This window comes from Vanessa tameamea, chromosome 8 (genome assembly GCF_037043105.1).
Source record: "Vanessa tameamea isolate UH-Manoa-2023 chromosome 8, ilVanTame1 primary haplotype, whole genome shotgun sequence".
Lineage (NCBI taxonomy): Eukaryota > Metazoa > Arthropoda > Insecta > Lepidoptera > Nymphalidae > Vanessa > Vanessa tameamea.
The window spans coordinates 3,369,756-3,658,113 of NC_087316.1; the positions used below are offsets into that span (position 1 = coordinate 3,369,756).

Below are 288,358 nucleotides of genomic sequence, written 5' to 3' on the forward strand. Positions count from 1 at the left end.
CGTTTCGGTCGGGTTTAAATAAAAGACGTTTTAAAGTTTACAAGTCGATTCGAAAGTCGGAGACTGCGAGCAAGATGTTTAAAGGAATGTCTATTTCACGTGTAATTTTTTCATGGCGAATACAGAACTGTACAGGGTTAACGAGAACGAGTATGATCTAATTTTAGATCTTCGCCTGTCCCCCGTCGCGTGCCTAGCGTGCCTGTCTCGAGGCTGATACATAAGAATTCTCCAGAAATCTACAATATGACATATAAGTTATAAAGTACAACACGAAACATCATTTATAGTATAGATGGTAATTTTAGGAAAAAGTTTTCCTATAATTGAGGGTAATGTTCAAAATATAAGAAACTACTTCAATAGCGTATAGCGATAATATAGCAGCAATTGCAGTTGATTTGCTGGCATTTAATGTATAGATTCGTTGTTTTTGTCCGAAACTCAGATCTTTTCGAAACTTAAACGGGACCATTACGCAAAATTCTTTTTTTTTAAACAAAATAATTTTACCAGTCCGTCTATATATGACATTATGCCCGATCATACATAAAAATTATAGCAACGTCCAAATGAAGAATCTCCTTCTTTTTTGAAGTCAGAAAATGGAAAATATTTTTTAGATCAAACTTGTCTAAAAAAAGTAACAACTTGTAAATGCACGCTTGTTACTGCTGGTCTTATTCCACCACGCTGCTCCAATGCGGTTCGATGGTTAATACTAATGTCACGTGACTGAACTAGTTATTAAACTTCGATTTATGAAGCAAAAAGAGCTCCCTATACATTTGATACGGTGTTTGTGAATACGTACGGATTTACGGGTTTAATTTCGACTTATATGTGCCGAAGTTTAAAAGGCCTTACTCAAATATTACTTTCATGTGTATTTCCGCATAGCGATCAATCTGCGCACTGATGACTTACTAATGTTCCAGTTTTACCGACTACGGTAAACTACAAATTAAGCGTTATTGCTAGACCGTGTAGAATCAAAGAAAAAATCATTTTTTTCAATGAATGTGCCGTTTTAGATAGTTATATTTATTCAATTTATTATATTAAAGAAAATAGAAATCTATATCGAAGACTTTTTTTTAATGTGAAAATATAAAAGTAACCCGACTAAATGTAAAGTATTCTTGGATAAGAATTATTATCGATGCGAGGCGTCTCTATCATCTCTTTGAAAATATCGTCTTTTCGTTTATTTGTTTTCCGGCTTTCTAACTGTACACGTTTTATACGGAATGTCGATTTTATTAAAATTCAATCTGTTGACAACTACTTACGTAATTTTGGCGTTTTGAATACATTCATTAAATTAGCTTGAATGCCTTCAAAACGCCAAAAGTATGAAAAAGAAACCATTTCAAAAAGCGTGTAACCTTAGTCTAACAAATCATACAATATATAATAATCAATAGAATAAAATTATCTCATAAAATGTTTAGATTTAACAAAGCAATATCGAATGCCGGTGTACCTAATACCGGATATAATCTGTATCCCAATACGAGTAATTGAATGGAATAGTTCATTCAACTGACACTGATCTGGCGTCTAGACTTGGCATACGTCTCTATTCAAAATACAAATACATCTCAAGAAATGAGAGGAAATCTTCAAAAAAAACGCTGCCAAAATATCCTCATGCAAGGCGCATTGCAGTTAGTTTTATTGTATGCATATAAGGTGTACTTGTGTTCTGTAGTAAATAGTTTTCCTAATCATCAGATATTCTGCCGCTGAACAGCTGTATCCAGTATTGTAAGTAAGCCAGTGTAACTACAGGCACAAGATACATAAGATCTCAGTTCCCAAGGTTGGTGAAGCATTGGCGATTGGCAAGGAATGGTGAATATTTCTTACAGTGCCATTGTCTATAGGTGGTGGAGGCCACTAACTATCAGGTGGCCCTTTTGCTCGTACGCCTACCTACATATATAATAAAATATAAAAATAAAACAAAATATATTTTGTAAAATTTTGTATACTGTAAAAAAAAAACTACTAAATTTCTTAAAGTTCTCCAAACAAAAAATCTTTTCTCATTGGAAGCTTATGATATTAAATAAAATCATGTTCAAAATTTCAGCTTTCTAGACTAAGCAGTAACTGTCTGAGTTGTGATATACAGTATAAACGATTTTATAGGCAATTTTTTTCTATACTTAGTATAAAAACATTATTTAAGTGTCATTATGTGGACGCGTGCCACAACAGTCGAGAAAATCATCGGGACAATCATAATTGGACAACGAGCAGCTCGAGTGTGTGAAGGTGAACTATTCCTTAATTTGTTATTTCCTTAGTCTCAATATCATTAGCTGTGAAAATAATTTTAGGATAAATATCGTCTTCAGTAGTAATATATACGCTATTCCAACCATAACAGGAAAAAAGTCAAATAAACAACATTTGCTGCAACTGACGCGATACCATTGGTTACACTATGGATTTGCGAAAAAATAGCGTTTTGAATGTCGAAACTAAAAGTGAAATTAGAGTAGTTAAGTGCAATAGTGTTGTATTATAAATAAAGATATATTAATCGTAAACTCTTAATAATGCACAATAGTTATTAGCAAATCGTATGAAATACGTACATCTAAGGTTTGTTTATTTTTTTTCTAATACCATTGGAATAGGATATATATTCTTAGGGCATATTTATGTGACTAGAAAGTGTTTTACAAAATATTATACTCTTCTCCCGATATTACTTGTTTATTACTAAAGACAATATTTCTTAACAGTGTGAAAGGATAACGAGATCAGTGGCACGCACACATTGACATAAACCACATGTGTTGTCATGTAAAGCATAGTTTCGGTAGAGCTAAGCGATAGATGGTAGCTGTGTATAATACGACTCGCTAAATAATCGACATCCGGAGCATGACGCCGATATTAGATGACCACACGCAAATAACGCCGACAGTCGACGCACACTACTGTCGTTCGACGAGCAAACATTAAGCTTGTTTGCCAAATGTGGGAATTATTTATTTACCGTTTTAAAACGACTGGTTTATTCTATGAGAAGACTTATAAAGTAAATGCACTTCGTATGTTATTTTGTTTGTTGACAATTGGTATACACGCAATTTTATTTTAAGCAATGATTCTCTTTAAAAGTGTTTGTTCTTTAAAACTCATTGGCGATAAGTAATATGACTTCAATTAAGATATTGGCTTTGGCATTCAGTACTCGATAATATTGTACTTATTTTGTTATTTTTTGGTATAAGATTAAAATTATATGTATCAATACTTTTAGACAGTTTTAGTTGAACAACAAAATACTCAAACCCGACCTGAATCCAAATCTAGAACATATTACAACAAACTGATACATCTGTCTAATTATTTTTGATTGCCTTTTGATCAATCTCAAAATAACTTAGATTTAAAATGCAATCAAAGAACCAATGAAAAAGCAGGATAGCATGAAGCTAACAACACCTGATTCGTTGAGATATAATAATTAGCATAAGAGCTACAGGAACAGATTACCACATTAACATAAAGAACTTAAAATATATATATTTTTACACAATGGCCGATTTGTAAAGAGTAAAATATGATTCCATAAAAATAAATTACAAAATTATTTCTTTTGGAGCCATTACAGGAACTACATGTAACTGACCACAATTAGTACACTAGTTTATTACGCTATAAATATTAAAAAGCGATAAGCCACATATTTTAAAGTTTTACGACGTATTATAAACAGAAGTATTCTGTATTAACGGGAAATACATATAATATTAACATGACTGATAAGAAGTTAGCCATTTTTATTCGATATGATTAAAATTGTATATTTAAAAAAAATGTTGCGTCATGAAAAAATATTTAAATAATATTAAACATTTTTATAAGACTTCAACAATAAGAAAATACCTTTTTATTATTTTTGTTTTAAAAGTTTTTTTTGTAAATCTTTTTATGGAGTAATCTTTAAGTGAGGGTTACCAGTGTAATTAAATATCAAAATATAATTCTCATGTTGAGATATACATTAGAATAAATACGTTAATTATAATTAAATAAAATCTATTTTCTTTTTTTAATAATTATATAAAAAAACCAAGCCAGAGTAGATATAGTAAATCAAGAGCATTGTGTGCGTTTTTCCAACATCCATCCATTTAAAAGTTTACAAGATAAAAACCGGGAAATACATGCATCGAAACAAATTCAGCGCAAGAGTTATAACTGTTAAACTCGATCCGAGTTCGGAGTCAGGCAGCGGTGCGTTGCACGTGTGTACATATGGGATAGGATACGAAGAAGACGCCGAGAATTTCACACCCATCATTGGTATTAAGTCATATTTAATTTATTTTAAATCTCAATCTGCTATATATAGTCTACTAGTAGTCGATAAATGTCGTCATAAACAGTGAAAAAATTATATTAGTTTACGGAAGTCAACCAATTCAAATCTGACATTCATCCATCGACATCTACTCCAATATTACCTGTTCGGATTTTGATAAGGGAACACGTAATATGTAATTTGGAAGCCACCGACGCCAGTGTAAACTACTCCTGGTCTAATAAACCAAGTTCTCAACTAACTTTCACAATGCGTAGTGATAAGGAAATTATATTTTATATTACTTAATACTACAATAAAACTTCAACACGAATGATAGCGTAGTAACTAACTTCATAATGAGCCGGCGATTATGTAATAATTTCTACACTATGATTAATCAAGCGTAGTTGATTTTGAACTTACTAGCCGTACTCCTATTATAGAAAAAGTATGAATCACATTGTTTGATACACTCGAATCAATTATGGCTGGCCCTTCCTGAGTTCGTTGCACCTCAATTGTTTTGCACAGAGACGTCGTCTGCATACTTATTCTCTTTTTTTTCTCTTTTCCCAACTCTTTCTTGTGTATTCGAGCGTCGAGCAATTATTATAATGTGAAAACTTAATTCCCACCAGTATTGATTATTGCGTTCTCGTTTGCTGCCCACAGTGTATACCAATTATTGTGACTAGCTCAATCCCTATTTAAAATAAAAGAAAGTACCTACAAAGCAAAAAAAAAAAATTGAAAAAAAATAATAATAAAAGATATTTTGCGTAATTCCGTATTTTACTGTAATTTTAAAGTATGGTTCGAAATTTCGTTTCTATCACAGTTTGAACAAAGATTAGAAATTTACATTTTGTTAAAATTTTATTAACAAATAGAAACAAGGAGGAAAGGACAGCTGTTTGAGTTGTGTTCGTTTACGTCTGTCACTCATTTAAAAACCATCTCCGAGAAATAATTTTCAGTCTTCAATTGCCACCCGGCTGGTCTGGGCTCATTAACTTACGTAAGAGCGATCAGCGTGATTGGTGGTTACGAGGATTGCACACAATGGTCGCTTCGAACAAAACAGCTTTCAACATCCGGGAAAGCGAGGAACTAAATAAATCTATGTTATATACCAATCTGAAATCGTTGGAAATTTGTCCTAATTCCGTATCATAGATATTACTATGACTAATGGTATATATAGATACTACTACTACACTATAATAGTGAACAAGTCTTACAAATGCTTCCATTTAGACTGGCATATCTTTACCATAATGAATCTAAAGCACTTGTTTGACTTTTATAATTTTAACATTAAACCTTTGACAAACAATGGTGACCTATCAAAGACCCTCAAATTAACCCCAGGAGGATAGCTCAAAGGCCGTGTAACGATAACCCAAAAACCCCTAGCTTTCGCAACACCATTGCAGACGCGACGGTACGGCGCCATATATTGACATTAAATATTAATATATAGTGCTCATACTTAACAAATCATTTTCGAAACATATAAGACTGATTGAAAAAATAATACTTTATATGAAGCAACATTATGCACGTACCATTATAAAAATGAATGATGCAGCATTTGCCAAAACATATGTTAGTACAGTGTATAGTACATTACTATTCTGAGGGTTTTTTTTTAAAACAGCGAACTATAGCGAATAATCACGATGCTTCTTGCTGGCTGTGCGCTAATTGTGCAATGAACTAAATTTTATTTCTAAAGCATTTTTCAGTAATAACAGTGTAGAAATAATCAAAATCTCCTCGTCTAACCGGCTAACTGGTCACTTTTCGCAACACCGCAGTCGCGACAATTTGGCGCCGGTTGTTATAATGTGAACCGCATTACTTATATCAAATAGCGTAAACTATCAAGTGGGAAGCCACGATAGTGATGAAACCAAAGACCTAAGAATCGAAATTACAAATGCATTTGATGAAATGAAGTGTAAAACATGATATAAACTACTGTGATACGATCGAAAACCACAGAAATATAAACTTTGCAATACAGAAAAATAAATTTCGCAGGATTCGGATTCATTAACCACAAAGTTATAAAAACAGAAGATGTATCAACAACATAAGATTTTTTTTTTATGGCATTGGTTGGCGGACGAGCATATGGGCCACCTGATGGTAAGTGGTCACCACCGCCCATAGACAAAGGAGCTGTAAGAAATATTAACCATTCCTTACATCACCTATGCGCCATCAACCTTGGGAACACTGGTTATAGAATACTGATTACACTGGCTCACTCACCCTTCTAACCGGAACACAACAATATAGAGTACTGTTATTTGGCGATAGAATATCTGATGAGTGGGTGTTACCTACCCAGGGCGGGCTTGCACAAAGCCCTTGCACAAAGCAAAAGATATAATAGGTTTTATATAAGATCTAAATGGATATGAAATTGAAATTAAACACCACAGTTTCGAAGCAGTCGTTATCGTTTTATAGGCTCGGCCTCTATCTATTGCTAGACGATAAACGTTGTGTAAAACAAGACGTCAGCTGAAAATACCCAAACATAAACAAATAGTAACCAAAACGGACTTCGTGTATATATATAACAGTTACTGTTAGTGCTAATAGAATAATAGCTCCAACATAGAGTAAATAAATGTGAGTAAATATTCTCTTAGATATTTCAGCTTCTTTTAAACCTTATCAAGCTCTGAAGTCTAAGTAAATAGATGATATTACAGTTTCAAGAAAACTTTTATCCCATCTTAGTTTTGCCTTTGTTACTTCGAATCTGTCTCTGGGTCAACTTTTGCGGCTAATATTTCACTCGTATTGTCTATTTTTTCCAGCTATAATTGTCTTATAGTTTGCAGAACTTCTGTGATCATTTTTTCATTCATAATTTATCTTAAATTTTAAATAGAATAATATTGTACTCTTAAGAAATTAAGTACCTACTCTTAACAAATAGGAGCTTCTATTTTAACTAATCAATTAAATAAATGATATTTTGTTGGAATACAAGGAATTATTCAAAAAAAACATGTCCGACCTCTGAGTGCATTGAATTGGCGAAAGTCCAAAGAAGTGTTGAAACTGAATGCTCATCAAAACGAAATTGATATTCAATTTTCGTAAAATAGTCTTACTCAATTTGTCGAACAAAGATTTTAATAAGAAGAAGAATAACTTTAAATAAGAAATAAAATTACACAAAATAAAATAAGTAAATAGGGAGTATAAGTTGAAATCGATCGAAAATTGAGAAACGAGCCAAGAATTCTGGGTCTTGCTCTCGGGAACAAGTTCCAGACTTCTTGGCGTCGTCGGTCGAGATTGCGTCTCTTCAACGTGAAATAGGCTACGGACTGACAAAACATTCTGCATGAAGGAAATCGAATGAAAATACAAACATTGACATACCTCGAAGCCAAAACATATAAAAGCCGCTACAAACAGGCCCATTCATACGTCTTTACTAGGTTTTCTTTAAAGTTAAAACTTTAAACCCAAGCGATTTGTAGTGCAATTATTATTATTAACTCAATCGAGTTGTAGAAGTTGATCAATTTGTTCATTCTAAATACTTAATTGGCTTTTTAGCTAGTTCTGTATTACCCAACTGCAATTTAATTACTTAATAAATTCAAATGGGATTATACGCGCCACTACCCACCTGACCTGGTTAAGTATAGTTAAATTTAAATTTTATTCATAGAAAAGTATGAATACAAAAAAATATATATTTCTAAATTGGTACAATAAAACTAAACAGTATTAATTAAAAATATATCGACGCCATAAAATATATTTTAGTAGCGGTATTAATTATAATTCAAATGAAGACAAAAAGCCGTGCTGATCCTAAACCACCATGACATCATCGTTCAATTTGCTCGAAAGACGGATATATTTAGTTCCAAAATATTTGATACGACTTCGTCCTGTATACTACTGTGATAACGATATTTCATCTACACCATAACGTATGTTTATTAATAATGAACAATTAATTATTAATAACATTAAAATAACACTTAGATAGAAGAGTTTCTTATAATGATAAAATTTGTAGTAAAATCCTCTTGACTTGACTAAAACTTTTCAATTCAATTTTAGTATAGTATAGGTATTAAGTTTTATTTAAGTATTCTAAGTTACACAATATTTCAAGTAATTCTATCGGACGCCGTCGATGCGCAAAGGTTTATAATTTAAAAGGTCGTTCATCTAAAAACAGTCTGACGGGTTCACTGGCCGGTAGCTAATAGACTAAGCATCAAGTATTTATTTACTGACATTACACTACCTACTATAAAAATAAAGTGCACGAGCGAAACACAGGATTATAAATATAATTGAAAAGCTGGAAACTCGGAAATTTATTGTTAACTCATTTTCTTTGTAAATGACTTCTATTATTAGTTGGAAATTTATATATTAGGTCTTGGAATACCTTTAAATAAGCTGTAATTTTTATATACGTATATAATAGGAATTTCATAATGTTAAAGAATTTTTAAGGTAAATAAGATTGATCGTAAATATATACATGCAATATAACCATTTATAATAATAGTGCAAGATTGTTTTAAACGTTTCTTCCTAGAACAACTATATCCTAGTTTAACACGCGGTTGTAAAAGTTAAAATTAGACTGTAGAAATAAACATATTCACGATACCTAACAGCTTTTACGAGGATAACATTTGAAATGTAATTTAAAAAAAAACTTCTTTTAAATTACATTAAAATTATTATTTTCATTATTCGAAATTGTTAATTTAATGATTAAAGAATGTAATTAATTGCTTTATTAAAGCATATTTATAGGAGCTTTAATGACGTTTGATTAAAAAACAATTAATAATGAACGTCAACAATTAAATTAATTGATTTTTATAAAATCATTATCATATTAAATGATTGCACGTATAGACATAAATTGACAATGATGATGATCACAATGATTTCATATAAGAAAGTACAGTACGACAATGTATCAATAAAATGATCAACTTAATCCGGTTCTGTTAACAAAACGTCACTTTCGAACCGGTCTGTACGCGGATATGTCTAGTACTTAGTATTTAGGATACATGAAATTAACCATACAACTTTGCGAAAATAATAACTCGATCCAAACCATTGCAACAAATTCGACAATCACGTTATAAACAATTTTACTTACATTCAAAAACGAAACATTGACATTACAAGTTCTTCAGAAATCAGTCCAAATCAGAGTATTTAAAAACACTTAAATGTCACAGAGTATCCGAATTGAAATAATTAATCATAAATGCACAGTTAGAAGTATACAGAGATTTATTAGTCTGTGGCGGCGAAAATTTACGCGTCCAACGCTGACGTGCGAGTGAGCGTGACTGCACAGCATGAATTCGCTAAGCCGGCTGCGTAGCGAGACAATTCCTACAATTTCGGCTATAGTGCATAGCGCTTATAAATCGTGAACATAAAACAACCGTGTCTATGAAATTATGATTAAATATATAAGATTAATGTAATTTAATCATAAATGGTACTAATAACATGAGATTAAATTGTCTGTAAATAAAGAGGATCAGAAATAAAATAAATTTTAAATTGTTGCATATACAAGTCTTATACGGCACTACACGTTACAGATAAACATAAAGATAAACAAAACTATGTTTTTCCTTAACGTTTTAAAATGTTATGTGTCCGACAAAATTGGACATTGCAATATATTTTTTAAAAAAACTTATACATTGAATGGTATTGACAGATTAATATATATATTTACAAAACAATATTTAACAACTTACATCAAACCAACAGACAACAAAACTATGGCTACCATTAAGGCGGGCAGCAACGCATATAGAAATAATTCGTCTAATATCGAAATAGTAAATCGCCGCCTCAAAAGCATGTCATGTTTATATTAGGAAGATATATCACCAATTTTATAAGACATGCGTCTGGATGGGCAGTCGTTGAGGAATCGAAATAAATGAAACAGACTGCGCTAATTATAACGAATCATTTGACAAAGGCTGAACATTCTGGTACTGTTGATACGAATCGCTAATAATTAATTGTTTAGATATAAGAAGTATTTGTGTGAGCGTAAATATTGTAATAAACTGGCCACACTCTGTTCTAGGTGCTGCATGTAGCAAAAATATAATTAAAATAACATTAACCGAATATCACCTCGTATTTTTAAATTTATATCAATATCGTCTTAAATTTTATATTTTAAGAAAAATAACACACTCTTTAGTTTTCAGATTACAAAGGAAACTATTAATATTTTGCATATATATTTTTTTTATATAAAAAGTATAATAAATATTAATCGACGCCCGATTTGACTTTTGTTTTGTAAGAACGTATTGATTCTAGAGATCAAATGTCATCATCAATGTAATAGAAAATACTTTACATAATATTTAAAAGCTAAAAAAGCTATCTGATATATATAATATTAAAGCACTTTGTTAATTATTATGTGCCCTACGTATATGTATAATTTCTGATTGTGTAGAGTCTTCAAAAAATATATAATTTAAAAATGTATTTTAATTATTACATTTAAAAAAAGAAGTAAAATATTCTCTTAACAAAAGTCTCGCGACGCAATTCGTCACAGATCCTAAATGAAATTTGTTTATATCTTCATTTGAATTCGAGATCCAGAAAAATATTAAATCAACGAAACTCTACTTTTTATGTTTTAAAAATATACTATATTTTTTACAGAAGTACTAGATAATACAATAAACACAATGAGGTGTGTTCTATCATCTCTCATTTATTACAAAGATGCAAGTAAAAGTAATCCGATTGACAGGGCCTTATGCAAGCCCGCCTTGGTACCAGCCACTCATCAGATAATCTAGCGTCAAAAAGTAAGTTAAGTTTTGTTAGTTTTGTAAATAAAACTTACTATCTGTTAATATAATAAAACTGTTAACTGAACATAATATATTATATTTATTTTGAATAGATAAGACTAAGGTGCTAACCATTTAAAACATATGGAATCTTAAGTTTAGATTGTCACAAAGTATTGATTATAAAAACCAATAGCAAAAGTTGTCTTCACGTCACTCACACGTATGCAAAGCTGTATGTAATGTAATGACGTAATAATATAATATATACAGTTAACTCGCCCTCGTACTACCGTTGAAGTGGCCCTTACACCGGCACCGAGCGTCTTACGAATAATCGCATCGTTAGCTATCGAGTGCAGTAGTAAACTACGTTTTATTCATACCCATATTTTTATTTAGTTATAAAAAAAGATGATTCGCGCACAAAAGTTCCGTATATCATTCCGTATATAAAAACGACAAAAAAATCATGTCTGTTGTATGGGAGCCCACTAAAATATTAACTTTATTCAGTTTTTTACAGCGGCAACATAAATCATCATCTGTGAAAATATCAAGTGCCTAACTATCATGGTTCATGAGATACAGCCTGGTGACAGACGGACAGCGGAGTCTTAGTAATAGGGTTTTACCCTTTGGTACGGAACCCTAAAAATGAGCTAAAATATTATATCGCTCGTATAAAGATACTTCGTTTAGATCATTATACTTTTATATTTAAGTATTTACACCCAAAATATATCGGACAATAGAGGAACGGCAGCCGAATATTCGTGGCTCGCGCTCGAGTCTTTTATATTGGGGTTTATTAGTACAAGTGGACACCTCCGCCCATAGTTACCCACTTGACTAGCTGTAAATGCATTCAATGTGAAAGAATCACATCAAATTAAAGTCAGAAAAATTATTCAATTTAGAAGTGTAGATTTATAATAAATATGTAAACATATTTATTTACATCACATAAATATTATAAATTCTGCCACATTTGTATCTACAGATTTGTATCTATAGAATAGGATAAGTACGGCTTATGTGTTACTATCCTTTTTATAAAATATTTTATACCCACATGTAGTTTTATTAAAAAGCTATTCACTTTGGCCAATATCTTCATCGGTCTTCAGGTAGAGTACGTGTTTGTGGTTACCTTGTTATTTACTGGTGTATTGGCCCACACCTTGGTCCTAGGATCCGTGTGGTGTCGGTTTCGGAACATACATCAAAGGGTTGTGGCGTGGTTATGATTGAGCTATAGCCTGTTCACACGTTAGCCGCTTGTTAATAGCGAGCTCCTAGTGACAGAGCCGTATTTTCAGAATAAATAAACCGCAGCAGCCACCAATGCCTTAAAATCCATATTGATAAATTATTATTATTATTATTATTTGTACATTGACTTGAATCGAAGCAAACTGAACGACCTTCCAACGTATAGATGCCAACACAAACTCTTGGCTTATGTCTTCGCCACAATTGGCGAAGATATTGGCCAACGTGAAGAGCCTGCATTATACAAGTATGTATAGAGATTAAAATCCGGATCAGCTTAAACGTATATTTCAGCTTAATAAAATCGTATCGTCACAGTTTAGTATAAAAGTGTTCAGAACCGGTACATAACATGAACTAAGCTAACTTGATTAGTCTATAGGCCGATTAAAAACTTTAATGCAGGCGTCGTATAAAATTTATATTTAATAAATAACAGAGCCATAAATATTAATATTAAATCAATCGTAGTACGTATTAAATCATAGCACTAGACGAGAATTGCTGAAAATGGCCTGTTCCTCTTACTGTCCTCTTGACCGATTTCGACCACGGAGGCCATTATCAAGGCAGAATATCCAACTGTGAACGACATATTCTGTTGGAATAATTATTTTTTAATAAATAAACTTAACAAATATAATCTATTTTATATTATGCTATCTTTAGTCTTTGTTGCCTCACACACAATAAGACATTATATAAGCACGATCCGGCACTCTTTCATAAATGGAACGCTTATAATCAGGGTCGACTTAATCCAGGATGCAGGCTGTGAAAAAAAAATCTCGAGCCCCCGAGTTTGAGGATGCCTTGCAGATAATGCTCAAGTCTGAGACCGGTGAGTTCAGACAGACCTTCGTTTTACGTGCTTTCCGAGGCGCGGGCTTGTAACTGGCGACTTCCAGCCTCCGGATTGCTACTGTCAATTTTTCGACTGAAAACCCAATAAAATTTTGAGGCTGATCAGTTCGAAGTCATGACATTGGGTCACTATACCTACCATAACAATGTAATGAATTAAGCCTGATATGAAAAATCAAAATATACTTTATTCAAGTAGGCTTTTACAAGCACTTTTGAATCGTCATTTAACAAACTATTAAAAGTAAAGCTACCACCGGTTCGGAATGTAGATTCTACCGAGAAGAACCGGCAAGAAACTCAGTAGTTACTCTTTTTCAATATCTAAAAATACAGTCATGTTAGTTAAATACAATTATATATGTATGTTATGTCTCCTGCTTGGAAGTCAACAAGCATTAACTCCACGCTTTTTTATCATCTTATCAAGATCAATATACTCTTGTATCGAATAATATGCCTTCTTTACCAATGTATTTTTTACAATTGACTTGAATCTATGAAACGGCAAAGTTAAAAATGTCTGCGGAATTTTATTATAGAAGCGGATACCTTGCCCCAAGAATGATTTATTGACTTTGCGGAGTCGGAAACTTGGAAACATATAATGTCAATTAATTCCATTTACGGTTTACCAACAAAAATGTACGGTTTTATCAATTGGAATGATATTGATACAGATAACTATTTCAACAATAAAATTTCTTAATGTAAAGTATGAAATATAAAAGAAATGATAACTTCATTATTAAGTATATACAATGTTGATTGGGATTTTTTAATTACAAAAAGAGTGGTTGTGCGAGGCAGAAAATGTCTTAAAAATCGCGCTGTTGTGGATTTTCGGGCATCTAGGTGGTACGGGTGAAATTTAGAATTTTGACGAGATATCCGAAGGTGAAATTTAGCTGCCGGGATTAATCCAAACAATTCCTCGGAACATTGCCCGTGGAAGATTCGGTAGAAGATGCAGAGTGATCCAACATCTCTACGCAGAGCCAAAGGTTTGAGCAGATCAGAAAGGGCTTGATCGTCGATAATTCGAGCTGCTCTACGTTGGATACAGTCAAATGGAAGGAGCTGGTACTGGGGAGCACCCGCCCAGAGGTGAGAGCAGTACTCCATGTGAGGCCGAATTTGCGCCTTGTATAGTCTTAGGCGATATGCCGACGTGAAATACTGTCTTGCCTTGCTGAGCACACCGAGCTTTTTTGATGCCAATTTGGCTTTGCCTTCCAATTGACCGCGGAACTGAACGAGGCTCGAAATATCAACGCCAAGTATTCCGATACTAGCTGTGGCGGCTATCAGAATGTTTTCAAATCGTGGAGATACAACGAATGGTGTTTTTTTGGCGGTTAACGTGCAAAGTTGCGTCTTTTTGGGGTTGAAGTGGACTAGGTTTAGCCGGCCCCAGTTCGAGACTTTGTTTAACGAACACTCGATTTCAGACACAAGTTTGTTCCGGTTTTCTTCGGCGTTTTCCCGAATTATTTCGAAGAAATATTAGCACGGTCGGTGTATGAGGTGGCTACGGTACTGTCGTCTGCATAGCAGTGAATGTTACTGATTTGCAATAAGTCATTGATATGCAGAAGAAACAGAGTGGATGATAGAACGCAGCCTTGTGGAACACCAGCATTGACGAATTTTTGGTCGGAGCATGCACCGTCGACAACGACCTTGATGCTTGGATCTGCCAAGAAGCTGGTATTTGCATAATTTCCCGGGAAGGCCATAGGAAGGAAGCGCTTTGTGCCACACGCGATCGAAGGCCTTCGCTATGTCCAAACTGGCTGCTAATCTCTCTCCCTAGCTCTCAACTGCTTCCGCCCATCTATGAGTAAGGTAAACTAGAAGATCACCGGCTGAGCGACCCCGACGGAAACCGTAGTGGCGGTCGCTAATCAGCTGGTACTCCTCTAGGTACCGCAGGAGCTGGCAGTTTATAATGGACTCCATTACCTTGGAGAACAAGGAGGTGATGGCTATAGGCCTATAGTTGGACGGGTCTGAGCGATTGCACTTTTTAGGGATCGGATGCACCAAAGCAGTCTTCCAGGAGTTCGGGACGACGCCGAATGTATAGGATTGCCGGAAAAGACGCGTTAAGACCGGCGCCAACTTGGGAGCACAAGTCCGTAGCACGATTGGAGGAATGCCATCGGTTCCACTCGACTTATGAATATCCAAGGAAAGAAGTGCTTTACGAAACGCGGTAGCATAGCTACCACTTTACGCCGTTTTTAAGTGAGAGAGTGGTACTTCCCCGGGCGTTCCGGCCCATTCTGCTGCAACCCGAAGGTATGCAGTGTGGCAGTTATGTTACTTTTTGTTATTTTTATTTCCGGATTAATGCTATGTTGTCGGTTATATATTTTATAACATGATAACATATAACGTTTTTTGCTCGTTACTAACAATTTCATATCTAGTTGTACCTATTTATGCATTACGCATAGGCATAACAAATTTTATGCAAAAGCCGAGGTAATTATGACCCAGTGGATAGAAAGCATAGGTCTTTATTGGCAAGGTATTCCAATTCGAGATTAACACGTGTTTAATTTATATTAATAATATATTGCATGTTTGGTATTATATTTTATTTATTTTATTTTATTTTCACTAGGACAACCAACAGTAGATATCAATATCACATCCAAAATAAAAAATTACATTTCAAAATTATCAAGGCAAAAGTTCTACTACTTACAGGTAGTCTCATCATGCATTATCATATTACACAATGTAATTATTGAAAATATGAATTAAACATGAGCATAATAATTAAAAATAAGAAATACAATAGGTACATTTTTTAAACTATTATATAATAAATAATAATTAATAAGATAAACCATAATATAGTTAAACATCGCGAGGAAAGGGATTTTTAAGTACAATTTAAGATAAATAAAACATTGAATAAAACGGTAAAAAACATGATGGAATAAGTTCCGAAGTAATTTCCATCTTGATAGTACAAGAATGACAGATTGGGTGCAGCTGTGAGGTAACTTATGTCGTTGACTCTACCGCTGGCAACGTGTATTCATGATGATGAAGAAGATGAGAAATTTACATGTGAAAGCGTAACCAACAAGCAAAGTTTTATTTGGTGGTAGCCCTACCACAATATTCTTTTTACAATAAATTAATACATGCCTACTTGCTAAATATACATACTCTATTACTAATTCTATTTTGTATTAAAGTGATCGGCAATTGGTTGCTTTTGTTGAACAGCATGTCTGTCGACAAAGGCATCCTCTAAAGATTTCTACGTATTCCTGTCTCTTGCTAATCGGCTCCACATAGGGCCAGCTATTTTCCGTAAGTCATCTTCACGTCAGTTTCACCTAAACATAACATTAAATATAAATAAAATGAGCGATCGAATGAGTGAGTGAGGAATGAATGCTCATGTCCGTCTCGTGGATGATGAAAGGAAATTGCAAACGCGTAAGTGAGTATTGAACTCATTTAGTCAGCTCACTGCATGCGGGACGGACGACCGGAACTTCTATATTTAAAGATTATATATAGATTTTGTACTCTTAGTAATGTAAACATCTAAATTCAAGACAAAGAAATTGAAGTATGCAATATGAACCTCAATAGCTACCGGTAGCAATATCAAAATATTATTTATTCAAATAGACTCGTAAAAGTATTTTTGATTTGTCGCGTTACAGTACTGAATGAAACGTAAAGTAATCAACGATTCAAAACGTAGATTTTACTGAGAACAATCGGTAAGAAACTTGGTTGGTACTCTTTTCATTAAATACTCATCTTAATTAGATTTATTATATATTATGTATGAGAAACAACGAATATTATGTACTAAGTACGTACAGTATTTGATCCAGTAATAGCATTTTTAGTACATGAGATTAATATTTAGTAATAGGCAATAGTAAACTGTATGTATGCAATAAAAGAGTCGAGATGGCCCAGTGGTTAGAACGCGTGCATCTTAGCCGATGATTTCGGGTTCAAACCCAGGCAGGCACCACTGAATTTTCATGTGCTTAATTTGTGTTCATAATTCATCTCGTGCTCGGCGGTGAAGGAAAACATCGTGAGGAAACCTGCATGTGTCTAATTTCAACGAAATTCTGCCACATGTGTATTCCACCAACCCGCATTGGAGCAGCGTGGTGGAATATGCTCCATACCTTCTCCTCAAAGGGAGAGGAGGCCTTAGCCCATCAGTGGGAAATTTACAGGCTGTTTATGTATGTATGCAATACTGACTTATTGTATACCAACCTTATAAATAGAATTCCTAATTTAAAAATTTAATAAAAATAAATATATTATCCAAAAAGTTGCAGCAGAATAGCGAGGAGTATTTAGATGTAAACTATCCAATTTAATACAATAGGCCTCCGCTAACACGTAAGATATTCATGGGATCAGACGTGGGTAATTTAATACAAAATTAAAGTATTTCTAAGTTTTAACTCCAACTCCACGTTAGATTGTAGTGAGAAACGAAAAAAATCACTGCAGGGATATTATATGCATTTTTTTATGAATAACATCAGTGAACTTTTGTTAGAAATATACAATGCAAGAAAAGGTCACATGGCCTTTCATCGTTCATATAACGACGTCGCTCATTCGTACACAAATACCTCATAATGAAATGTGAAAACAGTAGCGACCGCGGAAGCTAAGCCTAGGTCTGAATAGGGTTGCCATAACCAAAAAAAACGGCCTCGGAATTTGAATAAGCCGGACGTATTATTATTAAGTCAGATATATTTTGAAAAGTAGAAATATAATAACGCTTTCAACTGAAAACCGAGGCAATAATATTCGCTAACGCCTCGCTCTTCCGGCAAGCACTGTGTGCGATAACTCGCTGACAAAGTCAATCCGGCTAAAGCAGGACCTGCCAGCCCTAGGTCTGAAGCTTTGAACGAAACCTGAAATATGAATCCCTCTACTATCTAGTTAGTAAAATGTCAGGGTCACCTTATTACGAAACCAATTAAAAATGTTCCAGTTTAAAATATTCATTATATACCTATTATATTAATTTAAAAACATACACTTAAGTTCTTTTCCGTATGTTAAATGAACTACGTCACTTTATAATTTTGTATTATGTTGTAAATTGTTGATAAAATATATGACAAAAAATGTTAGTCAGGGTCGTGGGAAATGTTATCTTTTGAAGCTTAGACGTGCGTAAACAACCATCGACTTATTAAAATAATTTCAACCTCAAAACATGCACTTAAGTAAGAATTAAGAAAATCCTTAATTTATCATCTGGAATAAATTTTATGTTTTGGTATATTTAAAGTATATCTATAAGATCACAATATTATTACTTTTAACATTGTATTCTTATCATGACGTATTAGTACTTACTAATACAGATAAAAATATGTACATCAACTTTTGTAATAAAATATCTTTAGAAATATTTAAAAGAATGAAGACGTCACGACTGTTAGCTTTTCTTCGATAATGATATTTTCTGCTATTGACAACTAAGAAAAACAAACGAAAAACGGAAAATTAAAAATACCTTTTTTTCTTGTTCTCTCTTTCCTGTTTATTTATAACAGTAATGTTTTATGTAAACTTTACATTACTTTACGGCTTGATGCAGATAAATGTCCCAATAGTGGACAAATACAACATACAACAGTGGGAAAACTTGCATTTGAAATTTTGCCTTGATCTAAAAACTATTTATTATTAATTGTCGTACAATGTAAACTCATCTTTTTAATACAGTTTTACCTGTAAAATTAATAATTTTAAGTTCATTCGCATTATTATGTCTAAAAGTTTAATTTAATAAATCTCATAGCCGATGTTTCTTTAGCAAGAATACTAATTGCCAGATGATCCAAATTAATACCGACGCACTATCAAAACCAATTACTTGTACTAAGTGCACCTTGTTTTAGTTTGAGAAAATCTATTAGTAATAATTTGATAAAATAACAAGGTTATTAGACGATAAATCATCTTTAAGCGAATTAACTGAAATTAAAATTTTATTAATCGCATTTACTGAAAGCCGTTTCTGATTAATAAGTTTCGCATTTTCTACGTTGTTTATAGATATAAAATACTTTTACTTCAAATTGGATATACTAGTCGCGACTTCGCGAACAAAAGATAATATTAAAACAAATATAATTTCACAAAATCGTCCATATTTTTATTTTTATAAATAATTTCAGTCTTTTGAGACAACTAGGCAAAAATTTTCAATACAAATCTCGCTGAAAGAAAAAAAAAACATAACTTTGTATAGACCATAAAGCCCAGTTCATTTCAATGAAAATTTTGTGTTTGTTCAAAAATAAACAATACCCATTCATCTCAGATAATATTTCTTCATTGAAAGAACCGAACTTTCCCGACAAATAATAAACCCTGAAAAATTTGGTTTAATAGTGACATTCATTTGTTTGAAATTAATCAAATTCTATTGAAACGTATTATGGGTATTTTACTGTGGTCAATTCCCAAAACACGTACAATATAACGTCTCCGGTCCATGTAATCTGGTCATGTCTATTGTTACAGTGTGAACGGTTGCGAGACTATTGGTTACGGTCGAGTGACCCACATGTGTCCAGTGCTAACCGAGGTCAGTCTTGACAGTCTGCGACATTTGATATACTATCTATATGATATTTTGTTCGAGGAAAAGCAATAATAGGAAGGAAATAAAAAACTCGTTGGTTTTAAGATAACATTTCTTAAATATATGTTAAGTACTTATATATCTATTAAAATATTACAGAATTGGAAGTAGAGAGAGCCAAACGGTGGGAGCGGGGGGAGGTGGTCGGTGTTGTCAAGATATTCCATTCTATAATAAAATATCACAGACACTTTCACATTAACCAACCGACCAAGACACTATTAGAAAAATAATATTTTTAACAACAAACTTAATTAACAGATGATTCTTAGTTCAAACCGGGGCAGTAAGCACTACTGATTTCATGTGCTTAATTTGTATGTATAATCCTTGCACAGGTGAACCTGCACGTGGTGGATAAGAATCTGCCAAGCGTATCCAACAATCCGTTTTCGAGCAGCGTGGTGCAGTAAGCTCGAAATCTTCTCAAAAGGGAGAGTAGGTCCTTGCCCAGCAGTAGGACATCAACAGGATGTTACTATACTATTACATAGTAAAAACACACACAAATAGACTTTAGTTACTCAACCTTTACATACACAAATCGAGAATAAAAATGTATTCCAATTTCCATAATCATATTAAAACATGGTTAACATTCCTTTCTAAGTTCTCAATATTTCTTGCTAACAATATCGTAAACTTTGACAACAATTGCCATAACAACTATAGAGTTTGGTTTGTTCGATTTTCCGAATAGTTAGAAAGTTGTACATTAAATAAAAATAAGAAACTGTATTAATAATATTTCGTGTCGACACATCGAATGAATGAAAATGTACCAGCATTCTAAAAAAAAACAGTAAACAAATCATTTTGTAATTTAATTCTTTTTTTTTTTAAACTATTAAAATACATTTGATGACATTTCCATAATCAATGGATAAAGACTTGACTGAGTTCGAATTTATACTGAGAGAGGTTTCGGTAGGCGGACGAGCAAATGGGCCACCTGATGGTAAGTGGTCACCACCTCCCTTAGTCAATGGTGCTGTAATAAATAATTATTTGTCTATAATTAAATATAGAGACATCGATAATACTTTTAAAAAAACCGAACACATTTTTAAGGGATCAATCTGGTCTATAAGGAATTAACAATTTTTTATATCATTGTTTATTCGTCAGTTGTTATATCAAATACAATTATATAATTAACTAACTGCCCCATCACTCTTATCTTGGGTTATTAGGTTTTTTCAAGAATGTGTTGTCAGCATCCCATAGTTTAAAATTTGGCAGTTTATACTCCCATGTTTTGGTAAGTAGATGATTCTGAAAGTGAGTTAGAAAATATCCGTCGTGGCCGAAATTAGTCAGGAGAACATCATCACATCAAACATCTGTCATTTCTATAAATTTTGGTACTTACAATCGAATGCTTTAGGGATATGTAATTATGGCCTAGTTGTAATAATACAACTAGGCCATAATTACATAATATAAATTACATATTCAATTTACTTAATTCAATGTAGAAGCATTACAATTTACACTTGGTCATTGATAGTCAAAGGAAACCAACACAGGAACACCGGTTCGGAAATGAAAATACTCATATCTGAGAAAAACCAACGAAAGAAACTCAGCGGGTTTTTTTCTTAGTCCAGTAGTAATTGATATAATAAAAAAACTAGCCAGTAGACCATATATGAACTCACTAACTGTATAAAACAGTTTTTCACCTTTTTTTTAAGTTCATCTTCATTGTACGCAAACGGGACTTTTAGCTAAAATTTACAATATTCAAGATAACGGCTATGCAGTACCGTTTTTATAATAACCACGATTTCTGAATATCGTAACACGTATTAAGAATTGATGACACAATTGATTGGTCGCTCGTTTGTAATTACGGTATAAGAAATTAAGTGGCAACATTGTTCGTTCGACAGGTGAAAGTTCGTGTGAACGGATTATTTTGTAACGACACAGATCACAATATAGAGGCAATGTTCAATCGAGTTCAGGTTGTTTTGTTATTGTTCATGTAACATGTTCCAATGGATAGTCGAATAGAAAATTGTTAGCGATAAAAATATAATATTGATTTTAATATAATATTAAAAAAAAATAAAAACATGTCAAATCCAAACATTTTTGTAAACATTAACTTCATACAAAGTAAAAATTATTCTTAGTTGATTAATTACAAATTACATTGAATTTGAATACGATGATCGTTGTATTTGCCACTCTAAAATACGTATTCACCTGAGTTCAAGGTCATTCATGTTCGTTAAAGAACACGGATTAATACAGATAGTGGGATTTAAGTTTCAATGTTCAGGTCTTTAGGTTCTTTTAATTTGGAATCAGTATTATATACTACGATTTTTTTAAATTACATATTTGTCATATTGCAACGTCTTGCAGAATTAATTTCTGGATGTTTTCAGAGGTTTTTAGAATGTTGATCTCTCTCTATTTGTTTATGTATATGTTACTGAAAAAGCTCGAACTAACATGAGTTGGTAAATGTAAGTATTTATTATAAAGGGACGACTTTTTCGGACTTTTACCATTTCAACCTAACCTAACTTAACATTTAAATCCTAAGATTTACCAAATGAATGATGGTAAAAGTTCGAATCCCAAAGTTTTATGGACATTTACCATTCATAATCGGTAAATCTTAGGTTTTACTGGAAAATCTTAAGATTTATCGTAGTTCAAGCTTTTACAGTAACATATATTTTTAGGAAAAAAATTGATAAATATTAATTCAAATATTTTCCTATAAATCTGGAAGAGCGACGTGTTTTATTCATATTCGAGTTCTGTTGTGGAACAAACATTATATTAAGGCCAGGTTACATTTTTTGATACTAAAATTAATGATTGATAAAAATACTTGTAGCAAAATAAAAGCCTAAAATATTAAATATTATAATAAATATCTTTTGATTTGCAAACAAATTTTTATACCATGGTTATTGTTCTGAAACAAACTAGATACTGAATAAGTAATTAAATATGTATTTTAGAAATAAAAAAAATTAATACGATTTCGAGACAAATTGTTACTATAAGACGTAGCAGAAAAAATATGTAATTATTAAACTGCAGAATAAATTAACATGCGGATATAACATCCAGTATGCGATGCGCATCCTCCGTCAATAAAGGAAATGCATTTTACACGTTATGTAGGCATTGATGTACGTCGCGATTGTTATATCATTCATATTGCGTTCTCGTAATTACTTCGAGATAAAAACATTTCTGGTTTAACATACGGGTAACCGTCTTAATATTTCTAACGGAAATAATTCATTAAAATACGTCGTCGTCAGTGCAACCATTTTGATTATTAATAATAACTTTTTGGGCCGTGTGAATAACTAGAAAGCGGGTTCAATTCCGAGCAACCATTACGTTGTCACGAGCTTTATTTATATTTAATCAAGTTTTTTCGTGTTCGCCAATACAGGGAAAGGTTGTCAGAATACCCGAATGTCAATTTGACAAGCAGCGTAGTGGTACAAGCTTATTAATTCTTCTCTATTAAACTATTAACAGAATTACTGGCCTTGCAATTGGACATTAAGGGGCAGTTCCTACAAAGTAATAAATATATTATGAATATGTAAATTTTATACAATTGGTGTGTTAACAAAAAGAAACGTTAAATGTATTATATAAGCACTCCGACGAGTCTTTGAAACATATCAATTATATGTAATTGTGCTAGATAACAATAAAAGATGATTGAATCGTGATTTTTACCCATTACCTAAGTTTTCTGAACGTGCCAGGCACTGAACATCTCAGTTACAAATAAGATATCGTAAAAGATTAAAATACCATTATTTACCTGTATTTCTTATTATACGATGAGAATTGAAGACAAAATGAAAATTTTATTTTAATTATCTTTTGACAATACAACAAAATTTATTAGTAAGACAAAAGTAAACGTCGAAGCAAATTGTTTATTAACTTTTTTTGTTCAGTAAGCGTAACAAACTTCGTGGTTCAGTACATAGGTAGTTATTATCTATATTAAAATCAAAAAATGAACGCACCCTAGTAGCATATTATACATTTTTTCGAACTAAGTAATAATTCTAAGACAAAAAAGTTTTAACCTAACAATAAATTAAATGCATGAGGTCTCGATCTCTATACGAAATCAACAAACTCTGATTGTCGTGTGAAATTGTTCAACAAGCCGTTAAGATTACAATGCATCGTACGAGGCACTTGATTCGATAAACGCTCAACTAAATTATCCGACATCGTTCTCAGACTTGTTTTAGGAACGATTGAAACGAATCCAGCCGTCTATAGCATCGTGACAGACGTTCCGGGAATTATCTAGATAGACTCATGCTGTACTGGACAGCTTAGCTAATTATAGTGTCTCCGCATTCCACGCGCCTCTGAGCTTATAGGTTGAGGGAATTTTACAGTGAGCTGTTCCTATTTTGCTCTAAAATATTCCGGGGTTATTGGCAATATCGGATGCGACAAGTTATACGAACGATAGAACGGTTAATAGTTTAAAATTAAATTCTTTATTCGAAAATGAAAATTTTGATAACCTTTTTTGAAACGGATCTTACATTAGCTGTGGCGACGACCACAGATAATGTGCCAAAATTCACTTAAATATAAACAGTTGATTTTGTAGTGTGGCAATCAAAAATTTCGTTTCCTGATAACAATTGCATTTTTGGTGATGTCCAATGATAATTTATATTGATTTATGTGTTACGGTTGATTGAGTGTTGCTATCTTTCTTGCCATCGACTATCGATTGTTGGCATCAATTGAATTATATTCGCGTGTAAGGACGCATGATTCATGTCTATGCCACGTAATATTCCAGATTAACGTGATTTTTATGTTTCGCGGCCGATTAAAAAAAAACAGGAATATAATTATTTTAAGTGGTTGTAATACTTGTAACTTGTTAAAAATAGAACCACTCATTATCTATTCGAAGACCTAGATTTTTTATCGTATTTTATATGAAAGTTTATTGAGGAAAGATGAAAAAAGTATTTGTTTTACATTTACATATACTTGAACATTTAAAGAATATTTACGTAAGAAAAGTTTATAGTTGTTCTAAAAATAACTCGCAAGAAGTTATTACAAAAATGTATCAAGATATTCGTTCAAAAAAGCCTTGAACGTTCCTAACAAATAATATTAAACCTAGCGGTTGACACAATAATCAAGGACATTATATAGAAAGGTCACGTCACAGATAATAAATGCTTTCTTCGTGATAGATGTACGAGTGACAGATTCCAATAGTTGAACAAGTAAACCATTCGGTTGTTATTTAAATACTATATCAATTAATTGGAGAGACTAATTGTCAGACGCTTTTATCCTTATTTAATTAGTATACTACAAATGTTGTTGTTTTCGATAACAATACGTCTTTGATGACGATGCAAGAGATTTCAATAAATATTCAGAATACAATATGGTAATAATATATATATATTTTTTACATTAGTTAATTACTAGTTGTCAACCCCGACTTCGCTCGGTTTTTAGGGTTGATCATCAGGTATAATAAGTAGTCTATGTTCCTTGGTGTTCAAGCTTGCTTCAAACAAAATTTAATCAAATTATGTTCATTGGTTTGGTCGTGAAAGAGCAACAGACACAGGCAGACAGAGTTACTTTCGCATTTTGATATAAGTACCTATAGATAGTATAGATTTTCAAACTTACTTTGGCTTAAATACGTATCTACTTCCATAAAAACGACGACTTCCATAAACATTTTCAACCCTTATTTCACCCTCTTAGTGGTATATCAAAAAACACGTAAATACGTATTTACTCATTTTTAATCAGTATCCCAAAAATAAAGTTTCATGTTTGTTACTTAAAAAATGACTGACTCCCATAAAAACTTTCAACCCTTATATCACCCCCGTAGGGGTAGAATATGCAGAAACACTTAAATAAGTATCTACTCCTTTTTAATCAGTATCTCAAAAATAAAATTTCATGTTTCTAAATTAAAAAAATCCATACGAATGTTCAACCCCTATTTCACCCATTTAGGGGTAGAATATCCAAAATTCCCTCCTGAGTGGGTGTCATGATATGTTAGTTTATAAGTGTACAGCCTAAAATATAAGTTTTATGCTTCTAGTTCTAAAAATTATAAACATGACAATACTTTCAACAAGTTACAACCCCTTCATCCCCCTTTTCAACCCTTTACAGCATTTTTTTATTTTCCAAATAAAAAGTAGCCTATGTCCTTTCTCAGGATCTAGACTATTTGTGTACCAAATTTCATTTTAATCGGTCCAGTAGTTTTGGCGTGAAAGCGAGACAGACAGACAGACAGACAGAGTTACTTTCGCATTTATAATATTAGTATGGAAGTATGGATTGATATTTCTCTCGCTAGAGAGCTCCGACAATAACCGCGTCCGATCGCTGCTAAATTCAAAGTGCTACAGGGACAGGGAGAACCGCGGCCTCCGACGCGCCTATAGCACACCCCTGCCGCCCCGGCCGGCCGGTACCACCACAAACGCTACGTTAAATTTGTAATATCTTCGAAAATATTCATTTAAATCATAAGCGCAAAAAATGTATAAATTTACGGCATCACATTAGAAACTTTTAAAATTATCAGTGTTACTTAACTAAATTGTCTATTTATTATATACAAAAACCTTCCTCTCGAATCACTCTATCTATTAAAAACCGCATCAAAATCCGTTGCGTAGTTTTAAAGATTTAAGCATACATAGGGACAAAGAAAGCGACTTTGTTTTATACTATGTAAAGATTATGTAGTAGTTATTTTTAGTATTCAATTGTATATTTTTACATTAGCAGCCTGTAAATTTTTCACTGCTGGGCTAAGGTCTCCTCTCCCTTTGAGGAGAGGTTTGGAGCATATTCCACCACGCTGCTCCAATGCGGGTTAGTGGAACATTTGTATACAATTAAGCATTATTGAAAAAAATAGTATGTCCCAAATTAATAAAATTGACTGCGTATTACATTTTGTTTCGATAATAATTAACATTCGTCTCTAGAAAAATATAGTAACTAAAAGTATTCTAAGTACCGTGAATAGCTTAAACGTCACATGAGTTAACTATCATAAAACTTACAACAACTAGGACGAAATTTGTATAATACATAACCGGTTTACATAGACTCGGAATATAACCGAATAGATACGAAACTTATGAGAAAACCGCAGACACATCCACATACCTATATTTAATAAGCACACAACTTGATTTTAAAACATCATCATCCTCCTGCCCTTATCCCAATTTTAATTGGGGTCGGCGCAGCATGTCTTCTTCTTCCATACTTCTCTGTCGGACGTCATCTCACTAGTAACATTCTTTCTAACCATATCGTCTTTCACACAATCCATCCATCGTTTCTTGAGTCGTCCCCTTCCTCTATATCCATCCATATCCAACCTCTCAAAACCTTTCTCACAACATGGTCCTCATTCCTCCGCATAACATGCCCATACCAAGACAGCCGGTTTCCAGATAGCTTCTCGGTTACCGGTGCCACTTTCAAACTTCCTCTTATGTACTCATTCCTTACTCTATCCATTCGCGTAACACCACACATTCCTCTCAGCATTCTCATCTCCGCCACATGCAATTGTCTTTCAGTCATCCCTTTTATAGCCCAACACTCTGATCCATATAGAACAGCAGGTCATATTAATAAAATAAAACTTATATAAAACTTCGCGTTTAACATAAATGGATGTAACGGCTTTTACATCCATTTATGTTAAACGCGAAGTTTTGGTTCCGGTATTTTGGAAAGTATATTTTTTCTTGACATCATTGACCTTAACAGAAGCCGGTAAGAAATGGAAATTAAATTGCTCCTACACCATCTTACGTGGACTTGTAGGTATACAAAACAATACATACAAATGATAATATAAAATATTATAATATGCTATGTGTTTGTGTATATACTATATAATGTATATACAATATGTATGTGATACTTATTTGTGAATTAAATAAACCTTAAAACTGTTTGTTATAATATAATAAGACAATAACTAATTAACCTAAAATTAATGTTACGTACATTATCAATAAATCAATAAATCAATTATCAATAAATAAAAAATAAAAAAATCTTATTTGTATGTATCAAGAAAGTGGTATCATTGTTTTAGAGGTCTACCGCTAAAACGATTATACCACCTGAAAGTAAAATCAACCCAAATGCGGCAACCCTAGCTCGGCTTTCATATAGTGACAAAGTCTATCACTTTGACATTATTTTCAGTCAACGCGTTCTTCATTAATGAATTACAACCGTGTGAAGTTCACAGTGTGAAGCCAGGGCGGGTCGCTAGTATGCAATTGCAAATGCAATAAAGAGGGAGCAAAAATATTTTATATTTTTATAGGTAACGTAATCATCTCGTTCTCACCACTCCGTGTGTAATATGGCGCGGAATCACGTTCTCGGTTCAATACACAAAATATATTCAAAAATGTTTAATTTCAATGCATTTAAGTGACTATCACAATTCCTCCCGTGACAAACTACATACAGAATAAACATCACCTACTAGTAGTAATATTATAATTAACACGGTTCAATTCGTTCAGACTCAAAAATTATAACACTCAAAATAGAAACTCAAATGTCGTTGCCTATATATACAGTTATGAGATAAAGATATTTAATAAAGAAGAATCCGTGCAAAACTGCAATCAAATTGTCTTTCTTTTTACTTGAAAGAAAATGTAAAAACTAAACTTTTTTTTAAAGTAAAGTTCATTACATATTCAACCATAAACTTTTCTATTAACGCGCCCAAAAATACACAACAAAAAGGTCTTAATTTTATCCAAATATCAATTTAATTTATCGTCAAAAGACGTTTCATTTTTATCCTTTTTATGACACTCTCGAATATTATCATTTTATTGGGCAATATAGAATTGTAAGAGGAGGACATAAATCGAATTTAACAGCGCCCATTTATACACGCGTGTTTTTTTTTTTCATTTCAGCTCGATTGTTACGAACGAAATTAGTTCTTTTGCCACCGAAAATACGTGCGTTGCATCATCGGCATCACGAATGCCCTTAATCACGCGAGCTAAAAGGAAACTACTGAGTATTTTAAACTATTTACAAATATATCAATTTTGTTTAGTAAATTGTCTCTTTCCGAAACTTTTGCGAGATAAATCAACAGAACTATAAATTAGCTCAATACCATATAACATTTAAATGAATAAAACATTAGAGTAAAAGTGGATAAGTTATTATACATAAACATTGTAATATATATGTACAACCTTAAAATACAATACTAACTTTCCTGTTACAATAAGTAATGGTGAAATCATGTGTTAAATTAAAAATAAGCATATTATACATATGTTCGGTGATAGAATAAAAATATGATTCAACATTATATATAAAACACTGTTTTTAAAACATAAATAATATTCCAATAAATTTGTTATTTAAAGGTGTTGTTTTTTTAGTTTATGCAGAAAACAAACCTCAGTAGCAAGTAGTTTTTGCGTAGTTCGTACTTAATAACTATTCAATTACATTTTATTTGCATGATTTTATATCTTATAATATTACATATTAAAAAATAAAAAATAAAGGTGACTAAAACTAAGGAGACTAAAGGCAACGTTTCTACTCTTGGTAAAGGCCTATAGGGCAATAATATGATGCACAAGAATTCTATCCATGAAACTAACACGATAGGTATGTTTTATTAGATTTTAAAAAGCTTTTGTGAGTGTTAGATTACCAGCATATTTTGTTTAGGTGGTCAATATTATAATTTGATTTAACTAGGCATGCAGAATTTGGAAATTAAAAGTAGTTACGTGTAAAAATACGAGAGTTTAATAAAATAACTTTTAAGGATAGGTTTACATTTTAGTTTTAATACGTTTATTTTACAAGAAAGTAACATAATTATATATTTTGTTTATGTGCTGCTTCTATTTTATGTATAAGAAATGAACTTACCATTGATAATATATAACATCAAATTCGATGCACCTTTTAAACTTTGGTCTAAACACGAAAACACACAAAAATATTATTAATTTCATTCATAAACATCAGAATCCGTATACAAAACAATTGCCGAATAAATGAAAAAAACTAAATCACCGATGCACGAATGCACAGATACAGCAGTTGGTAGTTGACAAATGACAAGCTGACAACTTTCAATTAAGATGTTAACCGACAAATAATCAAAGGTACCAACTGCTACACAAGTACTTAATGTTTGCATTCAGAAATTATTTGATGAAAAATAGAAACATTTATAAAATTCTGAAAAGATAATAGAGATTACATTAGATAATAAAGATAATAAGATTTAAGAATATAATTATTTATGCGTTAATTAAACATATTTTTAAAAAGGAAGGATAACAAAAACTCATAACATGCCACTATTGTTGAATAAAATAAATTTATGAAATGAATTATATATAGTATGCTACCAATACATATTAGTTCATACTAAAATTTAAACAAATATTTATAATAATTTAATAAAAACAGTACTTAAAAGCTTTAAGAATTGAAGATTTAAAGACATGGCAGCACAAAATTAATATGTCAACAACCTTAACTCATTCAACGACTCAATTAAATAATTAACAATAATATAAAGAAAAATCCTTTATAGACCACTGAATTTAACAATGAAGGAATTTAACATTTATTTATAAGCTAAAATAAAAATGGAGGCTGATTCAACAACTTACGATAATAGTTCAAAATCTCCCGATGACATTTGTTTACCATTTAATACAAATGCAGCGTAAGGTTTTAATATTTTATTTATATGATTTACCTTTAAATGTTGATTTATATATTTGAAGTACTTTTTTCAGAAACCTAAAGCTTTATAAAAATCTAATAAGTGACGTAGGTGATCGTAGCTTAGAAAGCCAGTTAGTAGGAAAACTACAGTCACTTGGGCTAATACCTCAAAATATATCCTGTCCTGAAAACAAACCAGATTGTAAAGTTTTATGTAAATCGGCTCGCGTTATTGACAGGTAATATTTAGATACTAAAATGTGAATAAATTACAGAACCTAATAACTAATGTCAAGTAATTAATTGCTTAAAATTAAAAATATCTAGTAAAAAAAATCTACTGTTTCCTTCTCTAGGGTTCAGTGGGCTTGTCAGGGATGTGGTAAAAAACAGCCAATCAGAACTGGTTCATTCTTTTTTCGACTGCAATGTTCTATTATGCAAGCTCTGCAGATAATTCTTGCCTGGTGTGAAGATGCTGAAATAACGACTGCAGCACAATTTTTCGGTAAAAAATCTTACTGAGATTTATTACAAAATATCATAGTTATGATCAAGTACAAGTAAAAACTTTAAATTTATAAAATTAAATCTTTATAATATGTATTACATAAAAAAGTAATTTTTAACATTTCCTTTATGCTATCATTCATTGTCACGGTAAGTTATCATCTTATTATTTCTATAGCTTTTAATAACCCCTTTTTATCCTAGGAGTTAATTAATCATTATCAAAGATTAAAAAATATATTTTTTATAAACTTCAACCGACGAGGTTAATAAAACTGGCATTAATTTATTTAAGTTTAGGTGTATTTAAAAGCTAAAGTTTTATAAATTGTATACATTGTTAAGACTACAATTATTTTTATCAAAAAGTAGAGGAGGTTCTTGACCAGCAGTGGGGTATTAACAAAATTAACAAAATTTTAATATTTATTTATTTATTTAATATTTGAGAAACAAACAGATATAAAATATAATCTGATAACATAATACAATTTAAATATCACATTATCCAGCGAAGTTTCCACCGATTGATAAAACATAAAATGCACTCAAATATTTTAACACAATAAGATAAAAAATATTGGACAATATTAAAAGTATATAATTAAGTTAATTTAAGATTGTTACAAATATTATCTTTAAATTTAATCAAAGACAAATGAAATATATCAATGTTCCCAAAATGCTTATTATATAATCATTAAAATTCTAGATGTAAAGCCAAGAGTGGCTAGTTCTATCTATGATAGATTGGATGAATTAGCAATAAATCAACTTCGGAAAAGCAAGTTAGGAGGGGAGAATGCAGTTGTTCTTACCGAGATGTATCCTGATTGCCTGAACAGACTATCACCAGATACAACAGATCAAGCTCATGTTCATCAGATATTGATGATTGCTGATACTAAAGTGAGTACCTGTACATTGTGTGTGTGTGTACACAAGTGAGTACATTTTAACTATTTTGCATACAGGTAATAGGAATTGGTCATTTAAATTCCTAAACTTATAATTTAAATAAGTTATTAGTTAACTAGAAAGTGTAACAAAGAAATAAATTAATATGACTTATTATCATAAATTTAGTAACTGAATTTGTATTTTGTAATTTGACTTGAATTGTAATATGACTTTCAGCATATTCCTACGCGGTACAAGCTACATGTAATTCAAAGTGATCTTAAGAAGCTGCAGGGTAATACAAATAATGAGCAGGTAATTGTATATGATAGATATTTACTTTATATTTAATGTTGTCACAAAAGTTGTTTATTACTAATGATATGTTTGTGTCATATTTCAGTCTCTTAAAGAAGAAATAGAACGAGTATTAAACAGTGTATCAGAACCACAATCAATGCTTGTTACTGGCAACAATGTTCCATTAATTGATGGAACAGTATCTCTACAACAGTTGATTCAGCATTGTGATGTTGATATGCAACATTTTTGTAAGTAATTAATTCAATGAAATATTACTAAATACTATTTTATAAGGATTAAACAAAATGGTGTAGTGTTTTAAGTTGTTATTAATATCATTAGTTTTATAGCAAATATTGTACATAAGTAGTTTATTTAACTGCCTTTTTGGTCCAGTTTTTTTAAAAGTAATTATCAGATTCTTATATCTTCTACAGATTAAATGTCTGTGTGCCTGTGATATGTTTTCATAATAGCCAGCATGTTTTGTGAGCACATATATAGCAATTAGTGGGGGCAAGTTCGCGCATCTACACTTTCGCCAAAATTATTTTAGTACCGTTTTTACTTATTATATTTATGGGTACACTTAAATGTAAATAAAATATTAAATAGTGGTACATGAAATACTTTGATACAGTAATGTAATATAATTAAATCTACAACACTCTATAAATTTAGCTCTTATAAAATCTATATGAATTAATGAATATTTATTTCAGCATATAAATTTACAACTAGTTATATAATATCCTTATGCTTAATAGAGTAATGCTTTTGCAAGTTGTCGTCGCTAACCAAAACAAAACAATAAATAAATACAAAATAATAATCGTAGGTCATTGCATGGAAGTGTACAGTAGCCTAATTACAAGTGCGAGTCAAATACGACAAACATCGACTGACGGACCAATCGCGTGCATTCTCCGAATGCCCGACCCCTTCAATTCTCCAAAGATACCTAAAAATGTGCTACTGTGTAGGTCAAGATTGTGCTCACGGCTCATGCCGTTTTCTATACCTTTCTCCAATTAATTTAGGTGTTTTGTTAGTTTCATTAGGGATCATATGCCTGCAGACTTATTAAGTCATAAGTCATCTATCTTGTCTTTCCATCATAGATAAGCAATAAATGTAGTAATGATAATTATTTTCGTCAGTGAGCTCCCGTATCTGGAGCCAGGCGTTAACGTTGTGCTCGGCGTCCCGCGAGCTGTGCTCGGGCGCGGCCGCGGTCGCCTGCGTGGCGCCGCTGCAGCGCTACCTCGACGCGGCGCTGCAGCGCCTGCGCCACTCCGACCGCTTCTACGAGCACACGCTGCGCGCGCTCGCCGATGACGTCACGCACACTCACTCGTCCTAGTGCGGACCGCGTACTGGGTCCAGTCGACCTACTTTGATACTATATAGTCTTCTAACGATTTCATAATTAAGTTTTTTATCTGTACATTCAGAACTAGATTTAGGGAAGGGCAACCGAGGCAACTGGAGATTCAGATGAGTTAACCATTTTAATATAATTCAAACTCGAACTCAAACTTATACAAAAAGTAAACATATTATTCAGCAACTCTAACAGATATGAAAATGTTTAAATAAATCACTAAAATAATAATTAGGGCATCAACTCATCTGTTGCTCCAGAGCCTCAACTCCTTTGCGGCCCCAGGGCCTCCAGTACTGTAAGTCCGGCTCTGTGTACATAGTAACCTGTCTTCCTTTTACACACAATAGTACAGATAGAAGAAGAAATCGCACAAATAATTGTATTTCGTATTATTTGTTTAAGAATAGTATATAACGCCAACTACCGATACTAAGGAATAGACAAAACTTTCAGTGTTGGATAATCTGTTTATTGGATACCAAAAATAATAATAATCTATTTAATTAATTCTGACAATAAGGAATTGTATTATTTTATTACATATGAATGGTAAGTATTTTACGGAACTAACTAGAAATAAGGATGTTCATACAATCTTTTTGGATTGTTTAATTATCATAGACGTCGAATATTGATTAGTAATAAAAACAAATAGGCGTTGTCATTGGAATTTTGTTAAAGATTTAAATAATAATATATGACAATAGTGTAGACCTTTGTTCTAGTTCATCTGGGTATAGATTTAGTCATTTACAAAGGTTTTCAAAATGAATGTAGTCATATAATCTAATTTGAATTTTTTTTTGCTATCCTTACTGAAATTTTAATCATCTCACGCACACTAAGATGTCTTGTAACGATGTGTTGTAACGAGCGTCACTCATCTAATCAGGGATGTTATGTACTTGGCATTTCGGATCTGAATATGAATAATATTTTACCGGTTTCAGATACGGTTACGGATAGGAAATTATTTCGGATTATCACGTAGTTTCGGTTACGGATATTAAATTATTTAGAAATCGTAATAGAAAAATTACAAGATATTAATTTGACTGTATTTGTAGGCTATTATTAAGCATTAGGTACATGTGGTTTAATTTTTGTTTAATCAGTTCCGGTTACGGTTACCGGCATCCTTAACATCCCTGATACTAATGCACGCTAATAATTGTACGTGGAGGGGCGCGCCTTCCTGTATGAATAATTCTACATGTACCACCTATATGTAATGTCTATTTGTATTCATATATTATGGCACCCTTTAGTGTCAGTTAGTTTTTTCTTTGTGATGTGGCAAACGAGCAGGAGTCTCACCTGATGGAAAGTGACTACCTCCGCCCATGGACATCTGCAACACCGGGGGGCTTGCAGGTGCGTTGCCGGCCTTTGAGGAAGGAGTACGCTATTTTCTTGAAGGTTCCCAAGTCGTATCGGTTCGGGAAAAACCGCCGGCGAAAGCAAAGGATTCGGACTCTGTGGAAACATCCACAGAGTGGTTGTGCGTTTTTTTACATTTATAGCCTAAAATCTTGCTGAATAATATGTAATAGTGAATTTGAATGATATTACTAGAGGTTATATTGATAGAAGTTTGTCCTATATTATTTGTATTGTGAATTAAGAAGTGCCTTAAAATGTGTGTCTTCCTAAGTGTTGTGTGTGCCTAAACCAGCCTGTTATACTATTGAAAAGTTGATATTACTCGTGATATTATGTTGTTCGTAAATATATTTAAATTCAAACCTCTTTTGTCATATACGTGTGTATGAATTTCATCGACTTCATGAATTTGCGTCTTATGATTTTAATAATTGTTTAATTATATCGGTTGGATGTAGATTTGTTATTATTTACGTTTTTTTTTCTGATGTAGTCTGGCCACTGTTACTACTATTCGGTAATATACGTATAATTATTGCACAGGATTGTCTTCCTTATGACTTAGGTATTATTGAAATAAGCTCATTAAATTGTTATAATATAATGTCAATCTATTTTGTTTTTAATTTTAGTGAATATAAAAATATTTTCTTTCAACGTTTTTTAATGTTAACTTATGATAATGAACGACTTGTAACGAAGGTATATATTTTTTTAAATGATCCTTCAAGAAATATATAATTGAATATGTGTTAAGAATTTGATAAGATTTTTCTACTTACTATGAAATTTATTCTTGCTCGGAGTATTGTGTTATTAAAATGGTATGTTATGGTATTTACTTGTTTTATTTGAGCTCACAACTATCACTACAAAATAATAAAAAAAATGTCATCCTCTAAAAAGTTAAAAGTATTCTAATCATTACATGTGTGTTATCAAACTCACTTAGTGGTAGGGCTCTGCAAGCCCGTCAGGATAGGTACCACCTACTCGTCACATATTATATACATATTGTACCGCCAATAAATAAAACTTAGAACTTATTATTGTGTTCCGGTTTTAAGTCAGAGAGTGAGTGTTACAGGCACAAGGGACATAACACCAGTATGGCTATTCTGTATCAAGAAATTCGAAACTCACTACAGAACATGTCAGAATGTGATATGCGACAGTGACTTTAATAGTTATAAAATGTAGAGGTTACATGTATAAAAATGGCATTTAACTGTAAGTCAACTATCAACATTTCACGAGTGAGATACGAAGTGAAATCTTACAGAATCGCATTACAGGTGACTAATTTGCCATCTGCTGATTTGTATACTTACCTGAATAATATTCCATTATTGAAAATCTACATTTGACTTTGCTTACCAATTTTCAGTTTCTGTCAATTCTTATTATTAAACTGTCGTGAGTATTCCAGAAACAACGTTGCAACAACTGTCAAATATTCTGTTGCTACAACAGTTTATTTTACAATAAAGCATTCTAAAAAATATTGGTCTATGAGTCAATAATTTATTTAAAATACTTACTTTTTTTCAAAATATATTAAATTAAATCAATTTGAAGTCAATACTAATAGCTAAGCTATAACTGCGTTCTTTTTTTAAATATCTATATACTTTTGAAATTTTGTTTTTTATTTCTACGTATTTTTGCAACTCCTTTTAATTTTAGATTATAAATACCAATCGATAATAAAGGAGCTTGATGGAATAAGCTCCAAATCTTTCTCCTTTACAGCGAAGGAGCGGGAAATTAGTAATTTGAACATTTCATTGTACTTGTTTTAGAATATTTAGAATTTTATATTTTTAGAGGAGCCATTTACACATTTCTAATCAAAAGTTATATTCGATTATTATTAGACGATGACCTTTCGAAGTAAATAGTAAGCTTTCAAAAGGCTTAAAGCCGGGCAGCTTGTGCAGAAGATGTGGGTCACGCGGTCCCGTTTACGAACCTACATTAAAATACCTGTAAGTGGACGTTCTCAAGCTATTAAAATACTTAGTTTATTTGACCGAAATAAAAACCTGCTATGGAAATGTTAAAGTATAACATTCTCTTCTTATTTATTTTTATATTAATAAATATTCAATTTTACTCTGTTCATTTGATTGAATCGTACAATCTCACAGATGTCTTGTGTTCTACTCTAACGCAGTATTTATTATGAAGGTATTCTTATATTATTATTACTATATTTACAAATTAACTTAAAATATTACGTTAATGTAAGACCTCTTTGTATACCACATTGGTGTGTATTTCAGCCCTTTGGGTAGAATATCCAGAAACGCTTAAATGCGATCCAAATCATTTTTAATCGGGAGTCCAAAAATTAAATTTCGAGCTTCTAACTTGAAAATGACGGACTTCCAGATTAAGCTGTATACGAAATGTCAACCCCTATTTTTTCCTTTTAGGCGTAAAATATCAAGAAACGCTTAAATACGTATCTACTCATTTCTAATCAGTAGCCCAAAAATGAAGTTCCCTGCTTCTAAGTTCAAAAATGACGGTCTTCCAGACTATCCTATATACGAAATGTCACCCCTATTTCACTCCTTAGGCGTAAAATATCCAGAATCGTTTAAATACGTATATACTCATTTTTAATCAGTATCCCAAAAATAAAGTTTTATGTTTCTATCTTAAAAATTACGGACTTCCATACAAACGTACCATCCCTATTTCACCCCTTTAGGGGTAGAATTTCCAAAATTCCCTCCTTAGTGGGTGTCATGATAGGTTAGTTTATAAGTGTACAACCAAAAATGTAAGTTTTAAGGTTCTAGTTCTAAAAATTCTAAAAATTTTCAACAACTTACAACTTTTAATCCCTCTTTTCAACCCTTTACAGCACTTTTATCCAAATAAAAAGTAGCCTATGTCCTTTCTCAGGCTCTAGACTATTTGTGTATCAAATTTTATTTAAATCCGTCCAGTGGTTTTAGCGTGAAAGTGAGACAGACAGACAGACGACAGAGTTACTTTCGCATTTATTATATTAATAATAATATGGATTAGTATAGTATTATTGATTTGTATCTTTTCTTTTTTTAATTCAAACACCACTTATGGACAAATGCGTTTATTAAAGAAATAACGCATTTGTCCCGTGTAATATAGGAATATTTAACCTTATAGTATTTCCCTTTAATATTTTAATTGAAATCGTAATTACCGGGAGATTGACATCGAGCAAAATTCAAGTTAAATAGAATAGCTTAGATACTTATATTTTATTGTAGTATTAATTTAACTGTACAAAGAAATATAGAAATACTTAATTTAATAATCATACACTTTAATATAAAGAGTTTTTTTTGTATAATATCGTATTATAATCACATGCTTAATTATATATATTAATTTCAAACTGTAGTCAGGAGCTTTTGAGGTACAGTATGATGGGATTCACGAATCCAACCAAGAAATCAGAAATAAAATAAATATACGAAACATTTAACGAAATTAATCTCTGAATAGACGTGACAAATAATCCAAAACAAATGTTTTACCATTTACCGTTTGTACAGTACAGTTAAGAGACGATCAGGGCAAGCGCATCGCAACAGGTTGTTCGAGTAAATATTATCTGTGCCAACTATTTGTTCTCATGTTAGATTAATGAAATTTTCTTAATAAATTTATTAAAGTAAAGTTTACATTGCAAATTGCATTGCTTTCAGCATTCAGAAAATTAATTCACAACGTTAAAAAATATTTCTAGCATCTAATATCTAAATATTTTGTAGGTACATTATATTTGTATGTACATTGGATAAAAATGTATTTGGTCACAAATCCTTTTTTGTTTATTATCTATAGTTACGCATATAAACCTTTAAAAATGTTAAGTATTATAATATAATATTTTTCGCTACGTTAATTTATTTACGAGCTTTTCCGCTTTCACCGGCTTTCTTTAATGTAAGCAAGTTCTGCATCTTAACGCATGTTGATAATTACCCATTCGTAAATAATGTTTAATAATTTCTAAGTATATATAAATTAGTTGTTAGAAAATCGTTCGTTTCTAAATATATGGTATCCTATACAATCATATGTAGTATGTATATAACGGCCTACATAGCGTTTTATTAATTCCAGTTTAAGTTAACTGGGTGGTATGGTAAGATCGACCGCGCCTGTACCGCTATCTCGGCAAATAAATAAAAGATGCAGCGGAGAGTGGATACAAAGTGAGCTCCGCTAGCGAAGCCGTGTCTCAGTGCCTTTACAGACGACTAGCGAGATGGTCAACTACAAACGGGTGGTATGCGAGGTGGCAGTGTTGCTGGTGGTACTATCCATCACCACCGCCGCACCTGCCGCTGATTGCACTCATGCGCATTACGATCAACGGCAGAATGGAACAGAAAACTATCGCTTGAACATCGACGGTGTTGTTATAGCAGTGGCACCAGCGGAGTCACTTCTTGAAGCAGCTTCAGACCTGAGTGACTATTTTGATATGACAAGTATTGATGTGTTACTTAAACCGAGTACTGAAAGTCCACCTACGAAGCCCCAAGAAAGTATTAAACCTGATGCCGAAAAGCCCCTCAGTGACGTCAGCCTCAATTCAGACTTGCCCGCCCAAAAAAAAGATGCATCAGTCAGGAAACAGGAGAAAGCTCAAAGGTACTTCATTCATAAAATATAACAAATTAGAACTTATTAATTAAGATTAATAAATACAATTCGCTAATCAAGGGTTAATACCGTTATCGATTTTTTTTAAATAAAAATACTTGTTGTCATTGATGAATTGTTTAAATTATAAGATGAATAAGACTACACGTAACGCCTATATATAAAAACCAACAGTATTATCTAATCTGTATTATTTTGACAAATGTTTTATTTTTTCAGGCTGAAACACCGTCTCGCTAATGCTATAATACCGTTGCTCCGAAGAACGCGCCATCAATAAAGTGAATATGCATAAAAATCAGAAATAATATTAAGGCTACGTGTGATCTGCAAAGTGCATTTATTATGTATAATAATTTAAATCTAAGTTGTAAGATTGTATGTGAATTGTTTTGTTGAAAATAAATAATAATTTTTTATTGAAAAATCCCTAAATCGTTGTTTGTATTTTTAATATAATTTTGGAAGAAAGCTAAAAGTTATTTAGTTGTAGAAAAAAATATTGCCTTATTTTATGTAGATCCTTATAAAATATTTTAAAAAAGGATTTTATACCTAAATGTTATTATTTACATCAAAATATAGCTATCACTACACTTTATAACAATAAACCAAGATTAATATCTGATAGAGTTTTATTAGCCTTGGGAACCTTTCATTGGATATTTTGTTAATTATATTGTTTTACCATTTAGAACTGTGGTTTAATTGAAAAATAAGAGTCCAAAAACATGCGAAATGTATGTCGGACTGGACTTGCCTCGTATTATATTTTATTTTTAAATGATTCAGTAACAATAATTACACGTATTCTGTGAAAATTTCGATTTCGATGACAGACTGTTAGACAGATTGCGATAGCTTTATAATAGGATTTCATCCTTTATACATAAAATCCGAATTCAAAAACGCTTCGTTGTGAAGTATACTTGAATAAAATTGATTTGATTTGATTTGATTCGAAAAGAGGCACCAGCAATGAAGATTCAGTATAAAACCTACTTATCTGATTGATATAGAAATTACAAGTTATGTTAGCTTTTACTTCTTAGCATTTATTTACATTTAAAAATAACAACCTGTATGTAAATTTTTTATGTCCCATTGGCTGCCTAAGGCTTTTATTTTTGTGGTGAAAGTTTTGAAACCTTATGACAGTCGAACATGAACGACAATAAACAGAGATGACATGTTAAGCTCATGAAAACATGTGCCTATCACGGCTCTTAATGTACATTAGCAAAGTACGATAAAGTTTTTTAATAAATTCATTTAAAAAATGTATTTTTAAGTTTTATTTAAATCGCTCTTAATGTCTTCACACTGGTAAAATCTATTTATATTTTTAAGAAAAATTCGAAAGAGTATTTTCTATTATTATCCGAGATCATACGATAAAATTTGTATTTGTCTAATTATGTATAGAATAAGAGTAACACCTTATTACATTAAAAAGGTGTATAATTTTCACAATACAGCATAAGTAATTAAAACCTATATTATTGTACGTCACTAGTTGTAATTATTCTCTAAGTTATTTTTCTTTCTTGATTAAAATTATTTTCACGAAATTGGCATACCTTTTTCATTTAGTTATCCGTTAAAACTTATTTATATCAATTTTATTTCTGGTAAGTTATACGTCAATAAGATTATAAATAAACAAAAACGTAGCTACTTACTTTTGACGATTCTCCTCGGTAAAATCCATATTTTAAAATTTTTGTTAATTCAAAGTCAATTTTTATAAAATCCCTCTTAAAATTGTCGTTCGAGTTGTTATTACATAGTTTGATTTAGATTTTACTAATAAACAATAAACAGTATGTTTTTAGAAACACGCAGAGATGATTTATGTGTATTTTGAAATTTGTAATCTTATTCGACCGATTATTTTGAGATAACACTTATAACGGATAACAGGTGAGATAATTTATAACAACATAATATTTGTGTTACATGTTGTATGTATTACAAATTACCCGATATTTTTTTTGACCGAAAAGTATTTCATTGGACAATCATTATTGATTTACGTATACTATGCAAATAAATGTATAAATGTGTAATATATTACGATCAAAATATATTAAATAAAATAAGAAATACATCCTTTTATAATTATTTTATCATCCTTGAGAATTAGCACAATGAATAATGCAGCTAAAAAGTTTAGTACCATCTATATATTTTTTATATCAATAGTGGAACGTAATAATTACAACATTATATCTGTAAGCACTTGTTATACATATATGAAATTACGAATAGTATTACGAAAAATTAGTACAAACAACAAGTACAAAAAAGTAGTTCAGATTTTTTTTATACTTCTGTTCACAATATATCTTTTAAAATATTTAGCGAATGTATTTTTTCTATTTATTTCCTTTATACGAAATGACCTACTGCCGTCTCACAGGAATGATCTAAATAATAGAAGCGAAAGTTCATTAAAAACTTAGCTTTCACTGGCTATTAGGATTCAGATAACATAATATAGAAAGAGGCCAAAATAAAGACAATATTTGTTATCTTATAAATTGTTAACAGAACTATATAATGTTGAAACCTTAATATTTTTGTCAAAATTAAAATTTGGTGATAGGGCTTTGTTTAAACCCTTCTAGTTAGGTACCTACTACCCAATTTTCACTTTTTCCACTAAACAGCAATACTTTGTATTATCGTATTCCGATTTGAACGTGAGTGAGCCAGGGTAACTGTAGACACAAAGGACAATTTTAGTTCCCAAGGTGCATAGCGATATCTAATCGATACTTCTTAGAGCACCAATGTCTCTGGACGGTGGTGACCAACTAACATCAGGTGATCTATTCAAGAAACCGCCCATCTATTATAAATAAAAAATGGTTATTTTGAAATGACAGTTTTACATGCGTAGTAAGTCAAAAGAGGAGATGTATACTAGCAATGTTAGATATACACTACATACATCATTAGCAGCCTGTAAATTTCCCACTGCTGGGCCCCCTCTCCCTTTGAGGAGAAGGTTTGGAGCATATTCCACCACGCTGCTCCAGTGCGGGTTGGTGGATATACACTATAACCTGTCAAATATAAAAGTTTCACATCAATCGAATTAAAAAGTCGTATTCTAGGTTAGGAGATAAAATCAGCAAGAAATTTACAAATGTTATTAAGACCTACTTTGTTTACAGCTTTAATATTTACTGATATGCATTTATAAAGTGTATTATTAATTAGGTGCTCCTGCAATATTAACGATCACTTTTCATTTTACTATGGCTTTATCTTCTATAACAATAATAATATAATAAAATAATAGCCTTTATTTGTCGACCAAAATACTCATAAATAACTGTAATATTTAATCTAGTTTAATAAATTTAATTAATTTAACTGTTATGTAGAATTCTTCAGCAACTAGTTTGCTCCATACATCGCTTTACGAAAGGAAAACGCGTACATAAAATATAATCCATTGATAGTTAAAGCAGGAAATACAAAAAAAAAGGAAAAGGGGTCAATCTACTTCTTCAGAGAATCTGAATCGGGCTAAGAAGTTAGTCAGCAATACTTTAGCAATAAAATAAAACAGGAAGAATACATTCGATATGATGTGTCAAACTCCTTTTCTTAAACGAAAACAAAAGCATACTAATAGTAACTGAAATCCAGCTTTAGTTACTAATATACTTTTAATCACAATGTAATAAATATTTAATAAAACTTGTGTAGTAATTTTCAATAAGTGCTACGAACTATTAAATCTACTTTAGCTCATCATTGTCGATGCACAGTTATTAATATCGACTCTTAGCTGTAACGTAAACGTTATTATGGATCTTAGAATAACGGTACTCGGAACTGTAGGATTACAGGCTTATAGGTAACTGCTCCGAGAATAATTTGTCCATCTATATTACTTGTTCAATAATTTTGATAGTGAGCAATGTGCGCGTGCGCAGTTTATAGGAAACTCGGTTATCATATCGATGACCTGCGGTCACTGTCAGAGGTGACACACTTACAACGAATCCATAACACAAGACGATACGATTATATTAAGAAAGCATTGTAATCATATAAAAAAGTATTGTTTTATTTGTCTGTATAAAAAGGTACCTTATTCCTTTTCTTACTTAATGTAAATAAATATGTATTATTATTCTTATTCGTGTAATGCTTTTGTATCTCATTCATTTTGTTGCGAAAATAAGTTAAGAGGGTATAGTTTTTTCTTATATGAATTATATTATATTTTATGCACAATCTAGGTTTGTATCCACTGGCCCACTGGCAGATTGCAAGCTGTAAGTGTCACACGTGCTATATGTAAAACTAAAAGCGTTCGTGCCGTTTTAACCGTTACAATGTACTCGATTCATCTCGCGACTGGTTCGCGGGTGCTCAGTTAAAGGAACGCGAGAAATGACAGCGTCCAGTCGCCGACCACTAGGTGAATTAGACGCACGCGCATGTACGATGCTGTTATTGCTCGCATGCCTGTTTGCCGCCGCGGCCGCCGCGCCAAGTTATGACCAGCGACAGGACGGCAATTTTAACGTTCAAACGGATGTACAAAATGTCGTCTTACTCATTGGCTTACCAAAAAAATTACCTTTCGGTAACGTTCTTGGCTATTTCATGAGAAACTCAAAGACAGGAAATGACAACATACAAGCACAGGACAGGTCTGATAACCATGTCATGGAAGCCTTCGTGGAACCTAGCACGCCGTATCGAGTAGAAATCGGTTCCGAAGGTGAGAGATCGGTGGAAGGCGACAGTGGTAGCAGGCGTGATGAAGAGGTAGTTATCGCAGGTCGGCGACGTTTTGAAACGGAACCACAACACCAAGAAGACGAAATGAAGCTCATAGGAGCGACAGAACAGTGTGGTCCGGAACGTGAAAGAGATCCAGTGACGCTAACATGCCGTTTCCGCGATTCTGTTCCAGAAAAGACGCCTGAAGTAGTTTCTTCTACAGCATAACATCGTTCCGTCTAATGTATTTATATTATAAGTTAAATTATTTGTTACGCCTTATATTTGTGATTAATTGTAAATTATTTTTATAATAATAGAGTAAAGTAATTTAAAAAAAAAGTAATCTCTTATTTATCACGTATTATTATTAGTATATTACAAAGGCATATAATCATTATCAGAACTAAAATTATATCAGATATTATTAAACTTATAGTCATTATGCCTCGCGTGCGCCAGTTGTACAGTAATAATAATTAACAGTTAACAATTTTCTTTTTTTAATTTATATGAACAGATTAATTACTATATTATAACTATAAATAAGGAATTATAATAATTATAATTAAATTAGAGTAAAAATTTTACTTTGCAATTTATAGAATTTATATATTTATACGATAGGTATAATACAGTTATGCCATAAAAACTTTTATCTAAAACACAATGTTCAATATAAATCACTGACGCAGTTGAATCTATTATTAGCTTATCATCACGTTCGTTTGTTCATTTGTTATAATTAGACTGCCACTATTAATAAAGATCAATATATATTGTATTTTTAACTAAAATTAAGAGTGATCAGCGATATTATTAAACGTAGCAACGATCCTGCGCGTCGACAAGGATGGGTACAAAATTTCCTGGGAAGCCTTACTCTCCGCGATCCCGTTGCATTTAACACATAAAAGAAAAGTTAAATTATATCGTCTTGTCCTAATCATAACTCCTAAGCATAACTAATGGATGGCTATGTAAAATTATGTAACTATCAGTTCAGTGGCTGAAGTCGCGATAAGGTAACAGATACACAGAGTCACTTTCACATTTATAAAAGTATTTTTTATAAAGTATTTCTTTATCAAGAAAATCTTTTAAAATGTATTCAGTATCAGATTATTCATAGTGCAGTATTAACAACTACGTAGAGCCTAGCCCATGGAAATTTCTCTTATTTGAATAAGATTATGTCACATATTCGTAACATAGATATAAAATCATACACAAAAAACAACGTAATAATGAATAAAATTGCATTGTAGTGGAAAATATTATTTTAAGAAGTTTGAAAAGATTAAAGAGGCGAGATATATAAGTAGAGTGGATAGGTATATAATAAAAGTAAAGTCTATTATATGATATAATAAATTTTATTTTATATAAAAAAGTAAAGCCTATTCCAATGGAAATAGGAATAAAAATAAACAAACCTTAGATTTATGTATTTCATGCGATTTGCTAATAATTCAGCTAAATTGTACACTACTACGAGTTTATGATTAATATATCTTTATTTATAATACAACACTATAACAGTAAATTTTACTTCCAAAATTTTGATAACAGTCTTGTCGACGTTCATAACGCCATTTATTTCGCGAATCCATTGTGAATATCGTAGATTAATCAAGCTCTCGACCAATAATTTGGCATCAATTTGCTGTCAAATGTTGTTTAATTGACTTTTTTTATGGTTGCAATCATTGGTCGAGATATATAAATAAAGATATATTAATCATAAACTCTTAGTAGAACGTAATAGTTGTGCGTAAATCTAATAGGCTATACCTCTGTATCTAAACGATGTCTTATTTTGCTATTTTTAAGCATTTAACAAGATCAAACTGTAATTCGTAATCAGTTTGGGTTAACAACCCGACATTGACAGATTAACCCGTATCTAATCTAGAATCCGTGATGAATTAATTCTCGAATCTTGATATTCGATTATCTGGACTATTACTTAAATATTATTATAATTTTTTTTGCTGCACTAGTATGAGTTCTATAAATTAAACTAAAATTTAAATTAGACTTTACTTGTCGGATATTTATCTACTATAAATTGTATACCTATTCTAGTATATTTAAACAGGCTCGTCTTAATTCAGTGTGTAGGCGGTGCATAAAACCCCGGCGTTGGTCAAATCTTGGACCATTGAAATATTTTTTCTTCAGATCGTGTGAGCACTCCTCGCAGGCGGGCGCTTGTTGACGGGGCTGTATTCTTATGCCTAATGTCCAAAATGCACGTTTATTTGATTATTTCGTATATGTGCCTTCGATAGCTCAGTTGGTAGAGCGGTGGACTGTAGCCGTGCGATTGTCATCCATAGGTCGCTGGTTCAAATCCGGCTCGAAGGAGATTTTTTCTTGATAATTCAATTTTTTTCTTTCTCTCAAATATCTTTAAACGTCAAATGTTTATCTGATCTTAAAACATAACAAATGAGTAATACAAACGAGTTAACCAAATGGATATTAATTATGTTTGTAAAATCAATGTGAAATAACATAATGGTTCAATTTATTTGTTCTTAATTTGTCCTTCGCATTTTGAGTTTTAGAAATATTTCAAGATTGACAACACTGGAACAACCTGTGGCAAAATGATTGTATTATATATAAATTATTATATTTTAATATTTATATATATAACGTTTTACGACAGACATAAATAAGACACCAGAATAAGATGTTTCTCTTAAGAGTATAGTCTTAATAAAAAATAATAATTATATAAGCACTTTATACGAATAGGCATTTTACAAGCTTTTTGCACCGTAATTTTACACAATTGTATTAAATATAAAGTTCAACTGCAACGGTTCGTAATGTAGAATTTAACCGAGTCGAACCATCAAGAAACTCAGTACTTATTATATTAGGGACAATGAAAGAGGTTCCAACGTAGTTTCGAATCTAACGTGATTCCTAAAAAAAACACTGAAGAAGCGGTTTCATCTAGATCACAGCTATTTGTGATATCATAATTAGAGTTACACATTTTGGTTTTTAAGGATTCAATTTTTTTTTGTAAACCCATCGTGAATCTATGCTTTACAAATGAACGGAGTATTGTTAGTAAACAATAAAATATCGCAAACCTTTACATTCACATAGGAAGAAAGATCATTTATATACCAGAAATAAAAAATAACCTAAAATTAACCCTTGTGGAAAACCCAATTTTAGCACAGATCCAGAAGACTTTATGCAATAAATGAAAACTTTTATACGCGCTTCATTGTTACATAAATCTCTTTATTTTATAAAAACGACAAATATTCCAAACATATATCATAAAACTTAATTTAGTAAAAGTGGTGTAATTGAGCGCCTGTTAAAATTTATAAATAATATTTGCTTAGAGCAATCGTTAGCTATTTGGAAAGTAAATAATTATGGTTTTTTTATTTGCTTATGGTTGGGTTGCGCTTAGTCTAAAACAATGTCCCTGGCGCGCCTTTCGCGGCGAGTCGCCCTTTTACAGCGACGGCCGCTGGCAGGGCCGCGGTGGTGAGCCACGCGCGTTCCCGTAGCCCTGTCGCCTGCGGTGAGGCGGAAATTCTAGAAGGTTTTAGTGGGTAGGACGGGGCCTTCTGCCCCGGGATTCTTACATATCCGTCCCGGTCCCCCTTCGGCCGGGCGGAATGCGTAAATGCATTTCCTCCTAGTAAAACAAAAAAAAAAAAAATAGTCTAAAATAATGTATATGCAATTTCTTTTGTTTTGTATATTTGAGTTACGGTAGTAAGAAATATATGTATACAATTATCAGTTACTCGATGATGACTAAGATAATATGTTACATATTATCTACATTGATAAATCGCAAATGGGTTACCTAACTAAATCACATTTCAATACTTTAAGCAATATAAACTTTGATTAAAGAGACTTAACTCTTTTTGAAGTTCATCAAAAAAAATTAAGTTCTGATTTGATAATCGAGCATTAGTCGTGATAATATTACACGAGGAATTGCAAAACTATTTGTTTCATGTGGGTGAAATGATGTCGCGCTATTCGTCAATTAAAATATCTAAATCTTCTTGCGCTATTACTCCAAAGTCTAATTATTTCAAATGCAAACGGAACCAAGGCATCATTGTGAATAAGAGTCCAATGTTTGCATCGTTTGTTCGGTCCAGCTTTCTCCGCGCTAGTGAGTCCCCATTGCATTTAACATCGATGGTGGCAAGAGACCATTTTATTTTATCATGAAGGGAAAAAGATCGTGTAAGCCGAAAGAGTAAATATGGTTTCCACACACGCACCTGTGCTCAAAACACAGCGCACCACTTGACTCTTTAGTTGAGGCATATTAGAAATAATCTTAGATATAAGTAATTGATACGAGAGATTTAAAAAAAAATCCCCAAGATTCTAAATATAAGTCTACCTGTCTGTTTTTCAAGTCTTTATAGACTCTCGACAAACAAAAAATGCAACTAGAACCAGGAGCTCATATATGTTATGACGGTGTGCAGAGCCTCAGAGCCGTCTCTCGTCGTCGTCCTCGTCACCCTTGAATTTGGGGCCCTTTTTTGGTAGATATTTACTATATAATAATTTGCTTATGGCCCGGCCTCAAGTATAGTTTCAAATAAACGGCGCGGTAATTTTCGTATATTCGTAGGAATCTGATTGGTTGTACAATCTTATGGCTATTTTATAGCCTTTTTTGATAAATATGTTAGTTACTTCTTCAACGTCAGCAGTCAACGTGAGCAAAAACGTGTGAAGGAAATTGTTGGTTCTTCGAGGCCCTCTTAGGGGGGCCCGGGTACGTGCCCCATGTGCCCTATGGTAAAGACGGTAATGCAGAGCCCGACATGAGATTTATGTATTTATATAAAAAAATATAGTAAGCGTTTTTCAAAATTCAATCCTACAGTTCCTCTATATAATCTACGAACGAACGACCCTAGTAACTGATAGCTATGAATACATATTTTTAAAGAGTTTTATTGCAATTGTGACGCACGATGGGTACGATTATTTCTACTATAACAGATAAAGAACTAAAATTAAAAAAATTAATTAATACTGTAAATATATCAATAAATTAAAAATTGAAAAACTGCCTGTGTCTAAAACTCATTGTCTTTGATTAGCATGTGTTATATTTGACGGACTCTGTAATAATAATTAATATATGGTGTAGTTAGGTAATTAACGAGAGAATCACTTAAAAATTATATTAAAACAAATACATTTATGATTTAGTAATAGTATAGAAAATAATTACACACTTGAATAGTTTTTAATACCCAGCAGTTCATGTTAAATATTCAAGAGTTGGAAATGACTACCTATTAGGTATTATTATTATTAGTTCAATTGTTGCTCGTTGTTAAAGAAATCGGTCCTAAACAGGAAATTAATCTAAGTAATTTACTCTACAAGGCTAATTGAAATATAGTTACAATCAATTATGCCTAGCAATATTTCAACTGTATTGTTTCTCAAAACTCGAATTACTTTTTATATTATTCATAGATATTTATTTAAATTAATTTAATAATCTTGATTTCGATATGGTAATATCTTTTGCACACCGATTTGACATATTGAAAATGAACATATATTGTGTATTATCAGTAACAGCAAAACAATTATAGCTTTAGTTAATAAACAATATAAACCGTATAATTATATAGTTCTACATGAACTATATAATTATACTAAGATTTAATTCGAGAAAATCATGGAAACCCTAATAAATAAAATCGTGTAACCTTCATTGTGTCTTGTGCTGGCGGTGTTTTTATTTGCAAACAAATTATATTGTTTTTAAATGATATTTCAGCGCAGAAAGTGATAGTATTCCTATTTTGGTTTTAATTTAAGATGACTGTGAGTTGTGACACACTTATCGCTTGTCCGACTTTAAAAGTCGACAGTCGACCGCGATTCTGTGAACTGTGCGCGCGTTCACGCATACCGTAAATTAAATTAAATTATTTTAAAAAGTGAAATAAACATGGAAAATAAACACAACAATAATTATCCTTTGGAGATTCGAGATGTGGAACCCGATGTAGCAGAAATGCTTATGAAATATTTTACGGGTAAATGATCTTCTTTCATTTAATTGTTGCCTGTTTATTGCGGTGTAGCATATCTGTATTTAATTTGTATAATATTTTCATATAACACATTCGTGTTTATATTTAAAAAAATACTGAAGTAATGAATTAAATTCAAAATAAGAAATTGAAGAAATAGAAAATTAAATGTGAACCATTGAATATTTATATAAATCGTGGTAGAAATAAAATTACTAATGTCTAAGGAAACTAGATCAGTTAAGAGTCATGTGAATACTAAATATTGGATAACTTATATGTTTATTTATTTTTAATATAATAATGTGACATAGTTCGCGTGGAATTTGGAAATGGTGACAGTCTATAGCCAACCCAATACATATGGTATTATTAACGCTACGCTTCATTTAAATTCAAATAGAGCGTTTAATGTTCGCTAACACCAAATTACACTTTTAAATAGGTATTCAAAAAAACGTTTTCAATTACACGGCTTTTTTAATAATACAAGTAACATCAATTATAATTATTCTTTTCAAAGAATATTTTAAATATAGACGCGACTCCACTGTGTTACCATTTTTAATTAAGTAGTTAAACTTAACATTGACTTTAAGTAATCATGTATACCTATTAGTTGGTAAACTTATGGTTTATTATACCTACGTATCACTTATTCTACCTTCAAACAGCCTTTCGACAAAGATCCTCTAATGAGTTCCACTAGATTCTGTCCTCTCTTACGTATATCCACTCTGGACCTGCATAGAATAATGATCACATCTGCAGTTTCACAACAGTCATTATCAAACGGCTAAAAAAGCAGAATTAACAAAATATGCTAACTCGTAAACAATGGTTTTATTAAGTCCCAAATTTCAGGAATCCTTAAGAAATAATTGTGATATGAATCTTATTACATTAAGATTTATATCATGATTAACTTAACTAATACATTATTATTCAGTTAGTAATGCCAAATTGAAAATTTATATTGACGTGATATCAAATAAATATTTATTTTGGTATCAATATACTAAATGCTTATCTAATCAAAGTGACACAAAAACAAACACGTGAACTGCCTTGTCCGCAGTCTGCAACGGGAAATGTGCATGCTTAACCAATAATGGTATTATTAATACTCTATTCCAACCATAAGAGGAAAAAAGCTAAATAAACAACATTTGACAGCTAATTGACGCGATATCATTGGTTGAGAGCTTGATTAATCTATGATATTCACTATCGATTTGCGAAAGAATAGCGTTTCGAAAATTGACGAAACTGTTATCGGAATTTTGTAAGTAAGATATATATTTTCACAAGACATGCTAGCTATTAATAATCCATAATTATTTCTTAAATTTTTTAATAAATAATTTTAGTACCTATGTAGATCCATAAATATATTTGCAATTTGGGAGTTTTTGTTCGAAAAAATGTTTGTAATCAATTAATAAAATATGTTAGATGTGCGATCGAAAATGTCTTTTATCACTGCGCTGAACACTACAATCAAAAAACCTTTGTCTATTGGGTGTAATATTAATAATACAGATACAAGTCGGAAGTAGTAATAGCTTACTGTACTACCGGAAATATGAGTCGAATACTCTTGAGAACGAGGTCATACTCACAGTTATTTTCCCAAACTTGTTTTGGAAAAATAATAATGAACTAGGCACTTCCCCATTATGTTTAATTAAACTATCTAAATAACTTCCTTAAAAATGTATTATAACCAACACAATGAATTCATTGATTGTGTTGCACTATAGTTCCTCGAACCTTGAAATTTTGTACGTTTGATTCATGTATTTCTGTATGAATCAACAACAATAAACTACATTTGACTACGTTACTTGTATTACCTAGTTACATTGTATTTAATCGGTAAAGTCGATTTACTCGCTTTTTGAATTAATTTATGCTCTAGCAGCAAATATTTAAATAGGTACCTAAGTAATTTCTTACGTAAAGTGTTTTATAAGTACTTTATAAGTACTGTCAGTATCATACTGATACGAACAAATAAACATGAGCAATTACCTTTCAATCAGTTGCTAAATATAATAATGCTTAAATTTTCAGGTGAACACACTGGCTTCGTTCGTGTCGGACCAAAAGGTTACTTCTTACCACATGCATTCAGAAAGGAAGCATTTAATATATACAGCATGGACATACGTCCAACAGACGTTTTCGTAATCAGCTATCCACGATCAGGTTTGAAGTTTATACTGCAAATAAAATATAATGATTTATTGTATGTCTGAAAGAGACACTACTAATAAAATGATACAAATTATTTTATAAAAGACGAATAAGCCTTTAATTGTAAATATTTTATAAGAGTCTTGAGTTTGTTTTAACATTAGTGATTACATCCAGGAACAACGTGGACGCAAGAGCTCGTGTGGATGGTGGCGAATGACTTGGATTATGAAAAGTCTAATAAAATACCACTCACTGAAAGATATCCATTTTTAGAGTAAGTTAAATTTTCGTTTCAATTTCCTCCAATGCCTTTTTTTTGCGTCCGCATATAAAAATGCGGAAATTAAAATAATGATCTATATAACATTACACTATTTATTAATAATAATGCAACAATTCGGCGACTATAATATTTCTTAAAATGTCTTGAAATGAGTAGTTTTTTAAAAGGAACAAACAATACATAAGTAAAACTTAAATATGCAAAGCACTGTCCAGATAAGTATTACATGATATCTTCCAATACAAAGCTGGTAAAATTAACTTTGAATTTAATATAATTCCAGATTCTCAGTTTACGTCCACCCCATAATGAAAAAACGATTCCACGACGAAAACGTTGATAGCGAGCATAAATTAAAAATCCTAGAGTACGTTAGCCAACCGGCGACGGAGCAGCTTGCGATCTCACCTTCGCCACGTTTTGTCAAAACACATCTACCTCTTTCCCTCCTACCACCGTCGTTACTCGACACCGCCAAAGTGATTTACGTAGCCCGCGACCCGCGAGATGTCGCCGTCTCCTTCTTCCACCTTAACAAGTCAATGAGGACACAAGGCTACATCGGTGATTTTAAAACTTACTGGCAATTCTTCATTAAGGATTTACGTGAGTTTATGGTTTATGTTGTCGCGTCTACTGGTCTTTCCTAAATTTATTTGGAAAAAATGTAATAAGTTAAATTAAATTAAAATTACGGTAATCATCTACAAAATATTTATTACATAACATACATTTAGGAACTTATTATCTAATATTAAGTATCTAAACTTGTCCGATTTCATTTTAGCAAATAATTAATGTTGGATCAGTTACCGAAGTATTCAGATAGGATTGAGTATTTGCAGTTCTATACCAATTTTAATGACGATTTTAGATCATTGGACCCCATACTTCGAGCATCTCAAAGAGTCTTGGGCGAAGAGGCACCATCCCAACATGATGTTCTTGTTTTATGAAGAACTGTCGAAGGTATTACAAAACTCATTCATTGGTCAAAATGCTTAATTGATTTTATAAGAATTTGCACTCAGAATCACTGGATCTGAAAAATTTTAGGTCGAGAGTGAATCGGCATCTTCTGTGTAAGCGCGGTTCATATTGGACCGCAGAAGTACTTATTAGGTGTAATTTCGGTCTAGCATTTTAAGATGCTATTCTATTTTATATTATTTATAGCATTTCAATTTACTTTTCATTGATTACAGGATCTACGCGCGGCTGTCGAGCGAGTGAGCAAATTTTTTGGTAAACAATTTACGGAAAAGCAAATTGACCAACTGTGTGACCACCTTAGCATTGAGAACTTTAAAGTGAATAAGTCTGTCAACTATGACGTGATGCGTGAACTCGGTATCTTAATACCGGGACAAGCGACATTCATTAGAAATGGTAAGTCGTTGAAGGTACTTTACCAAATGTACAATATAGCCTACAGCCTACTTATAATTAATTTAGTAAATCAAAGGAGTAACACCTTCCACGTATTCCGCAACCGGCTGTTTTTACGTTTGCTGTTTTCGGAAGATTATATGATTAGTGGGATTCCCAGCCAAAAGCACAGACGGGCTTTCACAAAGCCCCCCAATAAAAGCCCACGAAGTAAAATCTTCTCGATCCAGATTATTTGAAGGCTGAAAAATATTTTCAGGTAAAGCAGGCGGCTGGCGTGATTACTTTGACGATGAGACGACAGCGGAAGCAGACAAATGGATCTCCGACAATCTGCGAGACACCGACTTTAGATTCCCTCATATGGCACACACATAAATTAACGTTGCTCACATCCATCTTTTTATCGATGTTTCAATCGATCTAGGTGCTTTCGAACTTTAAGAAAATTTATTTTTATATTCTATATTCAAAGACAACGACACAAAGTATGTAATTATTATAATATAGTGATAATGATTTTACATATACAAATTTATATTTAACCAAATTTACCTGATAGAAAATATTTGGTTTTATTATAAAAATACATTATATTTTTAACATTAACATAATGTTTACGTTACTATTAAAATTAATGCACATTATTATTTCTTTAATTCATAAATTTTACCAATATCGGTATTTTGAAATAATTAACTAAAAATATTCCGACGAGTTGAGAATCTTCGCTCTTTTTTGGAAATCGATTATTAATAAAGATTATATTAATGGTTGGAATCAAATGAAGGTAATAAAACACTCTTGAAAAACTACAGGCTCGGTAGTAGGTAGGAACTTCTTCGACAAGAATTTTCAGCAATTGGTAACAAGCTTCATGCTTCCCTTTTCGTGGGAGCTCCGCTTTTTAAAATTATTTTCAGGATATAAGACAGGGTTAATGTGTTTAATAATTCGTGTGTAATAATTTCAAAAATTTAAAATGACTAGAAAGAAAGAAATTAATTTAATTAATTTATATTACAAGGTTGTACAGTATAGTTACAAGGAATGATTCCGAGTTATAATTTACCTGTATTAATTACTTAAAAATGGAATCATTGATTTTTATTTAAATGTATTCAATAATCTCGATCGATGATAGACTTGCTCCGCTCCGCAGACTAAATAAACCACAGAATGCTTATGGGCCTCGAGTTCCATCATATGACGCGCCGTGTCTAAAGACGCACCACAATCATGGCATCTCTTGAGGTTTAAGCTTATTTCATACAAAATATCAACAAATTTGGTTCAGTAATGAAAGCCTAACAAACAGACAGACAAACAGACAGAGTTTCTTTAGTATAGTATATATATTTTAAAAAATACCAATTTTGTTTATTATCATTTTCATCAAGATGGCTATTATTAGTCAGGTAGAAAAATAAAAATGTTTTAATTAGATTAAAAGGTAATATATACGTATATAAAATAGTCCAAGTCTAACTAGGAATTGCTTAGTTGTGTGCTGGCGGTGGCGTTATTTATATAAACAAATTCTATTGATCGTAAATGAAATTTCAATGCAGAAAGTGTACTTAAGACTTAATTTAAGATTAGTGTGTATTAGTTAACACAATTATCGCTTGTGCGACTGTTAAAGTCGACAGTGGAGCGTAAGTCTGTGATCTGTGCGCACGTTCACACACACCATAAATACAATTAAATTATTTTAAAAAGTGAAATAAACATGGAAAATAAACAAGATAATAATTATCCTTTTGAGATTCGAGATGTAGAACCCGATGTAGCAGAAATGCTTATGAAATATTTTACGGCTAAATGAATTATTATATTTTTCGTTACTTGTTGATTGTGGTGTTGTAATCAACATTTATTTTGTATAAAATTTTCATATCAAACATTTGTGTTTATGTTTGAAAAATTAACTGAAGTAGTGATGAAAATGATGTCGTCCTGACCGATTTAGCCACGGCGCAAGTCTCAAGAAAGATCGGCCGACTATACGAGATATATTATAGGCACAAGTGTGTGCTCCATACATAGGTGCACAGAGAGTGCATTCCCTCACCCTCATTATACGATGGGACGCCCAACCCGACACAACCGGAAATAGTTCAGACGCAGGGCCAACGATTTTATATGCTTTTGGAGGATATACTTCGAACTTCGGTCTTCGGTCTGTAACTGAGAATCTTTCGATAGAAAACTTAATATTTTTTTATCGGCCCGAAATGGAGTATGAATCCAGAACCTCGGGGTATGCGGGGTATCCAGATATCTAGCCACTAGGCCAACGGGGCAGTCAATTGAAATAATCAATTTCAAAATATTTTTAGCCATCTATATAACGTTAAAAGATAAATGTAAAGAAATCATAATATATATAAACATATATTACTCATATGAATTCCATATATAAGATATCCATAGTACTTATACCCTAAGATAAGATAATTACTATACCCTATCCGATCAGTCATTCATTTTTGGACAGTACCCCTACGTACTGTTACTGTCTACTTCTACTACTTAGTACTAGTACGAGTTTACCAGTTAGCTATAAAGTATTTCACTTTCGGTTTTCCAAGCGAAAAGAACGTAATTGTTTCGGATTGCCGAAAGTTAATTTAAAAAGGAGTGATAAATATAATATGTAAATTGCCTAATCTAATTGTCTTATTTATTAATAAATGTATTCGTTTTTGTTTTAAACACGATAATTATCATACGTCATTAATATACTTACTTTGTATGGCATTTAGTGATATGATCACTGTAAACGAATTAATAGAAAACACTGTTACATACTTAGGTTAGCGAATCATTATAGGAAAAAAATATATTTGAGAACTATTTAATTTCAAATATTTAAGTATTTGATTTCAAACTCTTCTAAACCTTACGTTCAAGAAAATGTCATGAATAAAAGAAAATATTATAAAAGAAAATTGTTTTTTAAATTATGGCTGTATATGTCTCAGAAATACCAGCTAAATCGAGAAATATGTCGATTCCGTATAACAAGTATAAAATTACGTAGACACATTAATTGTAAAAATACTTTAATAATAACTATGACCACAAAAATGTTTTACTTTGATTCAAAGGTTGACAAAGGTTGTCTAAATAAAAACAAAGATGGTGATATAACCATTTATTTGAATAAAATGCTCTATTTTAGTATTTCTTTGTAACACCATGATATTTAAGTTAAACATTGACAAGTAAATGTAGTTGTTATTATTAAGTAAACATTTCTTCCTTTTTTAATTATGATTATCGTAACTCCATAATTTTAATACCACTATAAATAAAACAATGTCTCAGTCCTTCTTCACAATTTTATTTAAATAATACGGTTATACAAAGAAAATAAATTAAAAGCCAGATTTAAAATCAATCATTCGTTGGTAATATAAAAATTCTAAACAGACTCATAATAGTGGATAATAACCGTGTAGGGCCGGGCCGCGCCGAACCGGCTCGAAATCGTCCGGACTGGGGCCGGTTCGACGAGGCCGACACCCACACACAACGAATCGGCAACGTACACATCTATTAAAAGCGACTCTATAATATAAAATGGGAGACGTCTCCCGCACCTAACGTCTCGCCGCTACGAGCGGCGTTAAAACTATCATACACTTATAGAAAATCACAAAATTCAAGCGGAAAATAATAGGAATCGGAATCGAATCGCCAATCTACGCGATCACGTCGGGCAGCAGCGCGTTGTCGGCTTGCGGGCTGGGCGGCGCCTTCATCGGCTCGTCTGCGCCGTTCGCCAGCGTCTTCTCCGTCGCGCCCTTCTTGTCGACGGGCTTCTTTACACTTCCTACTTTCGCAGGAGCGGCCTTCAATCCAGCCAGGGCCTAGTAAATTCGTCATTATTATTTTACAACTGACAACAAATATATTCGTTATATTATTTAATAAATAACAAAGAGAAAGACTTTCCCATCGTTTCGTATTCGTTACACACTACGGAATAAATGGAGCACCATGCTATGAGACATGGCCTCAACAACTACATGAAATGTTCCCGAGATTTTTCATTTTTCGCTTTAGGACCAAGTAAAATACTTCGTAAAATGTTGCGGAACCAGAGTCCCGCATGTCGCTACAACGTTGGCTGCAACGTATAACGGATAGCGACGTCGATGGCGACGTCGATTGAGGATTGTGCGCCATGATACCGGACAAGATATTACCTAGTGGATTCGTCGCTATATTCTTTAATATATCAATGTTCACCATTTTGATAAATCATAAAAAATCACATAATAGTTATGTAATTAAATTATACAATTAACTGATTAAATTGATCTCGAATAATTAGTAATAGTATATTTAGAACTGACCTTTGCAGTCGTAGTCCTCGGAGGAGCGGCCTTGGCGGTAATGCGCTTGTTAGCGAGATCTTTGCTCTGTTTATCGAGAGGAGCGCGCGCCGCGGGTTTTGGTGCAGCAGATCTATTTGATATAAATACTATATTAAATAAATAATTAGAAATAATTGTTTAATACTTGACTTAATATATTACAGTAGTCAATTTTAATCAAAAATACAATATGTAACTCATAAAAGACAAACAGTACGTACTTAGGAGGAGCGGCGACGGGAGCGGCCGGGCGCGGTGCGGGACGAGGCGCGGGGCGGGTGATCGGCGCGCGAGTGGGCGGCTTGGCCGGAGCTTTCACATCGCCATTCGTCATGGGCTTCGAGGGCGCTGCTGCAGTTTTCGGCTTCAAGTCCTTGGGCTTAGCGATAGGAGCGGCGGCAGAAAGCGGGCGAGCCGCTGAAGTAGGCCGAGCGGCGGGACGAGCCGCCGGTGCCGCGGCGACTTTAGATGGTACCGCAGCCGTCTTCGCAGATGCCGCTGTGGCAGCGGGTTTCGTCGCGGGCGCCTTGGGAGCGGGGCGAGCAGCTGGAGCCGAGCGCGTGGGCGCCGCCGCACGAGCGGGCGCGGGCGCCGAGGCCGGCTTGGGGGCGGGCTTCATGGCGGGCGACGCGGCCGGCTTAGCGGCGAGCCGCGCGGCCGGCGAGGGCTTAGTGGCCGAGCCCGGAGTGCGGGCGGCGACGGTGCGCGGGGCGGCCGTGGCCGGTGTCCGCGGCGTGCTCGTTGTCGATGTAGGCGCGGAACGTTTCGTCACCGAAGCCGGTGTTCGTGTAGCGGGTGTCGTTTTTGTTGCCGTCTTCGATGGAGCCGCTTTAGCAGTGGGTGTCGTTGGAGATTTTTTCGGAGAACCGGTCGATTTCGTTTTCGCTGTGGTCGCGGCTACACCTGTGACGGCGGCGGCGGCGGCGGCGGCGGCGGCCACGGCGGCCGTGGCGGCGGCGATGGGTGCCTCACCGAGTGCGGAAGGTTGAGCGGGCTCGACTGCGGGTGTCGGAGGGGGTGTTGCTCCGGGTTGTACGGTATCATCGTGTTGAATTTCACTAGTAACGGGAACACAAATTTCTTGGGCTCTAGATTCGGGAATACCGATATCTATATCGGTGACTAGTTCAGTACGCGGCCGTTCCTCCGGTACTATGTCGGGTGCTGGAGCGCTAATTTCGGGTGCTGATTGTTGGATCTCAGAAGATATAACCTCTGCTGAATCCGTTACGGGCACTGGAGAAGGCGCTGCCGGTGTCGTCTCTGTGATCACATCAACGGGTGCAGGAGATACACTTGTAATTTCTGATTCAACAGGTACAGTTTCGACTACGGAAGATTCTATAGAAGTTTCCAATTCTAATGGTACTGATTCTGTTTGAACAGGTATATCAGGTACAGGCGACTCGGTAGACCGCGATACTTCCATGGGCATGAAAGAATCAGTCTGTTGAAGCGATTGCACTGGAACAGGTGACACAGATTGGTCCACAGGATGTGGTGATTCTCTTTCTATTTCTTTATTCTCATGTTCAACTGAAATATTAGGTTCAATTTGAGTCTCTGTTGTTTCCTTTTCTAGATCAAGGGGCTGTGGTGATGCTATTTGTGGTTCAACAAGGGCAGGTTCGATGGTTGTTGTGCTTTCATTGGGTAAAGGTGATGCATTAAATAGTGTCTCTCTTTCTTGTAGTATATCACTAACATGCACTGTATCCTTGTCAGTTTTTTCTTCAGGTATCGGGGATTCCCTAGGTAGTGGAACCTCAGCTGGTGCTGGAGTTCCAATAATATCGTGAGATGGTAATGGTGATTGTGATTCCAATGTTGTCTGTGTCGGTAATGGCGATGGATTACATGCAGTTGCTTCAATGTCTACTAATTCTGAAGGATGTGGCGACTTTGAAACGGGTGATGATGAGGGTTCGACAAGTTCGCCGGGTACAGGTGATGAAATCGGTAATGGTGACTCAGATGGCATCAGTGACTCAATAGGTAGTGGTGATTCAGATGGAATTGATGACTCACTAGGTATTGGTGACTCTCCCGGTAGTGATGACTCCAATGGTATTAGAGCCTCTTGAGGTATTGGACTTTCTCGTTGCACTGAAAAGTCTTGCGGTAATGGTGATTCCCTTGTTACCGATGACTCTCGAGGCAATAGGGAGTGACTTGGTACTGGCGACTCTTGTGGTAACGGGGACTCTCGAGCATGTGAAATCTCTTGCGGAAGTGGAGACTCACTTGGAATGGGAGAATCTCTAGGCTGTAGAGTATCTTGTGACAACGGAGACTCGCGCGGCAAAGAAATCTCTTGCGGCAAAGGAGATTCTCGATGTAACAGAGAATCTTGAGGCAATGGAGATTCTTGCGGCAATGGGGACTCCTTGGGAAGTGGCGACTCGTGCACCGGTAACGGAGAGTCACTCGTCATTAGTGGTTCACTCAGAGCGGGAGACGGCGATGGCGACTCTGTCGAGAACTCTGGTTCCAGTTGATTCAATTCAGTGTCTTCTTCTTTTTCAAACTTAATTTCTGGGGCTTCAAAAGCAAATTCTGAGAGATCTAAATCTTTTTTATCATTACCAGTATCATTTTGTATTTCGTCAATTACCTTCTCTTCAATCAACTCTTCATTGAGTTCAGATTCAGGAGTCTCATGAACTTCGACCACTACATTTTCTTGTGCCATTTCTGGTGAAGATGGTTTAATAATTTCTTGTTCACTAATGTGTTGTGAAGAAAATGCATGTTCACAATTTAATTCTTCGTTAACTTCTGGATTTATTGCAGTTTCTGTCACTATTTCGTTTTCTTCTAATTCAGGTGAATTCTCTACTTGATTATCTTTTTCAGAACTTTCTTCATCAACTTGGTCGTCTTTAAGTTCAGCAACAATTTCTGGGTGAACTTCTTCAGATGGTGATTCATCAAATTTACTTTCCATTTCAATATCTTGAGAAATTTCATCCTGCGGAGTTATAGCTCTTACATCTTTATCACTATCTGAAGGATCCAATAAGTCCTCATTTGTAAATCCTAGTTCTGAGCTTTTACCATCTGGTATTTCTGGTATCTGCTCAAAGAGAAGTTTGTGAGATTCAGGTGTATCTGTTTGAGCAACAGGGTCTTGTTGGACATTGCATTCAAACTCTGTATTAGTATCATTTTGCATATTTGTATTTTGAATATTGAAGTCCATAAAATTATCTAAACTAGAAACATTGTTTCCGACAATTTCTGATCTGTCTTCAAACCTAATAATGTCATTGTTTGGCTCTTGATTGTCTTGTTCTAAATTTAATAAATTCGTTCTCTCTTCAGGAGAAATGTTTTCTTTATTTTCATTAACAGTCTCACAAACTCCGTTTTGTTGAATATCTTCATCGTCACTGTCAGGAAGAGGCTGTACTGCATTTAAATCAACATGTGATCCAATTTTACCAAATCTTTCACAAGTGTCATCATCTTTTTCTTGGTAAAAACTCATGCTCATGGGATCATTTTCTTTATTTTTTAGCCTTTCAAAGAGTTCGTCATTATCATCAACACTAAAGGGATTTGTTTCTGTATGAGCAGGAAATACCTGCAAAGAAAAATTAGTATAACTTCAATAGTTTTACTTAAAATCGTTAAATTTTCAAGACAATTTTGTGCAAATGTTAATTGACTTGTAAATAAATCAAACAAAAGGTACCTATAATTTTCCTCCAATTTTATTATCAAAAAATAGTTGTATAATATAATATTTTTCAAAGTTACGCAATATATCAAATATGACTGAATTATGGATTCAAATCTGGGTTAACATTTCAAATATTTTCACATGCTAAACTATATTGATCATATGTTGGACGGCGAAAGTATAGCATGGCTCAAAATAATTGACACATAGAAATATGTAATTGTATCAAAATATTTCTTCTAAAAAAAGGCTCGTAACAAGCATGTTAAAAATAAAAATAAACAATTACCTGAATGTTACAAAAGTCTGTTGTATCTTTTTGTATTCTTTCAAAATCTTGAAATAAACCTGTATCTTTTATTTTATCTTGTTCTATTCCTACGCTAAATCCGAAACCTAAGCTCTCCATGTCACACTTCTCGTTGCCATTTAAGTGTTGCGTTACGCCTTCCATTGATATATTCTGGAAAGACGAAAGTGTAATTAATATTAAATATTGCCAAACTAATGTATTATTACAGTTTGCAGGATATTCCTCTTTTATAGTTATATAGTAATTAGATAAATTGTGTTTATTAAAAAAAAAACTTCTTAATGAAGTATTAAGTTATTTATTATAATAAAATATTTGTATAAATATGTATAATGGATAAAAAAATACCCTGAGAATTCTCTATTTTGCCTTCATATATAACTGACTAACAGAGTAATAATAATAATAAAAAAACAAATGTTTCCATAAAAATAATGATTAATAGATAAGAATGCTGGAATAACGAAAAGAGTTTTAAATTAGAGTCATTATTTTATTTTTAAATGATAACTATTAATACATTCTAACAATTATTTATTATAATAACTTCAAGTGAAAGTTATAATGTTTTTGTGGTGAATTTCAATGTTGGTACATACATATTGATCCTCATTTAATAGTTAAGCAAGGTACTTAAATAAAAAGGCAAACAAATTCCGTTGCAAGTTTGACTCACATAATACTCACAAAAAATGAAATAAGAACATGTAAAATAGTCATTTTATGAGTCTTAGTTATTACATATTTTTCTTTTAATAGATTATTTAACTATTACTAGTAGGTCTTTAATGAGAATTCCCCTGCTTATTTTATTTAGTTTTTGATATAATTCTATATAAATGCTTATTTATTTTAAGAATACTCTGAATATATTAGATATCTGCTATACATGGGATTAAGTAAAAAGTCTCAAATAATTAATGTATTTGAGTTCTCCCATCATCGAGGGCGCAAATATTTTCGTTCGGCTTGGAAGAAAAATGTGTACTAGGTTATGCAAAGGGAACATTGTTTCACTGAATTTATAACTAGAGAATATAATCTGCATAACAAGATAACCTCAAATATATTCCTGTGGTGCCCAGTCAATTAATCTGAAATAAAAAAATAAACTCACATGATGCCCATTAAGCTGATCACAATTATCCAAGTCTTGAAGTTCAGCAGGTCTGATGACAGCCTCAGTCTGGAACTGGGCGACATCAGGCAATTCTATATCATCCATAGGTAAGGGCTTGCGGGGAGACTCCGCCAACAGTACATCAGATCCTGTTACTCCACCCGGCACAAAGACCGGAGCATCTGGGTTAAGTGGTGAGCTGTTCATGTCTACTGAACTGCTTTCCCAAGCAGACTGAAAAATAAATAAATAAAAATATTTTTTTTAAAGTACAGAATTATGAGATTTGTTATTTAATACTAAATGGCTGTTAGTGATTTATTTTTTCAACATTAAGTTGCAATGTATTTAATATATTTTTAAAAACTTGGTAAGAATTATAAGCAAGAATCCTATTTCTTTGTTTAACTTTACAGTAATTTAAAATAAGTTTATATTATTATCTTCCCTGTATCTCTACAATGTCTCATTATTTAAGGTAATAAAACAAATAATAAGGTTTAAAAAAATAATCAAAATATTGAAGTTAAAACAAATGAAAAATCAAATTTTACAATAATAAATGGCAGAATAATATGCACCCTACATAAATTATTGCCAAATCTCTGGTCAATTAAGCAATATGTCGAGTTGCTACAGTATATTGATGCTTTACATCATTTCATCAATGACTTCACATTTAAAGATGACAATAATGAGCTAATCTATGTTGTATTTTAAACTTTAAAAATTATAACAGTGAGAAAATTGCTGTTATTTTATGACATACATATACATATTACAGTATAATCTGTTAATATTATGTAGAAGCAGCTTTTTATAACATCACTATAATGATAAAATTAGAACAGCTTATTCTTGGTATAATTTTTTAATAAGATAACATTAAAAAAATGTATACTTCTATAAATAAAAAAATATATATATTTTATATTCAAAAATTATATATGAAGATTATTCAATATGTGGACAAAAATGCAAGTCAAACAAGATGAGACAAATGAAGAGCAAACCATTTATAGAATTTGGTATCAAAAACTAAGAAGTTGATACGAATGTACATTGGCTAATTGATAAAGACAAACATTCTTATTTCCCAGAAGAATGCAAGTGTAATACAGAATGTATTTTAAATTAGCATTCTATATATGCACGAAGCAAGCTATTAATAGAACTACAATCTACTTTAAATCCACAACAATACATATTTCCAAGAAAGTAAGTCTATGAAAACCTATGCCGTGAATTCTAATCGACTTGTCTGTTCACTGTTGAAATACTGCTATATTTTTAAGAAATGTAGTTAACATATATGTAATATGCAGATTAATTTCATACAACTTACATTATCTTGACAAGGTGTTTCAGAACGCGGAGGCTCGTCGACCTCTTCGCTAGGATTTTGTTCTTGTTCGCCCTCGCCTTTGTAGTAATTCCACTCGTCTTCGGACTCTTCGCCACTCTCCGCTACATTATCCACTAAGTTGCCGTCGACGTGGCTGTCTTCCACTAAATAATACAAAAATAACACGTTATTCAATACAAGCGCTCGTTACCACCCGCGCCAGCACCAGGTGATCACGCAACATTGATCAACATTCACCCCCACTTACTATCAACAGGTGACACACCCTTATATAAAAGAAACATACCGATTTAAGTGAAACCCATTATATTTTGATACAAAGCAAGAATTAACGTGTCACCTAACTCGTTACACTGACAGCAAATCCGCGTGATCACAACAATATTTACCGGTCATAAAATTTAAACTCGCGAAAACTTCGCGGACGCCATTTCGAAAACGGATTATTGAGACACGCCCGTGTCCGAAAGGAATGAGCATATAGAGTCAAAAATATGCCGGTCAACCTAGGGCCTTTGCGGGAATCCTCAGAAGAACGAAGGAGGGATGCGCCACAGTACGAACACGATCTATTTCCAGAACACCGCTCCGCATGAATCAACACAGAAATAACCTTTCACAAAACTATTCCGTATGTTAAAATAATCAACATAATTTGCATAAAATCACGTACCGCAAACGGTAATTTCACTGCACAGTTTTTTTTCCCAATGTCGAATGAAAAATATTTATAAAAGGTGTTGATGTAGACAAAAGTCCGTTCACAATTTGTAGTTTTGACAATAGAGAGCGGTACAGAGCCCACGAGCGTTCGATGTGCGACTGATTGCGAGCGCGGTGCGGGACGGGGCGGCGACGGGGCGCGAGGCGAGGCACCACGGGCACGGGCGGAACCGGCGCGCTCGTGGCCGGCGGTGGCGAGGGGACGCGTACTCAGGGATGCCGTCTCATTATTATATTATAATATTTATTTTTATCAGTCGCCTCTAATCTTATCCATTGGAATATTTACGATTCGAATAGTAAGTACGTACCTACGTACATAATTTTTAATTTTAACGAGATCGAGAGAACGAAAAAGAGAAATTGCATAACAGATAAATGTTTGTAATTTTTTTATCAAAACTTTAAGATCATATCGTTACAAATAAAAAAATGTTTATGAAAAACAAGCCACAAAATATTCTACTTATTGTTTTAGGTAATTGTTTACGTCATTAGACGCTGAGAATATAAAAGTGGGTCACTTCAGTATTATACGTTTTTTGTATAGGTATAACTAAACATGCAATAAAAATGTAGCGGAGTTATTTATGTACTTGTTTTTTGTAAATATATACCTAAATAATACTTGGGTTTTTAAATACCCATATTGAATTATGGTGTATGATCCTTTTAAAGTTCCAATATAACTGGAACAGATAGGTGATCCATCTATATCGTTTAGTATTCATTACAAAATAAACTTTGACGTAAATTATTTTCCTTGCCAAAAAAATAGCTCGTTATAGGTAAAAATCTAATTAAATTTAACATACGTGATGTACCTACATAGATATAATACATTACATCAAGTGTTATAAACATAACACACCCACTAGACCTAACCCAGTTAATTAGTAACGAATTTTAACTAAACAGTAAGTAATTAGGTGCGGAATACTCAGAATACACTATAAACCGCGCCCTAAAACAATGGAAAGTAAAGTACGTAGTGATGTGTAGTTCGCGAACGAACTAGTTCGAAAGAGCGCTCCCAGAGATGAACTACGCGAACTAGATCCCCGATTTTTCGTTCCATAGTTCGTTAGCTCGTTACTGAACGAGGAAAGGTAGCGCCAATAAACTAATGTCGCCTCGCTCGCTCGGGCGGTATTCTACCTGTCACTCGCTCAGTGAACTGCATTTCGTTTCCGTGGCGACTTACGTATGCACTTTTAGGGTACTGGTCCCTTGACATGCTTGTGAAGAAAGAGAATATGTATCGTTGATTATTTTGAAATTTATTTTATATAGTTATAATTTTGAAATATAATAAAAATATAAAAGCAAAAATACTAAATGATTATTTTAATTACTACCTAAATAATAAACCTATTTGTTTGCAATAAATAAAATATATTTTACGAATACTCATTTCATTTATCTTTTATTTAAAGTCCAAATATTTTATTATTCTTGTCGCAATAAGTGCAGTATCAAAACGAGCGAACGATCTAGCCTTTCTTTGAATCAATAAAAGTCAGATCGCTGTTTTAGTTCATCTGTTCGTCAGCTCGCAGATGCTCGGTAGTCGGTAAGCAGCTGGTAGCTGAAGAACTAAAAGAGCGAACTAGTTCGTTTAGTTCGGCGACTTAAACCGAGCGATCTCAGTTGCGAACACTATTATGCCCAACACTAGAAAGTAGCATAGAATCAATAGTCATATAAAGTATAACTAAAGAGAATATTCCACCATAACTAAATAATAAAATAGACAGCACAAAAATTTTATACAGCTGAGATCACGCATGTAAAGGTTGCTACCCATCTCAGCTGATTCTAACTGACGTCATTTATTAAAAGGTTCTTTAAGCTTTTGTATAAAGCAGACAGTTCTGTCGCGGAACTTCATTAAATAAAAAAAATGTAAAGGAAATAATATGCGTCATTAAAAATATTTTTTTAAATTCGAAGCAAACTTTTGCGAATTTTTATCGATCATACTAATGCGTTATTTTGTATTTAGAAAAATAATGTTATCTAATAAATATAATTTATTATTATTATTATCATAATAAATGGAAAAAATATTATGGATAGTATAAATCATGTGGGATTCATTTTCGAGATAGTAATAAAATAAAATGAGAACAATGACAAAGCAGTAACCTCGTCGGTAAAACATCCGAATCTGGTAAACCATGACCCATAACGACAGCCCCTGTTCATTGTGATGAAACAAAAAGATTATATAAAAGTTACAACTAACAACTTCACTGATTATCGTACCTACTTTACTGAAAAAATATTTTACATGCAATCTTTATTTCATTGAAGGGTTCAATTTTTAATTACAAATTCCGATTATGTATCCCAAAGTAGTATAAACATAATCATATTACTAACACATTTATCTTATCAATCTTTATAACATCTCAGAATATATTTAGTCACTGGTCAGCCTTGTTAATGTATAATTCTGGGATATATTACAAATTTTCAATGATTGTAACATACCTGTATGTGCTGGTGGAGTCGGAGCAGCTGGTTCATTTTGGTCCATTTCGGCGTCCTCGTCTATATCTAAATCGACGTCTACAGCAGTCTCTGGGCCAAGGTCGTCACTATCGCTGTCAGATACACCATTGTCGCCACCCTCGGCACAGTCTCTTCCTCCCGCCTCCGCCACCACCATCTTGCAAGCTTCATTCTCCACGGCGAACGGTGGTGCGTTCACCACCGCGTTATCCAGCCTAATTATAAACCATTATTCATAACTATTCATAAACAAAACAACGACCTTTCCTCATATATTTAATAATACTATCACGTTGTTAATTATGTCCAATTTATGCAATAATTTTCCTTACCGTGTGCGAGTTAAAAGGACACATTCGTTTATTATTCGTGTTATATTTTCATAAATTCATAAGAAACTGTATCATGTTATTATTTTTTTGATATTAGAATTTACATTTACATTGACAAAACTAATACTTTTTAGACATGGAAAAGTAATTAACGAAGTAATTCAATAAAACCTACTCTAATAATAATAATCTACTTTAGACTTAATGCAAACACCTAATATGAAAATCTTTTAAATAAACCACTATTTTCTAGCCGCAGCTATCTCACGTATTTGGGGTTGGCGTGTCGTGTATTTATCGTAACACCAGCCGAAAAATGGATTTGGCAGACTTACGGCCGGCCTGCTTTCCTGACACCAACCTTTTCAGGAATGCTTTTCCTGCTACGTTGTTAATCTGTGTCAATGCAGGTCATGGAGGCGCTAAGTATTGATGGTATTGATGGCCCTTAACACAAAACTCCTTTACTCGTAGTGATTATTTGGTAACTACACCTCTATTCCATTCTGCCGAAAACGAATGTTGAATATTAATCTAAATTGCTGAATTTCCTTACCCAAGGTCCATGGGCAGGCAGTTGTCGGCGACAATATCACGCGGGTCCTTAAGGAACACCACGATTATTGTAATATTGTCCTCAGAGCCCTCTTTCTTGGCTATTCTTATCAAATTCTTCGGCACCGCCTTCAAGTCATCTGTAGAAAGAAAATTGCAATTATAATTTTCGTTTGTTTATTTCAGATTTTTAGTTACATAAAATGTACGCGGCATTGAAATCGCCAAGAACGTTTCGGACGCCAGACGAAATTTCCCAACGCTATTATCCTTAAAATATCAATGTGTCATCTAGCGCGAAGTTTGTTGCGAAGTCTATTATGTCTGCAATTTGTTGCGGAACAATGGTGAATAGAGCGGACGGATATGGAGTAACGATGTTTATGTTTCCATTTGCCACAGCTCGAGCAGTGTGAGGATGTCCTTGTTCAGTCTCAAGCTCGCCGCATGAGTCACCTCACCGCTATTGTGTGCCGTTTGTACCCGCGTACATCTTATGTACGTTGGATACTAACTTAGATCCGTTATTTTCTCTGAGCTATTAACACAACTCCGACTTTGTACTTGTCGCAAAGTTGGCCAGCATTGTTGACTCTTATATGGAGGGATATGAACAAAAAATGGCGCGCTCGTTTTCCTAAGGACTGTCGACATGGTTTCGTTTAAGATTCTGCAGTCGTATTGCGTAAATATTGTTTTTGTAATGCTTTATAGCTATAGCGTGAGATTTTGATGTTTGTTAAAGGTCATCTTATACCATAATAATTAAAAAAAGTTATGTGATGTAAGTAAAAATAAACATAATTAATTTTCCTCGCATGTTATTACTGAAACACAGGGAGTGTTTCAGTAATAACGGGGAGTGTACTTCAGACACTGTTGGAATACTATCCTCGGTACCCAGTTGTATGGCTTTTTCGAATGCGATATTCGCCGCTAGACATAGATACACGCCTTGACTTTGCTCGCTATATCGGGGCGCGGTCAACGCCACCGCCCTTTGCTTTTTTTCCCTGTTTGGTCTGGCGCTTAGCCAACCGCGCCCTGTCTCTTATAAAACGAAAGGCGGGCTTTAAATTATTTTATATTGAAATAGACTATTCGAAGTTTAACTGTAGTGTATGTTGCTTTAGTTATATCTTCTGAACTAATAAAAAATATAATTAACAAATTTATTTTGCTAAATAGCAGAATATTTTTTTTTTAAATAATATGCTAATTAGCTGCAAAGTAAATTGTCAAAAAATATTGATCATGTCACTACAAACATTGTTTTTCATGTACCCGATGAAAAAATCCTTTACAGTTATTCTCATTTATTATATAACCCAATCGAATGATAATTTGGTTACTAGCAAGAGTTAACTGACTAAAATACATACCGTACCTAGCAATGAACTTGTTAACTCCGAGAAACTGGAACGATAATTTAGAATTAAATTTTTATGTAACTATTAAATTACGTAGGTACTGTCCGAGCGGTGATGATTGCAACGATTACTGCGGGCCGGCTAACGGTGATACCGATGGAATGTGCCGTCGGCCATTGTTCCTACAACTCTAGCAAAAACGGATTACGATCCACCGCATCGGTGCATATTAAGCCGAACGCACCTGCCCTGGTTCGCGTTGGATCGCGATTTTTAAATCATTTGGTTCAAAATACAGAAAATTACTTATTTATCTTTTTTAAAAGTTTTGGATAAACGTATCTAACTTTCTTAGATACAATCTTGAAGTAAACTAATTTAAAAAGCCGAATATTTACTAGCAGGACTTTGTACAAGCTCGCTTGGGTAGGTAGTAGGTAACACCGACGCATCAATTATTTTACCGCAAAACAGCACTAACTTGTATTGCGGTTTTAAAGGTGTAATTACAGACACAAGGGACGTAACATTTTATAATTCTAAATGATTAACATTTCTTTCTATACGCAGTGGTGACCACTTACCATCAGCTAATAGTCATATATAATCTTATAGTCTTATGGACTTTTATATTATATTAGAGAATTGCTTAGAGATTGTGTATGAGAAAATCAACATCAATATTCAACAAGTCTAAACTATTAGAGCGAAATGTCTCCATATGTCTTATACATTCTATTACGGGATAGAAAATGCTGCAGACCTGTAATAGAATTGAGAGGAGGAAGGGGGCGACGGGAGGCGGATCAAGTGCAATTTTCCAGCAAGTTCATCCGGCCCGGTGTAACTTGCAGCTCTGCAGTCTACTGCATCGTCTACGATATTATAGATTAAACCTCGCGATATACGTATTTTATATTGAAAGTTAATGAAATGAGATGCACTTTTAAATTAATTCTACGATTTATATTTAACATATTACCATGATATTTTTTTATTACTGCGAAGTTTTAATGCGTGACTAGATTTAATAAGAGATATTAAAGCACGTGTTATGGACTTGACAAAGTTTCTCAGTTTGCCGTCGGAAAAGTTTCATCCGGAAATCATATTTAGTAAAATGCAACCTAAACCTCAAAAATATTCAATTATAAGTATAACAAATTCGGTTAAGTGACAAGCTTAAATAATAATTCTGTACAAATTCTATGAAATGGTCGCCACGTCGCGCGATGACAACATAACAAAATAATTTATATTTTACAATGTGACCTACATTTGTCACGTATGGTCATAATGTTATAAAATTAAATTAGACGCTCTTTTATATGCTTATTTAATGTACGCTCACGTCAAATTTAATAATGAAAGATCGATGTATGCGAGGACTAGGGAGGCTGGCGCTTTCGTGCTGCAGCAAGGCTGGGGAGAAACCCCCTGCCGCCATTGCAGGCTCCACTTAAAGAGCCGACCTACGATTCAACTATACATAAAATTCCACCATATTAAGCCTACACAGACGTTAACATTAAACTCATTACTTTTCAGAGAGCTTACGAAGTGCAGCGTATCACGTCGAAATACTATTGAAATTGTTTAGTTAGTAACATCGTGTTTTTCAATTATTTTCTTATTATAGCCATATCTGTATTCCTAACTTATTAATTATGTGCAATACTTATGAAGTGGAGACGACGATTTATACCTAAATTAGTAAAATCGAATATACGTTCATTGTTCATGCGAAAAGTGTATACAAGTGTTACGTATGTAGTTCTTAATAGATCCGCAATCGGATTTTTTTTTTGGGATAAGCTACAATAATCTGTGAAACAGACAGCTTTAAGAACAATGGAAAATAATAACGGTAACGATACGTATGTATGATACAGAGCGTTCATTGTCAAAACAAATTATGAACTAAATATTACAATTTACATACAAAAAAGACGAGCGATTAAATAGAAATGATTGAAGTCTAGGCAACAGCAGTCCGATGCACGTTTCAAAATACGCGTGAGCTGTATAGGTGATTCGAAGATGGCGCTGAGGATTTGATACACTGTCTGTTATACGAGGCCAATATATCTGATGTACCGAAATTATAATAGCCCATAAAGTTCTTCATGTAGAAATCGAATATATAAGTCAGCTGCGTATAACATATGTTTAGTATGGAATATATCCACTCGAATAGTAAAGTGTTAATTAAATGCGAAAGTGGCAGGGGTTGATATTTACAGACACATTATCGTAGGAAAACAAACTCGATGCGGCCACTTAAGCTCAGCCGTCTGCGCGGCTGCGGAGCGAGGCCTCCATCCACCGACGAGACACATGACAAATAAAGGGCATCTTAACTGAGAGCTTTCTCGCAGATATCTAATATCTAGTTACGTAATTCCATTAGACCCAGACTGAATATATTGGAATAGCCTCAAGATTAAATAAAATTCGTTTATTTTTTTTTAAATAATAACAATGTCGGGTTATTCAGATAAATAGGTATATTTCTACAATACACACCATATCACATCATCTTATTTTTTTACCATTTAACACAACGCTTGACACTTTATAATTAAATGATAATATTTTTTAATCAATTAATCAGATACCATCATCGTAAATGGAAATAATTAAAATGGTAGTTTCGTTAAAGTGAATACATTTAATTTGGACACAGCTTTTCGAACGCGATATGCATGCAAACTTTTTTACGTGTAGGTTGAACGGCTGGCCGGTAATTGGTTAGCGAGAGGACGCGAGGACGCGAGCACTAGAGGGCACGGAAGAGTTACATGCTGCACTGTAGGGAATTCTCTAATTAACGCTCGCAGCAAGCCGCCGTCGATCCGATTGCCCTGGCGTAATTGAAAGGTTGCCTGGACCGTCTACAGCTTTACAATTCGCATCTGCACATTCGTTTCCTGGACTTTTCAAGCCAACGTGCTACAATTTCATACGAAATACTAAAAAACGGAGCATATATTCTTAGCAGTAAATTACGTTTGCACATTTAATAATCAGGTTTCTCTTGCAAGTACGCGAAGTATATAATGAATGTTAGTCTAAATATTTATGTGCATCCATTATCAACCTGGTCGCTGTTAGCTGCCCACTTAAAAGAGAATGTCAAAGTTTCGTTAACTCGCTGATCTCACAGTTAAACAATGTGACACAATGGACAACTTCCAGCGCACTAAACCGACCCAAATTACAGCAGAATTGAATACACCGTGTGAAAGATGAGAATCATGTTAAATTAACGTGTATCCCGGGAAACATAATTCATCAGTGATGCACTTTAATTATTGTTTGACTAGAATATTTAGGAATAAACTTAGATCATAATACGTTCGTAACAAGCTTGAAATGTTGACAAAGTTTGAAGGACGATTATGGTTGATAATAGTACAGTAGTATGATTTATTTACATTTATATTGCTAAGTATTTTAGTGAGTTATTTATGTTATATAAATATATGTATCTATATTTATAAATAGTATTCACATTTTGCATTGCACCACCTGCCGCCTTATTGTACGCATACTTCACATAATAACATGTGTATGCATGATAAGTACTTTTGCATTTATTTTATTTGTTTGGTGTACAATAAAAGAGTATCTATCTATCTATTTATATATCTTTCTATCTATGTTAGTTAGTCAGAGAATGCAAATTAAGTCAGAGTTGGGTTTGTCCTATCGATCGTGAGTTCGCTCATGCGTTGTGACTTGTGCCTCAATGCCTGTAGGGTTGCGGGCGAGTTGTCTTTATGCGACAAATCACGCCCGGCTTTATATGCAAAAGTTGGAACCCACGCAACAAGTGCTACATTCTTGTCAGAATAAATATCAGCCTTAGGTACGTACTTTAGTATTTCATGTGCATAATTTTGAGTACTTATATATTCGTATTGTTTATGTAAAAAGCATTTATAAATAAAAGACCATTTAAACTTTTTACTATTGACTCTCAATGTAACCCAAAAATAAACAAAATTCCGGACAACAAAGAAAACTGTCCGTTATTTTATTGACAGCCCTTAATTGAAATACGTTAGTATCAGCAGCTGTGTCTAAAGATAAACAATTAATTTATTTACGAGATTAACAGACGGCACATTAATATGGGACACATATTTATTTTAAACTATTAATATAACTTGTAGGGTAAAGATTTGAAGCATAAAACTAATTTATCCTTATAGGACAATAAATTCCGACGATAAGATAGATAATTCCCTGGAACGCATTGATAAACAGCTTATATGCAAAATTATCAGTTATTATCAAACCGGCCTGCAGGCTTATCTTTATAATCAAAATCCATTTTTATTTCGCATTCAATAATAGTATCGATGAAAAGCCGCGCTTCGTCTTCATTGCGGAACAATCGCATTGCCTATCAGTGCAATATTGCACATTTATCAGATACAGACGTTCGAAAAGCACTCAGAGGCGTAGATATATCAGCACATGAAAACAGGATCGTTAGTTTTTACAACACTCCAGAACGTTTTACATTAGGTTGTTGTCTGTTGTCAGTTAGAGTGGTGGCAACGACCCGGTTAAACACTGCAATATTTATATTGTAACACACTTTTGATAAATTATATGAAGTTGCATGTTACGTACATGTATACATACATACTATGTACGTACACTTAAAGTTTCTGGCAAAATCGAATTCTTTGAACATACAAATATTTTAAATAGCCATCATAAAATCCAGCTGCCAGTCATACTAACTCTACCAAAAGCTACCCAAGTCTACCCAAGCTTCATAATATAAAAGTTCCCTTTAAACCTATTTCTTAATTTGATTCTTAATAGCATCAAACAATACAAATAGATTGAAAGAAAGTAAAAACACAAACACGGAATCTTTTGTGTTACAAGATATAAAACCATTAGGTATAAACGAAGTTAATTGTAATAGGTATAAAAAGTAAAAACTCAGATAACAATTATCTTAGAATGCGTGGTTAGCACGCTGTATCGAGACGGTTTTAATAATCACTATCAGATTCGCTCCCAGAATTCAGGGTGAAAACATCGATCACGTGTCACGGCCAGCGACCTCACTTGCTAGACGAATCGAAATTATAGACTCCATAGATATAATTCACACGAACGCCACAGAGGCTATCTGTGTGTCATACACTCGTACATGATTCATGCCGCCGGTTTATTGCGCATCCTAACGAGCTATCACGTCATACTAAGCTAATTCTAACTCATAATCTTGTTTACTGAATTGAGAAATGTTGAAATATTTAAGTCCTGGATCGGTAAAATTAGAGCAAAACCCACACAATGTGTAATATTTTCCCGATGCAAGGCGTCTATTGTAAGAGCGCTGAGGCATTTGCCACATTAAATTCAATACTGAAACTCCGTCGAAAATCTCGTTTATATTTCGAGAACGAATCTTACGCTATATATTTATGTTCCATACACGCCCATGAAAGCATAAGCAAATTCCATCGATATTGATTGAAGGATGATTAGATTACGAGATAGAAATTAACCCCACCATCCATTACGTTTCACATTAAGTTTTTTCTCAATTAATATGATAATTATGGTGAATCTAATGGAGAGTTTGTTTTTGCAAAACCTCGTAGACAATCTAATATCCTGCATATATTATAGCTTCAAATATGTAGTTTCGTAGCTTTATTTATGTTATTTTCAATTTCATAATTTACATATATATGTACAATATGTTTTAGTTTGTTCAAAATATCTGCTATGCAGACCAGAAAACCTGGTTTAAAACAGATTGCATGATCATACATTCATTTACACACAGCGCGCGCTGAATCTGCATAAAAAATGCAGTACGCTCGAATTGTTAATTCAACAAATATCTGTCGTAACGTCTTTGCTTTCTGTGTTACGCTTTCATAAATTAGAGCAGTAATTACTATTCACGTTCATTTATATCGTCCGATAAACAGCTAGCGAGTCCGGTAATTGCAATCCCGATTAACATCACGCGCTCGACGGCCGGCGCTGCGCAGTGTATTTGATTTGCTCGACCCGCCCTCTCACCCGGAGATCAATCAGAATTGCTATTTCCGAATATGCGACTTATCCGATTAACTATTTATTAATTGGTGGATGGACGGTTTACAGTGCGAAAGACGTGATTTTAAAAGTGATTCAGTATTCAATATTCGAGCAACTTGCGTCAGACGTGCGATATTATTCAAGGTTATGAATAAGCACCCAATTCGACTGCATTACACGTCGCTTTCTATTTTTAAATAATTCTAATTATTATAACGTTCTTTATAAATAAACATTGTGTATCATGTATTGAATGTTAACAATAATAAATTATATTATAAAATTATACTAGATTTACAAAGTGTTAAGACGTCAACAAACACGCAACTATACAGACTACATTTAAGTGTATCTACTAATTCTATTATTATACTAAATCAATATATATTTTTTGTCATATATAGAATTATTTTTTGACTCTATTGCTCTCATTTTAATTTTACTGTATTTTCTTGTATATGTATATATATAATCGTTCACAACATATTTTATATGACGTAATGACGTAATTAATGTTGTTCATATCTACAGGTATGCGTTGTTTATGTATTTCCTTCATTACGAGGATTGTATCTTTGATTGTTCTTACAAAATTGCAATGTTTATTCTTATAAGACAAATCGTCGTTGCGGTTGATGACCTCCTTGCAAAAATACATACATATGCGTTTCCAGTCCCACGCCGGGTCAAGGGTACTTCTGATTCGCCTTCATGCAGATAATCAAATAAATTAACCTTTTTAAATAAAAAAAGGTAATTATTTCAAATATTGTAAATTGTCATCATAACCGGTTTCCTATTCAAATTAGAATTCCTGATAACTTCAAACATGATCATTAACAAATGCATGTTATAACGAATATTCGTAATACTCGATAAGAAATTAATTCTTACATAAAATTGTATAACCAAAGAAATTCCTATGTTAATGAGTTAATCGTTGTTAGCTGTATATAATATTCTGGATAAAATCGGTCAAGAAATTGCTTTATGCACGAATTAAAAAATAACACTAGCATTTACTAATACTTATTTACTATACGGAAATAACAATAATATATAACTTTGAATACCGAGCTGTTGTCAATAATTTTGCAATTTATTGAATTTCAACTGTTACTATGTGTGGGCCAAGTCTCGCACTAAATCTTAAAGCAGTTCCCCTCAGCCAATTAAGCTAAAATTTTGCAGCCGTTGACGAAACAATCATGTATACTAATTATTACGATTTAAATATTAGATATTTAATAAAATAAAAAGGTTTGAATATCTACGATAGATTTTTATAAACATATATTGAAATACAATCAAAATATTTTATAAACAACAAAGAAAGAATTGTTAAGTGGAAGTAAGTTTCTATTGTGCGAACGTCTGCAGGTGATTTCAACTAGACTATATTTACAATCGATTTACCAAATATGGCGAACTATCATGTCGTGAATCTGTGCAGCGCTTTTTCACGACAGTAATCGTGAGGGAATGAGTCGAGTGAGAAGATAAAGTTCCACAAACAAGCATGTCTGTATTGTCGGAGAACACCAACAAATCCTTCAACGATTCGTTGTTTATAGTCGATAAAGAAATTATGTTACATTAAAAGCAATACTTTCACGTTATCTTTACAATAAAGATAACACGAATTGATGAATTCATATACATGTATAAATATAATAGGGATTTTTAAATAACAAAATTCTTATTCGGATGTTCAACTTTCCAATTGGAAGACAAAGAAATTAAAGTGTAAAAAAATAAATGGGAAGGAAAAATTTAATTTAATATGGAAGCCGCAACAAATGGTACGAAACGTTAAAATGTTGTTAATGATATTTCGATGTAATGGTAAGCTGTAAGTAGGTTGCGATGGTCGTCGCTTTCTCGAGGATCTCTGCGTCGGCGTCGGAGGCGCTCGCGCCTCCTTTACATACAATCATACAATGAAGCGCCCCACACGGCCCAGCACTCCGAAGCCTCGAGTCGGCACAATGCCCCGCGCCGGCCCACATCGCGATTGTATGACTCACAGCCGGCGCCGACATACGGGCTTGTTTACAATTGACACGATTAATGACACTCACCGAAACCGGCTACTCATCGCCGGGATTTCTCATATTTGAATTCAACCCGTTACCCCATCATTTTATAAAAGCCTATTTGACGAGAATAACATACTATTAGAAAAATTAAATGTGAAATTGTTTGTTATACTGTCATTACAAATGAATTGAAAATCGTCTAGTCACTTCTCAGTAAGAATTACACATAGAATTCCGTTAGTCATTGGAATTAAATGCATAAGTCTTAACTTTCTTTGAATTTCTTCGCAACACCACTACGGAAAAGACTTATATTAAAATGTTGACTTATTCATAAATGCAATACGTTCAGCTTTCTTTGTGTTCTTGTTTTTAATAAAATACATAGTTAGGTAATTACTTTTATAGTTATGTAACATGTTATATAATACTTTAGTGTATATACGTATGACTCTTACATTTATATTGATTTTGTCTCAAGCCCGTAGGTAAGTTTTTGCTCGACAAGATCGCGACTTCTCGTTAGCTACAAGTATTGTGCATCTTCAATAGCTTAATCTTCTTGATATTCTCAAATTACATCTTTGTGGTGGACAAATAAAGGATATTATTATCTAACAGTCTTGTTGGAATTCTCGATAGCCGTTACAATGTATCTGTGCGGAATTTTCGTATAAGAATTATGCGTTGAAAAAGTTAGCGGCGTTTCTATGTAACGCAAGCGCCTATTGATACGGTTCATTACGCATCAATGTCTCAATTTCAATCGTGTGTACATTTATGATCATTACGTTCATTCACGGTTCAACAGAGCACGAGTCTTAAACATAAAGTACAATCATTCGAAACGAAGTTATGAAGGCAGGTTGGTAGATTACATTAAACAATTTACATACGTAACACGGTTCAAGATGTACGTTGGTTTATTGAGCGTTGAGTAACGGCAACAACGGCGCCCTCGTTGAGAAACTTATTGAACGAAATGCTTTTACTCAACCAGGAATGATTCACGTGTCGATTGCTTGTTTGATTAAAATAGATTACTAATATTAGCTTCGTTCATAGATTCTTATTATACGTTCGAAAATACAGCAGAACCTAACACTTACTATAACTAATTTTATAACAAGGCTAACGGAAATAAAATTTAAAAAAAAATGTTTGTGACCGATTTGTTCAAATCGACATCGTAGTGGCTTTCAGTAACATAATCCACTTACTCTTGAAGCTAAATCGAAATACTTAAACTATAATGAATCAGCTGTTAATTATTCACCTAAGCGTATGAGGAAAAAACAGCTTATACCCAATATCGTTATCTAAATTCTAGCGAATATGTACATACACATATTACTTAAATACTTCCTTCATAGTAGAGGTCAGTAAGCATATGCATTACCTACCAATCCCGAGTTATCCCTATCGCAGTTGCCAAAGTAAGCAACACCTAAATGCCGCGGAGCCGCCATAAATACTTTGAATTTAATATTTCTAAATATATATGTATGTTATAACAAAACACGCGCGTAGCCGCAGCTAATACCTAGTTCAAATAAAAAACAAGTCCACTCTAAATTGCAGCTACAAGCGCATTTTTCACCATTAGCGATGTAAGGGAAATTTACCGTGACTAAGAAAAAAAATTGTGTGTGACAGTTTTAAACGTTCATTAACATTATGCAGCGTTGCATATATGTTAATGAAGATCTGGAGAAACTATGTCAAGTAAGAGGAAAACTTTAATGTGAACTTTTGACGGAGGACAAAAAGCAATTTCATTTTTATTTAAGTATGACTCAACAATATTAGCCTACAGCGATCGAGGATCGAGGTCAGTTTGTCCAGGACAACTCGAGAACAATAAATAATCTAATATATAATAGTCGTCTCATTCAAACGAGTTCTCGTACTGGTACTCGCTTCAAGGTTATTAAGTAAAAACTATGCACGTTAAAATTTATAAATGTTTTCTAGCAATACTATAAAGTGAATTAGTTCCACTTAAAATTTTCGCAATTTTAACGTTAAAATATATTAATTAGTAACGAGTAACTAATTAAGATTTTGATAAGCATTATTTGTGAATAAAATTAACTCATAGATTTTCTTATAATTTTATGATAAATTTATATTATGATGAATAAAATTTACTTTTTTGGTATATTCTTTCGAAAAGTGACTAAAGGAGGTAAAGAATAACACGAATCTATACGAATATTATAAATGCAAAAGTAACTCTGTCTGTCTGTTGCTCTTTTATGGCCAAACTACTGAACATAATTTGATGAAATCGGTATGAAGCATGCTTGAATCCCAAAGAAGGACATGGGTTACTTTTGTATACCTACCTAATGACCAACTCCTAAAACGCGAGCGAAGCAGCGGGCTAGTTCAAAATAAAAGTCAAGCATATGTTCTGATATAAAAAGTTATGACTGAATTATTCAAGTAAATACTAAAGTGGCCTTTTATATCCGGAGATATTTCGTAAAAAACTATATTTAAATATTAATAAATAAACTGATTAACAAATGTTACGTACAGAAAATTATCCTCCATAAGAGCGTGAGAATTTATTAAGTGTTTTCATAACATAAAGTTCGACTATGCGAATGATGTACAGCGCTTAGTCGCATATGGTATCGTACTACAGACGTCACCGTGATTAAATGCCTTGAACATAATAGACTCAGTTGACAAATATTTTCCCAATAAATTAATTACGAGATAATAACCAAATGACAATGATGCATTGTATAAAGAAAGTGTTTTGCGAGTTCTTTTTACTTTTTTATGTATATTTTTTATATACAAAAAATGTAACGACCGTGTTTATACATGAAATAATTCGCGAGAATAAATTAATAACTGCGGATGAAAGTACTATTTTTATTATATTTACTAACGATAACCATCAAAACGTACCTCTTAAAATGGATAGAATTGGAATTGTTTTATAGATATTATTTATTGTTATGATTGATATTGACAATATTGTATATGTCATTTCCTAAGTTAACTTTGCAATTGCTATGAAAGACAAAAAATATTTAAAAGGTATAGTGTAAAGGGTCCTGCTCATTAGGAGACGATTTAAAACGCCGCAAAATTATAAACCCTACTCTACACGTCATCTTAGACTCGAAAGCCTAAGATTTCGGCTCTGTACATATAACGTACTACAATCTACCATGTTATTTAGAAATGAAAATATTAATACTTACATTAACATTTAATAATAATAGCTTTATTTCGATTGATGATGTCTAACGTACGGAGTATTGGGCACAGAATTGATTTATATTTGAAGCAAATACCTACGTTACTCGATCACATGGCACGTAATTGATGCTGTGCGTGTCTGAGGTCGAGGACGAGAGAAATCGAGTGTTTCTGCAGTATACAGGTCTCGAGAGGTCACTTGAGTTGAAATGAAATCGTTAGCCAAAAAAATACGATAATAATAATAAATTAAGATAAACTTAATCTTTAAAAGAGATTTATAAAAATGCGAATAATTATATGTTTTGTGAATAATAAATTTATTAAATGCAAAGAGTTTATTATGATGTCTTCCAAAAACTTTCTAATACCTGCGCAAGCGCATAAAACATCACCCTTCAAAGGAAACAGGTGACGAATTCCCAAGTATTTTTACCCCTATTGCAAAATAGAGGGTGACTTCGAGATATAACCTATTTAAAAAAAAGGTCAACAAAATCGGTACACAATGGGTGAAATTATCAATATACTTCGATATTTTCGAATTAAGGTATGAGTACTTTGTGTGTAATTAAAAAAGACTACAAATACTATATTTAACAATATTGAAAATTATTTAAAATGACGGCAGTTATAAAGAACAATCTCAAGAACAAACAACCAAGTGAAAATCAATATCATATTTACGTTTCTCCGACTGTCACAATCGAATAAAAGTTAAATGGTATATAAAACTTCAATTATAATCCATTAAGTCTAGATTTATGTCTCACAATATAAAACATTTAATCAATTGATGGGGGGGCAAGAGGAAATGATCTAATGCAATAAGAGGAAAGTTGAGAAACAGTTACATTATATTCCACGTGCAATAAAGTAATTACCGGTGAATAATTTGGCGTCTACATTAAACAAAGACGAGGTTATTCACCTCATGCGAGCGATACAACCGATAATTTTAACGGCATCTACATCGAGATAAAAAAGAATTGCTGCACTATTCCCCATTATTCAATGTTTGTTTATTTTTTTATTACTCAATCAAATTCGTAAACATCTTTAATTTTAAATCTCTTAGCAAATATAATTTAATGTTAAATTTATAGTTTTCATCAGGTAAGTATATTAAAGAACTTCTTCTTAATCGTGTCCTGGGAGTTACAAACATAACCTAAGCGTCACGCACCGCACCGCACCATAAAAATTATAAATATGAACATATTAGAAAAATAAAAAATTAACTAGTTCTAGAAAAAAATATCGTAGTGTATATATAACTGAGTACAGTTTGCGGAATATAAAGTACATAAGTTAGGGAAATTAATATAAAAATATAAATCTGAAATAAGATTAATAAAATAGAAAACTATGATTGCAATTTGTCTGTAGTATATATATGGAGGCAATAAAATCATACAACTTACTGAAGTTTTTACTAACGGCTTATCAAACGTTAACATCGGTTAATATCGATCAGTATCTGTTAAAAGGGCTCGGCCCGTGTAGGTTTTGCGCGGCCAACGGTGTAATGAGCTCTATCAACCTACGCGAATGCATACGAGTATATATACCGGTTGCCGGGGAATTAAGTGAACGCTGATCGAATATTTTGACGTTGCTTGCTAATTAAATAAAAAAATTTTTTTTTTAATTTATTAAGGGTGCTTGGGTCGGGAAACGTTAACGAGTAATAACTTTTTGTTTTTATAAAACATATTTTCTGTACTTGGACAATATAGTCAATATACTACGTAAATATAAATATATATACAACATATATTACACACTCGAAAGAAGTATCCTGTGATAATATTTCTAAAAAATGAATACTCATGTATCTTAAATGGTGTTCCTTGTTCTTCGAATCATAAGACGCATAAAAAGCATTTAGTACTACTAATCTAATCTAGATTATCCTTCATTTCCTTTCACCGTTATAATAAAAAAACTAACAGTGGTAATCATAATAAGGAAAAAAATATAAATGACATAAACGAACAGGTTCTTATAAAATGATTCATTTAGTTTGTGAATGTTATGACAATTCGATTATTAGTCGCATGACTAACTTATCTCAAGAGAAGGCTATTTAAAGCAAAAATAGAAACAGAAACGCGATCGCAAGCCGACACTGATCACAACTATCTGGTTTCAAAAGAAAATCTCTCTCTCGACACACTTCATACGTGCGAACAGAAATAAAGCAGTTATAAAATTTGATGCGCTTCGTATGAAGAGCTTGCCTGAAATGGAATAAATAAAACTGACTCGAAAACTCCAGCTGCGAGGTGCATTCGTGGTGTACTGACGGAATTATCGTTTCGAGTGCGGTGGGGGACGTTTATTTCGGTACATTTCGCGAGAATCGGTGTCGTTGGTAACATCCTTAGGTCGGTAAAGATCGCGAAACGAGAAGCGAGTCATCGAGTGCTTAAAATTCTTGTCAGGACAAACGGTTGTACGAGAAGAATTTATACGTTTCCAATATTGAACATAAAACCAATTTAAATTGTTTATGCAATAAATAAACAAACATTAGGTTAAGAGCGATTGGTAGTTAAGCAAATATTATTTTCCATTAAGATGATAACATTGAAATAGATGAAGCGAGAACTGTTCTATTTTATCGGTTAGGCCAATTAAAGATTGTGAGGGTGCAGTAATTAATATGAAACGATTTTGTATCTTTTCAAACTAATAAATATTTATCTTTATGAGTCTACTTCCATCAGAACCATTACTCTAACTATCCCATAATATAAATCGTACGTAATTGCAATTATACAGCAAACCTCAAGTCCGTCTTGTATTACGCAATACGTAAGCAACCCTTCTTGGACAAAAACTCCTACGAAAGCTGCCCAACTGGTAATGCTAAATCTGTTAAATCGTTACCATGTTTGGAATTACATACGCAACTTCAGTCAGCTTCATGGAAATATATAAGCGCAAAAGTTCCTACATTAAAGTCTACGGCACTTGACTTTACATATGGTTAAGTAAATAAAAAATATGGTAAGGGGCGGACGCCGTAAGCGAAGCGTGTTTCATTTCTTACCTCGCGCATAAATATACTGATGGTAAAAAAATATTAATCATCACTAAAAACGTCATAGAATAACACGCTCTCCAGAACTTACTCATTATTCACATTGTTCAATCTATAATGTTATTATTAATTATATTATAATACGTACCTAAAATTAATCTAAACTTTCCTAAAAAATAATCATTAAAAAAAATAGAATTTAAAGAAAACTATTTAGACCAGGCCATAAAGCCGAAAGGGCGAAGTCAAAGACAAGTATCGCTCAGTCCACGTAATTAATGAAGTACAATTACAGTAGAATAGGACTCTCGAAAGTCTGTTAAGCTTTTAGCGTGAGAACTAGTCGCAGTAAAGTTTCCAATTATAGAAACGAGCAACAACTAAAGCTATCGACTGCCAGTTCTCACTTCCAGTTAATGAAATGAAAGGTTACGATGTCCAAGTAAAACATTGTATCATTCACATCTGAATAACAAACTTTAATATTCGCAATACGCTTAGATAATAACTTTTATAAGCTGTAACAAATTACTGTTTAGTACTTCGAAAACGATCATAAGAATGTGGGCGTAATGCAGATGCTGAAAATGAATCAGAGGGTAATGCTACGGGTCAGGAGGATGGCGAGCGCGTAGGCAGACTCGGAATAGGAACCAGTTTGGGTCATGCAACTCGTGCAATTCTATTTATATCCAAGCCTTTTCTGCATTCGGCCCACATAAAATAGATTCCTTAAGGAGCAGAATCGCTGTCTAATATTCAACTAAATCTTTATAAATATATAAAATAAAAATTATCAATTAAGTGCAGTAAGCTGATATTTAACGGATCACTTAAAGATTATGTTAGATTTGTAGAATAAATATTTTTGTGAAATACTACGTTACCGCTTCCTGAAAATAATATTACCTATGCTTTTTTATTTGTTCTTTAGCTGTTGGAAAGTGCTAAAGTTTTGCAAATTGTTTGAACAACTTACAAGCTACCAAGTGTGGAATGCAATAAGACGTACCGCGCACAACGGCCTAATCAATAGGCCAACTGGCTCCAACTAAAGAGCCTCGTGTAGGAGGACTTGAAATATCAGCGGGAATGCAATCCCGAGTGATAGCACCGCGTCGTACCGCGACTGATGAGATAAACATCTTAATGACAGCTATTTCAAGCACCACAATAACATACATCCTCGAGCAATGATAAATACCTTCAATGGAGCCTATCGAATTAAGTAAAAGCAACAATTGATATATTTCGAAACTTAGATAAATCTAAATGAACAAGGAGTGTTATTAGTCTATTGTTTCAAGTGAATGTACATCATGTCGAAAGTGAGAGAGTTATGAGCTGATTGTCTATCGAAAATTCGTATTGTTCATGAATGTTTCGGACGTTTAATTACAAAAGTATGAAGTATTGAGCATAAAACTTGTTAGTAAGCATAATATAATTCAAAGTAATAAATGATTAACAACAAAGTATAAACAACTTTAGATAATTTGTTGCAAAAAACGACCACTTAGAATGTTATCTACGCTTATAATTAATTTGTTTCTAATAAGAAGAACGTATAATATGTCTACACTGTCTTTATTTAGACAAGTCTACCAGTAATTGCTATTAACACGTACTTTCCTAGTATATTACAGGAAAGAGCATGACTTCGTTTTATGTACACCGCCTATAAGGGATTTACTTGTGAATGCTATAATATCTTAATACATAAAGCATAAGGTTTAAAATAAGGAAAATTATTGAATTATAATGTGTAGCCCACCGTACGTGTCTAGCATTCTGTACGCTTTTAGAATTCAACAGACATATGCTGAACGCCAGGATAGGTTGACTTCTTAAGATGAAACATTCTTGCGATTCCGCTTATCGGCTTTGAGATTCTTTTAAACACACTGTTAAATACTATTATTTAAATAAAATACATGAAATTATTTAAAAATAATGAATACATAATATCTTATATGTTTGACATAAATTACCATCGCTTCTCTATTTTGTACAAAAAGTAATCAATGAATTATGTGTATGAATGATTTTTATTTTTTATTTTTATTTAATTTCAGCAAAACAATTGTTCATCGTCAATGCGCCGTCAAACATGTCATTTAAAATGACAATCTCAATATAATTTAATTGTATTGAAAGTTCGCTCTTGAAATTTTTAAACTAAGTAAAAAATTTGCAACTTTCGCGTTGTGAATAGACGTCGGTGTCTAAAGTTTATGTAATAAGCTAAAGTTGCCAACGAACATTTTTTTCGTATAAGTTTTGATGTCTTTTAGAAGAATTTCAGAATTAAAAAAACAGAAAATATGTTTTGTTCAAAATGTAAAATACACCGATACATTTTAACAACAATCACTTAGCTTATATGAATTCACCAGTGAAAGTTTATCATATATATAAATTAAGTTATAGGTAAATTTAACTTTAAAGTTCAAAATGTTATAACGACCATCTAGAGATGCCAGACATAAATGGAAAGGCAGTTCTAATAAAATCCAAAATAGCATCGCGATGGCATTTAATGCAGGGTCTACGGATCCTTTCACAGAGCGAGTTGCAGTCTGCGGGCTCGTGACATTTAAAAGTAAAACCGAATCTATTCTATAAAGTATAACGACGCGCCCGCCCTCTCGACATGTAAATAATTTTTGGTCTGAATAAAAATGGAATGACGTTTTTCACTTTAGTTTCTCACTTTTTGACGGTGGATAGTTGTCGCCTCGTAGTAATGACTTTGACTTGCTAATTTTTATACTCGGATTTTAAATTAAAAATACATTTTAATTGAATAAATATCATGATGGCGAGATTACAAAACTTTAAATAATTTATACTTCTATAAAAACAACATTTACAGAAAATCTAGACTTTTCAAGCAATTAGTAACTAGTCAGTTGGACCGACGATAAGTTTTTGTGTCGTTTCTTACGATATTGTCCGACCTCATTCGTTAACAGGTTGAAAAGAGATTTCCTTCTGTATTGCAAATCAGTCGACAATTGTACGGAAACAACAATTAGATATCGACCTTCAAAGTTGTCAAAACCTAAAAAAATACGTTTGATTAATGACAAATGCTTATGAATATATATTTATTTTTATTTTGAAAGAAACGTGTACCAAAACATGGATTTAAACTGCAATTTGATGTTATCCAAGTCGTGTTGCACATGGCATGTTCTTGAGCGCCATGACTGTACCGCTCTACCATAATTGCTACCATTAAGATGAGTCACGCTTAACGACGCGCCTGAAACACGCTTACTTTATCAGATACGATCGCTGTCTGACTGTTTACTGTGCGCTTTTAAAAATGATTATATACTATTTGATTGAGAAATTTCAAATTACTATTTTCGAATTAAACATTTATTTAAATTAAATGCTGGTTGTGGTGACCTTGAAGGACAGTAACGGTATGGTATTCGCGATTTATTATAACGTGGCAGAGAAAGCGTCGGACGTTGTCGTTTCCGCGCGAGGGCCCCCGATAATGGCGATGGAGTTACGCTCCCGCGGGTGACGTCAGCGAGGGTAATTAATAGACAAGCACACGCCACATGCGTCTCCAGCGCTCGTAGCCGACGCGACGACCGACGCTGCCCGCAGGAAATCGCCGCTTACATCATCCTAGTACGTGCCTCGCCATAGCTATTGTTTATCACTAGCGCCTTATTAATGAAATCATTAACAACAATACATTTTTATCAACATACATTTTATATGAATATATTGTACATATTTTCGTCATATTCGTGTGGATAGTTATTGCGAATATTGTTGTAAAGTGAATAGCAACGGAAGTTTTTAACGTCGATATTGTCACCGACGTGTACTCGTTTAGCATATCAATCAAGTGAATTAGACGTTGATGTCACCGTAAGTTGTGTGCATCCCATGGGACCATTATTATGTGAATTATTCGAAATGTTGTAACATAATTAATTCGAAAATTACCGAAACGAATATAGTAACTGCTTTTTACTTTACTAATGGGCGAAAGTCTCTCATCTGTTAAGGATTTAAAGCACAATCCATAACTGTGCTAGATCATTGCGTATTGAAGAATTTCTCTAGGCCCTTAAAGTTTCCTTAAAAGCTAAACGCGAATTCTTGCAAATACAAACCAAGCAATTGATAAACACCGACACAGTTTATGTCCTATGCGATCTACATGTCACAAACTAAAAAAAAAACATTACGGTTATCAAGATCATATTGAATTGAAAACAAAAAAAGTCTAATTGTAATATAAAAACTAGTTCGCTTTCGATTTCCACATTACTCAATGACTACGCTCGTCTAGTCCTAAGGACAAATCGATTACATTGACCTAGCAGTCGCTGTAATTTATAAATCAAGTAGAATCTGCACATCGTCAGGAGGACACCGGTGTTCATCACCCTCGACACTTTTGATCTGGCCCCACACCGCTGCCGGCCAATCAGTCTACATCATTAATCTTGTCAACGTATCTTTTTTCTAGCTTCTCCAGTGTCATTTCTAACTAAGTTAAAACAGTTTCAAAGGCAAAACAGGATGTTTAAAACAGGTTTAAATTAGATATTATAAATATTTTATAAGCCCTCACGCGTTAGACGTGGTACTTCAGACGATTAAGTTTAGCGAGATCAACGATATAAAGTCGGACGTTAAGACAGTTGTCTATATAAGGCGTGTTTATAAATAACTCATGACGGAGTAAGAATGGAGATTTTAAGCGAAGTGCGCCCGAGGGCAGGCGGGAGGAGGAAAATAAAATATCGTGTGACAACCGACACAGCACTAATTTAAGCCCTCTGTCCGAAGCCGGAGTGGGACGGTAAATCAAGCCGCTCCCGGGCACGAAAAGCAAATAATAATTATGTGTATGAGTGAGCGCCCAACATGCAACGACACCTCTGCCGATGTCAACAGCGCTGGGATATCAACATTTAAATTCATTGAGCCCTTTTATAATACATATATAACTTATACATTACTGATTATCTTAAACAATGAATAGATCTTAAGCAAAATATGAGAACCAATAAACTGAAATATTCATTTTCTTGCCATTGCCCATAGACATTGGTGCCGTAAACAATTTTAAACATTCCTTAGATACCAACGCGCCATCAACCTTGGAAACTAAGATGTTATGTCCCTGATACAATGTTACACTGGCTCACTCACCATACGTCTGCTTGAGGGTAAAATATATGTTGAGCGGGTGGTACCTACCCAGACGGACTTGGACGAGCCAAGTATATTATATTTAAAAAAAAATTAGATACAAAATAAGGAAGGTATAAAGAAAAACGATAAAATGTATGTATGTAATCTGTACCTCTCATTACAAACGTGTCCCCATCACTATAATTGACATACCCGTAACGAGTGCAACAGAACCGCAAGCAGACAGACAAATGATAGGCATGCCTGTAAAAGACCATCAATACTAACTAGTAAGGGCACGTGGTGAGGAACTATTTTTACCTACGCACGTTACCGTCATACTTGTTTAACTGAATCTTTCAACTAACAAGCTTCGAAGCAATCCACACCTTTAAAGTTACGCTTTCTTCAAACCGAATAGGTGTATAAAATAGAAAACACGAGGCCAAAATTAAGTAAATAGCTCTGTTGATCGAGCGATGAACTCGCAGACAAAACGTTTTAGCACGTTCTGGCTTCTGATTTCAGTGTCATTATAGTCAAGATCGTCAAACTGGATATAGAATATATTAAATAAAAGAGTTTTATAACATTAAATTACACTGAGTTTTAGAACAGTAAAATAGTATTATCTGCAATGTAGAATCATAGCTCTCACGATTCGACTCGGCCGCAGCCCATTAGTCACACGCTTAGACTCATTTCTCGATACAAACAGAAAAAAACGACCAAGAGAGGAAAGGATTATACGGAATGAAGAAACCACAAATAACTTAAAATGAACGACAAACTGTGTTATTATATTTGAATTATAAAAAATAAGAGCCAAACTATACAATAAATACAAACAGTTTAATTTGCTTTGACGTAACAACTATTATTTAACATGAAAGTAATAATGTGCGTCAAATTTGAATAAAACTGTACATTTTTATGGTAGCGGCAATTAAAATTTCTGTGGTCCACTTCAGCGCACTAATGAATCGCTCGGTGAAACCCCTTAACTTTGCGAAGGCCCCGTTACCAAAGCAGAAAACCAATTAATGTAAAACGGTAGCACACAGTTACTTGCCACTTTTATGAATCTAGTATTCATATTCGCCATTGGTCGATAGTGATTCTGATTCCTAGTCGTGATATTTCTACATTTAAATCCAATATTTTTTATAAAAACAATGATAAAAGATTGACAATCAGAAGAGAAAATAGATGCTTAACTGTTTTGTAATTAATATATAAATAATCTAAGCCTTTTTATATAATGAATCAAATGATGTTAATATATACAAAGTATCAATATTACAATATATAGCTAAGTACATAATTTCTATATCGATTAGTTATGTTTTAAAGTTAGTATCTCACTTAATGATTAATATTAGATCATATATTTTAAATACTAAATTAAAACTATTATTAAATTTCACGAATAAAAAATTCAACAACTTTGGGCAAAAAAGTTAATGCGATTTTCGTGTAGAAATATAACTTTGAAGTAACTATAGTTACAATATTAGTAACTAACAATATATGTTATACCAAGTTGTGTATATATTGTGTATATTAGTAATTAATTCATGTTAAATATAGTGTATCATAAAGGTACGATTGGTAAATGATGCGTTTGCGGATTCAAAAGAACTTTAAAATAATATTTTTTGAAATAAACTTCGGAGAAATTGTAATTTAATAAATATACTAAATCATGCATTAACTCCGAAAGTGTGAACGAAATTATCGTTCAATCAATTGAGTGAAGCTGGAATACAAATTTAGCTTTAAGATTTGACTCACACATACCAAAAGTTTGAGGTAAATAAAAGCTTGTAAAAAGTAATCAAAAACTGATAAGATTCTCATTGCTTTGGAATTTGATCTTAAGGATTTTAATTAAAAATACATTAAAAATAAAGACTTTTATCCCGAGATACTGAGGTCAGAACTCAACCAAAAACTACAGGTTCAGATCCAAAAAACGACTGTCCCACACGGCAATTTCCATGATTTGGGTTTATAATTCATCTTGTGCTCTGCGCTGAAGGAAATTAGCACTTATCGGATGAAAATCTATCATAATATGTTTCCACCAACCCCCATTGAAACAACGTGATTCTCGTTAAATGAAGGCTGTTGCTTCACTTTACTTTTTGAAAGATAATTGTATATATTACATTACCATTAAATCAATTGCGTATTCTAAAACCAATACAAAAGTGCTATTTGAACGTCACTGAGCATTTATCAGCAAATAGGTCTATTACAAACGAGTGCCCCTTCACTGTACAATGAAAACGTTCTTCTTAAGGTCGTAAAAACATTTCATACAAAGCTGTTTAGTCACGAGTTACACTCAATCCTATTGTTACGAAAAGTGCTTGCTAACTCTCTGATATTTTTCTTCGATTTTGCCTATTAATATTCCAGATAGCTCCTGCGTATAATTTGACAAATCATGAGAACTCTTTAGGTTATTTTTATTCATTTTTATCTACTAAATAATGTATGTTAAATATTATTCCAGAAATGAATATTTTATAACAATCGAATCAAATTACGAGACACGTAAGTCGATAGATAACATTATACAAAATGTAGACCAAGCCCAAGGGGACGTGATATTGCAATTTATCTAAATATTCGTCTGCTAACCCTCGTTAGGATAAATGTCGTGAATAAACTCAATAACCTACAATTCAAGGTGAAGTCTATGTTAGGCGTTTGCGTTGCGATTTATTTTTTGATGATTATAACATCTCGGATATAAAACCTACTTGACGTTGCTTTATTTAAATCAAGAAGTCGTCTGATTTTGGTAAACGAGCCATCTAAAGTAAGCCTAATAAATATACAAGGATCTTTATTTTATATAACGACAATGCGCAGCGAAGGGCACTTAGATGTTATGTCACTTCTACTTGTAATACCCTGGCTCAGGCACCCTACAAACAGGATCATAGTAATAAAAAAATAAAATATTGCTGTTCTGCGGTTGTGTAATTGATGACTGATGGTACAGGCGGGGGCGTGGGTATGTACTAACCGTCTGAGCTTTGACAAATCCCTACCATCAAGTAAACCGCAAAGAACTACAGAGATAGTTTCTTGTATCTGTGTGAAGATATTGTTGCTTGGTGGTAGCGCTTTGAGCAAGCCCGTCTGGGTAGTTACCAATCATCATATAAGGCCACAAGGGACATCACTTGTTGCCAAAATCCCTCATCTTTGTTCCGAAGGTTGGTGGCTCATTGGCGACGTCAGCAATGGTTAATGTTTTATACAGGGCCAATGCCTATGGGAGCTGGTAACCAGTTACCATCATGTGGCCTATTTGCATATATCACATCGATCCTAAGCACAAAATAAGCTCGTAGCCAATGGCTTAATTTTCTTTTTACTAAAATAATAGAAAAAAAGATACGAACGCGCAATTGACGAAGACGCTATTGACGATGACAACAAGACTATAATTTAATAATAGCGTTGTGACGATCGTGACTATTGTAAGCGAAATCATGTCATTTGAAAGATAAAAAGTGTTAGTTTAAAATAAAAAAAGTAAATAAACGAAACTTTCAATAGATTGTAGTTGCACTGTGTGACAATAATATATTTTGGTTTATTTAATATCCATTTAGATTTTAGGTAAATATTTATTTATCTTTATTATATCTATGAATATTTTTCGTGCGTTACAATATAACTGCCACTAATTAGTTGTAAGGTTAAAGAACTAGGGGAAAGACTAGATGACTCGGACTTCGACATAACGCCATCGTTTTATTAATTAAAACCATGACTAACATGAGATATAGGCTTAAATTTTTGTCCCATGTTAAGAAATAAAATAAAAAAATATGACGATGTCCTTTCTGTCACAAGACTAGCCAACTGTATAGGATATTAAAGGAGTGCGCAATCTATAATCTGATGGGAAGACAATCTGACACGACTTCAAAGACTTCAGTTCCAAGGCCAGCGACTTTACTAGATTTCTGAGAAACAGGAGTGTAAAAATACGCAGAAAGTTACAAACCAGAATTTAGAAGTAATTTGTTTTTAAATTATTTCCAAATTCCGGCCGGTAACTGAGAATTTCTTGAACAACAAAAACTTAATATAAAATTAAAAACCTCAAGATCTCGCAACCTTATAACCAAGCCACTAAATGAATGAAAAAACTGTCCCTTTATCCTTCTCCTCTTCCTTTATTATAATCGTAGTTTGTTAAATAAAGTATTCTGATAAAGTTACAACTAACTATTTTGTTATTCAACGTTTTAATTACAACTTTAAACAATTAATTTCTATTCACCAGAAAAACACAGATAAATAAACATTGTATGATCGTTATAAAACGGCACCGACGATAGTATAATCTTTACAAGTTTGACTGTAATTACTCTCTTCTGCTTATTATGCAAATCAAAATAAAAATTATGTTGATCTAGTGAAAACGTTTTTAAAACGAAAGCATCTTAATTATAAGTACACGTTATTTTATGAATATGGTATTTATCATGTTGTATGGATGTGGGGCGTGGATGAGCTCGCGTGACGCTGGAAAGCAAAGCCGAGCCGCGCATACGGCAGACCGTCGCGTAAGATTTAAAGAAAGCATTTACCTCCTTAAATCTGTCTACATAGAGATTAAAATGTAATAATAATATTATTCTCTACTTGCAAACTGACCAGCACTTGCACGCTCAAACGACTACATGTGGTGATCGGAGAAATTTAGATGAACGTGATAATCGTAACGCTATTAAAAATCTATCGCGGATCTCAATAAATTCAAACGATAACCATGGATAATTTCATAGAATGAGCGTATCATGGGTATACTGTAATCCGTTTTGTGTTCGAGTGAAAGGTGTTACAATGAATAGGCGTCCGGTGAGATAAAATATTGCGACCGGAATATATAGACTAGATTCAGTAATACAGAACTATACCTATAAACAGTACTAGAAGTCCCAAGAGAAATATCACATTCGTCGAGGGCGAAAAAAGTATAGGGGACGAAACGGAAATGTGTGCGTACACGCGTACGTGACATTAATGGATAGATATAACCTGTGTCAATGTTAAACATTTATGCTTTAACTTTAGGTATTCAAAACCACATAATATATATATACGATGAAATCAAAGCCGTGCTTAATATTCTATACAATACCTTGCAGGTAATAGAATATATTATGAAGGTTGAAAATGCAGCCATTATTCGCTTTATGCAGACAATGACTAAAATTCAGCATGTTTCAGCGCAGGTTGCCCCAGGTCGGCAAGCTATACAGCTCATAATGTAAGTTATTCATGATATTAGAGGAAGGCAGAACGCGACGGCCACCGGGCGCTTAGGGCAGTTGGGGTCGTCGCCCCTGCCCGACGTGACGTTACCCGCCCTACAGCTGGCTATGACGTCATTCCGCCGCCACAACAAAACAAAACCTACCCTAAAACATATAACTTACGATCTCACATAGATCGATATCATATTGGTAGCACACGTGTTTGATATCAACATTTGATATCATGTGGTCAGACACTTAAGTTATGACGCACTTTTGAAGCCTATCAAATATTACTAGTTTTGACACGAAGGATTTACCATCTCGCAAATAAGAAGAATATTAAAGATAAATAATATATAAATATAACTCTGCGATTAGAGATCATGGTATATGTATCTAAATGTTATGTATTAAACATTCCAATTGTAACGAAAGTATTGTATGATGCACATAAAAATGTATTAAACCCATGTTTTTAGATCATTATGTTAAAACAATTAAAGAATACTTTATTTAATTATTATTACTAATGTGCGAATTTCAGAAAATGAAATTTCTAAGAAAGTCACAGATTAATTGAGCGCGGTAGTATAACAAAATGCATTAAGAGAACAGCAACAACGACTTAAACTAAGTACCGTAGCGGTGAGTAGCGGGACCGTCAATCCGTCCGATTTCTCAACTCGGCGTCGCCGTCGGCTGCTGGCCGCCCGCGCCGCACACGCGCCGCTGCTCGACACCCACCGAATTGTATCCTATCGTTCCATCAACGTTGTATCTTAAGAATATTCCACAATTGTATATAATGACGGTAGCAACGGTAATAACCTGGGAAATCTGGCACACAGACGCCATGTTTTAAATGCGCTAGATCGGAACGTAGAGATAGCCAAAACAATGACTGCAGATGGTGCAGTTTAAATACACATTATATATTTCATGATTGCAGAACGAGACGAGGGAAACTTCAAACGTGTATTGTGCTCTCTTTGTTAGTTTCTCAGAAGCTACGCTTATATATTAACGTGCTAAGATGGAAGGTTTGATTCATCGGTGACTAAGAATTTGTTTCCCGCATAGCCTATCGACTCATCTTCAATACACTAATACAATATCTATGTAGCAATTGGCGTCGAATACTTTAAAAATAGAACATATTTTGTAATACGCAAAAGAAAAAAAGATATTACTAGTAAGCAACTTATAAAGCAGGTCATATTTGAAATGTCGAAGCAGGTAAGGCGTCAAATCAATCGATGCTGATGAATGCTCACTGACACAACTGTGACACTTTTCGGCCACTAAAAACATCAACAAGGCGATAACTCGGATGCGAGCTGTGACAGTTAAATGATGTAACACATCAGTCTTGTCTAGTTTAACACAATAGAACCTGTGGATGTTTGTTATTCTGATTCTACATATTTATAAATTTCTTGTAAGTGTATTTTAACTTGAGCTTGAAATATCGTGTTATGTGTTCTAGATAATGCGAAAGCGACTTCGAATAAAAATGTAGACTTATTTACATATGTCATACTATTGTTTGCGTTATCCAAAAACTTAGCTTAGGGTTGGTCTGGTCTTAAAGTTATATAATGTTAATTGAATGACAAAAATATTTAGTTCAAAAATAATATATATGTGATTCGCTCACAAGATAGTATGCACGGAGTTGATTAACGTAACGGTACAACCCTTCCGATAATAAAAGTTTCATGTTACATTTAATCTGACTTTATAATGAGAAAGTTTTACTTTAAATAATTGAATAATTTAAATATCTAACTCTATGATATTCGTTTTTATTTTATGTCCACAGATAATTAATTATATTACTGTCTGCAGTTTTCAGCTATGATTTATAAACCTTATTTTTGTTTAATTTTATATTAAATGAAAATGAAGAAGTGGTATTCAAACTTCATTTACATCATAGCCCTGTCTCTTCATCTCTGGCTGCTACAAACACTTTCAATACATTGTGCATAGATTTTTTTTTTTATTTATCAATTTAGCCAAATATATATGAATATCCTTTAAATGTTGTTAACAAGTATGTGGTCAATTCTAATTCTAAGCCATTATAAACGTAACTAAAGCTGTTAAATAGGCATCGATTTGTGGTCGTGAAAAAAAGATGCCGTTTTTTAAACGAGTAAAAGGAATCCACCGTAGATTACATCGAGCGCAATTTACTATGGACTAGAACGAGTGCAAAATAGCATTTAAGGCCATCGCGCAGTAATCCCATTTCCACGGTGCAGGTTCGAAGACCTGGCGGCCGCCGCCCGCGCCGCTGTCGCCGCTCACTCGCGTGATCGCGCACCATCACCCGCCGCCCAGTCTTTTAATTAATCTAATGGATAGAACAATGATCGCAATCCACCATGATACGTTATCCGTAGTTTCTCGACATTAACAAAACGAACATTTTTAATAAAAATATTAATTACCTCATCACCTTAAAACGCGATACAGCTTTGCAACTTAATATCTAAATCACTATAACTAATTAATTCATATAAAATAGTTACTACCATTCCTCACGTTGCATACGTCATAGCTCTAGATTTCAGCTATACAGAGTAACACGATTGTGATAATTAAGAAATTGATATAATTTCCTAATCACGTAGTAATTTTTCAAGTGCTTATGCTTACACCGATCACAATTCCCTTTGTTTTCAGTACTACACCAAAAGGATAGGTTAGGCGAAACGCCGGCCGGCCGGCCGGCGCGACGAGACTCGGCGCGTGGGAGGAGCGAAGACTTGTAACTTGTAGACTCACATGTATGTCACGAAGTGTGCGAGCGCCGCTGGTGCTAGGCGGGCGGTCAGGGATCACTGCACTGGGCACGAAGCTAGTGGCACAGAGTACCGAAGGGTCGCGGGTTTCGCGCGATGCGTGCAGTTCGCGGTGGCCGTTCGCGCGGCCGGTGTCTGGGGGACTGACGCGCGGTGGCACTGCAGCCCGGAGCCCGAACGCACCCCGCGCACCCCCCCTCCGTTGTTCGCACAGTGCGCCCTCCAGATGTTGCCACTCGCCATTCGTGGCCATTCGCATAAACCTCCAGAATCCATACCCAATGACAAACCTCCCATACATATTTACAGTTTGTCACTATAAATCTTTACGCCTTTTCAGTGATTTCATTACTCAGATATTTTAAATTAGATCTTTGAACGGGCGATGACGAATAAAAGTCGCATAAAATTGGCAAGGCTAAAGAACACTTTGTTTGAAACGGTATAATTTATTTAGACTTTAAAAGTTCTCCAATATCATAAACTATCTTATATCCAAACACATAGGACAGAGAAAACCCACAGGAAAAGAAAATTAGTTTACCTTCATTGAATATTTCATGGTGGTAAATTAATATAGTGAACGAAACTCTTCATATTTGTCCTTTACACTTTACAGATAGGGAGATCTTTGCCAAACAAATAGACATTCATTTGTTAATATCATCACTATTTACTAAGTAATTGTGTAAACTTTATTTATGATAAGTTTGGTGATGTTTTAAAACTGTAGTGGTTAACTGTTACTAATATTAATCATACAGTTATAAACAATAAATATTAATCTTCGTTAGTACCTACAGTAGTTAGTAGTTAGTAACATTATGATTACCATTAATAAAAACGTAAAGGTCTTTTCGTATAACACAACTTAAGGTTTAATAAAATCGTTATGATTTAAAAAATAATAATAATATGCCAATTATATGTAGCCAATAAGAGCTCTAGATAAGATAAGTCAAATTGGAAACAAACTGGAGAGAATTATCAGCGATCGATCCCCACTACATTATCATAGACTCGCGAGCTTGCAGCACGCTGGCCGATGGTGAGTCGTTGCGAGGCGAGGCGGCGAGGAGGCGACGACCCCGGGCGGCCACGCTCTACCGCGCCGACTCGCCGAAACTTCGCACTTCACTTTTCCACCACAAGGAACCGTCAAAACGCACCAGCCGTGAAATTACCGTAAATCTGACGCAACAACCGTCTGCCAAGATTGTCAATGCAATTCTCATTAAAAAATAATACAAAGCAGGCCTTAATGGTCACATTCACAAAACATTAAAAGTATCATTATTTCAAACGTGTGGGCGTTATTATTTTAGTCATTATTGATACCTTAATAACTTGACAAAAGGCACATCGTACCTAAATGCTAATTTTACCAAATGACCATAAATAGTAATCAGAATTCATTAAGAAATTGCAATTCCAAAATATTTGCAAAATTTTAAGATTTCATTGCGACAGCCTAACGAACGACAATATGTCACAAAATATTCGTGGATTAACCATTCTTGCAAACAATAGAGACATTACGAAGTAGCCGGATAAGGCAAAGTTTGGTCCACGTCGTGCTGAATCTCAATGAGCACTTGCTCTCTCCTCACCTCCACTCCCGATAAGCCTCGATACCATTATAGAAACGATATGACTCACGATTGCAAAAATCTAAATTTGCATGTACACAAGGCGTTACGTTAATGATTATTGTTAAATATCTGCAAGAAAACTCCCATCAAACATCAACCTCTGTTAAAAATGATAGGGTTATCAAATATCACAACAATTGCAAGCATACGAGTATATAAAAAAAACATGCGACATAATTATTGTAATTGAACACTAAAACTTACCTACCTATCGTTAAATACAGTTAGATGACGGATGTCACGAAGTCTTTATATTACAGCGATAGCCTTTCTGTCTCCAATTACGGATCATTACTCATGCGTGCGATATTTATTAAAACATAGTAACAGATCTAGTCATAGTAAAAAGTATCGGATACATTTCATTATTAATACTATAAGCTACAAATTATGTAAACTAACAGCCTCTTAATGCCTTCTTCTCTCGAGACTAATGTTTGGACCGTATACCACCACGCTCCTTCAATGTGAGTTGGAGGATATATGGCAGAATTCAACAGATGCAGATTTCGTTACGATTTTCTTTCATCTCCGAGCACGAGATTAATTATAATTATGTGATGCTTGCCCGGGTTCGAACCCGCAAATTTCTTTTAAGATACACGTGATCTGTCTAGATCGTAATATGAGTAATCGATCTTGGTTCTAAAATTATGTGCAATAGTACAAAACATCGGAAAACATTTTTTCTAATAACAGATAATAAATCATTGCTAAAATCATGTTTAATTACTACCTACTCACTAGTTGAAGCGTACTTTATACCTTAATACAAATAATATAAATCAACACATAAGCTTATTAAAATTCTCGGCCCTTTTAAAAGGGGTGAAAGTTAAAAGTTAGTCTGGTTCCTGAAGCAGGTTTAATCTAGATAAGAGTAAGGCTTTTAAAGAAAGTTTTCATTAATTTATTGCTGCAAGTGCCGGCAGACTGATATGTAACAACTTTTTCCGAGACCGAATATACGAAGATTACGCGGTCGATGAACTTGGGCCAGAAAAAAAATTATAAATAGAGTCAATTGTGGAAGTGCGTTGCACGAATCATGAAAACGTCGCTCGTTGTCACATTAAATCTGATGCAGATGCTGCAGAAGCCGCATCTGTGTTACATCTATTAATATTCCAACAAAAAAGAATAAACAAAATGAGTATTACAGAAGCCGATTTTAACTAATAATAATTTTCATTTCATTCGTATCAAATTTTAAAAAACTGTATTTAAATTATATATTTTGCCGCCGTATTGTTTATTAAGTAATGTCTAAATCGTTTTAAAAAAAGAAGTCACCATAGCTTTTAGAACTTTATTGAATTATAACGAACTCGTCCACTACAGTGCCATCACAATGATGAAACGCAAACACGAGTTCTCATATCAAACATGACAGAACAAACAAAATTTATCCCAACATTTATAGCATTTCTAAATTGGATCCTATGACAATTTGGCAACGTTAAACTATGGAAAATGTGAAGTATTATGAATAATGGTTTGTTTATATTCTCATTTTAAAATGTAGGTTTATCTATGGCAAGATACAATTACATGAAATAGTACTTCCTCAATATACCCGAGCAAACGAGAATAATAATTAATACAACTGCATATAATACTACTTTGTCTAATTTGTATATAAACAGGAACACCGTTATAGTATTTAGTTTACAGCAATAATCTCGTCGCTATATAATTTACAATACGCGGTTCAATCGTGACCACAATATTTCTTACTTCCTATAATGGAATTCTTATTACTTAGTCTACGTTTCAATATCAAAACTTGGCTCCATCGTAAATTGGTTCGATAGAGTTTGTATCATCACGAAAAAGGTATAGTTATATTTAAATTATATTAATAATTCTTTGGTATATATAAATATCACTCTGAATATCGTTCATACGAAAGCCGTTTTATTCTATAAGATCAGCGTAATTATAATTTATTATCCGTTAATCCAAACTTTCCCTTAGAAATGTTCAGAGCAGCATATGAAAGTCACATTAATTTAATAATATTTTATAAACTAAACATGAAGAAAAAGTGAAGCTGTATTAGATTACGGAATTAAGTGTAAAATATTTTCATACGTTGATCATTCGATGATGATGATGACTATGCAATGCATTCCGCAACACGGTTTATGCAAACCCAATTAGACAATTTCGATGTCAAGATAACGAAGCGGCATGTTCGATTAGTTCCCGACTTCTCGCTGTTTTGGATCGTATCAGAGCTAATTACTTGAGATGAATTAGAACGTATTAACATTAGTAACTGAACCTGATCGTCGAAGGTAGAAATCACAAGATATAACAAGCTTTGCCGAATACTAATTTCCTGCTCATTGCATACTTGTATCTATAGCGAGGATGTATTGAATGATGTCATTAACCTTACCGCAAACCTGTTTAATCTGAATTTCAGACACATACGAAACATATCATTTTCGGGACAAATATTAGTAAACGGAGGCATAAATATATTTAACGTGAATAGAACCATCGTACAAATATAAGAAAAAAAAAGATTATATAATATCTGAAAGGTTTCAGAACTTATGAATCAAGTTGATCTGAAATGAAAGGCAGTGAATACAGTTTCTATTATCTGAACTTTGCTTATATATTCGGATAATGATATATTTCTTCGACAAAGGAACCGTCGCATAATTATTAAAGAAATCCTTTGTGGGACTCTCGAATAACAAGGCTGCCATATAAAGAAAACTTTGGAATAAAAAACAAAAAAACTTCCCATGTACGCGAGAAATTCTCAATACCCCAAAACGACTAACATTAACGTACCAGTCGCGATTCGAATTTTTTAAAAATTACATAATGCTTGTCGATCGCTTATACAGAAATCTTACAAAAAGTTTTTATTTAACTGTATTATTTTATACAAAGTGTAATCAGGAAACGAGCATGTCGATCTCATCGAATTTGCAACCAGCAAATACGGTATGGAATACAGCACACGTGTTTACGTAGGGTCTTTAAGTATTCGTCGATGAGATTATGTTATCATATCTAATATGAAAACAACCGACCACCCACGTGGTACAGAAACCGGGTGTTGGATGATACAGTCTGTGTCGTCTTGGGCGCGATCCAACAAACAATTTACGACGAGATAAAATTAAAATGTGCAGCATTCCCGAATATCGTTTCGGCAATGACTAGTGTTTTCCTTGCGTTTGTGAGTTGTTACGGTAAAAACTATTTCGAATATGTAAAATGAAATCGAACTTTATTAATTCAAGATTAATTTGTTATCAAATTTATGCGATTTGCATATACTTTAAAGAAACGTACAACTAATGCATTCGATATTCACATTTAATTTACTAAAAAATATAAAATATAAATAGATTTGACAAAAAACAATCTTCACTTCAGAAGCACGCGTTCACTATTTTGCGGCAGAAGACTGGGGTGGGGCAATACAGCAATAATTGTAATGATGTCAAAGCGAGGGCTGCACACCACGACAGCGCGCCTCCCGCACAGCCCTATACATTTTTATTGCGTTGCACCCTCCCGCCAAGCGGTGAGACCACTCGACTGAATATAATCACTAGTGCCTATTGTTTTATATAATCACCTGCGGGCTGACTAAACAAACATTACTTTCCATACAGAATAATAATATTTGATAAATTACTTCAATTATCTAAAAAAGGAATTTACTGTTACCATCATAGAAAATTCATTTGTATAACGATTTAACATGACTCACCCTCTTTTACACACTAACGCAAACAATACCCCAATATTAGAACTGTCAAGGTCAGTCTATGGTCGTTGCACAACCGAAATACGCTAAATATTCATGAGATTCAGCATTGTCGCGCGAAAAAGTCGATCGTTTTACATACCAAAATATAAATGCAATGAGACAAAGCTATATTCAAGTAAGGAATAGACGTCGGTCGCCGCCTGTTTACTATGCAAATACATCTAGCACCGTCAGCGTTGGGTCCGTCTGCAAACAGCGCCCGACATGTCATGTGGAGCGCGACTCCGTATACTTTTATAGAAAATAAAAAGCGTAAACCGCTTACTTTCAACTTGCTCTTGTATTTAGAAATATTTATATATATATTGAGTAATAATTTGAATAACTACGAACAAAACTTCTTACACAAGGTAATAAAATATTGCAACCGCCTCATTCGTGTTCCAAAGATACCATATCTTTAGAAGACGAATGAGTTGTGACTTTTCACACTATAATAATGTGCCAACATTTAAATTGGACAAAATCGAATAGAAGATTTGCTTAATGAGTGGAATTAACTTAAAAACATTTTTTTTCAGATATTCATTTTCAAAAAACAAATAGTAAACTTCATGTAACACCTTAGGATATACGTTAAATTATTTTGATGAATTAGAAAAGGGCGTAATGTTATATTTAAGATGCTAATGAGTCCGCCATGGGCCATGGCTTGTTAAGCAAGTGGAGCTCCGTCTAATGATCAATAGTACATTCTCTTTTATGTGATACTTTCGAGAAAATATTTTACAATTTGTACAGTAATTACCATGTAAACGTTTTGTTAAATGGACTATTATATTCAATTTCATGTATTCAGGTTGGTATTTATCCAGCAGTCATCTTAGCACATGTTGTGACTATAAATACACTTAATTCCTTTTCGAGTTAATGACTCAATCGTGGAAATATTCACTAGCTCGTTGTGATAATTAAAAAACTTCAAAACAAACTACATCCAATTAAGATTTTTTGTTTTATTAAAAACTACATATAGTCAAAAAATACTATTACATAAATCCATAACATTTATCTAGGTTACATTTTCAAATTGGTAGGTATATATATATTTTACACACATTATTCTTTTGAAATACGTGCTATGTTCTTGATACTAAAACTGTCTAGAGTTTGTGTGCCTAATGTTATATATAATTTGACTACAACCGTTTATATGATGACTATCCATTTTGCAACAAATTAAATTTGAAAAGAATCCAAGTCAAAAACGTATTAATTACTAAATCACATGCTAGGAAGTATGTTTATATTAATTCAGGTGGTCGTGTAAAATGAATGAAAGTTGGCAGATAACGCGGCATCGTAACGAACAAAGTCAAGGTCGGAACTCATGATGTCGTGGACACCGGACGCTCTGCCAAGTAGTGTCCATTGTCAGCGCGACCTGCGCAGCCGCAGAACTATCGAATTTTTATTGTTACGCTCTCGCAAATTTAATAAAATTTGTGTTGATGTATCGAGCGTCAAATTACCTAAATATAAACTGTCTCGTACACATGGCAATTTTTATATGAGGTACTATTATAAAATTAAGACCTACTTTATTCAAGTACATATACTTTTGGATCATTATTTTAAAAGATAAATTAAATGTAAAGCTATCACCGTTTCGGAGTAGATTAGCCGAGAGAATCTGATAAAAAAGCAGCAGTTACTCTTTTTCATCGATCATATACTCACATAATCATATACAATTAACTTTTTAATTAATATACCTAGATCCTATTCTTGCATGAAAATCAACGAATACAAACTCCAACATTTTTTATAATATTCTTACATAACTAGAGTCTAGTTCAGGAATACTTTATTTATTATGGGTTTAAATGAAACATATAAATGGCGATTCGCAAGGTAAACTTGAAATCGAATCGTCAAAGAATTTCGTTCGAAAAGTTAATGCCTATTTGATAATGATTAAGGAACTGGTAGCAGCGTTCTTTGAATGCGAATGACCTTCGGCAATAAGAAACGTTTGCCGACGCCGCACATTTTTTTATTTACATTCGCACGAATAGTTATGGCCATTTGTAAATACGCACAATGAAATTAATTCGTCTGCATATTATTATTTTTTTAACTCAATTTTGAATTTTGTCAAAGTAATAAGGTCAGATTAAATAGTCAATATTCTACGAATATGATTTTTCTGATCGAACAAGAAATTAACATTAGAGCTGTTTTCAGCATTTAAGGATTGCAATCCTACAAACATACTTTTTGAGATTTTTCGAAACTTTAAGAATAAAAGCCGTTGAAATAAAATACACGGTTTTTATTAATTTGCTGATAGCTTTTTCTCGTGTACCTTTTTAAATTCAGGCAATGGTCAACTTTATTTATAGGAACTTCATTCAGTAGTTTACATTAGATTTACAGAACAGAGCGGCCCTTTTAAGGATAATTATCAATCGTATTATTTATGTTGTATTCATTCATCAGTCAACAAACTGTACCTATATATATATTTAAATTCCGGAATTGAACTATCACTAAAATAAAGCGAAAGTTTTCTTGTAGAATTGTGGAAACATGTTAAGTGCTTATATGTCTGTTTCATGGATTTGGTTTTGATCTCAGTCCCAGAGCAGACATGAATAAATGATTTAGAAACATCAGTTTTTCAAACATAAATTTTCATAACGTAAATACGCAGGGGCATAGAACCTTACCTAGAAAAAATGATTCTAATTTAACTGAAGTTTAAATTTCCTCTCGACATGAGTTTGCAAATAATGTCAATGTATTTTATTTCAGTAATGAATATATAAGAATTTAAATCACCTAACCCAAAGTAGGTACTCTGTTTTGACCCAACTCCATCCAGAACTGAAACGTGCAATCATTATTTTAATATCTAACCGATATTAAAATGTTTAGTTACATTTTTTATCTTGTCTGGTATTTCAATAAGATATCAAATATTTTCTGTTTTGCAATTTGTCTAAAAATAGATTCATTTAGAGATAGAAAGGGATAATATTATATATCTATATAAATATAATTTAATCAGAGTAAAACATCAAACTATTTAGCATTTATTAAATTAAAATTTCGCCATAAACAATATGCGTCGTCTGTTAAACTAATCCGACACACAAGTAAGTCATTGTAACTTAATGGACCAGCCGTCGCCTGTCAACATGTCATAATTCATGAACTTTGCTTTGAAACAAATTAACGCTTATATGCCTTTTCGACTTTAATCTGTGAATTAACGCAAAGAACTATTTTTATAATCAAACTACTTTTAAATTTAAACATTAAACATTTCAATACGTTAATCGATTTAAATAATTCAAATGTTAGCTGATGATGGTGATGCTGACTAAAATTTTAGCAGTCAGTAAAAAATAACAATACGGAAGTGATAAAATTCATGTTGGAAATCAGACACAATGCCATCTAAATCGCTGTTAACTTGACAAGTACCTCGGCTATCGGTCGATCTATAAACACAATGTTATCGGAACAATCACCATAGCCAGACTGTAGACTGCTACTATTCGACATCAGTACCGCGTCTTTTGGATTTACAGCTCCAGGTAACACAGATATAAAATATGTATAATAGAAATTAGAAAATGGAAAAAAGTAAGCACACACTGTGGTATAAAAAAAACAGGAAGGAAGATACCCAACAATGTCGGTTTAAAAGCGTTATATGAGAGGATGCATGCCTGGCGAATGTGACGTAACATTTTCGAGCTTCAATGAAATTTGACCTTTAGACAGTGAGTTATAAAATTGAAATCAGGAATGCTGGTATAATGACGAGTAATAATCCGACTGCCCCCAGGCGAATTAGCGCCGCCCGGCCGCCCCAGTTTAAATATCAACTCCGACTGTTTAAACTGCTAAAACTCATAATCCAATAAGCCCCTTGTGTCCACTGAAGTAGAAGTACAAATTTACCGTAGGTGTTCGTTTTAATTATTAAAATAAATATGAATTGACCCACATGCATTCTTCTCGTATCAACAATTTAGAAAAATAATTTATAGCTAACTCTTCAATATTTAAACCTACTCGCAATTCGCATAAATGCGTTATAAGTAATATATATATAAGTATATAAGACGGTTATAACAGAAGGTCAGAGAGCATTACACAAGACTTAGTATTAAGATTTGCACGCCTAACAATATTACTGAATATTTAATTTGTGCTGTTTACCACGTACGAGTTGCTTAGTCACGTCATGTCACGATAACTTCTTAGATGAATGCCTTCATATAGTCCAAAAAACTTCGATATTTGGACACTGAATTCATATGTCAAGTTCCAGAAAACTTAATGGATTAGACATTAATAGACATTAACGAAGTCTTCGACCTCTGCATACAATTACTAAAGTAACGTCCGTTAGTGTAAAAAATTTAACTATTTATACTAAAGATGTTTATGATAAAGATATAGAATCAAGTCTCATTTTTTAGAAAACTCTAATTTACACAAGATCAATCAACAAACAATTTCTTATTAAAGCGTATCGGTGAAGGATTAAAGAAGTGGTATTAAACGATGAAAATTATACTGAACTATTTTCGAAACATACAAAGCCTAATAGAATACGAACATCTTATTTGCCATCGAAAAACAAGCAGACATTACAACAATGGCGTGTTTACATACTACTCACAAAGCTGGCAATTAGAAAGGCTTCACGAAGACGCGGGGTGAACGGGGGCGAGGTGAAAACAAAGTATCCAATTTCTCCACTTCCCCACTTCCGACGCAATTACGAAACGTTATTGTGGAGCAGTCGCGGACTGGCGGCCGTCTGACCGCAGCCACTGAAATCTAGGCACCTACACCGCAGTCTCGTTACGCTACACGACAGTTTTGTTGTATTTTTCGCAACACCTAGACCCATAGTGTTTCTGGGAAAAGTACCTAAAGAAATCATGGGTTCACTATTTCTTATTTGGAGAAGTATCTACGTAAATATACCAACGATATTCGGATGTTTATATAAATTATTTATTCTATATATGCTTTTTACTTAATGAAAATGAATAAAATGAGAATATCAACTACAAATCCTATTCAATCATTTTAGACATCTCTAGATCATGGCGCAGATATCTTTAATGCGATACTTTCTTTAATGCAATCAAGACGGACTGTTAGTTTCTCTTGGGGGACATCACTCAGACAGTAACCTGAGCTAGAAAATTACGTCCGCTAGTCATAAGACTCGATTCACCCGTCAAGTTGTCACCGCGTTGGAGGAGCAGACGGCGGGGACACGCCACAGAAATAAGCTTACTTTTATTAATTACATTCACACAGATCTTAACGAGACGTTTCATTAACTGCAGTAACTGTATTGTGATTTATTATAACTAAGTGGAACTTACCCCGCTATGGCCATGAATGACGTTGAAAAATACAATATGCTTAAGAAATTGTTATATCGACTCGTAATTAATTTGGAAACATATCACGTGTGTATGTACTATTTGAAATAAGATATGTATCTGGTATCGAAGTTCCATGTAAACTGTCAAATTATTCTGATTCAATTAACACAACACACCATTATTACAAAACATACACAAACATACAAATTAGATGATATTTAATTTTAAAAAATATTTCGATAAAATATACAATAAATTCTAAAAATATAATTGTTCACTTGAATGAGAACTTGTAAACTAAGCAAGTTTTATCATCTTAAGCTTTTAATTTCCCCCTGACGCCACAAGTCAAATGAAACAATGGCGAAAGTGGCATACGACATATTTCCCCTCAGTACAAGTGTCACAATGAAAAACTCTTACATTTATGCGACAACAAAAATCTGTTGAGCAACATAAAAGCTTTTCGCCTTGAGCGTTGCGATCCATTAAAGACACTTTACGAAGACTTGAAGGGCGCCTTAGTTAACACGTCCACAATACTCAGACCCCTGTCTTCCATACGTCGTCAGAGAAAGTTTGTAAAATAAAAGATCTTTAAGTTCGGTATACAAACTCGCATTTCAGAGCAAATTCTGTATGAGTCACACGGGCGGACGTATGACCCAATATAAATGTGTATCGCCAAATCGTTTTAACAAACAAACATCTTATTAGAATCAAATACACGAAATACAATTGGGTAATGAGGCGAATTGGAAGTACATATATTCAACATAAGGCAATAATATGTAAGCACGATAACAAATTAGCCTATTTTTATTTAAGTGTAAAATAGAATATCATAAAATCTGACTACTAAATTTCAGTACGAGTTTCTTACGAACATATATATTAACTAAAAAAGTTAAAATTGCTGATTATTATATATCACTTTATTACGTCTAGAACCATGAACTTAGCGGCAAGTTCATTTACTCCAAACATAAACATATTATTATGTAAGTGTTAGCTGATATGACTTTCTTATCTGGAAACTAAAGCCGTTGCTTCTATTTATAGCAATGACATAAGTGAATAGGCAGTTTAGAGCGAGTTGCAACTTGCCTCGGCGATAAAATACCATAATACAGTACTGTATACGTAATTCGTAAAATTATTAGATGGGAAATACTTTGTTTGAAGAAGTGCCCATCAGCTTTAAGGATATGAATTCATAAGTTCTTACGAATTTATGAATTGCTACAAACTAGTCGATATCAAAAGCAGTTAAAAACAACTTATGTTTAAGTTGTTCTTTTTTAAACACCATAATACTAGTAAATATATAAATTTTAAATGACACATTAAATGCAAATTGTGTACACGATAGTAACCTTTGCTGAAAATACCCAACATTACCATAATTTACCTTGTAATACATTCAAAGGAAAACTTATAAAATAATCACATACCTGGATCGTTCATTATCTGGTTATAAACAGACAATGCAACAGCGTCCTCGCTGACGAAGTCCCAGAGACCATCGCAGGCCACAACCACAAAATCTTCGTCACCATCCAAGTCAACCTCTGCTATCTCGGGCCGCGCCGTTACGTACGGTTTGTAGTTTGCGTCACCTGGACAATCAAATGAAAATTTCAAGAATAGTTGGAATGATTGAAGCGATTAATTAAATTTCTTATATGAATTTGGTCTACCCAATTACTTTTTCATTTAAGTTTAATACCAATTTTTTTATGTCATGAAAAAATTACAAAAGCGGATTACTTGTGGCAACTTACAAATAGGATGTTACAAGTAATAAAAAGCGCAACTACAAAGGAATGGACGCTTAGTTGTACTGGTGATGTCATAAGGCCTATGACACTTCATAAGACTTAATATTCAAACAACACCTCATGTGTCAGAATCATTTAAGACGTAAATGGCTCTATGTGATAAAGGACGAGGAACCAAATGTTCGCTAACTAGACAGAAGTTCGCTGATTAGAAGGCTATTTTTGTTTTTTAACATGATCTTTAACTTAACACATTCTTCAAAAACCTCCTCGATGTCATTGTCGTCCGAAAATTCTGAGCTACTTAATTATTTTTGGAAAAAAATAAAAGCAATGTAAACAATCCCTAGAGGATGTCTGGACGTAGACAGTCAGTCAGTCGTAGATTTCGCTGACAATTTTGAGTAAGTATTTAAATATTAAGCATAGTGAAAAAAAATTACCGATGATTTGTTTGATCTAATACGAATACGTATTATCTGAATTATTTTGACAGCGACCAAATAAATTGTAACATTTTCAGAATATAGATAACACAGTAAAAAAACACTTCATTGTAGTAGAACAGTTTAACAGTTATATTTATGTAAGTTCTAGCAAATAGGACATAATAATGGTCTTCAAAGTCAATTTGCGCAACTCATGAAATGAAAGACTATACCATCGAAATCCACATCAGTTTAGTGACGCAGAAAATTCGGATGGGTAAATTGCAACGACTTAGAAGGGATATATAATAAATGCTGCAGCACCTAATCTCCAATGGAACGCTAAATCAACGGGTATCGATGTTAAGGGGACAAATGGGCCTCGTCCCCTTAACGTCAGAGCCGTGAAGAAAATGTCAACACTACATTTCCATTAATACGCCGACATTTATGATTTATATGCAAAGTAACATTACGCATTTTAGCTGTTTTGTGTCTGTATTTATCGCTAAACATAGATAATTTTGTGCAAACTCAATCTGATACGAAACACACAATAATTAGGAAAAAATGAAATTCAATGCTGTAGCTGCAAATTATTATTCTATGTATGTTTGTTATATTGTTTCTAGCCTAAAAAATTAAAAATAAATCAAGTATTTCTTTTTAAGTTCTTATTCAGTCTGCTGAACGAAAGCCTCGTTGAAAGTCAATTATAAATCTTGCCAAGTTGTGGTCGTCGGTCGGTATATGATACGAAATTATTTAAAATACATAATAATGCACACAGAGATGAACTTTTAGCAATCCATTGATTCACCATGCGGGTGTCGGATCCATCGTGTGCAGCAGATTCCAAAACTTGCGACACGGGTGCAGGTGCCATAGTGTTTTAGAAGGTTGTAGAGAATTTTGCGGACATGCCTCCCACTTCTTCCACAGTATATAAATTAACCACATCGCCAAACCATAATAATAGCCTTAGGTTGAAATATATCAACTATCAGCTAATAGTTTGGCATTATTATGCAAAACAACTACTTCTTATCTGTATCTGCTGTAATACTAATGTAATGCTAACTCAGACTAAACCTTATGAAAAACAGCAACATAAATACATCAAAACAATGATTCTTAAAAAGTATAACACCTCGCCTTATTGCCTCCACTGGTGACAGGAGGGCCGGCACATTTTGTGCCCATAGGACCGGAATTGTGGTTCAACGGGGAAATGGGGATAGCATTATTGCCTCCATCCCACGCGGTCATGATTTATAAAGTAACTGTTTTAAATTCTTATTTGTATATAATTAAGGTTTAAATATTAATAAACCTTATGTAAAAAAAAATACCATTCATATCATACTAATATATAAACTATAAAATACATAAACCTAACCTATTAAATATTACCTGGCTAAGCGCATTTTCTTTATTAAAAAATTGCATCCGTGATAATCCGGTGCTAGTCGCTCGTCATTTATAATACACCACTTATCCATAACTGCTTATGTCCACTTTAAAATTAATTTTCAAAGTTCCGCTATCAATTTCACCAATGTTTTCGCAAAACCATAATGAATACCATAGATTAAATATTTTAGATCTCGACCAATGATATCATGTCAATTCAAAATCAAAGTTGTTTATTGATATTTATTTTTTCTACCATTGGAATAGAAGGTAGCTGTAATATTCCGAAAATATCTAATAATTATTAAATCAAGCCTACACATACGACGTACTGGATTATTTCTAGGTATGATTATTGTACATATTCATTATTATTATTACAAATAATCAATTATTGAATTTAAAAATGTTAGTCACAATCATGTTTCTGTTCGATTGATAAAGTAAATGTCTTCGTTGATTCGAGATTAACGCAACATAAACTGTAACAACAACATAGTTATCCAGAACAACGTAACGTGCTTATTAACATCAGATCCAAGTAGCAATTGCAAGAGTAATTTCCAAGCTTGTTAAATACTAGTTTCCGACCGCGACTTCGCCTGCGTGTGTATTAAGTACCCGACGACGATGAACGACGATAGGTGAATAGTTATGATGTGAAAACATAAACAAACTGACATTCGCATATATAATATAACGATTATGATTTTTAATTAATGCGTTTTAATTTTAATATGTCGCTGTTAAAGCTGTATGTCTGCACTGTGCGAGTGCAGTGTGTCCGAAGTGATCGATATAGTTTCGTGCAGCGACGCGGGCTGACGAGGGAGTAGCGCAGGGGACGGCTGCGACTCCGCGGCGCCCGACGCGCGCACCTTACCGCGATTAAGTTGTAAATTATACCAGACGGGCTTTGTTCGTGATATACAATGTTATAATAAGAATATTGTGTGTGATTAATATTCTACATAAATAAATTTGGCGAATAGACAATATATTAGTTACTTACGATATAAATCGTATCGATAAAGTGAGAAATAAGACACAATCTATGTAAATCGGGCTGTTCAAACTATTTTTATTGTCTATATACATTCGTTTCATATTTATATAATTATATAATAAGAAAATCATCCAACAAATATATTCTCTTAATTTGTACGGAGTTCCATAATTAAAGGGAATATCGAAAATGACCAAAATACTTTTAGAGTCAATTTCATTCATCGTTCAATAATTCACGAAACGAAAATGTACTTAACAAAAACCCGAAATCTATATATATAAGCGAAATTCCACTGATTTATCACGAAATATTAGAAACTATAACACCTACAAACTTGAAATTTGGCAGGTAGGCTCCTTAAAGTGTGTAGACTCCGCTAAGACTCCGCTCCGGATTTTACGAAACTAGAGTCGAGTTAAAAGGAGTAAAACGGATTTTTGTAGTTTATCAATTTCGCTGCGGATAAAGCCGCAGGTTCAGCTAGTATATCATATAAGATAATGAACAAAATTGTAGTGAACCTGTGTCAATCAATCATGCAGACCTTACATCCGACGTGTTAACATTGTAATTTGCAAATGTAACAAAATGAAGACACGAAATCCTTATAAATTACACCGTTATGTCAACGCAGAGTATGATATGGCAATTTATCGTTCATCCCCCAGCATAACGCTAACAACTTAATGGCGGACACACGACCATAATGACTGAGAGGAGGGATTACAGAACTGAGGCGTGCTATTTTAGAATTCATTTAATTGTTTTTTAAACCATAGATCATGTCTAATAAATTGCTATTTGTATTGTTAGGAATGTATCAATCAGTAAAAAATTGTAAAATTGTCTACGTCTTAATCTCATTGTCTTCGATTCGATACCATCTATAATATTTGACAGTTGGTTTTGCGTATTTTTTTTAAACAAAATTGATAAACATTAAATAATTGTTTAAGGGTTACTTTCTTCTCGTAAGGAAAGGTGGCCTTGTCGAGCAATGGGATATTTGCAGATTGCATTATTTAAGATTCAAGGACTGGCTGCTTGGTCAAATGAAAAATCACAAGGTTAAAATGAAGAAGAAGAAAAAATATTGTGTAATTAACCAATAAATTAAAGCCGAGATGGCCCAGTGATTAGAACGCGTGCATCTTAACCGATGATTTCGGGTTCAAACCCAGGCAGGCACCACTGAATTTTCATGTGCTTAATTTGTATTTATAATTCATCTCGTGCTCGGCGGTGAAGGAAAACATCGTGAGGAAACCTGCATGTGTCTAATTTCAACGAAATTCTGCCACATGTGTATTCCACGAACCCGCATTGGAGCAGCGTGCTGGAATATGCTCCATACCTTCTCCTCAAAGGGAGAGGTGGCCTTAGCCCAGCAGTGGGAAATTTACAGGCTGTTTATGTTATGCATGTATGTATGTAACCAATAAATTAAAAACTTGTTTATTAAGAACTACACCCAGTGTTAAATTATAATAATATTATTGCATACCTTATACGATGAACGATATAGGCATGTAGTCATACTACCTCAGACATATTTCAACAAATTTTGATTATAAACCTTTTATGGTTCGTTTTTAAACCTAAATTCTACGAGCGAAATTCTAAGCTGCGAATTCTATAAGAGCCGATAGCCACCCCTTTTTTATAGGCTCATAATAATAAAACGGCTGATTAAACCGCCTTTTATGACAATTCGCACTTCGCACACGCATTCGTTGATGAAAACAATTGACTACCCTTTAATGTAAACTTGATTATGACATCCATTATACGATTTTGCAAATAATAAAGCGTGTTTCACACGACACGATTTCATTAAGTGAAGATTGTGCGTTATCAGATTGATCGTACACTGTATGTTAAATTGAATTGCCCATTTAAACGTATTGGATGCCCTGAGGCGATACTTTAGTTACATTTTGACATGTCAAAGAACAAATGCAAACGTACTTCGATTTCGAATGTAGTCCTGACATTAGAGGTCATTATTAGTGGGAGCGGGGCTTGTGTACGTAGCTGTAGGCTTTGAAGGAAAAAATGTAACGAATAACAATATATCAGACACAAAAATCGACTTTTGGTTTTGGATAAAAGTCAATCTTGAAACTACTAACTTAACTACAATACTAAATCTAAATTACATAAAAGATACTAAAAATTCCTTCACTAACAAAGTGTTTCAATAGAAAAGTGTTCGCAAATATATTAGCATACATACATACATATAACATTTAAATCACAAGAGACGAATAGAGAACGAAATTGATAAACATATATTTTTTATTATGTGTTATCCACGATAACGACAATCCACATTAACATTTAAACATATTAATATTTTCGATGATTAACGATGTCAGATGCTATAAGCGTCAACAGCGCAATGGCATAAAGGCCGCCTAACGATGTCAAAAGTCGCAGGATCAATCGTGATCCCTTGGGCATAGTAACTCCTAACACCAATTTTAAGCTTAAATGTATATAGAATGGGACTTTGCAACTACTTTTTTTTTAAATATCCACTATATAATCATCTATAGGTTTAAAAAAAAATTAAGGAAAATTGTTAAGAATATCTGTGACATTTATATTGATCGTTTAACCCTCGATCCTCAATGCACGACATTAACTTTAGATATATATGTTATCATGTATGCATACTATTATTATATTAATATATAATTGCGAAAATGTCTCTCTGTTTGCTGATCAATCAAAATTTCATGAAATTTGGTATGAAAAATTTGCATTCTAAGGGGGAACATAGGCTCATACATAAAACTTACGACCAACGCACGCCGTACAAATTTTATATATTGCTGGCCGTCCCGACTATGTGCGGGTTAAGTAGGGGTTTTACTATTTCTATTTTTTAACCAATCAAATACATACATCAACCCGTAGTGTCCTAATGCATTGTACAACTAGCCGCAGGAATATTTTTTCACGTGTTTATTTAAACATCACGTCATATTTCTGAAACTACCGAATCGAATTGCAAAGCGTGAAAGGCAATATTTAACTATATGAAACATTTACGAATAATACGTTATTGATATTGATAAAGATAAATACTTTGTAACAATTAAAATAAATTACACTTTTAAATTAGTCGTATTTTTCCACATTTTGTGAAACAAAAGATTTTTACTGCGCGTTTTCTTTCTATGTTGGCGCTGAATTTATTATGACTTCAATTTTTTTGTTATAATCTATTACAGTTTCTTCAAAGTTCTATTCGAAATCGCCTGGAGATATAACCGACTATAGCTCCGACTACGTCAGCATATGGAGATATTTTTCAAAAACATGCAAACTGTTAACAACTTCTACACTCTGACAAGAAACTGTAAACTACAATAATATGAAAGTTCCATATAAATTGAATCAGTTGCCTTTGCGTAAAACGTGAAAATGTGTAATAAAACTTACCTTTTAAAATATAATATTTTATAATATGTGTATAATATTTGCATAATCGCGTCCAAAAATATTATACTTCATACTAGTGTATATATTATGTATGTAGCATAACATAACTTTTTTATTAAGTAGCCCGACGTTTTGGATAAAAAGGTTGCACCTGTCGTGGACACAAGCTGTCTGTTAGCCGAGCGGATATTCCAAAAAGACTTCAAACACACGACAGTGTAAACCTTTTTAGACTCACCTTATTGAATACAGACTTAAGAAATGTCACAAATGTAAATTATCTCAGATAATATTTAAATTTGTAAGTAGTATATATATGATTAAAAAATAACTGTCGGATGATTAATAAATTAATTAAAGGTGCCAAATTTTTAAAAAAACAACAATAAGAAAACAAAAAATTATTGGACCTTAACAGACTTAACGAAGAGCTATCGATTATGGTCGTTTTCATTTCGCAATTCCTCAGATGAGGTGACAAATTTGCACAGGTGAAATTATGGCTCAATTTCGTTCCTGATTCAAACAAAACGAGTCATATTATTTAATTTCCTCTTTAGTATTATTTTGAGGAACGTCTGGTAAAAATATGCGATTCACTAAGTACCTATATATTTTTCCAAGCTCTTATTTAACCTGATATATCTGTTTGGTAGTTATAATAAGTCTTGGTCAAATCTTGTAAATTGAATCAGAAGCATTTCCTCTTGGCAGACAGAGTTGAATTTTTACATATTAATTAAATTCCGATGACAATGCATTTTTATGGGAAGCATGACCTATTCTGGTTGGCCCCTGACGAAGGAACTTTTCAACGGTCAATGATATTTTGTATATAAACAAACGAGAGTATTGGGACACCCGGTTAAAACAAAGTTGCTTTCGATACAATGACAAAATTGTTATTAAAAATCACGTCTGAATTAAAAAAAAAAAAAAAAACAATTTTTTTTTAAAATAATTTTACATAAAACTGTATACAGTAGAAAGAAACAGAGAAAAAGAGGATAAGGTAAGAGGGAGGCATAACGCTTTTTCCTTACGTGGCGATTTCGACCAGGACATTCTACTGTCAGCGGCGTTAAAGAATCTATTTTTAATAAATTCTAATCTATTTTTAATGAATTCTATTTTTAAATATGTATTTTCAATATAATTTTATTCGGTTTGCTCTCATATTACTATTACAACAATTTAGACTCACCAATAGCTCGTGAGACCGCCAGCTGTCCGTTGACGCGCCACGTGCCCCAGTACACCACTGAGCCCCCCGATGACTCTATTCGTTCTCGTTCGTCCTAATACAATAATGAGTTCCACTTAGCACTGCTTCCGTTACTTATTTCGTTTTTAAAACTATACTTCGTGGATAATTTCTCACTGAATCATTTTTGTATTTTAGTTTTTATTATGCAAAATAAAATAACAAAATTAATATAATAATATATGTAGTATCAATGGAAAAACTAGATATTTTATTTTTTGGATATAAATGAACCACATTACGCCTGATCTTAGGGTGCAAGGAAATTTCTATTCGCTTCTACGACACGAGGACACCCCACAATAATATCATTCGGTGCGGTTAAATCCTTAAGCTAAGTTCGACCTTTTTTGACAAAGATCACGAGCTCAAATCCTCGTCAGTACTGCTAAATTTCATACTACATAGAGGTGAAGGAAATCTTCAGGAAACATACACGTCTCAGACAATACGTCCCTTTTAATACATGGGGGATAATCTTATGCATCCCTAGGGAAAGTGTTTTAATGAAGTAAACATCTAAAATTTATAAATGATAAAATATTTTTATGAGAAATATTGTTACTAGCATTATAATATAAGCTAAGTATGATTTATTTATAATTTATTTTAATATCAACAATCCACCGGGGAGACACTGACCGGGCGGTCGGGCTTGTGCGGGTGCACGAGCTGCATGAGGCGCATGCGCTTGGCGAGCAGCGCCTGCGAGTCGCCCGCCCACGCCGCCAGCAGGCGCCGCCCGCGCACGCACACCGACACGGCCGTGCTGCCGCCCGCCGCGCGCTGCCACGCACACACACACGCGCGTTATATATCCGGAAACAATCACGAGCCATTTGTAAAAGGAACTCTTTGTTTCCATAGACAAACTGCCGAAGCTGAATACACGCACACTAGTAAAGAATGACGTTTGGCGAGTGTGTTCAGTGTTCCTCACTCATCGTCATCACCGGAAGGCAGCATACATAATATCAATTTTAGGCCGTAGGTAAACGGAGAATATTAACTATTGTTAATCAAAAAAACTTCTCTCTATTGCTTAATGTAATGTGTTTCTTTAGTATCGATGAATTCGACATTAATACCCGAATCAAACACAAACTCATAACGCCTGCTACTCGACGTCTGTAATTCCTTTGAGAAGCAATTGCATAAGATATTGCAACAGGATTCCAGATTACCAAAATGAAGCAAAATGAATTTTACTGCTCCATAACATACTCAACATTTGAATGAAATGTTAGTGTGCAAATACGAGGCATGAGTATATAGCTGTTACCCACTGGTATTTTGTTTCCAAACTGTTAAACATATTTCTTAAAGAATCCTTCCCGAATTGAATATATTACATTTAATCATAAGTTTTTCTTGTATGTCATAAACGTCTTATTGTAATTAAATCGAATTTATGTCACAGACTAGAATATTCAAATTGATAATTATAGCTAAAACTAATTAGCATTAAACACTATTTATAGAAAAACCAGTTCATCAAACAATAATTAATTAAAAATATATGTATTAGCTTTATATATAAAAATCTTCTACGTCTATGTAATCTTAAATGATTAGATTGTCAATAGACCATCGTATTGATGATGATTGGACCGGTATAATTCACCCGAACGAAGTCGGGACCGGCAGCTAGTTATACAATAAAAATCTCGCTATTACTAAAAGGTTAGGGTTAATAACATGTAGACTGGAGTAGTAACGTTTTCATAAATGTGCATGAATACGGAATAAATTAATGATAATTTATGTATAAACTGGAATATCCGGATCGATATAAAATATTTGATTAGTCACACAAATTAAAAAGATTTGATCGGTTACGGGTGTTATTAATATATACTTTTCTTAAATCTACATATTCTGTATAAAAACGATGTATATTTTGTGTAGCAAATTGTGAAATATTTATCCGATTTTTCGGATAATCGATAACTTTCGTAAGAATTATCTGAATAAGGGTAAAAATTGTTAATTTTCTAACTTGTATATTCTTGCTAGCATAAAATATTGTTAGTAGTAAAAACCGCTTAGCATTGCATTGTGCTGCCAACCGTACATAATGAAAATAATGTATTTTATATTACAAATGCTGTGATTATATCTCAACTGCCTATTCTCAAGGATCATCCGCCTTAAATGAATACTTTCGTCAACTTTGACATCACTGACTTTCATTTATAAGCAGTAGCTTTAATATTATTGTCATCCAAACTTTCGTCCCTTATTTATTAATATTGGATGAATGTGTTTAATTTTTATTTTTTGAGTTTCATAAATAACAGGAGCGACTTGTCATATTAAACTCTGCGGTGTAAGTCCTACTGACTTACTGATCGACAGACAACGCAGTCAGTCAGACAATCAATGGGTGTCAGAGTTTTGTCATGAAAACATCAAACCTTCTGATTGCTCTTCCTCACGAACTCGGCGTCGGTGCGCAGGTAGGCGTCGTCGGTGGCGCGGCGCAGGTCGCGCGCGAAGTGCGGGCTCTCCGCCAGGTACTGGTGCACGTGCGCCGCGCAGTACGTGGCGGCCGCCGAGCCCGCGTGCCCGTCGTACACGGCGTAGAAGCTCGTCGGCTCCGTCGTCTGCTGCCCACATACAACACGCAATCACACTCTGTGTCCACGTGCTTCGCCCAGGGTCAATTCAATTGATTAAACGAAGAATATGTCTTAAGAACTCATTTCATCAAAATCCTTGCCATCGTAGACTCTACCAAGTTAAATAGAAAATAGTTTCCAAGCACCCTCAGATTTCGTTTTATGTTTTATGTACTATTCATGCTGGTTAATAAATTGGCGCCTAGGAATTATTCAAATCGCCATTTTTAACCTCAATTAATTGTAACACATTTAATGGGAATGTGTACGATAATAGCCCAAGAGTTCAGTATAGAGCATGCGACGTCCACGTCACCAAGCGACCACTATAAGCTTCGGACATCGAGGGTTTAGCTTGTTCCGTCTAAAAATTTACAATTTTTTGCAATTATAACTTAAAAATACCACTTGCCTCAATGCCAAACAAGGCTTCGAGATTGCCAATCTCCACATGCCGGTCCTCCATAACTCTTCTTATATTTTTCGTGGCAGAGGAGACGGTGCGAAATTCTCTCATCGTTGGAGGAGGCGGTGGGGGCAGTGTGTCGAGGCGGGAATTGTCCAGATATCGAATGCACACGTCATTGACGCGTGCCGTCACTGCTTGCATTAATCGGAGGGCTACGTATTCTGTAAAACATAAAACAATTTTAAATTTTTAGTAATTATTTACCAAATCATAAATATTACGCACATGAATTATAACGTTTCAATCATTTAAACTCACACTCATTGCAGTTAATTTTAACTATGTCAAAAAAAAATTATTTACAAGTTTGCAAAAAGCATAATGCTTATATCAAATTTAAAAAAATCGCCAAAAAGTTTGATATTAGATTTTAACACGCCCACTTTTAAACCTATAATTATAAACAATAATTGTTTAAGTAACATGGACTAGAAATTGCCAACAGCCAAATGGTGTATATATACCATACCTATCTACTTAAAAAGTTTTCATATAATTGAAATTATATATTATGTAACTTCACATGTATTTTATATACCGTATTTCGCATAATCTGTATGTATGTCAACCTTTACTAGCCTGACTCGAACTTGTTTTTCGAAAATTAATAATTTTAGATAAAAATTCGAATTCCAATTGTAATAAAAATATGTAAATTGTTTGAATTAATTAGCTCATTTCTCATTTTTATTTAGATTCTCAATAAGAAAGTATAATACGTTAGTTAATGTTCTAAAAATAGTCATCGTAAATTAGACCTCAATTAATTATGATAGAAAATAAAATGCCTTCTGAAATTGCAATTATAAATTTAAATTAATCTCTCAAACTATTTTTATTTAAAATATAACGAGTTACAGTTTAAATTAATTACTAATAAATCTGCGACCTTCTGTGATCGAGTATGCCTTTCCACCTACAATTATTGCAATATGCAATATAATTATGCATTCATATATAACATAACTAGTAAATTATTTTGTATTACCCGACCTACATTCTAAATATAAAACATCAATCGAAGAAAGAACTTAGCAACACGCTTAAATAGTGCACAAAGAGTTGTGCCTTCGGATCGCATTTATTTATTTTCGACTTCATTAAAACCGGTCCCGATACCCACTCGCATCAACGAGAATTGTTATTCATTCGAACAGGCGTTAATAACTAATCATATACGAATTTTTAAACCGACAAAGATAGAAGTTAGCTTCAGAACATTTAGTAATAGTACTTTAATTAAGGACATAATCTTTATTAGGCAGTTATTTTATATTCACTTGGTATCGCACTCGTGAAATACTGAAACGCGATTTAGTGTTGTACGCAATTTTTATACGTATATCCCTATAATGATATAATTACTATAGTCAAATAGCTCATCGTGCGGCTTTACGCGCGTGAAATTTATAAAACTTTACCTCCAGCAGCCGCCATTTTACCCCCTCGAGGGGTGAATTAAAAAGCCTATGTACTTCACCGGGACTCAATTATCTACGAAACTTCCTCTAAATCGGTTCAGCGGTTTAAGAGGTAACAGACGGAGTTGCTCGCGCATTTTTAATACATATTAGTATAGATATAGATGCCGCTAACTTTTCTGACATATTATGATTGTATTCGGTGGAGACTATCGAGTTTGATCTTATGGACTATCACATTCTACAATTGTAATATTTAGTTATTTATTGTCAAAATTACTGAGGATAGAGTTTTGAAAAGAAATGCTTTAGGCTCATGAAATATTAGTAAAAGAAACTTAGCGGATTTATATTTATATTTCACGAGTTATTATTTATAGCGAATATGTACCTCAAATCTTGCACTGGAGTTTCAGACAGTCCATCTAATAAGATGAAGTTTTGCACATGCTTGGTACTAGCGTGTTTGTTTTTGTCCTCTTTTTAAAACAGGTTTTCTTTTTTTATTTATTTTATGTTCTTGTCTACTATAACCTGTTGCATAAGGTCGTTTCCCCAATTTTATCTGCTTATTTTAGTTCTCTGTTATTAATGATGAGTCAAATTAGGCGCGTCCTAATATTTAACGGTCAGTTTTATGATGTAACCCAGTAGATAATACGACAACATTATGATATCATATATACATAAATACAATAAGCATTGTTTCTCAATTATGGCAGAATATGCGTCTTATAAGCATCTCGTTATCGTGGATAAAATTTAATATTATTATGCGTTGCCGTTCTTATCTTTAATTATATTTATAAAAAAACGAAGGAATCATATATTCTATTCCACGACATTCATTGATTTATATTATTCAATTCGTTCAAATGATATTAAGTATCAAACAACCTAACACAGAGACGTTCACATAAAATAATTAAGTGACAGCACTTTTGACGTATTAACAAAAAGACGCGTCTTTCGATTACCCAGAATTGGTAAACGCTTTTGTTGGTTTAATAAAATGTTTTGTTTTATAATCTGAATACAATATGTAAAAAGGACCCTAGGATCAATAGGTAAGCATAGTCTAGCTCGGTCCTAATTTTTAAAGCCTAGCCTCTTTTAACAAAGACATTAAATTTATTTAAAAATGTAAAAAAATACACTTTATACAACACATATACAAACAAATAATCTCTGAAAATTTGGTTACAACATTGTTCCAGTATGGAACAATGTAGCGGGTATCGAATGACCTTCAATAATACTGAATGATTGATCATCATTGAATGTCTGAAGGAGGTCAGGTCAAGTAGGCAAAGTAACAATATTCGTCTTTTATGTATGAGTGAGCGCATATCGATCGGTCTAGCTTCAAAGTTACGACAGAGTTATGGCGATCGTAAAACGACAAAGATATTTTTAAGATACTTTCGCAGAACATTAAAGTGTAGACGGCAACTTTGGCATGTAATATTATAGAAGTGAAAACAAATTTTGTAGGTGTTTTTTTTTCGATAATTTTGTACTTTAGTCTCCAAACTTTTTGATAGAAATACAGAATTACCTGCCTATTGGTTGTATATATGTAAAGATATAAACACAAACACATGTTAAGGATACCATTTTCGGGTTACAATTCGAAAATGATGTACGCATTACATACGTTTAAGAACGTTGCTCTCATTATCAACCTCGTAGTTTTAATTCTCTTCGCGCCTCAAGAACTACATTCCTTTTTTAAAATGATATAGCTATACAGGAGTACACTTGACTATAGGTGACATGTAGCATTAAAAAGAAAGTCATAACACATTCATTAATCACATAAAATACTTTTTGACAATCTTCCACTCATGTCTTCATATAATAAAGGGAAGATCTTATTAATAAACTTATATATGAATGATAATATTACCTGATTCATCAGAATTATATCCAAATTCGTTGGGATGTTTCTTAGATGCGACGCGGACTTCGTCAAGTATGATCCGTTGTAGTGGAGCCATCAACGTAAGAGGGCATTGTCTGGAATCAAAAAGTTAATTATAAATGTACAGCAAAAAATATTTAAAAATAATTTACTGTTTGGTATTTTATTTAATTCACAACGAGCTCGGCGGTGAAAGAAAACCTCGTCAGGAAACGTGCATATTACGTCGGATTAGAGTCTGCCACACGTGTATCCATAACAAACGTGTGGTCTAAGCACCACGGTTTGGTTACTTCTTCGTTAAAAAAGGATTATCGCAGCAATAGGACAAGTTAACTTTATTAAACCTATTCATTTTTTCCATTAATTTGTAACAAGTAGATCAAATTCTATGCAAACATATAACCCGACGTAAAAAATGTTTCCACCTTAAACATATCATAGAAGAAACCCATTAAAATAAATCGATATGGGTTTTTTCATAGGAAACATGATAACACTAAACCTATGGTTAAATATGACTAACCTTACAATTACCCCCTAAGAGCCAGACTTGTAGCGCTGAACTACACTATCGTGATGAAAGCAAATGATGGTTCTTTATAAACCATTTTAAAAAGAAGTAAAATATCACGGAAAATACTTTTATATGGGCTTGTATTATTGAGATTTGGTTTTAATAAAGTTTATCATTTCTCAGTTAATAATTTTCATCGTCTATAAGAACTAAAATGTTCACATTCTGGAATTGATTGATACAATCTTGTTTTTTTTTTAAATGGACTTTAATAAAGTTACAATGTTATATCTATAGGCAATTTCGATCATAGGAGCAGGAACGATAAACAAACAACTTAGACAATGGAATGAAGCTTACATCAAAGTACATAATATTCCAATTCGAACTAATTTTATCGCTCGAAATTAACACTTTTGTTTATCTATGTAGTTTCTATTTTAAATATTTTTATTATTATAATTTTTCATAACGTATTTTTTAACATTTATCGCCAGGTCATCATAACATAAAATTAATAATTATTAATCTAGTATCTTTCTAATAGTAGGGGAGGCCAGGATCCTAAATTTCCAGTTGCTTGAGCGTCATGGAAACTTATTGAATTCGAAAGTTAATGTTTTAAAAAGAAAAAAAGTTAATTACAAGTTTGTTATTTATGTGGGGAGTAGAGCGGGTAATCATTGTTAAAAATGTAAAAAAAAAATCACCTGTATAAAAGTCCTCGAGCGTGTCAGCCATTAATAGTATAAACGCGCTTTATATTTCTGACAACCACGATATATTAATCTGACGATTAAGTCGAGGAGGCTGCCTTTAAAAAGCGGTTGAAAAATCAAAAAAAAAAAAGTTTCTCGAGCGTGTCAGGTTTTCATAGTATATGTATATAGAACCCTCAAAAGTGTCGTATTAAAATTTCTGACGATTTGGATGCGGCACATAGGAATAATTATTTTTTTTACTCCGATACTCCGGCGCGTCAGATTTTTATGCAGGGGGTTCATATTGATATGAGTCTTCCTGAATAATAATCTGACAATTACATAAAGGATTATTCTTATTCTGACCGATTTAAAGGAACTCTAGAAACAAGGTATACGTATTCATATATAAAAAAGGTATAATTTATTAATAAAAAAATCAAATAGAGACCCGTATAGAATATACGAATGCAAATGTTAATTCTCATCTTCACTGGCTGATTCATCTTCGAAGGTTGATACCACTTCTTAAATTTCCTGGACATCTTCGTCATCTCGGGGTTCTGTAACCATGAATGGTTATGATCATTATGTTATATTTGTTATGATAGTATAGTATATGAAATAAAACGTACCTAAATCAGAAGTATCTCCTAAAATGTCAGGTGTTATGACAATATCTTCATAAGCTTCAGGTAGTTGTTTTTCAAGGAACCAAGTTGGCTCCAATTTTCCATTTGTTGCTCGATTTTCTTACAGTAGGCTTCACTTTTCGATACTCCAAAACATGAATACACTTTTTTAACGTTTCTGGAGTTTTTTTTTTATTTTTTCACCAGTTTCTTTTTTACAAAAAGCACACGTTATACTTACGTCAATCATGATTATAATGGATGTAAGACTCCATTATAATCATGATTCATTCTAATCACTTTAAATAGACAAAACACCACAAACACGCGAAAGCGTCAAGCGTCTACCAAACACAAAAACGCCCCATGGAAACCGTCAGATTATTATATCTCTATGTTTTCTACGGTGTTTCCTTCGATTTAAAAAAATTTAGAAGCGCGCTCGAGTATTTCGAGATAACATTTTTTTTTTGCAACTTCTGAGCTCGCTAATTTCTTAACGCCACGCCCATATCGTCAGATTATTGAAATATACACTTTTCTAAATGTAATTAATCTGTCATTACTTAATCTGACGCGCTCGCGTTTTTCAGAGGATCGATATTTTTTTACTAATCTGACGGCCTCTCCTCCCCCATACTAAGGGTTGATACTTTATAAAAGTATATTAAAGGGTACAAAGATTCTTCCTATATGTTTATCTGACACGCTCGAGCCACTGCAAAAATCCCCTCTTCGCCTCCCCTACTATAACGTTATGGATACGTTTGTTTGCTTGGGTGTTTGTTATTTATTGCCACCAAAACTGCTGATCGGATTCTTGCCAAATGTATAAATGGTATATTATGTTCTGAAATAATTAGGATACTTTATTAATCTTAATTATTGAAATAATATGACATTGCAATGTGGTATACATTTGTAATGTGGTTTTCGTTATTGAAGCAAGTGGTTTACAGTTAATGGCTATTGTTGCAATTTCAAATAGCTACACCAAATACATGAATTGTATCGCAAATGAAGAAAATATTATTAGCGATTCGTTTAAAATGTAGTCGTATCGATAGGGTTATTATTCTATTCTTGGTTGTTATCCAACCAGATTAAAAAGTCCTGAATGATTAATCATTCGTTCATTGACACGTATATAAGATATGTTTAAGCTAAAAGATAACATTTATCAGACTACACAAATGGAAGTCAGACTAAATGTTTTCGCCTACACCGATACCATTCCAATACAGGTAACATCGGTGCATTCACAATGATGAACAAAAAATAAATAAACTGCGAGGCCGTTCACTCGTATTTAGTCGGAACATGTGTTAAATTTCCCTGTTCCCCAATCGAGTAAAGTACATTCACGAAATAAAATGCGGACGCGTACGTCTGTAGGATACATAAAAAGGTCAGTGCTCTTGGCGAGCACAACAATATCTAATGAAATCCTGACACTTTAAGATCAAATGCTTCTGGCAACGACTATGGTATTTTTCCAAAGGCACTTTAGCCATTGAAAAGTACTAGAATCTTATGATATCATTTAACGTGAATTGCATTGAGCTGTTGCCAATTATATTGTTCAAGACATAAATATTAATGTGATGATTAATTTATACATGATGTATTCAATTTACTCTAAAATAAAACATACTATTTTTATGACGATATTTCTTGTGTAAATTATAAGCTGAAAGCAATAAAACGGTCGCATTTACGAATTATATTGCTTCGAAGAAATTATTTCGTCTGGAATTATTATCAACAATTAAATGTGAAAGTTAGGAGGTGAGTCGTCCATTGACTCTGTCACACTATCAACGCATCCGTACTTCCCACGCGCACGCGTGTCAATTTGTGCAACGGACATAAGGGCATTTTCATAAAGACGCCAATCGTATTATATTATTTTCGCCGCAGGTCACCTACATATTAATGCTTCCGTCGCCACTGTTCTAAGGATGACATTCTATTAATATGCAATTTGTATTGTATTCATTTCCTGAATCCCTGTTATGGATTTAGCATCGATGAAATGTATTCCGGTACTTCACTATACTTTACATCACATATCTACATAAAAAAATATGTTTTAATTTTTTTGTCTTCGTCTAAACAGATGCACATAATACATATGAAACTATACAATTTCACTTTCGAAACTTACACCTACGTAAAATAATACCTCAGTCGACAGACGCTGACTGCTTGTAAAAGTGATATGTAATTACATTCTATTCAGTCGCATTTACTATGGAAATCTATTGGATTATTACTTTTGTTTACAAAAAAAAACGTCTAGATATGAAACGCATTTAGGTCATCAGAAAATAAATAATAAAGTTGATTGTTATCAGTAAATTTCAAGTGATATCAGCGAAAAGATATATTTTATATTGTAAACACTATAAAGAGGCCGATTGTTAACTAATTCCATTTTCAAATTTCTAGTTTGCGAGTGGACCCTGAATCTTATCGAATATTTTATTTGTAATTTAGTATGTATTGTGTGCACAATCACATTTTTCGAAAACTACCATTTTTCTATACTAAAAATATTATAAAGAGGAAAACTTTGTTTGTTTGGTTGTAATGAATAGCCTCAAAAACTACTGGACCAATATAAAAAATTATTTCTCTATTCGAAAGCTACATTATCCACGAATCTCATAGGCTAAATTTTATTTTGGAAAATAATAGGGTTCCGTAAGATGTTTGGGTTTTACGGACACAAGGTGTAAAAAATCAACCAAAAAAGTTACTTATTTTGCGTACGCTGCCTAAACTATAAAAGATAGAATCATAAAATGTTCAAATTAATTGTAGATCTTTTAAATATCTACAAAAAAGTCCGCGACACACTATGCCTATCTATGTCGAGTGAGGCACAACAACCATTTTTTTATTTAAAAATCTTGAATTTTTTTTGGACTACATTTAAACGCATTTATTTTACTCATGCTATTAATCCTCATCAAAATAATTTCTCCCAGAAATGAAACAGTCAACGAAATAAACAATTTAATTATGCAGAAAGTACGGGGTGAAGTTAAGTGGTATAAATCCATAGACACCGTCACTAACATCGAGAACGCAGTGCACTACCCCCAGGAATTTTTAAATTCTCTGAACCCCGCTGAGCTACCACCTCATGAACTGTCGTTAAAACTTGGCACGCCAATAATGCTTCTCGGAAATTTAAGCCCCCCCAACATGTGTAATACAACACGAGACTTCTTATAAAGGAGTTAAAAGATAATTTAATAGTAGCGAAGATTATTATCACCGGCCCTGCAGCTGGTGAATTAGCTCATATACCAAGAATACCCATGATTCCTACTGATTTGCCTATACCCTTCAAAAGGCTCCAATTTCCAGTAAAAATTTCTTTCGCACTAACGATAAAAAAATCCCAGGGCCAAACATTCAACTCAGGAATTGATTTACGAAAATAATGTTTTACGCATTGGCAATTTTACATTGTCCTATCACGAGTCAGGGATCCCGACCATCAGTATATTTTGTTACCTGAAAATAATTTAACATCAAATGTTGTTTATAGAGAAGCTCTACAATAATCGCTTTAGCTATCTATCCTAAAACAACGGGTTGCACTCCGGGACTGCCGGCAGAAGTGAAAATTTAGTATTAATTACATTTCAATATTTTCATCATTAACAACTTTAACATCCACATAAAGACAATCTATGCAGCCTGCGGATAATGACTGCGTCGTCGATGTTACTGTCGGTGTCTGTGAATTGACGTGGGAATCAATTTGACAATTTGCTGACCGTGTCTTTCCCGGGTAGTATTTTTGCAGCGGTAACCGATATCCACGCGGGCGGAGTCGCGGGCGACCGCTATTAAGCATATAAAAATATAATAAGCTTTGAATTTTCAAAAAATATTCAATGTACACCTACAGATTCGGTCGATTTACTCTTTAATTATATGTATAGAAAAAAATTGTCGGTAAATAATTTTACAAAATCAAAAATCAAGTCATAATATAACTATTTACATTACATCCATGATTTATATATTGTTATAGTTTTCATAATTATCGCAAAGTTTAAAAAAATCATCTTCTTCTATTTATTTTAAAATTTATGTTATGTTATGTTATTTAATTTTTTCTTTATGGCTTATTTTGATTTCCGTTTGAGATACGCAATCCGGTCACAAATCCGAAATCTACGCGGACGAAGTCGCAGGCAGAAGCTATTATTTTATAAATAAAGAGAACGAGAATTTTTAATCTTCGGTTAGGAATGTAACCCAACCTAACCTGAGCCTAAATTCGGTCCTGAGCTAGGCGCTTAAAATGTCATCAAACAATTTTGATGTTAGATCAAGGAACTCTAAATAAAGGCACGCCTTGATAGTGCGTACATAATTGATGACCTCATTATTTGAATTGCCAAGTTTATCACACCTATTTTAAGCTTTAATAAAACGCATTGCCCACCGGTCGCCACAATCATTCATAAGCCCATTGGATAATATCAACCAATTATTTACCAATAATAAAATCTTTCTGGAATTCAAAATATCAAAACTCTAATCTGTAACTGTAAAACATAGATTATTAAATTTAGTGACATTTAAAATTAGCATACAGGATAGCGAGGTGGGCGAGGAAACCTGTTCTTTGATCTATAATTTCAAATATTCTTGAAAAGCCAATAATATGTAAATTATTTTAAATATCAGCTTGATAACAAATATAGACTTTTTTAGGATTCAAGCCGCAATCACTTGTGAGTATAGAATTTTTATATCTGTTACTCTTCTAAATATTTCAATTATTCAACTAAAACCTTGCACTTGGTGGGTTTATGGCAACCAACAATACTTAGTATTAGTATGTTCCTATTTGAAGGGTGAAGCCAGTGTGACTACAGTCAAAAGGGATATAACATCTTAGTTCCCAAGGTTGGTGGCGTTGTGTTGGTTGGTTAATATTTCTTACAGCGCCAATGACTGTGGGTGATGGTGACCACTTACCATCTGGTAGCCCATTGCCTGTCAACCTAACTATATCATAAAATAAACCTTGATTGTAATATTTACTAAAAAAAGGCAATGACATGATTTTGCCGTATTTTTTTATTATTAAATTCATCGCGTTTTTCATTCAAAAGAGATTCATTCTGTGTCACAATCTTTGCGTCACATTCTTCTGTTACACTTATCTGACAACCAAAAAAAATTCATACACATTCGGACACTTACGGATATTTTGATTTATGTTAAACTCTCAAGTAACCTACTTAGCCTACACAAACAGTATTCCACAAAGTTATGTGACGATATATTTACATATTCCCACACGACCGCAACTTGTTGATTGAGTCTATTAAATTTCGCTGTTATTTGCAACTTATTGTTAGCCATTGTTATTGTACTCGATCGTAATATTAGCGTTGCATCGTGTATACAATGACAAGATAACGTAAACAATGACTCACGCGTCTAGATATAAAATAATTCACAAAATAAAACGCTAGAATTGCGATTTGTAATAAGCTATTTCTTGGTATTTATATGTAGTGAGATATTATGCAATGAGGTATGATGCGCAAAGTCGTAACACGCAATTTACGCTAACTTGCGGAATAAGTTGGGCTTAATGAACCGTCTAGCAAATTACGTCAAAGTAGGAACACCTCCCAACATTCCCGGCGTCGGTTTCATCTTGAAACTTACTACATATTTTAATATAAAGTGAATTGCGTAAAATCTCCTACACAAATGAATAATGTACGTATACGTAATAAGTATTATATGAAATGTACACAAATATTTTAACGGTATTAAACTTATGTAAGGTTGTGTTAAAAAAAAATATTACCTTTCTAAAATAGACATATAAAGTTAAGTGACGGGAAAAAAATATTTAAACAATCGTAAAATCTTTTCAGTCTAGTTAACTTTAATGATTAGATAACATTCGTTTGCTATTCTCTATTTACATAAGTATTGTTTTGCGAGCAAAACATATGAAGTTTAATTTAAAAGGATCATAAAACCCAATGTGCATTTGAAATTGCGACTTTATCATTAAAAGAATATTAATATTTTGAACACATACAAGTAGATTAAAAATAAATCATTTTATCATTTCCTTATTCGAATAAATAATAAAATGATGTCGACGTTATGTTAGTTCCTTGAAACAAAGATTCATAGGCCTTTAACGGCCGGTTCTAACCCTCCTCAATATGATACAGGAATTTCCCAGTTCTTACCCCCCATATACCTAGGTTATTGTAGCACAACAAACTCTTAGCAGGCTTACTTTACTCACGATACCCACATGCTATATGTTAATCTGAAGAAACCGCGTACCAAATCGAAAAAGAGACATAATAGTACAGTAACACTAATTCGTGTTAGTTTTTGCGTATATTTACGATGTATTAAATAATTTTCCTCGTAAGAAATCATGACGGAAAATCTAATAATAACAATTATATTACGTATATGTGTGTGTGTCATATTTACGAGCGCGGTTGTGTGTATCTGAAATGACTATAAATCAGCACATTTACAAACAACGAAGGCGTCACCTGCGGTTGTGATCACACCGCCCAGGATGAGTAATACATATTTTACTCAATCTCTGATTAAATCATTGTACACACTGCCATACTACTAAATATCAATGTTCTTTCCTTGACTTAGACATGCTACTAATTAAAAATGAAGAATTGTTACTTGACACTTTCATTCACACTTGAACAAATATTTTTTGTTTTAAGTAAATATTCTGAGTTATTCTTAATGGTCAATGCCCTTTGTGAGTTATAAATGCAACTAGTATGGAGTTTCATTTATAAAATTAATAATGCACAGAATAGAAAAGAATAAAGATTTTATATCTATTTAAAATAAGAGCAGCCTTGACATTTATTTACATGACTGCAGTTAACTATCATTTAAGCTTACTGATTGATGTGATTATTAGAACTTATTGAAGTAACGCAGACATAAAATAGTTGTTTACATTTTCAGAATACTACAATGCATTTATATTTATCAAACATATATTAAGATTAAAAGCTCTACTTTAAAAAATGTTATTTTGCCACCAGACGCAAGATGCTTAGATAAAAGAAATTAAGAAATCCCTTTATACCATAACATAACATACATTTAGTTATATGTTTATGTCATATATGTCATTTATTTAAGTAAATATTCTAGTACCTTAATCAGAATTATATTAAGAATATTTGATTAATATATCTGAAGTTAGTCTTGTCACAGTAGTTAACATTATTACCATTCCGGATATTTAATCTTATGGCTTTATATAGAGTGACATAAAAATATAATTTGAAGATTTTTAATGAATAATTCAAAACTTATTTAAACAATTAATTATAAATATACTTTTAGATCCTACTAACTAATTGTGTTATACTATATGTAGAATACAAGGGAATTTGTGATTTAAATCTAACCAGCCACCAATTTGGATTGGAGTGTGACAGAATAAACTCCAATCCTTCTACTCAAAAGGGAGAGGCGGTCTTACCCCTGTTACTTTAGATTATAATCTAGTTACTATAGTAATATTTGTAAATTAATAGAATTTTTTTTTTAGTCAAGAAATTGTCTCTAAAACTTAATTTATTTTTTATATTATATTCTATTGTATATTATTAATTTTATTTAACAAAATCAAAAATAAATAAGGGCCTGAAATTTAGTAAAAAGTAATGATTTCTAAATAAGAACATACAAAAGAAATACTTACTTTTCGGTCAAATATTGTGTCGTCCAGTAAATTACTTCTCCCGGCAACTCCGCCTCCGTAATTGTGTATCCCGAGATATTCACAGGCAATTGATCCTCAGGATCAACAGTTGCCGCAAAGTTCTCAAAGAACACTCGATATGAAGTCAAATAATCATCTTTTTCGCCCATTTTACAATATTCGGTATAGTTTACTGAAGGGAATAAAACTGAACGAAATTCATCAACAATTTCTTGTTTTGGAATATAGAGTCAGCTCGGGTCAAATAATCCTAACTTATCAAGACACTATAAAAAACTGAATTAAACTTAAAATAAGAATTACTATTACTCCTTAACTAATCAAATCCTTTTTAAGTCAGTTTTATATTTTTGATAAAATCAAAACACTCGAATCACATCTCGCTCACACACGTCACATAGTACAATCCATAGTCATATTATGTATTATTATAGCTATCAGGCATTAGCTTTAACCGTCATTTCCACTACATTTTTACTGTACGGATTTTAATACGCCGTTATACGCTATGAGTTGTGTATACTGCGTTTTTGCCGCAGATACTTTTGTCGCTCACCGATGTGAAATATAGAATATTACAGAAGCGTTCACGATAACTCATAAATATTGAAATTAAATTTTAAAATATATTTGCTTCAAAATAAATCAATCTAACTAAATTTAAATATTACATTATAAGGGACACACAAAGATTGTATTTTATTCTCGTAAGCCATATTTTTGTTTTTTTTCTATGTTATTATATATCATTATAACACAATCTTACTGTAAATAAGCGAAATTTTACATTTTTGATATGGTTAATTCTTATACTTAGTATAAATTAGCAATCCATTTAATAACAATAAAGTAAATAAGCAGCATATATAATTAAATTATAAAAAGTAATTAATATTATTAGAAATAACCCGTAATATATAGGTACCTACTTGTTAAATGTTTAAATATATTTTTTTGTATAAAATATTTCGGGTAACGCATTGAATATACAAATGGCAATGTGCACGGACTACGATGTAAATTTTTACCACGAAGTACATAGTTATTTAAAGTTTAAGAAAGCTACTTTAAGAAAATCATATCGCTGATGACTGTTCTGTGTCTAAAAAATTGTAGCAGCATGTGTTAAAATAAAATGAATAGTGTCCAGAAATTTTTATTCAAATTTAAAGTGAAGTTGACATTTCATTGATTATATCTTGATAAAACCGGAAAAAACATTGGTTATGTTATTCTGTGCCGTGATATATGTCAAAGACAAATGACAATAATGAATAAACAATACTTAATACTTATATAGGTAAATGTAACGACCAATCGGTAATGGGAAACGGCTTATAAACTTTCTACACAAGAGGTAATGACTATAAATGGCATAAGTGTAAATGGTATTTAGCAGTATAATATTGTTACGGTACAAAAATTTATTAATAAATTACTTTTAAAACAAAAAACACATACTGCATTTGTTTTGTTTTTTTGATATTTCGTTTGCCTTTTATCTACAATTTATTGTTATCATTGCCACATAAATAAAGTCTATATTGCACTCAAAGAGAGTAAATAGGAGAGATACATTTTAATTGTAAGTACAACTAAATGTAAGTTTAGTTAAACTAAACTAAAGTTGACTTACATTGCTTACAGGTAGGTTTCTACGTAAATATTAATTATATATATTAAAATAATTGTTTTTACGACAATTTTTTATTTTCCAATTTAAATATTTTCAAGAAAACTATTGAAACTGAAAAAGCTACATAATAGGGTAATAAAGGGGTAAAGCTGCATTTATTGTTAATTATTACTATTAAATGCATTATCATTCATCTAAGTAATCTTTGTACGTGACCAGCTTTTAAGTGATAAGTGTTATCTTATGGTATTGATTAAACAGTAGAGTACTGTTAATAATTTCAAATGGTACATTGAACTCTTTAAACATTGAGAAAGAGAAAGTTGTAACTATTCTTGAATTCAAATTCAAATATTTCATTATTTCTAGGTGTTATATTAAAAAACAATAAAAATGCCCTCAATACCTGGAAAGTATCAACATTATAAAAATGAAGACATTGATGACTATTTCATAGCAGTAGGTAAGTGCTCAGTAATTTATGCTTTAAAAATGAATGTAATGTAAATTTTAAATATTGTTTATCACCCAGGTGTACCTTTCATGGGAAGGAAAATGATGGCAATGTCATCACCTCTAATGGAAATAACAATGGACGGTGATAATATGGTTATTAAAAATTCATCATTGCTTCGAACAGTGGAAATGAATTTCAAATTGGGCGAGGAGTATGAAGAACGTATGCCTAATACAACTATTAAGGTAAATTTAATTCTACACTCAAATAATAATATACATCAAGTGAATAATGGTATGTGTTATAAAAACAAAATAATCTTTTTAAAATCATAAGATATTCAAAATATATTAAAACTTTATTATAAATATATTTTTACTGGTATTTTAGAATGATACTCAAACAAATAAAATAACATAAATTACTAATAATATGCGTAATAAGTTTTTGTTTTTGGCACTAGTAATTACCTTATTTAACAATTATTATTTTTCTCTGCAAGCATAATTACTGCATAAGGTATTAAAAAAATACTACATAAATATATTTTTTTATGTTATCGTTTTAGAATGTGGTTTGATTTTATTAAAATGTATGTTTATTTTGGTAACTGTTATTTTTATATGATATATTTGTCAATAAATGTCCAATCCAATCCAATCAAAATCAATGGAATATTTACTATTTATATTCAATATTTATACAATTATTATTGTTAGCTTTTATTGTTAATGTTTTAGAGTATTACTAAACTTCTTAATGACCATGAACTTGAAACTTTATCTACTATTCCTGAGAGTGGTGCTAAGTGCGGAAGACATTATTTATTTAAGGATGATGAATGCGTTATAGTGAGTATCATTTTCGTGCTTAAAAATGTGATTGAGCCAAGACTACTATTGTACTATATGTCTAATAAGAATTATATATAAATAAGCAACAGCAATATTTTAAATATCTACTGTAATATTGTATTTGACTGTGACATGATAGATTGCTGGGCCTACAAATAGCATTTTTCTTTAGAAAGCTAGTGTAAGTTTACGCACGGAGATATAACATGATTGGGTAAAGCCAAATCATGATCAGTGTATGAAATGGCTAACAATGTGTATCGTTTTTTACATCTGCCTCTATATCTGAGGGTCCAAAAATATATTGATAATTCACCTTGCATAATCTATCCTTATCTTTTCAGACTTTGACCCATGACAAGGCACAAACACCAGGTAAAAGATACTTTCGTAGAGTGACTTCTTAAACATTTGAATTATTCATAGGAATCTTAAATTGAGGCATGCTGTGAGATCATTTTATTGATTAAATATAATTGGTTATTGGAATAAAAGGCAATTTTATACTTATTTATGTTTATAAGTTATATTTCTATTGTTGTAATATTTTTCTAATTTTTTAATAAATGTTTTAATTTTAGAATGTTCTTTTTTTTCTACATCAGTAAAGTATCATCTATAACGTGCCCTCCTTACATTAGATAATAGATATATAACTTTTCGACTACATTATTGATATTTGATACTAATCAGACGTCGTTATATGGATATAAGGGCTCAATCGGTGTTATCTGTGGAATAAACAATAGTGCCATACCGTGTGCCTGTGGTTAATGTTTTAGCGATTAATGATTATGACTATTCTTGTTTATTAAATAGAAAACAATTTAAAGGAATTAACTATTATAAATGCGTGTGTTGCCACTTAAATGACCTTAAATTAAAATTTTCTGGTTATTTTTAACAAGAAATATATGTAAAAACGGAATCCACTGCGCCGTCATAACATTGCACTGTTTATAGGTATATATTATATAATAACGACCTGTAATAACACAATTTTTTTTATCGTACTGCCATAGCTATTTTTAACACGTAATATTTATTAATTTTTTTCACGATAACTGTTTTTTTTAATTGTGTAAGTTTAATTATCTCTACTTTTTGTAGCTTGTAAGACTCGAAGGTGAAATTGTAATTTTTGATTGTCATAATTTCTTTGTCTCACTGTCACTTTGACATAGTAAAAAAAATCTAATTTGAATCTTTGTCAGGCAGAGCGTCGTCTTTTCCCTTTTTACTTTTTCATATTCGTAGGTACTATTCGTAGGAGTGTCCATCATAAAGTAAATAACGTTTTGAACATACATTTATAACTTTCTTTCAAAATGGCGGAATTGGTTCAGGTATTGACTTTATTAAAAAATATATTATTCTATTTAGATTACTTCTATATAATCAGGCGCTATTAAACACTTAGCAGATTGATTATTTTAATAATGCAACGATTTTGTATTTTAGGAACAGCAAGTAAAAAAAGTGCAAAGGCTTCTTGAAGGTTGGCGCATGGCTCTTTTGCCCTTAAAATCTGTACTATTATGGGAACAGCAATGGCATCCTTGCGCTATACTTGCCTCGGTGTCTATTTTATTTTTTTCAATCTGGCTTATGGACCTCAGCACCTTAGCGACATTTTCAGTTGTTGGTCTGATATTAAATTTTGTTGACTTCATAGTTCCAATAATATCTAATACTATTTGTGGTCCAAATTCTTGGACAGGGCAAAAGGAAAAACTATTCGAAGAAATTTGTAGAAGCATTGTAATACATTACAACAAATTACTGGGCAACATCAACGCATTTTATTCCATGCGAGAGAATAGTCCTTCAATGGTGAGTTTATTATAAGAAAATAATTGTAATTCATTAATCGCCTGCTATGTGAATATTATTAATTATTTTTCTATTTCCAGTATTACATAATATCAATCAGCATGCTGTGCACCTTGGCATGGATGGCTTCTTCCATAAACAACATATTCCTGTTGTACATATTTTCTACAGTTGTTCTACTGTGGCCTGGTATTCAGCAGAGAGGAATTTTCAACACACTTATGTCATTAATCAAAAAAACACCAAAAATTACTACTTTAAAATCAGATTAGTTATTATCTGCATTCATGTTTTAAAATTAGCTTTTTTATTACAGCTAAAGCTTTAGGGTCTTAGACCTTATGATCTCTTTTTATATTTGTGATATTTAAATATTTTAGGCAGTTAAACCTACATCTACAAAAGTACCTAGAAATTGTTCAGGTATTATTTATGTAGTAGAGACTTTTATATGGTAATGGCTGTAGTGTGTTAATGTTTATATTAAAGAATGCATTCAATAGCAAGTTTTTAATATTGTATTATAAAGTGATGTATGAACTGGTCATTGTTTTAAGTTTAAGCTAAGCTTGTTCATTGTGAGCTATAAATTATTTTATTTGGGTTAAATAAAAAATTGTACTATAATATATTTTCATTTTATCACAAAATGCTTTTGAAACATTTAAAATCTTCACTAATTGCAAAAAAGGAGGTGAGGACGCCTTAGCCCAGCAGTGGCACATTAAGAGGCTGTTAATTTACTTTCCCATCGTATGTTAGGTAATAAAATTGTGAATTCTGTATAAAAATTACTAAGAATAATCATATGTGTTTTGAGTAGTATTTCTGAAATACCTTACAACTGTTTGAAATTAATCTTTATTTATTTTGTTAATACAATTATTGTCACCGATACAAAATAATCAATACCATTATAAATATACATAAGACTTGTAAACATATTGTGACACAAAATTACACACTTAAGGAGTAGACATACTGATATGATTACTCATTAAGTTTATCAAATGCTGTAAGAGACAGTATAAAAATAACAGTAATATCAAGTAATCAATATTAGTAAATACTTATTTGTCTTTTCCAATGATGTATGGTGCTGAGTTGAGTCTTCTCATATAATAAAATACTATAATATTAGTTAATAGTTAGATATCTACTTTTTAAAGATAACCTAAGATTGCTTTCTACAGCATACATTAGTGAAGCTTAAGTTTTTTTGGCAAATTATAAAATTACTTTTTTTTTTTAATGTAAATTACATACCTACTTATGATAATGCATTGTTTAAATAGTCATAATTAGTTTTCTGATCTTAAAACTAATGAAGTATCGTCAGTAATCCATACAAAATACCTCTAGTATAAAAATTTGGCAATTAGAGTAGAAAACATATGTTCTAGTACATATTCCAAAGATGAATGAACATCAGATGAACTTGTTGAATTATCTGGCTTTTAGTGTGAAGCAAGCTTTAGCTTTATAATACCATATTATCATGCATCGTATATTGTACGACGTATACATGTATATAAATACCCAATCAATTTTATACTTTGAATAATAGCATTTATACCATACAAAATAGGATAAAAGTTACTGTATTTCTTTTCTCAACATTTCAATGCCACACTGAACTATATTTAGGCGGAAATGTGGAATTATGTGATAAAACTTTACTAGATTTGAATAAATCAGGTAATAAACCTGAGTCTTTTCAACACTTCACTTAAACATTAAAGCTATGCTATGTCGCTAAAAAGTATGTCTAAAATCTCTCAATTTCTCAAGTCTTTAACTAGTTGTATTAATATATAATATTTGACACACGCTAGATGGCTATGATAGAATAGGGTCTATGAATAATTAGAATTTATTGAATAAACTTAAATAGACTCAAAAACTCAATAGTGAATTATACAGTCGTAATTAATACCCAGGACGTTATGTGAGACCGTCCTGGTTTAAGAAACGACAGAGATCCGAGGAGGGCCAACTTGTCATTGACCCGAGAAATATATTCACGGCAGTTGGTATCGGAAACGACTGTAATCTGTGCAATTATTTAGTTTAAACCAAACAGCAGTGCACTGAAATTGAATGAAAAACACTAAAAATTTTATAAACCAAGATAATGTTATGTTATGGATAAAAAATAAAAAAATGTTTTTAATATGTCAAATATATTGTGTCAAAATTCTTATCTAGTCTACAGTTTCACAATAAGTTAATAGACAAGCAGGAAACTTAATGCACAATATCACACAGTGTCTGATGATTCGCGATCATATTCACAATCTGAAACATGCATATCACATTTAACTATTTATTGTATTATCATTTGTATCTCTTTCATGCATTATATGAAAAACTGAAATTCAAAGACATTTATAAAAGCTTCATAAATAAGTGATACAATAATGTTTTGGGTAAATATATTAAAAATGACATTTTTCATGATTTTTTTTTCAACTATTTTTAGTTAATGGTGCTACGTTGACACTTAACTATTTTGATTTTCAGTGATAGTAAAACCAGGCTTAACGTTTATAGTTTTAGCTTTAGTGAGTAGCGGCGCAACTGCTGGGGGTCCATCTTGCGCGTGGTCTACCAAGTTATTGTTCGACTTACTTTCACTAGATGAGGTTGCTACAAGCGAATCTTCCAATACTAACGTCGTCGTGAATCTACTGCCCAAAACTGCAGTCTGCACGTTCAGATTATTTTTCTGGGCACTACTATCACTATATCTTCTACTCGCATTGTTAAGTTCATCATTTGTTTTTGATGCATTTTTGCTGTCTTTACTTTGTAAATTCAACGAGTCTAAATTACTAATATACTGTAAACGATCTTTAGTACATTTATTTTTAATATCACTCTCTATATTATAATTTTTACTACTGGAAGGCATTTCTTTGTAGAATGTCTCCTTTGTCTCTTGAAAACTGAGGCCGTACAGGTCGATGGGTACGGTGCGCGTGGAATCTTCGCTGCTATCAATTTTCGTCGCATTTTCGAAGGCTTGAGAGGTGAGATCGTTCTTAATGACTTTCACCGAAGAACCGTAGGCATCTACGGACAATGTCTCTTCATCGTCTTCACCCTCAGCGCTCTGAATAGTAATAATAATAATTAAAGTTAGCTTTTCATTAAATAATGAAGTGTAATATATGTATCGAGACAAATTAGGATCCTCATTTGACGATTGGCGTTCACACTAACAGTTATAACTACCTATTATATTTTTGACAGTAAAATTAAATATGACTAGTATCATATATAAAGTAAATATATAACGTAAAGGAAATTGTCTGTATATAACTTAAAAAAATCACAACTTCGTCAAAAAAAAATTTTATAGTTTTAAAAAACTATACGAAAATTATAAATTTGAAAGTAACTCCGTCTGTCTGTTACGCTTTTACGGCCAAATCACTGAACCGAATTTGATGAAATTTGGGATGAACAAAGCTTAAAACCCAAGGAAGTACATAGGAAACCGCGGTCGAATGCTAGTCATACATATAACATGTATAAAGGTACAATTAAAAACAATTAAATTTAATAAGCATTGAATTCTTAAAACAATATATAATATTATTTGTGCCGTGCGTGTTTAGGTTACCAGTATATCGTGATCTGTGATGGAGCCGGCGGTTGCCTCATTGCTCTTGAACTCCAACTCCGAGGCGGCCGACACCGGCGTCACGTCGCCGCTAATAGACGAACCTTCGGAACCAGAGACATGGGATGTGTTACCACATATGAGATTACCATCAATATTGTATCTTTTAGCAATGTTTAAGTCATGCAATAGAAAGACGACAGATTCTGTCAAATAATAAGAATAAATTTCGCAACATGCATGAACAGTAAAATCATTATTAACAATGCTGTTCAGCGTGCTATGAATAATGAATCATGCATAGACCAGACAGACGAATATGTCGTAATCAATAGAATACATATTACCAAATATTAATATATTACTGAAGTACACTTTCACCTCGACTGACGCCGACAAAATTTGCAAAGAAACACCATTTCGATTTACATGTTATTAATCATTTCATGGCGAATATTCCGAAGCATATGGTCTTGAACCCTTTAACCGGCACGCTTAGTATGGGGTCCTCCAACGCTAGCAAAGTTTATGAGAAGTTTTGCATAATGTTGAGAGCGTAGTTATCGATATATTGATAAATTAAACAAATAATATTCTTCATAAAAATAATATTTTTTTTATACTCTGGAGATGGACAAGAGCTGTGACACCATCGCTTTTTTAATTTTAGAAATAGAAACAAAAAACAAAATGTAACATGCCGATTCTATGTTACTATCTGTACACGACTCGTCACTACTGAGAATATTATTATTTTATAGTAAAATTATTTATAATTCATCAACGATAGTGATATCCTATATCGATAGATACAAACCTACGGATCATCACGATAACGGATCCTGCGTAAATTCATGGTCATGGCGTTCCTGGATAGCCTGAACTAAGATAGTGCCGTTCCATCATAATTCGATATTACACATACTTTATTTATTAAACACTACAGATTTTATTTATTTTTAATTAAATGATTAATATTATGATATTTTGACTGGTATTGGTAGTTTATAGGTATCACAAAATCTGGATTATATGAATTATTTATCGTGGATTTCCGATTTTATATTTAATTATTATAATAAAAAATCGCAACCCTAGTCTTCAAAAAATTACAAATGTTTAAATGTATATTGCACTGAGAAATCAAATTATTTCAATGAACTCGCTAAAAGTATTATCTACACCAGTATATAATTCAAAGTACACTATTAATCCAAATGTATTAAAATTTGCCTAACAAAGACAATATACCCTTAGCGATGTAAGCATTAGGCAATACTACGTGGGATTAATTATTATCGTTTAAGCTTTTGATAAAACCGTATATAAAATAAATAATTTAAATGTTTTAGGTACTTTACTATTCTGAAAAACTATTAGAATTCCTCATTGCTTTTAAAAATAATCTTGGAATTCAACCATATAAAATATACATATAATTCGACTATGAATCGTGTTAAATAAGTATCGTGTAAATCGAGGACAGGCGCGTTATACGACTAGTAGTTACTCTGATCGACTACAGTATTAGGTACGTGGTGCTCTAAGCTATTTAATTATCACATGTACAGAACCTGCGTGCGTTTAACAACCCCAAAAAGATCTTTGTGTGCCTCCTACTTATACGCATAACCATGTGTATAATGTGTTTTGTTAATGTCGTGTAGTGTATTGTGTATTTTGCAGGTGCACGTGGTAGTGGGTGGTGGTGAGCGGTATATGGTGGTGTTGGAGTCGTGGGCGGTACCTGCGGCGCCCGCGAGCAGCCCCGCGGTGAGCGCGCACAGCGTGGCCGCCTCCCCCTCCCACTCGGGGAGTTTGCTCGCCACATTTCTACTCCAATTGCTACTGGAATCCATAACGTTACATTGCACGACTCCTCCCGGGGGCTCCGTCGTGTACTCGGCGATAGTTATTGAAATATTTTCACATGATAACGTATTAGCGATAACGATTTGAATTAAATATTTATTGTATATTTTGGTCGCATAAATCTGTGAATGACTCGATCGTGACTCAAGTCGATGATGTATGTATGTACAAAATAAAACCAGTGAGAGGAACAAAACAATTATTTATATGATGAAAATGATTTTATTGTGAGTTTCTATATAAATCAAAATCAAAAAGCTTGAAATTATCCCTTTATGGCAGCAGTCAAACAATGAGCATTGTCGGATCTTAAGAAAGTATTCCGAATAATAGTCAAAATTAACATTTGCCAATTCGTAGGACGAGACCATTTTTTGGATTTATTAAAGTCTCTTGAAAATTTTCCGATTTTGGAGCCTTGCTTTGAGCAACGGCATTCGGAAGACATAATTAAGTTTCGCAAGTGATAGTCAAACACTAATATTTGGAGCCGCTAAAGTGAACGTCTCCTCCGTTTCCATATATATGTTCACACATGCACTTCGTTTCCGTGTAAACGGTCGAAAATTATCGAGTCGGCTCCGTTACCTCTCCGAGGAGTTGTTCTTATTGTCTGAATTGGACGCGTAATTGGAGTTGGGCGAGGACGGGCCGGCCGACGACAGCCCGCTCGGCAGCTCGCAGGACGACGACATCAGCGAGGACGGGCCACTCCAACCCACGCCTGCACACGCGAAACGTGACTATCGAGTCTTAGAACACTCGATGTTAAGATATTAATAGGAAACTATTAAATAAAATTATAGATATGGATATTACTAGATCAATACTTATATTCAGTTCAGTTCAAGTGAGATTTTGAATTTCATCGAATACTCATAGGAAAAATAAAAATTCTATACTCCAGACAGTTTCGGGTCACCGGTTGTGATGATATCTCTCCCAGAGTAAAAAATATTCAAAAGACACACCGGAAAGAAAATGAGAACGTCTCCACTACGAGGGCGCAGGGAGCTGGAAGGGTCGCTTACTGTTGGTGGGCGAGGGCTGCTTGGGCGCGGGCGGCGTGCCCAGCAGCGCGGGCGGCGTGCCCAGCAGCACGGGCGCCGCCGTCACGCGCTCCAGGAACGCGTCCAGCTGGCGCAGCGACAGCGCGTTGTGCAGCGTCTCCAGCGGCCGGATGCTCGGCACGCCGCCGAAGCCCTCCAGGGCCGCTGCGGGTACACGCGCACGTTTAGCCGCTCCCAATACTCGTCCGCCACTTTCGTCGTGTAACTACGTCATTATTTATTCACCCCAAATTTTATCTCTATGCTGTAGCGTACGGATGATATACGATACGTTTTTATATGATTCAAAAGATGAGCTACTTGAGATCCTCATAGATAGGCTCCCCCGGAAATGTTTATGGGCAATGCTCAATGTGAACGTACTGTTGCTCGAGGTGGCGGTGGGTATCATGACGCGCAGGTTGGGTGCGGAGCTGGAGCCGGAGATGACGGCGGTGCTGAAGAGGCCGGCGGCGCCGGACAGCTTCCCACGCGCGCCCAGCCCCAGCATCTTGAGGTAGCTCATCTGGCCGGCGATGCTGTGCCGCTGGCGCCGCCCTGCGCCCCACACGCTACAGGCCGCGCCCTCGACCCCCAGCGGGCCCCCGGCCGGGCCCTCGGGCGCGGCCAGCTGCGGCCACGAGCGGCCCCCGAACGTGATCGCGGACAGCGGCAGCTCGTTAGTGGACGATTCGACGCCCTCGACGTTCACGAGCGGCGTCGGGGGGGTCGGGGTCGGCGGGGGTGGGGAGAGAGTTAGTGCGGGTGGATCTGATCGTGAGGGTTACGCGAGCGATACGATACGATGCGATGCGACGATGCAACAGACGGTTACGTGACCGATGCGAGAGGGGTATCGTTAGAGACGGGGTGGTGATAAAAAGAAAATATATTAGTGTCTCGTTGTAGAAGTAGAAAGGACAGAATATATAAAACATATTCTTATACATTAAATATATAATTATATAAAGATAGACAGTAAACAAATGCCTCGAAGCGTGCCGATGGTGTCAGATTGCGACAGAGCGCGATCGAAATGAGGTCCAAAGCCCACCGTGTGCGGCGGTTGACGACTGTTCGACCAAACGTTGGTCTCTATGTCATCCTACTCCCCCCCCGTCCACACGCATGTGACCGAGGCAGGAGAATAACAACTGAAACTCACGTTCGATGCTTATACATTTCGTTTAACTCGTATTATTTGTTATTGGTTAAACAGATCATGCAAAACTCAAACAATAGTCAAACGAGTCACACACATTCGCGAGGAGCGAGAATGCAACGCAAACACACACAAAATCACCGGCCAGAATGAGCTCAACTCGGGCGCGGTGCGCCGCCGCGGCGATGTCTCTACACACTCCAAAATACACAAGTAAAAGAATACACAAAATTATAAAAATAAACGCATTACAGTTGTGAACTGAAACTGCATTCAAAATAAGAGAAACCATTTGATGTAGAGAGTACGATTGACATAAAAGAATTTCATGCAAATTTTCCTTCACCAAAAGAAATATGACACTTGAATATGTATGCTGTAAATATATCTGGATTTAAAAATGGTACTCTATACCCGTGATTAAATATCCGTAAAATACGATGCCGCCAATAACGCACCTCATATTTTAAACAATTTGTATAGAAAACGAGTCAAGGGTAGAGTGGTAGGTTTAAAAATTGATTTTGAAATAGAAAAGGACGTAACACTATAGTATAGTAAACACATATTTGCATGTTTTTAATTTTTTTTAACGAACTTTCTTTAAGAGTTTTTTTTTTTAATCTAATAGGAGCACAAGTCCTATCACTATACAGAAGGGCAAAAAATCAGTTCAGAAGTAAGATTGAATAAGTTATGCTTCTTTTTTGGTAAATTCTAGCATTCATTATTTTAAAACCGCACAATTCATGGTATTGTCGACTTACTTTTATTAACCTATGTAACGAGGTTGTCCATCCATTTGAAAACATCAAATTGTTTTCGCACAAGTCGAAATTTGAATGTCAGATTTGACAACCAACGCGAAGGTGAAGCCGCAGCATAACGAAAGCGTTCTAGGTCTAGCAGTACTGCACACGTTAATACAATAAATATTACACAATCGAATTGTAAATTTGTTTTAGTATTGTAAATAAAGTGTTAATGTTGCTAGTTTAAACAAGTGATAGGTCAATTACTATGATACAACAAATTCAATATATATGCTGTTTATATGATGCCATTGCCAATTCGTGTCTTAAATTTCTCAAGTTTTAAGGGTAGTATAAAAATATTTTTAGAACATTACGAAAACTTCAACAGAAACTTATTCGGACAAGGTTAAAATCAATTTATATTTTTTCACAGCAGCCATTTTCATTTTTTGTTGTTTACAACACTTTCAAACTGAAGTTTATATTTATATTTTTAAAAACCTGTGACTAATCAACCTAAAACACTTTCAAGCCTTGACTATTTTGTTACGATGTCGTTAGTCGTAAAACTCACGCGTGGCCGTCCGAGCGGGCAGTGCAGAGTGCACGTGTGCGTGTCTTACCGTTGTCGTGCGTCTGCTTGTGCTGGTCGTAGCTGCGCGCGCGCGGCTGCGGCTCCTCGACGTCCTTCGTTTCTTTTTCCTCCCTCTGATGAGCGCAAGTTTGAGAAAAAAGAAAAATAATAAACTAGTGTTTTTAGATTAAAGTGATGCTATATCGAAGTGGTGCCAGGTGCCTCAATTCGGCAGCTCATGCCCCAAAAATTTATCGTTATGCTACTCGATTTTCGTCCAGGTGAGCCATTTCACCTGTCACCGGAAATAGAATGAAAAATGTCACGATCGGCAGAGCGAGGAAAGTTAACGTTTCTCACAGAGGTGCCAACCGACTCCTAGGGGAGTCTCGAGTCCGACGACCTACGGACAACGGAATGCGGGGCTTACGCACGGGCGGGTCGGCGGGCGCGTGCGAGCGCGCGCGCAGCTCCTCGCTGAGGCGCGCCGCCAGCGACGACGCCTCGTGCCCGCTCACCGTGTAGTGCAGGTTGCTGCGGGCACGACGGTCACGCACGAAAACGTTATAGCCGGTGAAAGTTGCTATTGAGGTCTGACAAAACTCGTGTTTTCAAAGGTATGCATTAATTACGGTTCGTAGAATGTAGAAAAATATGACCGAATAGGGATAATCGAGTGGCCGGTTCGACGTAAAAATACGTCCGAAGCTCCTCCGATGTTTACATGTCAATTATTATCTACAATTAGGACTACCGTCTGAATTTCCAAAATCTTATATTTGTAGCTTTAATCTAAAACAGACATGAAGGTTTGTCAGATCTCAACAGAATGTAGCTGTTTAGAACAGGATAAGTTAAATACGTTCGGGAAGTGTATAAATTTAAGTTACTATTGTGTGGTTGCGAGTAGCTTTACGAATGAAATATTTGTTTTGTTTAAATTCAAAGACAAAGTTATCAACAATATTTGCTAATATACCGTCTCGCTTACAAACTAAAACAATGAACTGATGTCAATACTGTATATGGCGTCATTAACTGCACCATATTTTTTGACTAAGGCAAATAGAGAATAAATATTTTTTAACTGTAAAACAAAACTACCAAAGAATGAAACTAGCTTATTTGGCATTGAGGTTAAAAATAGTCTATATTGAATCACTATATTCAATAACTTTTTGATAGATGGAAATTCAAGTACATAATTTTTGTAAACAATAAACAATTCGGTAAATACCTACTATATAACCTTCTCTACAACTAATTGGTTACTAATATAAGAAATATCCAATGAGGATTGTTACAAACGTACAAATTTGATACAAATATGCCCAACGCAACAGCAAATTTATACTATGAAAGAGTTTCTTACCAAATAGGTATTGGATCCGACGGTCTCAGCTTTGATTTCGACGTTTTCTTGGGTGAAAATGTATTGTCCAGTTCGTCCAGGTTGTCCTGGAAACATTTTTTATATCATTGATATTTAATAACGGTAATGGCGACACCATTTTTATATGTTCTACTGTTTTCTTTTCTATGATAAAGGTAGGCGGACGGGCAAATGGGTCATTGATGGTATGTGGTCACCACCGGCCGTATGCAATGGGCTGTAAGAAATATTAACTATTCCATACAACCGCAATGCACAACCAACCTTTGGAACTAAGATTTTATATCCCTCGTGCCTGTATTTAGACTGGCTCATTCATCCTTTAAACCGCAACACAAGAGTACTGAGTACTGCTGTTCATAGGTAGAATATCTGATGAGTAACTGGTATCTACCCAGACAGGCTAGCACAAAGCCCTACCACCAAGTAATTACTCACGATTTACATATATTTCGCGATGCAATATTATAATTGGTATAAATACAGAACTGGAGTAAAAAGTACGCACTGTTTTCAATTCAATATTATAAATATGAAAATTATCAGTGGAGTTCATCCAGAGCCGTTTCAACGATTGTTTATAATTACGTCTAAATTTCCGCTGAAACATCAGCACAAAAATTCTAGAGCACAGAAACGTGAAGACAAAGTAAGTAACTTTAACGTATTTAGAATGACAATAGTGTATATTATTTAAATGTTAATTTAAACGGTGCGTAGTTTTTTCTCCGGTTGTGGCAAATGTTTTAAAATGACAAGGCATATATAAGGTTTCGACTCACGGGTTGTAAAGTTTCCTGGCTGGCCATCTGGTCATCCTCGCCCTCTTCTTCTATACACTTCACTTCATCTGACGGACTCTGTTTTGGAATTTACAGATTATAAATGAAACAAATCTATTGTATAGATTTAGTAAGTCAAAGATTAACAGATTTTTGTTCTGTTTATGTACCATATAAGAGAAAATACACTATAGATTGAAATCAACGTCGATCGAATTCTATAATTTCACTCTTTTCATGATTATTTTTCATCTTTTATCAAAACACATGCGCGTGCGCACATGCTTAAGCACTAACATTATTGGTTTAAAATAAACGAAGAAATAATTAAGTAATATTTTTCAAATATATAAAATATCTAAGAGGAACAATAAGATGGGCGCGAGAGCGGCGAGTAGTACCGAATTGTTGGTGGTGGAGTGGTTCCGGCTGTGCGGCCGGAAGCCGGGCCCGGGCGGCAAGTTTTTCTGCACACAGCAGTTCACGCCCGGACTGAAGTGTAGCTCCACGTGGAACCTGACGGTAGATCTTCGAGGGTAAATACTTACTTTAAATTGTATGAAATTGATGAATTGTTTTGGAATCTATATCTAAAAATGAAATACTCCCAATAGGCTCAATACAAACACACAGATATTCTTTAAAAACTAAATTGGATACAAAACATAAAATATAATATAAACGTTAATTGTTCTAAACGGGGAGTCAATAAAGGAAATAAATGTATAGGTGATATAATTAGCTAAAAATAAGGCGTTCACCTCTCCTCGGAGTAGGGATCCTTGGTGGGATCCTCGTACAGCATGACCACTATTTGCGACATGTAGTTGAGTTCCGACACCATCGATACGTACTCCATGGCGCGTCTCCATTGCTCGTCCTTCACCACCTACTCATTGTACATTCACATTACAAAACCTTCTCAGTTGGCGTCCTTGGTCGAAAAACTGTATATTATTTTACATATGACATTAGAACATTTCAATTTTCTGATATGAAAAATCTTAAATATTAATTCAAAGCAAAATGGTATGATGGTACGGTATAGTAAAACCAAACTGTTCAAAAACGTGCATAGTCGTAGTTATTGTGTGTGTGTGTGTGTGTGTATTTTTTAATTGAGATACATTTACTAACAATAATTGTTAACATATGAGAATTTGAATAATTTTGATGCTCGTCGATTTGTTCACATATAGTGTATTTGTGACTTTATTTTCTACGTCGGTAAACTTAAAATTCGTATACAAAATAGAACAATACTGATGTATAAATTAAGAACGAAGATCGGCCTCGAGCCGGGCCTCACGTCGAGCAGGCCGCCGTAGCGCAGCACGGTGAGCAGCGAGTGCACGTGGCTCTCGCTCGTGAAGTACAGGCGCGTGCGCACGTGGCGGCCCGGGCTCGACACGCCGTGGCTGTACCTGCCCGGGGGGCGCGCCTTACTCTCACACCGCGTAAACGGTATCTTTTTAATATAACAGGGCGGGCTGATCCGCCTTCATTTAGTATTGGTGGTAAAAAGCTCTTTTATTACGTTATTCTAATGATGAGATTTTGCATATTTTAATTTTCTTTAAGCTTTTCAATTTGTATGTTGTATCGATTAAAGAAAAGACGGTTATGACTGAAACTGATTCGCCTCAAAACTAGTGTAAATTTTACTAATGCCTTACTTTATAAATATAGGTCCACAAAACACTCTTACCTCGGATTGAGTCTGTTGACGTTCTCCTCTCCCGACTCCTCGATATTTCTCTGCAAGTCGGCTCGTATCTTCTTGAGCAAGGGTGTGCAGATGCCCTGCCCGATTGTAAGCTTCTCTTGCATCGTTAACCCATATTCCTTTAAAATAATCATAAACCATTTTAAATACTATAAAACTGTTATTACAAAATAAAGAAAATTCAGATTTTCGTATACTAATATCAACATGATTGCTGCACTGACAGATTAACATTATTCTTTCCAAACACAATCTATATTTATATTATAGATGAATGATGTTGAACTTATAACTTGAGATTTCTCGACACATAATTGTCACATTACTCTCTCTGCATAAAACTATCTCACTCCGATGTACACGTGTGCGTTATGAGATAAGACTTAGTGATTAAACATTTCATGGTTAATGTCTTGTTAAGGAATTGCACGAGTCATCACAGTAAAGACGTATGTGCGTAGTATGCTAGTAGTGCTAAGTTGTTACTCTCATAATCCTAAGATTCTCTAAATAGAAAAGCCCATTAAAATTAAAAAAACCGACCAGAAATTCACAATTCGCAATTCGAAAAAAAAGTAGTCTTATACATCTGATGGTAATCACAAGATCAACGAAACAGCTAATGTTATTTATTTATTTATTTTTATTTATTTATTTATATTTTGGAAACAAACAGTGCTATTAATAATTATAAATGTTGTACATAATTAATCCTTAAACCAAAACAGTTTCCTATGACAATTAATACATAAGTAACTTTCAGAGTGTAGAAAGCATATTAATAATTACTATTATAAATTATACATTATCATTATAAATATTAAAATTAAAACTTTAAATTGAAAATAAAAATTATGTTATGTATTAAGAACGTTAATATTTTAAAGTTTATATATATATATAAGGGACAATTATGTTATTTATATGATATTTCAACTAACCTGAGGTATAACAATATCCGCCAAGTACTTCGCGTATATGTACAGCTCCTCCGCCTGGTCGAACTGAAGCGTGTGCTGGTTGTGTTGCAAGTCGTACTTGATGCAATCGTAAATATCCGGGATCTTAGAGATATCGTACGTCTTATTCTTCGTACAGAAGTCCTTTTCGATCTTGCCCCATCTTCTACCCATCAGCTCCCAAGTTTCGCCGTGGTATAATATCGTATCTAGGAAGATGGGATTATATTGAGCGTATATGTACACTATCCCTAAATCTATTGGAGTTGGCCAGATATCGCACGTTCGGTGAAGAGCGTGAAACCCGTAAAAGTAATTTTATCGGCCGACACCGATAAACGACGTCGTCGGACCGGACGGCACGCAGTCCTGCGGCGCGTACCTTTGGTCTTGGGGTCGTCCTTCTTGGCGAGCACGATGCGCACGAGCTGGCGGATGAGCGCGTGCACGTGCGCGCACGTGCGCGCCGGGTGCTTCACGAAGTCCATGGCGGCCGCGATGCTGAGCGACGCGCACGGGTTGATGCGCGCGCGCTCCTCCGCGCTGAACTCGCGCTCCACCTGCATCGCCTCGTGCAGCCGCGCCTTCGCCCTGCGGCGCGGGGATACCTTAATCTAATCTTAAGCGATACTCTCTAGGCCGGGTCGCAGAAGAACAGTAGGGGGGTGGGTGACGCCATGTTTGTGATGCACGATGCTTAAAGCGAGCAACCGGCCCTCGGTCGAGCAACTCACATATTTTGTACTTTAGAAGAATCGCAGTCGTTATCCAGCAAGCCGTTGGTGTTGGCCGACTTGACCATCTGCACGAGAATGGGCGTCAGCTCTCCCTCGAGCGCCAGCAGCCCCTTGGCGAAGGCGGCGGCCGTCATCTGCACGCGACCCTCGTCCGACGCGTAGATCTTCAGGTCGTGGCGGAACGTGGAGTGCAGGCGCAGCAGTCCCAGCCCCTGGGTACTGCCTTCGCCTATTCCAAGTACGTGAACAATGCAACATGTGACGTCAGATTCTTTCTTCCAATTTTATATGTATATTAAGTATATTTAATATGTATAGCACATTGAGCCGAAGATCACACCATTTTCTACTTTCAAGTTGACGAAGTGTCAACATTTTACATTATTCTTAATCCAAATGTAAGTAAAACTGTTCGATAAAATCAATTTTTCTGTGAACTTAACAGATAATCTCATAACTGGATTATTATTCTTTTTAAGTTTAATAAGAAGAGCGATTCTCTTATGAAGACCACGTTTTGTTATCAGCTAAGGTCACAGGCACTAAGGGCTCCGTACCCGGAATGTGGCGGCCCTGCCCGCCGGGGTACATGCAGCGGAACATGCGGCCCAGCTCCTCGGCCTGGATGCGGCCGGCCGGCGTCAGCTCCCCGCCCCACTTCAGGATCAGCACCAGGGACGGCTCCCCGTCGCATCCTACTGCGACAAGCCTCGTTATTCAGAGATATATTATCAAAAGAAAATATATAAAACCGTTAATGGATTTTGCTTTTAATAATGAGGCAAAATAAAAACTTAAAAAATTACACTTGCTATGCAATATGACTTTAATTGCACTTTGCAAGATCACTCCATTATTTAAAAAAAACTGTAGTACTTATTTATTTTTATTTATATTCATTTGGTTCGTTGAATATATGAAAACCACGTATTATTACTTACGCTTATTTGCATCACAAGAAATGCAAGTCAACAATTTCTGTAATTTAAATATTTACAAGGAATTACAATTAATCTACACTAAGTATCTCAAGCAAAGTAAAACCGCAGTTAGCGCTCTATAAACATTATAATTTCAATAAAGCTGTTATAAATAAAATATATATAAAAAATAAAATGGTAATTTTCAATCTGAACGGGAATAAATAAGTGTAATGCTTCTACATTGAATAAATTATTAAGATTTTGGTTTGATTTGGTTTTCTAATGATCATAAACATGAGCTACATCGTCACAGTGCATAGCAAGCGTGTCGGGACGGTAGGCGGTAGGTGGTAGGCAGTAGGTGGTGTCGGACCGTGCGTGGCGTTACCGTCGTCGGAACTGGAGCCGCGCGGGCGGCCCCGCGGCTGGTACTTCATCTGCACCTTGCGGTTGATGCCCGAGAAGTGGCCGTACCTGCGAAATCACGCATGTTGTTATACTATATATATTAAAACCTAGAGTATAACATAAAATACCTAGTACCTACTAAGGAATACAAAAACCAGTATATTTACATCTTTATGATAAGCATTCTAGGTAAAACCGGATTAATCTTGTCGTGGGCCCATGGGCATGTTCATCTCTCTTGAGAGCTTTACTACATGCAAAAAATATAGTTTTTGGAATTTTATTTACAATTGCAATTTTATACATAATATGGAGTACCACACCTTATTCAACAAATAAATTTAAAATCTTATGTCCTAAATTTTGGCCTGGCCTCGGCCTAACGGATAATCCGGCCCTAATTCTAGGGTTATATTACACCAGTGTAAATTCTAACCCGACCAAATGTTTAGCGTATAGACGAAAGTAAATGATTGTCTATACGCTCCCGTGCAACAAAGAACAAACTGCGAGCGGGCTCACATTTCGAGTACGCTTTTCAGCTGCTCCAGCTTGCCCTGCTTCTCCTCGATCTCGGGGTCGGCGTGGCGCGTGTGTATGTCGGCCAGCAGCGCTCGCGCGATGTCGAGGATCTCCTGCAGCTGCTTCGGCTTCTTCAGCTTCACGTGCCCGCGTTTGAAGCCTTCGTACTTCTCGAATATTTCGAAAAACCTATAATATAAAACGATTTTATTATTCTCACGATAAATATTTCATCAAATAAAATATAAAATTTTAAAATTAAATAAAAGACGTAAGAAAAAATACTAATTGTACCCCATTCTTTTTTCATTGATAACTGAGGATTTTAAAACACTCCTAGGGAAAACAAGAACTAAATAGAAGTAATAATAAACATTTCATTGAAGGATTTTAAGGGAGTCACAACAATTAAATATAAAACTTCTAAAAAATAATATAATAATAATATAGAATACGCTTCTCAAGGCACATTTGTAAAAACTTCCTACTATCAGACTTTGGAAAGTCAGGTGTGTCATTGAGAAAACTCAAAACCCTAAGATCAACAGCTTGTCTAGCTAGCGACTATATTGAATAGCCGGTTTGACGATTATATACCGCCAATGTCTAATTTAATTCGCTGTATAGTTTTACCTTATAACTTTTAGCATATCTTTGCGAAATCGATTTAAATCACTAGTGAAAATGAGTTTCACAATTCACGTTATTGTCAAATAGTAATGAATTGGTTACCCTTCTGAATATGTTTACCTGGGATGGCGTACTTCGACCTTCATTTTCTGCTTGGGCGTCCTGTCCCCGTGCCGAATGACCGCCACCACGCACCTCAATTCCATCATTTTACCAAAAGTGGTGGGCACGATGGGAGGGTCGTCCAGTTGGAAGGGCACAGACCAGGGGATATGCAACGTGGGTGCTAGCTCTCGCAGAATCATATTGCCGAGAATTTTGGCGCAATCGTCATAGTATTTATTTGAATTTTTAACAAATGAAAAACCATTTACGTCGCATACGAATGATTTGCCATTCGCCCTGAAAAACATTCATATATTATATTTAACTTCGACATTTAGTGTACTTGGAACATTCTCGAAAATGAGTTAAACTTACCTTAATAAATCAAAACCGCACACCGTCTGTTTAAATGCCAAGCAAACTTTCCTAGATATAAGTTTCTCCTGATTGGATAATATAACGGGATACCGTATCTCTTTGCCTTCCGAGTCACGCTCCACTTTGCCGTCCAGCGCTGGACTCTTCCTGGCTTCCGCGTGGGCATAATCTGGACCCACTGTGTATACTTTTACATCTGTCCCTATAATTACGAAATATATACAATTTGTCCATTTAAATCTACAATTAAATTATTTCACCGAATCCCAAATGTACTAACTCACCATCAGTAGGCATAAAATCTTCATAAATAAATGATCCTGTCTTTCTAACTCTCGATTCTGGAGAATAAATACTGCTTCTACTTCCTATCTATAAAAACAACATATTTAGTTAGAAAACATAGATCATATGCCGCTCTTTAATGAATACATAAAAAAATCATTGGTTACCACCAATAGTAGGGCTTTGTGAAAGCCGTCTGCGTAGGTACCACCCACTCATTATACGTTCTACCGCCAAACAGCAAATTCTAAATACATTAGTATTATTGGGATATGATTTGAAGGGTGAGTGAGCCAATGTACCTACACAAGTGACATAACATCTTAGTTCCTACAGTTGGTGGCGCAGCAGTATGAGAAATGATTATTATTTCTTACAAGGACAGGGTCTACGGGCAGAGAGAAACGGAAAACTATTTTCTTCACTTATAATCTCTACTTGAATTTTGTCTCTGGCTTAGTATCTACGCACTAAGACACAGATGTAACAATATAATTACAATATATTAGGAATTCGTTTATTGGTAAAATGAATACTTACTTTTCTGAAAAGCCTCTGGCTCCCCCCTCCAGCGGAAGTGGGGTAATATATGTAAATATTGTGATCCTCCGCCGATACCGGTTTTTCAACAAATGGCTTATTAAATACAACCCCGTTTACTTCTACGTGGTCTTCCGATTCGACTAATTCATGATCTGTAAGAATTTAAATGTTACCATATATGTTGTTATATGAATACGTTTACATTTTTGCCCATACAGTATAAACGTACGTTTTGGATCCGGTGAATCTCTGTCCAAAACAGCGTAGCGCGGTATTTCTATGCCTTCATTTTCTAAAATTGCGTACACTCTTCTCCGATCCTGTAAAAGTTATGAACAAATTATTCAATAATGTACCGTGAAATATGTTAGTTTATACGATTCATTGTAAAAGTAAAAAAAAAAAAAACATTTTTAATTTTTATATTGCTGGTTGGGTTCTGTCCTTGGCAAAACATTGTTACTTGGGATTACTGTGTTCTGGTTCAAAAGGTGAAAAGGAGCTAATTTTAATACAAGCAACATATTGCTGACCAACTTCTGTCATCGCTGTTATCGCTGTCCCACCCAAGAGAGAATAGTCAGCAGCGCACGAAATATTATAGTGCAGACACGTGCACTCCCTATTCCCTTACTCCCATATTCCGGTGGGACGGGAAACCCAACACTACTGGGTTGAGTTCAGACCAAAACCAGCGGCTTCACATGCTTCACGAAGTAAGGGAGTGTAAACACTATTAACATCCAAACTTTGGATGAAAAAAAAACCAATAACTTTATATTAGCAGGGCTTGAACCCACGAACTCAGCGTCTGTAGCTCTATAAGCCATATGACCAAAGACGCAGATCGGACACAGAGGCTAATCAAACATTTTAGATAAGGTGGTAGGCAGGACATTAACGGCTTTATTCATGATTTATATTTCTTGAGTACTACCTACGTAGTGATGAATACTTACCATAAGGTGGATCATTATACCGTCAGCCTTCCCATTATAAATTAAAAGATTTTTTTTATTTCATTAATTCACATACACGTCTCTAATTTGAAGATTGAGAAAAGAACAGTAATTGCTCACAGTAATTCAACTAATTAACTCAATTGTAAATTACCTGAATATCATATTGCATGTGAAGATTATTTATCACGTACGGCTTCCTTAATTTTTCGTATTGAATAGCTTTATCGAGAGGGAAGCCTTTGGAATGAAACGATATCAGACAATCGCATATCGGCCACTCCTCAACCGGCTTCTATAATTTAAAAAAAACTGACGTCATTCAAAACATTCCAGTATGTTACAAACACCAGCAAAAGCATATAAACACAATACAACATTCAATAGTTTCCTACGTTATATGGTACAGGCAAAAATAAAGCGAACCACGCTATGAAATGAAAACAGTTTCATACGTGCGCAGTTATTTATCGCCTTTAAATAAATCCATGCATCACGCGCTAGAGTGCTCTACTATACAAATAATTACATTTGTAAGAAGATAGTATTTCAGTGTGTGAATTTGTTAATAAGGAAAATCTCTAAAAACGTAATGTATAGTAGTGAAACAAAATAACACTCTTGACGAGGTGAAGTCTAACATACTTGATGCGAAGCTTGTAAAGCTATTTTGTTCCACTAGAGGTTAGATATTGAGCAGAACCTTTAGGATAACCTCCTCTGGGAAGACGAGCATCTTAATGAACTCGAATTCGTCCAGTCGGGTGAGGATCTCTTTCATCGGTTTCGACTGCGACTTCTTGGCCATGGCGCATACGCCGACCACAACTTTTTTGCCCCCGCCATCACTGTGCGGGTCTAAAGGCTCGCACAGATCCAACTCGCCCTGTGACAATAATATCAATTGTGGATAATGCATTACAAAAAAAAGGGTTTGGCACTCATTCATTAATATCATCTCAGACTTGCTCAATTCAGACAGTCAAGATATATGTATGTTAAATATTCTTTTTATATATATTATTTATATGTAACTATCCATCTTTCTAACAAATAATGTAAATATTGTAAATTCGTATTTATATAATTTTTCAGTCTTTGTAAAAACCACTTTTGTACGAGGGATATGTGCATAGCCAGAGTTTTAAAACGAAAAATATGTACATATTTGATGATTAATAAAAAAAGTTATTTATATCCAGTATTATTGTCTTTCTTAAGATCATTAAAAATAACTAGTAAATAAACTAACTTCATCTTATCGACCATGACACTAACTACAATACATAAATAAGAAGGTAAAATGTAAACATCAGCTATGTCTATTATTGAGTTAAATGAAGAAATAAAAAGACATTATGCTCTGTCCATTGACTGACAACTGTTACATTTTCAGAACATCGGGATGTGTACATATGTAATGTAAATATAAATTTAATTGTATTTTAAAAGTAGATTGTTTTATCATCAGGACCAATATGTGCATAAGGCTTAATTAGCAGGACTTGTGATATAATTTAAAATTTAGTGAGCGGCTTTGTTGACCCACACACACCAACAGTTGAAGTTAATTAAATACTCATGAAAGAAGTAAAAGTTATTTAGCATTTAGGTTTTTGTATTCATAAATATATATGTATTGTTCCTAAATATATATGTATATAACTAAATACTCATTTATAAGTTATGTTTACTAATTAATTAATAATTTCCATAAACTTTAAACAATATTAATAAAAATAATTTGGTAAAGTTTGTGGTGTTTGTGATGCTTTAAACATGTTTTTCTTAAGAGTCACTTGAAAACACAGTTACTAGTCGAGTTATATAGTTTAATCTTCAATTTTATCTCCATAAGTGTTATACTGTATGAGATAAAGATAATATTTGGAAGTTTATCATAATACCTCTTCATGTACTATGATATTTTAAATTCATAGATGAAAACTGGTTTAAAAAATTATAAAAATATTAACAAGAATTGCCTATATTTAGTGTGAACTGGTAAAATTTCCTATCAACCAGAGCAATTTTTACAAGGCCACTACAACTTGTTCAAGGAAAATGAATAGTGACATATGTAAACAAACATTGATTTTGTTATGTAACCAAAAATTAAATTAAAAACCAAAACTATAAGTATGTTTATGCACATAATTTATGTTAACATACATATTTTATGAAAATCAACCTAATATATGCTCATACAATACATGGTGTTGTATTTGTTACATATGTATATTTACACAGTTTTTAATGTAAAGATCTAATAATAACATCAACTAGCAAGGTCAACAAAGTTTGCTGTACACATGAATAGCAAGTTAAGTATTTTTTTAATATCAATTAAAGTTCAACCAAAGCTCACATCAGGTAAACATTCATCACAGTAACAAAATTCATCATCACTCTCTTCCTTCTTTTTTTTATTTCTCCATCTTTTTAAACGCCACCAGTCCTTAAGCCACTGCCACTCCATCACTCACAATCATAGCACTATCATAATTACACACAATTTCATGATAAGTATCATGAGTGAGCTCACAAATGATTGGTCACAAATATACATGATAACCAACACATTCTTGACACAAATTAACATGTTGTGTTACCTCACTTGTCATTGTCATTACAACTTTTATTGTCATAAATATAAGAAATATTAAGTTGCTATTATTATCTACTGTGTTAATGATACAAAATAAATTCTAAGTAGTATTTATAATGAGTCTATTGTTTGTTGAACTGTGGCCAATTTGTTCGTAATAAATTATTTGCTTTGAAAATCTAGCAAAGTTGATTTATCTATTCATATTGACATAGATATATTGATTTTGCAAAACTGTGTATATTCAGTTATTATTCTAGTGGAAATAGTATGTTTTCTTAGTATGCGCAATGTATAACGGCGTAATGGATGCTACGTGTTCAATTTGGTAGATTTCGATCAATACAACTACATTCATTACGCAAATCTCTTTTATTTGTGTAGGATTTATAGCTCAATATTAAGAATTGAATAAATGTATTGATACGAAAATCTATGAAAGGATATAAAAGCACCAAGCCTACTATTTACTTACAGGAGGTCTTATTGGGACGAGATTACCGTCATCGCCGACATAAAATTGTGGCTGATGAGCAGCTTGACGCAACCCTTGATATCCATGTTCAAGCTCAGTATATGACATTACCTACATAGATGGCTAAATATATTTATTTAAGGTGGACATAAATAGTATGTATCTCTGTTAGAAAAAATAAATACAAAGAGTTTTCAAAAAACATGCAAATAACAATAAGGTACACTTTGACAGGGTCAATAGTGATTGTGTCACAGATTAAAGCTTTTTTATTAACGACTTTTTGTGTGTCACGGTACCAAAGTGTTTTTTTACATTTCACTATTGACATTGATAGTGGACTGTGGTAATAGAGTTGGAACCACATAACTGCTCTTTATAAAATGAGCTATAAACCATTTAACATTTACTTAACAACAAATAAATTAAGAACTTATGTTGAAAACATTAATTAATAAGGTTTATTATACTGTATAGTATTATAATAATTGATTAAAAAGTTGGAGTTCATATTCATTAATTATGTTTATACATTTAAATATATTTATTACATGTATATTTATTGATTGATTTAAAAGTTTCTTATCGGTTTTTTCATTAGAATCTGCATTCCAAAATATTAAAATTATAAACCACTTAAAATGACGATTCAAAAGTGCTAATACAAGATAATTAGAATCATCACATAACATCAAATATGAATACAGATTACTGATTTTAGTATTTAATTTTTATGGATAGATAAAATGATTTTATCGCACTCAATTACACCAATAACAACTTTGTCATAATCATGTCGTTGATATATCTTGATAGTGTAAAAATTGACTAATCTTCTAAGTATAAACGGAAAGAAGTTTTTGTCATGTTTATATCGAATAAATATACAAACTAAAAATATTTTAGGTATTATAAGTTCGCATAAAAAGTATTTTGCAGAATATTACCATACGTAGCACATTTCACTATTCAAATTTAATTATGGTAGCCCCGAAATATTGAGTCAACTGTCATTAGGTGTCAGGTGATTGGTCTGCCGTCTTTGATGCCATTATCATTATTATCATAAATCATAATGTCATTTTTCATCCGACATCAATTTCTTACCAATTAGAGTTACACTTTGTATTTAACAATATCAACAATCAAAGAATGATTTATTTTAAATAAGTGTTAAAGAAAATATTTTTTATACAATATGGATGATGATACAACGTCTTGTATTAAATTAAAACCAAATTTATTTTGGCAATCAATTAATATATTAATAATAAAACCTCACGTAGTCAACAAAAGGTTATGGGGATGCACTATTCTGAATAGATATTATGTACAAGACAATGATATTTCCTGGGAAAATGAATTGAAAAATTGGCAACTAGAAATTGTAAACAAAAAGCAATTTTTAGATGATATCCTTAAAAACAAACAAGTCAAAATAGTTGGAGAATGTAAAACTGAAAATGAAATTTTATTAGTCGAGCTTCTTCCCAAAAGTTACCTCGAATCGCATGCGTTTCAAATAATTTATAAAAATAAATCTGTAACACAAGTAGGATTTTTTGATGTGACCCCTGCGGAAAATGAACAAAACCTATGTCCAACATTTTCTTATAGCTTTTCTTTACAGGGGGATGAAGTTATATTAAAAACTTTTTCTGGTTAGTCATATATTTTCTAGTATAATTATCTAATATAATTTTTAAATTTAAACAACATACAGGATAATATATTTTTGTTTTTATAGATAATGTTACTAAATCTCACCAATGGTTACAAAGTACTGTCTTACCTCAAGTCCTAAAATGGTGTCATGAAATATCTACAAAACAAGTTCAAATATGCAATGAATCTTTAGCATTAGTACCAAATGAAGAATACTATACAAAATATAATGAACTTAAATTGACATATGGTAAAGAGATGGTTAAGGTACACATTCATTTATTCAATTTTATTATATTTTTTATATGTATACTAGCTGACCTGGCAATGCATTACTGTGTCTTAACCTTTTTTGAAAAATACTGAATACAATGGTATGAATATCATGTCATATCAAAATATTTTATATTTAAAAGCACTCATTGATGTAGATGTATAGAACATAATATAAACTATTATATAAATTTTCTTGATTAAATTTTGTTTCAGATTTGGCCAGAATGTACAGACCCAACAAAGTTTGTTTATGAAGATATTGCTATTGCTACGTACTTGCTACTTCTGTGGGAGACAGATACTAAGCCACAATCATTTGTTGATATTGGATGTGGCAATGGTTTGCTTGTTTATATTTTAAGTATGGAGGGACACACTGGATATGGGGTTGATGTTAGGAAGAGAAAAATATGGGACTTATACCCCAATAATATTAACTTAAAAGTAAGTTTTATATAAAATAATTATGTTCATTTCAGTTTGAAATGTGTGTAATTTTTAAATATTTTTTATAGGAAACAACAGTAACTCCATCAAATATGCATATCTTTTCTGATGTGGATTGGATTATAGGAAATCATTCCGATGAACTTACTCCATGGATCCCAGTTATTGCTGCACAAAATTCCTATAAATCAAATTTTTTCCTGCTACCGTGTTGTGCGTACAACTTTGATGGTACAAAATATCAAAGACAAAATTCATCAAAAAGTCAGTACACAGAATACCTGGAATATGTTAAAAAAGTATGTGATAATTGTGGTTTTGAAACCGAAATAGACAGATTGAAAATTCCAAGTACAAAGAGAATCTGTTTTATTGGTAGGAAGAGAACCTACAAGGAAAATGAACATGAGAAGTTTGTAGCTTGTATTCAGTACATGATTAGTAATCAAATAGGCTTAAGTATGACTAATGAAACAGATCAAGATATTAAAACAAAAGAATTTAAAACGAGAGACCCCATTGAAAGAGTAAGAAATTGCACACAGTTAGATAAAAATATTACAGACTCTATAATAAGTTGTATTTCAAATTATTTGCTTGATGGATGCAATTTAGAGACAAATTGGTCAAAGGGAAGTAGTGTTGCTATTCATAAACTTATAAAACTTCTACCATCTGACAAATTAAAAGCTTTAAAATCTGAATGTGGTGGTTTACAAACTTTGTTAAGAAATAATCATCACATATTTGAAGTCAGAAATGGTTGTGTGAATTTACGGTATCCAAGAACTATAGATGAGGTAAAAAATCATGCTAGGAGCAAAAAATATAATGATGGTTTGAAAATGCAAATAAAACCATGTTGGTTTTATAATAATCACCCACAAGGTTGTCCTTTAGACAGCTCAGTCTGTAGTTTCCTGCACGAGATGTCAACATGACAGTACCACTAACTAAATGATGCAATAATATTTTTTATGACAAAACTATGTAAGAATTATATTATGAAATAATTAAAAAAATAATTGTACCAACAACTTTTATTATCATTTAAATGCCAAAACAAATATAAAAATATATCATGTCTTAATACACTAGAAATAGATTATTTAGTATTGCCCTCTGCCATTGAAATATCACAGTGTGATAATGCTTACAAAAGTACATTATTATAATAATAAAGACTTATATAACTATTTCAACTCAATAGTCGACTTCAAAAAACTTATTAAGTTCACTTAAGTTTCTCTCATCCACTAACTTAGCAACATCATGTTCTCCCATGAATGAACACACCATCCTTAAAGTAGTCCAAATTGTTGAAGAACTAGTATCGGTATTTGATGCATTTGGATGCATACTCTTTGCCTTATACTGCTGGTTTAAAGCTACTAAAAAGTGTTCTGCTGCCTGTTTGTGAGCACTTAAATTCATACATGTTATGCCAACATTATATCTAGCTCTTATAAATCCAGGTTCCAAGTTTAACGCTTCATGATATGCTTCAACTGCTTCCTCTGATCTATCACTATTAGCCAGCGTAGCACCTAGCCTATTCCAAAGTTTCGCATTATCTGATGATACCATAATCGCTGCCTTAAAACAATCTACAGCTTTGTCATACTGTTGGTTTATATTAAAAATAACACCTAGAGCATTCTGTACATCCGGATCAATCTGTGCAGGGTTCATTTGTGCAGCTTTTAGATACAATGATGTTACATATGCTTCTAGTTCTTTCAAATTCATTTTCTGGGGATTTATATCTTGTGGAAACATGTCACTGTACTTAGGACTGGCTTTTAACCAATCTAATAATGTTAAATATGCATATTTACCCATATTTTCATTTGTATAGGCTGCTGCTAATGTTATGTAACCTTCTAATTGTCTTGGGTCTAACTCTAAAGACTTTTTCAGAGCAATTATTGCTAAAGGATCTTGTTCATTTTCTGCTTGCGTTGTACCCAAAAGGAACCACACTTCAGCCGAATCAGGCTGTTGTTGAGCAGCTGCTTCAAAGCATAGAACAGCACCAGGTATATCACCCATCTTTAATTTTTCTTTACCTATTTCTAGAGCACTTTTATTCTCTAACATCACATTTCCTTCTGTAAAAGAATACTCCTTAGCTATCCCATTAGCAATTTCACTGTTCCAATCATCATTTACATCACTTAGTTTAGCCCATTCATCTTTGAATTTTTCAGCCATTTCCTCTACTATTTCATCTTTACTCATTTGTTTTTCTTCCCCTTCTAATGTTTCTCCTAGGTTTAATTCCCCTGCACTGATTCTTTTCATAAATGACATAAACTGATTATATGCAAGTTCATCATCTTCTTGCACACTACTTACATACTCTTGAGCTTTTGCTTTAACATCATTATCTGATATTTTTTGCAAGTCTGCTTCATTTACATATTGAATCTGGACATTAGAAGAAGGTTGAGGTTGCAATAAAGGCTGGTATGGCATATTAAATGGTAACATTGATGCACTCATAAATGAAGTGGAAGGGCCAGCTTGCCATGGAACCGATCTCTGGGTATGTATATTAGATATATTGCTTGTTGAAGGTAATTGCGTAGTCTTCGAGATATTTGATTTCTCCACTTCAGGCATATTATTAAGCAGAGCATTCATATTAAATGTTTGAGGGGCTTGGGAATTTTGAGCCATGAACTCATTAACAAACCTATCGGACTGAGACAGGTTTTGTGTGATTGAAGCATCACGATTTACAATATTGGTAAGCTGGACAAGCGCATTATTACCTCCACAGTCTCCACCAACTAGTTTATTTAACGACATTTTATAGACTATATATTTTTTTATTACTCAGACACTACGAAATCTTTTCACAAATCAAAATGTCAGAGTTTGTTTAAAATGTACAAAGGTCACTTTCAACGCAAGTTGGAACATCTTATTTTCCTGCAAAATGAAATACGGTTGATAAGGCAAGTCATAATAATTTAAGTACTGCTTACAAATTATTATGTCAAATATCCTGCGTCAGTGTCAGTGACCTTAGACCTAAGATTATTTTTTGTCTTTCAAAGTGAATGTAAATTGACTGATACATAACCAGTAACCGCTACGTTGTGTAAATTATAGTAAATATTAAAGAGGTACACGTATTAGTAAACAGAGATTAAAGATATTGTATTATTACAAGAGAGAATTAAAAAGAGAGTTTGTTTAAAATATTTTAAAGGACATTTTATAGTTCTAAAGTTGTATTTTATATAAGAATTTTTAAGGTTTGATATTTGTAAAACCACTGTTGATGAATATTTTTTCACCTTCCTACAGCTAGAAATATTTAAAAAAAAAAACAGAATTTCTAAACTGCTGCTCGAACTTCATATTTATAATTTGACATAAGAAAGTAACCTCAAAACGTCAAAACATAACCTAAAAAGTTAAGATCAAAATATTAAATTTAAAATAATTAAGAGAAGCAATATATACACCTGTTTTCCTGTTTGATTTTTCTACATTAAAAGTTGTACTGTTTTTTGTAGTTTTTTTCGCATTACTTTCTCGTAAACAATTTTTTGAATAACTATTCTCCTATTCAATTAAATTTGTTATATAATGAATTAAAACATAAAATATATTGAAACTTACTTTTTAATTATACTATAAGGAAGAGAAATTGTACAGGATAAAAATATGTCTCAAAATAATAGCGATAACATAAATATAGACAGGAAAAACGATTCAGAAAGCAGTACAAATGGTGAAGAAGCATCACCAACGATTGATCCCACAGAAAAATGGCTTGTATGTAGTAGTTTTTATTTATTTACGATGCTTGATTTTAATTTTTAGGTAACTGAAATAGATATTTATTTATTTAAATACTTTATTGGCCACCACAAAGTAAATGGGACAATAGGCTGACTTAATGCCCGAAGGCATTCTCTGCCAGTCAACCTTTAGGTCAAACAGAAAACCATGAAGGCGGTAAATAATAATGAATATAGATATCAATTAAATAATTAAATTAACTTAGTATTATTAAAGGGTAGTCACCATGGCCCTAATTAAAAATGTTTGACCGGTTAAGCGCATCTGAATTTTATGTTTGTGTTTATAATGAATCTCATGTTTGATGGTGATGGATAACATTTTAACATCGGTAGAACATAGAAAAAAATATAATCTGTGAAATTTTATTTTTTTCCAGATAAGGGATTGTGAAATTTATGAAGATGAATATGATGACTGTACCAGTTTTAGAGCAAGATTTCATCAGTACTTTATTCATGGTGAATCACTTGATTGCAATCAATGGAAGAAGGATTATGTGAATTGTTGCAAATGGGTCAAGGATAACGACACAAAGGCGGCTGTGAGTATATTTTTTAACATTTATATGAACTATAATAATTTAATGTAATGGCCATTAGACAGCCAGGCTACCCAAGTCAGCTATGACCACAGTGATCAATTCAAAGTATCAGCCACCACTGGTAACCAGATTCATTAGGTGAATTTATATGGTATTCAAAAATAAAATTTTAATATTTTGAAATTAATTTTTATACATCATTTGCTAGCCAAAACTAAAATATCAAATAATGTGTTATTTGATAGTTCACTTAAACTGAATGAAGTGGAAATTAATAAAATATCAATTTAATTAGAATACAATCTATGTATATACTCAATTATTAGACACAGTTAAGTTAGGTTAGGTTATCCTTTTTCTTTTTCTGACAAATTTGCTCTGCCAATTGTCAATGCCCTGCCTGTTGTCAATTCTAACCATAATTGCCTTTTTCAATTTTTATCTGAATATTCATTTGATGATTGATCTCATAAGGCTTTTCTGTTTTAATCCACCTTAAAAAAAAGGTTATTGTTTTTCTAAAATTAAACAGTATTTATCGAATGCCATCTTGTACATCCAAAAAACGTGTGGCCGTCGCGACAATTGCGCATAAGTATTATTTCATAAAAAATGGCATTCTTCGTTGGCCGCAAAGGCCAATTAGCATTGTTTACAGCCACGATATCTCCATTGGCCGCGCCATCAGAACATGGCCACTGTCCGCGAGCCGCCTAATGTGCGGACTTGTGTATACTTTGGAATCATTAGACCGCGGCGACCTGCCCGCTTAATGCACAGGGACACTTATTTTTACTTTTGGCTGTTGAACCTTCAGCTCTATTTCTCAGAAAGTATTTTATATGGTAGCAATAAAAGTATTATTAATGAAGTATTATATATTATTTATCTTAATTATCAAGTAAATATTTTGTCATTCTTGTAAAAAGCAGAAACAAAAGCTATGATCTGGAGAGTTTAACCAATGATAATTAGGTATAAAAATATCTTGTAGATTTTAGTTCAATTTCATAATAAAAGGACTACTGCTTATTATTCAAAAAATGGCCCAGTTTAATAATTTTACAATTTTATTGTATTAATTATTATAAATTTTACTGAACAGGATGCATTAATCAAAAGTGAAAAGATCCGTCGTTTGAAACGATTAACAGCACACTATCAAAATGATACTTGGAAGAAGAGAGAGTCACCGCCTACTGATTGGGAGAAACCTTTGCCAGAATGGATGATTAAGAGAGACCAGAATACATACCTCGCACAAAAGGCACAAGAAATGAGAGAAGGGAAACTCGATGACGATAAAAGTTTATGTGTTATCATGTAGTATAATTGCATTATTTATTGTAAAATTGTTTCCTATCTTAGCAAGAACATTGACCAAACAATATTGATGTTGACTTAGTTTTGTTAGATAAAGCTACATAAATGTAACTGCCAGTTGTGTACAAAGTTTATTTATAAAAGAATAAATATAAGATGTAGGTAATTATATGTGTCGTGTTTATTAATCAACATTACAATCAACCCAAGATAATTAATTGTTTAATTTAGCCTTCGAAGTTGATAATATGTTTTCAAACCTCTATAATAATAATAATTGATTAATACATCGACGTATTATCTAATATTTCGAAGCTCCTTAAAAGTTATTATCTCCTTAAATATGCTTATCATAATAATAATAAAACGATAAATATTTCTTTCGTTGATTCCTATATCGGAATAACGCAAATAATACTTAATTAATACACATGAATTTGAACACCGATCTAAAAATGTTACTGCTGCAAGAAAGTTTTATGTTTGATAAAGTATAATTATAAAATGAATGATATTTATTCAATGTCTTGACCCGGCAACTAATTTATCGGTAATTTGATAAGGCAATGGTACACGTTTTATTGTTCACAAACAAGATTGTTTTATCTTTGTTCAGCTATACCAAGTAATACGATCGCATTCGTTCATGACTGGTTTACTGATGAACCGTGTACTGTGTCGTAGAGTCATAGCTCTGCCTTTGCGATTGCCAATGGCTAGAAACGCATCCACCTACCTTATAGATGATCCTAAATATTCCTTTTTAAAGGATTTAGGTTTGGAAAAGAACAATGTGGGTGTGTTCAATGGAAAATGGAAGGCGAATGGCCAGGTAACTTATACATTTACATGTTTGTTTGGTTTATAAAATTAGATTTATCTTCAATCAAAATCAATACCTAAAACTATTATTATTTTTTCTCTAGGTAATCCAATCTTACAGTCCTGCAAATGGAAAAATTATTGCTGAAGTGCAATCGGCTAGCCAAGCTGACTATGAGTTTTGTGCTACAGCCGCTCAGGATGCGTGGCATACTTGGGCAGAAATGCCAGCGCCTGCGAGAGGAGAGATCGTTAGGCAAATTGGTGATGCACTCAGAGAAAAACTACAACCTCTCGGACAATTGGTTTCTTTAGAAATGGGTAAGACAATCTTTAAGGGTATCTTGAAAATACATAGCGATTTGACTAATTACTTATACAAAACTTTTTTTATGTCACAGGAAAAATTCTACCCGAAGCCATCGGAGAAGTCGTTGAATACATCCACGTTTGCGACTTGGCTCTTGGCTTGTCTCGCACCCTACCGGGGACTATCTTTCCTTCGGAGCGACCTGGACACGTGCTCATCGAAAAATGGAACCCACTGGGCGCTATTGGCATAATTACCGCATTCAATTTTCCAGTTGCCGTTTTCGGATGGAACAGCGCTATCGCTATGGTACCTATACACTAAACACTTGTCAAATATCTTACTTGTAAAATATCACATAGTTGGGTATATGTAGGTATTAGATTTTATTTCATTTTTTTATTAAATAATTGATTGAGCGAGATTTGAACTAATTTTATCAGAAACTACTTAGTAATAGTCTTATCTTATCTAACCCACATTTGGTTATGCCACTAATGTTAATCATTACCAACGCAGTATTTGTCTTCAACGAAGATAACAATACAAAAAATCGATATTGTACGAAGATATTATGTATGTTTTTGTTTATGTAATCCTAATTATAAAGTAAGCAATAAGCATGTTTTCAGGTGCAAATTTTAATTTTTTATTACGTGTAAAAATGTTTACCTACAAATTATAAACCTAAAGGAACATAAGAATTTTATAAATGCGTATTGCTGTAGCCGTATTTTAATTTTAAATTTTGTTGCTGTCAGGTCTGTGGAGACGTCAGCGTATGGAAACCATCAGACACGACTCCCCTCACCGCGGTGGCCGTCACTAAGATAGTCGAGAGCGTTCTTGTCAAGAACAACATCCCGGGGGCGGTGGCCGCGCTCTGTGTAGGTGGGAAGGACATCGGACAGACGCTCGTGCGTGATCACAGGATGAAACTAGTGTCTTTTACTGGAAGCACCGCAGTAGGACAGGAGGTAATTAATGTAGTTTTATTTACTAAGTTTAACTTTATGTTTGTCATACCGTTAATTTATTAAGACGATCGCATTGAATGCCTTTACTTGGGCACCAACTTCGAATCCGGCCACAGAAAAATTACTCGTTTTTTCTGTTAAAAAAATTTCTGCAGTAATCCGGAGATGGTTAGTTGACGATTTTGGTAAAGTATGTCACGACTAGATTTGATCTTTTGATCGTCAGTCATCCCACGAGAATATGAGAATGAGTGATAACATAATAAAACGTTCACGTCATGTAGGTCGGTGTGGAGGTACAGAGGCGTTTCGGCCGTCACCTGCTGGAGCTGGGCGGCAACAACGCGATCGTGGTGAACTCAGACGCCAACGTGGAGCTGTTGCTGAACGCGGCTCTGTTCGCGTGCGCGGGCACGGCCGGCCAGCGCTGCACCACCACGCGGCGGCTGCTCGTACACGAGCGGGTGAGGGGCAATTCCGTCATTATTGAACATCTTCTAGTATTGCAATAAATGCAGACGTATTCGCTTTTCTTGACTGATTATGATGTTATTTTAAATTTTTTTAAGGAATAGAGTATCTGGTTTACTTCTGTACTGTCAATTAAACATAAATAACAATTTCGAAACAGCTGTTCCCTGAAGTAGTATCAAGGTTGAAGAAGGCATACGCGAGTGTGCTGCCTAAGATTGGTGATCCCCTGCTGAGCGAAACCTTGATTGGCCCGCTGCATACGCCTACCGCCGTCGAAGCCTACAAAAGGACAGTCGCTGAAGCTGTCAAGCAAGGAGGAACGATTGAGTTCGGAGGAAAAGTAAGACGATTGGCTTGAACTAAAACGTTACGAATATTCAAGTGTTCTATAAAACATTAAAGCCATTAGGATAGGATAGGATTTACTATTAGTCAGGACTATAAAGTTTCTATGTTCCTCTTGTTTAAAAAACTCAAAAAGGCTAGCAAGTCGTAAATTTTATTAAATTTAAAATTAAGCCACTATGGAGTAACAAAAAGTGAATCCAATTTTTGTTTCTGATCTAATTAATGCAATTCGAAAGGTCGACGTAAAGGCAATGTAAAAAAGTGGTCATCTAGGGTCTCGGTGAGCAATAAAATATATTTTTTTTAATTTAGATATGTGTACAATAGAAATGGTCGAATATTCAATTCATTTATACTTTTAAATTATTTTTAAATTTTAATTATCGATACTCTTAATTTTAAGTTATATATACATTATATATATCTCCTATTAAAATATTACGCTTTTTTATGGTCGCTTGTGATTCAAACATTATCGTGGTGATCTCTATTAATAAGATCGACAATAAATGTGGCCTGATATTTTTTTAGGTAATAATTATTTTTTTGTTTGCATCAATGGACCTTTTTTATATTAAGATTCAATAATTCACTTCTTTCAGGTTATTGAGCGTGAAGGATACTTCGTGGAGCCAACAATAATAACGGGATTGCCCCACGACTCCCCGCTCGTGAAGTCGGAATGTTTTGCGCCCATCGTATACTGCATCAAGATCCCCGACCTGGACACCGGCATTCAGTACAACAATGAAGTCGACCAGGGTTTATCGTCCAGTCTTTTCACTGAAAATTTGGCCGACGTATTTAAGGTAACACCAATCACCCTTTACCAATATATACTGTCATTCTGAAATTACTTCCTGTCTCAGCAATCAATTCAGAAATGAATATATAAACATAAGAATAATGACTATAATTTACAATTTTGAAATAAATATCACTTACGTTTTGAGATATTTATGCGTTATTTATACATTAGAGAATAAATTATAAATGTCATTAATGATGACCATTCACTCATAGTTCATAATATTTATAAGGGAAAATGGCTTTAATGGTATAAATTAAACTACTTTCTACTGAATAGTTCTCTAAATGTTAATTGTCTTGCAGTGGATTGGACCCCACGGCTCGGATTGCGGCATTGTTAACGTGAACATCCCGACAAATGGCGCGGAAGTGGGCGGAGCCTTTGGCGGGGAGAAGGCTACGGGTGGTGGGCGAGAGTGCGGCTCCGACAGCTGGAAGAACTACATGCGCCGTTCCACCGTCACCGTCAACTACTCCGGCACCATCAAACTTGCTCAGAATATTCAGTTTGGAGATTAGTGATTTGACATTTCGTATATACTTTTCCACGAGTGCATTTCTATATTGAGAGGTTGATATGGGACAATATATCGACAAAATTATTTAAATATACTTTTTTAAGATATTTTTTGTTCCAATGAGTATTTGCAGCATTTTATATTAATTTATGAAGCTTAAAGCTTATTTAACTAATCATATTCAAAGCTCGACTGTAAGCTAGGTGAAGACTGATAAACTTTAAAATAAATGTTTCTTATAAAAAAAATGTTTTAATTTTCCCAATTGCATTTTATATTTACAATATTTAAAAACATGCCTATTTATTTTAAAAAATCATTGATATTGACAATTTTCGGTCATATTGTTTTATATTTCATGATTCTACATGATGTATCCTCCATAGGTCGACAGCAATGTCTCTAGTTTGTTGTCTATGGAATTTGTAAGTTGCTGGTAAGTTGTATCGAAGTTCTGCAATAACACTTCCTTTTACTCCCCATTCTTTAATTTTCTTTTGTATATGTGTTCTGTAAGAAAATGGCGAATTATAAATAGAATTACAGCTTATTTTCATTCATTAATTCAGTAATTAATTTTACCATAAATTTATTGTATTAACATTGTAAATTATGTCTTTTAATCTTAAATGTAACTATATGTTTGTATTCATACATCCTCAAGTATATTAAATAAACAAATGCTTACAATAAATATTGAATTATTTAGATTGTTTGAGATGGCCAATGATATCAGTTATCTTTATACATACATATGTATAACAAAATTGAAAGGACTAAGTTTATAATAAATATAAAAATTACATCGTAAACCAATTAATAATTATAAACTCCTAGAAATTATGAAAAATCAAACAACAATAAAACACTCAATATTTAGATAGTTCAATTTAGGTATAGTATCTTATATGTTAAGTTAGTTAAATGTCTTTATAATTTAATTCAAATTAGTCCATAACAAACCATATGCACCATTCATTAATTTCACACAACCTATACTCTTACTAAATTTATTATTAACTAATTCCTTCATTTAATAAATTATCCAGTAACATATACAAACTTATTGTATTAATTTAATATGCTTGATTGTAATTAATTACCAACTAATACCTTGTTGATGATTTGTGTAAGGAGTAAACACTGTCACAAGTGAGATCCAAACCCATCCTGAGAAACTTCATATCTATACCAGCATTATTTTTAGTACCAAACGGTGGGTTCATTAAAACTGAATCAAAATAATTTTCCCATCTAAAATATAATTGGTGTAAATTAATATTTACATTAATATCTTACTAGCAACCAGCAGTCTATGTAACTTGCAAGAACTACTTCAAAAACCTCTTTTTGGTCTTGACCTTAACGAAGCTAATTCAAAAAAAAAAACATTCATATACATGTTTAAACAAACTATCCTTATTCTTTTATAATATATGCAGATTTGTTTTTATGACAGCAACTGAATGGGGAAAGTCCAATTGATCCAAGGTATAGTAATAGAATTATATCTTTTAGGTTTTTGGATCTGTGGTTGTTTTTTTCTTTAATTGGCTTTATTATTCAAAACAATATATCAAAATTTAAATAAATAATCTATGCTTGTGATACATACCTGCAATGTTTTGAATTGAGAAAATCACATTGAACGGCATCAATGGTAGGAATTTCCATTTCTTCAATGTTTTCTTGTAATACCTCTAAGGCACCATCATCAATGTCCATCGCTACAACCATTCCTGCTCCCAATAGTGATGCACCAATGCCCAACATACCGGGCCCACAACCAGCATCTAGGACTAACTTATTCTCAAGAGCTTCATATTGAGTCTACATATTGGAGAAATTTAGGTTTTAATTTATTAAATATGGTTAATTTATGTCTGTACAATACTTATTAGCTTTCTTTAATAGTAAAAATATGTTTGAATTAATGTTTATGAACATTTTTTATGTTCATAGAACTATAAAGTAACTCTGGGGAATATAAAATTAACTCACTGTTGGCATTGAATCTTATATCTTATAGCCCATACCAACTTTCAAATTCCATTTGACATGTTATTGTTTGTTATGCTTGAATAATTTATGTTATTCATTATAAACTGGCCTAAAAGTAGTATTTTGAATGTTGGTAAACTTATTATTGAAACTTAATAATTAGTTAAGTGGCACAGTGTTGTATATAAAGTTGGTTTAATCAAGAATTGTTATAAGAGCATAACATAGCAAGAGATATTAGCTAATTACTTGGCTTAGGTAAATTTAAGGCATGTTTTATTATCCTAACACCTTTGATCGGAAAGTTAAGATACTTCATCTTAATAAACATACATATTAATAATAAATAATATCAGTATAAGCTACAAAACACAGACCTGCATGGTGTAAAGAGCCACAGCAGCTATATGTGCTGGTGTTTCATATTGTTCAAGCTCTATTTTAGGTTCTGAAAATCCAGAAAGGGCACCTAAATGACCCTCAAGAGTTTTCAGTTTCATAAGTGCAGACATATTAATTTCACTTATTATCGAATCTCGGTAGAACTGGTAGTATTTGGTTACCAAAAGAAGAATCTTGTGAAACAAAGTAACCACAAGATGTTGCGTTTGCGTGCTGTAAAGCAGCTCTATGACTTGTATTTACAATATTAGCTTCAGGTAGTTGTGGAAAACCCTGAAAAACGGCAAACATAAAATTTAACCTATTATAAAAACAAATTATAAACATTATTATTTTAGTAACAGTATTAGGACTTCATTTAAATTTTTTATTAAATTCACTCACAGCTGTAGCAGAAAGGGGAGGAATAGAGCACATAGGCAGCTGGCTAACAGGACTTGGTTGAGCCAAGGAAATAGTAGTGGCAGTAAGAGGCGCCACAGCTCCCTGCTTCAACAGCATCTGCTTTTTAAGCTGAAGTTCCTCTAATATTTTTCTATTAGTTAGTTCTAGAAATAAATATATAAAGAACTTAAATTATGTTTCCTGCCTAGACATTGCTTTATAATAAGGTAAACAAAAACCTCACTAGCCTCTTTGTGCATTAGGTTGAGGAAACGCCATCTAATACAATAAATAACCCAGATGTAAAATAAATCATATAAAATTAAGCAAACAGACACTGTTTTTCAGATAAATACAAATAATTCGTAAACAGTGGAAGTCATTATCTTTCACGTTTGTCATTTACCGATTACTTGTGCCTTGTGAGACTGTGAGTTGTGATTTTTAACGTAGTGTAGTAAAATGTAGTGTATAAATACTCTTTGGTGATTATTTTCCCACTGAGCTGTCATCTGTCAAAACTTATAATTCAATTTGACATTGACCACTTTACTTTAAAAGTATTCCATTTCTACAATTAATATACAGGTTATTGGTAATTCGACGTATTCCCGTTAGGAGGTGATAGGGGTGACTATTAGTTGCATTTTTGACTTATTTTGAAAAAATCTAAAAAACACGATAACTCAAAAATGGTTCACTTTTGCATCATGCATATGGGGGTTAAAATTATCGTAAATAGTCACCCCTATCACCTCCTAACGGGAATACGTCGAATTACCAATAAACCTGTATAAATAATAAGCAAATAATTTAATTGAACAATAGACAACCCGTTCTGAGATAGAAAATTTGTTTATGAGACGGCCAAACACATATTACCTTACTCATATCAAACTCGTATACTTTTTGCATGTGATACACCGTTTACTATTAGAAGACGTTTGTGGCTAGAAAACAATATAAAATTGTTTTAATAATTGTCGCAAGATTTAATTAAAAATGACAAAAGTTTTGTAGAATGGATAAACGGACTTCCAAATGGGGTACCTGATAGGCACCACAACCCATAGACATTAGTAGTACAAGAAATATTAACCAACTGATACAACGTAAAATGCGTTACCTACCATTGGGACTATATTTTTTAAAATATGTCCCTTATGCCTGTAAATACACTACATTACTTACCCTGAAACACAGCAATATTTTGTATTGCTGTTTGGCGGTTTCAGATGTGGTTACGGATACGAATTTGGTATTACGAATTAGCTATTATTTGGTCTTACGTATAACCACAGAATAAAGTAAAAAAGAAAGAAGCGGAAAAAAGCCAAATTTCAAGTTTGTGTCATAGTTTCTGAGATTTCGTGATTAATTAGTGACATTTCGCTTTTATATATTATGAACATAAAACTTCTGTCTTATAAAAGCATTACACATACTAATTGACTGGTAAATTAAAAACTACCACTAGTTCTGAAAAAAAACCTTGACCTGAGAACAAGTATGAGAACAGGAGAAAGAAACTGAATCTACTTTAATCTATATATATAATTTATATTTTCTTTAAGGCTTACTTATTTGAAAAATTGCTTACAGTTACATAAATATTTTTATCGCGTCACTACTTAGCTATTATAAGGGTACAAAATAAAATAACACAATTTATATAAAAGCATTTATTTTAAAACAATGTAGGTAATATACTTTCTGATTCTTGGCAAAACAGTCTCACATAAGCAAGTCAACATTTGGCCTCTATTAAGAATAAACATAAGACAATAACATGCGCTGCCACAACTCACAAATTATAAAACTGAATTATTAGATAAATAACAATATAAAAGGACATATTAATATAAAATTATTTCTGTCTATTTTGCAGTTAGTGTTGCATCTCGATTGAGCAATCGTAATATGTTTACTGTTGTAAATTATTCTAAATTAACGAGAATTAACATTACTAGAATTGACTCACAATATCAGCAATATATAAAAAAACCATCTACCATAGCTTAATAATAATTTTCACAGATGCAGACATTACAGTCCACAATGAGTTTGTGGTATTGTAATATGATAAAATTTGAGAATAAATGCACAACAAAAATAGAATTCAAGTTGCCTTTGTCTTTTATAATTATAAAAATATTTATATAACAATTTAGAAATTATCATAACAGTTTTCCCTATAAACAATTTGGAATAATATTGCACGAGCTCAAAGCTAAATCATCATGTGCATCATTATTAATATAAATACTATAAATATAGCAACAAACCAACACAACTCTTCATATATTACACTTATGACTTGAATCACTACTCCCCCATAGGACGACAACTGACTATATATATGGACCACAGTAAATATTTATCAGAACTGAAGGAATACAATTAATTGCCCTTCAAATTCCAATTATATATATTTTTCAATCTTATCAATATCTTTACAAATAACATCAACAAACCCTGTGATGTTGTCGACCTATACACACAACAATTAAACAATATAGTTGCTTTATTAATTTTTTATATATATTTAGTTTATTAATAACAATCACAAAACGAGTCAATTTAGTATAATAGTGTAAATAAAAATAAATTCTAATTAAAAATAATAAATTTTCGATAAACGACCTAAAATTAAGACCTAAGACACAAAAAAAAAACAACTATATTATCTAATTTTCCATCACACCCTAGTGTTGATTTGTTAGAAAATATTATTTTCACAGCACAGGAACAAACACATTCTGGACTAAATAAAAATCTGAAAATGATAACAACATTTTTTTTTTAAAGACTAGCACTTAATTTTGGCACAACACTGACCTCTCGGGGCACAGTGGCATCTATGTTGTTCTTCTTATATACATAATTTTATAGATGTATTGCTCAGTGAAAATATACTTAATAAAATATAGATTTTTAACAAGGGCTCCACAAACAATCAGTTTGGAAACATTCTCGTTTTAATAATTACGTATTGCAAGCAAAAATAAGCCATAGAATTTTACTAACATTTGTGCCCAATGTGTCATGTTCGATGTATCGTTTCTTATTCAATTACGAAACCTTAAACAGTGATTGATTTTATCATTCACTGCAAACATGGACAGCTGCCATTACAATCATAAAATGCAAAATAATGTATATTTTTAGTAAAAAATATTATAAATAATAAAAAAAAAAACTTATTTGAGTAAATAAATTCTCTGTTCCATTGCTCATTCAGTGCTTTTTAAACAGAGTGTAAAAATAATGAAGACGAAGTGAAAAGAAACGATTACTGACTACCATGTAGCTGAGGTGTTTGGCATTTATGATTTAGTTCCTGACGTACAAATCCCGCCAACTCTCCGAACATTTCGATCTGCCTCTACTTATTTTTACACCCTGCCACAATGAGTATTATACCGCAACAACATTCTTATATCCGAACCGTACATACCTAACTCTTTCCCTGTATAAATATATTATTATAGTCTTGTAAAAGAAACCTTTTAACCTCTTAGGTCATTAACACTACGCGAGAAATTACAAGAGCATTAGGATACGACATATTGCTACGAGTTAACTTATCATTTGGCACTAAATTAACATATTGCATCTCGAGCATTCGTAACATAAGTATTTATACTTAATATTCTCGATAAAATTTTTCATTTTACTATAATTATAATTAAAATTTCTTTTAAAAAATTTTCTAATGATATATCCATTGGGCCGACCATTAACTTCTACTAGAACGTACGAACAGAATTCAAAAGGAATATTATAATGCATACCATTGAGCAAATCAGACGTGCCATTTCCTTACCCTCACAATTCCGAGGAGAAACGGGGCGGAATGGCGTTTCGTTTAAATAGTAGACGAAATTAATAGACAAGACTTTCGGCAAGTAAAATTTGGCAAAATTGAGCATTAAAAAGATCGATTGGCATCGTAGAACATTACAAGTCGGTAAGATTTCCTACGTAGCGATGCGTGACTACTACAATAGAATATCCTAACTCTGGTAACTGTAACTTAACGCACAGGCACACCGACCGGCTGCCGTGCAGCGCACTCGCCCCACAACAAGCAGATATTATGAGTATTGCTTCAATTCTCATTTGTTCGAGACGCCGTGAATAAAACAACCTGAGTATCATCAGTGATCAGTGCGAATTATTGAATATGACAAAACAGCTAAACGATGTCGCCAATTTTTAGCTTAATAAAATATTAAAAGCGAGTATTTATAAAAAAGAACGAACGAATGTTAATCTTTCGTCGCCATTAAGGACAATATCTGCTTGTTCCTACACATAATAAACACGACTAAATAGTACAAAATTTCGTAAAATAACGTTTGATATGAAGTTTCATATGTGACAAGTAACCATTATGAGGATTCGATCATCGTTCAAAAGAACTGTATAAATGATCATGGACTTTAGAGAATTCAGTTATTTACTAACTACGTTTATAACAACTCGGTTAAAATAGTATTTAAAAATTAAAAAATCTTTAATTTTCATTATCAAATAATAGTTATTGCTTAGTTGATATGATAAATACATCCCTGTGCAGATGTGCGACGCGCGTCCTCCGACGCCCGCTAGCCGTTACGTTATCTCTTATAAGTATTTAAAAATATGACTCCATATAACCATCACGATCACAGCTCTCCGAAGACTTCTCGATTTCCGACCCGACTCACTCCAAAATAAATTCTCTTTTACATTACATCTATAGAACGAAATGACTATATAATATATCTATGTTAGTTCTAAAATTATGCCATTTTGATATATTCACTTTGCGATTGCAACGGTCCCTCGTTCGGCACTCGAATGCCTCGTGTTCAGATTGGTACAGTAACGAAATAAAAATGACTAAACATACGAAACGAAGGAAGCGGTCCGACGACCGATCACGAGAGGGTTCAGAAGTAAGCGGCAGTGTTTCGCGAAAATTCGTGCAAATAGAACCTAACTACAGAACATGTCTTAGGAACCTGATAAATTATCGCTAGAGCTTCGAGCGCGACTCCCGGCGCCCGGAGACGGAACCCCTTCGGTAGCCAATAGAAAAATATCACCTAAATAAATACGAATCTGACGCGCCGGCGGGCGGCGACTCGCGAGCGCGAGGGCCGTCGGTTCGGTTTCTCTTTTTGGTACAAAACTACGAGTTGGCGGCATCAGTGCGGCGCCTCGCCCTCCTCGCCCGCCGCCCCGCCGCCCCCCTTCGCGCCCTCACTGTGACAACACAGACCACTGTTTGAGACTAATAATCACAAGTATACACAAACAAATTAGGAATAGAAGAATAATTACAATTAGTAGTATAGATAGACGAGCATGTAACTCGTCTCATAAATGATCATCTTTTTTCTGTAATTTTGTCTAGGTACAAAGCATTAGGAACTCCGTCAGGTGTGTCTGCCTGTGTGCGTGTACTCACAAGGGCGCGTAGGCGGCGCGCACGGGCGCGGGCGGCGGCGCGGGCGCGGGCGCGGGGGGCGCGTCGTCGGCGGCGGGGCGGGCGGCCGCGCTCAGCATGTAGTTGCTCGACTCGCTGAAACAGTTCGACAGCCTGCTTCAAATTGTATTACTGCCTCCAGTGCGCGGGTGAGCGGCGGCGGAGTCGGGGGACCCCGGCCGCTCACCGGCCGGACGGTTGATCGGGAATGTATTATTTTAAAATAGCATTTTCTATTATACAATGAATGAGAAACGACCGTCACACCGTCGAACGATAATGTAAGATGAGGATGATCACCATCGATTAGAATTGAATCTGAACGTACATTTCAGTTCGACGGGTACGTATTCGTTTCAGTCGACGAAAGAGACTAATGCCCGTTAGGCGGTCACCTGGCGGTCCTCATGCGCAGCGCGGCGCAGTTCTCCTTGCACTTGTAGGCGAGCACCTGCTTGATGCGGCTGACCTCGACGTCGGGGAAGTGCCGGCTGACGTAGGAGATGAGCGCGTGCACGCGGCGGCGGTCGAGCGGCGGCTTGGTGGGCCGCGCCTCCTGCCCCGCGCGCGACCAGCGCTGCCCCGTCACGGAGCACGTGGCCAGCTCCATGGGCGAGAATAGCGCCGCCGCCAGCCCGCGCGTCACCTTGCGGTAGTCCCCCCACTTCACGCCGCGCAGCAGCTCCTCGCGGATCTCCACGCCCTCCCCCAGCTTTATCTACGATCGGTTACATGACTTCGTGACGATAGTCGTTAATGGTCGGCGCGTCCCTGTGTCTCACCATCGTCATGTTTTCGAAGGTTGCGTGAAGTTTATCACAATTAAAAGATTAATATTTTTGAACCTATAAATTAATATCTTTATTACTAAGCCTAAGCGTAGCAACATCAGAATATCCTCTAAAACAAAAAACGGGATCATCAAAACTATACATACATTACGAAACTAGTAACAGAACCCTATTTATTTGGTAAACAATTCTCATATCATACAAATGTACTACGGCTTTGAGTAAATAAAATCGCAATAAGCAACTATACAATTGAATCACCAAAATGCAATATTAAATGAAATGTCTCACAAGTCTAGGAGCGGGCGCGCCGCGCTCGTTCTCCCGCTTGAGCACGAAGGGCAGCGCGCGGCGATGCTGCTCGAGCCACACCGCGTCCGGCACCGGCCGGTTCCGTCGCCCGTCCCAGCGACCCGCACCTGGCGTTACCACAACACCTTAGTAACAAGAAACATCATTACAAACAGCTCAGTCCATTGATAAAACAGCAGGAACCACAAAATTGTTTAAATAATGACACCCGTACAGTCTACACGTATAGTCGTTTATTTATATATAAAAACGAATGTTCATAGAAGTAAAACTCAAGTTTGTTTGAGTATGTGCCTTTTAAAATATATCAAACTCCTTTTTTTCTTTATTACCATCATAGTTTGGACTAGAAAATAATATTTTATTTAATATTACAGCTAAGACTCATTTTATTGCCAACTTATTATTGGTAAAAATGGAACAAACTATCATAAATGAAAACACAAGGTAAATGAAATACTTACATGCCATTAACCTGCGTAACGTTTTAAATAACTATTTATATCGAAACGTCGATTGAAGAATAGAAAATCATTCTGTATTCCCAATACTTTATTTTTTGTGTTTAGTATAAAATTACGTTAATTTATGTACATACATAAAGGTTTTATATTCTGCACAAAGCGATTGTACAGATGAACATGATTATATTAAAAGTTTCTAGCTATTTCACATTATTGTATGGACCATAGATTATATATAATAAAATGATTTGCAATTAGCGTTTAAAATTGACTGTTTTATTGCGTTCATATAAAATAAACCTCAATAGTTGTTTAAAAACATGTCTAAAATGTTATTAAACTAATTTAAACTTACATTTATGGCACTGTAAATTATATTGTAGAAGCATTAACATATTCATTTATAAGATGTAATATAGTAACGGTATAATATGTAAAAGATAAATATAATCTGTTGTGTGCATAATTTAATAATTAATTAATTATTAAATCATTTTAAAAATTAAAAAAAAACGCTATAGAAAATTATATATTATATGAAATAACTATAGATGATTATGTTTAACTGTTAATGATATTTCTTTTTTATCTATTTCAACAACTTAATATTCTCATAAAGCCTCATAGTAACAGCTTCGTTTAATATTCAATAAACATATTTATAATTGTAGTGATAAAATTCCTAAAGTATTTTTTTTATTAATTTCGACTGAATAAATATAACTTATGAGATCCTCGCCTAAATATTTTATTGAATTTGAGAGATTACATTTTTTTTTAACGATAGCTGCGCCTTAACATAGTGATGGAATTATTTTCAAGAAAAAAATAAAGTGCTCACCAAAGTACATTTTCTAATAACTTGATTACATTGGCAATTGATTTTTAACATACTTTTTTTTTTAATATTCTGCAATACATAATAATATATTATCAAGTATTTTTTATTTTAAATTTATTTATCTCGCTAAAAATAAATGCAGAGAAAAATTTAGAGATCAAGAGTAATATAAAGTAAACGATATGAGATCTAATATTATTCAGATAAATTTATTAATTATGATTTCATTAAAGATAAACTAATATTGTAATTCACAACCCTAATCATACCTTCGACTTCATGACGTCCTAATTAAATGCAGATTTTTTAAATGACTAGATGCGTTTTAAATGGCAATCTTTATAAATACAAATTAAATACAAATCAGTCGATTATTTCGAAATCGAAGACGTTTAAAGATAATATAAAAACCAATAATTCGATAATGCACCTTCACTTAATCTAAGCCTGTCGGTCGCATATGAACGTTCAGTGTACGCACACTGGGTTGGCAGGTTCCGTGCAAATTAAATTATATAAAAATTGCATTAACAAATATCATTTGTATCATGTATAAGATATTTACTGGATAAGTAAATCAAGATATCAAATATTAACCGCAACACTTGTGATATTGTACAAACTATAAACCGGGAGCCGTCCAATCACTCAACAATATAACATCTGTGTAAAGATAAAACTATTGTGTATAAAAATATCGCTATTGTTATTGTTGTTCGTCGCGGGTTGTGTAACTCACGAATTCGACACTAAAAACGGATAAGTCCGACCTATTCCATCGCTTTGTAGTACAAAATATTACACTCTAATAAGAAAATATTTATTATTCGTTAGGGAGGGCGGTGGAACGGGTCGAATACTGCGGATAACGTGTATAATGTAGGTATGTATAATATTATGTAACCTGTAAATAACCTATGATAAATCAGCACCGGTTGCAACAAATGCTTTAACAACGATCAGTCTATTGTCAGAAAGGAAGGTACTCAAGCGTTCTCTTCAGCGAGACCCGTTACTCATAAGCCCCATCGCAACGCCGATTATTAAATGATCCAGCGTTTTTCATTTACTATTGAGCGGGCTTTCCATCGCGGCTTCCCCTCGTCCTTATTATGTCGCAAATATAATTGTGTATAAAAAAAATAACACTTATACCGATATGGTGCTAAGACTACAATAAAATTATTAACGGGGCTCGCTGAAGGGACTCGTGCTGGCACTCGGTATATATTGAAAGGCACGCAATAAGCGGAGAGGTGTGACGGCAGATAGGCCCCCGGCGACACTCCGATCACAGACTAGATACATCTACTGACAGTCTTGTTATACCGTTAAGCCACATCTTCACAATGTCACCCAACGAAGAGATACAATAATACTCCAAAAGCCGTCAGAATCATTCGACTGAGTCGCCACATCAAATCGCTTTAGACGCGCCGTCGCCCCCCTCGCCCGCGCGTCGCGACCGATCGCGTCGCCGCGAGCCGACGGCGGCTGTCAACGTATACGGCGAGGCGGACAAGGGAGGCGGGCGGGCGGGTGCCGCTAGTGGGGCGCGGGCCGCAGCGCGGGCAGCGGCGGCGGCGGCGGGGGCGGCGACGGCGGCGGCGGCGGCTTGAGGCGCGGCACGTGCTGCGCCAGCGTGTGTCGCCGCAGGTACAGCGGCGTCTTGAAGCAGCGGCCGCAGGTGGCGCACACCACGGGCTGCGCCTCGTGGATGAGCCGAACGTGCTGGCGCAGGTTGGAGGCGTTGGAGTAGCGGCGGCCGCACTGCGCGCACCGGACGCCCGCTCCGCCGCCCGGCCCGCCCGCGCCGCCCGCTGCCAACAACACCACGTTCGCACTGGCCCCCAGCCGCCTCGCCGCCGCCCGCCTCGCTTCCCTCCCCTTCGCCGATAGGATCGTCCTACGCTCGTCTGATACCCTCGATGTCGATGGAGTATACGAGTTGGAGTTACGCGACCGCGTCTCTGGGAGTTTTCTTTAATTTGGACTCTTTTCTCGTGACTAAAACTGGACAATCCTAAGAGCGTCGGAGACTCCAGGGCGGCAGAGCGGAGGGGCGGCGGACGGCGGCGAGGCGGAGGCGGCGTCGCCCCGACACCCGCGCGCCTAGCACCTTACTCGATACGAGACCGCGCGCTCTCTGCTAGCCGATACGTTCAGAATGTACAAGAGGTTCGCCGGGGGCGCGGCTGTCCGAGTCGACGTGTGCGTGTGAATGACGTGACGGTGACTAATATAACTGAGAATTGTATTTACCTTCCGAATTCTCGTCTCGCAGCTCCGCGTTCATTCCGGCCATGAGATCGATGTTACCTGTGGGAGGAGAGCACTACCATTAGTGACCGTTTCCAGCGAGGACGATCGCACAATTTCGTCGACAGATATTTACCTTGTAAGGTGGCGAATGGATTCGCCAAAGTATTGTTCTCATTGTAGTACATTGGCTGAAAACTGGAACGTTCCTCGTCGCTGGCTTCTTGCTCCAGGACTTCCATTTTTGGTTCGAGCAAGTCGGTCGCGCTGAATTCTTGGCACGTGTCCACTCCTTCCTTATAATCTCCGGGATCCATGAGGATATCATTTTCTTCAGTGTTAATTTCAGTTGCTTCGAGATCAGTTTTCACCCTCAATGTAGGGTAGTTACAAGTTTGGTTAAAGTCGTCATTATTAGGCCTCGTTTGACTAGAAGTTTGAAAGGAAGCTTCTTCGTTGAGATTATTTCTGGCAACATCGGGAGAATTTATCTCAGAACGGCGACTTGCATTCTTCTCGGGGTCATCGGCAGACGTCGATTCCACATTTTGGCTTGCGGCTTTGGAGGAGGAGGTAGAATGTGACGGCTTGGCGCTGAGCAAATTACGTAGTTGGGAAGGTGGAGACTTTCGATTCACTTTCTGCAAAAAATGTTACATATTGAAAATTACACATATCCAGTTTTTTAGAGATATTAAGACATTCAAAATGATTATTTACTTTGTCGTTGTGTTGTGAACAATCAGTGAGGCCGCGTATCTGAAGCGCATCTGCGGTGCGCAAGAACGCGCTGAGCTGCGCCTGCGCGATATTCACCTGGCCCACATACATAAACTGAAGAAGAGCACGAACATGTGACACTTCACAATCGCGCATAAATATTATTGGGTGAGGACACGGATTGTTCTGGAAAAGAAACATTTTGTTGAATATACTACTATTATCAAAGAAATGTTCAATTGTTTCTTAATGATACACATTTCTATATAAGCAAAAAGAATTATAAAATAAATATATTGTGACTTTGAAATCAATAAGTGATTGTAGAGTCACTACAAATTAGGTTAATTGCCTCCACTTAATGAGATACCACATATTTTTCCATAGATTTGTTGTTACGAAAATTATAGAAATTAATTTTCTATTATGTAAACCATAATGATCATTGTTTTTTTATAATATACCATTGGCTTAATTAATTTACTACAACAATGAATACAAGAAAAGAAAATCTTTGGATTATAATTAACACATTTGAAAAAACAACCTATTATTTATTCAAACACTATCACTATTCACATGGCAAAATTTAAATTTTACATGTAGAAAAAATCGCTTCTTTTAATTAGATTTAAAAAGTTTTATTTAGATTGTAATAAATTAAACTTTTGTTAAATTTATAATTTCAATTTTTAATAATAATAATATATCCAATTTAATAAGATATTGGAATGTTTAGAAAAAATCCATGCCTAAACAAAAATTAGCAATAATAAAAAAACATTATACTTAAAATTTAATATAAATGAATTAGTAGCCTTTAAAGAAAATTTGAGTTAACCTAAATCATATTACAACAATGCAGTAATATTCTCAAGAAATTAAATAAGTTTAAATTTTTTGTCATTTTATATTTAACACTAAAAAAATATTTAAATATAAATGCAATAATTCCAAGTCTTACAAATATTTTTATCCTTTATTGAGAGTGTCGACACAATCAATGTACTAGAGGGATCTTATCAATTTTGTAACAGGTCATTGACAGATCTTGATAATGAACAATGTCAACTTTTTACATACACCTTACTTCCAGTGTCATATCCACTGGTAATTATAGTATGTAACTGTTATCATTTTTATAAACTAGGTAATTGTTTATTTAAGTTTTTACACATTATCTATAACTGTAGTTTTATCTCATACAATAAATAACAATGTGTTCTGTATGGCTATTGTAATGGTTTTAAAAACTATATTTAGTTTGGAGGTTATTTAAAAATCAATATGTATGACAATTGATATATATATAGTTAGCTAAAATATCACACATGTGTTATACAATTAAAATAAATTGTATCAAATTATTATGAGCTTTTTTTAATTAAAACATCAAGCCAAATATTTTTACATAACATAAATTTCTATAATGTCATTAATGATCAAATAAAGATAAAATAAATTATATAAATAAAAAATATAATCCACTCGATTTATTGAAATGTTGATTTAACGAAAAAAAAATTAAATATCATTAATTTGGTCACATGACTAAATATATAAGTTCCATTCACAATGATATTGTATGACAATAATTGACAAAACAGAAAGTAAATGTTAATAAGTAATACTACTAGTAAGGGCAAAGACCTTACAATAAAGTGATTTCATAAAATGGTTGGTGGTTAATTGGCCCATTTGTAACTGTAGTGGGACCATACTCTTTAAATAAAAAAAAAAATAATGCTGGTTTAGAAAAATAAACTTTTATGATATAGGTTATTTCGAAACTATTTTTATACACACATATTATATGTTTTATGTAAAGCTTTTGTATGTTTCGAGGCTTTGTAATAATTTTAACGTTATTTTCTCAACAATCACATAAATATGGACTGATAGTAGTGATACACTTAACTAAAGAAGAAATGTTCTATAACTTTTCCACCATCATTAAAAATATAGTATTATTTCAAATTACTAATAAATAATAGATTTTAATAAGATTTTATAACAAAAAATGTGTCTTATAATAGAAAACATGTAGAAAAAGGAAAAGTACATGACAACTGTTAGAAAGGGATTTTGTACAATTTTGATAAATTTGAAGACAAAATGTGACTTTTTCAAATAAAATAATTTAATAGTGCGCCAATACTAACGTATTAATTAGAAATTGTGAAACAGAATTCTAAAGTAGGTACAAATAATGAAATCACGAATACTTAACTGGATCGCGAGACATGGCATTTGTAAGTAGATCAAGTGTTTTATACATAACAACTTTCACTAGAGTCATTGTAATGGTGACACATCAAAGTGTGGGGAGTGAAAGATGGACTTACTTTAAATAATTCCTTGAAATAAGGACTACATGCCGAAAGAACCACTTTGTGGGCTTCGAGCCTGTGTCCCTCGCATGCCAGGGTGACATCCACGAAGTCCTCATCATCGCGCAGTGCCTCGAATTGAGAAGTTATATTTGCTTGAAAATTGTTCCATCTCAAACAGAATTGCTGGTCGCCACCCAGTTCTGTACCTTCCATTACTTATAGACATAACTCGATATCCCTGCTCATTTAATTGTTTGATAAGAATAGTTTAATATTGAAAATAAATATATCACAGTAACTTGCAATTTCAGTCGCCGTCTGGCCGAAAATCTTGAAAGAAAACAATCAATAAAATCTCGTACCAATATAAGAAAAATAAAACTTTTTAATTTGTCATTCATTTGCTGATGGGTACATTCACTTCAACGTTCCATTATATGTTTCGATTTAATACCGGTTTTTTGTTGAAAGTTTTTTTTACTAAGTTATTTTATTTGAGTTTTGTAATAAATTAATAAATTGAATATATATTTCACTCAAATTTATTGTATTGACTAATTATTAAATTTAATAAACAAAGTTATTAATTTATTTTGTATCTGTATTTAGGCTGAAGATAACATAAAATCGAAAGGATTATTTATCCTAAGTAGATTAAAAAAAATAATCAAGTTCAGTTATATTTTAAAACAAAGGAACGACAAATTATGAAATAATCGATTTGGAGATAAGGCAAGAACACAAAAAAGTGGTAAATACAGATTATACAAATACGATTAATGAGCTTTATTTATCTATGGCATTCTCATCTATTAATTTTTGTGTAAAAAAAAAAACATTAACAAAAATAATTATTTATTTTACAAGATATTAAAAAGTTTATAATTAATATATATATTATAGATAATTGACAAGTTTATAGTGCTTGTTCGCCTTCAATCATTTCTTTAAGGTTTAATAATTCAAACTGTCCAGTGCCTTTAGTTTCTGTTTTAATCAATTCATCTAAAATTCTAAAGCTTCCAGGATCAATAAGGCATATAACATTTGCTGTACCTGATTCCCAATGCTCTTCTTCAACATTAGTAGCTAATTTGACAGCTTTGTCTCTCACTTTACGAGCTTCTTTTCCACTCAACAAAATTCTTACTCTCATCTGTGCCCGTTCAAGTGGTATATCTTTTTTTATTAAAGGTATTACATCAAGAGATTGTTGTTTTGCACTCTTATTTACATTCACTGAGAAGTGTATATCTTTCATTGCCTTTTCTATGATAGACACTGGATATGGTCTTTTAGTTTCAGGATTCACACATTTGTCTGCTACGGTAGTAGCAATATCTTTAAAAAGTGAATCTATCTGTGAATGCCTTTCCTTATCTGAAACTTGTAATTCACCTTTCTCCAATATTTCTTTGCATATTTCAGTTTGGTCATCTTTACCAAAAACTTTAACCAAATCATCCTTTTTAGCTACTTGACCCTTCGACACATTAGTAAATACAGTGTGAGTCTGTAATACTTCATCAATATCTTTCTCTCTGAAATATTTAATAAATATCATATAATATCTATTTCATTTTAGGTTATAAGAGAATAATAAGAAATGTGTAATATATAATAATGAAAAATTATGATGACACATTTCAAAAATATCTTAAATTAGATGATGAAGTATAAGATACATTATAATAAAGTACATATCTTAATGTCTTTTGACAGATTAAGATAAAATATTTCATTTTAGTAGAATAAGAGTAAATAATTAACTTACAATTTATTTCTCCAAGATACTACTTTATTTCTGTAACAAGCTATCTCAAACCTTTTACCACCTTTTTTTAACCTTACGATAGCGACGTTTGTTAAGCGAATTTGATTTGTTGGAGTAAATATTTTAGACATCTTAAATTATTTGATCGTATCGAAAAACTAAATACTCATCTATATTTTGATAAATATGAGAACTCTGGAAACGTCAAAGTAATTATGTACAATAAACAACAATTGTACAAGGAGTTTTTTATTATGTATATTGAATATTCAGTTTTCAATAGAATCGAAAAATATGACCTTCAAATAGTGATGCCCGCTAAAAATATCATCGATAATTGCGGTTTATTTAAAATTGCTGTTGAACAAAAATATTTAAAAAAAAAAAACTAAGAGATAACATAATACTGTATATATCCTCTTTTGTATAGTAGTTAGTGTTTTGTTAATTAGGTATTCAATTTGAGAAGTTACCTAATCTGAAATCTTTTATATATTACCTGTCGTAATTCTTATTTCAATCACGAAATGTATTAATTGTAAAAGGTTTTTATTTACAAGCCAAAACATGTTTAAATGTAATATTATTTAATATATATTGAAAAGCTTTAATTTTCCAATTTCTATATATCTATTGAAGGTTTCAGCTAAATGTTAATAAAAGTTGTTTATATGCCCAACCAGTTCACTACATACAATATATTACAAATCGGTAATAGTAGATTTAAAATTATTATAGAATATACTAACAGAACTTAATATCTAGGTTTTAATTTAAAAATATTGTAAGATAATTACAGCTAGTCTTTATAATAGAATGTCTTAAATTAAAGGAAACAAATAATTTATTTTGATTGTGTCTATTATCTTTATACGGATATGTCCGTTATTTTAATGTATACCTACTCTGTGGTGACTATGTATTTAATTTAATCTGCGCTTAACTGGACGTCACGACGTGTATTTCATTTAAGTTGGCCGTCATCAGCCGTCATTTTGTTATATTTGTGTATTTTGTCGGCAATTTTTATGTGAATAATCATAAAAATGGCTAAATTAGTCGATATATATAATTGTGATAAAGACCCCGTTATCAAGAGAAAACAGTTGCCGTTAACTATTTACGAAAACTTAACTGTAAGTTGCCTAGTTGCACTTTGACATTACCTCAAACGTAGATTACATATTAAAAGATAGAAAATAAGCGTACGTTACAGGAAATCATACTTAATTTGAAGAATGTATATATTTTTTATCATAATTTAATATTTATTTATATTTTTTTCATGTAAATTAAATATAATTCTTATAATCACTAGATGTGACGTTTAAATGTTGACCTTATTTTCTGGAATTTTTCTTTGTTGAATATATATTATTCTTTATAATTTGCAGATGATTATGGATCTAAATACTATGGGCCTTATTTTTGATAGTCCTCAAGTTAAAGGTCGGGAATACGATGAATTTATCCGCAAATACAGAACTCTCACGACAGATGAATTAAAGTCGGCACTTAGAGTTGACGCTTCCGATATATTTAATGTTTTAAATCAAAGCATTCCTTGTGTTGGTTGTCGAAGAAGGTAGTAATCGCTGTTTTTATTGTTATCTTTTAATTTAATGATCGGATTGATATTAACTTTCAAATATAAACAATAATATTAATTTAGAAGATAATACAAATATTTTACTCATACCTTTAGTTCATATTATCAAAAGAAAAAATTATGCTATGAACAATTTCTGCTTAATAAGGATACGGATTGATTTAAGTTATTTATAAAACTAGCATGTGTAAATATCAATAATAATATTTAATTTTATAAAGATAAACTATAAATGAAATAAATACCTATAAATTTATGCATACCAAAAAAACATAAACTGATAGTATTTTTTTTATATGGAAATATACAATATATTAATATTCCACATTATTGTATTACATGATATTATGTATGCACATAATTAATTTTCTCAGTTCCTTTTATTTTATATTGATTTAGTTTTAAATATTCTATAATTATTAATTTCTTTATACTAATATATAAAGAATTAACATCTAAATTATTTTCATTAAGTTAAGGTTACTATTATTAACCTCTTTTATTTGTTTCAGTGTTGAAAGACTTTTTTATCAATTATGTAAATCAGGTCATCCAACTTTAGATCCATTAATTTTGACACAAGATGAAATTATGACTATTAGAGAAGATAAAATAACAAATCCACAGTCCCTGGCCACATTGCTAAATGGACACAGGTAAAAATAACTTAATATTATTTAACTCAGGTTATGTAGGATATTTATATTGTTTATTCATACAACAACAGTATGATTTAGTGTGGATAGTCAGAAATGCATACACATGTAGTGTATATTAGTAAAAAGGACTTAGAGAGTTGTTACTTCAGGTAGACCTATGTTAAGCTTGTATGTGATTTTGAAGACATTATTAAAAACAAAATTTTTCATATTAGAAAAGCGTAATACAAGTTATCCTAATGTCACCATGGCATTTATAACAGCCCAAAGTGGAACCACAGGAATAAAAAGTGTTGATCTCTAAGTCTTAATAAAAATGTCTTAGAAAATCTGTAATTATCTTTGAATTCAATTTTCTTTTTTAACAGTACTGGTCTTGAATGCCTTATCTTGAGTCAACCTAGATGGAAAAAGTCCCAGCGGTGTACGTTACATTCACTCGAGGCAGGCACTGCGAGAGGTTGGGGTGCCACATCTGGCTGTGGTTGGGGCTGGGGTGCGTGGGGGTGGGGTGGTCGCACGGCATGGTGTGCAGCGTGGGACGCCATGCGTACCTCAGCAAGGGAACATGTCACCTTAGTACATTTTAACACTTTACATGATACTCTTCACAACTATCTCAGGAAACACAGATTTTGTGCAGACTGCAAAACTAAGGTATGAATGGTTTTATTTTATAAGATTATTATTACTGAATATAACTTAGGAAATTGTGTTATTTTTGCTACATTAATCATGAGTCATTTTGAATTCAGTAGTCACGAAAGATACATAAATTTTACAATTGTTGTACCATTGTCATTAAATTCAACATTTCTATAGCAAACAAATTATTTCAATTTCAAAATTGAAACATTTTTTTATATACATAAACAATTTTGTGTGTAAGGAGTGATTTACATTTAGATGTCTGTAAAGAATTACATCATATTCTCTTATAATATTATCATTCTATCATCAAATAAACTATAATTAAAAATACCTTAATAATAATTTTACAGGTATTGAGAGCTTATCAGTTATTAGTTGAAGAGAAAGAGCCACAAAAAGAGAAAGGTTATGTTGGTGCCTTATATGGAGGTATTAAACGGTGTCTGTTAGACAAACATCTGCACCTACAAGCAAAAACAGACTACATTGCACATCTTATAGCTAGAGCTGAGCCAGAACTGTTTGGAAATCACCGTGAAAAACATGCTAAAACTTTAGAAATTGCACAGGAAGAGGCAAGTATAGTCAAATTTCTTTATTAATTAATGGTTTGTTTTGGAAATTTCTTAAGAGTTTTCTTAGAATTTTAGTAGGTATGATCATCGTCTGCTTTTTAAAAATAATGTCAATTTGATTTTTTACCCACTCCCATCATTTATTTTATTTGTGCAGTTTATGCAGTAAAATGTGCAGTTTCTTAAAGCATATATATTATAGATAATTAAGTAATTATATAGTTATGGTGTACTAAAGCAGTAATTTAAAGCCATTTATAATCGTCATCAATTTTATAATGAAAGCAAACATTTATTTAGGTCCTAATTTGTCTTGGAATATGCATCTATGAGCGGCTGCAACGAATTTCACTTAGACTGCGTGAAGAAGAAAACACATGTCAAATCCTTGCAGCTGTAGGTGTAGAAGCACTGTATCGTAAATTTGAGACAGCTGTTGAACTCAAGAGTGGTGTATCAAAGCTACAGCTTTTATATGATGAAATAACACAAGAAGAATTAACAAGACAGCAACGAAAAGAACAGAAAAAGCTTAAAAGAAGGAAGAAGAAGGAACGCCTGGCTGTAGAGGGCAAATGCAAAGTAATTTTTAATAAAATTATACAACAACCTTTTAACACTTATTTAATTGTGATAATTATGCTAAAAAGATTATTGAGCATAAAAAAAAATGTTTTGAGTTCATAAAATTACAATATATTTTACTTGTAGGACATAATTTATTATTGTATTTCGAGTACAGCTAGTAATATAACTGCCATCTAATAACTAAATAAATTTAGAATGTCAATATACCATTTCATATAAACATATTTTTATATTTCTTTTACAGGAAGCTGATTCAGAGGAACCTGAAGACAAGTGCCAATGTGAAGAATGTCTATTAGAAGAAAGAGATACTCCAACTGATTTGCTAACACCTCGTGATTTCAACCAGTGCTATGATGGAATACAATCCAATGGTGATAGTTGTCATTCATGTCAAGAAGACTACACGAAACTTTGTTCACCAAAGAAGTTAGGAAAAAAACTAACCAAAAATGGCAACTTATCACCTAATGAACACTCTCAAGATTGTGGTTACTCATCTGGTAATAATGGTGGTTGCTGTGAAACAATGTCTGGTTCATCTTCATTAATGAGTTCTCCGGAAGGTTCTGAGGTTGCCTGTTCTGAAGGATTTTGCAATCACGAAAGGGGAGACTGTTTGGATATACCTAAAAACGACAAAATTTCATGCACTGGTTTCACACTCTCTCTGCAAGAAATGCTGGTATGTATCAATAATAAAGAATTAAAAAAAATAAAAATTGTGTTATTATTATTTTACTGTTGTTCAAATATTTTAATAATAATTTTATTTACAGGACACATGTTCATCAGATGAAGAAAAAGACACCAGTTATATTCCCATTGAAGAAGTACTGGAATTTAAATCAAGGAGAAACATTACAGAAAAAAGGCAAGAGCTAAGACAGAATTTAAGGCAAAAGTTTGCTCAGTTATGTGTGAACACACCACAATTACCATCTGTAATGCTAAAGCAGGGTAAAAATCCTGTATAATATGATAATAAAATATTGTAACATTCAAACTTCACACAAACAAAAAGCGTTTGAGTCAGTAGATGAAAAATATTAATACAGATAAATTCTTATAAAACTTTATTTTACATTATTTATATTTATTTTATAATAATTCAGATTAATTGCTCATTTAAAGTTAAATTAAAAAGCTTTCTTATACACTTTTTACAAATGCTATAAAATCATATAACTTTAACAATTTTAGTAACAATTTCCATTTTGTAGGACAGTTTCACATAAAAGATAATCATGTTCCTGAAATATATTCAAATCCTACCAATTATGTCAATGATTCTTATGTAGGTGTATTTGAAAAGGTGCTTATAGCATATGTAATATATATATTTAACAATCTATATTATATAATTATAAGTTTTATTCAATGAAGTGCAAGTTTGAATGATTCCAACTTTTTATGATATTATGAAATTATTGACTGGATAATACCAGCATTTAACAAATATTTACTGTTTAAAATGTTAAAGCTTTGTAATGAAATATAGTAGCATTTTGATCAAATCATTTAATTTTCATGCTTTATGTGACTCAATATATTATGTGGTACACAAATGAATTATTTTTCGCTCTTTATGAGAATGCTTTAACAGCATGTTGTTGGGAGTTACTGTGGCTAGTTAGCCAATGTTGTAAAATCTGAAAACATTTGTAACTCAGTTTTAAATATACTATCGAGTCTAAAGTATGCTTTTATTTGTTCGTACTATCCCTCAATACATTGTATGTTATTTAAATACTTGAAATACAGAGAGTTGCATTGGTGCCTCCAAATCCAAATGAGTTTTTTAAAGCTACCCGTCTTTCTTTATTCCATTTTTGTGGAACATTTGGTACATAGTTTAAATCATCTATAGGTTCATCTAAATTTATTGTAGGTGGCACAATTCCATGGTAGCATGCCAAAATAGTCCACACAGCTTCTAAGTTTCCAGCAGCACCTAATAAATGGCCATGGGCCCCTTTTGTGGAAGACACCATTAAGTTTCTAACATTTTCCTTGAAAAGTGTTCTGATAGCTGTAGATTCAATACCATCTCCTACAGGTGTAGATGTGGCATGTGCATTAATATATGATATTTCATTATTAATTAAGTTACTATCACGCAAAGCTCTACTCATTGATAATATTGCACCACTGCCATCTTCTCTTGGAGAAGTAATGTGGGAAGCATCCCCAGAAAGACCATAACCTAATATTTCCGCATACATCTTAACATTCCTTCTCAAAGCATGCTCATACTCTTCTAGAACAACAACAGCTGCTCCTTCACCCATTACAAAACCATCCCTAAGTTTATCAAATGGTCTTGAAGCCTTTTCAGGAATATCATTGAAAGAAGTGCTTAAAGCTCTTAATCTACAAAATCCAGCAATCGCTAGAGGGCTTATACAAGATTCTGCTCCTCCACAGACCATAACATCTGCGTCACCATTTCTTATGAATCTAAATGCATCACCTATGGAATGTGCTCCAGTAGCACAAGCTGTAGACACTGCATGATTGGGACCTCGAAAGCCATATCTTATGCTAATATGACCGGCTGCCATGTTTGGTAATATTCTAGGTACGAAAAATGGACTGACTTTATTGTAACCTAATTTCAGAGCATTATTTGTTTCACAGACATCTTTTAGATCTATCATTCCCATACCAAGTGCTACTCCTGTTACTTCTTTGTCTGCATCAGACTGTGGAATCCAATTCGCATTTGTAAGAGCTTCGGCAGTTGCAACCAGAGCTATACAGGTGGCAGGGGCCATCAATTTTAAATTGGATTTAGACATTGCTTTTGCTATTTCATTATTGGTCTCTATAGGTATAACAGCCGCTACTCTGCATGGTAGTTTTGAGTATTCCTCATCTTTAAGTGATATTATACCACAGTGTCCTTTTAAGAGATTATTCCAAGCAAGTTCAGATCCCGTTCCCAAAGGTGATACTATTCCAACACCTGTAACAACTACTCTTCGTCTAGGAGGAAACTGTGTATATTTACGTAAGTGGATAAGAAACTTCATAATGCTTAGTTTAACAAAGAGGTTAAAATCATTATTATCTGCAAATTATTGTTGGGCAAGTAATTAATTAATGTACTTAACTTAAAGTAATGTATCTTATCAATATTATTTAAAATAAAACTTTGATATAAAAAATATAATAAATTAGAGACTATATAAATCAAAGACTTATACACTTCGACCTTCGTTAATTATAAACAAGGAATTGTCACTGTCAAAATTAATGTATTGGTTATGGAGTGTAGAGGTAAGAAAAAACATTTAAGGGTCTCATATTCCCCTTATTAAATTATTTAAATGATAACTTTATTTAATTTCTCTTCTTATTACTGCTAGTTACTCCTGACAGAAAACTGTTCATTTTTTACACAGATCGGAATTATGATTCGTCAGAGAAATCGGGAATAAAACGAGGAATACCATTATTGCTACTGTTCCATGCTTCTAAATTTTATTATATATTATATTAAAACCTGAACTTATTCAATTAATATAAAGCTAAAAAGTCACTTCCATCATTGCGCACTTATAAAAACTTATCTATTATAATGATCATATCATTCAAGTACAAATATATTATTTTATTTAAATTAATTTCAGATTTTTTTTTTATTCGGCCTACTTTTGTGAAATAGTCCGAAGATAAGTATTTATAAGTGCGCAATGGTGGCAGTGATTTTTAGCTTTATATTTAATCATTTTTTTGCTATAGCTGTAACTAAAAGTAACAACACAAATTATTCTGTGTTCTACCCACTAAATGTCATTACCATATTAATATTATGTCATTTGTCAATGACTCAGATGTAATGTTTTGTTTACGTTTTGGTTTTAGAATACGAAAATAATTTCGACTTAATAAATATGTTTTTAACGTTATGCTCAAAATCAAATTTAAAATATATTATAATCACTGTTACGATCGCTATAGCAGCCATAATTTTAAGAAAGTGTAATTTTACTTTAAAGACTGATGATGACAAGTTAAAACGAACAAATGGGCCGTTGGTCTTCTCTTATGATGAATTAGCTAAATATGATGGAATATATATCGATAAGCTTTATTTATCCGTTATTGGAAGCATCTTTGATGTTACTGAAGGCAAGAAATATTATGCTAAAGGATCTCCATATCATTATTTCGTAGGTAATAAGTTTAATTATGACAGCTATGCTAAAATATGAGTTGCGCAAGAATTTTCGTTTAATTTTGTCAAATGTATTAACAGATTAAATGTATTTTTTCTAGGCAAAGATGGAACAAGAGCTTTGGTGACTGGTGATTTTAAAGATGAATCTAGCAATAAAGATCATGTTTTAGAATTATCTTGTGATGATGTTTCAACAATATTGCACTGGAGACAGACATACAGAGAAAAATATAAATTTATTGGTATGCAATCTACAAATTCTGATTTAAGTAAAATACAAAATAATTATGTGAAAGTTGACTAACTAAGGCTTTTTAAGTAAATCATTTAATTTATAAATCATAATTTTAGGTTTATTAGCTGGTAGATATTATGATGAAAATGGTTTTGAAACCTCATACATGAGTGAATTCAAACATAAAATAAAGCTTTGCAAAAAAGAAAAAGAAGAGGCTAAAAATCAAGATAAATTGTATCCACCATGCAATATTTCTTGGAGTGAAGAAGAAGGGACACGCGTATGGTGTACAAAAACAAGGTAGCTATAAAAAAACATTGATCTATCTTAAATATTAGTGCTGTCTAAAGATATTCTAAAACCTAAAATTTTAAAATCATTTAAGTAAGTCATAAGAGGTTGAATAACAATGACTAATATATAACAATATATAGCAATTCATACCCCGATACTGTTAATGAAAAATAACAGCTTATTTGTTTTTATATATATATATAGGGTTATTGGTAATATTTTTAAAAGGTATAATTTTAAATCAGATTTTTTCTTCTGACTTATAAAAACCATTAATAAGATTTACAAACACATCAAATATGATGCTGAAGAATTTGATTAGTTTGGTAGTTAGGTCACAACTTGGGAAAATAATGTGACTATACATATGCAATAAGTGAATTCACTTTAAGCAAGAACTTTAATTGGGCTAAATTTCAAAATATCTTAAGTGTAATTTACCTATTGAACTGTTTTTGTTTCTAAATTTGTATTTTAATTTTATTTACATAGGGTATTGTTTTTAAACTTTAGTCTGAAGTTGTTCATGTTCGGATACTAATTTCCACCAGTGTCCTTTGTGGTAATTTTTTTTCTGTTGCTTTGAAATAAATTCCAAGTTGTTACACATTTTTGGGTAGTTAAGAAAACGGTAATGTTTTTAAAATAATCTGCAAGACATATTTCATAACAAATTTTTTTTTTGGCATTTTAATGGAAAAAATCCAAAAAAATATTGAAATAATATTGTTTTCCATCTCGCATTTTTAAGTTTGGACCGATAATTATTGTTTTAATATTGATAAATAATCAGTGCTTAATAGTTTTTATAAGTCAGAAGAAAGAATCAGATTTAAATTGATACTTTTTTAAAATAAATATTTGAAGTTGTATTTTTTACTTATTTTGTAAAAAGTTAAATAACTTGATAACTAAAAAATGGTTTACTTTTGCATTATGCATATTGGGGTCAAAATTATCGCAAATAGTAACCCCTATTACCTCCTAACGGGAATACGTCGAATTTTCAATAACTCTGTATATTTCACCTTAACCAAATATAATTATGAAAGAATATGAGAAACCAGAGGACTAAAGGCAAATTTAATTAACACAAAATTGAGATTTTGAATAATCTATGGTATTTATTATGGATATGGATTTACCAAAAATTTGTGTGTTGAATGGTTGTGGCAAATGTTGCCTTGAAAGCTTGGAACACACTACTTATATAATTATAACTACTCCATTTTCATTTTATTAAGTGGATTTAATTAGTTTAGTTATATAGGGTTGTATCATTAATAACAATAATTATATTGCACAAAAACCATTTGTAGTGCATAATATAAAAGAGCTATTACAAAATCACTTGGAATATGTAAATTTAAGATTTGTTTATCTCTCTTTCGATTAGGGTATTTCTAGTATAGTAAAGTAAAAATTGTTTTTATTAATTGTCTATTATATAATAGGCTTCATATGTTTTAGTCTGAATAAGAATGAATTTATGCAAGGTGTAGTGTCATTCATTGGTTTACTTAAAAAGTATTGTTAACTACTGGGAAGGTACAAACTTTATTCACATGTTTTTGTTTCAGTTTATGTAAGGAATAAAATGTTAGATATAAAATCTATTGTTAATATAAAATTTAAAATTGTCACTACACAAAATTAATTTTGTAATTAAAATGGTTGAAATTCATACAAAGAATAAATTGGTGAATTTCAATTGTGATACTATAATACTATTAATAAAAAGATACTGATAATTAAAGCATAGGTGTTTGTTTTAGCTTAACTATTTTTTTTTTTTATTATTTCAGTGGTGGTATAGAACGAGGTTGGGTTGGAGTCCCACGCCAGCTATTTACCCCAGGTGTAGAGAAGCCTCGCTGTGTGTGTGTGAATCTCGAAAAAAATAATTCAAGTATGCTCAAAGAGTATGAGGGATGCCCCATTAAATCTACATATTGTGTATTTATAGATTGAATGTTGTATATACTTTAGTTGAATGAGGTGAAAAAAATATTTTAACAATTATTTATTTGATAGTTTCCATGAAGATCTTGCTTTATATCTATGTACTATTTTTATACTGTGTTAACTTTATTGTATTTAATTTTTTAAGTTAAGTTAATGTGATTATTACTAAATCTCATTCCAAAATAAAGTATTTTTTTACATGATTTTAAATATGAATACTTTGACTTAAAATAATTTAGGTGTAATGATATTATCTTTATCTTAAAATATACCAAAACCAATCTTTATATACTTTTTAAAAACACATTATTAAATGACCAATTATTATTTAATATACTTTATTCGTACTATTGGTGCAGTAAAATTAAAATAAATACTATACACAAATGGAACAAATCTTTATTAAAAGTCACAGTAGTAGTATAACTTAATTATTGATTAATAATTGATTTTACAATAAACACTGACAAAAATACCGTAGGTAAATCATCTAATATTATACTGTGACATTATCAATAGTCTTACTCTCAGAATGAATTACTTCATCTAACTCCAAACACTCAATTGTTTTGAGAAACACATGCATTGGTATCTTTTTTCTATTAACAAATGTTTTATTTCCAAGAAGCTTCTTGATTTTTGCTCTACGTTTTTTAATTTTTTCTTTTGTGTATTGGCTACCTATTTGGAATGTCAATAGTCTTTTTATCTTTCGTCCTCCGATGTATGTCTCGGATTCTGCAGTACTAGGTTTTGGCTCCTCATAAATGGTTTCTAGAGTTTGAGTCAGAGACTTGATTTTCTTATTGAGATATAATGCTTCTATTTGTTTAGAATTCGCGTTTTCTGTTATATTATGTTTGCGAGGCTTCATACTAACTCTACGATTAGACGATTTACTCGGTTCTGGGACAAAGGGTTTTCTTTTCCTTAACACTCGGGAATTTGTTGTTTCAGGTGCAACATTAGCGTCAATGTTTTCCCCTATTTCCATAATATCTAAATGAGCCATTTTAGTTGGTAATTCCGATACTAATCTGCAAGAATACGTTACGAATATATGAAAAATTTAATACAAGCTCTAACCATACAGAGGTAAAATAGCTGGCTTTTTTATAAGAAAATACGCACCCGGATGCTTCCATCTTTATAATCAAAAACGCAATTTCATTTTATTATTTAAAAACAATATAATAAGCGAAACTGTTTGAAAAGTTAAAGATTTAAGGCCGTTTTCTCGTTTAATCTGACAGTGACACATTAAACTTTGTTTGAAGTATTTGAAGTATTCTGGCTATGTACCGCCAACAGAATAAAAATAACTACTTTTACAGCTGATGGAGTACGGAAGAACTTGTATTAGGTAAGCCCAAGTTAAAACCAATATATATACATTTATATTAATAAGTAAATAAGAGTGCTGAAATTTAATTATTGTTGTCTTATTTCATAGATCGTGTTACAGTAAAACTAATAAACTACTCTTAAATTAATTGATTAGTCTCAGTATTATTTTTTGTTTGTGTAGTTTTTTTTATGAAGTAGCATAATTAATTACTGAAAATAATAGTGCGCAGTAATTATTAATAGACATACTCTTACTTTTTGGTCTCAGCAACAGCCTCTTAGTCATAGAAAATGTTTATTAATTTGACGATATGTGCATTAATTAACGTTTAAGTTATTATCAACGCAGCGTTAATTATTTTTTAATTTAAGTAGTTTTACTTAATTATCTTTTCTGTCTGTTTTAAATAAATTGAAATTTTAACTGTTAGTATTTACCGTTTTAGGCTTTATTGAGAGTAAAATAAGATTTAAAGAAATAATAATTTTTTTTATACAATCTATACATGGATTACCTAATGATTACATAATAACCATTCTTAAAAGGGTAAGTAAAAAAAAATGTTTTTTTCAGTGGTATATTTTTTTTCTGTTAAAATTAAAAGTTTTTGTTCATGATGATATTGAATTTATTGTGTTCTAATTAATTTCAAAAACCACATTAATTTATAAATTTTATATTAGGTGAGTAATATAACGACATATTGTTCCACATTCGAAATTAATAATTTACTTATACGGATATTTATATCAACGAATAATGTAATCGAGAAATTATCATAAAATGATCTAATGAAATATTACTTTTCCATTAAACACGTGGAGAGTATTCTAGTATCATTCTAACTTTTGTATCAAAAATTAAGTAAATTTATTCGAAAACACAAAATCTGGTTATTAAAGCAAGACAATCAATTAACGTAATATTTCATTAGACATTCGGTCAAATTGTAAAACTGATAAGTTTGCAGATTACCCCTTACCACGAGTTAACGTTCTAATTTATGGTCGTATGTGTTAAAAGTCGGAAATAAATAATAATGTGTTTGTAACTCATAAATAATAATATAATTTAAAACTTTTACACTAGCATCAAATCATTTTACATTCCTTGACCACTAAAACCGTTGCATTAGCCAAAGATCTAAATTTTTTAACGAAAATCTTCTCAAAGTAAAAAGCAATTCATAGATTTCAAATAAAACATTAGTTCTTTTATAACGATTTATTGTACAAAACAATAATACATTAAAATGTACAGGTATGTTTAAAATTTGGACACTTTTAGGTCCCAAACTCTGGATAATATTGTATATCCTTCCCTTACAGACACCATATTGCTCGTCGAGGCGTCAGCACTAAATAGAAATATCGGCTCTATATAAGCAAACTAGATAAAGAGAGTAAAATATAACAATAAATAATAGCACGCTGTCAACTTAAGTACACATAGTCTATCGCACTGCTCCTGTCGACGGGCACCATGTAGTCTTCAATAGAACAACGTAATAACAAATCGAATAAACCTCCTAAGTATAGTTATGTATATACACATTATGAACATGTCCTCTCCGAGAGCCTACAGCGACACGAGCACGCCCGCGGACTCACGGCCACGGCCGAGCGTACTATAGAGAGACGAGAGCGGTAGAAGTAGCAGAGAGAAGCGGATGAGGAACTATGAATCGGTGGCGTTTACCACTTGTCAATGACCACCTCGTTCGCTGGAAAACAACGTTAGCGTTAGTACGATGCGCTCGAGCGAGTGCCGTAGTCCGAACTTACGAGGTCTTTATGCAGAGATCACAACCGTGTCGTAGTTACTAAATGTGTAGTTTCACTGCGGGATCACAACAAACAATGAATGTTCAAGGAATATGTGCGTGCAGTGCGCTGCGGCGGAGTCCCGGCGCTTACAGCTTCCACGTCGGCTCGGCTGGGGGCAGACAACACCGCGTTAGTGCATGCGGGCCGCTGGTCTCGCGCCAGTGACAGGAATTGGGAGAAAGTTTTGCAATTATATTATGACGGAACCAATCATTAATTTAGTCTAACCAAATTTTATATTCATCAATTTAATTGCAATTAATTAATAAATACTGAACATATAATAGCTACGTTCACATTGAAAGAAACAATTTTGGATATACATTTTGATACAATATTGTAGCCAATAGCGATTTAACATTGAAGCTTGCAAAACTTTTTTAGTTTGTTAGCAGGAAAACAAAAAAGAAAAACTCATGTTAGTGTGCGTCAACGAGGAACACGTAACCTGCTGTACTAATGTATGCGACACGAGTGCAACTTTTGGACAGTTATGATTGAAAATTTAATAGGTCGAGGGGGTGGGGGCTGAAGAGGGCTCTATAAATCAATGTAGGAAGAATAATAATTCCAATGTTTTCATTAATTTAAAATGTGTATATTTTAGTTATCTGCAACATTTTAGTACATAGTTATATTTTTATAAATAATAATCGGAAAGGTTTGGGATTCACAACAAATTTTTGAGCATGCCCTCAATTGTGCAGTGTTGAATATATGTAGTTGGTAACAAATTGCCTCGTTTATTTAAATTACGTAACTTATTTAAGAGTTTCCTCAGATACCTGTAAATACATTAACAACAATCGAAATGTCATTTCAAAGAAAAAACAAAACAGTATTATTAAAAAAAAAAAATCATGCGATGCACTCATGCAGGATTTTTATTTCACAATTTCATTTTTTACAAACTTACGAATGTCCAGAAACTAAATCTTATAAAATATAAAACATTGACAGACTTCACATTTTTGTAACTTAAATTATGTTCCAATATTGAGAAGTTGAACTAAAACCAAATCACACGAAATGGCCATGAAATCCTTAAATTTAATCTAAAATTTATCACCAAAACCAATCAAATAATATTTATTATTAACTAACTATTCGTTAATATTTTGACTATATTGCTTTATTATTATTTTCAAAACTACCTTATTAATTATGTTGAAAACATCGAATGCTATAGAGTCCATAGTGAGGCATCAGTCGACAAGATCACAGTATCAACTAATGAAGTTTCCAATTTTTTATTTAACGCATGAAGACACATTCATAAATTTGTTAATATTATTAGCAGTTGCAAAAAAACTAATGAAACAGTAGCTAATGCTAACTGCAAACGAGTGGAGTCTAAGGTATATTTGAAATTCGTCAAGAGTAGGATAAAGCAACCACGGGTAAGAGGAAAGTGGAAAGTTCCCTTTTAACGAGAACAGTTGTCGAAATAACGACGTCCTAACAATACACTTACAATAAATTAATCTAAGCTAACAATGCACATTACTAGATAAAGTAATTTTCATACAATATGTCTGCCGTCCGAGGACGAGGTAGTGAGCGATGTGCGAGTACACTCTCAACTTATCGACGGAGTTCTTTCCAAGCAACTAATTTATACAAAATTTACCACTGAATCCAAATATACTACTTACTTACAACTTAGTAAATTCTCATAAAACCATAAAAATTTGGTGTTTCAAAATTTCGGTTGGAGTCGTCACAGCCACTGACTCGTAAACAGCTTTCGCACAATTCTCGTATGTATATAAAACGAAACGTGTACCAGTTCGAGACTCCGAGGGGTTACTATTGTAGAATGAATTATTGTCTCGCACATGCAAAATGCAAACACACGAGCGCCTCCCGCGAGCCGCCGCCGGAGTCCCGCTCGCTCGGGCTCGGGTTAGCACACACGGTTAGGCTGTGGTGAGCTCGAGCTCATAGTCCGTAGGGTTCCACAGGGCGACCGCTCTACCCACTCTCTAGGAAGACTTCTACTGCGCTGGAAACGGACACTACTGCAGCCGTCGAGTCTAGAGGGTGGGTAGCGCGGAGTTCGATGGGAGGGTATTAGGTGTAAATCAAACGGGGTGGCACGATACGCGAGGGCGGGCCGACTTATAGGGGTCCGTAGATGATGATGCCAAAGAAGACGGCCCACATGAGCACAATCCATTGCATGCCGTTGAGCCAGTCAACCAGGGAGTTCCTCTCACCATCGGAGATCTTGCGCGCGACGAACTTCAGCACCTCGTCGAGGAGTACGACGGGTATCGAGAACTTCATCACCGTTACCCACTCGTCCACCGACAGAGGCGTCACTTGGAACACGGCCTATGGACACATCGTACACGTACAAAAATAAGACGCATACCTAAATTTACCCTTTATTTTGCAGGATCAAATGATTCATAAAAACGAACTTACCGAGAGGACCTCTACGTATAGAATGACGAAGTGGAGGGTGAAAGACAGTGCCATGGAGCCGACGAGCCACATGTTGGACCAGGGAGGCATGGAGACGAGAGACTGGTTCTCAGATAAACTGTTCATAGCGTTCAACATCTCAATGGTTACAAGTACAGAGAGAGCCATCGTCATTGGATGGGGGTCAGTGAAGATCTTGCAGTCGATGCCCTGAAATAAAATAATTGTTTATAGCCTTTGTATGGTTGTAAATGAATGTTATATTGTATGGCTGAGACAAAAAAGTACCTTGAAGTCGTCGCCACCACCGAGACATTGCAAGTGATGGGTGAGTTGCCAGTAGCTCATTGATGGTCCGTAAGGCGAGTACATGAACCACCAGGAAGCAGCACCGACTGTGGCCATACCGACGTAGCCACCGATAGCCATATATCTGAGCGGAACAAAAATTTTTTTTTTTTTGATTTACGAGACTTTCGTCTTTTTCTTAATATATAATAAGTGTCACCCACTTCAAAAATAACTACATATACAATTTTAAACAAACCTGAAGAACAGCCATCCGGAAATAAGACCTTCATCAGCTTTGCGGGGTGGTTTGTCCATGATGTCCAAGTCAGGAGGGTTGAAACCGAGGGCGGTGGCGGGGAGACCGTCAGTTACCAAGTTGACCCACAACAGTTGTACGGGGATCAGGGCTTCAGGGAGACCGAGGGCAGCAGTCAAGAAGATGGATACGACTTCACCAATGTTTGAAGAGATGAGATAACGGATGAATTGTTTCATGTTGTTGTAGATGGCGCGACCTGCAGGCGTAAGTTGTGTTCATAACTCTGCATTCTATATATTAATTTAGATAGAAATTGAAAAAAAAATATGAATAAAGTCACGCAAGCACGAGTTTTTTAAACCGACCTTCTTCAACAGCAGCTACGATAGAGGAGAAGTTGTCATCAGCCAACACCATTTCAGCGGCAGATTTAGCAACGGCTGTTCCTGAACCCATGGCGATACCAATTTCGGCCTTCTTTAGAGCTGGAGCATCGTTCACACCGTCACCAGTCTGTAATAAATTTTATAAGTCTCAATAATTGTTACTGTATAATGTATAGATGCTAAACTTGACTAATTAAATAGTAATCTCAGTTGTGCTGTTAAAAAGCGTAATATTTGTCAATTACATATTTCGTTCGTTTTAAATTAAGATTTATAACAATGAATTATTTATTATTTAGTTTTCCATTACGTAAGGATTTCACTATTGTTATTGTATCTTTCAATTCGGACATGATATTTCAAAGTGTTACAGTTTATAAACAGTGCCGATTGACTAACATAAACATTACATTTCGGAAAGCATTCCCGATACTACTATTGTAAACATCGAATAACGCTTATTCGCTACACTAGTTATGAATATATTGTTTTAAGAGCAATAAACAGTTCAAGATCTTATGTTAATAAGTTTCTCGTATTAATGTTTAGAAAATATCTGTACAATAAAATCACTATAACGTCGAGCAATAATATTTCTTATTTATTTAATTGAAACGAATAAAAATCTATAATAAAATGATTTTCAAACTAACCATAGCAGAGATTTCGTTCATGCTTTGCAAGAATTCAACAATCTTGGACTTATGGGCGGGTTCCACACGGGAGAAGAGACGAGCCTTAGCGCAAGCAGCGCGTTGTTCAGTTACGGGAAGATCGTCGAATTCGCGACCAGAGTATGATTTGCCTGTTGTGTCTTCATCTTCTCCGAATACACCAATACGCCTAAAATTTTAACGGCGAATTACACATGAAGAACATTACATATTCGTACTTACAAAGGTAAAGGTAAAAGTATAATTAATATACCTGCAAATAGCTTCAGCGGTGGCCTTGTTGTCGCCAGTGATGACAATGACACGAATACCAGCGGCGCGGCAACGAACGATGGAGTCGAACACTTCTTTACGAGGGGGGTCCAACATACCAACAACACCAACGAAAGTGAGGTTGACTTCATAGGTGAAGAATTTAGTTGAGTCGCCGAGGTCCATTTCATCGGGTTTCATTGGGTTGTCAGCGGTAGCCAGGGCTAAGCAACGTAAGGTGTCACGGCCGGTACCGTATTGGCGGGTAAGTTCCAGGATGCGGTTCTTAAGGGTAGAGCTGAGAGGTACTTTAGCAGTACCAACACGAGCGTGGCTACAACGTTCCAACACACCTTCGGGGGCACCCTTAACGAATAGTTTAGGACCAGTACCAAGGCGAGAAGGCTTAAGGGGAACACAGTAGGTAGACATAGATTTCCTGTCACGGGAGAACTCAAGTGTGAACTCTTTCTTCCATTTGGTTTCGATTTCCTGGCGGACAACAATAGCTGCTGAGCGGCGGTCGAGGCCGGTCTTTGGTACATTGAAAGGATTCATCTTTTCAGCGAGAACGATAAGAGCGGTCTCAGTAGCTTCACCGACTTTTTCGAAAGCTTGTTTGAATTCGTTAAAATCAATGGCGGAGTCGTTGCACATAACGCATATAGTACCTAATTCATGCAGAGCGTCGAATTCTGCAGCCTTCACTTTTTGTCCCTTCAGATAGACATCACCAAGAGGTTCGTATGTGGAGCCAGTGATTTCGAATTCCAAGAAGTTGCTGTCGCCACCTTCAATCTTTTCAAAGATGAACATACGTGATACAGACATTTGGTTGGTGGTTAAAGTACCGGTCTTGTCGGAGCAAATGACGGAAGTACAACCAAGAGTTTCGACGGATGGGAGAGACCTGACAATGGCATTCTTCTTTGCCATTCTCCTGGTACCAAGAGCAAGACAAGTGGTAATGACAGCGGGTAAACCTTCTGGAATGGCAGCCACAGCCAAAGCAACGGCAATTTTGAAGTAGTATACGGCTCCCTTAATCCAGCTTCCACCATGAGCAGGGTCGTTAAAGTGGCCAATGTTGATGGCCCATACGGCAACACAGATGACGGAGATAACCTTAGATAGCTGCTCACCGAATTCATCGAGTTTTTGTTGTAAAGGTGTCTTTATTTCCTCAGTCTCAGACATTTCAGTACGGATTTTACCAATGGCAGTATTGAGACCAGTGCCGATGACAATACCACGAGCTTTACCAGCGGCAACGTTAGTACCAGAGAAGAGAATGTTCTTTTTGTCCTGGTTTACAGCGCGAGGGTCGGGAATGGCATCAGTGTGCTTGATTACAGACACAGATTCACCAGTCAGGATAGACTGGTCAATACGAATGGTGGTAGAGTAAATTTTAATCAGGCGGATATCGGCGGGAATCTTGTCACCGACAGACACCTCAACGACGTCACCGGGTACAATCTCCTTAGCTCTAATTTTTTGAACGCCAGATTTGTCTCCTCTTATTACTTTACCCATTTCGGGTTCGTATTCTTTTAAAGCTTCGATAGCGGATTCTGCATTTCTTTCCTGTGGTCCAAAGTATAAGGTTAGATATCATCTACTTAGTGCAATGAAAATTGAAACATAATTCGATATGGTTAATTTTACCTGCCATACTCCTACTACGGCGTTAGCGATAAGAATTAGTAAAATAACAAAAGGTTCCACGAAGGCGGAGAATGCATCTTCGTGTTCTTCAAATAAAGCTAGTACCTGAAAATTTATAAGTTGTTTTTTATTCATGTGCCTGGTAAAATAAATATATTTAAGCTTTCACCTTATACTTACGAAAGAAATAATGGCGGCTAACAGCAAAATCTTGACTAAGAGGTCATCAAATTGCTCCAGAACTAACTGCCATATACTCTTGCCTATGAATAAATGTGTTATTTAGATGAATACTCGACGTGAAAAATATTTTTAAGTGGAATAACTGAATGCAGGATATTGATTGAAGGCAGAACGTAAACCAGGTCGAGATACTGAGACGTTTGGTATACAATATTAGAGTATACAGTAAAATTGGATCTAAATATTTAGACGATGCAGTATGAGCTTTTCTTTAAAAAATACTTGGTACAAAAATTTTACATAGTAATATACCAAAATTGTATTTGTTTTTATTATTATCATAATCAAGCCTTGGCTGTAACCAGACCATGAAGTCAATCAGAAAAAAAATGACCATGACATACTTTTATATGAAGTTAAGAAAGATAGTCATTGTATAATCCCTTTTATTATTATTTATGTAATTGAAATATTTTTTAAGCATTTATGATCAATGCGCATTAACACTAATCTAATTTCATAATTGCTTATTATATAGCCTAACGAGTTTTGTTTCTTACCTTCTTCCGTAGGCAGTTCTGAAAACAGAAAAGAATCGTAATTAGAATTTTGAATGAAACATCAAAGGAGTATATTTAACAGACGATAAACCAGTCAGAGCATGCATGCGATCTATCTCGGCAGTTACGATCGTACATAAATACATATACATTGACTAAATATGCGCTAGCTAGGCTGACCACACGCCGCCAATATTATGATAACGAATAAGCTGCGATAACGAGTAAGATCTCGAATCGTCTATCAACGACTAATCCTTTGTTATTATTATGTTACGTTGAAATAATTGCAATAAATATTTAATTGATTAATTTTTCCGGATACTATGAATGATAACTTTTTATTAAATGAGTAAAATCAATTACGAATATTAACATTGATTTGTAATTTTATTATAAAAAAATATATATATTTGATACGTACGATTCAATTATAGATTGACATTTTATTGTATTGTTGTTATCATAATAATTATCGTTACATGCTAAAGAATAAAAATTAAATGCAAAGGCTAATCCTCAGGGACAGATAAAATGTCCTAAGGTGTTTTTCTTTTGATAAGAAATAAAGAACAAAAGAATGGAAGTTTTAGCTTACGTTTTGCTTTGTCTTTAGGGTTGACACATAGTATTTATTTTTTACTTTATTTAATGATGTATGTTTATATTTGTTTAACTTTATGTTACCGCGGAACGGTCGCATTGGACGGCGTTTCGACCAATGTTTTCGTTCCACGACGTTATGTACACGTGGAGTGACGTATTGACCTGTTCACTAAGCTCACTACATAGGTAACGTATAAATGATTAATAAGGATACGCACGAGGACAGCGATCATCGAGACTTAGGCGAGTAATATACGGAAAGCCATTAACGATAGTCCTATAATGTGCAAAGTCCGCGCCATTTACAGTAACTAAACAAATAGTTATTTTTGTGTATACATTAAGACATCCGTGGTAATATTTTATGTAAATAAACAAAGCGGTTATAACGTTCCGCGTGTAGTCGGGAATACATTGATATCTAGATTTCAACTGAACGTAATCAGGCAACGTGCGCTAAGTCAATCGTTGTATTGACTATTTGCGTACGCGATCCGTTTGCTTGCCTCAGCGAGACTAATGTAAGCAATTAGTCAACGCAACGATATCGCGTTGTCAGCTTTTGCGTGCGAATGCGTTTTACCATAATTATCGACATCTCGCTAAAATGGCAGTTTTAATGATCCTCGCTTCCTAGGTCTATCTACGTCACTCGAGGAACGTGCCTTATTTAATAATGTATCACACAATACATTCGAGACGTTCAAAGCTAATGGCACGTTCTTATAATCTAACTATACAATTGTTATTAACTTAGAGCATGATGCGTATAATAATCGAATCGAAGGTTCTCTCGAATGTCATAATTTGAGTCTTATATGTTTATTTTCCAGCTAAGTATTTAACAAATAATGTAAGATCTGCAAAACTTTATATATAATTAAATCTACTAAATCCGATCAAAATGTAATATAATACCTCCTAATACTGTACTCTTCTTCTTATTCATATAAATGTTATGTACGTAAAGAATTTATCAACCGACTTATATAATTTGGCACGCATTCAAGTAAAAAAGTAAAGCCATGTCAAAATAACAGACGTCATTTAATTTTAATGTATGGTACGGATCTATTTTCAAGTGATGAAAAAAGATACATTTAAACGATTTTATAAATATATATTTCAAAGAAAGACTTGAGAAATAATATTAAAAACTTTTGGATATAATAAATAAAGCCCACGCTAACCAAAAAAAGATCGCGTATAACATTTTCTTTAACCATACAATATAGAATAATACGCTTCATGTATAATTACTTATTTATTTTAAAACATATTATATATGTAACGAATTCGATTTCGAGTAATGGTATGCCATGTCGTTTATATTCCTAGGTAGATATCTTAAATGTCAACCTTATAAATAATTAATATAATTACAACGATTCTAATGACATTTATTTATTCAATAAAATATTGGAGCGGAGATATTGGGGCGTACCGCGCGTCTGCTCTCTCGTAGACGCAAGACACCAACGTAAGAAAGTCCGAAATAAACCGGCCAGTGGTGTCTATCTATATAATATTTCAGTCACTAGGCACTCTGAGCTCACCGCATCACGCGTCAGCATTCCCAGGCGCCGCACACCTCGCGTTATAATCCCACTCATAACTACCAATGCACCAGGCCGACACTAGTGCTGAGAATTTTCATAATACGCAAATCAATGATTCAATTCTATGACTTCACAGTTCAGAGCCACGATTGTTTTATTCATTTATGAACGTCATTATTTAGACATTTGTATTTATATGCAAGATCTACTCGACTTGTTTCTTCCACAATAACCTTTGAGATAAGTGACGCACGTATGTAATGTATAATACGTTTACGTCCAATAGACTATTGAGTCATATCAATAAAAACCTGTTTCTTATCAAGAAGTTTAGTCTGAATGTTTAATCTAAGCAAGCTACTTGAAATGTTAATTAGATAAGACTAAATTTTGACAAAATAATGTTACTACGGCTATATATGTGAAAAATATTATTTGTCTATAAGACTTTCTTCTATATATTTGCATCAATCACGTAAAGACTGACAGTGTCGAGATGAGACTAAGATCGATCGACGCGGAATCGTCCGTAATGGAAATAGATTAATATTATTTTTAATCTATTGAACCAACCCCCTTTTTTGCCTAGCAATGCAGGCGGGTAACACTGGTATCTTATATAATTTAAAATTTTGTTGAAAATAATAGTCTTGCATTATTCTAAGAAAAAAAAATTGGTATTATATGCTAGCATATAAACATAAATTTGAAAGCATACTTCTTATATTATATTAAATAAAATATATTATTTAAAAATATCTATTACAATTGCAAGAAGGTTGCTTCAAAATTGCATATGGCATACAATGTTTAGTACACCTCTTCACTTAACGAAGATAAATTATTATAAATATTCTAATAAAGTTATGGCAGGATGTTTCTTTGATCGGTGATTTATTTATCAAAGAAATTTTGGTACAAAAGCATTATAAGCGCACTTAGAGCGATGTACAAAACAGATGGCCTAATATAATATCCGTTTCAAAGCTTAAAAATGGCTGTTGTGATTAATTTTAAGAAAGATTAAACAGCTATATGTATAGTTCTATATATTTTGACACGGTCAAAATTTAATATTAGATTAGTGCAGGAAACCTTCATACTTGCGAAGATTTCCAACGATCCGCATTGATACAGCGTGGTGGACTAAGTTCCAAAGTTTCTCTTTATGAAGACCAGCAGTGGGCAATTTACTGACTTTGTGTTATTTTAATAAATACCTCAAATATTTTAAAACACTATTTCAACTCTAAGAGTTATCTTTAAAAAGCTTTTACTTATTTTTAAGAAAAGAACTATTTTCGTAAACAATTCTCGAAAACTGTCAGTAAAATTTAAAGTAGTCTGATTCAGCGCTTTATGAAACGTATGAGGGTAACAGACGGAAACGACGAAATTATAAGGATTCAGAGTTCACAACCGTAACCCCCAAGTGACGTCATCACTATGTCATTTTATGTTCTATCACAAAACAGCTCACGTAGGATGATTAGCAAATTATGTACACAATCAAATATGTTCCATCATTACGATAAAATATATTTTTTTACATTTGTATTTAGAACACTCAGTAAAACTTCTCTATAGTCTTGTTCAAAAGAAGTACGTAACCATACATCCTATTAAAAAAAAGGTGCTTTTTTAATTTCAATTTAAAGTACTCTGCCTCTTAAATTTATTAAAACAAAAAAAAAGAAGATTTTTAATCATTTTTTTTTATTTATAAAACTAATGGATCATTGTTACAAAACAATGAACAACACTGTATTATAAATGTAAAATATTTCATGTTTTAATGTTTGTTACACACAGATAAAAAAAATGGACGGATTTGGATGAAACTAGGAAAACAAATATATTATAGCCTGGCTAGCACACAAGCTAACTAACGTCTGCCCCCGAGCTATTAATATAGTAAAATTAAAGGGGTAGACTGAAAATAGATAATTGTCAAATAATTAATTGTAAGAGGCAGTATGTTTTGTTTGTTTGTAATTTCCCGATTCACGTAAATAAATACTAATCCTTTTGATATGGAACTTTCATATAATGATAGGTTACTTCCGGGGTTATAAGCTGTATAGTACGTTTGTATGTTTTATATATGAAGAATATAAAGCTAATATATATGTAAAAAGTATTAATCCAGGCATTTTTAAGCTACCGCCTTACAAGATATTTATTAAACTACATTTAATATTAGGTACCTTTTAAGTTCGGATAAGTAATATTCTAGACAATACTGAGTAATTGTTATTACTGCGACATTTAGAAAAACATGAATCATGTGTTCGGCAATAAAAACAACAAATAGCCATAAAAACGAATATATAGTTTCATATGTATAATTTCTGAAATCGTTTTATGTTTATAACGGTAAATGATAATTTATATTCGAATGATTTAAGAACGCAAATAAATCATGTAAACATTAAAGGACGATAGCTTCAAAGCCGCTATAAATTCATTAACAAGGCATTATTTGCGTTAGAATCTATTTCGGTTGGAAGTTTTCCGTATTGTGACCGATTTCAAAGTGGAGTGACGCGTTGCTCGGATGCGATTATTCTACGGAGGCAAATTATCGTTCAACGAGCGGCCTGAGGAGGCCACGAAAATAAACATTCGCATTTACCTTTTGGTTTTTTTAGATTATGTCTTTAGTTGTATCTTAACAATTATTTATTAAACAATCTGCGAAATATTATAAATAGCGCTATTTTAAAGTGTTATTATTTTTCGAATACTATTAGTAGTTATATGTTTAACAATGGTTTGAAAAATACTAACATATGAGTTATATGCAATTCGAGTAGGTATTTATATTTGAATAGTTGTAATACATCGGTTTTTTAATATAATTGAGGTTAAATTGAACATTAAGTTAACAGGTTTTTATTTTTTTATTTTTAATGCTTAATCTTAATCACTTATATCATTAGTAAATGATTGTTAATATTAAATTTCGAACGTAAATCTCTTCGTTTACGTTTTCATTGTGTAATAGCTTTTATTATTCAGTTATTGTTAGTACATTAATTAAAACAATACTTAAAATATCGCCACATATTTTGCCTTAACACAATTTGCTTTGATTGTTTCTGTCTTAATTTGGCCGTGAGCGTTTACTGTAATTACTTTAAGTCCATAACATTCAGCCTATGGTTGGTCGCTCATTGACAGTGCAAGGTTGATCTTTTATGTCAGATGGCCGTCCTGTCTTCCTAAGTTAACTACACAATAATACAATATTTTATAATTACATTATCCTATTATAAATATATTTTTATTACAGAAACTCTGTCAGACAAATGGCTTAACTGATGGTTACCTTCGTCTATAGTCACCCGTAATTTAAGCAACAACACGTACACCGTTAATATAATATTTAACTTTGAAGTCACTGACTGACTCAATCAAACTACACAGCTATGGAAAAAGCTGTACTTGCCGCAAAATTTCATTTTTTTATAACTAGCTAATAGAAATAGAAGCGCGAGTACCGTCACATTTTTGGCTTGATTTTAATCAAAAAGTATAGACGATATGCATGATAAAAAAATAATTTAGATATAAAAATGAATATAGGAAGAAATTAAGCGGACATCGGTAAAGGCATAGCAAAGGTTTTACGCAAATATATTAAACAAACTGTGTTATCGCAATTATCCACTCGGAGCCGAGCTTATCGTATATTAAACAATATTTCGCATCGGCACGCTCCGAGTGTGCTCTGATAAAAGACAATAGCATTTTTTTTCCGCCAGATTCATCTTGTACTATGTAATATACAATTATATCGACAGTAGATATAAACGAATTTCGAGATTTTAGCTTCAAGTTTAATATGTTAACAATAAAAAAACGGTGATTGAAGTCAAGTTCAAATCACAGGTCAATATTATTCTTAGCTACCTACCGACCTAAAATTATACATTTGGATATGAATAATGAAGATAAATATTTTAAAATATTACTTGAATAAAAAGTAGAAAATATATGACTGGGTATTTATTACACGTTAGTGTGTTTCCGATACTTAGGTACACTCCATAGGCCCCGATGTTGACCGTCTCGTTGGTCTAGTCTGCTTTGAGATTGGCATGCGAAATTTGTGAGGATATGAACATCTTCAACCTAAGCTATATCATTAGTCGAAAGTGCTTTTGACTAGTTGACTATTACTTTAGTCTTTCTAAAAATAAAGCGACTATATTATTATTATTTTATAATAGCGCTAAATACAAACATCAAAATAGTGTTCTTAAAATGTATCAGACGTAACAGGGACGTAATACTAAAATTCTTATATACTTTGTATCATACCGAATTACACCCAAGCCCAGACGCGAGCAACCTTATTATAAATAAGCATCTTAATACAAAGCACGATTGTTTCGACTACAAGGTTAATGACCTTCTATATATCTAGGTAAATGTATGAAGACACTAAATTGTTTACGTTTATCAAAGTCGGTGATAACAGACGATTTTATTTATTTGTACAACAATTTTGAAAACGTTCCTCTATTCTTTTTGTAAGATAAACTGTTTGTTCGTTAATTTTACATTTATTTTTTTGAATTTAGGTTCTTACGCTAAAACTATAAACCTCAACATTGATCGACCAGACAGATACAGAATAGTATTATTACGAACACAAGTGCGTGGAATATCTGTTGACATCATCTCAAAGTAGGTATATTCGCGCATCTTATTGCTTGGTTTTTTTTGTGAACAATAAAAAATCGTTAGAGAATTTTCTATCAAGTAGATAAAATGCCTATAATTATAAAAAGGGGGTGACACGATCGTTATCACGCTTGAAAGGTCCTCTGGTAGCCGATGGCTTGCTCGCGTGCACGCACCATTGCTAACCTGCGATGCTCACCGAACACAAGAGGTGTTCGTAGTATCCAACTATAAATAACACTGATGTACGCGTGAACAAATCCTTTTTTAGTCACTTAGTTCTTCTTTTTTTTTTAATTTGGTTTTGTATTCGATTCAAATTTAAACATATACCGCGTTTACAGGATAGAAAAAATATTTTTGTTCAAGTCGGTTTTTTTATTGTAAATTGTTTGTTGAGCACCTATAAGGAATGTTGCTCACCTAAAATCGAATCGTATGAATGCATTTGTATATTAGAGCTTTATGTCAAGAGTATATACTGTATACACTGTAAAAAGAGTATTTATTGGCCTGGACAATATGAAAATTCAACATCTAACTTGATTAATAAAGTCGATTAAGATTTGGTACTAACACATATCAACCAACATAAGCAAAACAAATCCTATCTAAATAAAAAAAAACGACAAATAAAACTAGATATTATGTTTAAAAAAACCGTCGTCACTAACGTTTAGTATTCAGAACAGCAAGTCAAATGTAACGGTTAATCTATCGTAAAGTTTTTGCGTCAGTTATATCAACCATTTTTACTTTCCTATCAAAAGATTTTGCGTGTGTTCTTTGTAGTTTGAATTTCCATTACGATGCGATACCACGGTAAATTTTATAAGGTTAACGATAATAATTGTTAAATATTTATTTTATGAAGTTACGATTATTTATTTAATACTTTCTATAATACGTGATTATATAAGAAAAAATTACGAGAATAAATCGACAATTCATATTCGAATAGAAGTTAATCGCAAAAGAAACATATAAGTTTAATAATAGATGGCGAATTTATAATGCTTGATTTTAAATAATATATACAGTAAAAAAAAAAAAAACAAAATTTAATTTATCTTATTTAAAGTGTATATAGTTTTATAGATGTCGATATTGTCTTATATTACAATATTTTTGTTCAAATTTGAATATCTTACAATAATGACCTCATATTGCAATAAAAATCGAACATGAATAAAGTGTAATGTAATGTAATTGTTATAAAACTAATCCTATAAGTGACATACAAATGTATGTCCAGGTTTTAAAGCAGTAATTGTTTTAACCAAACATAATCAACAAACTCTTAATACCTTTGAAATTAATCAATTATTCTATGCAAAGCCAGGTGTTGGAATTTATACCAAGTGACAGAGATATTATTATATCTTATATAATTGTTATAATTTTATTAAATCACATAAAAAACCACAATTTATAAATTAAAACTTTTAATTCTAAAGTAGCGCAGGTTCAGTTCGATGAATGATTTTCTTTTTAGCTGAACCAATCATTTTTGTTATCTTTTTTGTCTCTTTAAATCTCAGCAAGAAACCATGTCATAGAACAGTTAGGCATATTCAAAAATTGGCAACTTTCACTTTAGAGAAAATACTCAATTTCATTTTATTGTTGCATTGCTGTATTTTATCATACAATAGAATCTAATGCAATTATATCTGAGTATATTTAGATTTTGCGACTATATATTTTACAAATCTGCAGAACAGCTATTGGTAAACCTTGAAAACTAGGACTTGCATATATGTTGTATGAATGTAAAATATATATATTGCATAACATATATTTTTATAAACATTCTTTACATTAATAAAACTTAACTGAAGATTTAAGTAAATTGACATGATAATTTACATATAGCATCAATCATAATTTTATATTAATTTTTAGTATATTCCAAAACGCAAGTCACTATTTTACTCATTATTTGTTTCGGTATAAAAAAACTATTATGATCAAAAAACACTTAAACTATGACATAAAAAACTATTGTCCATTTAAAATAAAGATTTGAAGTCTTAATACTTTGTGTATTTTATTTTCTATACTCAAGAAACATTAAAATGCAATAACATTCATGAAGGTTTTATTCAAATGTTTTCTTTTAAATATGTTAAATTTGGAATTATATTTGATATTTAGAACAATACAAAAGTATTTTTAATATAATTCTGCTCAACTCTGATTGGTTTACCAAGTATTAGTAAAATTAAAACTGTTACTTACCATTTGGCCCATATTTCTCTTGATTCCTTTTAATTTGGTCTGGAGTCAGACCTTTGTCTGGGTCTGTACCAAAATATCCTAAGACTTCGTCCACGGATTTCGAGTGAGCGTCGTCCATGGTGGTATTTCTACGTTGCCGTCAGTTCTAGAAGGCAATACAGAATATAGGTTAGAAAATGACAAGTCATCATCATGATATCACAGAAGTAAACCAAGTTTCATGTTGCAGGATTATAATATAATTATAATAATATGTAAATAAAAATATTGATTTTATTGTTCTTTATTACCGCATTCATCATTATTTCATTAACGTGAAGGTAACCTCGCAATATTATTTATGATTGTATTAATTGTCATTTTACGATGGAATTCTCTTGACAAATCGTATTTAAAATATTTTGAACATTCATAGAAAGTGCCTAACTACATAAAAATAATAAATGTTGTACCGATACGAATTTATGAATGATGATAACTGCCTTTTTCCTACATTAAGCACCGTTTGATCAGACAATTACACACTCACCAAGAACTTTTTTAATACATGAGCAGAAAATGTCTTAATCAATGTTCCACTTAACATAAATAGTCTGACTTTATATTTTCAAAGTTACAACTAAAATTTGTACTAAGCTAATACTTTTTCTCGTAAATATCATAAACTACACCAACACGTCTCCAATCGAGCCGTCATTTTTTCCTAGACTGACGTAAAAAAAGGAGTCGGTCATAACGCCATCTGGTATCGAGGTCAGAAACTAATGTTATCAAATGTAAATCTTTTTAATGTATACTTTTTCTTTACTACATAAATAAATTGTTTGATTGATTTAATGATCGTATTTTTTATATAAAACATGAAAGAAACATATTTTAATAGTTAAATACACCAAATATTATTTAAGGCTTTTAATAAATGTGGTGCATTACGATAGGTTGAAATTGTACCACGTGACGCGGTGCTATTTTTATGTACTAGGCGCCTAGAAAGTGCGGTATTTTTAAAATTAGGAAATAGCTACATAATTCTCTTCGCGTTATGTAACACTTTATCACAATATTATTTTTCACAATCCTTCAGGTAACTTATTAACACTTAATTTCACAGTAAATATTAGTACACTTGAATTGGATCCGTTTTTAGAGATATTAGGAACTTACTGAAATATTTTATTCGACAGCGTCGGGAAGGAAAGAAGAAATAAAAGTGACGCGGGAGATGTTTTCCCGCCGCGCCCCGAGTAGCAACTCCCGGGCAAAGAGCGACGATTTTAGAGCGGCGCGGGCGCGGCGGAGGGACATCGACGGAGATTTCTTTAATTATTTTGGCAACAGTACTAGATGGCACAGTCAAGTCGCTTTCCAGGGTTGTATGTCGCGCGGCTGCCGTCGTCGACCGTCCTATGTTGATCTTTTTATAGCGACCGCTGCCCGGGTCGAGCTCCCGGTACTTTTCAAATGTGCGGTTTTGGCTTAACATTGAAAATTGAAGAGTAAGACCAAGTCAAATAGTATTTCTAAATTGTCATAATATACAATACGAAAGTAAGATTTTTATGGGTATATTTTTACACGATTATGTTGGTCATTAAGAAATTGAGCGCGACCTAGAAAAACTGGGCTCACGGCCAGGGTCTGCGTAGCCCTTACCTTGATTTACCAATTCTTACAATTTGCGCATTAATTATAATAAAAGTTACGACTGTTGTTTTTGACTTACTACTAGGTTCTATGACTGTCTAATTCAATTATTTGACTTTAAAAAATAATTAATTTTTATAGTGCTTACTTACTACTTATTTTTTTTAATTTATAATATTGTTAATGTTTTGGTCATTTTCATGTAATATGATGATATATATCATATTCTCTACAGTTTATGAAACATTACTATAAAATAATCCAAAAAACGAAGCATTAGTCTAAACGTAATTTTGCTATAATAAGGTTAACAATCGTACCGTAACAATTGATATAGCGAGAGATTTTTCTTAACAACTTATATTTCATTAATTTTAATCATTGGTATTATTTGTGCGTTCTATTTAAATCTTTTATTATTCGCTGTAGTTAGAACTGTGCTTTGCTTGTCAAATTATTATTGGAGCGCAGCCGACAGTTCGAAATTGCTATAAGATCTACAGCTGGCAAGACGAACTGTCTTTTGACAATGATCTATGATATAGAATAATTCACATCATGACAAGCATATCGCAAAAACAAGTCACATGTTAAATATTATATAACAATTATTTTAAACACTATTCTTATTACCTAATACAAAATGCCCTGAAGTAAATGATTAAAACAGATTTGTGTTTAAAAAAACTCTAAAATTTGTGTAATGGCATAAGTTGCCTCAATTTATTTGATTTTATAAATACATAAATAAAAACGATACTAAATTTAAATTTATAAGCAGTTGTAATACAATGACAATTTTAAATAAAAGGTTTGTTTTTATTTCGTTTTTTTAATCTTTAATTTACTAGAAGAAAGTACATAAGTATGTATATCATTGCTTATCTCAAAAAATATTAAAAGTTACTGTTAACTCTTGTTGTTATGATACGTTTAAATATTCTGCGTTTTAATTATTTAACGTGATTGACGTTTACTTAACCCGTTTGAGGCAATAATTATTAAAAGTTTAAAGTGATTGTTTATCATTAGGAACTAAGGTATATGGCAACACTTTTTATGTTACGTTTTTAACTTGGGGACTTTTACTTTGGGGTTGTTTTAAAATTAATTATAGAACCTTAATAGTATCGACACATTTTAAAGATGACAGCCTTGTGTTCAAAGAATATGTATATTTAGAGATTGAAAATAGAAAATCACCGAGAAACAGCTGAATGCCAATGTTAACATCTATTTCGGTGTCTGAATAAAAATGTATTAAATAAGATTCAAACGTTTCGGGAACAGTAAATTGACGCATATATGTTTTTAGTTATGTTTTTTTACTAGGACGTGAAAAAAATCGCTTTCAAAATATAATATATAGATTAAAAATATTTATTTCGTCATAATTTTCAAATATATTCAATAAGCTGTATATATATTTTTTCGGTACCAAATCGATCTATTAACCCATTACGTATACTTTAGTATATATTTAATTATATTAAAAAAACTTCCATATAGATAAGGAAATGTTATGGTTCTTCTTATTACTCTAAAATACAAATAATGCGGTTACTATATATAACACCACTATAAGAGCTTTTCAGTGTTTTCTTTGTATAAGTAACACAAATAGTCGCTTTAATTTATATTTTAGGAGATACCTATCTGGAAATATGACTTATTTAAAATTGGAAATATTTGTGAAATATAAAATCGATAATATTTGAGGTTCACATTTTTAATACGTTGCTTAAATTGCATTCAATGGAAACTCGATTACTTCATACGAATGTATCTCATTATAATTCAAATAAATGTACCTACGAGAATATTTTTTAAGCTATAAAGTCTACCCGGCGTGTTATCCGGCCTTTGTTGTATCTATTTATGTATTATTATTATATTTTTGTCTTTTAATGACCTCCAAATTAATATTTCGAGGCAGCAATACAATCGAAACTTCAGGGTTACAATAAAGGTTTCTTAAATGAACTTGAATCATTTTAGCAACTTCCTATATGATAAAGTATATTTATGTGTATATTGAATTGTTAAGTATGAAAAAAGAATATAGGTATACTCTCCTCGTAATTATTAAAAATATTTTTAAAGTAAATTATACGTGTAAATTTAAGAGTAGTTGAAATAATAAGAATCGTTATGATATATTTTAAATCGAAAACATCATAAAATATTAATAGACATAATTTTCTGTTGTATTTAAATATACAAAATGTACCTACCTAAAATATATATGTACACATAAATTTTACTACGTGAATACTATACACATAGAAAAGTATTAACTGTAGCATAAAACAATACAGTAATATAAATATGATTGATTATTTTGAATCAATAAAAGTTCGAAAATAAATCTATTTCACGACATCAACCACGATAAACTATTGAGAGCTGTATCTAGTGAGAAATAGAAGTCAAGAAGAGATCGATACTATACTTATAAAATAAGCTTTTAAAATTCCAAGATAATGTAACGAGCCAATGTACGCCAATGCGTACGCACGACGGTACATCTATCGAAACATACACGTAAGGCTATTCGTCATCTAGAAATAAACAGGCGAAGGTAATAATCGAAATAGAATTATAGTACTTGAGTGTGTCGTAACCATCTGCTTTGGCAGGTCCCACTTGTCTGTTGGCCCAAGGGATTTATAAGAATCATGTTCTACATGACTCGGAATATTAGGCTAAGTTGCATCAGCCAACATTCTGCACTGAGGCTATCTATGTAAATCAGATTATTGGGTTTTATGAATATGTTAAAATAGAATTCTTAGTTTATGCGGTTTCTTTGTGAATAAATAAACAAAATCAACGTCGTTACGAACACTGATTTGTGTAACAATCTTGTTTTAAAACATTATGTCAATCTTGTTGAATAATGTAACGTTTAAAAACCACATCGTTTTAATGTATTAGCTTGAAATAAAATATATTCAATGTTTAATTTCTGGACGTTAAAGTTGATTGTCAAAAGATAAGTTAATGTTTTTAAAATTATCAATAAAAAAAACCCTTAGAAAAAATATAAATTGCTATATTGATAAAAATAACGTAATGAATGCTTTTCTGAGTGAGCTTGTATCGTAGAATTGACGTACGCCGAGTATTAGTTGCTTTGTTCGTATATTTAATTTTCTGGTTTCCAATTTGAAGATTTTATAGACGGCCATAAAAATAATAGCTCGTTTTAACGTATTTGAAGAGTATTATAGTAATCGTATAATTTTATCGGATTAGGAAGCTCTAATAATTATCGTGTATTACATTATAGTCGTTAAATTTCAGCACTATTCTGTTGATATAGTTTGAATTTAATATTCTTTAGTGTTATTGTATAGTCAACTTTAGTAAATAATATAAAACATTCAATAAACAGTAAAATTATGTAATTTAGTTTTTATTGCATTATACAAATACGAAATTAATAAATATTTCGATAGTTATAGTTGAAGTTCGCTTCGTTTGCATGAAAAAAAAAACTATAGCTAAGGTAGCTTTTATTATATAATTCTAATTAAAAAAATAGTTATATTGTTTATTTTAAGGATTTGCTTAACGTAATTGCTGTTTAATTTACGAAAATGCTTCGTTTCATACCAACCTATAATCATTGTTACGTATAAAATGATCATTTCGAGTATATGATTAGATACAACTACGGTTTTGGCGTTTATTGATGATCGATGGCAACAGGTATATATATACAAAATACAGTCGATAAAAGCTTAACGCCAAAAATACGTCAAAATTGATGAACAGCTATTTATATGCTACTCTATGAATAAGCTTAGAGGTGGTGATGGACGCGGTCTCGGCACTGTCAAACATTCCACCGTATATATTTTAGGATATCGAAACCAATCTAGGTGATTTTTTATATTTTATTTAAGCCAGTATTACTAGAAGCGTATCTGTGAACTATATAGTTATCATTTACTGTCACACAAATAAAAAACGGGTTTTCACTCAAACAGCCCTTAAAAGACTAGTTACTAACTATCCTTGTTTAGCCTAATAGCTAATTTAGGAATAGATTCGAATGTGAGTGATTTATATCGTTAATATTTTCATAAAAAATTAAAGAACAATTATGAGCTATATTTTTGTAAGTTGCTCAACTATGTGTTTTACATGGTTACGGCTGAATTATTTTGTCACAATCACTTTTCACTTCTGGTAACACTGGCTTTTAGAAAACCGAATACATCACGCCTCTTTTAAAAGAGTTTTTTGGGTTTCTATTCACATAAAGAACAATCCATACATCGCTAAATCCATGGTCACGATTTGTGTATATAGGGGCATAACACTGAAGTCACATATTGCACATTTCACAGTTCTTTGTTGGCAACACTGTCACATATTGAAACTTACCGTTATCACTTATCACTTGGTCCCAATTATTGGTTTAATATAAAAAATACATTAATTAATTAATATTTTGTTTCTTATACTATTAGGTGAGGTTAGCGCGCCCCATGAGGAGAGCGTCGAGATTGTGGTGCGCCGGGCGTGGGAGCAAAACGTCGCTGTCTTTTATAAGCTCCGTGCCGAGCCGCGGGCGCTCTGCCAGCGAGAGCGTCTCCTTAAACACGCAACGTCTCTCTCCGTCTATGCGCATGTGCATATGCAATTGGTTATTTAAAACGTAGTAATAAAGTTCAAATTCCTAAATTAGCTGTTGCGTCGACTGCAAATAACTTTTGACGTTTTATTTCACATTTATTAAAACCAAAATCGAAATAATTGACAACGTATCTCGACATACGTATCTAAATGGCCCCATAATAAATGTTATAAAGTAAATTATCTTAAATACATATAAGTCTATAATAGGTAGTACACGTTAATTCGGTTAGTTCAAATATATAATTCAAAATTCCAACTAAGTCACTTCGTTTGTCAAAAATATTGTATTACTGTTTCCTTACAATAAAAGTGTAAGCTTTGTTTTCGTCTGTATAATAATTGCTAAGTACTTTTTTAGTACGACAAGTTTGGTATGGTTATTACATAATAATTAACATTGTCTTCAGTTGCTACATATAGCTACGGCGTAGCAGGCTCATGATATTTTGTTGCTTAAGAAACAAGTTTTTGTAATATGTTATTTGTCTCTAAATCTTATATAACTGGAGTTAGTGATAGGGGTAAAAGACAATAAATATATTATGATAACAAACAAATTTCGATATATTTCTAAGATGAAGAAGATGTTCAAGGACACATAATTTTTATCGCTTTTTATCTTAGCTGGGATTTATTGTCATCAAATATATTTTTTTTATCTTTTTCAATGCGTTTATTCATCTTAAGTTTATTACTTATTAACGTATAGAATATCGTATCGTACACTATTTAAATTATGTATATATATTATTTATTTGCAAGGTCGATATTTAATGTTATTTTAATAGTACTATAGCATACCAACAGTGGTGGTAGGGCTTTGTGCAAGTCCGTCTTGGAAGGTACCATCCAATCATCGGATATTCTACCGCTTAACAGCAATACTTAATATTGTTTTGTTCCGGTTTGAACGGTGAGTTAGCCAGCTTAACTACAGGCACAAGGGAGATAACATCTTAGTTTTCAAAATTACCGAAAAGGAATGGTTAATATTTTTAACTGTGCCAATGTCTATGGGCGATGGGAACACTTATCTTCAGGCGGAAGTTTCTAATGATACATGCGTTCGCCTACCTATATCATTAGAAAAAAATAAAAACGAACATAATTAAATATTCATTATTATTCTTTTTAAGTTTATTATTTACTTTATTTATATTTAAAATATTCGCTTTTCTTGTACGGCAGAAAAACTTCTCCATGTTTCTCGTGTGTCATTTGTTCTTTACATGATGTGCATATAACTAAATTGCAATTAAATAAATATATTTTAAATGTTACTCTTTCATATACATATCTACTGATTTTATTAAATAAAAATAAACGCAAGAAAGTGGTAACCATTACCACGGATATGTACCTAACAAGAGTATGATCTAGGTAACTAGGTAATTTTTACGTAAAACTCCGTGCATCGTTGGCGTACATGCAAGTACATACGTACTATGACGTTTGATTACGTGATTTGAACGTAGATAAAGTTATAGCCTAACGTGTTTAATTACAGCATTAACGGCCAAACTTGCAAAAGTTGATTAGTGGCTGTTTAGTTTAACACTGATTTCTATTTTTGTCATCATTGACATTTCAAATAATTTTAAAGAAAAGACATCACAATACCATCACAATTATACCATAAGTATTTGTAAATGTTATTTAGGTGTGTAAACCAGTAAGTTTTTAAAAAATCCATAAATCGTCTTTTGTGTTTGGATGAATACTACAAATTCGTCAAGACAGTCGTTTACGAAGTCTATTAGGATGTACGTTATTATATTGTTCTAATAAAAAAAAATGTAATGACATTAATTTATTTTAAAGATATTATGACTTCATTGTAATATATTTCTATGTTATGTTTAGCTATGCTATGTACCTTTTATACCTATGTTTCTTTGCTCTACCTTAAAGTAGCCTGGATGAGATCGCTGTTTTAGCGCCTCTTGACTTGTATCTTTCGTAAATGTGATTTATGTGTGATGTAGATACGAGTAAGTGTTAATTGGTTTACAATAAAGAGTACTTATTTTATTTTATATTTTTAATTTTAAGAATGAGTGAGTGCTAGAAAAATTAATTAACTTGGGGGCCCCTTTTTACTTGAATTTGTTTTAAAGTACACTTACTAATAACAATGTTCGTTCACTACCTATAATGTCACCTAATCGTAGTAGAGGTAATGTCATTTATATACAAACATATATTGAAGAGTTTCGACCTGATCGTCTACCTGACGCCACCCAACTTGTCATTTCAACTTATTATATATGTAACAGAAGTACATTGTATATGAGGAATAATTCGTATCAACAGTATCTGATTACCAAGAAATCTTAGATAAAATCAAGCTGTTCTACTTTTGTATAGTGTGACATTATTTATAGCAGACGAAGATTCATGATAGTAGTATATTTCACTACGAATATAGTCAAAAATAAGCTTAGGGACTTATTTTAAATGAACTTCACGACGAGTTATATGAAACGTTTGTTATAATATTCTACTTGTGAGCCAAAAAGTAGTCGGGTCGTCTAAACTAAAGTGATTACCACCACCCATATGTAGAACTAGGGGCTGCCCTTTTCGGTATCTGTTTATGGTTATAAACAAATTGTGAAACTATTCAAGGGCTTGTTACCCCTTGAATAGTTTACCATTGTCATTTTGAGGATCAAAGTTAGTGGAAGTTGGTCATATAGTTTGCAGATACGAGAAAGAAAAGACTTGGAATAACGATAGGTGGAAAAAATTTCAGGTTGAGGTCAAGTACCACATAATTTTCATGTGCTTAATTTGTGTTTATAATTTATCTTTCAACTAAAGCATTAATTAAATCTGTGGTTCATGATTAACTTTAAATATTTACGTCGGTTATATACTTATTTAGTGATTGACTCTTTTTGTCAGACAAACTGGGTAGGTGCCATCTAATTATTCTATCGCCATACAGCAATACTTAGTATTCCAGTTGGAAGGGTGATTTCGTCAGTGTTAATATAGGCACAAGGGATATAGCATTCCCAAGGTTCCCTAGACGACACGTTTTTGATATGAGGAATGATAATTATTTGTTACAGAACCGACGTATATGGGTTAAAAAAATGTCACTATGTACATATGTCACTTACCAGCAGTTAAAAAAAAACATAATATCAAAAGTGTGTAAAAATTTCTGTTCAATTGGTTGAAACTTCTTTAAATTCAATTATAAGATTCGAATCACACATATTAATAGGTGAAAGTCAAAAAAAACTTGTAAAGTTAAAATATAATATCACTACTTGTGTATATTTTTATAATTTAATTTTTAAATTTTAACATACTAAAAAATCTGCCCAATGGTAATCGGATAACTCTTCTTACCAAATCACATGCAAGCAATATTTTATGACAAGAATATCCAATATATTTATAGATTTTCAGTTCATTGAGATTAAGCAAGCATGGTTGTCAAAATTATTGCCCCAAAAATTTTTTTTATGTTTTTTCTGTTTTTTACCACATTTTTAGAGATGAAAGGAAATCGTGATGCTTTGTGTGGTCTAAATGTTTTTATTTAGCTGGTGGTATTAATAAAGTCGTAAATGATTCGTAATCACCAGTCGTTGTTTTAAGAAATACAACTAGGATGTTTAAAACTGCAAATAGACCACCCGTACTCGTAAATTATAAAGACACAAAAAAGATTCCTTCGAAATCTCGTTTTAACATCTTTTATTTTTTAATTATATCGACAGAAGGTTGCAAAATATTCAGCCAATTTTAAATAAAATGAATTTGATATGTTTATCGTATTGCCAATCATTTATATTTTAGTTCTTTTTTATGTAGCGATGACTATATATTTTACATGTTTTTTTTATATTTATGTTACTAGCTGATCCTCCACATTCTTGCGGTCAGAATGGGTTCACATAAAACCTTTATACTGAAGGACAAACACCTACCTACGTACCTATACTCAGAACAATTCACCAAAGTCCCATCACAATCGGATGAATGGTTAAGGAACATAAAAGACAAACATACATTTTATTTATTAAGAAGAAGAAGATTATTTAATTTTAAATAAGTATTCATTATATACATTAAAATAAGAACATTTATTATTTATATGAATAAATAAACACATCTTTAAAAAAAAGGAGCGTTGCTTTTCTAGAACTTTATCAGAAAAAAATAATAGGTATTGTTTAGTTTTTGAAGTGATTGGGAAAAAATCTCATATTTTTCTCATTTTTCGAGTCTTCGTTTACTGGAAAAAAATTGTGCTAAAAATAATCATTTTCAGAGCTAACTAGTAGGATTTTTTACTGAATAAGATAATTTGGCATCAGATTTAAGAATGTGACGTACTTTAAAGAAAGTGCACCGACTCGGTTGGCCTTGGTTTTACGAATAGATAGAAAACAATTTCTATATTTTGTATAATTTTAATTCGAACAAATGAACAAAGAAAGCGATTTTGTTGCATTGTTTTATTTATAGATACAGCCCATGACTTTCCGTTTTATTAAAAACGGCTTTTTATTTACCATGTAATAAAAATGAATTCATTAAAAATGCCTTTAAAAACACGATTTTTTGCAAAGCATCCCGTGTATTTCTGCCATGTGTAATTTTTATACAAGTTGATATAACTTAGTAATAATAAATATTTTACCATAAGTACTAAAATTAATCTTTCAAATTAAAAAAAAAAAAAAAAAAATTCCGATGCAGTATTGAAAAAAATGATTTTTTATTGTTGCTATAAATGAATATTTAAAGATTCAATGTTAACGAAGTCACCCTATCATTAGACACTTTATACGACACAGAATGTATTTTTTATGAACGCGATGATTTAAAATAAAATATTTCAAGTGCATCGTTCGAGCTATAATCGTAAGATTTATACGAGTACGAGCATATTACGTAGTGTATGTGTTCGTAACGTGTTACTAACGGAATGAAAACGAAATCTGATGGAAATAATTTTGTCATAGGCTTCACCCACTTTTAGAAAATACCATAGCTCTCATGAAGTGTAAACTTTTTGCATGGTTAAAAATATATTCTATTTATATGATATACAAGCTGAACCTGCGGCTTTACCCGCCCGAAATTTATAAAACTTTACCATATTTCATAGTAAACAAACCGTCCTCAAAATTCAGCCCCTCGAGAGGTAAATTTAAAAAAAGTAGCCTTTCTCTTTCCTCGGAATCAAAATAACTCCAAAGCAAATTACATCTAAATCAGTTCAGCGGTTTAAGCTGAAGAGGTTACAGAGAGAGTTACTTTCGCATTTATAATATATTTGATTAGTCACAGCTGTTGCCGGGACTCCATCTGCGTCAAATTTGTTTGCTCGTAGATGCAGTTGTTATTTATAAGTCTATACCCATAAGGGTCCCAGGTTACCTCAATTTAAAAGTTCTTTCACATTTATAAAATTAGTCTCAAAACATATGTTTTTAATTGTGTTTTCTTAGAGAGTTTACTTATTTAATTCTACGTGTAGATTAAAATTTAACAATATTATTACAATTTAGGAAACAAATACATGTGTGTATGTCTGAGTAAGTTTAAAATAATAATTATAGCACACAGGTTGACGTGGAAAATAACTACAGTTGAGTATAAGTAACATGAACACATCTAGTTCAAGATTAATGAGAGCGTTTAATAATAATTTGAAGACTACGAAACAATTGATAGGCGCGTGTGTAAGCTTGGCACAGTGTGATTGGTCTAACGTTTGGCACGGCTATTGTCTGCGAGCTACGCGATCCTCCATTGGACACGACATGTCTGTCATGATAACTATTAATCTTCACTATAGAAAAAAAATCTAGAAAGTCTTAAATATTCGTCAACTAAGTGATGAAAGACGTCTTACCTACGTTGATTAATTTCATCTCACAGGTGGAAAAATTGTAATTATCATGATGTGATGTAGCTTTATCCTGTTCGAACACCAGTTCTAGCTTCTTAATGAAACATCCTCGTATTTTGAAAGCAGTATTCAAAACATGCCTTTTGTTTTTCTTTACGATTTTTCTAAACAAAAAAGTCCGTAATTAAAAGTTTAAAGTTTAAAAGAATTATATTAAGAGCTAGCGAGATTTATTGGAATGAATACCCATGTACCTATATTGTATTTGTTTAGCCACTCTATAAAGTGAAATGGCGTAGGCGTTTCAAGTGACATCATATAATCAGGATATTTCTTACTTAGCCTCATATATTTATATCTGTTGAGACGTTTAAGCTTTAAGTGGCGAAATGCACTTATATTTATAATATTAAATATATCCCTTGGTAGACAGACAAAAGTTGTGTTCGTTGATATTAAAATAAATCCATATATAGCCTATCCAATGTAAGTAGGAAAAAGATAAACAAACCTTAGATTTACCTATTTTATACGATTTTTTTTATACGATTATAACTCAGCTATATTGTGCATTACTAAACGTTTATGATTAATATATCTTTATTTATAATATAACAATATTACACATAACCACTTATTTTCACTTTAATTTTACTTCCAAATTTCAGATAACAATTTCGTCGACGTTCAATATGCCATTTTTTCACAATTTCCATAGTGAATATCATAGATTAATCAATCTCTCAAATGTTGTTTATTTGGCTTTTTTCCTCTTGTGGTTGGAATAGATTTGAATTAGTTTATTTTATTGATTATCCCATATATGTGTAGACAGGTGAAATTCAGGCTTTTCGCCAAGTTTTTTTTGACTAATAAAATTAACAAAACGATGTTTCAGTAACAAAATTGAAAACTCACAGTAGGTAAATAGAATCTTTATCCAAATGATATAAGAATACACGTGAAATTATCAATAAATCTATCAAATTTTAAGTTTCTTATATTTATAATGATACTTATTATATAATATCACGTATCTAAATAGATATTCTGCTGTTATATTTAATGTTGAAATATGTATATTGGGTTTCTGGTTTCGGTTTGTTTCCAATGATCTACTGAAGTGAAGCGTGTGACAAGGTGTCAATTCGAAACTTTTGTTTATTCACCAACATATAATATTATATTAGCAGTTATTTTTATACGTGCTAGCAAAGCCTCTCTTATGAAAAATATAGAATTTATATATGCTTGGCTTACAATCTATGGGCTTGTTTTGGCGCAAGAAGGACCGCGCAGAAATGAATAGTATTTTGCCACGATTTCTTGAGTATGAGTACAGTACACGCTGCATAATCAAGGAATAAAAGAGTAATTTACTATTGCTAAAATTATTATATTTAGACTTTTACTAATATAGTAATTAATATATTCGAGATTTTATACGAGACAAGATTAATAGAGGTAAAAACCCGATCTTTTATTTGTTGGTAATTATGAATAAATTACAAAATAATGTTTTATATTACACTGTAACGTTTTAATAAATGAAAATGCAAATTTTCCCTTAAATTGATTTTTTAAATAAAATTTAATATTATTATTTGAACATAGAACTTTCTAAAACAAGTGAAGCTATCAATAATTATGCGCATTACGTTCGAATAGAATATCAATGACAAAAAAAAGAGTCATTTTTGTTTACTTTAAGAACATCTTTCGAATTACGAAATATACAAGTTGAAATTTTATTTTGAATATCGTATTTCCTGTGTTTATCGATTTGTTATAATGTTTGTTAAATTACTAGCTTACGCAGCAAACTACTCATTAGCATTCTTTGAACACGTGAAGTCGAAAAATTTATGTGATGAGAGGTAAAAGAGTTCTTCGGTGTTTAGAAAATCTATTATCAGTGCTGTGGCTCATCTGCCGCCTACCTGTAAACAGTCACATTATACACCTTAAGTCAGATTTCATATTATTATAGTTTACTTCATTTTAGTTTTAAGCTAATATCGTAACATAAGGTCTCGTGTTTGTGAGAAGAAATAAAGATTTATTTATTTATTATTATAATTGGAGTTAGTATTTTACTGGATATTGAGCATGAACAAATGATTGCTTTCATAAGTCAACGAAGTTGTTCTTTGAAGTTGATCGATATCGCTGTTCCAAAAGTAACGCAGTGCAGTTTATATTTTACTATGTTTAAATTCTACTGCGCTATTTATTATTTTTAATGATAACAATTTATTTAACGATTAATATTTTTCATCTTTATTTTTGTGTCTGGTAAAAAATAATGGAAACAGTGTAGATCGCCCATGAATGAACGAATAAAAACACCTTATTAAGGTACGTCGAATTGTTTTTTCTGATCTAAAAGTTGGTTGAAGGATTGCTAAAATATTGTTATGACTTTTATTTTTTCTCTTTTGAATTAATGAAATTGACACGTTAGTTCTATCAATAATCAATTTAATTTCTTTATTTTCAAGATGTTACATTATATGTATTTTAATTTAGCATAAGAAACCAGGAAAAATTCTACGCGGAACTCATATTTTACGTTCTATCAGCGCTCACGGCCACCGCTGTGAAGAAAAATCATGATTTCACCGCGGAAAGTAAATCATCGTTTCTATCATAAACATAGGGTTAATATATTCTCTGTCTCCGACTTAATAATTTTAAATTATATTCGAGACGGTCTGACGTTTATAGTAAATAATTGATTTAAGAGTTACAAATACACTATTTCAAAGGCAGTTTAGAAACGGTAAAAATATTAGTATAGTATTTTTTTTTTACATTATTCCTCTATTCATTACATATTTATTTTGCATTTTGTTAAATTATCAATTGACTCTGAAAAATTGTTTTTGAATACATGAGATAGCTCATCTATAAAAACATCAACTAAGAATTAAGAAAAAAAAAAAAATTATCGTTGGGAAGGGCCAGCGTTTCTGTTTCAATGTAGTTTATGATTCCCGAAAATAAATTTAATACTCGAATGTGGTCGAATTCTGATCTCACATTGTTTCAATGTGTAATTCTGTTGACCTTGTATGATGGCAACCTGATTAAATATTACGATTTCTGATTCCAGTTAGAATAACACATTCAATCATTCAATGATACGTCAAACAGTGTAAGCTTTAATTTAGTGCACAGAATTTGTTTGTTTCATTTTTATATACCCAAAATCTTAAGCGATTCAGTGGTAAGGCTTTGTGCAAGCCTTTCTGGGTTGGTGTCATTTCCTTATCTGTAAAATCCTAAGTGTGTCAATGTAAATACAAGCACAAGAGACAAATATAAGCTAACATAATGGACTGAATTATCACGTTTGGCTGCTTATAATAAATAGTTATTATTTCTTATAGTGCATTTTCTTTGGGCGGAGATGATAATTACTTCAAGTTTCTGGTTTATATTAGCGTCAACAGCAATATATTGGTGGATTATATTGGTTTTAATGAATGTCGTGTATATTTGACACTGACAAAATAGTTTCTTACAATAGAAATAGCTAAATTATAAATTTATCTACGATTCGCGGAAGTAGCTCATGCTTGAAAAAATATCTTGCTTATTCGACGGGCATCCCAATATTTTAAAACAGTTTGGTTTTCTCCAAAGATAAACTTTCTTATACAAGATATAGATTATCTTGTATACATCTGGTTTGATTGATTGTTTGGATTTTTATACACGAATCTGTGCGTGTGGGTGTGCGTGATATAATTAATGTAGGTCTTTATTGATATTTAATTACGTCATTCAAATTTACATTTTAACATATGTTGTAAGTATAATTTATTTAGAGATGATCTCGTTGGTTTTTTACCATTCTTTTTTTTCTCAAACAAGTGGGTCGACTGCGAAACTGCGCGTTTATTTAAAATATTTTTTGGAATTTTGAAACCTCTGACCGGTTTTGTTTTGATTTTATTTCATTTTAAACTGACGACGTCTGTTCGCACGTTTCACATTTGTTTTGTTTTTATGAATCCATAACGCTGCTTTTTAGCCGGCCAGTAACTTTTTTCCGTTATCTAAAATTAATTCTTAGTTAAATCGTAACAATTTAGTAAATCGCAATGAAGATTCCTCTTTAATTTTCTGCAGATCTACGGCTGGAGGTGTTCAAAATAAGACCATAGCCGACCTTTTATGTGCAGCTATCGTTCCATGATCACTGGGACAAAAATCGGCTTGCGCTATTAATGTACAAGATATGTTTTAAAATGATAAGTCTGTAAAATAGTGCACAGATGTTGTAGATGTCAAATACTCGTAGAATAAATAAATCAAATTAAATTAAAATATATTCTAATATTAAAATGCCAGAAGTAAAATGTTTGAAAAAAAATATCGAAGACTGTTATATCTCTAAAGCATTCGATTGTTCGAGCAACAAAACCCTTTAATAACAGATTATCATATTCATATGACGGGATTTAAAGAAAGTCTCGATTACTTAGGATTTGTTTCTGTAAAAGTCAAATAACATATTTTCGTATGACAAATTTATCGATGAAAATAGGCATTCAACAAGGGTATATTTTTAGTCCCATATTATTTTTGATACACACAAGTCCCCCTTTCTAGGTGAATCGTAATTGAGGTAATTTTGCTTGTTGTAAAAACTATTTGTTTAGAAAAAACTTATTACGAATCCTGCAATTTTAGAACCAAATGCTTCTCACATGAATGACGACAAGATACTTAATTAAGTAAAAATAGTGCCATAGTCGACAGGATCCTTGAGTAAGATGCAACTTTAGTAAACAAGTTTGTCTACTTTTTTAATTCTAACATTATAAAATGAGTAAATACATTGAATCAGTTTAAATTATTTAATGAGTACGTTAATATATTTGAGTAATAATAACAAACGCTTTAGAAACTATAAAGACGATTGACACAATATTTCGTTTCGTCTTGTCTCATATTAAGAGGGCAAATCAAACGATCGTAAATTTTCTAACAACCGAGAATAGCTACTCGCGGCTGAGCGTGAGTGCTGTTATAATAGAATGCTTTAGAGATGCGTAAAACAATAATTAATTTGAAAAGAAGACCTGGCACATGGCCATAAAAATTCCAACTAGCTGACGAAGGTGATACGGTCACTATAGTGATTGTTATAGATTTCCTGATTTAAATAACAATGTTTTTAATATAAAGGACAATGTTGATTTTAAATAATAAAAATCATAGTTTAAAATATTAATAAAAATATGTTCTAATATTCTTTGCAATATTACTTTTATTTTGAAAACTGTTATGTAAAAGAAAGAACTGATGTCATGTCAATGGATTGGTATAAATTAGTCGAGGGTTTTTTTTTGTGTTCCTTATGGGTAAAACATTTTGCCATAGTCACGTATGACAGAAAGTTCTAAATAAAGGTGAATAATTCAATGTAGTAAAATATTTTTTTAGTATTGTAAGGATTTTAATGTTAATATAATATATTATATACATATTATTTTATTCAGTGTTATGTTTAGAAGGAATAGATTTAAAAATCAAAAGTAAAATTACTGAATAAGAAATGATAACTCGTCTAATTTCAAATGACATCGTACACATTCGTCTTGTCATGTCATATGCATGTTACAATTTATTTATAGGCTAGTCAACACGGTAATGCATGACAGTCCGTTATTTAGAGTTTCTCTATCCAGAAATACTACGAGCCCGGAACTTTGGGAAATCTCCTAATAAAATCATAGACTGTAATAGATTTTGGCAAACGCATCATAAAGGAGATACACAATTTATAATACTTGTGTTACTAAGACTTCATTAACTTGTAAGCATTGCTTTCTTAGTACGCGTGTGCGGGGTCAGATGTTACGTACCCTTTGTGTATCCCTGACTGATTGGTATTTCATGATGATCGGGAGCATAGTTAAGATGTAAAAGTATAACAAACAAAGAGATACAAACACACTCATTTTCGCTTTTACCTATAGTGAGGGTAGTAGTGAATATTTTTGTATGATTCTTGTAAAATTGTTTGGAAATGTGAATTGCTCTGTGTGTACGCTTACTTAGTTAGATTTATATTAATACAACGTGGGACAAATAAATGAAACAATGAAAACATAAGTCGGTTTCTTTAGAGAATGAATTGCAAACAGTTGCAAATACCGGAATTGCTAACTATTTTAGTGAAACGGCCCTTTTCCTTTTTATACATATACTTACACTTCAATATTAGTTTATGAAATTGCAAACAAAAAAATATCTTTATCAATATATATGAAATGACAATAAATTATACAAATTGAATTATTTCGTTGATAATACTAAAGTCACTTGTATTAAATATAGTTGGTCGGATACTAAATAGGAATCGAGTCTCTATTCTTGTAATAGAAGTACCGACAGCAAAACAATAATTTTAATCTTAAACAATTTACTTTGAAAGGTATAATATTCATATAAACAGACAAGGCTACCATATCTTATATATATATATATATTTTAAATCCACAACAGTGCTATTTCTAGGGCATTTTCTGCCTTGCACAACCAACTCTGTGGGACAAGCTTTCGCCGTCGGTTTTCGAATCGATACGACTTGGGAGCCTTCCAAAAAGAGCCTACACCTTTCTTAAAGGCCAGCAACGCATCTACTAGCCTCCTGGTATTTCAGATGGCCATGGGCAGTGGTAGTCATTTTCCATCAGGCGAGCCTCCTGCTCGTTTGCCACATATACAATAAAAAAATACTATACTAATATTATAAATGTGAAATTAACACGGTCCGTTTGTTTGTTTGTATGTCTCTTTGTCAGTTATGTTTTCATGGCCAAACCGAATGTGTTAAAATTTGGTATCAAGCAAGTTTGAATCCCAAGGAAAGTCATATGATAATTTTCTTGTACGTAAAACTGACGATCTACAACTAGTTAAAAAAAATTAAAGATATTTAAATCACTATAATTTCGACGGTTCTTCACATAAATAAACATTTTATTTATAATTCTCGTTTGATATTTTAATATACTAATAAACAAGTCGCTGCATTAACTTTTGAAATACTTTATTATCAATTCAAAAGCAAAACATTCTGTTTATTACATAAACGTATGAAACAAAAAAAAAACATGTTATTTTAATTGTTATATATTCGTATTCATAATAACATTAAATTATCGAAAATATGTATAACAATAATTTTGTAATAAGTTGTAATTTTTTTATTGACAATACAATACGATAGATTTAAACTGTTCAGTAATGTAAAATTACCCAACCCCTATATAATAAGATTACATTACATAAAAATCAATTCTGATAAATAAATGAATGCGGTAACATCTCCAAATTTTGTCTTAGAGTTAAATAAGAGTGTTTAAAAATAATTTACGAGGATCAATGGACTAATAAATCAAAATTATAACTCATTTGATTGCGCGAAAAGTTTACAGCTTTTGAAACATTCATTTATACAAACTAAATAATTTATTGATGTTTGATGCAAATAATTTTACTATAGTCATTTTATTTGTTGTAATGATGTAAGCATGTAATGATATTAACGTAAATGAAACAAAACTAATAAAATATGTAAACAGCTATGTATGGATCGGAGTTTTGCGGTACTAAGGTAATAGAATGTTGAACGCATTTTGCCGAGATGCGAATGTAGAGATGTGGAGGGACGAGATTGATTATGACAAAAAATGTTTATATACGAAGTTTTAAAGTTGCTCGTATTGGAGAAAATGTGAAACGATATGATAATGATAGTGTGGACATATTTAAATGCGGATGCTTGAATGCCATATTACCTAGGATGCTGATATTATGTGATATAGAATTAATACATAGGGATTAATGGAATACCTATACTCAAATAATTAGTCATAATTATTTGAGTATCAACTGATGCTTAATTCTTGTTTGTCCATTTTTAAGGAAAAAGAGACCACGGCTATTAGTATTGCACTTAGAATGCAGATTACATGCACGTAATAAATAATCAATTGCGTAATAATATTATTTACATTGAGTACAAAATAAACATTCATGTTATACAAATTATAGGAAAATCACGCCGTCCAAAAGATTGTACAACGGTATCGCAAGGCTCAGTCTTTCAGCTAATTAAGCGATAGCTTTTGGGTCATCAAAAGTGTCTATCAATTTGATAGGAATCTTTCACACTGTAGCTCTAAGATCTCGTTCGCTGTTTGTTGATCATACTGTTCTTCTGGTTGAACTTCCCTATGTCCACTAATTGATTTTGTAACAGGAAACAAGATCTCAATGAACTAGTCCCTGGCCTCTTTTGCATGCCCAGTTTTAAAAATGGTAACCAGGCTTTACGCCAAGTGTTTCACGCAATTTTTCAGGCTTGGCACCTGTAGGCGACTCGCCAAGATTTGGAAGTTCAACGTGTACAAATTGTGATAAAGCGCATACGGCGAATGTTCACCGGTGCCTGCAGTTTAAAAGGTGAATCAACGTTGCTTCTCCTTGATCAATGGAGGAGGACGTGAAGGAGCGATCTTCCACAATAGCCCTAAACCGAGTAACCGATAATACTTGGTATATAATTGCAACAATTTATTTATCTTCTTTGGGTATATACCACCCACTCATCAGATATTCTACCGCAAACAGCAGTACTCTTAGTATTGTTGTGTTCCGGTTTGAAGGCACAAGCGACATAATATCTTAGCTCCCAAGGTTAGTGGCGCATTGGCGATCTAAGGAATAGTTAATATATCTTATAGCGCTATTGTCTGTTGGCGATGGTGACCACTTACCATCAGGTGGCCCATTTGCTCGTCAGCCAACTATCTATGATATTTTTCTACACATCTCCAGTTTTTTTTATACAAACTCTGCTTAAATTATCTTATTCATAAATTCTTTACAAATTAATAATCTTCTATCTCCGAATCAATTTGGACTTATTGTGATAAACCCATGGATAATACTGTTCAGTCCTAAACAAATTATATCGCTACAAATTTAGATTGAGATAAATATTATAAACATATGTAATATTTATCTTTTGAGACTTGTCTGAATACTGCAAACCTATCTTAATAAACGAACAAGAAAACACGTGTCAGAGGCTTTCGGCTGAAATTATTTAATGACTACTTAAAGTGATTTACTGGAAACTAGTGATTTACCAGGCATCATTTTAGTACCTACACATTCTCACTGCTATATAAAACTGCACTGGTTTTTGCCGCATATTCATCGATTGAAATAGAGTGGTCCTCCGTGGTCGAGTTGTGTGCACACCGGTTTTCATGGGTACGCCACTCCGAGGTCCCGGGTTCGATTCCCGGCCGATTCGATGTAGAAAAAGTTCATTAGTTTTCTATGTTGTCTTGGGTCTGGATGTATGTGGTAGGTACCGTCGTTACTTCTGATTTTCCATAACACAAGTGCTTTAGCTACTTCCTATCCAATATTTATTTATTTAGAGCAGCGCGTACATATTTTCAGCAGTTTTTCAAAATTTACAAAACAATATTTCTTTATATCAGTAATAATTAATATGTAACTTTTTCATGCCCGATGACGTCCGAATAGTGTCCCATTCAAGTTGCCATTCTATCATAACCTGTTGCTATTGTCTTTGTTTGGAAATAGTTAAGTACAAAAAGTATATGGACTAACTTAGTCTTCAAACTTAAAATCATCTGTCTATTGCTACTCTGATTTCATCTTCTCGATGATCTTCAACTTAGATTTATTATATTTTTATATGTAAAACAAAGCGAAATATTATCCTACAATAATATTTGAAAAATAAAGGAATCAATTGAATGTACATAGTCAAAGGTAAATTAGCGTCAAATAATACTTACGAGTTATGTTATAGTAATTATGTGTTTGACCACTTTTAATGTTATATTGTCTGATTCGTGTCGTTATTAAATAACAAAATTCAAAACCAAGTACGATAAATATAGTTTAGCTAAATCTAATAAAACATGTTCAGTAGTTTCATTTCCTATTCGTTGTTATTGACCACTTAGTAAAGTATCGGATGCAGTAAATCCAGGGATGTGCAGCCCGTCTGACCAAAATATCTTTAAATTGCATAGATATTACAATATATTCACCTTGGATTTAAAATTAGATACAAGTAGGAACATATATGTGTATATAATCAAGCAGACGCGTGTAAAATATTTTACCGTATAATGTAATGTAACGTGTAATGTAAAAATTAACGTAACTAACTCAATTTAGGTTTTTACTTTTAACGAGACTATTTTTCTCGCTGATGAATTGATGGGTGTAACTTATTTTTTTGTAACCTTGAACATTCAATTACCTACTTACATATGTTTTAAAAATTTAATTGATTATTTTTGTATATAGGTAAATCCAATGTCTTTTTTTTAATTTACCATATGAAACCAGACAGGCCAAAAAAACGCAATCGCAAACGCAAACGTGATTTATTATGGGACTATTTAATAATATTAGCGTGAAAATTAATGTTTGCCGTGGGCGAATACAAGCAGTCACTATGAGGGACAGTTTTGTTTACATCAAATATATATATTTATTTAACTAGATAACAACACTGCTCGTAAGGGAACTATAATAAAATTAACATAATTGTTATGATATATTTTTTTTCTCTGGTTATAATTATATATTATACATTATTCTTAATTCAATTTGAAACGACGAAGCCGTACCTTACATTCGATTCAAATATTAAAAGTTGACGTACAATTGAAAATTAAAAACTTCGTAGGGACGGCAATAGTTATTTTAATGATCGTTGAAAATGTTTATAAAATTGTTAGTTAATTTTAATAGGTTATTGAAGCTTTAATTATTAATATAACAATAAATATTTTATTGAAGCGCCGTCATGCTATAACTACTAGAGGGTTCTGGGTCCAATCATAAACTGCGAGCGGACGTTGATCGTAAAATTTAGCGTCCATCGATATTATTGTATTTTACTCTAGCCGATACATCGCGAGGTACTTACAATTGTAAATTTATGACCAATTTTCATCATAAGATTTCCTTTTAGTAAAATGATATGTTATGTTATAATATGATAATATTATTTTATCAAAATTAATTATGTGATGTCCCATAATGTTTAAAAAAGTTTAAGAGCTTAGTCCACTATGATGCACCATTGCATGTTAGATATACACGAGAAAAATATATGCTGCATTTATATAATCTGCAATTTTATATAAAGATCCACGTGTATTATCCAGCAACTACTGGGCATTATGTAATGAAACATCTCCTGCACTAATCTCATCTGTGATTGGCTTAATAATTGAATCATGTGATCTTGAATTAATTACGTTGCAGATGTTTTATTTTGCTTTTACCCTCCGAGCCATTGAAATTCAATATTGGTACACATTTATTCCAACATAAATATAGAATTCAAAAAAATGTGTTAAAGGTTACTTCAAAAGATATTTTAGTGAGTCATTCTAAAATAAAAAATTTATAAATATTCAGGATATATTTTAATTACTCTTATGTTTTCTCAGCCCACACTGCAGCAAATTCAGGCTCAAATTTCAGGGACATCTATGTTCGTTGTCATGTAGCTACAGGAGATTAATACTTCAGACTACTAGGTGTTCTATCAGTTTTTCTTAGTTTTTTAATTGTTAGAATAACAGAATAAAATAATTTAACAGTTAAATAAAAGTATATTTGTTGAGTAACTAAATAAAAACCGCCCAAGCGCAAGCCGGACTCGCGCACGAAGGGTACCGTACAATTTTATTTATAAAAAACGGCAAAAAAATCATTATTTTTCTTAAATATTTATTTTATTCAGTTTATATTTAGTAATACAATTAGTTTTTAGAAATACATCACCTGTGAAAATTACAATGTCTAACTATCACGGTCCATGAGATACAGCTGGTGACAGACGGACATACGGGCGGACGGAAGGACGGACAACGGAGTCTTAGCAATAGGGCCCCGTTTCCATAAAAATAATATTAAAATGAAAACCAATTACAATAATAATAACGCAATCAACATAGTATATTTAATTAAATACCAATTAAATACATATCTGAAATAGAGAATTACGGATACGTTGTCTACCTCTCATGAATCAGTAAACTTGACTCATGAAGGGTCCCATCGCAAAAGGAAATCCTCAGAAGGCACATAATTCCTCAACTTGTACGGATCTACGCAAAATCGTGAGGCACGTACATTTGACGGACGCGAGGGTTGAGGTAGCGTGGCCAGGTGAGGTATATGTTGTAGTGAAGGTGTTAGTGGTTGACCTATACTCAAACATATGTCTGATTGATTTTAGCTGGCATTAAAAAATTTAAAATTAATTGAAATATTAAAATGTAATTTATATTACAAAAAGTATGTGAATAAGTATTATACTAAATACATTTCGCATTTATAACTAATATTATAAATGCCAAAGCGAGTTTGTTAGTTTGTTCGCTTTCAAGTCTTTTCTTGACTTCTCAATCCGGACCTTTACCCGATTCTGTCTCACAACATTCAAGTTCTCATATGGATAAATTACCCAAACAACAAAAAAAACTAAATAAAATAATAACCTATAATAATAATTACTGAATTTGTAAAGGCCTCGGAACAGAAGATTACAATATCTAGCCCTGCCGCCAAGGTTGCGATATTAATCCGTTATTGGCAATGGTAGTGTTATATTTTAATGTCCAACATAAAATCATGTCTACGTTACGCAGATTTTAATGAGATATTTAGTTTGTAATTCGTCTGTTGAGTCAAAATTGTATGGTTTATTTATTGACAATGGTTGTCTTTATTTGAGATGAAGTATAATATCCCTTTGTAAGTTTGTAATTTGTCAGTTTTATTGAATAAAAATTCTAATATAAGTACTGGTAAAACACATACAATCAATTTTAAAATACATTGTATTGTTTAATGTATTTGTACACCATCTTGCAGTTAAGTCATTATTATCATTATAACATATTGATAAATGTGATTTTCATATACAACTTAGTGTACGCCATTAAAATCACATTTTATAACTCTACCATACTGTGTTGGCGTGAAAAATTATTTAATATATTTTAGAACAGTGTTTGCACTACGATTTATTGTCTGATATCGTATACTCATTTTAACTATACAACTTATAGATAGGAATCACCGTATATGTGTTTGTTAATTAGCACACAGCCGTAGAATGTAAAAGTCTCACGAGCTGGCAGTCGCACCCAGCAGAGAGTGGCCAAGGTCCCAGGTGACCGCCACGGCTATAAATACTTCATGCACACTCAATGGAGGATTTATCGCCTTCATTACGTCCGTTAAGCGGATTGAGAGCGATTTAGGACGAGCAATCATATAACCATTGCTCTGAACTACAGCTAGTTAGTGTTTAATTTATCGCAACATTTAAAGAGTTTATAATTAAAAAAAATAAGAATAAAAAATATATATTAAATCGAATTAAATAATATTATACATTAACAAACGGAACGGTTTCACTAAAATACATATTGCATAAGATATCGTACAGTAAATAAGTAAATTACATTTACCTATTTGGTTACGTGTCAAAATATTGAAGATTAAAGTGTAACCGATTTTAAATAAAATTCATTACTTAGTATTTTTATGCATTAACTGATATACAACATTAACATGATATGAAGTCATCATCATCATCATCATGATGACTTCATGATGCTGATGATGATATGAAGTATCGTTAATTATTTCGTAGTTTTCAAATTTTTTAAAGCTTTTTACTCAATTTCAAGTATAGAACGTTATCGTGGACATCACGATTGCGATTAATCTGTTGCGCTGAAGTGTAAATTACTTCAAACATTGAGTGCACAAAGTATGTCATTACCATATTGCACGTCACAGATGTATAAAAAAAGCCGGTGCAGGGCCTTCCTCCGTGTCGATGATTGATACCGTAGTCGTCTCGTTGCCACCGGCTCCCGATGCATTCCCGCGCATTATTCACTGTCACTTGTTTTTATCTGTGCGTGTAACAATACCTCGTCTCGATATATCTTCTTTCACTGATCATTATTACATTGCCAATTTGTTTCAGCCGTGTACCGTGAAAGTTGCTATTTCGAGATATAAATTTTGTCTGATCATATGACCTATGTAGGTGCATTGATATAATAAGAAAACATATCTTTTGTTATGTAATCATCATTAGCTTGTTGTTATTACATTTATTTGATGTCGTTAGATAGAACGATTTGTACGTGCGTATGTTCTTAGATTTTGTTTTATTAGGTAGATTTTTTTTTCGAGAAAATTTGAGCAAAACCACTTTATAAATCTATGATCAATGTATACTGTACCTGGATGTTGTCTTATTTCTCAATAACGTGACATCGAATTTTGATTATTTAAACTGAGTTATATTTAAAGAAATTTGGACAACTATACTTTTTTAGAATTCGGCTTAATATTTTTTTTTTACTTATATTATAATAATGCAGCTTACAAAAACGTTCACTCATCTTATATTTCATTTTTCGAACATATAAATACAACAGCACCTTAAACGTTTTTGCATATTAAAAACTACTAACTAGTACTTTTCCATTACAAGTATTAGACGATGTTTAAAAAATCTGGAAATAAAAGATGACGTGAGGTGTACGTAAACAATGGGCCGATTGTTTGGTTGGCGTTGATTGTCCATAAATAAGTAAACTAAAATATAATGATCCTATTGATTATGATATTTATAGTTAAAGAAAAAAAAAAATAAATCATCACGCATCATTTTTGTAGTACGTAGAAAATATTTGTATATGAAACCTAAAAATTTAGAACAGTTTTATGGTCGTTCGTCAGTTTGACACCCCTTCCTTTTAGTAATTAATATTATCAAGGAATTTGACAACTTTTCCCCATACGGTTTGTTCAAGAGCTATGGTATTGATGGATAGGCTTAACAAAAAACAAATCCTTAGTTTTCTTAAAATATTCATGACTAGAAAAGGACTGAATTTATTCAACTCTCAAACAAACATATAATTTTATTTGATAGAAACTTACTGTTTCTTTTGATGTATTTAGCTGATAAATATGTTTCGGATGGCAATTTGAAATATTTGCAATATTTAAGAATTATAGCAAAAAGGGTCAATGATTTTTCTCAGTTACAGCACGTTAAAAGTGGGTTTCACTATTGTTAAATCGTCATGTTTATGATCGACCAGTTCGAGTTTGGTTCAGCTGTTAACGTCTACTATCTTAAGCTCAGTGTTCACGTTTCATAAAACGCACTCATATTTCATAAATGTACAAAACATGCCGGCCGGCCGGCCAATGTTTGGTTAATTTGCGGATACAGTTGTTTACTCACACCTGGATGTGTTAGCCATATTTTGTTTAGGATATTATGTAACTAAATATAATTTTATATATATGCATTTCTTGATGGTGGGGCTTTGTGCAAGTCCATCTGGGTACTATTATTGTGTTCTGGTTTCAAGGGTGAACGAGCCAACATAACTGCAGGAACAAGGGGCATAACATCTTAGGTCCCAAGGTTGGTGGTACATGACGGGATTATTAGTATTTGAGCACTTTTGACATTTGGTGGTGACCACTTTCCACCATGTCGACCATTTGCCAGTCCGCTACCTATTTGAAAAAAAAAACTTGTATTTAGTCTGAGAAAGTTAAAATTTAATGTTCATACCTATTACGTTACAATGTAATAGAAAGAAAATTATTTAAAAAATAGTAACATTAAAATTGTACATTATAGTTTAACCTTCACCGAAAATATTAAATACAAATTGTGTGTAAAAAATAAAAAAACGAGTGCCAGTTTATCAAGATCATTACAAAGGCCCGATGGTCATTAAGCCACTAATAGTCGCGTACTTGCCAGTGGACAGTATCGCCAGAAATAAAACAATGTAAGCTTTCAGGAATAGCTGGTGCCGAAATAGATTGGGTACGGTGACGCGTCCTTGGTCGCGGCTGCCTGTGGTAGATATGTATTTCACGACATTTGAGGCAGTGTCGACGATTTTCTTCGGTTCATTGAAAGTAACGAGGGATGTAAAAATCAATTAAGGGCTACTTAATACGTTTACTTTAAACGTGTTTTCGTCAAAATCAATCGGTCAATTTGAATGAAAAACTGTGCAAATGAAAGCCATTAAGCTTAAAATTTATTGATTTATTGATGAAAAACTATATTCCTATATCCCTGGATTATTCTTATTAAGACTAAGTACAAAATAATAATTCAAAACTTGTTTGTCACTTAATAGTGAATTTTAAATAACACGTTAAGGTGAATTATTTTTATTTACGACTTGATGCATTATTTCCAAATTTTTTTTATCGTTTGTGTAAATATCTAATCAATACCTTCGAAAAAGGTTATATTGCACTATGTTCAATAAATATATGAATTATCTTAGATATGCTGGTTCTATTTAAAATAACCCTTCTTTTCTGTTTAATAGTTTTTTTAATCTGTTCTTTGTAAAAAAATAATAAAATTGGAAATGTGCATATTTCCAATTGTTTTACATCAAGTTTCTAAAGCCTTAAAGTCATGTTCTTACACGAGACACGAGAAACATGTGATTATGTAAACAGACGTAGAACTTTTTTTTCTGTCGTGCTTCAAGTTGCTTCACAAAACTGCGTGTGTATTATGACGTAAACTGACCTTGAAACCACGCATTTTATGCCACCTGTCAACAATTTACTATCCGAGTCGAATTTGTAACAAACAGCATTTATATTATAAATAATGCCACTACAACATCGAAACTCAATAGACGGAGACAACCATAAAGTACCTTATTCAACGAATACTCATTATGGATTAAATATAATTCCGTTCGGATATATTATTCAATGTACCGTAAATTTATATTATAAATCATATCAGCACGGCGCGTTTGGCGGCAGAATGAGCTTTTCTTTGGCTTTCATGGTTTGGCATGCTACATGCGGAATATCGTCAGATTGCCATTACACGTTAGAATAGATGGGATTCACTTTGATAGTTGATTGTTGTAATAAAATGCTGAGAGTCTTCGATGTAATGCCAGAAAACGTTGTGGAATATAGGTATTGTTTAAATAGAGTGACTATTGATGAAAATTATCAATCAATTATTCGTTATAAATATTAAATACAAGCGACTCATTTAAATATATATTTTTGAAAATATTCTTTCAGGCCAAAAATGAACCACATAGCCGACCATAATATATGTATGTTGGGTACTTATAGATGTGTGATATATGTAATGATTTTTGCAATATTATTTGAAGGTTAATGTTTGTATTATACTTTCGACTTTCCTGTGTAATATAGTGTTATATTAATTAATAGTAGTGTTGTCTGTAACCGCACAAGAATGATGTTTTTAGTAAATAATATTCGTGCTACATTATTTGTCTGTATTTGAAGCGAAGTGGATTTTCCTTTGATAAATCCGTTCTTAATTCCAGGCTGCTATAACTGAGATATTATTTACAGAAAAACGTTTATCATAGTACGACCTTTAGATCTGCAGTTATGTATATTTTACATATAGATAGTCTAGCCCATTGTGGTAGATAACCCCGGCTATTTAAAACGTAGCCTACGTTTATCTTGTTTTGGATACATTTTTAGAATGAATCATGGGAAAAAATCAAACATTCCCCTTTGTAGATGAGGCTTCTATTTATTACTTATAAGATTTGGAAATTATTTAATTTATGTAGTAATTATTATTTTAGGACTTCCTTAATTAAAGTCGAGACACTGAGTAATATAGCAAGTGTAGGCGACCGATTAACTAAGAATGTGGATGTGTCTAGCACCTTTCATCGGTAGCTTAGGAAGAGACGCTGTCAGGCCGCCTCTGCGTGACCGTCGCAAATATAAACCGTACGTATCCGTCTTGCGCCTGCGCAGTTTGTCAAACTCTTACAGCTATCGTCTTGGAAAACGTAAAATGTGGAATAGTTTTATTAGACGTACTTTTTATAATTTAGACAGTTGAGGTATTTATTATGTAAACAGGCATTCTTGAAAAAAGTTAAAACTATTATTAAACTTTGATATTACATAAATATGTTCAGTTTTTAAGATAATGTTCGGGAAAACTGATTTTGAAAGAGAAATATTACAGATTTTTATTCATATTTATGGCAAGGATTATATAGATTTATTTCTTTTATGAATTGTGTTATTGTTATTATGGTTGGAAATTATGTCTGTAGTATTGAAGATAGACCATTTTTTGTCTGTTATTAGAACATATAAATATATTTTATAATTTATGAATATATATGTGTTACTTATTATAATCATAAATATCGTACAAAGAAATTGAAAAAACTCCCTAAGTATATTGAAATAGGCCTAGGGCGTACTTAAGATATATCCGCTTCCAGGTAGAACTTCGTAACTAAAATGCATTTTAAACGCGCTGTTATATCTGTGAATTATTTCGTTTGAATATTGACTATCGAGAAATATATTTGACATTTTTTGTAAAATTGTCCTTATTTGAGTATGTACCTAAACATTGTATTTATTGAAATGGATACGTAACAATTTGTTTATAATTTATTTATTTTTAGAATAACATATAAATTTAGTAAGGTAACGAATACTTATAAATTTTAAAATATCTGTCGTAAATCTTTCATAGATAACATCTAATACTGAAGTATTCTCTACTCTAGGAATACAGTAGGTAAGATTATTACAGATTGACAGAAATACGACCATCATCCGCGTAGGTTTGGCCTCTAGCTGTTTATCGGTATTAAGTGATACTATATAAATAGATGTAAAAATAAATTTAACGTCAATATCAAATATACACAACAAGTCAATAAAACAATAGGAAGATATAGAATATGGATTGTAATAAAAATCGACGTCAGTCATCTGCTAGATCAGAGTAAAGCAACCCACGCGAAACAAATGAAAATACATTTGACGATGCCGCTGCCAGAGAAATTGAATACATTACATTTTTCAGCGAGACAGACGTGTACTGATTTACCGAACAATAGGTCGGTTACAAGGGAAGGCCGTCGGTGACAGGTCGCGCGGCTGTACAGTCGCCGTGTGATACCGACCAGTATATAGTAATTCGAATTGTCTATCTGCCATTCTATTATTGCGATGGCTTGTGTTGCGACATTCAACATGAGATGAAAAGCTTTATCCATCTTAGTGACATGATAGCAACGGTTATGAAATCAATATTTAAAATTATCTTTATTATAATATACATAATTGTTACCATTGAGGCGTTCAAATTCGACTTAATGAGTATTAAGAAGAAGACCAAATTTTTTTGGCCTAATCATTATTGGCACGAAATCTCAGCTCTTAATGTTGAAGGAAGCAAACAGCTTGGCAGAAAGATTAAGAGTAATCTGCCACAAGTAATATATGAAAGGAACAACAATAGCTTACAGCTAATAAGCCTAAAGCTTACAAATAATCATTGGCTACAGTATTTCAAGGAGAGCCTCTAATTATGTCAGCAAGCGCCTTTATTCTTTCCGTTTTTTAAAAAGGCTGCAAATATTTTTGTAATTTTACGACTAAGCAAAAGGTTACTTGTTTAATCCATTATTTTCCTACCGTTATCCGAACTAATAGTCTTCTTTAACAAACTTGTATTTAACGGTAATATATACTATTTTTCGTCTTATTTAGCATGTCCTCAATTTCAAGTAGTTTCAAGAGATTGCAACTAATAAAAAAACTCTCACCAACTTTTGTCGCTTTAGGTTCAATTTAGGGATATCCATCCCTGCTCACATGCTTTCTAATCTTCTATACAAGGACCATTTTAATTTTTTATTGTAATATAACTAGTTTTTTATGCCTTTCAACAACAAGCCCCCGGTGTTGTAGATGTCCATGGGCGGTGGTAGTCACTTTCCATCAGTTGAGCCTCCTACTCGTTTGCCATCTAATACATTAGTTTACCACTTCGACCTACTTATTCTGTATGTGAAAGAGCGTAAATTATTTCAGCACGAGTTATTTTTATTACTTAAAAGGGACTATCTAGTTACATCAGTTGTATCAAGGCAAAAGTTAGAAGAAAAAACGATTAGTATATTTTTCCATTTTCGGACTAAACTCAAGAAATGCACCTGCGTTTGTACATGACAGATATTGAAACCGTTTTCATTGTCATATAATTATAATATAATTTCTTTCATATGGTATAAAATTTTTAAGTAGTTAAAAAGGTTTTTCCGTAAACATGGCTACGCCGAATACGTAAAGCGATCGTACTGAATCGTAGGTCTCAAGGAGTTCTACAGAATCTTTTATAAATAAATCTTAGTATTCGTTTATATTTCAAATGTATTGGATAACTTATTTTTATTTTCGTTTTATTTTTTCTTTTATATTGCCCTTAATAATGCATCATTATGACCAGTAGTTTTCATATATAATAACGTTACGGGTTAAACACTTAAATTTTCCCGTATAATGTCGAACCGAATTGATATTATAAAATAAATCTTACAGAACGCAACTAAACAGAAGCTTAGAACACGTTCGCAGCTATTGATAAAAGTTACATAAAACAATCCCATAAATATCTAAAGTATGATTCACAGAGAGCGAAATAAATCAATGTATTGAGCTCACCGAACTGTAGGTAATTGCTTTAGAAAAACGCTTCAGTTCTTGGGCGTTTGTCTGAAGCTAGCATTATCTATATTTATTCCACAATAGCCTTTATTTTATAAACGTTAAGGTTTCAGGAGATATTCCAAACCGGCAATACACGTACCTGGGTATTTATATGACTCACCTACAGACACATTCTGAACTAATACCTGTTTGTGTAATATATTCGCTAAATAGGCCACATTACTGGGCACTTTTATACTTTAATGCGTACCGACGCAAATAGGATACATGTTGTTTATATTATAAGTAATATTATTAAGCATTATTTGTTTATATACATACGTATCGTAGAATTATCTTATTTAGTAGAAAACGATATGAGTATTGAAGACGAAGTTTGGAAGCAGCATTCTTCACGGAAAAAGTGAAAGAAAACCGATAATCATGAAATGGAATGTAATGGAGATACGAATGACATATTGCACGAAGATTGATGGTAGTTTAAAAGTAATTGGCAATGAGCATACAGTTCGGGCAAAAATGGTAGCTGTGCTGATGATACGACAAGGAAGAGATGAGATAGACATGAATGATAGTGATTTAATGTAGCTGCATTAAAATATTATTCCTCAAAAGTATTTTTATTGCGGACGGGCAAATGAGACACCTGATGGTAAGTGGTCACAAGCGCCCATAGACGTTAGCGCTGTAAGAAATATAAAACATTTCTTACGTCGCCAATGCGCCACCAACTTTGGGAGCTAAGATGTTATGTCCTTTGTTCTCTTGTAGTTACACTGGCTCACTCATCCTTCAAACCGGAACACGTCAACATTAAGTATTGCTGCATGGCAGTAGAATATATGATGAGTGGCTGGTACCTACCTACGTGTGCTTGTACAAAACCCTATCGCCATTTTAAATTCTGTCTTTTTTATGAATACCTATGGTACCATCTATTTACTTTGATTTAAATAAGTAAACTAGTAGAATTAACACATGATTTTCTTTGAGATAAAAAGCCATGTAGAACTGTTAACTGAATATATCTTATTTAATTATAAGAATGTTTAGAAGTAACATACTCTACTTAAATGCTTTGGGCCTAATAATCACTTTTATGGTAAAAATATTTATAAATTAGTAAATTAATAAGAAATTCAATTTAACAATATTAAGATTAAAATCATTATATAAAACAATACATTAAAATCCTGGTTCATTGACGCTAATTCGTTATTAAATTATTTAATTGAATTATAATGAACTTTCAACACGCTGTATAAACTATCGGTGGTTAATTGACAAATTTCTTGATCGTATAAATTTTATAAGCCTGGAGAAGTAAACATACCGCAGAATTTAAATACTTGTAGTTTTAATTACTTTGTATTAATAGATTATATTTAACCCATTCATGTAATTAAAATAACATTGGTTCATCTATTAGTTGTGTGATAAGATTAGCTATAATCTTTTAAAAGAAACAGTTTTATGTCAAATTTATGTTTTGTTTTTTTATTATTATTTAATTTTTAGTCATCGATTTAGCATGAACATAAATCGCCATTTGGTTTTATTTTTAATGTCAACACAGAATTTTAACTGGACGCTTTGTTAAAAAATAAACTACAATTATTACATATTTTCTAACTATTTAAACTTTGTTCAATGTTTTACAAATAAAACTGAAGAAACTATTGTTGAAGTTGAAATGGGAAAATATATTGAGTTTTTTTCGATACTTCGAATCTTCATTCCGTAGAGTATATTTAGTAGTATATTTAATATAATCTTATAACTTTCTTAAATCAGGAATATTTTGATTTTCGAATCAATGAATTAAATATTCGATACCTAAACATAAACAAAGATTTCATAACAATGAATTGAAGTTGGAATGGTAATAAATTTGTATTAAAGTCGAATAAACTGCGTTTAGTAACTGAAAACACGTTTAGTTCACGCTGTGGAATTAAGAGCAAACGTTTTGACACGGGCGATTTATGTTGATTTACACGGAATTGATGTTGCTAATTGAGTTATGCTTGTGTTTCCTGCGTTTATCGAGTTTATGAATGAAATACTCTAATTTCTACAAGTCCGATGGTGATGTCAATTTATTATTAACATTTTAGTCTGGACTTCAATAAGAAACATTGATTAATAAATGTATTTTACCTATTACTACTATGAGTACCTAGGAGAGGTCGTAGTTAAAGATGGTGGTGGTAGGGAGGAGAGATCGATTGCGGAGAGGGGAGATGTCATATTTATTATGGGGGTGAGGTCAAATGAAAGTCTTCTATTCTTATTGACCAGTTGATTATATTGAGATATCGGTGGTTTTCTTGCTTGCTTTCAACCAAGGTTTTGGCAACTTAACAAGTGACGAAATATGATTTGGAATTTACGAAAAGTTAATAAATTCCTATTTCATTTATTCAAATTTCGTTAGTTATCTATTTTTAATCTTTTCAAAGCTCCGGAATCGCGCCTGCCAGTATCTACGTCTTCTAATGCTCTGTAACATAAGATAGTTAGTTAAAAGGACTTGATTTTAAGAAAATATTTAAAAAAAAACAACACACTCTTTAAAAATATTGTTTATTGCCTAATAAATGTTATAGAAAATGTTAAAATTATCTTAATTAAATCGTACCTGCTATCTATAATATAATATTAAGAATCTGGAAAATATATTTTAAAACTATTTAATTTAATCAAAAAATGCTGTTGTTAGATAGATAAGTATGCTAAGCGAAAATGACAGGAGATACGGAAGCAGCGGTGCCATAAGGGTTTATTTAGTTTATAAGATGCAATTGGTTATATATTCAACATGTGTTTGTAAAGTAAGTAATCGTATGATGCAGATTTCAAACTTAAAGTGGGCACAACTGCGTTTGAATATTTATTTGTAATGTAATTCCAATTAAATCATTTGTATTTTCATTTATATGTTCAACAAATCGAAGAACTTGTTAATCATAATAATGGAGTTCATAGCGCATATCTTTGGTTAATGTTCATAGTAAACTTTAAACATAGAACACATCTTGGACCGGACATTGTTTATAAGGATTTGAAATCAAAACATCTATCATTTCATCTGTTAGCCCTAACATTTAGCACTAATCCATTATCATTAAAGAAACGGTTTACTTCAGATCGTTTAACAAATCAAAACATGTTGTCATCGAAAAAAAAGCCTCTATAAACTTTGTCTGCAACGTTGAATAAATTCAGTAAAACAGCTTAAAAGTTCTGTCATAAATAAACAAAACGTATTTTGGCGGCAACGTATGTTTTGTCTGTTAAATGTTTGAGTGCCATCCAGGAATGGGACACAGCTTAAATTTAAATTTACAACGCAGGTCTTGTTTTTAATTGATCATTTGAATTTAGCCAACGTTAATGGACGGTTTGTTTTTGTAACGGACGGTAAAATCCTTTAGAATAACACCGAAACTGGCTTTGCCCGGGCTACATGCTATATATGTCGTATGTATGAATAAGGATATAATTTTTTTGTTATGGGAATAGATATTTTGGTTTTGGAAATAGATTTATTATAACTTAAGTCTACTAGACCATATATCGGCTATAGGCGCAGGAAGTGTTTAAGTGAACAATTAGTTGCGCAAAAGTAGGTGCGTTTTCTATCATCCGGGTTATGTGGGATTCTTATCCACTAATACCATTGCGACGGTCGTCAGCGGCACAGTCCCTCCCGCGGCTCGTGGCTTGGCAGAGCTTTCTTCAGGAGCCGATAGTATTTTCGCCCCACACAATCTTCGCTAGTCCTTAGGGCAGCGTGAGGCCATCCCAGCTGCTGTTCTCCTCTCCTGTATGAGTAGAACACGGGAGGCCCTCACCTCGAGGGTCCACGGCCACACCTTGGAACGACTATATTTCATGTAGATAAGCTTATATTATAGTAGTTTTTTTACTATATACTAATGTGCAACTCTTTTTGTATAAAGAAAATCACTGTTATTGTAGATATTAATGACATTATAAATAAATTGTGACGCACAAGTATAACTGTTCGAAGGGTTGCCAAAGGACATTAAATAAATGCAGGTTTGGTTCATTACTGGCAAACATACACCATCAAGATTAAAATAAATTAATTCCTACTCGCCTTATCACAACTACAGATGCGCGCAAGTCGACAATACTAAGAACTAAACAAGAACTTACCGGTAATACCTATAGAGACAATGTAATAAAATTTACAACGTTGTCTCGTTGGTCTAGTGTCTTGATATAAGGTCACAGATCCCGAGGTTCTGAGATAAAAAGTTATTGATTTTTTCTATAGTTTGCCGTCCAATCGGATTATCAGGGTGACGGAATAGAGTGAACCAATGTTTAAGCACACCTTTGTGCACTATGATATGTCATGCGTAGATGGCTGGTCTCCCATGAGCCCTGACCGAAATCGGCTGGAAGACATCAAGTTATACCAGAAGGTAGAGCTGTCGGTCTGTCTGTGCGAGTCAAACTATTGATTGATTCATCGACTACATCGACAGTATAAACAATGTATCTATGTACAATATTATATAGACAGTGATAGTCAATTTAATTGTATATGATTATTACACACTTGGTGATAGGGCTTAAACCAAGCCCGTCTGGGTAGGTGCCACCCACTCATCAGATATTCTACCGCCAAACAACAGTACTCAATATTGTTGTTTGATGATTCCTGTTTGAAGGGTGAGTGAGTCAGTGTAACTACAGGCACGAGGGAGATAACATTTCATAACATCAGTTGGTGGTGCACTGGCGATGTAAGGAATGGTTAATATTTCTTTCAGCGCCATTGTCTACGGGTGGTAGTCACCACTTACCACTCATATCAGGTGGCCCATATGCTCGTCCGCCAACCTATACCATAAATAAACCATGTACATATTAATATAAAGTGTGACTATTGGATTTTTTTGCTGGGTCTTTTCAGAGGAATCTACATTCTACACTTACTAAATGACGATAAAAGTGCTAGGAGACCTTATTTGGATAAGATAAATTATTGACCCGATGTTAGGTGTAGTTAATATATCACAGGATGCCAACACATATGGATAGTAGGAACCACTTACCAATACCATACAAACATTACATTTAAAAAAAAATAAAACCACAATAGAGGCAGAGGAACATTTTATTTATAAATTTGTATCGAAACAATTTATTGCATAACACTTTATTAATCCTAATAACAAACGATTTCAGCAACTGCTTAACAAAATAATTCGGCAGCCTGATGGTTACTACAAAATGTATACAAAGATTTTATTTATATTTAAATATTTAATTTTTTAACAAGATTAAACAAATAAACGATTTCATTTTTTTGATGACGCCAAGTAATTTGTTATTCAAACTCCTTGCTTTAAGAAATAAGGAGTTTTAATTATAAAAGTTTTGTATTGAATTGTCGATGTATGAACATGAGTAATATGCTACCGGTTATAATAGCGCTGCTCCTGAAATAGAAATATATTTTAATTTCAAACTTATATTGTGCATATATATTCAAATGAATACCGCAGGACGTAACTATATGTCCTATATGCAACCTCATTTGAACCATTTCAAATAATATTATCTCGAAGGAGGAAATAAATAATCGAAAGTTGTACAAGTTTTTACTTTAAATAACAAGCATTGGTAATGAATTAAAGAGTCATAAAGAACTAGAATATAACTCATTCGAATTTAACTCTAAATTAAATTTATTTTTGACATATTCCTTAAACGTGCAAAGAATATACGAAACAACAGTATAATTGAATCAAGTGCCAAGATTTAGTTAAAAAAATTTAATATATATATTTTTAATTAATAAACTTATATTCTATAATTATAAAACAAGATATTTACCAAACAGCTACGCGGCCGACGGGAGAATGTTTGACAAAACTATATGGCGCTATTCTGTAGTCACGGTCGTTCCTAAACTGTTTCAATATCTTGTCCGCTCTGAAATATTGCAGTATAATAATAAATATAATTTTACTATTCATTTTGAGCCTTTCTAGTTGTCGTCTGCGGCTTCGCTCGCGTTTTAAGGGTTGGTTGTCACGTATTTTCGGCAAAAAAGTAGCCTATGTCTTTCCTTGGAGTTCAAGTTTGCTCCGTACCAAATTTCTTCAAATTTTATTCATTGGTTTGCCAGTGAAAGAGCGACAGACAGACAGAGTTGCTTTCAAATTTATATTAGTAAAGTTTAGTATAATGCTAATGGAGTTGGAAAAATATGACTTAAAAATTGGATTTATAAAAGAGCTTTTAAGTATTGAATTGAACTAAATACGTTTTGCTTGAATATTTTTCTTTAAATATCTCAAATTTCGATTCAAATGCTTAAATTGACTGGACAATTATTTTAATAGATACTAACTCACATGCAACGCGAAGTAAACGATCTCTATCTTCTTGTTTAATTATTATCATCGTATTACAAACGCGTTAGCATTTTGTTCGACTTTGTATGTTAATTTAGACATTTTGAGAATACAGTCTGAAAGCAATTGCATAACTATCCATGGTCGAAATGAGTATGTGAGTTTTGACAGAAATCACAATACTTTAGCTTCGATTAATCGTTTAGATTGTGGCGTTTAGGCTGTATCGATGTTGATGAAAGTAGGTACGAAAACAAGCTTGGACCACGAAAAGAAACATAGGCGACTTTTTGCACCTTTTGCGTGCATTTCGGGATCAATGTTGGGGGTAGTGTTCTCGAGGGTTTAGATGAACGAAAGTAAATAATAAATACAACTAATAGTGCTAAATGTGCCGAAGTATCGGGTTTTAAAGTTTTGGGAATAATAACATATGTAATGGGTTTAACTGTTAACATATTCTTAGGTCGTAGTAAATACTTACACGTTCCGCGAGCTGGCTGCGACGAGCGCAGTTCGACTGCCATAACGTTTTATGTCCACAGATCCAAAACTCGCGAGCACAGACGTTATCTGTATTTTCAAAGGAATCGATATTAAATACGTTTCACTTGGGTATTTTCTCTCACTCGAACGGTCTTTACGAGGGCCTTGGGTTTACTGAATATTATACATTTTATATGATTATTATACTGAATATTAACAGATACCTACATCTTACTAATATATAAAAGCGAAAATTTGACTGAATCGTTGTTTATAACTCAATCATACAAGAAAATAGTCGTGATAGTCGTGCACAAAGGGTGTTTTTTATGCCGGAAAAATGTACCTAGCACCTGCACCCACCACCCCTCTCACAGCCGTGGGCAGAAAATAATATCTACTATGCAGCGATTAGTACTGATGCCTTCTTCATCTGCCAGGGCGTCTATACTAACTTTCAGTACAGTTACGTTTCCTCTATTTGATCACATATCCATAGTATTTATTTGTAATTCATGTATGATCCATACATGATTTTTACTCACAATGGCGCGCACCTCCAAGGTTATTTAGTTATAATACATTGACAAATATAATCTAATTTGTATTTATTTGCTGTTGTTATCTTCTCACTTTTAAGCACAAGCGCCTCTCGTGCTAATGCACGCTGATTTTATTTACAAGGAGCGCGCCTTCTTTTGTGAACCGATCTATAAAATCGAAATATTATTTTTTCAAGTAGGCTCATAAAAGCAATTTTGTATCGTCATGATACAGTGTTGAATTAAAAGTAAAGCTATCACTGATTCAGAAAGTAGATTCTACCGTGAAGAACCGACAATCTTCCCCATCATTTTAATAACAGAGTATGTCAGTAAAGTATAATTGTTTTTTTTAAATATCCTGTCTAGAAATCAACAAATACTAAGTCCACACTTTTTATCTTTGTTATATATTGAGTAATATGCCTACAGACTTAGGATGACAGAAGATGACGATCTTCTGTCATCATTTTCAATCCGATCGAGTACCATGAAGTACCGTACAGTTTGGTTTAAATTCGTTAATCGGTTAGTAATTTTGTAGGCCGCTGATTGTAAGGTCCCCATCTTGACATTGTTGGAGATATTAGACATTTTCTACGCAGCAAATGCTCTGCCAGCGATTTGATTTAGTTGTCTCTGTGTATTGCTAGCAAACTTATCATTCACACGGAAATGGTATAAGGAAATGTCACGAGGGATTATAATCTGGTCGTAAATTAACAATAGTGTTTAATTGAGTCAAAACACTAGCTATTTATTACTCACTTATAAAAGTTTATTTACATTCAACAAATAGTAAGTACGTATCTAAGAATGTTTTAAAGTGTTTTAGTATTTCAAAGAACTTTTTTTATTTTGTGTTTTTTTTTATCAATTACTTTAATCTCATCGTATTGATGAACAGATAAATAACTTTAACGAAATAATTTATACAGTTTAATTATTATTATCCAATCTCGTTCAATCGAAATAATACCATTCCCAGCTCTGCTCGCACTCGTCCACCGCGCCAAATGTCTAACATAAATACAGCTGCGGCGACATCGCTACCCGAATTATATTTATATCCTAACCTTAAATCAACCTTGACAGAGGAATGAAATATGACTTCTCTTACGTTTAAAAAATCAAACAGCTCGATGTTTAAAAAAAATATCCCGGGGCCAAAATAAAGATCCACTCGCGACACTCGAGCATTATCAATCCGTTTTAACTAGCAACGGGAAATATGCATGCACGTGTGGGAGTGCGTGCGCGTGCGTGTGTGCGTGCGCTGGCCGAGCGCCAGGCGCGCCGGGCGCCCGCGCCGCGACTCCGGCCGGCACCGTGCTGCACCGTGTCGCGCTCGCCGCGAGGCAGACCGCTCTACTCAAAGCATTTCAAACACCGACCCCGTCACGCGGCAGCTGGAAAACGTTCCGCGAAACGACGCACCACCGGCCGAGGTGACAATTATTACTACCATAACTGTTCCGTAACATATGGGCTCTAATTTTGGCTCCAAGGATCGGGACGACTCGTGCGGAGCGTGTTTACTAATCGTTACGCAAATAGCATCACCTCGAGCTCCTTATGTAATGATCCTGGCCGGAGACTTTGTAATAACGATGCCTGTTATGTCTCTTCGAGAAAAGTGCGTTGTTATTATTGTGGCGACGTTCCCGGGAGAATTATAAATAGCTCTTATTATGATAATCAATTTCGTTCATCGGGCGATAAATATTTTACAATTGCATATATATAAAGATGGTACCTTTCCGACATTAATAACTCGTTCCTTAATTGATTTAACGTGAAGTAAATCGGGGCGATGACTCGGCGGATCGTTGTTCACGAGATTCTGTAATAAAATTATCGTTAAAATTTCGTGGTTATTAAAACTCATAATAAAACTTGTGTCCAATCTTTTTTTTGGAGATTTTGGTTGCACTTAAAAAAATACTCAGATTAGAACCTACGATTGTCTGCTACGAGTTTACTACAGGTTCTGACTATATTATATAATAATGATAGTTACTTTCGTATAGATATTATAATTTTTTTAAAGAATGAGGCCAACCTTTTCAGAAATGTTTCAATAATTTTAGATACAATATTTCTCGCTTGGCTGTTAATTATATTTTCTTTTTTTAAATGAATATGGTTTCGTCCAATAAAAATACAAATTAAAACAAGAAATAGGCAAAAGTATTTGTTTAAATATAGAAACCGTAACCTTTGCCTGTCAAGCATATTTACTTATCTATTCATATTTATAAAAATAATTTGTGCTAATGCTGACTATTATCGCACAGCCAAAAGTACGGAGTCTTGACAGTTGAAATATTTATTTTATTTTGTAAGCATTCACTAAGAAAGGATTATTGGGAACTTTATCTAGAAGGGGGCGAGGGAAATAGGATTAGTATCTTTGGACGAATCTTTGTTCTTCATGAAAATATTAATCCTTATTTTACCCTTACGACGTCGAGGTAGGAAATTGGAGATCACATAGAAGAATGTCATTATGGTTCTATTGCTTAGCAAAAATTATATGATGACGTCATATTCTTTTAGTGATGTTTTCAATTTAAACTCGGGGTGATTATTTTCCTGTTTGACTTTATCAAGAAATACATACTATTTGTGCATAATAAATTATAAATATATATATTTTGTATTTTAATAGGTATCGGCTACAATTAAAAAACCTGCCTATCAAATTATTCCAATCCATTTTTTTATGAGGGAGGTATGTTAATAAATTAAATATTTATAATATATACATAAATATAAATTTTGGATAGTAATATTATTTATTATTACCCGCGCAAAAAAACATTTGGTGAATTGTTGGTTGGATATGATAATGGAGACTAAGACCTACTAACGGTAGAAGCACTAAAAATGGGATTAAGTTACTACGTTTTTTTTGCCTGTAATTACACTAACGCTCTCGAAGCCTAAGTTCAATGACCAGTGTTTTGATGGTACCTAATGTTACCTTTTACTTGGTGGTAGGGCTTTGTGCAAGCCCGCCTGAGTTGTTAACATTTACAAAAAAACAGCAATACTTTGAATGTCAATAATGTTGTTTTCTGGTTTGAAGGGTGAATAAACCAGTATATCTACAGGCACCAAGGGGTTGGTGGTAATTTCAGTGAAAACATTTCAGACGCGTGAATATCTATGGGACTGGTGACCATTTGCCATCAGATGACCATTGCTTTTCCGCTTAACAATGTAATAATAATAAATAATTTAACATTTACTTACCATGTAAGCAACAGCTCCGCGAATCATATTAACTTTATTGCAGAAAGGACTCAGAGCAGCAAGTTTTTCTTTTGGTCCGACGGGTCTAAATTTTCCACTGACCTCACAGGCCGCCCAGTGACCCAAACGGATGAAGCAGTACCCTTCACAAATCAAATCCAAAACTACTATCAAGAATTATTTTAAAAAACTTTTTTTTATTTGCCGACATGCGGAGTCTATATTGCGACGATGGATCAAGACTTGAGATGATAAAATTAAAAAAAATTATGCATGCGAAAGTAACTCTGTCTGTCTGTTGCCTTTTCAAGGGCAAACCACTGAACCAAATTTATAAAATTTGGTATGAAGCTAGAACTAAACTTGTACTCCAAAGAAGAACATAGGGTACTTTTTATGCTTAACGCTTGACCAAAAATCCTAAAAACGCGTGCGAAGTCGCGGGCTACAACCAGAGCCGTCTCAAGCAATGCTGGGGTCCTTGGGCACCCATGAATTTGGGGCCCTTTTGGTAGATATTTACTACCATGTACAAATAATTTGATAATGGCCAGACTTTAAGTATAGTTTCAAATAAACGGTGCGGAAATTTTCGTATATTCGTAGGAATCTGGTTGGTTGTACAATCTTATGGCTATTTTACAGCCATTTTTGATAAATATGTTAGTTATTACAAATATATCACTTTCGAAAATATACATTCAACAATCAACGTGAGCACAAACGTGTGAAAGAGATTGTTGGTTCTTCGGGGCCTTCTCGGGATGGGGGCCCTGGGCTCATGCCCCGTGTGCCCTATGGTAAAGACGGTAATGGCTACAACTAGTACTATATACTACTGTCTTTACATTGTCGAGTAAAACATAAACAGCCTGTAAATGGCTCTCCGTTTGACAATGTTAGGAGCTAATTCCAGCAAGTTGCGCTTCAATGCGGATTGGACACGCGTGGGGCAGATATTCTTCATCTCCAACCATTTGATGAGTTATAAACACAAATTAAGCACATGAAAATACGGTGGTGCTTGCCTAGATTTAATCTTCTTCTTAGGTAAAGTCTAACCACTGGACCATTACGGCACAACATTGTACATAGTATTTAAAATGAGCTAAAATATACGTCAGTTAACACTATCTTTTAGAGATATCTATTGCTAGCATTACATGAGATTGGCCTGAAATTATTATATAAGAAAATATAATTTTATCTGATACCTTTATGCGAATTAAATACAAACAACAGTAAATAGTGTAATATACTTACTAAAACATGAAGATATACGTTTACATACTCTTTACACAAATAAATATTTGTAGCTGGCGGAGGATTACACCAAGACAGGAGGGATCATACATATTATTATTATTGATTTACAAACGTCTACAATTACGTAAAGACTGACGATGTGTAAGGCTTTAATAACAAGTCCATAAATGTGAGGTATTTATATTGATAACTTAACTAAATATTTAGATAATAAATATTACATATGCGCACAGCCATTACAATGAAAATTGAAGCTAATGCAAGCAGGAAGTCAAAAAAAAAACTGGAGAATATTATTAATACAGATTTAAAATCTTTAAAAAGATTGTGAACGTGAAAATATACATACAAGAATTTTTATATCATTATTTATTATACTAACATTTGTTTGTTTGTTTGTTTGTTTGTTTGTTTGTTTGTTTGTTTGTTTGTTTGTAGGGAGGTAATCTCCGGTAAACTAATGATGCCACTAACTTTTTTACTGGTAGAAAGCTACATTTTCCCCGAGTTCTATAAGGAATTAATCATATTTATATCATATATTTTCTTTATTAACATACTGTTAACGTGCGAAGCCGGGTCGCGTCGTTAGTTAAACATTTTGTTTTTATTTTTTCTCAGGAGACGAACAGAAATTAGCCCTACTGGACAACGAGGCGAAAATGTACTATTTGGACCCTTTGCAGTATTTTTAAGCTTGGTTTTCCAGGAAGGATAGTCCGTATGACTGAATTTACTCTCATTAAATGGCAGAGCGTATATGTTAATTATATAATATATGTACTTATTAATCCTAATTTAAACTATACCGCATGAAAAATTAATCTTAGTAATTTTTTCCTACCATTCTTATTTTATAGCATAATTTGTTTCCTTTAATAAGTAAAAAATATATCATCTTTTTTCTTATATCGAACAAACATAAACTCAGTTCAAAATAACACACAAATTAACTTGTACATATGTATTAAATTACTATCAAGGCGTGGTCATATAAAAAATGAATGTATTAAAAAAAAAAATAATGTCAGTCACAATGGGCAATTTAGATTATTTTTCAATTTAGGTACTATAAGCTAATGAATATATTTAATAGATTAAATCTTACCTGAACAATATGAGTCCCATCCTGCTTCATGGTAGCTTTGCTTCACATCAAATGGGATTTTTATTTTAACGATATTCATACCAGTTTGTAACCTCTTACACTTCCCATCTAAAAAGTATTCATACAAACTGAAAGGAAACATTAAACAATATAACAAACGAAAATAAACTTTATTAATATTGAATTAAGTTATATAATTAATAATATTCTTACTCTTGGAGCGCATTTGATTTCCATGTTTCATCGAATGCTAATTTTCTGCTCATTTCATGAGATATGTACTTTGTATCGAATATCACTGGGAAAAGATTATTGATATTTTTTTTAAATACAGAATAATTCTTTGGCAATGGTCCTATAAACTGACTGTGTAAAAGCACAGTGTCCAAGAAAATGTTGTGACCCACAATAGGTTTTTTATGCTCTGCGAGTAAATTAATTATCTGTGAGAATCCTAATATGTTGCTCATTAAGTTTTCTTCCAGTAATGTTATTGGTGCACTGTTTGCGCCTTCTACATTCTTATCTCGGTATATGAGGACCTGAAAATATAAATTAATCCATTTCTTAGTTGGTTGTTGTTGAGAAAAGATAATACAGATCAAACCTACCTACTTATAATATCACATATTGTAATGTATTAATTGAAGTAACATTATTATCTATGATTTTTAGCAGTTGTTATGAATGAAATTGTTTCAAAAGTGGTTGGAATTAGTTAATAATATTGAAAAAAATTTAGTTTAAATCAGGTCTTAATAATCACTATGCAATTATTAATGAACTTGAGTTCAGTTCTATAAACGTGAAATAGCAAAAAAAATTCAGAAACAAAATTTTATAAGTATTTCAGTAATCATATTTATACAAGCTCAAAAACTTTTTGTTAAGAGGGGAGGAGCTTTATAAACAGCTGTCGTATATTTACACTGTTATTTTAATTCACTTTATTATATTGAAGACTCAACAGAGTGAATTATGATAAACAAGGGCATAGGCCTTAGGAGCTACACAGTAAAAATTACCTTATTGCTATTACCTAAGCTATCAGTCGTAAGTACATCAGGAAATCTCAGTCTTATTTCATTGTGGACAATATAACGCATCACAGGGTTCTCAATGTCAAAGTACAGGGTTTCTTCTTCACCATTCATCAGCCATCTGGAATTAGTTATATTATTTATAAAAAAAACAATAATCTTATAAGCAAGGTGGCACAAGACAAAAATTATTCGATATTTCGACAAAAAAGCCACATATTTTATTTTGGAAAGCAGATGAGTTAATGTACCAAATGATGGTACATAGTGGTCACATACGCCCATAGACACTGGCACTACTAGAACTATAAACCAAGCTTTCCTTAGTTTATGGGTTATATTCCTTGTGCCTGTAGTAACACTGGGTCACTCATGTCTTAACCAGAATAGAACAATCAATTCTTTTTACTGTTATGTGCTAGTTTGAAGGGTGTTAATTGTAGTGTGATAATTTTAGAATTAAAATTATATTATAAAGTAGTATTGACTACATTTTGATACAACAAAGCAGCAATTAATTATTGACAGAGCATAATAAAACATTATGATTGTATAATGTATATAGTCAAGTAGTGTATACTTGACTATATACATTATACAATTGACTAGATATAAAGAGCATACGCTCTATAGTAAGAGTATACTTACACATATTGAGAACAAAAAATATTTTATTTCAACCACAGAGGAGTATGTCAAGATCATGAATAATCTATAATATATATTATTGTTCATAAATGGAGTTTTAACTGTCAGCGATTTTTGTTATACTACACTTTGAAAGTTAAATTATCTATCTATCATTAGTTAAGTGCTTGTTGTAGAATAAATACAGATATATTATTCAAGAATCATTGATAGTTTTTATAATATAACCGAGCTATTAGTAAATGTTATGGAATATGTAAAATTCCATATCTAAGTTTGTTTATACTCAACTTCAATTGGAATAGGATATTCAACGATGTCTTATACAATATGTGCTGTCATTAGTAAAATTAAAATTAAGTTTAAATTTAATGTAAATTGAGTGAACATACTTCGACACCTCAGAGCAGTATTGCTGTAGAGTTCTTTCATCATCCATATTTATACTATTAATTAGATTAATAAATAGAGTTTTATCATTTATCTGCTGCCGTATAAGCTTCTCCTCAGTTTTACTCAAGTACGGAAGGCCATCATATATGAACTGTGAAATAATAATAGATATTGTTTAACAATGTATAAATTACATTACTTTTCTTTATCAGTGTTTAATTTATTTATTAATTGAATATTGTTTTATAAAAGACCATGATTATTACAATAAGATAATATTTAATATTAAATTAAAACATTGGTGGTGGTTAAAGATCCCAAACTTTACATTACTGATATAAATAACATTATGCAAAATGCATATGTTACATAAAATAACTAACATAACAGATGTTTATTGTTTCGAATCTGATACTAAATGTAAGTAATATAAGGGTTATTCATATTGGTTTTAGTACCAGACTGGATATAATTTCTACATTTTAATCACCTTGTTGAAATTAAATTTGTGTTTACAAAGAAATCGAAGCGTGGATGCTTGGAATATAAAGGACTGGTCTATATCACCGAAGGTTTGCGGACACAAATGGAATGTGTAACCAACAGCTATATAGCTGTCTTGTTCTCTTTCATACTGGAACATTGTTAAGCCGACCTGAGTCATTATCATTTTGCTCACTTCATTTTTTATAAGATCATATCTTTCTTTGCTGGTGTGGAATAATCTGAAAATATAAGTTGTTACATATTTCAAAGATTTATATATAAAAAAAAATTGTCGTTGTTCACTCGCGTTTTAGTTCTTGGTCGTCAGTGGTTAAGCATAAAAAAGTAGCCTTAGTCCTTCCTAAGGGTTCAAGTTTGCTTCATCTCAGATTTAATCAAATTCAGTGGTTTGGCCGTGAAAGACCAACAGACGCAATTCCTGTCCCACTTATTATATTAGTATAGATATGCGTTATAAAATTAAAATATACGTACCTATGATTAAAACATTCACCCGATAAAATAGCTGTGAATTCCGCATCGAAGCCCACGAAACACGATTGTTTCAAATTTTTGGTTATGTTGTCTAATTCTTGAGAAAAGTTATTTTTTGTAATCTCCATTATATATCTTGTGGTGAAAAACTTTTAAGAAATTTCAAGTACAGTATTTTTCATTGGTGTATAAGAAAATATATTTATTTTATTTACCCTCAAAAACTGTAAACAGTAGTTATTTAACTTGATTGACATAAGTGACAGACAGCTGAAATAACAGTGGCATACCGTAGCGTATAACAGTCAACACATTGAACTGTCAGCACACAGTCAGTCGAAAGTACAACATTGACAGTTCCTAAAATATTAAAATTTTAAAATCCATACTTTTTTAATTCTTGGTACTTAAATGTAATTCATATTCATAACATTTGTAAAAGAAACATACTTAAAATAATTTCTAAATACATAAGATAATTAATAACTTAGATAGTCAATTGTTGTTTCCTTAATTAATAAATGTTTATCGATGAAAACAATCAATCAAATATATCCACATTATTATTGATGTATACATGATAGGTTAGAAATTAAAAGATACAGTTGAATATAAATCTAGAAGTACTAAAAATCAAAACTTAAGAATAAAATAGTAAATATTTTAAAAACAGAAAAATTGTAATAACCTTTTTTTTTTGTGCCGAGAGGGCACAGATTATTTCACCAATGTCACCTGCGAGTAATAATCTTGTATATGGAGACGAAAAATTTATTTTAAACTGACATTACTTACCAATTGTTAGGCAACATTGTCTTGACGTATAGGTATAACTAAAATGGTATGTCTAAAAAATAAGTTAATCTAAAAAGTACTCGTAAGGGTTATTTAATAATTGTTATTAAATATTAAGCAACAGTATACTTTTATAACGTTTATATAATTATATTGTACATTTATTTCCGGTTTTTATTTCTATTGAGAAGAGCTATAATGTTTTTATTACTTAAGAAAATAAAATAGTGTCTCATGTATAAGGAGGCGCGGGAAAATACTCCAATTGCAATTTTTAATAAATAACTGTCGGATTATTTTTTTTGTATTGTTTACAAATGCCCACGTGATACTTTTTTTGTGTATCTGAGATTTAGTAGCGTTTGCTTGGAAACATATTACGTAAAAAGGTAGTATTAAAGACGACACAACAAGATCTTAAATATCTTTGATTGAACATGATCTGTGTAGGAAATATACGTTTCAGCTTCGCTAATGTAAATATTACTGAGCTTATATTATTTCTATTATAAATCTTTTTTATAATAAATGTTTTAAAATAAAGACGGCTTTCTTATTACGCCTGTATTCCCGCTTTCTTCTAAACCACTTGACAGATTCTGATACGGTTTTCACTAATAGATAGGGCGATAAACGAGAAAGGTCTATACGTTTAATTTGCAAATATTTTGTACAAAATAACTGAACTGTTACGGTGTTTAATAAAATTAAGATTAACTTAACATAGTAAAAATTATCCAAATTTCAATTTATAACCAATATATTAATAATTATTATTCATAACTATTTCGCATTAATAATTATTTATATAGACTAAATAAATGATTGTTAATAAATAAATATGCGGATTTCTCATTTTTTTCATTAATAATTTTGCATCCGTGCAAAGTATCAGCAAAAGTACAAGCGACCGGGGAGGGTCGCTTGTTTACTATATATGATACATACCTACATCTATTAGATGGCGATTGATCGTCTATCTAAATCTACTCAAAAAATTGGAAATCAGAAAAATCTATAAAAAGACATATAATGCGACTTTTCCTATTATCAAAATATTTTTTTATATTTTTTACAGAGCTCAGATTCTGAAAGAGATACATTTATTAAATATGTATTTTTATTTATGTTATTTTATTAATAAATGGCAATATAAATAGTAATAGATATATGTATCTTATTATAAAAATAAATATAAAATCCTGAACAATTTAATGTCTAGTCGCAGCATAGAATAACGTTAAGAATGAATAGTAGCCTGGAGCCAATTTAGTTGTTGAAGAAACATCAATATTGTAGTAGGTAATAAAGTAGGTACATACTAGTGTTATTATAAAGGCAGTATATACACATGTAAGTTGGGGACAGGGTCGGATTCTTTATTTTTCAAATAAATTAAAAAACGAAATCAATTCATTGTTTCAATAGTTTGTTGTAGAAAAAATTAAATTCTCGTATCAAACAGAATTATGTAGATATATTATACATATAATTAAAATGTATTTTATTATATCCAGATACATTATATTAAACTTGCTTACTCATCAACATTGTAATTACTTTTTTTTAGAAATGTCCTTTGTGGGGCACTCTTGTCAAATCTCGTCCAGGCCCCGGGGCTACGGCCCCCACAAGACAAGTTTTAAAACAAGTCGCTTAAAAATGTCCCCTGGTTGAGAATAACCAAAAGTTCCATACGATCTCGAATGTCTATTGTATATATAATATACGTCTGATTTAAATATGTTAGTAAAAAAATATGTTGATCATTAATTGTTACTGAACAATGAGAACTTATAAATATGATGACGTCAACTGTTTTAGGGATAGCGTAACCGACAATAAATCGTCTAACAGACCAAATCTAATGTGACACGAGATGCAGGCTCAGCAGTCGTTTAATTTTTTTCCTTTAATACGATAGAATACATAGGATAATAGGCCTGAAGCGAATTTATAGATAGATTCGTCGCAATCTATAATTTAAAACACATTTTATAATACTGTTTCGTTTAACTTTGTTTTTAATTTTTATTATTTTATAATTTAATTATAGAGAATATCATAATTTACGATGTGTTCACAGTTGTCAAGGAGCGGCCATAAAATGAGGAAAATCTTATTGTTGCTTTATTTATAATAAATACCCAAATATTAAAAAACTATTACCCTTTTTTATCAAAAGTAATATAATATTTTCAGTGTTATAAAAACAGCTATAAATAAATGTCAAATTTAAGCCTAAGCAATATAGACCATAAATACATGCACATTAAAAATAATGCTGTAACGTTAGAATAAGGTTACTTATTGTTTTTCTCCATATTGAGTTAGATTACATAAGAGCAGTATGTGGACCGGGCCAAGGACGCTCGCTGGCGAAACTTAAGGCACGGTGAAGCTAACTTGCATTTTTATTATGAAATCATAAAATAACGGCTTCCGTGCTGGTAGAACCTTTTACTTTTTGTCAGAATGCGATAAATTCGTTATACGGAATTTTATTTATGCGAATAATATACACTAAATAATTCATTTCGATAAGTAAAATTTTTATTATTTTTATCTAAGTTAAATAAAACGAATCTTTCATATTTCACCAGGTTTTGTAAGTAATATTATAAAAATAAATATAATTATTCATAATACTTATTATCTATATTACCAGATCGTTTTAAATTACCAGGTAGGTATTTGTATTCGATTGTGATTATGTATTCACTTTCGTTGCTTAACTTGAATGTTTCGTACACTCCATCTTTAATGTAGGACATACTTATCTTAACCTAATATATAATACAAACATCCAACAAATTTAACTAACTTAAATGTTAAAATGTACTGAACCCTATATTTTCCATAAGAAAAATAAAAAGATGAAGTACGAACTTAATTGTTCATACTTCAGATAATTCCAAAATGTCTTGCACCGCTCGACATTAACATTTAATATTACTTGCATAATATATTACATAATACTGCAGAGAGAGTGTTCAATCTCAAAGTATACGATTTACTTCCGAATAGGAGCCCTGTCTTGGCGTCCGAGACCGACGCTGTATTAGGTTACAAGTTACAACACGCGGTAAATTGTTTCCATTCTTCCAGTCGCCACTTGATGGTAGACTCGCGTGGCCGTGTATGGCTTCATAAATAAAATCAAAATTAACGTAATAAAAATTGATATTGAAACTAAAATGTCGTAAGTGATGCCTACGTTGTTGGTCTGAGTTATACGTGAAATTTAAAAAAATATATTTAAAAATGGAAGCGAAGAGTGAACTAGATCTCCGTAGTGATGTGATAAAGCCAAATTACATGCTCATGTCCTTGCAGAGGATACTAGTGTTGTCAGTAATAATGGCCAGTGTTGTTGTTGTTGTTTATTTTACACCAATGCCAGGTATGACTACTGTATATTATTAAAACTCGTTTCGACCACATTTTGTATTAATTATTTTTTTTTTTCTATAATTAATCAATCAATATTGCTTAATTATTTTAAATATATTTGAAATTACTGAAAAATAGTATAAGTATTTTTTACTTATAATAAGACATTTTCATAAATATATCATATTTTAATTATGACCATATTAGACGTAGATGCGACACACATTTAGGTATTTAAATACATATATAATAATGATTAATTATTGAATATTACATTTAATTAGTTGAATGTTGATGAGTCAAGTGGGAGAAAAAAGTAACTAGCGCGTGTTTAAAAAAAATTAAGTTTTGTGTCATCTTTTAACAAAAAAATATAGGAGCCGTGATTTGGTTCGTACCGTAAATGGAAAATAATCACGTTAGCGGTTTTTGCTTCGGTTTTTATGCACTTACACTTTCAACAAATTACCTGTTGCTTCGAGTCTGATAAAGTTGTTTCAATTTTAAATAACATACCAGAGATGAGACCGATAAACCAAATAATTATTATACGTTTATAATAATATATAATGTACTCAAGTAAAAGTAACGGTATGTAAAGATAAATAAATTGTAATAATTTATTTTGATTACAGAGGAATACTTCGAAAACTGTGATCGCGAATGCCATGAGCTTGATTGGCCTATGATATGTCGGGTTAAACTCGTCATCGAAGTTTACAAAACTTACAGCAAGTAAGTCGACAAAATCTATAAAAACAATATCCGTTCGATTCCATATTAATAAAAATAGTAATTACCATTTTTCTTCTAGGTCCTGTAACAATTGTGCTGAAGATGGTAGTGATTGCTCAGCAATGTGTATAACAGCGGACGGTCGAGTGCGTGGGGTACTTTCTGCGAACAGAGAATTGCCGGCTCCAGCCTTTCATGTGTGTCAAAATGACATTCTCGTTGTGGATGTAGTTCATCGTGCGCCAGCGCATGCGCTTTCAATACACTGGCGAGGTCAGCCTCAGAAAGAGACACCCTTTATGGATGGAGCGCCAATGTTGACACAATGTCCTCAACCTGCTTACACCACTTTTCAATATAAATTTCGCGCATCAGCTGTGGGTACTCATATGTACCATGCGCATTCAGCTGCTGATGCGGCTGACGGTCTGGCTGGTGCATTTATAGTTCGCCAATCACCTCGCTTAGATCCACTGAAAAGACTGTACGATGTTGATGCTACTCAACATACAATATTTATCGCGGAGTGGGGCCATTCCATGGGTCCGCTTGCTGGGATGTCATCTCAAATTCCCGACGCAGAATCTTTACTTATAAACGGCAAAGGGAATACGCCTGAATCTTTGGACGCTGCACTATCGAAATTTACCGTTGAGTATGGTAAAAGATATAGATTCAGGTTAGCGTATGGTGGCGGTTTTAAGAGTTGTCCTGTGAATTTTTCTATCGACCAACACGCTCTTACATTGATTGCTCTTGACGGACACAGAATACAGACCGAAACGGTCAGTTCAATTAAGCTAGGAAGAGGCGAGCGCGCTGATTTTGTTTTGCATGCGAAAAACCCGGTAGGCGTTTATAAAATAAAAGTTGTTGCTGATAAATCGTGTCAAGATAATTTAGAAGGTGAAGCTAAATTAATTTATACAAGTGATGACAAGACTTTACTTCAAAATGAGGATAGTGATGTACTAGTCAATCGTGAGTTCACAACAGTGGTTAGTGATAACTGTGCCAGTGATAGTGTGTTGTGCTTAGATGAAGTTCACTCCGCGGAAAAACTCCCAGTTGAATTAACAGCAACTACGGATGAAGTTATTTATGTGCCTTTTAATTACTCTACGCGGCAAATAACAGCGAAACGTATCGGTAAGTATACCCATAGAAAATTACTATTGTTTTATGAACAAATAATTTAAAACTTTGATGGTCTCATTAAATACTTTACTAGTCCGGAAACTATTTAAAACAAGACTTATTATGTCTAAAAATATCAAAATCATATGAAGTGACTTAGATAAGAATAATAAAACTCAAATTTGTTCATACAATATGCTAAATTGTATTTAAAAAGAGGTTAGCTATTTTCAAACCAATAGAGGTGAAAATAGTTTAAGTGGATGTTAAGTGTTAAAGTAATAATAAATAGAAAAAAAACCTATTTGATTAAGGTTTTATATTTAATTACTTCCAGATAGGTGAAATTGATTTACGTAATAAATGTATAAGGAGTATGAATTTGCGACGTTAAATGTAATTCTGCGGCTTGTTTCAAAAAGGGCCAATATCAATAACCCGTCCTTTTGGTTATCAGAATAGCAACAATAAATATATATTACGTTGGATGTTTAAATAACATATATGCCTTTTGCGTTAAATAGTTGGTATTAGTAGTTTGTTCTCTTGTGGTCGGAATAGGCTATACGTATTAATGGACCCATGTGTGAAAGAATACTATCCGAACATGCACACAGATTTCTTACGAGATGATTTATGAACAGAATAGTAAGCCTGTGTGTGTGCGTGTATGTGTGTTTGTGTCTGTACGATCTTTCGTGAACGTGTTTAATCCGCTCGCTTATATGTCAATCATCTTTCCAAAGTTCTAAAGTTCCAAAGTCCAAGAAGTATAAACTGTAAAGTTAATTATGTATGACATTACAACTATGGAATTACGTTATTGATTTCATATAACTTGGGGGCAGGGTAGGCGCCACCCACTCCTCATATTATATTCTACCATTATCGTACTTATGTTTGTGTTCCGGTATAAATGGTGAGTGAACCAGTGTAACTACAGGCACAAGGACATAATATCTGAGTTCCCAAGCTCCCCGGCGCACTAGCGATGTTAGGAGTTATGTGTGGTGGTGCGACAAATTACCATCAGGTGGTCCATTTGACGATCCCTCTGCCTTATATATATATAAAACCTTGTTCATTCCTTGGTCGAAATTTAACTATAATAATTTATTATTGTAGAAAATTGGAGGACACATACATATTATATGGATTTGCATGATTCAAACACATTTTTTTCTTTAATTTTTTTTTTTTATTATTAATAACTTTATTAACGCTTGCTATTATTAACTAGCTGACAAACAAAAAATCGGTTAATACGAAGAGGAAGAAATGGTATTGAACTGTTTTATCTGTGCTAATATTATTATGATTAAATATTATTTGAATAACATTACGTTGCGTTTTCTATGAAATCTAAAATTTTTATTCTTAGGTTAGAAATGAACAACCAACCTTACCTTTTTTATTAGAACTGCAAGCGAAGTTATATCTTATATCAAAGAAATTGTTTTTAGACCCATTTATAAAAATAAAAACAGCTTGTATATGCCCCATTGCTGGGCTAAATATTTTTCTTATGAAGGTTTGGAGTTTGTTGCTATAGGTATTTGGATTCCATATCTACATAATATAAATTAAAGTCGCTTTCCGCCGTCTGGACGCTTTGTTCTTTTACACTACGCAACATATTTTAATGTGGTTTTAATCAATAAACAGAGTGATATAATAAATATGTTTATATGTAGTTTACATGTATATTATAGTAGGCATAATAGAGAAAGGCGAGAATATCAACTTTTCCAGCCGGAAAAATCAAAACATTTCCTTTTTATGTTAGTTCTTCAATCTAAAAGTTGTGTATAAGCCCTTATTGTACCTGTGTGAAGGTTAGTACAATATAATTCAATAAACGTAAAACTACGAAGTATATAACCCGTAAATAGTATAAAATCAGGTCTGTTTGTCACTGTCTGTATCTCCGCTTTCGTCTTCTAAATCACTCAACGAATTTTGATATAATTTTAATATATAGGAAGAGCGTTAAACCAGGCACGTTGATCTATTAGTTATACACCGTCATATGCCGTATTTTAACCAAAAAACTAAGTTGCACTTGGCGAAATCGGGTTGGGTCGCTGGTATTATTACAGAAGTACGTGTGCTTGGCATTTGGCTTCAACCGCTTTCAGTTTGCACTATAGGACGTGAGAAGCAAAGAATAATATTTTAAATTCATAAGAACTATGTCATATACTTAAATTTATAAATTTATCTTACTAATAATCATTTAGTCGTGATGGTTACGTACTTGTTATGTAATCTCGACGTTATGATTGTATGAGTGTGTTCGTTTATATGTGTGACTGTTATATGTGTAGGTACGTGTGGGTAATTAATTATAAATAGAAGAATCTTTTAATAAAGTTCGTGTAATGTTATACGTACATAAGAAGCCGAGTTTGTAGTGTTTATTAAAAATAAAAATGAATGAAGTCGAATGAAAACGGTGCTCTATGTTTTTATAAATCTGTGACGATAAAAATATATTAAATAAAAAAAACTTAAAATCTGTGTCTGTTCATGCGGGTAGCTTAAAAAACTTTACAATATATTAAATTAACTTTGCGAACACGAGGTAGTGGCGTATTGATGATATAATATGTACCATGTAATTCATAGATTATATTTTACATTATAAATCCAACATTTTCTTAAAGCTTTGTATATTTGGAATGAGATGGAAATAAAACTTCTATATAAACTAATATCATGGTATATTAAAGCGTGAATAAGGAAAGTGAAGTAATCGGAGTTAAGATAATCACGTCTGCTGTAACCGCAAATAATGATGGCTGATTGCAGCGTGCTGTCTCTGTAATCGTTTTACTCAACCTTCTTGTTTTGAAATACCTATGCTCTTGTAGCGGAATACACTGAGCACCATTATATTGAATAAAATAAATTACCCCAAGCGGTCTTAATGTAAGAGCTGATCTTGAAAAGCATTGAATGAGTTTCGATCTGAAGAAAGTGTTAGTTTGTTCAGTCCATTAGACTTCGTGCAAATCGCAAACAAAAGAACGTTATATTTTATTTCACACCGCGAAACCCGTTTTAAACATTTTTACTGCAATAATATATTAGCATTATTAAATAGTGTTGGGTGTTATGCAAAGCTGAGGTCGAAGTGGTTGTGTGGAAATGTATATATTTTATTTTACTTACACTGTCATAAAACTTAGATGGAAAATTTTGCGTATATGAAAGTGGGTAAAACTATATTAATAACTTAAATAACTTCATGTAGGTCTACGATAGATCCAATCGAAACCTATCCACAATTATAGATCGATAAAAAATATTTTTTTTAAGGCGACAACAAATTTCCGCAAAGTTCGTATGTATTCGTATCGTATAAAATTAAATGTCATAAAGTTCAATGGGCGGCCATGTTTAACGTTTACTGGTGCGTTCAGTAAATGTGTTACAAATAACAATTTCGTACAGGGGTACGGTAAACTCAATGGAAACTTATCCATAAATTATTAAAAAGTGAGAAACCGTAATTGTTTATTATGTTTTACGCGAGCGAATAAGTATTAATAATTACTTTGTATGGAAAGTAAACAAATACAGCAACGCAAGGCAAGAGAACAAGTTTAAAAAAAAATATAGGTGCTGCTCTGACTTTTGGTTAAGCCATAACCACAGATCAGTAAGATTTTTTGTATAATTATTCAAATAAAGAATGTCCGTCATACGAATGAATGTTATACGTCATGCTTGAATCACTGACTTTCACGAAAACGCATTAATAAATTAATGTATGTACATCGTATTAGCAGCCGAGATACATAATCAGATTAGAACAAATCTACCTTTATAAATATAAATGAATGTGGAAACGGGTTTGTCGTTTGCCAGCGTTAAATGTAACAGAAGTAGGTTAAAAATGCAGATGAGCCATTACATGACTTGTAAAATGAAAACACTAAATTAAAAACCTCCTTTATTATTATAATTTAAGTCGATATGTTATATTAAATAAATGACTGTTACTTCTCAAAAAGAAAATAGGCCCAGTTGTACATGGTTACACATGCAATTTAACTGCAGATTTAAGAGTTAAATACAGACAAGAAACTGACAATTTTCATGTGCGGAATGTGTTTTGTGAATTGTAAATCATCTCATGGTAAGCGGAGAAGGAAAATTGTATGTGTCGATCAAAATCCTCATTGGAATGGGTAGGTTAAATTAAAAACATTTCCCTTAAAACGAGAGGAAGCAAATTATAACGATTACGCGTGTTGCTTCTTAGTCAGACTTTCTGAAGAATTGCAAACAGTTGCAAACTCAGGTATTGCAACTATATTATTGGAAATGTACCAATTATTATAAAGTTTCAGTGCTTCGGTTCTTTAAATCTCAAACTATCGATAATAATTGTAATATTGATAATTGTAATATTGTGAACGACATTGATAAATAAGGAACTAAAAGATATTCATATCATTTACATTCAATACAAGGAAGACTGCAAAATATATTTTTATTATTTGTAATAATTAAAAAGATTTTTTACGGATAGATTTTACCAATAAATAAAAGTCAGAGTACGTGCGTTATTTAACATTTCGACGCGTTTCCTCTTTTCATCTCCATAAAAGGCAGTTGGGCCATTGTTTCCTGTATAACGAATAATATTAGTATAACGAAGTAAATAATAGTACATAAATATCGACCTTTTGAGAAAATATTTATTCAATTAAATTTTTAAGGTTATTCGAAACATACAAATTTTTTCAAATGCTAAATATCATTTTTTTAATTAAAAACTTTTTGTTTAAAATAATTTTGTATATACGATTTCGGCTCTCATTATAATGGAAATTCTAATTGATGTATGTTGCTTTTGAAATAAAGTTATGCTGAATATAAAGAAATTTTATAAAGAAGACCCGTTTTTATATTAAACTGGTTTTATATTAAGACTTGTTCTTTGTAACCTTTCACTCGCCTCGTATCGATTGATGATTTATATAGACCGTATATATTTTGTTCTTTGTGAACAATGGAATTGTTGAAGATTGCTTAAGTGTCGTAAGTTAATGAACATTCCAATAACGAGGACTATATATGAGGTATACTTATTTGAACTCTTATTTTAAATTATACGACAATTCTTAAAATTGTAGGTAGAGACCGTGTCACGGGAAGTTTTGATATTCTTCAGGAAATAATTTTATTAAATAAAAGAAAAGTATCCTATATAATTACGCAGTCAATCGGCAAGGCGGGACTTAACATATTCGTTAAATTATACTATTAAATGAACAGTAGTTTATCATAATATTATTATTACGTGACGTAATGTGATTTCGACGTGTTCGCTACACGGTATGAACAATGCTGTTTCCGAAATAATAATGTCAAGCAATCCTCGATATATATCATAAGTGAAGCGAAACTGTTATTAATAACAATTAATAAATAGATCTACTTGGTGATAAGGCTTTGTGTAGGCTTTGTGTTTGTGCCCGTACGCTCGTCCGCCAACAAATTCATAAAAAAAAATTTTGCATCATCATTAGCATTCTTAATTGTTATAGTCAATGTGACATATCATTTTCTGACATTTCATGGTAGTTTTATGAGTTTCTTTTATTTTGTTTTTACAGAGTAGCTTTATTCATCAAAAATTTGGCGAAATAGTTACATATGTAAAGTAAAATTTATATTCTACAATTGATTTTTGATTGGTTATAGAAGATATAAAAGAAATGCTTAAAGTAAAAATAAATAAAGATATATCACAAAACAAATGAGACTATAGATAAAATAAAATATGGACTCAATTGATTTGATTATGGAAATATAGCGATAGTTTTGTTTACGTAACGCTATTTTTTAAATTTAAATTTACAACTACCACGGGCTCACAGTTGCCCGTGCCTTTTTTTACATTTTACTTTAATACATTTTAATACGCAGTGGTTTTTTCTTTTTTGTTTGATCACAACTGAATACCTTTACCAGTAAGCTAAGCGATTTATCTGGCATAGGATTAGACATAAACCCTCATGAATATTTTATTTAGTTGTTAGTAGAGTAAGAGCGAACAGGAAAGAAATTACAGAGGAGTTGTATCGACCGGTGTTACGTAGCGATGCCATTAAATTCACAATTTCGTGAATGGCAAATGAAAGTCGGCAAGTAGAATTTATGACTTATTCTTCATATATAAAATTTCATTTTTAACATGGGTGTGTTTGAGACTAAAGTGCTAATACGTCACCTACTCAAAGTGATTCATTTTGACACTTGATACTGTTATATAAAGCAGGCAAGCTTTTTTTGGATGTATCCGATATGAGCACGAACTAATGAAGTTAGAGGTTTTTTAAAAGGCAACAATAATACTGTTTGTCCTTTTACATTAACAGCTCGTGATACCTAATGCCAGGTTTATCGAATTTAAGATGGAGATCAATTTATTAAAGCTATACTTAATATAGTTCTGTAAAATGACGATTCAAAAGTGCTTGTGTAGCCAACTCAAATAAAGATATAGGAATAGATAAGGAATAAAAATAAAATTTATTTCGATATCGATTTTGGATTTAAATTAATAAAAAATGTGGTGTATTGTACAAAACGTATGCCGTGAAAACAATTATTTTTTTACGGGCTTTTGTGAAAAATTATGTATATTATTTATTAAAAGCTAGGTACTCGTTCATGCTTCACACGGATACAATAACCGTATATATACACGTGGTTTATAGAATGAAGGACATATCTGAAAAGAAAAATACTTGTCTGGCTAGGCAAGATGAAATTCTCATTGTATTGTACATATAAACCTTTCACTTGAATCACTCTATTTATTGAAGGGAACCACATTAAAATAAATAATTAAAATAAAAATCTCAGCGTAAAGACGGAAGTGACTTTGGTTTATGCTATATAGATTGTAGAGATTGTACATTCGTTACTGTCAGTCTGTTTAGGAAATGTGTATAACACCCGTAATTAAGACATTACTTGTAATTTATGATTTTTTTGTAAAAGTATTTTTTTTCTTGTATATGTTAGTGTGTGTTAGTTTCAATATTTAATAAATAAAAAGAAGGTCACATGTAAAATTAAAATAAACCTGTTTTTTCCGTGTGATTAGTTTTTATTTATTTATTTATTTATTTATTTATTTATTTAGTTATTTCTGTTCTAACTAATAAATTTTATGGCATTAAATTGGTTTGTTTATTTTTTATTAAAATAATGCTGCAACAAGAATATTAGGATTTTTAAAATGCAATTTAATTTTTACGCGTTACTTATACAGTATTGTTTTGTTAAAATTATTACAGAGTGCAAAATTTTCAGGTAAACATTGCAATTTTAATTTGTGATGATAACGTGACCTTATTGCTAAACAATAGATTTGTCGAAAAGGTTCCTTTTAACAGTTGAACGGGGATGATGATATCCTTAAAATTCTCTAACGATTTAGTTACTTTTTTATTACATTTTCATTACTATTTGTATGTAAAAAAAGCTATTAATAGTGTTACTTAGATTTATGTCTTGTCATTCATACACTACCTACAGTTAAGACTGATTTACTGAGTATGTAAGTGCTCGTAAATACTAAATAGTTATTTTCTGCATGTTTATTACGTACTGTGAGATGTTTTAATAGCACAATGAAATATCAACAATATTTGAATATGCTATTAACAACATAGGGAAACAATATAACTAAATGTCTTATATTTAAATAAATGTCTTATACTTAAATGTACTAGCTAATTCATGCATCGGAGACAATGCCTCGTTAGGTATATTTTTTGTATATACATAAAAAATGACTTAAAAATGAATGACAAATCGAAAAAAATCCCGCTGAGTGTCTTTCGTCGGTTATTTCTCAGGTTCGAGGTATTAATTTTCGAACCGGTGGTACGTTTTAGACTACCAATAAGAAATTGTAACTACAACTATATTGAATAAAGATTTTGGACTTTGACTTTAAAAGTGTGTATGTACTTTTACTTAGTTGAAATACCGGACGCTCATTGGTCGCATATGACGTCATTATCTGCCATCGACCAATGACCATTCAGATTAAGCTTAAACGAACTCATTTGAGTTTGACCAGTGAAAAAAACTCATTTTTTTTACAAGTAGGTACCTACGTCAGACATAATATTATAAAACGTAACTATATAGTAGGTTTTACCTTTGTCTGTATTATACAGATCAATAAATGTATACTTTAGACTAATCAAGTGTACCAATTATGGCGTCATTTAATATGTATAAATATAATATAAGTGTCAAAGGCTATATGATATCAGTAGAGTTGATATTTACATAATATTACAAAAATGAACTACACATACACAAGAAAATTGAGAAGTAAAAAAAGCAACGTTCTCTCAGTAAAAAACTATTGAGTTGTATTTTTCAAGGAGGGTAGTTTAAATGTTATTTTATAGGTTAACTCTGAATTACGATGTGTTACTAAAACTAACAATACAAATACTACCCAACCAATCCAGTTAAAATTTTACACACACATTTTATAGACTGACATTCATTTATATTTTTTTATAAAATATACTAGACAAAGGTTTATTTTGTAAATTAATTAAATATTGTACAAACTTGCTGTATGTATCCATTTTCAATTAAAATACAAAGATTTGAATAAAGTGTAACAATATACATTGTATCTATACAGAGAGCTGGGGACAGACTGATGGCCATCGATTTACATACCCTGCGTCACCACTACTGACCCAGGGAGCTGATGTAGCTAGCGAAGCCATATGCCCTAACCAAGTTGGGCAAGGAGAAGAATGCGTCCACGTGAAACACGTACCAATCCACTCCACTGTCGAGCTCATCATGTTTGACCAAGGTAAATATAAAAGTTAAATTAACTATTTCTAGTTAATAATGTAAATTCAAAATGTTCAGGTAAATATTGCAATTCTATAGTGGCTTTATTTGTTAGTGTTTTTTGTACGTTTATGTAAATCAAATTTTAACATATTCACATAGACGTATATTTTTATTTTTAATTATTTATTATATTTAACCGGTTATAGTAGTGTGGGTACTGACTACGATATAAGTTTTTACCGCCAAATAGTAATACTTTGTATTGCTGTATTCCGGTTTGATAGACAGACTTTAATAACACTGGCTGTAGTGCACAATCAGCAAAACACAGAGCACAATCATTATTGACAGCGCATTGACGATTAATAAGTGACGTATTTCTTGTAATATGTATATCTGAGCGTGTTGCCTTCCTAAATAACCAGTTAATGTGCCACTGCTCGACTTAGGCTTCCTTTCATTTTGAGGAGAAGTTTTGTAGCTTATTCTACAACGTTGCTCTATAGCCGATGGATACATATGTGACAAAATTTCACCTGACGCGTTTAGGCTTCCTCACGACTTTTTTCTTCATCGCCGAGCTTGAAATGATTTATAAACACAAATAAAGCACGTGAAAATGTAATATTAGAATATATATTTACCATACAAATGCGAATATTCGAGCGAATTATGGCGAAATTGGTTATGTAAAGTTACAATTTCTTTTAACCGACAGGTTTTTTTTTGTCTAGACTGAACGATTATTCAAATTAAATACTGGTATAATAAATTCACAATAAATATTAATATTTTGCATAAATTTTTCACCCAAATTAGTAATATATATCAGTTTATTAAAATATTAGATATATGATGTTAATCATATCAATATGACTTTTTATGCGGAGATAACTTATCTTAATTGAAAATAGAAAGCGGGTTAATGTATCTAACATTTAAAAATCGTTTAACTATCGCACTTTTGTCCTCAAACGTACAATTAAAACACATAATAGTTATAAGTAATTACCAAAGCTGTATGAAGACGCTTAGTGGGTTAAAATCAATTTACTTTGAAGGTGCGAAATTTAGAATCTGCGTAACTAATAAAATTGCGTTTTCGCTAAATGTTTACCATAGTTGTTCCTTTGCGAATTAAGCTTAAGAGGTTTGGACTTTCGTTGTTGGAAAGCTAGACACGACAAATGTTTCCAATACTTAAGCTGTCGGAAGGCGCCTTGTGTCAATATTCACACACTTTACACAATGACAAGACGTGTTGAGAAATTTGTAGGAAACGACGTCCATTAGTTATATATTCTGATATATCCGCTATATTTTAGACAAAACTGTTCTTTAAATGGGCGCCAACGCTAATATTTATTTTCGTTTAAACGAACGACTCACGCTTTTAGTTTTTAAATAAAACACCCTAACCATATGTTTTCATTATATGTCATCATATTTCTATTGTTATATTACCTATTTTTTTTTAAATAACGGCATATATTATATTATTAACAGTTAATAAATTTAATTTAAAAAAAACACGGCGTACAAATGCTAATAGTTTTTCGCGGAATAGCAACTTAATTAATAAGTAATCGGCTGTCGGTTGTCTATTTATCTTTAAGCAGTAAAATATTAGTTTCTCGCATCTGTTTTTCTAGCCTCTTCTATTATATAATATATTTTATGTCACAGTAATCTTTTCTAATTTTAATAAATGACCAGAGGTGACTTATTGAAATAAATAATTACTTTTGTTAATTTTAAGCGTTATACATTAACAAAAATTGCTATTCATATCTCGGACCACTATTTTGAGATATTTTACGAGATATTTATTTAAATGCATGAAAAAAGGACGTGTGATTTTAACGCACGTAAAGTAGATTACGTTAAAGCGTTAAAGCGCTTGGTGCGTTATTGATTTCATCATATTTATATCCTATATCCCTAATTTATTTTCTATATATATTGTATTTTATTATATTCTTAGTAATAAACTTAATGTTCTACAAAATATACGGTTTTAGAAAAGGTTTTGATATCCAATCTCTGCAAAGCCATAAAAGAGAACCAAAGGCTATTGAGGTAGAAAATTTATTATTTGCAAAACCATATAAATATTTATTTTACTATGGAGATGATAAAAAAATATATATCTTGTAGAATGTGTAGGAGAAATCGATCGAGCAAAACGAATGTTAGTGATGTTTATTATAAATGTTGATTCAATTTGAAGAGCTCTCGACACCAAAAAGCTCTTCTAAAAGATTTTTAAGCCTATCTTGCTAGTTGATTTTCGATTGACGTTTGAGAGACGGTAATGGAATTTATTGAAAAATTATTCGATTACCAGATACAATACTGTTCAAATTTGATTTTCCGATTTAT

At 32.7% G+C, this 288,358-nt stretch overlaps 22 protein-coding genes and 1 non-coding gene across 42 annotated transcripts in view; 12 read left to right on the plus strand and 11 right to left on the minus strand.

The window, feature by feature from the left end:
* Nucleotides 1-30,649: 30,649 nt before the first annotated feature.
* LOC113399884 (uncharacterized) lies at nucleotides 30,650-34,698 on the plus strand. Its single transcript, XM_026639149.2, has 7 exons — nucleotides 30,650-30,845; nucleotides 30,919-31,086; nucleotides 31,204-31,355; nucleotides 32,070-32,266; nucleotides 32,495-32,572; nucleotides 32,661-32,808; nucleotides 33,721-34,698. Exons 1-7 carry the CDS (start codon nucleotides 30,766-30,768, stop codon nucleotides 33,921-33,923), a joined length of 1,026 nt encoding a protein of 341 aa, XP_026494934.2. The 5' UTR covers nucleotides 30,650-30,765; the 3' UTR covers nucleotides 33,924-34,698.
* A 4,817-nt stretch (nucleotides 34,699-39,515) lies between these two features.
* LOC113399887 (uncharacterized) lies at nucleotides 39,516-40,439 on the plus strand. The gene is made up of 2 exons (XM_026639151.2): nucleotides 39,516-39,992; nucleotides 40,224-40,439. The coding sequence occupies exons 1-2, from the start codon at nucleotides 39,604-39,606 to the stop codon at nucleotides 40,282-40,284; spliced, it is 450 nt and encodes a 149-aa protein (XP_026494936.2). The 5' UTR covers nucleotides 39,516-39,603; the 3' UTR covers nucleotides 40,285-40,439.
* A 6,601-nt stretch (nucleotides 40,440-47,040) lies between these two features.
* On the plus strand, nucleotides 47,041-47,126 carry Trnay-gua (transfer RNA tyrosine (anticodon GUA)). Its single transcript is given in 2 exon segments — nucleotides 47,041-47,077; nucleotides 47,091-47,126. It is a non-coding gene; the product is annotated as a tRNA-Tyr (tRNA).
* Nucleotides 47,127-50,632: 3,506 nt separating this feature from the next.
* On the plus strand, nucleotides 50,633-55,226 carry LOC113399883 (sulfotransferase 1B1). Its single transcript, XM_026639148.2, has 7 exons — nucleotides 50,633-50,839; nucleotides 52,913-53,047; nucleotides 53,213-53,312; nucleotides 53,605-53,927; nucleotides 54,196-54,290; nucleotides 54,527-54,710; nucleotides 54,970-55,226. Exons 1-7 carry the CDS (start codon nucleotides 50,752-50,754, stop codon nucleotides 55,086-55,088), a joined length of 1,044 nt encoding a protein of 347 aa, XP_026494933.2. The 5' UTR covers nucleotides 50,633-50,751; the 3' UTR covers nucleotides 55,089-55,226.
* A 2,629-nt stretch (nucleotides 55,227-57,855) lies between these two features.
* Nucleotides 57,856-135,408, minus strand: LOC113399827 (titin-like). Of its 2 annotated transcripts, XM_026639072.2 has the most exons (16): nucleotides 134,974-135,408; nucleotides 125,341-125,450; nucleotides 121,954-122,171; nucleotides 121,338-121,526; nucleotides 119,563-119,706; nucleotides 118,861-118,954; nucleotides 111,030-111,194; nucleotides 69,711-69,849; nucleotides 68,802-69,037; nucleotides 65,562-65,725; nucleotides 64,214-64,450; nucleotides 63,073-63,246; nucleotides 61,127-62,684; nucleotides 59,320-60,634; nucleotides 59,078-59,189; nucleotides 57,856-58,588 (listed from the first exon to the last, which is right to left on the minus strand). In XM_026639072.2, exons 1-16 carry the CDS (start codon nucleotides 135,141-135,143, stop codon nucleotides 58,421-58,423), a joined length of 5,193 nt encoding a protein of 1,730 aa, XP_026494857.2. In that variant the 5' UTR covers nucleotides 135,144-135,408; the 3' UTR covers nucleotides 57,856-58,420. The 2 variants fall into 2 exon arrangements, with proteins under 2 accessions (XP_026494857.2, XP_026494856.2); XM_026639071.2 differs by having other exon boundaries at nucleotides 59,320-62,684.
* A 918-nt stretch (nucleotides 135,409-136,326) lies between these two features.
* On the plus strand, nucleotides 136,327-138,520 carry LOC113399831 (fatty acid-binding protein-like). Its single transcript, XM_026639084.2, has 5 exons — nucleotides 136,327-136,351; nucleotides 137,000-137,093; nucleotides 137,163-137,332; nucleotides 137,828-137,938; nucleotides 138,286-138,520. The coding sequence occupies exons 2-5, from the start codon at nucleotides 137,024-137,026 to the stop codon at nucleotides 138,346-138,348; spliced, it is 414 nt and encodes a 137-aa protein (XP_026494869.1). The 5' UTR covers nucleotides 136,327-136,351; nucleotides 137,000-137,023; the 3' UTR covers nucleotides 138,349-138,520.
* A 541-nt stretch (nucleotides 138,521-139,061) lies between these two features.
* LOC113399830 (ADP-ribosylation factor-like protein 6-interacting protein 1) lies at nucleotides 139,062-140,401 on the plus strand. The gene is made up of 3 exons (XM_026639082.2): nucleotides 139,062-139,287; nucleotides 139,403-139,774; nucleotides 139,855-140,401. Exons 1-3 carry the CDS (start codon nucleotides 139,270-139,272, stop codon nucleotides 140,044-140,046), a joined length of 582 nt encoding a protein of 193 aa, XP_026494867.1. The 5' UTR covers nucleotides 139,062-139,269; the 3' UTR covers nucleotides 140,047-140,401.
* Nucleotides 140,402-141,944: 1,543 nt separating this feature from the next.
* LOC113399828 (inositol hexakisphosphate and diphosphoinositol-pentakisphosphate kinase) lies at nucleotides 141,945-162,550 on the minus strand. 12 transcript variants are annotated; one of them, XM_064215673.1, is made up of 28 exons: nucleotides 162,248-162,550; nucleotides 159,868-160,050; nucleotides 159,319-159,459; nucleotides 158,435-158,525; nucleotides 158,203-158,357; nucleotides 157,662-157,749; nucleotides 157,375-157,579; nucleotides 157,015-157,296; nucleotides 156,265-156,453; nucleotides 155,708-155,808; nucleotides 154,969-155,109; nucleotides 154,409-154,640; nucleotides 154,057-154,265; nucleotides 153,657-153,883; nucleotides 152,698-152,834; nucleotides 152,299-152,413; nucleotides 151,751-151,878; nucleotides 151,391-151,517; nucleotides 150,990-151,067; nucleotides 150,187-150,272; nucleotides 149,249-149,348; nucleotides 148,864-148,948; nucleotides 146,708-146,881; nucleotides 146,306-146,488; nucleotides 145,863-145,998; nucleotides 145,150-145,250; nucleotides 143,403-143,506; nucleotides 141,945-142,889 (listed from the first exon to the last, which is right to left on the minus strand). In XM_064215673.1, exons 1-28 carry the CDS (start codon nucleotides 162,353-162,355, stop codon nucleotides 142,278-142,280), a joined length of 4,518 nt encoding a protein of 1,505 aa, XP_064071743.1. In that variant the 5' UTR covers nucleotides 162,356-162,550; the 3' UTR covers nucleotides 141,945-142,277. The 12 variants fall into 12 exon arrangements, 11 of the variants coding, with proteins under 11 accessions (XP_064071743.1, XP_064071748.1, XP_064071745.1 ...); XM_064215678.1 differs by lacking the exon at nucleotides 162,248-162,550 and adding an exon at nucleotides 161,777-162,099; XM_064215675.1 differs by lacking the exon at nucleotides 162,248-162,550 and adding an exon at nucleotides 161,533-161,764 and having other exon boundaries at nucleotides 159,880-160,050.
* An 835-nt stretch (nucleotides 162,551-163,385) lies between these two features.
* On the plus strand, nucleotides 163,386-165,837 carry LOC113399821 (probable tRNA (uracil-O(2)-)-methyltransferase). The gene is made up of 4 exons (XM_026639063.2): nucleotides 163,386-163,908; nucleotides 163,995-164,179; nucleotides 164,402-164,632; nucleotides 164,704-165,837. Exons 1-4 carry the CDS (start codon nucleotides 163,446-163,448, stop codon nucleotides 165,574-165,576), a joined length of 1,752 nt encoding a protein of 583 aa, XP_026494848.2. The 5' UTR covers nucleotides 163,386-163,445; the 3' UTR covers nucleotides 165,577-165,837.
* LOC113399822 (peroxisomal targeting signal 1 receptor) lies at nucleotides 165,661-167,667 on the minus strand. Its single transcript, XM_026639064.2, has one exon. It carries the CDS (start codon nucleotides 167,447-167,449, stop codon nucleotides 165,839-165,841), a length of 1,611 nt encoding a protein of 536 aa, XP_026494849.2. The 5' UTR covers nucleotides 167,450-167,667; the 3' UTR covers nucleotides 165,661-165,838.
* Nucleotides 167,668-168,175: 508 nt separating this feature from the next.
* Nucleotides 168,176-170,487, plus strand: LOC113399853 (synaptic plasticity regulator PANTS). Its single transcript, XM_026639108.2, has 3 exons — nucleotides 168,176-168,427; nucleotides 168,834-168,998; nucleotides 170,104-170,487. Exons 1-3 carry the CDS (start codon nucleotides 168,317-168,319, stop codon nucleotides 170,323-170,325), a joined length of 498 nt encoding a protein of 165 aa, XP_026494893.1. The 5' UTR covers nucleotides 168,176-168,316; the 3' UTR covers nucleotides 170,326-170,487.
* Nucleotides 170,488-170,893: 406 nt separating this feature from the next.
* Nucleotides 170,894-174,828, plus strand: LOC113399857 (putative aldehyde dehydrogenase family 7 member A1 homolog). The gene is made up of 8 exons (XM_026639118.2): nucleotides 170,894-171,153; nucleotides 171,248-171,464; nucleotides 171,545-171,762; nucleotides 172,215-172,430; nucleotides 172,715-172,894; nucleotides 173,062-173,244; nucleotides 173,855-174,061; nucleotides 174,366-174,828. The coding sequence occupies exons 1-8, from the start codon at nucleotides 170,968-170,970 to the stop codon at nucleotides 174,579-174,581; spliced, it is 1,623 nt and encodes a 540-aa protein (XP_026494903.1). The 5' UTR covers nucleotides 170,894-170,967; the 3' UTR covers nucleotides 174,582-174,828.
* Nucleotides 174,822-177,790, minus strand: LOC113399858 (rRNA N6-adenosine-methyltransferase Mettl5). Of its 2 annotated transcripts, none has more exons than XM_026639120.2 (5): nucleotides 177,616-177,790; nucleotides 176,959-177,256; nucleotides 176,196-176,410; nucleotides 175,694-175,834; nucleotides 174,822-175,090 (listed from the first exon to the last, which is right to left on the minus strand). In XM_026639120.2, exons 2-5 carry the CDS (start codon nucleotides 177,091-177,093, stop codon nucleotides 174,937-174,939), a joined length of 645 nt encoding a protein of 214 aa, XP_026494905.1. In that variant the 5' UTR covers nucleotides 177,094-177,256; nucleotides 177,616-177,790; the 3' UTR covers nucleotides 174,822-174,936. The 2 variants fall into 2 exon arrangements, with proteins under 2 accessions (XP_026494905.1, XP_026494904.1); XM_026639119.2 differs by lacking the exon at nucleotides 177,616-177,790 and adding an exon at nucleotides 177,368-177,531.
* Nucleotides 177,101-177,627, minus strand: LOC113399801 (uncharacterized protein). The gene is made up of 3 exons (XM_064215698.1): nucleotides 177,612-177,627; nucleotides 177,368-177,531; nucleotides 177,101-177,256 (listed from the first exon to the last, which is right to left on the minus strand). The coding sequence occupies exons 1-3, from the start codon at nucleotides 177,625-177,627 to the stop codon at nucleotides 177,101-177,103; spliced, it is 336 nt and encodes a 111-aa protein (XP_064071768.1).
* A 1,244-nt stretch (nucleotides 177,791-179,034) lies between the features above and the next one.
* On the minus strand, nucleotides 179,035-190,963 carry LOC113399908 (uncharacterized). Of its 2 annotated transcripts, none has more exons than XM_026639182.2 (8): nucleotides 190,576-190,963; nucleotides 188,231-188,416; nucleotides 187,647-188,151; nucleotides 187,514-187,570; nucleotides 183,926-184,053; nucleotides 183,239-183,561; nucleotides 182,826-182,939; nucleotides 179,035-182,620 (listed from the first exon to the last, which is right to left on the minus strand). In XM_026639182.2, the coding sequence occupies exons 1-8, from the start codon at nucleotides 190,774-190,776 to the stop codon at nucleotides 182,563-182,565; spliced, it is 1,572 nt and encodes a 523-aa protein (XP_026494967.1). In that variant the 5' UTR covers nucleotides 190,777-190,963; the 3' UTR covers nucleotides 179,035-182,562. The 2 variants fall into 2 exon arrangements, with proteins under 2 accessions (XP_026494967.1, XP_026494966.1); XM_026639181.2 differs by having other exon boundaries at nucleotides 182,826-182,957.
* A 438-nt stretch (nucleotides 190,964-191,401) lies between these two features.
* On the minus strand, nucleotides 191,402-192,614 carry LOC113399912 (ribosome maturation protein SBDS). The gene is made up of 2 exons (XM_026639186.2): nucleotides 192,338-192,614; nucleotides 191,402-192,104 (listed from the first exon to the last, which is right to left on the minus strand). Exons 1-2 carry the CDS (start codon nucleotides 192,466-192,468, stop codon nucleotides 191,480-191,482), a joined length of 756 nt encoding a protein of 251 aa, XP_026494971.1. The 5' UTR covers nucleotides 192,469-192,614; the 3' UTR covers nucleotides 191,402-191,479.
* Nucleotides 192,615-193,274: 660 nt separating this feature from the next.
* On the plus strand, nucleotides 193,275-198,117 carry LOC113399907 (gametogenetin-binding protein 2-like). Its single transcript, XM_026639180.2, has 8 exons — nucleotides 193,275-193,473; nucleotides 193,732-193,922; nucleotides 194,459-194,602; nucleotides 194,974-195,262; nucleotides 195,607-195,831; nucleotides 196,132-196,413; nucleotides 196,664-197,104; nucleotides 197,199-198,117. Exons 1-8 carry the CDS (start codon nucleotides 193,384-193,386, stop codon nucleotides 197,394-197,396), a joined length of 1,860 nt encoding a protein of 619 aa, XP_026494965.2. The 5' UTR covers nucleotides 193,275-193,383; the 3' UTR covers nucleotides 197,397-198,117.
* Nucleotides 197,483-199,580, minus strand: LOC113399909 (3-oxoacyl-[acyl-carrier-protein] synthase, mitochondrial). Its single transcript, XM_026639184.2, has one exon. The coding sequence runs from the start codon at nucleotides 199,452-199,454 to the stop codon at nucleotides 198,165-198,167; it is 1,290 nt and encodes a 429-aa protein (XP_026494969.1). The 5' UTR covers nucleotides 199,455-199,580; the 3' UTR covers nucleotides 197,483-198,164.
* Nucleotides 199,581-200,262: 682 nt separating this feature from the next.
* Nucleotides 200,263-204,005, plus strand: LOC113399911 (neuferricin). Its single transcript, XM_026639185.2, has 4 exons — nucleotides 200,263-200,601; nucleotides 200,704-200,847; nucleotides 200,957-201,143; nucleotides 202,943-204,005. The coding sequence occupies exons 1-4, from the start codon at nucleotides 200,319-200,321 to the stop codon at nucleotides 203,106-203,108; spliced, it is 780 nt and encodes a 259-aa protein (XP_026494970.1). The 5' UTR covers nucleotides 200,263-200,318; the 3' UTR covers nucleotides 203,109-204,005.
* Nucleotides 203,486-204,393, minus strand: LOC113399913 (uncharacterized). The gene is made up of 2 exons (XM_026639187.2): nucleotides 204,234-204,393; nucleotides 203,486-204,139 (listed from the first exon to the last, which is right to left on the minus strand). Exons 1-2 carry the CDS (start codon nucleotides 204,245-204,247, stop codon nucleotides 203,599-203,601), a joined length of 555 nt encoding a protein of 184 aa, XP_026494972.2. The 5' UTR covers nucleotides 204,248-204,393; the 3' UTR covers nucleotides 203,486-203,598.
* Nucleotides 204,394-205,659: 1,266 nt separating this feature from the next.
* Nucleotides 205,660-228,318, minus strand: Serca (Sarco/endoplasmic reticulum Ca(2+)-ATPase). 6 transcript variants are annotated; one of them, XR_003369027.2, is made up of 14 exons: nucleotides 228,117-228,318; nucleotides 222,078-222,222; nucleotides 212,980-212,997; nucleotides 212,417-212,499; nucleotides 212,237-212,341; nucleotides 210,570-212,155; nucleotides 210,296-210,485; nucleotides 209,622-209,769; nucleotides 209,254-209,512; nucleotides 208,995-209,139; nucleotides 208,707-208,916; nucleotides 208,496-208,613; nucleotides 206,235-206,385; nucleotides 205,660-206,173 (listed from the first exon to the last, which is right to left on the minus strand). XR_003369027.2 is itself a non-coding variant. In XM_026639244.2 (13 exons), the coding sequence occupies exons 2-13, from the start codon at nucleotides 222,193-222,195 to the stop codon at nucleotides 206,145-206,147; spliced, it is 3,009 nt and encodes a 1,002-aa protein (XP_026495029.1). In that variant the 5' UTR covers nucleotides 222,196-222,222; nucleotides 228,117-228,318; the 3' UTR covers nucleotides 205,660-206,144. The 6 variants fall into 6 exon arrangements, 5 of the variants coding, with proteins under 5 accessions (XP_026495029.1, XP_064071563.1, XP_026495028.1 ...); XM_026639244.2 differs by lacking the exon at nucleotides 206,235-206,385; XM_064215493.1 differs by having other exon boundaries at nucleotides 205,660-206,385.
* A 31,750-nt stretch (nucleotides 228,319-260,068) lies between these two features.
* Nucleotides 260,069-271,314, minus strand: LOC113400033 (pre-piRNA 3'-exonuclease trimmer-like). The gene is made up of 11 exons (XM_026639397.2): nucleotides 271,055-271,314; nucleotides 270,564-270,798; nucleotides 270,073-270,224; nucleotides 269,018-269,153; nucleotides 268,206-268,534; nucleotides 267,993-268,120; nucleotides 265,619-265,761; nucleotides 264,117-264,203; nucleotides 261,817-261,905; nucleotides 260,809-260,907; nucleotides 260,069-260,411 (listed from the first exon to the last, which is right to left on the minus strand). Exons 1-11 carry the CDS (start codon nucleotides 271,180-271,182, stop codon nucleotides 260,339-260,341), a joined length of 1,599 nt encoding a protein of 532 aa, XP_026495182.2. The 5' UTR covers nucleotides 271,183-271,314; the 3' UTR covers nucleotides 260,069-260,338.
* A 3,618-nt stretch (nucleotides 271,315-274,932) lies between these two features.
* LOC113400011 (uncharacterized) overlaps nucleotides 274,933-288,358 on the plus strand; it is a 24,713-nt gene continuing 11,287 nt past the window's right edge. The window contains exons 1-4 of the mRNA XM_026639359.2: nucleotides 274,933-275,252; nucleotides 275,878-275,977; nucleotides 276,057-277,126; nucleotides 285,813-285,992. Of these exons, the coding sequence (XP_026495144.1) occupies nucleotides 275,114-275,252; nucleotides 275,878-275,977; nucleotides 276,057-277,126; nucleotides 285,813-285,992 (1,489 nt within the window). The 5' untranslated portion in view covers nucleotides 274,933-275,113. The remainder of the gene's footprint in view (nucleotides 275,253-275,877; nucleotides 275,978-276,056; nucleotides 277,127-285,812; nucleotides 285,993-288,358) is intronic.

Excerpts from the sequence above, each read along its gene's own strand:
- LOC113399884 (XM_026639149.2), top strand. The coding sequence starts at position 30,766 with ATGGAGGCTGATTCAACAACTTACGATAATAGTTCAAAATCTCCCGAT. Across the intron at positions 30,846-30,918 it reads CCATTTAATACAAATGCAGC|AAACCTAAAGCTTTATAAAA; the intron begins GTAAGGTTTTAA and ends TACTTTTTTCAG. Across the intron at positions 32,267-32,494 it reads TGATGATTGCTGATACTAAA|CATATTCCTACGCGGTACAA; the intron begins GTGAGTACCTGT and ends TATGACTTTCAG.
- LOC113399827 (XM_026639071.2), bottom strand. The coding sequence starts at position 135,143 with ATGGGCGAAAAAGATGATTATTTGACTTCATATCGAGTGTTCTTTGAG. Across the intron at positions 121,527-121,953 it reads AAGCCTTGTTTGGCATTGAG|ACGACGGAGCCGACGAGCTT; the intron begins GCAAGTGGTATT and ends TGTGGGCAGCAG. Across the intron at positions 118,955-119,562 it reads CGCACAAGCCCGACCGCCCG|GACGAACGAGAACGAATAGA; the intron begins GTCAGTGTCTCC and ends TTATTGTATTAG.
- LOC113399887 (XM_026639151.2), top strand. The coding sequence starts at position 39,604 with ATGGTCAACTACAAACGGGTGGTATGCGAGGTGGCAGTGTTGCTGGTG. Across the intron at positions 39,993-40,223 it reads AAACAGGAGAAAGCTCAAAG|GCTGAAACACCGTCTCGCTA; the intron begins GTACTTCATTCA and ends TTATTTTTTCAG.
- LOC113399831 (XM_026639084.2), top strand. The coding sequence starts at position 137,024 with ATGCCCTCAATACCTGGAAAGTATCAACATTATAAAAATGAAGACATT. Across the intron at positions 137,094-137,162 it reads TGACTATTTCATAGCAGTAG|GTGTACCTTTCATGGGAAGG; the intron begins GTAAGTGCTCAG and ends TTTATCACCCAG. Across the intron at positions 137,939-138,285 it reads AGGATGATGAATGCGTTATA|ACTTTGACCCATGACAAGGC; the intron begins GTGAGTATCATT and ends TTATCTTTTCAG.
- LOC113399801 (XM_064215698.1), bottom strand. Across the intron at positions 177,257-177,367 it reads CTCCCCTTTCTGCTACAGCT|GGTTTTCCACAACTACCTGA; the intron begins GTGAGTGAATTT and ends GCCGTTTTTCAG.
- LOC113399857 (XM_026639118.2), top strand. The coding sequence starts at position 170,968 with ATGACTGGTTTACTGATGAACCGTGTACTGTGTCGTAGAGTCATAGCT. Across the intron at positions 171,154-171,247 it reads AATGGAAGGCGAATGGCCAG|GTAATCCAATCTTACAGTCC; the intron begins GTAACTTATACA and ends TTTTTTCTCTAG. Across the intron at positions 173,245-173,854 it reads CGATTGAGTTCGGAGGAAAA|GTTATTGAGCGTGAAGGATA; the intron begins GTAAGACGATTG and ends CACTTCTTTCAG.
- LOC113399830 (XM_026639082.2), top strand. Across the intron at positions 139,775-139,854 it reads GAGAGAATAGTCCTTCAATG|TATTACATAATATCAATCAG; the intron begins GTGAGTTTATTA and ends TTCTATTTCCAG.
- LOC113399828 (XM_064215671.1), bottom strand. The coding sequence starts at position 161,643 with ATGGAGTGGCAGTGGCTTAAGGACTGGTGGCGTTTAAAAAGATGGAGA. Across the intron at positions 158,526-159,318 it reads ACATGCAATATGATATTCAG|GATCGGAGAAGAGTGTACGC; the intron begins GTAATTTACAAT and ends TAACTTTTACAG. Across the intron at positions 145,999-146,305 it reads GCAGCCCTCGCCCACCAACA|GCGTGGGTTGGAGTGGCCCG; the intron begins GTAAGCGACCCT and ends TCGCGTGTGCAG.
- LOC113399907 (XM_026639180.2), top strand. The coding sequence starts at position 193,384 with ATGGCTAAATTAGTCGATATATATAATTGTGATAAAGACCCCGTTATC. Across the intron at positions 194,603-194,973 it reads ACATTGCTAAATGGACACAG|TACTGGTCTTGAATGCCTTA; the intron begins GTAAAAATAACT and ends CTTTTTTAACAG. Across the intron at positions 197,105-197,198 it reads TCTCTCTGCAAGAAATGCTG|GACACATGTTCATCAGATGA; the intron begins GTATGTATCAAT and ends TTTTATTTACAG.
- LOC113399853 (XM_026639108.2), top strand. The coding sequence starts at position 168,317 with ATGTCTCAAAATAATAGCGATAACATAAATATAGACAGGAAAAACGAT. Across the intron at positions 168,428-168,833 it reads ATCCCACAGAAAAATGGCTT|ATAAGGGATTGTGAAATTTA; the intron begins GTATGTAGTAGT and ends ATTTTTTTCCAG. Across the intron at positions 168,999-170,103 it reads ATAACGACACAAAGGCGGCT|GATGCATTAATCAAAAGTGA; the intron begins GTGAGTATATTT and ends TTTACTGAACAG.
- LOC113399909 (XM_026639184.2), bottom strand. The coding sequence starts at position 199,454 with ATGAAGTTTCTTATCCACTTACGTAAATATACACAGTTTCCTCCTAGA.
- LOC113399908 (XM_026639181.2), bottom strand. The coding sequence starts at position 190,776 with ATGGAAGGTACAGAACTGGGTGGCGACCAGCAATTCTGTTTGAGATGG. Across the intron at positions 183,562-183,925 it reads GCGCGCCCGCTCCTAGACTT|ATAAAGCTGGGGGAGGGCGT; the intron begins GTGAGACATTTC and ends AACCGATCGTAG. Across the intron at positions 182,621-182,825 it reads CGCGCCGCCTACGCGCCCTT|TGAGGGCGCGAAGGGGGGCG; the intron begins GTGAGTACACGC and ends GTGTTGTCACAG.
- LOC113399912 (XM_026639186.2), bottom strand. The coding sequence starts at position 192,468 with ATGTCTAAAATATTTACTCCAACAAATCAAATTCGCTTAACAAACGTC. Across the intron at positions 192,105-192,337 it reads GTATCTTGGAGAAATAAATT|AGAGAAAGATATTGATGAAG; the intron begins GTAAGTTAATTA and ends TAAATATTTCAG.
- LOC113399822 (XM_026639064.2), bottom strand. The coding sequence starts at position 167,449 with ATGTCGTTAAATAAACTAGTTGGTGGAGACTGTGGAGGTAATAATGCG.
- LOC113400033 (XM_026639397.2), bottom strand. The coding sequence starts at position 271,182 with ATGGAGATTACAAAAAATAACTTTTCTCAAGAATTAGACAACATAACC. Across the intron at positions 268,121-268,205 it reads AAATCAAATGCGCTCCAAGA|TTTGTATGAATACTTTTTAG; the intron begins GTAAGAATATTA and ends GTTTCCTTTCAG. Across the intron at positions 261,906-264,116 it reads GAGTTATTAATGTCGGAAAG|ATAACGTCTGTGCTCGCGAG; the intron begins GTACCATCTTTA and ends TTGAAAATACAG.
- LOC113399821 (XM_026639063.2), top strand. The coding sequence starts at position 163,446 with ATGGATGATGATACAACGTCTTGTATTAAATTAAAACCAAATTTATTT. Across the intron at positions 163,909-163,994 it reads TATATTAAAAACTTTTTCTG|ATAATGTTACTAAATCTCAC; the intron begins GTTAGTCATATA and ends TTGTTTTTATAG. Across the intron at positions 164,633-164,703 it reads CCAATAATATTAACTTAAAA|GAAACAACAGTAACTCCATC; the intron begins GTAAGTTTTATA and ends TATTTTTTATAG.
- LOC113399911 (XM_026639185.2), top strand. The coding sequence starts at position 200,319 with ATGTTTTTAACGTTATGCTCAAAATCAAATTTAAAATATATTATAATC. Across the intron at positions 200,602-200,703 it reads TCCATATCATTATTTCGTAG|GCAAAGATGGAACAAGAGCT; the intron begins GTAATAAGTTTA and ends TATTTTTTCTAG. Across the intron at positions 200,848-200,956 it reads AGAAAAATATAAATTTATTG|GTTTATTAGCTGGTAGATAT; the intron begins GTATGCAATCTA and ends TCATAATTTTAG.
- LOC113399883 (XM_026639148.2), top strand. The coding sequence starts at position 50,752 with ATGGAAAATAAACACAACAATAATTATCCTTTGGAGATTCGAGATGTG. Across the intron at positions 50,840-52,912 it reads GCTTATGAAATATTTTACGG|GTGAACACACTGGCTTCGTT; the intron begins GTAAATGATCTT and ends TTAAATTTTCAG. Across the intron at positions 53,928-54,195 it reads ATTCTTCATTAAGGATTTAC|ATCATTGGACCCCATACTTC; the intron begins GTGAGTTTATGG and ends TGACGATTTTAG.
- Serca (XM_026639243.2), bottom strand. The coding sequence starts at position 222,195 with ATGGACGACGCTCACTCGAAATCCGTGGACGAAGTCTTAGGATATTTT. Across the intron at positions 212,342-212,416 it reads TAGCCGCCATTATTTCTTTC|GTACTAGCTTTATTTGAAGA; the intron begins GTAAGTATAAGG and ends ATAAATTTTCAG. Across the intron at positions 208,917-208,994 it reads GTGGTGGCGACGACTTCAAG|GGCATCGACTGCAAGATCTT; the intron begins GTACTTTTTTGT and ends ATTTTATTTCAG.
- LOC113399858 (XM_026639120.2), bottom strand. The coding sequence starts at position 177,093 with ATGTCTGCACTTATGAAACTGAAAACTCTTGAGGGTCATTTAGGTGCC. Across the intron at positions 175,835-176,195 it reads CTCAATTCAAAACATTGCAG|ATGGGAAAATTATTTTGATT; the intron begins GTATGTATCACA and ends ATTATATTTTAG. Across the intron at positions 175,091-175,693 it reads TTACACAAATCATCAACAAG|AACACATATACAAAAGAAAA; the intron begins GTATTAGTTGGT and ends ATTTTCTTACAG.